General features: G+C 41.4%; 9 protein-coding genes and 1 long non-coding RNA gene across 15 annotated transcripts in view; 4 read left to right on the forward strand and 6 right to left on the reverse strand.

Moving 5' to 3' along the window:
* The first annotated feature begins 22,595 nt into the window (after positions 1 to 22,595).
* ELOVL6 (ELOVL fatty acid elongase 6) lies at positions 22,596 to 87,026 on the forward strand. Of its 3 annotated transcripts, XM_015861984.2 has the most exons (5): positions 22,740 to 22,854; positions 39,743 to 39,879; positions 64,428 to 64,559; positions 81,557 to 81,708; positions 84,469 to 87,026. In XM_015861984.2, the coding sequence occupies exons 3-5, from the start codon at positions 64,489 to 64,491 to the stop codon at positions 84,891 to 84,893; spliced, it is 648 nt and encodes a 215-aa protein (XP_015717470.1). In that variant the 5' UTR covers positions 22,740 to 22,854; positions 39,743 to 39,879; positions 64,428 to 64,488; the 3' UTR covers positions 84,894 to 87,026. The 3 variants fall into 3 exon arrangements, with proteins under 3 accessions (XP_015717467.1, XP_015717470.1, XP_015717468.1); XM_015861981.2 differs by lacking the exon at positions 39,743 to 39,879 and having other exon boundaries at positions 22,596 to 22,854; XM_015861982.2 differs by lacking the exons at positions 22,740 to 22,854; positions 39,743 to 39,879 and adding an exon at positions 61,059 to 61,105.
* Positions 87,027 to 114,592: 27,566 nt separating this feature from the next.
* On the reverse strand, positions 114,593 to 165,985 carry EGF (epidermal growth factor). Of its 2 annotated transcripts, XM_015861994.2 has the most exons (25): positions 165,337 to 165,985; positions 157,691 to 157,822; positions 155,094 to 155,293; positions 153,954 to 154,135; positions 150,991 to 151,221; positions 149,809 to 150,011; positions 146,462 to 146,587; positions 145,399 to 145,521; positions 143,399 to 143,521; positions 142,105 to 142,230; positions 141,463 to 141,599; positions 140,144 to 140,292; positions 137,898 to 138,002; positions 136,080 to 136,303; positions 133,171 to 133,338; positions 132,316 to 132,465; positions 131,416 to 131,559; positions 130,978 to 131,094; positions 130,092 to 130,217; positions 128,457 to 128,576; positions 126,505 to 126,655; positions 124,885 to 125,043; positions 121,900 to 122,002; positions 118,527 to 118,629; positions 114,593 to 117,068 (listed from the first exon to the last, which is right to left on the reverse strand). In XM_015861994.2, exons 1-25 carry the CDS (start codon positions 165,461 to 165,463, stop codon positions 116,866 to 116,868), a joined length of 3,732 nt encoding a protein of 1,243 aa, XP_015717480.1. In that variant the 5' UTR covers positions 165,464 to 165,985; the 3' UTR covers positions 114,593 to 116,865. The 2 variants fall into 2 exon arrangements, with proteins under 2 accessions (XP_015717480.1, XP_015717481.1); XM_015861995.2 differs by lacking the exon at positions 132,316 to 132,465.
* A 14,231-nt stretch (positions 165,986 to 180,216) lies between these two features.
* On the reverse strand, positions 180,217 to 191,753 carry LRIT3 (leucine rich repeat, Ig-like and transmembrane domains 3). The gene is made up of 4 exons (XM_015861952.2): positions 191,643 to 191,753; positions 189,956 to 190,434; positions 182,139 to 182,444; positions 180,217 to 181,472 (listed from the first exon to the last, which is right to left on the reverse strand). Exons 1-4 carry the CDS (start codon positions 191,726 to 191,728, stop codon positions 180,367 to 180,369), a joined length of 1,977 nt encoding a protein of 658 aa, XP_015717438.1. The 5' UTR covers positions 191,729 to 191,753; the 3' UTR covers positions 180,217 to 180,366.
* A 1,631-nt stretch (positions 191,754 to 193,384) lies between these two features.
* RRH (retinal pigment epithelium-derived rhodopsin homolog) lies at positions 193,385 to 205,886 on the reverse strand. Its single transcript, XM_015861950.2, has 7 exons — positions 204,148 to 205,886; positions 199,752 to 199,942; positions 198,000 to 198,099; positions 197,151 to 197,304; positions 196,648 to 196,816; positions 194,538 to 194,716; positions 193,385 to 193,644 (listed from the first exon to the last, which is right to left on the reverse strand). The coding sequence occupies exons 1-7, from the start codon at positions 204,251 to 204,253 to the stop codon at positions 193,539 to 193,541; spliced, it is 1,005 nt and encodes a 334-aa protein (XP_015717436.1). The 5' UTR covers positions 204,254 to 205,886; the 3' UTR covers positions 193,385 to 193,538.
* A 2,325-nt stretch (positions 205,887 to 208,211) lies between these two features.
* GAR1 (GAR1 ribonucleoprotein) lies at positions 208,212 to 213,226 on the reverse strand. Of its 2 annotated transcripts, none has more exons than XM_015861978.2 (7): positions 213,110 to 213,226; positions 211,794 to 212,008; positions 211,559 to 211,713; positions 210,683 to 210,742; positions 210,155 to 210,287; positions 209,258 to 209,377; positions 208,212 to 208,893 (listed from the first exon to the last, which is right to left on the reverse strand). In XM_015861978.2, exons 2-7 carry the CDS (start codon positions 211,993 to 211,995, stop codon positions 208,880 to 208,882), a joined length of 684 nt encoding a protein of 227 aa, XP_015717464.1. In that variant the 5' UTR covers positions 211,996 to 212,008; positions 213,110 to 213,226; the 3' UTR covers positions 208,212 to 208,879. The 2 variants fall into 2 exon arrangements, with proteins under 2 accessions (XP_015717464.1, XP_015717465.1); XM_015861979.2 differs by lacking the exon at positions 213,110 to 213,226 and adding an exon at positions 212,873 to 213,073.
* Positions 213,227 to 213,516: 290 nt separating this feature from the next.
* On the forward strand, positions 213,517 to 226,610 carry CFI (complement factor I). Its single transcript, XM_015861977.2, has 12 exons — positions 213,517 to 213,652; positions 215,591 to 215,930; positions 216,301 to 216,442; positions 217,673 to 217,839; positions 218,528 to 218,638; positions 219,331 to 219,447; positions 220,729 to 220,767; positions 221,249 to 221,352; positions 221,971 to 222,086; positions 222,727 to 223,001; positions 224,245 to 224,346; positions 226,161 to 226,610. The coding sequence occupies exons 1-12, from the start codon at positions 213,593 to 213,595 to the stop codon at positions 226,376 to 226,378; spliced, it is 1,791 nt and encodes a 596-aa protein (XP_015717463.1). The 5' UTR covers positions 213,517 to 213,592; the 3' UTR covers positions 226,379 to 226,610.
* On the reverse strand, positions 213,704 to 227,826 carry LOC116653332. 2 transcript variants are annotated; one of them, XR_004306922.1, is made up of 4 exons: positions 227,660 to 227,826; positions 227,368 to 227,570; positions 223,818 to 223,935; positions 213,704 to 215,371 (listed from the first exon to the last, which is right to left on the reverse strand). It is a non-coding gene; the product is annotated as an uncharacterized LOC116653332 (long non-coding RNA). The 2 variants fall into 2 exon arrangements; XR_004306921.1 differs by lacking the exon at positions 227,368 to 227,570 and having other exon boundaries at positions 213,707 to 215,371.
* A 33-nt stretch (positions 227,827 to 227,859) lies between these two features.
* PLA2G12A (phospholipase A2 group XIIA) lies at positions 227,860 to 234,251 on the forward strand. Its single transcript, XM_015861980.2, has 4 exons — positions 227,860 to 228,113; positions 228,663 to 228,739; positions 229,683 to 229,848; positions 231,622 to 234,251. The coding sequence occupies exons 1-4, from the start codon at positions 227,888 to 227,890 to the stop codon at positions 231,738 to 231,740; spliced, it is 588 nt and encodes a 195-aa protein (XP_015717466.1). The 5' UTR covers positions 227,860 to 227,887; the 3' UTR covers positions 231,741 to 234,251.
* A 1,807-nt stretch (positions 234,252 to 236,058) lies between these two features.
* CASP6 (caspase 6) lies at positions 236,059 to 243,457 on the forward strand. Its single transcript, XM_015861985.2, has 8 exons — positions 236,059 to 236,184; positions 237,203 to 237,244; positions 237,808 to 237,850; positions 239,680 to 239,826; positions 240,272 to 240,348; positions 240,784 to 240,959; positions 241,894 to 242,050; positions 242,669 to 243,457. The coding sequence occupies exons 1-8, from the start codon at positions 236,154 to 236,156 to the stop codon at positions 242,905 to 242,907; spliced, it is 912 nt and encodes a 303-aa protein (XP_015717471.1). The 5' UTR covers positions 236,059 to 236,153; the 3' UTR covers positions 242,908 to 243,457.
* A 1,117-nt stretch (positions 243,458 to 244,574) lies between these two features.
* Positions 244,575 to 279,230, reverse strand: part of MCUB (mitochondrial calcium uniporter dominant negative subunit beta) — a 37,392-nt gene continuing 2,736 nt past the window's right edge. Inside the window, exons 3-10 of the mRNA XM_032444434.1 lie at positions 273,741 to 274,048; positions 253,204 to 253,279; positions 252,441 to 252,611; positions 248,192 to 248,296; positions 247,801 to 247,961; positions 246,745 to 246,948; positions 245,704 to 245,820; positions 244,575 to 244,779 (exon numbers count right to left, since the gene is read on the reverse strand). Coding sequence (XP_032300325.1) covers positions 244,702 to 244,779; positions 245,704 to 245,820; positions 246,745 to 246,948; positions 247,801 to 247,961; positions 248,192 to 248,296; positions 252,441 to 252,611; positions 253,204 to 253,279; positions 273,741 to 274,048 — 1,220 coding nt within the window. The 3' untranslated portion in view covers positions 244,575 to 244,701. The remainder of the gene's footprint in view (positions 244,780 to 245,703; positions 245,821 to 246,744; positions 246,949 to 247,800; positions 247,962 to 248,191; positions 248,297 to 252,440; positions 252,612 to 253,203; positions 253,280 to 273,740; positions 274,049 to 279,230) is intronic.

A 279,230-nucleotide genomic window follows, 5' to 3' on the forward strand; every position in this document is an offset into this window, starting at 1 on the left:
GAAATGCCTCTCTGCAATTAGCAGCAATTTTGAGTGCCAGCCATCATTTATTTGGGAGCACCCAGGTATGACCAGCACTAGTGCTCTTGGACTCAGCTACAAGCACTATCCTGAAAGAGCAGCTAATTCGTTTCTGGACAGAGTTCTGATTTTGTTAAAATCAGCTGTGGGCTTTGAGTGTGAAAAACTCATTTTCAAGCTGGAGCAGCATATCAATCCTGTGATATTCATTTGGTGTTCTTTCCTAAATGTGGGAGTGGGGGTGGGCCAGTAATAGCAAGATGCAGCTTTCTGTTGAAGAAGGTGCTGTTAATAGAAAAGTTCTGGGCATACAAATTTCTAAATAGTTAATGATGTGCCCTTGTACAATTGTGTCTCAACAGCAGGTGAAAAGAGTCCTTAGTAGATACTGAGTATTATTCTCACTGTGCCTAAACAGCTCCAGAGACAAATTCAGCTTGGAGGTTTATACAAGCTTCTGTCCTGGCCACATTGCTCTCTACTGCCCACTCAGACAGAAAGAGGATGGGCCACTGTCAGCATTATGCTGCGTGACTGGCACCATTTTTCTCATACAGCCACAGCCAAGGAAAAATTATTACTTGTCTGAAAACTGTAATTCAGGGGTCTGTATCCTCTTGGGCTGTTTAAGCTTCTTGCTGAAAGTAGTCTGTACAGACATAGGAATGTATGACTGACTGGTGATACCAAGATTTCAGAGATAAACACCATGCAAGCAGATGGTAGCTGCTTTCAGTTGCCATTAACCAGGAAATGAAGAGACCAGCTGGAGTCTTACTAGCACTCAAAAAGCAAAAGCAGTCACTCACTGACATTTCTGTGAGCCACCCTGTTACCAGCAAAAGGAGTTGTAATGTCTGTTTTGTGTGCAGGCTTCCAGCAAGGTGCAACAGCCCATCCTGAAGAATGGGAAAGGTCTTATCAGAAAGAACAGTAAACTGCCATGCAGTTGTATGAGAAAGAGCAGTCTTTCAGGAATTAATTCTTAGCTAGGCATCCCACTTACAGCTGCAAATAAGTTCTATACTGAAATACTCACTTGTCCAAAAGTAGCCAGTATGTTCCAATCCATATTCTCCTAGTGTAGTGTCTCTTTTTTCCAGACTGGAAGTTGCAGCCTAATATCATAGAATCACAGAATCACAAAGTTGGAAGGGACCTACAAGATCATCTAGTCCAACCATCCTCCCATTACCATAACTACAGCAAACCACTAAACCATATCTCGTAGCTCCTCATCCAGATGCCTCTTGAACACTGCCAGGGATGATGACTCCACCACCTCCCTGGGCAGCCATTCCAGTGCCTGACCACTCCCTGAGAAAAAAAGTTCCTTCTTATGTTTAATCTAAACCTCTTCTGGTGCAACTTGCAGCCATTTCCTCGAGTCCTGTTTGTTGCCTGGGAGAAGAGGCCAAGCCCCTCCTCATCACAGCCTCCCTTCAGGAAGTTGTAGAGTGCAATGAGGTCTCCTCTGAGCCTCCTCTTCTCCAGGCTAAACAATCCCAGATCCCTGAGCCACTCCTCATGAGGCTTGTGCTCCAAACCCCTCACCAGTTTCATTACCCTTCTCTGGATGCATTCCAGGACCTCAACGTCTTGTATTGAGGAGCCCAAAACTGAATACAATACTTGAGATGTGGCCTCACCAGAGCAGAGTACAGGGGGATGATCACCCGTCTGCACCTGCTGGCCAATATCTGCATAAGTTACTCAGGAGGGGAATACCCTTGTCATGAATCAGATAGGTCAGTGCTGTCTGCAGATTGTTATGCTGCATGTAAATGGCTATTTGCAATAGGAAGAAAAAAATTGCATGAAAACTAGAATTGTTTGGAAGCCAAACAAATGGGATATTTCAACTTTTATTTATTTATTTATTTTAAGAGATTTCCTCTTTTAATTTGGAAATCTCCCTCTCTTCACCAAGCACCAAGTAGGCCATGGCCAGTCTAGGAGCAGATCTTGTCACTTCCTTTTTTGCTCACAGCCCTGCTTGTAGTGACTGCAGGTGTCATTTCGGCCCCCTCTGATGTACAGATCAAGAAAGCAATGAAACAGATCATTCTGGCAAATGGCCAGCAGAGGTTCCCTTGTACACATACAGGGGCACAGCACAGATGCTACCAGTTTGTAAACAGTGCCAGTGTCCACCCAAGTGCTGCATGAAGTTCTGCTGTTGCTGTTAGAGCTGTGCCCTTCCAGACTGCCTCCCTAGTGTGTGCTCATTGCCCCCCACACAGCCAGTGCACAGCTGACCACTGGGTGGCCCTCACAGGAGCAAGGAGATAAGGTCAAAAGTTTTCTGTCCAATTTGTAGGTAAGCACTGCTTCCAGACCTGCATAATCAGATTCTCTGTGCACCAGCTGACTTCCTAAGGCATAATGTAATTGATGAGTAGAAAATTGCTTACATGATTATCCTCAAAGCACTACAAAGGTAAGCAGCCATTCTCAGTGTCCCTGCTGTACAGAGGCAGAATAGACACAAATTGTTACCCACAGGGGTTCTGCATTCCCTCCTAGTAGGCAGCAGTGTAACCAGCCAGCTCAGGTGGTCTTAGTGACAGAGCAGAGCACTTACCCACAGCATGCAGTAAAGCAGGCAGCAGAAGCTGAATGAGTCAGAGAGCAGAGACTTCAAGCCAAGATTCATGCTGCTGCAGCAGCACGACTGCCTCAACAGGAGCTCACCTAGACAATTTCTAGCTGAGCGATGCCTGCACTGTTCTGTTGTTGCCTCCCAAATGGTAGAAGCTGAAATAAAATTCAGCTCACCTACATCATTCAGGCTGCCCAGGGAGGTTGTGGATGCCCCGTCCTTGGAGGTGTTCAAGGCCAGGTTGAACGGGGCCCTGGGCAACCTGATCTTGTAAATCTGGAAGTTTGGTGGCCCTGCTAGACAGGGGGGTTGGAACTTCATGATCCTTGAGGTCCCTTCCAACCCAGGTAATTCTGTGATTCTATGATCATTCCCCAATCACTTTGGGGAAGAGTTTCAGCTTCCCAGCTACAGACATAGGTTAAAGCATCAGACTTTATGCTGCTGAACATTGGCATTTGCCTGCAAGCAGGAAGCTACAAGTCAGACTCTCCCAAGGCAATTGTAGGTGCTGACCTCATTGAATATGTCCCCCAAAGAATGTGGGGACAAAGGGCTATGTGTGAGCAACTGATGGTTTCCTGCAGAACCTGGAAGAGGGTAGGAAATCTGAGCATCTCACACCCTGGGTACCACCATCACAGCAAAGAAAAGGCTTGTTTGTGGTGTACCTTCACAGGAGGTTTTATACAATGTTCTTTGCTGCACAGGTTGAGAATTCAAATCCAGATCATGACTATTACATGAATAAAAGCAGGGCTTCTCAACAAAAGTTTTGGCAAAGACTGAAGTCAGGAGTCAAGTCTGCTTTATTCTGGGCCATCTCTGAACATTGCCTTGTGAAGTGCAGTCAGGTTTTGGGGGAATAATGACATTCCTTATTCAGATATATGGCCAGGGAGGAAATATCACCTTTGGTTTCTGATCTATCCACACTTTTCCCTTATTTCTCCCCCCTCTCTGAGTCAAATTTCAACTGGTAAATAAAGGGCAGTGAACCAGGGTGAAACCCCAGAGGAACTGCTGTGCAGAGCACGCCTCAGGAACTGGTGTAGAAGGAAGAATGGAGGAGTCTGTGCAGCTCATGTTCTTGCAGGCACACAGAAGCTCGTTCTTGGTTACAGTGGCTGCAGTTGCTCCTGCTAACAAGTCTCAGCTGCCACTGCCTGGTTTTACAGTTGACAAAGGCTACTTGTGCACTGTTTAATGGCTTCAATATAACAAGTTGGAGCAATTGTTTCCTCATCTTTAGTGTGCTGTCTATTTTGTGAAAACAAACCCTTGTGAATCTCCATTGTGTAAAACTGTTTTAAAACAAATCTATTTTAATTACGTGAACATTTTCTTCCTTTAGTGTGTTTTTACTTCCCTTTTTTTTTTCTCTTTTTTTTTTTCTCCTCCTTTTACATGCTACAGACCTCTCTTTCTATCCATCTTCATGGGAACATGGGAAAAAAAAAGCACTATTTACTGCTCTGTGATTATGGCCCTATAAATAAGTGTATCTTGAGAATTATCAGATCTAAATAGGATTAGCATGATCTTTCTACTTAGTGGATTATTTTTATATATTTTGTGTATAATTTATTCTCACTCACATCTATAGGGCAAATCAGCTCTTCTCAGCTTTTTCTCTGCTTCCCCTGCCTGCTGAATGTCCTCTTGACACAGAAGCTTCAGATAAAACCACAGACCAGGTTGAATGTGAAATGGGATCTGTACAGTGAGCAAAACTGCTGGATAAGTTGCTCTGAGGAGGTTAGTACCAGTAAGTACTACAGGTGGTATAGGGGTAGCACTACTGCTGGAGGCAGAACAATCTTGAGGGCACCTCCTCGAAGTGTACAGCATCACAGGCACTTCCATTAGAGCACCACTGTGTCCCCAGACATCCTAGAGATGTTTTAGAGAAAAGCTTTGTTAAAGATTTCTGTTAAAGTGAGAGAAATAAACTGTTTGGCTCTCTCAAGACCCAGGAGTTTTAAATGAGCTGGCTGGGGAGCTTGGTATTTCAGAGATGGATTTTAAATAACTCTTTAGACAAAGGGGAATCTCTGGAGCTGTGCCAGTACTTACAAACAGAAGATGGCATGCCCCAGATGCTTTCAAGTGCTATTTCTCATTCTGACATTAATTCTGGGTAAAACATTTTAAATGGGATATAATAAAACAAGTGGAGGGGGGAATTAATGGGTTTATAATTATTACTTATTACTATTTATTAAACAGTTTCAGTGGGTGCTTTCACATTTGTAATAGATTGCTAGATACTGTATCTTCTTGGATAGCACTGATAATAAGTTATACTTAGACATCTGGTATGGATTTCACTACATTTTACACAGTATTATAAATAATGAGAATGCTATAAAATAACATAGTTTCTGTTAAAAGTGAGATAGCTGGCAGCTCTTTAATTGTGGCCATGAACAGGGTAACTGTGAGCAAGGACCTGTGTCCCTGGAGTGGCCAGTGGTGACTGCTTCTTAGCCATGTACACAGATGCTAACCATCAGCAGCCCAGAAATACTGTAGTGATAACAGTTATACTGACAGTAATATTGGACTTAAAGCCCACAGTATGGTGTGGTTTTCTGGATAAAATAGGATTAAGTTAAACAGCATAGATCTTAAGTTGAAGTTTATTACACTGATATATATTCTGTGTACAGTTTAGAAAAACAAAAACAACAACAAAAGATGAGGGAAGAAATCTTCCTGCTTCCCAGGAAGCAGCATCTCTGTAATGGATTGGAAGCAGTGCTGAGTTCTCCTGGTCAGGCAGTCCATAGTGCAGCCCTTGGACATAATGCAGCTCAGCCAGCAGAGGTGTGGGGATGTTATTCTTTTGTCTGCCACTGGAGACAGAGTTCATGGGAAACTGTGTCCAGTTCTCCCATCCATAATTCAAGAAGGGCAATGGCAATCTGGAACAGGTTCAGAGAGAAGTTATGAGGAAAAACCAGGAAGCTGGAAAATATCCATTATGGGCAAAAAATCTAGGATGCAGGAGCAACATCTGCTTTATCAACTGGAAGAGGGTAAGTTACTTGCAGTTTACAAGAGCCTACTATGCTTTGGTGATGGTTCTCTACAGTCTTGAAGTCAGAAAAAATGAGACTAGAAATTAGACGTTGAATTTAACAGTGAGGCCAGGCTCTCATTAAAGTTTGTGGTATAACAAATAATAAAATGAAGATTTTTAGTTTTTATTTTGTTTCTCTTTTAGCTGCACTTGAATGAGAGCTATTATGGGAGAGTGCTGCTCAAGACCTGCTGACCTTTGTGGAAACTGCTGATGGTATCCCAAACAATATGTGAGGTAAAGCTGCATGATCATTTGTACACAGATAAAGATGGGCATGGGGTCAGAGTCTTACTTAAATCAATTATTTACATTGCTTTGAATGTTGAGAAGATCGTCCTACGCTTCTCACATGTGTGTAGAAAATAATCACCTTTCCAGCACGCTGTTTTGAAAGATAAGAGAATGTTCCACTGTCTGAGAATAAAATGAAGAAGGAAGAGGGGAGGGTTGGTGAGGCAGGCAGGATGGGTAGGACTTGGAGCATCTAAAGCAGCAGCGAGGCTGAATAACTTCCTGCTATCCAGATTGTTCTGAGAGTGAGGTTTTTCAAAGTATGTGAGAAAGAAATTAATCCTATAGGAAAACAGTTGAGGAAGGGATTTGTGTTGAGCTTGTTTTAATGCAGGTGCCCTTGCTAATGAGAGAACAAGGGAAACTGCAGATGATATGAATGTGTAAGTAACTGCCCTGGAGGAAATAGAAGAGAGAATAAGTCCATAGAGGGTAAAACATGGGCGTAGAATAACAGCGTGAGATTCACATTGAAAATATGTGAATTACATCCTTGAGACAGAGGGATAGATGGAAATAATCTGAAGGAAAGGAGAATCATATGGAGCACCTAGGCTGAAAGATAAATGTGCAAAGATGGGAGCACAGAGCAAGTGAAGTGAGCCTGCAGTGTGATACAGTGGAGTTACAGCTGGTGCTAGATCTGGATTTCAGATGTAGAAACATAAACAGAGAGACCAGGCTCTGCTGCTTAGAATGCATCCTGACTGAAATGGGCCTCAGCAGCACCCAGATGTAGGTGAAAGTATATTCAGATTCGAATTTAACTGGGGTATTCTGATCCCTGGCTTTGTCCAAACTCCTCTTTGAGCTTATTGTATGAAAACTGATGAGGATTTGACTGAGGTACATTGATGGAAGTTCTGGGCTGGAACTGGGTGAAAACATTCCCTAAAGTGATCTGGAAATCTGAGTGTTGTTTGGCTGCCAGCCAGGGGATTCCCTTAGAAAACTTCAGACAACATTTGCACCAGCCTTGATAAAAGCACTGTTAAACTATGCAACAAAAGAAAACCTTCCAGGTGCAGGGAGATGGGTTAGATGGCCTACTAGGTCTTTTCTGTCTTTAACTTGTGATGACTTTATGGAAGCACTTTGTCAGCCCCTCACTAAGCACTGTGTACTTAGCTCTGATCAGTCCTGTCAGACTGCAGTTTGGGAAGTTAGATTTAGCTATAAATTCCTGTCTGAGTCTCTGAAATCTAAAAATAGACTAGTTGAGAAGCTATGGTCTGAGTTATGGATTGAATGTGTCACTGCAGGAACCAAGGACAAAAAGTGTGACATTAAAACTGATGTGAAAGAAGAATTTGCTGCTTGACTATTGCTCTGCTCACAGAGTACATTTTTCAAGCACAGAGATCTGTCAACACATTAGCTAATTAATCTTCACAGAACATCAGTAGATCATTCCTTACACCTCCATTTTTTGGACAAAAGCAGAAAATGTAGTGAATCTTCCCAGCTTACCTCTGAGATTAGAAATATGAGTATCTTTCCTGTTGCCCCATACTGACATCTCCAGTCCATACTGCCACCTAATGCCTGCCCAATATATGTCAGGAAATGCAGCAGGTGTTTTTTTCTTTGAGAAAGAAACTAAGTAGATATTTTCAATCTATTCACAATGTGTAGTAGTTTAAAAATATTATATGGTGTATAGAAAAGAATGGAAGAAAAAATAAAAGAAGGAAAAACAAGGAAACAGGTGATACAAGGCTGAAGGTACTTGCATGGGAGGCATTTCTTCCATTGAGTTTATGGGAGGCTGAGGACAGCTTCCCAATGCTAACTTGGGGCAGATGTGGCCCCAGCAGCACAGGACACAGCCCTGGCTCTTCCTTACCTGTTAGAACATTGCTGATGTATCACTTGGTACACACTTAGTGTGGCCAACTGTGATTTACAAGGGTTTCCTCACTACTTGAGGCTGCACGACTGATGTTTCCCACCACAGTCAAGGTGAACACTGGTGCATGGCCTCCTTCCTGCCAGAGGGGACCTAGACCAGCCTGTGAATCTCTGGTCTTCCCTGAGGCTTCGGGAGCCCAGGCACCCCAAGCCATCATTTGTGATTACAACTGCTGCTTTGCCCAGCATGCTGACGAGGCCACATACTTGTCATGGGTCTGCAACACCAAAATGCTGCTCCCTCCATCACAGTAACTTCTATCACATCATCAATCACCATTTCATCAGTTTTCAAATCTGCCACAAACAGTTATGATTTCTGTTATTTACAGATTCATCTTTAGCACAGGAAAACTCATAGCTGCTCAGCCTGGGTATTGCTTCTAGGTTGCATGCTGCTGCTGAAGCAGACAGATACATCCATACTGGTGTCAGTCCAGTAGCAGAGAGCTGACACAGCCATCTGGTCATCTGCAAGTTGCAAGTGTCTTTGAGTTAAAAAGCTGTGGCATACTTGTACAGAATTACTATTACAGCTCACTAGCATTGCATATCTTCTCTCCAGGCTAGTGAAGGAAATGTGCTTGAAACTACGGGATGCAATTAGCATTTGCCCAGAGGCAGTAAAAAGCAATCATACCTCTTTTTTTTCCCCCTCCAATTCTGTAGCAGCGAGAGTATTCCATTAACAGTAATATTTGCATGTTCTTGCTACTCACTGAGCTATTTTCCTGTAACTGTTAGATTTTATTAGTATTAGGTTAATAAATCTTTGTAGTTTATTGCCCAGGGAGTGCCAGCAGCTTTGCCATTGAAAGAAAATAACAAGGGAAAATAAATGATTTGTCACCATTGTTATGGAGGTGAAATTCTGTTTTCCTGTGATTGATTAACCTTTAATGGTGGGAAAATCAGTTCAATACAAGAACTGCACTTTGATATGCAATGTGCTACAGTAGGAGTCTGCTGACAAGCTGGGGAGCCTTTCATGCTGAAAGCCAAGCTTTTACCATTGAAGAATATTTCTGATTGCCTTTCTGGTTACCACTAGTAAAACCTTATTGATGTAATTAGAGATTTATCCAAAACTATAAATATATGTAGATAAATGCAATGGAGATTTCACAGTTTGTTTTTGCCCTAACTCCCAAGGAAAACTAAAGCATTCTGAGTGCTTTCTGTCAGTGCAGAAAACATCCTTACCTTTGACTAACATAGGCTGTGTAGCAAGCTCTGCCATAACCTTCAGCCCTGGAAAACCCAAAACTTCTGCCTGCCAGGGATCTGCTGGCCAGGCAGACTACTTTCCTTGACACCTTTTCCCCAGAGAAGAGAGCTGCCAAGCAACTGGAAGTGGGACAGGTAGGAAACCTGCCTGAGAGCTCTCACTTCCTTCTTTCTAAATTTCACTGGCAGAGATGCACATTTGCAGAGCGTTTCAGGTTCAGTTAATTCAGAACTGTGTAGTGGGGAAAAAAAAAGTTTTCCCTGTTCTTTCCTCCCCACGTTGGCTCTAATCTTATCAGAAAACAGCCACATTTACTGATTATGAACTTTCATTAGAAAATGTCAAAGAAAAATTTATAGCCTAATTTTTTAAAGGTAATAACTGCAAACTTTCCCACTGGGATGCTCTTACCCCAAGAAATTAGGTTATTTTCCTGTTTCAGTATCTTTTGAAATAGGCCAAATTCAGTTCTGGAGGAGGGAACTGTATTTATTGCATGAGAACTCAGGTTTGTGGGAGGTTGGGTTGTTTTTTCCAGGGCAGTCTTGTTTTATTCTTCTTAGTATTACGATTATCTCCTAACTTTGGATGGCAGTCCCACTATGGCTTGTTATAGAAAAATGCCTCAGTCCCAACCTCAAAAGAAGAAGAAAAAAGTTCAGCTCCCAAAGCAAAGGGCAGAGGAAGGGAATGGAGGTTATTGTTGAGGATAATGCATAAAGCAAGGTCACTGATAGAGCCAGGAGCCATATCTAGATTGCCTGCATCCCATGTTGGGCTGTCCCCAGGCTTTGTTGGAAAGGCGTCATGGTGGAGGCAGTCAATACAGTACGGTGCTGGGGAAGAGTGGTTTTAAATCTTTTTATTTGAGCTTACACTCACTCAAAAAATGCAAATGAATACAAATGCTGCTGTCCTCTCCTTACCAGTTCTCTCCAAGTTTGCCCCCTCTATCACCTGAGTTTAAAAAGCAGATGTTTCCTAGTGGTATCCACCCACGATTCAGAGAGCCTCTCATACTGTGATGTTGTGCTGCTGTTCTGCAGCTGCTTTCCAAGCGTGCTCCCAATGAGCCAATTAAAGCAGACAAGATACTAAAAGGAAAAAAACAAATAGTCTTTGACTGCCACTTCATTAAGGAATCCAAGCGCCTGTCTCCTGTCAGAACCACTGGAAGGCTTTTGTAAATGCGTAAGTGCATAAATTATGTCTGCGTGATTGCAGCTACCTGTGCTCCTGGAGCAACACAGAGTGTCATGACAGCTTGCTCTGTACGTGTAATAATTAAAGATGTAAGTGACGGCTGTGCAAAATTCAATGATGCTGAAACAAAAGCACGGGCTTCTTACGAACTTAACAGTGCTGTTGTCCTCTGTGCTTTCTTGGCTAACATCCTCCTTTGCCAATTATTTCCATTCAGTTGTTTACTGCTACACCCCAAACAGACTGAATTCAGGAAGAAACGAAGTCCTGTCTCCACCTAGGAGCACAGGCCCAGTTTCTTGCTTGCACAGTCAGGTCGATGTAGGAGGCACTAAAATGCTGAGACTTGACTATACTAAAAAATACAAATGCCCCCCTCAGAAGAATGCCCTGTACCTTTGAGGCAGCTTAGATCACCTGTTATGCATCAGTTACATTTAATATGATGTTATGTATCAGTTACAGTTAATATGATGTTACGTATCAGTTACAGTTAATATGATGGTTACATACTGGGTTTTAACATTTTACTTCAAGTTACATTGATACTGTATTTGTACAATAGGTTACTTTGTGTTATAATCAGAAAGATTAGTGTGGTGGAAGGGTAACATAGGAATGTAACAGCAAAGGGACCAGCGTAGAGAGGATGATATTTCACTGGAAAAGTAAAAGTACTCAGCAGCCTTCAAAGATGTAGGCTCACAGAAAGGGCTCCATAAGGGAGAGATTTCCAACCAGGAATCCTTCCCCACTGGCAGTCAGCTCCTAAATGAGGTCTAAGAGAGGTGCAGCCAGGCTCCACCTGTTCCAGTCACACAGAGGAACTGTCTTCCCCTGTGCTCCCAGGGCTGACCAGGTCCTTTCCGCACGAGACTATGATACTATGATATGATACTATGATATGATCAGTCAGTGATTCAGGCCATGACTCAACAGTTACCATATACTTTGGTTTCTTTGGTTTGTTGCTGTTGCTAAAAACAGTATGTAATAATGTGATTACATACATAATAATAGCAAAATTGGTGTGAGAACCTTCCACTCTGCACCAAGCAGAAGGTGGGGCAGGAGGTATTTTGTATTATAATTCCCATTAAAGCTGATCATTGTTACTGTTTTGTGCTCAGGAGGAGGCTAGAAAAAATATGCATGTATGATAAAATAAACTGATATCAAATGGTTGACCTTCCTTTAGTGATGTTGCAGCTGTTACCTAGGAATGCCAAGAAAATAGATACAGAAATGGATTGGACAATTTCCCAGGATGTCCTAATGAAATTATAAACAAAATGGTCATTACAGAGACACGTGGACTGTCCCTTGCAAAGCCACTCACTATAATCAGTGCAGAGTACTTAGGGATGACATAGGACAGTGACCAGTTCCCACTAAGGGAATACTGACCAATTCTAACAGTGTCCATCTGAGAAGGAAATGGAGGATATGTTTGCTTACTTTGGCGTGTAATGGAATTTAGGTACCCATTAAAGTAATTCCTCGCTAGGCTCCTACATTCAATGGAGAGCAACACTGTTTTACCTGTAGGCCTGGCACCTCCAGCAGCAAAACCCTGCTGGCTGAAATCCAGGCTGCTGTTCTGCAGGCAGAGCCGAGGAAGTTGTCTGTGTGAGATCACTGCATTACTCAGCTTGTCAGGGAAGAGGCCAAGATGATTGTTGATGTGCTCCAGTGCACCCCTCACAAATTACAGCTGTACCTGCACATGGGTATAATTAGGTGTGTACAGAGGAGCTGAAATGTTTCGGCATTGTCTCTGCCAGTACTTATTCCCAGCACATTGACATGGAGAGAATGAATAAAAGGGCTCGTTTTCATAAGAGGAAGCAGGTAAGCCAGGAAGGCAGCCTACAGAAAAAGCAGTGCTTCCCATTGTACTGGCAGTGCAGGTTAAAGTATGAAATTGTTGGTGGGGACAACAGATGTGCATAAATGCTGGGAAAGGCAGAGAGCAGTGCTGGCAGCAGCACGGGAAGCCCAGGGCAGGCAGCATGATATCCAGCCTCATAACTGGGGTCAGCGGGACTCATGTGGCTTGAATTTTTTTAGACAGGATGCTCTACTACATTTAGCTTCATTTACTAACAAAAATTTCACCCAGACCTGCCTAATTAGGATCACCTGGTAGCAGAATCATTGGAATACTCTATGTAAGGGGAAACAGTGTGCTTAGACCCTATGAAGCACGGATTGACCTTGAAGTGTCTTCTACAGTTAAGGTATGTATTCCACTTTGATTTGTGAAGTACCTGAATAAATGAGTTATCAACCAACAGATGACGGCTTCAATTCCCTAACATGTGACTGAGGTCACCATTTGTCAGCCAGGCTCTGGAAATGTAGAGAATGAAGTAACAGATGCTTGAGCAGGGTGATGATTACAATGGCCAGCAGGAGGACAGAGGCTAAAGATATGCTAGGAAATTCAGAAACCTACATTTCCGTCATCATAATGTACTTTGGCTCGCTCTTGCCTGCAGCTTGAGCTACTGCACAGCACTTTGTAAAGAGGGTTTGTCCTGCTGGAAAAATGAATGGTGACCTTCCAGGCTGAAATTGCAGGTAAATGCTTTTTGAAACTCAGTAGAAAAGCTGTCCTTAATTTAGCTGCCAAAAATGAAAGGCACATCTATGGGAAATCATGATATGTATTTATACATAAATACAGCACTGAATTAATCTCTGATGCTCCTTCATCTTGGTGCTACAAATAGGACACAATATGCAAAATACTATTTAATTGCATGCTAGATTGTATTTAACAAATCACACAGGAGGTACATTATATTAAATGTTGTTTACTTTTAGAAAAGTGGATGGTGGACTAAGATGCTTGTTTGTTTACGTGAGTAGAAATGAATTGGGTTTCTTCCATCAACTATTTCTATACACAAAAACAGTGCTGACAAATCTAAATGAATGTAGTTGCTTGAATAGTGGATCATCACTCCGGACACCACTACACAAGAATGAGAACTGAAAGACAAAGTCAAGAGACTTCATCCTATATGCAGTCGGGTACAGTGTTTCACAGGAAATTTCCAAAGGTTCACCCAAGCAATACAAGTCAAAAGTGCAGCCTTACAGCCAGTTAAACAGCTTTGCCTGAAACTGAGAATGAAGAGGATTTGTTCCCAGTATCGTTGATCCCAAAATGTGAGTTAGGCCTTTGAAGCTAAATGTAGCCCATGTGAAAGCTGGGGTGTTGATGTCAGTGGAGTTACATCAAGGAGGCCAACGTGCTCACAACAATTTGTAGCGGAGAAATACAAAATGCCAGGCATAGCTGAAAGGTTCTGGGGCATGTGTGCTCAGATGTGTAGAAAGATCTGATTTCTTTCTGCTCTGTTTGGTATTAATGTGGTGTTTTATTTTTTTAATTTTTTTTATTTTTTTAAATGTTTTGGAGTAATAATTCATTGTGTATAGAGTGATTCTATTTGTTTTCCGCATTTACTAACTGTTCCAATTTTGAGGTTTGCTGATTTGAAGCAAGTGGGGAGGTGACAGGTGTCAGATCAACTAATCTGAATGGAATGGGAGTGAAATGAAACTGAAATGTCCAGAGAGAAAAAAAAAATTCCTGGAAATTGCTACTGTCTGAGGACAAGGGTACATATAAGGAAAATATATTTCTGTGTTTCCAATTTATCTGAGTGAATCTTAGAAATTATGACCTGCAGAAGGTCTGATAAGCTACAAATCTGTTTGCCTCGGCAGAATGGTAGAGATAGCACAGCCTTGTCTGTAGTAAGTCAGTCCGGAAGCTTTCACTTGTGCTAGCGTGCTAATAGTGCAACAAATACAGGAAGATGTTCCAGTATCAATCTGCAATTGGATCAAAATGTCCCTCCTCTCTGCGCATGGATTATATTAATTCTGAGTATGCATGGAACAGACTTTTTCCTAATGAGAAATATCCTCTTGAAAATCTTAAACTATTTTAAGGTAAATAGAAACTGTTCCCACTGTGCATGTTGCATGTTATGAGTGTCAATAATAGCAACACAGAATAAGCCAGTAACACATATTTTATCAGTAGTTTTGGTTCCTGGGAGGTCACTGCAGAACCCTCTAATGAAAACATGATTTGGCATGTTTGCAGTGGAGGGGAAGCTGGAGTCCAAACCTGTCTGCCGTGGGCAACCTGGCCTCACAAAGTACTTTTGTCTGCTCATGTCCTACTGCCTGTCTCTTTCCCAGCCCAGGCCAGGCTGAGCTGCCTTGGCAGGGCCAGACTCAGGTCAGGGAGCGGAGCTGTGTGACCAACTGGGACGTCAGTACAGCCCAACCTGTTGGTCCAGGAGCAGTTCTGGGCCTGGCTTACCCTGAAGCACCCACACGGCAGGTTCCAGCAGAGGGCACAGCCAGACAACACAATTGGGCTGCTCACAGCATGCAGCAAGCAGCAGGGTGCTGTGGGAGCAGGTGTCCTGAAGCTGAATCCTAGAACAATCCCCTCCCTGATGGCTGTGCAAGTCCTCCTACTTTCAAGGGAGGCACAGCATTTTGCGTGGTCCTTGCTCTTTATTTATAAACAATTTCCAATAATGCTGGGGCAGCCTGGTGACCAATCTGCCTCAACAATATATATATATATGTATTTTTGTAGGGCATCTTCCTTGGGGATCTCCCTTGGTACTTTTCATCCAGCAGGGCACATGGCCTGCTTGGACCCTTCTCCTCCATCCATCGGCTTGAAACTCCAAGTAGAGGAAGGGGATCCCTCTTTCTGAGCCAGCTGGTGCAGGGAAACTGATATACAGCCTTTGGGGAGGTACAAATCAGGAGACTGCTTAGGGTGCCATCCTTCCCGCAGTGCCTCCCAATGCGCACTTTAGCTCTGTGTTCTCCCCAGTCAGAGCTCTGCCTCTGTGGCATAATTAACAGCTATTTGAGTTGTCTCTGTATGTCTCAGTAGATCATAATGATAAGTGCAACACTGGCATTTTATAACATGGTAGTAATTGATACCTAGATACAGCATGTTGGAATCCAGATCGTTCTTAACTGATGACCAGAATCACAGAGAAGCATTTATGCTATTAACAGTATGAGTATGACACAATTTAATTTTGTGGACAACGTATGTCGCAGATAAGCAACATAATAATTATGCTTTGTATAGAACATGACACTTTCCTTTCAAGGCTTTCCGAACTTATGAAATTCAATGAGTTTAGTCTCACTGTGTCTGTCGCAATGGGAGAGCTGTTTGTTTTCAGAAACACTGAAGTGAAGAAGTGTTTCAGAAATTTTAGCATTAACTTACTTAGGATCAATGAAAGAAAATCTTCAGGTTCTCAGTATTGTGGTATAAGCGTAAACTGTGTTTGTATTTGCCTGAAGTCTGACTGAAGTCCAACAAATATTCTGTTGATTTCAGTAATTAATCATTTTACCTTTGGAACTAAGACCTTGAGCTTCTGGTGACAAAATTTGATTGTAAGAGCCAAGTGATAAAACAGTCATTCTTTTCTATAGGGTATTGTTTCAAACAAATGAGGTGCTCAGATAATAGATATATGAATTCACCATCCTTTCCTATGGGAGCTAGGGAAAAGCCCTGGGCAGAAATTGGAACACTTCCTTTGATCAGTGTCTGCCTTCTGCATATTCAAGTCATGATGATTATCAGGGTGATATACTGGTAATTATGATCACGCTGGAAAACTCTTCTGTCATCTTTGGATTGTCCTGGAAAGGGGTGAAGGAAATGGATGGGGAAATGAGTATAGGATTAAAGACAGTGGTATATTTCTGTAGGAAGGTAGTTCTTATCTCTGGAAAGATTTTTCCCAGTATCTGCACCTTTAAAAATGCTAAAAAAAAAAAAAAAACAACCAAAAAACAGTATTCGCAGACATTATCATCTTTTTTTTCTTTTCATATTCATTAATAATTAAACAGCTGTGTTCACATCTCACCTTATGCCCATGTGTCAACTCATTGCTCAAACTGCATTACCGAACTTTGAAAACCCTAATTTCTAAATCAGGATGACTTGAAGCTGGGGTCTGTCCCACATCTAGTTCAAGGCAGCCAAGCCAACTTTATAACTCCTTCTTTTGGCTAGATGAGCCCACAGCTAATCTGTGTTAGCATTCCACTCTTACCAGTGGGAAGTTGTTTCTGCTCTAAGTTTGCACTACAGCAACATCCTTGGTCAGCACCTGGCTGATGCTAATCACTCCACAAGCTATTTACTTGGGGTTTTTTTTGGTAGGTGACTTACCCCCTTTAATGGACTGAATCAGCTCACAAAGGGGTTAGGGCAGTGCCGGAGGTGGGGACCAACAGGAGAGCAGGCAGCGGAAACTCCCCTTCTGTAGCAACGGGGTTGGCTCAGCCCTTCCACTAAGGCAACCTTCCCCTGCCAGCATGGCAATCCATTGAAGCAGAGACCAGAATGACCTGTCATTTGGGAACGCTTCCCAAACAGCATTTATCCTCCACATGATCAGCAGCCTGCAGTGGAGTCATTTCTGTTGCCTCTTCAGTGGAATGAGAATAACTCTGGCACATGGGCATTGCTCATGTATTCACATGTATATGTCTGCTTCCAATGGTAAGTGTGCTAGGGCACCCAGCACATCCCTGGCACTGACAGATAGGACACAGGATAAGGGGAGCAGCTGCTGGAGGCAGCTCAGAAGGCACCATGAAACACTCACATCCTTGCAAATGCCTTGAACCCAAAGTGAATAATGTCAGAGTCAGCTCTGACACAACACAGCTCCATCTACACTGATAAAACTGCCTGGGAGATCAGGTAGTATGAGGCTACAGCAATGACAGTGCCTACACACAGACTTCTCTCTGATACAGTAACAACATACTAAATGTACAGCTGGGTACAAATGCTTCCTCTTGACCCTACTGACTTCCTACAAAACCCCTGGCAGTTGTATTGTCACCTTGTCATCCTCTTATTTCTTCATGTTTTCTTTCAATCTAATGCTAACCCAGCTTTTTATTTAAACACCAACAGGAAGGATTTCTGAGGCAAAAAAATACCTGCATAGTCCAGAAAATGTTAAAAAAATATATTCAAAAATCAAAGGCAGCCTTTTAAAAAGACTCTGCAACTACTTTTCTGTACAACCACTTCATTGCATGACTTTTCTTTCCTATACTAAAGAGCACATAACTCTAAATTGCAAAGTAAAGTTCTTCTATAGACTATTTTTGCACAGATTCCAGATGGCACAGAGCAAGTGACTTTGCTATGTAAAGCTAAAGATTTCAGAGGAGGTGACTATAAAGACATACTCAGCTTTTGTACCCCCTTCATCACTGACTGCAAGGGGAGAACATCCCAGCAATCACTCCCCATTTTTAGTTTTGAAGCTAGACATCTCTTCCTTTCTTCCTTTCTTTTTTTCCTACATCTCTGATATGGAATATAATCAATATTTATAAAGTTAAATAGGACATTCTTACATAGCAAAGCAAGGTGTTCATTTCCACCTTTTAAATCAGTGGGCCGCTGCGTGCCTGTATGCATACCTGTATGGTCTCGTTGGCACTATCAGAGAGATCATGCAGCATGACTGATGATTGAAACCTATCCTTTGTTATAATAGCCCCCGTGTGGGATTTGTGTAGCACATGTATACTTTATTTAATAACAGTGATAAGTAATAGTGATATTAATCATAATAGATAAATAGTAATTAACAGGAATGAATCCTGTTATTTCTTTCCTCCTGTGGGATTTCAAGTGATGGCTCTCATCTTCTAATGGGCAGTGAGTGGGCTGAGCTTGGCTTCCAAACGCTACTGTTGCTTCTGTTGCAAGCCCTGAAACACAGCTCATTCCTGCTGAGTTGAGCAGGACTTTCCAGGACCCTTGCAAGCTTGCCCCTCAAAAACCCATAGCAAACTGAAGATCTGTAGGTGCTGTAAGCTGTGAGGGCTGGGATGGATCCTGTGAGCAGTTTGGCAATACCACTGTTACGTATTAAGGTTTTAAGCAAGAGACAGTAGCAAACTCGTTTGTTCAGGAGAGATAGTGATATCAGTTCTACTGGCTCGGGAAGCAGATAAACCTGCACAGAGCAAAAGCAGGTGAAAAGCCTAAGCCTGCTTAATTACACTTTCCTAACCACTGCTGGCAGATAAGCTCTGTCCTAGAGGCTGAAACCAAGAAGACAAAAATACAACCACAAGATTCTCAGGATGCCCAGTATTTTCACATGCAGCCATTTCATCAAAGCAGCAGTCAGGCTTTTGCTCTCTTTTAAGGATCCTGAAATACACAGAAAAAGACTTTCAAGAAGCATGAAAAAGTATGGAGGGTTAAGGCTGAGGTAAACGTGTTCTTTACCATCTTATCTCTCCACATGCATCATCCAAAATACACACATACCCACCCACAAATGCACACCTGAAATAACATCACTGATCACTTGAAGCAGCAACTTCTGCTCCCATGATTCTTTCATACTGCACTATAAGAGGAAATATTTAGCACGTGGTTGCACAGACCCCATTATTTGAACCACACTTCCTGTTCTTAGCCCAATACGTTTACAAAGTAGCACATAGGAATGTCAAACAAATATATGTATTAACATCCAGCACCAAGTACCACAAAGCCTGTCTCATCTTCCAATTTCTGCCATAGGCCTGTGGTGTGATCTCAGTATGTAGTCGCTTGAGTGGCAAGTGTAGATATCCAGCTCTTGTGCCTGTATTTGAGCTTGCCCATATGAGACACTCTTCAAACTGCTTCTAGAGCATAGACAAATGGGAAATACAAATTTTTATATGTGAATGGCTATAATGTGGCAAGTTCTGCAGTTGGATTGCACTTTATACACAGGACTTTGTGTACTTCAAAACCACAAAAGATTTTCCACTTCTTGCCACAGAACCATGGCCACGAGCTTAAGCATGAATTGAGAAATGCTTCTGCTGCTTATGGCTGTGTAGAAGATACTGAGGGTAGAGAGTGAGGAATTGAACCACATGAAGGCAATGCTCTCATCACCCCACTTGTAAACACACCAAGCTGTTATCTAATCCATCTAAGCTATAGCTCCAGTGATGAGGAGGGGCAGGTTTCTGTCTGAGCTGCTCACAGGAGCTGTACTCATACACTACATTTCACTCCTGCCCATTGTCATTTCCCTTTCATCTGGCGTGAGCTGCACTAAGAATAATGCAAGTGATCTTAGAGATAGGTGGTTTCAGAGCACTCTGGTTTTTTTTAAGCATGTGATCAACTTGAAGTCTTTGGCTACTGTAGTGCAACGGAATAGGATTATGTTGAGACGTGGCTTATTTTACAGATCTGCAAGATGACACAGTAATTCAGCTTTAAATTCCTTTACAACATTTTAATTCTGCTTAGTGCTGACTAAAGATTTGTTATCAGCTGGCTTCCCCAGCTCAGCAATTTGTTAGTGGGATTTGCTCAGGCTGTGGCTGAACCCCAGAGCAGCACAGTGGCATTGACCGACCAGGCTGTGGGCCTTCACTGGTAGACAGGCTTGAACCGACAATAAATGGCCCTTGGCCACATTATTGTTTATTCCCTGGTACCTGATGAAAATGTTCTCTTTGGAAGGATGGGTCAGGAGCAGCTAGTAGGCCCAGAGATGCTTACCTACTACATTCTGCCATTTGAACCATTCAGGGATACCACACTGACTTGTTTCCAGATTATGGTGTATATAGGAAGCCTTTTTTCTTTTCTGGCTTCCATTATTTGTGTGATGTTTCACTTTCAAACTTGGAAAACTGTAGAGAGAAATTAAATCCTTTAATGCATCAATTGATACAGATGGAAAAAAAAGCTTTCAGCACACAGTCCTTCAAGTTTTTATTTGTTTTAGTAATTGATGCTATGTTTAAATCACGACATCATCTCTCATTGCCTCTTACCATACCTTATGTTGACTTGTCAGCAATATAGTGTCTCATTTCCCAGCAGCTGGCTGAGAGTTCAGTCAACATCCAGCTATACATTGGGATGCCAAACTATTCAAAATCACTCCTCTGCAGCAATGAAGCCTAATGGTTTTTGTAGTAATTAAACACTGTGACAAGGGAGGAAAAAGTATTTGCTTAGTAGCGGGAATGATGATGGTGAGGTGCTCAACCTGATAAGACAGTTCTTTGTAAACCCTGAATGAACCTGCTCACTTCATTCAACCAAAGGTTCTTGGGTAAAATGTAAATAGCATTGCTGTCTATCTGGTAATAAACACAGTGTTTAGCTGCTACACATTCTGTACAGCCTTAGAAGGCATCCTGAATAAGGGGAATAAACATTAATGCTTGAGAACTAGCCACTTACTGAATGAGACAAGGAGCCCATCAAAATAATATAAAGGTATGCGTGTGAATGCAGGCAGAAAGTTTTGCTAAGGTTGTGATCCCCATCTATTGGAGATGTAATTTTGCAACCTTATCATTCTCACCCCACCCCTCCTCATGAAAGGTTATTTACAACTCGCACTGCTTCCATGTAAGAATTAAACAAATTACTTTTTAAATGGTTATATAACCATTGCTTTCCCCTAAAAGAGGCTATGTATTTTTGTTTACTGCTCTCAAATGCAACTTATATAAGCACCTAGAAGCAAGGCTGTGGAGGTGTTATACGCTCTTCCAGTGTCCATGCGGGTTTTTCTAAGTGCTGCAAGTGGAGGTGTTACCATCCAGAAAGCCGTGTGGTGGGAGGAATACTCAGGTATATCAGTAATACTCATGGCTACGTGGGACCAGGACAGCAGAGGAAGGACTGGCTGCAAATTGTTTCACCTAAATATAGGCACAGTACTCTCAAAGCTTGGGTCCAGATTTACTCGTTCAAGAGTCATGCTCACAAAAGCAAGTTAATGTGCTTTAGTGTTTGTTGAATTGTGAATGGATTTCTCCACATCACTGTACTAAAGATACTATATGGATACATGAGTAGAGCCCACCCCTGGAGCAAGCTCAGGCTGCCACAAGGGCACTGCCAGGTGATGTTTCAGCTGGAGTAGCGTAGCTGGGACTAACCTACAGGAAACCAGGCTGGCACAGGAGCAGGTCATGAAGGCAGAGAACTGCTGCAGAGCAATATTGCTTCTAGAATGATGGCAGGGAGCCTTCCCATTGCTCAGACCCTGAGTAGCTTCAGGGGCAGTCACCTGGAGCAGGAAGGCGAGGGAAGTCCGCTGCGCATGAGCTCTGCGCTGCAGTCTGGTGGCTGCAGAAAGCAGTTCTGAAAAGCTCTGAGCTGCCCTTCTCTGTGTGGAAAGCAGGGAGAGGAGTGTTCCTAAGCTACTGCATTGTGTCTATGCAGACAGCAGGCTCTTCAAGGAAGGAGTGCTGGACCTGGATCTGCTGAGGGCCTCTGGTACAATGAGAGTAAACAATAATTGAGCACTGCCTTGCAATTTCAGTGTGAGCAGCTGAAACACATGATGCTGAAGAGCATGGTGGTCAAAATGCCGATGGGAATGCCAAACAGGTCAGCTGTTGGTATCCCACAGCCTGAGGGCTCCAAGTTGTGGCTTTATTTTTTCCTGCGCTTGGACAATGTTAAACACTTCCATGTCAAGGAGAACTGAAATCCACAAGAGCCAAGAGCACGCTGACCTGTGCTGGCTCTGCTTTGCTTATGGCTGGTATCCATGAAAGTGGGAACCCCGCTGCCTTCAGACCACAAAGCCAGCAGGGCTGTGCCCTGACTTCAGCCCGAACTGTTGGGAGAAGCATGGCCAGGGTGCTGGCCCTGCTGGAACCGGAGGAACTCAGCGGGTGACAACAGCACGGGGTGGATGAAATGAAGATACATCAATACACCCCAACAGGTTGATAGCCCTGTATTGGGTCTCCGCCCTACATGTGGGTGAGGGTCCACGCTCCAGCGGCCCCACGGGCGCACCGGACCCAAAGCGGGGCTGCCCTCCCGCAGTCCGGTGCTCGTGCAGCGGGCCGGGCCGGGTCGTGAGACACGGGGACCGCGCAGCTGCGGGGCCCGCAGCCTCAGCAGGTGCACGGTGAAAGGAGATGCAGAAAGGCTGGGGGGCCGTGAGGCGTTTTGGGGCGCACACAGCAGCCTAAGCCTCACCCCGCGCTTCTTTACCTGGGGGCCGCCAGCACGGCCAGGGGTTCCCCATTCCCCGGCTGGCCGGGGGGCTGCAGGGGGCGGGTGTCCCGGGCGGCGGCGGCGGCGGGCGGGCACTAAGACCGCACCGCCCCCGGGCGCTGCGCGGCGCGGCGGCTGCAGAAGAGGAGGAGACCGGCGGGCCCGGGAGGAGAGGCGAGGAGGGGAGCGGAGCTATGCTAAACCTGGGGTACCGCTGAGGCGGGGCGGCCAGGCCGGAGGCGGGAGCTCTCCGGCTCCTGAGGCGTCAGGCGGCATTTCGGCGCGGGGAGCGGCTCCGCAGCCACCGGGCCAATGAACATGTCCGTGTTGACTTTGCAGGAATACGAATTCGAGAAGCAGTTCAACGAGCATGAGGCCATCCAGTGGATGCAGGAGAACTGGTGAGTGCCGGCGCTCAGCCCGGCCGGCTGCGCGGCCCCGCGGCGCCGTGCGCGGGCGCAGAGCTCCGCCGCTACCTGCGCGGCCCCGCGCCCCGGCTCCCCATCAAACTTCATTTCCAGCCGCGCCGCTATCAACTTTGCGGGCTGCGCGGGGAGCTCCGGGGCCGGGGGCCGGGATCCCCCTCCCCGTCACGGCTGCTCGCCCACGCCGCCCTCCGCGTCCCGGTGCCGCGCAGCCCGCCTGGGCCTCACCGGGCGCGCCTCGCCCACGCCGCGCTGCCGCCCTCCGTCGCCCAGGGCCCAGGCTCGTCCTGCGCGGCCCCTCGGTACCCGGGGAGCTGCGGAGGGTCGGCGGGCAGCGCTGCCCCTGCAGGCGGGAAAGTGCCGGGTATCTGGTAGGGCTCGGACCTTGCGGCATCCTCCCGTGTCTCAACTGGGCTTCTCTTACGGGCAGGATAAGCAAAATGACCAGCTGGGGGTTGCGTATTCCAGTCGTCCTGCAGATGAGCTGTGTGGGTACCCTGTATCACTCGCTACTCGCGTGGGCACTCTGTATCATGGCTCATGTGGGTAACTTGTGTTGGTACCCCATGCTGCTTATCCCTCTGTAGGAATGTGAGCATATAGGTGCTCTTGGTCTGAGAGGGATGGATGCTTCCCATTTTGTTCACGTTCTGGAAGAAAACTGCTATCAGAATAGGACAGGCTGGTAAGAAGAGGTTGGAGGGGGTGATGTCTGAGGTGTGCATTAGCTGGATGAGCCACAGGAGATGCAGTTCCGATTAAAGAACGTGACTGGGAACCAGGACTCCTGCATCGTCCTCGTGGTTCTCTTCATTATGTGACCTTGAGACAATTACATAACCTCTCCTGGGCCTCAGTTTCCCCAGCCAGCAGAGACCCTGGGGTAATAATGTTGAATTACCCTCTTGGGGTGCTTTGGTATCTGAGATGCCATTTGCTGAGGGCCTGGGGAAAGTCGAGCACTGTGTAAATGCAATAGCAGTGTTACTGAAGTCTCCCTGGCTGTGTGCTTGCTGCAGTTAGCTGGCTGGGACTCATTAGCACGAGGCCCTGCTTCCCGGGCCCAACAGAGGAGGCCATTGACTCTGTGCTCTGCTGTGCAGCCTGCGAGATGGGACGCTCCATGTGCATGGAGTCTCAGTGTAGTTTTGTCCTCTATAAAAGAGCCGGTCCATTCATAATTTGGTTCTTATGGAAGTAAAGGAGAAGAGCAGTCTGTGGCCCAGGGACATTTCAGGGAACGAGATGGAGCTGTGCCTGCTGTGGTCTCTCTCCTAGCAAGCTTCTCTTGAAAATACTGGTGGAGCTTCTCCCAGTATTCAAGTTATCTTATGCATCTTTGTCTGATGGAAGTTTACTCACTTAATGAAACAGGTCCTTTTCCAGCATAAGACTAACGTGGAAGACTTGGCAGAAGACCAACAAATAAAACACAGCAGCTAAGGACTGTACAAGGTTTCCCCACTTCCCATCAGTTTACTCTGTATGTTTGTCTGTGCTGGTGCTGATGGCAGTGCTTGCCTTCCCGGCTTAGGCAGAACTTGGATGCACACATCATGTCTATGAGATGAAGTTATTAAGTAGGGATAAACACTGTTGTTTCCTCCTTAATGGGAGGATAAACTAAGGGGTCTGGCTTCCCAGAAGTCTGTGGCAAGAATTTATGCTATTACTAGTAATTATGTGTAGGTAAACAAGTCCCGGAGGTGTGGCATTTGTTACTTTACTTCCATCTCAGAAGTAGTTCTCAATGCCTTACAAGGCCAAAAAGTAATAAGTAAGATCTGTAGCGTGTAAGAGGCAAAGAAGTGACTCTAAGTGTTTCTTCTGGGTTTGGTGGAACATCGGTGGAGTCTGACTTGATTGCATATGAGGACAGACCAGATTTAGGCAACATATGAATCCCTTTACATACCCTCTGGTATCTGGGCTGTTTAAATGTTAACAAGCCTTTTTAATTATAACTTTTCCAGCCAAGCTGGAAAAGCTTGAACACAAAGTCCTGGGGTAGTGGCGTGCCCCTGGGTACCAGTGTGGTTGGTCTGTATGTACGATGGTGCAAGGGACAACATGGGTGCATCTCTTTCGCCAGGGCTGAGCCTCTTTTGCCTCCGTCCTCCCTCTCAAGCTGCTCCTCAGGGCAAAGGAATGTCACAGAGAACTTGGCACATCACCCATTGCAAATACCCATGCTTGCCTTCAGCATGCTGGGGTTGTTCTCCTCGCTCCCATGTCTGCCTCTGGAAGTGTTCCCTGCAAGGGTGATGTGGGTGGAGCCTTCCTGACAGCTGAGAGCTCTGACAGCAATGAGTAAGGGCCTCCTTACCTCATCCCAGGTCTTCCTCTTTCAGTTTATGGAGACCCTCATCCCACAGCGAGATGGACCATGGGCCTATGTTAGCTATGCTGTACAGAGAATGTTGTTGGGATGCAGAGGGAAAATGAATGGGACGTTCCCAGAACCTCCAAGCTCATGGACTTCATGCCTTCCTGATGTGCTCTCCTACTGCAGGGCAGCAGGGTGGGTGCAAGGCCACCAGTGTCAGGGGTAAAGAGCTGGTTCCTTACCCTACACCAGTAACAGCAGGTTTGGGACAGGCTGAAGAGCTGCTGGGTCCATTAGGTCCCATGGAGCAACTTGCACATGTGTTGTGGGAAGGCTGTTGTTTACCACCATCTGCCATCAGATAGCTGGATTTTCATGTAAGATGCAGTGCCCCACTGATCTTATCATGCCTGTGTTGTGGGAGTTATGATTTCAGCAAGATAAGAATTAAGCCAGGAGTTTGTTAAAAACAATTGCTTAAAACTAATTCTCAGGTCAAGCCGTCCAACCACCTCCTCCCAAATTTCCTTGAAAAGAGATTAAAGCAAATAATCTGCGGGGTATTATTTTTCATCAAGCTACTCTAGGAGGGTGGGTGCTGCTCTCGCCCTTCATTTCTTGGAACCAGTAAGTTGTGGATTTTGCAGTGGACTGTGGGCTCAGGTAGGCGTGCAGCAAAGGGACCAGCAGCGCTGCCATCCTGCCTGCAGGGCACTGCGGCGAAAGAAAGCGGCCGGAGCTGAAGTGGCAGAGATGGGTGGTGAGAGTGCTGGCAGCCGGGTGCCGCCGCGCCGCAGAGCGCCAGGTTGGGGCATCGGCACCGAGTGACAGTTGTTGCTGTTATAATTGTCTGGCCAATAATAATTATCTTCAGATGTCTGCTGACGAGGGGCTCGCCAATGGGGAGGCAGGAGGCCTGTGCTGACTGCGCTGAGATTATCTGCCTGGGGTGACGTCACGCGAGGGCTTGCCGAAAATCACAGAAACTTTTCCTGTGCTGCTCCGCCGTGGCAGCAGAGCCCTGGGATCCCATCCTGAGCCATTGGTGTGCCCTGGCAGCTCTGCACTGCAGAGTTCTGCTCCTCCCCGTCCCTTTCCATGTCTCTCCGTTTCCTTTAACCCTTGTCAGCCAGCAGCGAGCTCTCAGGTAGCAGCAGGAGGATGAACGCAGAGCTAGTTGCTCCCCGAGGATGCTGTGGGGGTGTGCTGTAGTAGGTGGCCATTTTTTGTTAATGAACCTGTAGGACAGAGTGAAGCCCTGTGGAACTCAGACATGACTGTGAAATTAACTCTGTGCGCCCTAGATTAGTATAAATGCTTTTGTATTCAAGAAGTTGATTTTAACCTTTTGATATAAATTCATTTGTGGCAGGGGACTGAGAGTGCCACTAATTCTGGGGCATTTATACCTCACTGTAATTTTCTTTCCGGTCCAAATTGAAAATAGGTGTTGAAAGGCAGAAGATGAGCCAATTTGAGTTTCGAGATGTGCTTCTCTTTTAATAATTCATGCAAACACTGTCGTTCTGGACAGGCTTGTTTCCTAAATGCAGAACAAACTTCTCTAATCCACTTAAGTACTCTTACCTCATGCAAAAATCAAGAATGAGAGGCTGTGCCTGTCACTCCAGGCATATGTGTATAGCAGCCTAAGATTGATGCAAACTACTTCTTTATTTCTTTCTAAAAACTGAGTGCTTGCAAAATGCCAGGGGAACGTGGAGAGGGATGCTGCAGTCACCCTGTCCTTCTGCTGAGTGCTATGGCAAGGACACAGAGTGCAGCACTGGAGCTGCTTTTCAGCATGGAGGCTGTTTTATTTGACCAAATTCAGAGAATGTAGGTTACCTTTATGTTTATTCTAGTGCCCAGAAAACCCTTCTGCTGTTCTCTGGTGCAAACTGGCCAGAAAGCTGAAACACTGAAGGAACAGAGTGATGTTGGTGCCACAGAATTTAGCAAATAGCAACTCCTTTGCATTTTCTCTGTCCTTTCCTGAGCAAAAGGCTGATGTACTGCAGCATCACAGAACTCTCTGCCTCTCTGAAAGTGTAAGGATAGAGCCAGTGGGGAGCAGCAGCACTTGTCATTTCAGAGTTCAGATGATCAGGTATTTTCTGTCTCTCTGTGTGCTTGAGGAAAACAACAGAACAGAAAAGATGGTGGCACAAAAATATCATCCTAAGGATAAATGCGTTGGTGACTTCTAGATTCAGCCTGCATCTGAAACAGTCACTGGCCTTTCCCTCACCCTATTCCTGGAGTTTGAGCACTTCTCTTGTGCAGCTTCATGAATTTTTAAGCCTCCGGGAGTGAAGACATCTCTTCTGCTTTGTATGTGAAACACTGTGTGCTCGTGGGACCAGCCACCTAGTAAGAAAGGCCAACATGAACTCATTTAGGAGACTGCCATTATTTTCAAATGCACATTTGAATACTGAGGACAGTTTGCACTTAGGAAGAGCTGTAGAATGCTCAATTACTTTGGAACTTTGAAGGAAACAGCTGACATCTTCAGCTGGTTCATGTCATGAGAGCAGAATGCAACTAGCGTGGTTAGGACTTTCGATCACTCCATTAATGTAACTGGCCTCCCAGACCATTGAAAATGCAGTCAGCCTTTGTGACCAGAGCATCTATTGCTCCCTAAGGAGTAAAGCCGAGTCCCATTAATGTTGGCCTCAGCAGAAAAAGGTCTGGCCAGTTATCGAACCCTCGAATTTTAGCTTTGTGTTTGGAACTGATGTCTTCTCCACAGCTGCCTGTAGTGGCACTGGGGAGAGAGGAATGTTTGTACTTATTTTTTCATATCATAGAATTACTCAGGTTGGAAAAGACCTCAAAGATCATCAAGTCCAACTGCAGCCTAACCATAGTGCCCTAACTCTTAGTAGCACCTTAGTACCTTAACTCTGGTACCATAGTACCTTAACTCTTTATGCAGTCTCTACCCCTTGCTCAAGAGCTTAGCCCAAGCCCTTCTCAGCTGACTTTCACGTGAGAACTCTTATTGATAAATGCAGAGATTAAAAGGGGTGATATCTTGTAAGGGACAGGGTGTAATGTTGCTGTTTTCCTAACAGCATTAGCACTGGACCGGTTCCCTGAGTGCCTTGGGAGTGCAGGTGATGGGGACAGGCACGATGGGTGAGCACAGAGACTCTGCTCTGCTTCAGAGTTTGTAGATATGGAGAAGAACGTAGAGCAGGGCTTTCCCTTTTTGCTTCAAGGGTAAACTTTGAGTGCTTATGGAGCTTTCTGTAGCTTGGAGAGTGATTTTGTAGTACAGGGTCCACTGGGAATGCATGAAGAAAGATGACAGAAAACGCTCTTTTGAAAGCTTAATCAAGAGAGTTGTTTTTTTTTTTACCTAATGGAAATGGTTGGAGGTTAAAATATTGTTTTTAAATGTAAGTTGGCATTGGCTGAAATGTAAAAGAAACTTTTTACTGACTCAGACTGTATTGACACAAGCTATTAGTACAACCATGTTACCTGTGTATTGCTATACAATGCTTTTTTATTGTAAACTGTTTTGTCAGCCCACTTGAATCCTTGAATCCCATCCTGGGCTGAGGCAAAAAAACTTTGCCTTTACTTAGTGCTGACAGAGTGCCTTGCAAAGTGATGCTCCATCCCTGAGTGAAGCCCCCAGCATTGCTGGAGTTCTGAGCCCTGCCATTCTTGCTGCCATATGTGTGTCACAGTGTACCATTCCCTGAGCTTTCTGTGCGATGCAAGTGCAGTACGGTGTGGTGCTCTGCAGGGACGCTCAGGTCAGTGGCATCCTGGCCAGCAGCGATGTGGGTAGCAACATGTCTGTGCTTGCACCTGGGCTAATTCAATGAAGAAGCTCTATCACTTCATTAAGATTGGAAAAGACCTTTAAAATCATCTAGTCTTACCCCAACCCACCCCTACCATGCCCACTAATCACATCCCTCAGTGCCTTATCTACATTTCTTGAATGCCTCCAGGTACGGATATTCCACCACCTCCCTGGGCAGCCTGTGACAGTGCCTGACCACTCTTTCTGAGATAAAAATTTCCTGAGCCTCCTCTGGTGGAACTTATTACTTCTCATCCTAAGGGGCAAAGCCAAAGTGGCAGTGTGTATTGCCTTCCCATCCAAAGCCGCAATTGCACATGATGGCAACTTTCCTTGTGCCCTTTGTACTGTGCTCCATTACAGATCTTCAGCTGCAAGCCTTATTGACTCTTGTGGGGGCAACAGTCTTACCTTTGATTGCCACGAGGCTTACTTGTGTTAATTATGGACTCAGGAGCAGGTGGAAATGCTCCAAAAGTAACATGACCTGATCTACCAGGGTACGTGGCCAGGATGTTGCAGATGAGACATACCATAAAGTGATGAAATGATGGGCAGATCTTGTATCTGCCAAGCGATCTTTGACCCTGTGTGGGGAGAGTGGCTATTTGGAGTGATGAAGGAGTTTTACCTTGTGCCAGAGATCCTGGGGCTTTGCAGAGGGCACACAGTAGTTTGTGCAATGTGCAGCATGCAGGGGAGTGATGATCAGTACATCCGTCCCTGAGCATGGGGGAATCTGGCTTCAAACTGAACATAGCCATAGCCCAGACCCACATAGCCCATAGTACAGACTTGCATCCATCATCCAGGAGTAGTATTTCAGAAGGTGCTCGAGTCCCATGGTTTCAATGAAAGTTGGGACCTGAAAATTGCTCCTTGTGTCTCAGTTTCTTAGCTGGGAAATATGAAGCAATTTCTTTCGGAGGTATCACTGTCTGTGTGCTTTAACCATGTCACAGAGGTTATTCTGAGATGGTAAGACCTGTGTGAGTAGTTGCGTTACAAGAATTCAGACAATGTATCTTTTATGCTAATACTATGCAACTTAACGTTTGTGTAGCACTGAAGAAAGCTTCATTCTTGGCAAGGATGTGGGGCAAAGTCTGTCTCCTTGACTGTGGTAGCTGAAGAATAAGAAGCTGCTCTGATACTGAAGAGAAGACAGTTCATTGTTGTTATCATGGGATTAAACTGCAGAAGTCTGGACCATTTGTAATTGCAAATTTATGGAAGGAATTGTCCTTCAAATAGTCTAATAAAGCTTCAGACATCTTCTGATGATAACTTCTAAGTAGAAATTTTAAAGCTTACTGGTAATTAGTTCCAGCATATGAAGCTTGGAAATTGAGTGAAAAATAAGTTGATCATCATCCACAATCATGAGCTTCTCAATTTGAATGCATTGATTCTGGCATCTGTTGAATTTATTTACCTCTGGACATGAAATTTATGGTCAGTCCAGAGTATTATTAAGGATGAATATCTACCCTGTGTCTTGAGCCATCAGTCATATAAACATACCTAGAAAGAGCAATCCCAGGGATTGCCAATTAACTTTTTAAGAGGAAGAAACAGTGGACCAAGTTCATCTCAATAAGAGCACCAACATGGTATTAGTGAGGAGTCTGATTCTCTGGCTAATAAAGTTGTTTGGTTTTCTTTTTACATTTAGAGCTATTAAGAGGTACTTAAAATGGTAGTAAATTCCCATAAGTATAAACAAAAGCAGGATGCTAAAGTTGCACTGTCCCATTCAGATAGTGGTTTTCTTGAGAGATCCTTACAAAATCTGGCTTTTGCTCTTATTTTAGCTTTAATAGGGAATTTTCCCAGTTCTCCTGTGCATCTGCTGAATGCAGGACTTCTGTAAACATTAATGGTAGTTTTGTGGTTTCAGATATACAACGTACCCAGTCAGCTGAAAGCCTTGAGTTTTCTTCCTTTCTTGCTCTCCCAGGAGAGGCTGCTTTTCCAACTCCTTTTTCATGTCTTTGCAGATCACAATTAAGGGAAGTGTTTGTTCATAACAAAGAACTTTTTGGACAGCTTAGGTTTAGATTCCTTGCTTGCTTGTTGTTTCTTCGTTATCCTTGCTTGGCAGCTGGTGATTTCATTGTGTTTCCTAGGTAGAAGCTGAAATCACAGAGTTGCATTAAGTGAACGCTGACTGGGTACACAACACTGATTTAGGACCCACGAAGAAGCAAGTTATTCAAGAGACAAAAGCGTTTTGAGATGGAGAATGTTTTCCTTATTTTGTGAAGGCAGTGCCCCGTTACATTTTTGCGTAAGACTGCTGTTGGCTGCTATCTGAAACAAGATACTGACTGACCTTGTTCAACTTTTCACCTCACTTACTCTCTTCTGTGTGCTAAAATACTGTTTTTTGATCTTGTGCCTGATAAAGAAAGTACTATTTTTGGTACCACTCACACCAGAATGGTCCGATAGTGACCTTCTGTTTTGCAATGGCTCTGTGTACACAGAGCACCGGGTTGCTTTTTTACATCATTATTTGTTGTTTCAGAACTGTAAATACTTTGGAGTTAAACCCGTTATTTTTAAATCTTATTTGCATTGGTGATTCATGCCAATCATACTGCCTTCATGCCACTGCGTTTCTGTGGGTCCGATACCACAAGAGATGCCTTGTTCAAGGCACTGCCCATGTATGTTCCCATCTAATGTAGTTGCAGGGTCCTTGATTTCTGGAATAGAGCAATAACAAAAGAAGGCTGCTGGTTTGTAGCTTTGCTCAGCCTGTGTCATATCTCATTATGAAAGGTGCCTCTCTTCTAAAAAGCGCATCGCAGCAACTAGCTGGGAAAATCCTGGATAAAATCTATAGTAAATTTTCTGTAGACTTCAATGTGAGAGAGAAAGTTTCTAAACTTGTATGTGATAGAGGAATGTAATGTAGCATCTGGTACGTAAAATGTTTGTGATGACACGCATAGTTTGAAATGGTCATTACTGTAAGTAATTGGAAAGGATTCAAGAAGAATATGAAGAGAAAGGAGATTGTGTCTACATGTAGGAAAAATGCATACCAGGCTGATAAAATGGGCAATCCAGGCAGAAATAGTAATTATAAGAGCTAATGCTGGTGTGCGAGCAGTGCTCTTCCCTCTGTTTTTTTCTAATAGTATGCTCTGATTAAAAAAGGAAAATTGACTAGAATGAGAAAACATCTATTGTATATCCACATTGGAGCTGGGAGCACAGGTTTCAACCTCAAGTTTTCCGAATTCTCCTCTTGCCATAGCAGTCACCATGACTTCAGCAGCTTTGACGTCATAAAGCATATTCCCTGGTGGGAGGCCGATGGCTCCAGCGTAGAGCTGAAAGGTATGTAAGATCCCAAGGGCGGCCCTTGGATCTCTGAAATTTTATGAGTAAGGTAAGCAGTTTTGAACTACATGGATTTAAATGGTGTATGTGATTGAGGGAGTCTCTTGACAGACAAGTATTTTGCTACGCTTTCCTTTTACAGATTTCTGTGGGCTTTTGACTTGAGAGGCCATCTCCTCTCAAGTTATAGTCCAAACTTATTGCTGGAGAAGAGTAGATCAAGTTTCGTTAAGCTAGGTCACATTGCATCTGCTTAAAAGGGACATGAATTGGGCTTCAGACATCTTTTAGTCAATTTTCCTTGCATGAATTTTCAAGAATGAGTTGTGGTGGAATTTCAAGAAGCTTATGTGCTGTTAAGGCACTTGTGTTTGTTGTATTACTGTGCAGAGGTACTATTTTCTGGTTTCCTTTTGCCCTTCACTAAGGTCTAGACAGAATATTTACAGTCATGTGCTAGGTGAGTTATATGCTTAATGACAGAAAGCTAGGTAACATCTCTAATGGTTGTAGGTATGCCTTATAAGTAGTGGTTCTGCACTGTTACTGGGATTGCTCTGAGAGCTACTCAAAGCTGCTGTGGCTGAAAACCTCACCAAGCTAGCTTGGCCACTTCACTGACTTTCACTGAAGGTCTCTTCTCAGCCCCAAAGTCCTGTATGACATTAAAAGAAAGTAAGATTTTGATTTCCAGCAATTTTGAAAGCCTCCCCCTGATGCATACAGTAGGCTGAAGCATATCAGGTGTAAGCTTTGTACCAACATGTGTTTTTCTTGGCCTTACCCCTTGAATGTTAGCCAGCTTGTGGGGCAGCGTGGCAGACTCCCTGTTGCTCCTTGTTCATGGGGGTGATGTCAAAGTGAGTTGGCCTGCCAGTGTTTGCTGGATCTGGAACCACAGCTGCAATCAGATGGCCAAGGCCACCTGACATGGCTTTGCCTGGGGCCATGACCTCCTGTGGAGACTCAGAAAAGCCTGATGAAAGGCAGTAAACTGACTGCTCTAGTTGCCTTTCCTGGAGGCTGTGTGACTTTCCCAAAGGACCACAGCGATCATCTAGTTTCAACTTCCCTGCCATGTGCAGGGTCACCAACCACTAGACCAGGCTGCCAGAGTCACATCCAGCCTGGCCTTGAATGCCTCCAGGGATGGGGCATACACAACCTCCTTGGGCAACCTGTTCCAGTGCGTCACCACCCTGTGTGAAAGAATTCCTCCTAATATCTAACCTAAACCTCTCCTGTCTCAATTTAAGATCATTCCCCCTTGTCCTATCATCATCTACCCTTGTAAACAGTTGTTCTCCCTTCTGTTTATACTCTCCCTTCAAGTACTGAAAGGCCACAGTGAGGTCTCCCTGGAGCCCTCTCTTCTCCAAGCTATACAATCCCAATTCCCTCAACCTTTCCTCATAGGAGAGGTAGGAGATAACATGTCCGTTGGTACTTAATGCCCATGGAAGCGCATGTGTGGCTTGTGGCTTGCACACTCTGAGCAGTCTTTTTCTGGCTGCCTGAGTGGGCATAAAAGCTGTAAGTTGTGAATGACTCCAATCTCTGGCTCTGCATAGGCCCACTCAAAATCCAAACCCTGTGTCTGATTGCATTGTCCAAAGGCTCCTTGTACTCTGGCAGCTCAGGGCCGTGCCCACTGCCCTCTGGTGCAGAACCTTCCCCTAACCCCACCTGCCCCTCTCCTGACACAGCTCTGTGCCATTCCCTTGGGTTCTGTCACTGTCTCTAGAGAGCAGAGCTCCCTGTGAGGAACTGTAGCTGCCATGAGGCTTCCCCTCAGCCTTCTCTGCTCTAGGCAGAGCAGACCCAGGGATGCCAGCTGCTCCTTGTATGTCTTGCCCTAAGAAGGGTAAGGCACTCTATTGAAGAACTATGGGCTTTCAAAGACCTTCACTCTGAAAACTGATTTTTGGGATTCATTCCAGTCTGTGGGATTATGTATGGTGGTGGTGACAGCTTTGGTCAGATGGTGATGTGAGTGCTGCTAAACTGAGCTCAGCTGCCATTCCTTGGGCTTCCTGTGGGACTGCCATGGAGAGGAAGGACAACACATGAGGAATGTACATATGTGGTAAATGAGGTTATGTAGTGGATCAAGGACCTGTTTCCCAGAGACGCTGGCTGGTGATGGCTTTTGTGTGCCATATCAGGTAACTGGCAGTAGGTTTGCTGGTGGCTTGAAACCCAGTGAGTTTCACAAGACTTCCCGGCCCTGTCTATTGCTGCTTCATCCTACTCATCACTTTCTGTAACCGCAGCCAGCAAGTGCGGTGCAGCCATGTGTGATTCCTTGGCCAAAGGCAGAAGGTCAGTGACTTGGTTTGCAGAGCTTATGGGAGGATGAGCCAGGACACAGGCTAATTTGTAAGCAGGTTCAGTGGAGCATTATCTGGCCTACAGTGCCAATAGGCTAATTCTGAGACCAGGGGGTCTTTTAGGTGACAAGTGACTAGATCTCTACCATCACCCTTGTGTCTCTAAATACGTTACAGATTTCTTTTTTCTACATAGGGGGAGAAATGGAAGAAATCTACAGGAAAACCTTACCCAGAGCTACATGAAAATGCATTGCCCTCCTCACAAATGGGGCCTTTTGTACAGGGATGGTGTGTCACTGGGTTGGTACTGCTTCCCATCTGACTTTGCCTGCAGTGCTTCCAGCAAGGCTGCCCACATCTGCTGACTCATGCTCGTGCTGCCTTTTTCCCTTGTGTTTCCTGTTGTGTTGATTTTTATCTGTGTTCTCAGGGCTGTGCCTTGGACGCTCTATGATCAGAGTGCATGTGTTTGCCTGTGACTGTGGTGGGAGATGTCTACATTTCAGGGCAAGTGTTAACATTACTCACGTACGAGTGAGCAACAGCAATCAAACAAAGGGGATGAAGGACCTCCATGGGAGAGACTGCTGTGTCTCTATCCCCTGCTGCAGTGCTGTCTCCATGTGAAAGCGCTTCCAAGCTGTGCAGTGCAGGAGCTGGCTGTGGACATGACATAGGAGTGTGGAGGAGCTTTAGGGCTGCTGGAGCCCTGCTGGTCTGCTTCTGCCATCTCTGTGTAATAGTAATAGTCTCGTGCAGGTTGGAAGGGACCTTAGAGATCATCGAGTTCAACCCCCAGGATTCGAGCCTCTGTGCTGCAGAGCGGCACTTCTACCACCTGCGCCACCGGGGCACACCGGTGTAGGGAATCAAAGACTGGCAGGATGCTCCCAGATAAGGTTGACTCAGCTCCTCTCCCTTGGTGATCTGATCCTTTTCGGCCCTACTTGTTTTCCGACTTTGATCTTCCACTCGGAGCTCCTGAGTGACTGGATCTCTTGCCACTTGAAAGGGTGACTGCTCTTGATGTACAATGCTTAGGTACGTCTGGAAGTACAGCTGCTTATCTGCCCAAATACCATCAGTACCAGTCTTAAGCAACACTCCCTAAAATCTTTGAAGATCCTGGTTGGTATGCAAAGACAATTGTTTTCACTTGACAGTCAAGGCTCCTGAATCATATCTGTGGGTATCCAGCTGATTGTGTCTGTCTTGTCTTCTCAATCTCTTCTAATCAAGTCACCACTCATTTTTCTTATCCACCTGTAGATTTTAGGGCCTGCTTGCCTAAGGCTGATTTGAAGCCTATCTTGAAGTTGCCCTCACAAAATGCTCTTTTCTCTTTTTTCTTTTGGTCAGATGGTGTACAGTGTTTTACCAGCAATCCTCATGCAAGGAATGACATTGCATGGTCAGTTACTGGGAAGCTAATTAGCAGATGGCTTCTTCCCTCGTGGATCAAAGAGCGTTACATATCCGTTCCCAGGAGCTTGTAGCACACAGGATAACCTGTAAATGAAGCACTGTAAATGAAGCACGCTTGTCCCATTTGCCTTTTCCTGCTTATCGGTTTGTGTCACAGCAGGAGTGGGCAGCCAGCATTCCCCAGCGTCACCGAGTGTAATTCAGCACTGAAGATGCCTTTGATGACCTCTACACACCAGTTCTTTCTTATTATGCTAACCTGTATTTATGGTACTGTTTATTGCAGGTGTGGGTTTTACAGGTTTAGTTACACTAGGGACGTCTGGCATTTGCAAACAGAAATTCAAGACTTGAAAGTCTTGGCATTTTTGATTTGGGATTTCTGCAAGTGCTGGAGGGCATAAAATGCACAGCTTCTCTGGTGTTTTCTTCTGTTAAATGTTTCTCCATAGCAGTAATGGCTGTGGGCTTCTCAAACTCAGCACTGAAAGCCCTCCAGGCATTTCAGTGACAATACTAAGAACCTGAGACTAACTTTGCTCGGTTATGGATTTACATTTTTGTCATTGATTCTGAATATGTGCCGTACCAAATATGTTTGCAAACAATACAAGGAGGGTGTATGTACTTTTTGCACTTCTACTGATTCTCAAAAGCAGTGCCTGGCACTGTGGACCCACTCAGTGAGGACTAAATGATGACCAGAGCACATCCTCCATTAAATTACTCCTTTTCTACTTCGGCTTCCTCTGTTTTTGTGTTGTGATTGCTGGCAAAGAAAATCTGCCATCTCCTATTTGTAAATGATAAATTTATATTTGTTTTGCCCAACCAAACAGAAACCAGCCCTCGAACAGACAGTAATGTGAGAGCTTTAGAAAAGATGCCTCATCTTTATCAGTCAGTAGTATTGCATACTATGAGTGGGCTTTGCCTTCAGCATGGTGCTGTATTCCCTTGCCCAAGTCAGGCCATCCAGATTTTCATTTAAGATGCAAGGAAGTGATTGGTACCTCCTGAAGGTGGTTGGGGCTGTGGGCAGAAACGGAGAAACATCCATATATTACTTCTCTCTTAGACCAGATTTTCCAGCTGCTTATTTTACAAGCATGTTGAGACATCTTAATGCAGTTAGTTGTTATTAAGGCTAACAAGTTAATTTTAATGACTTTAATAGACCTTTAGCGTTCATGTTTAATCCACTACTCTTTACTGGCCTGTGTGGTATGTTGATGCCTTTTAAAGCTTCAGACTTGGTAGCTCATTGAAGGAGTACTTGTTTTTCCCATATCCTTGGGTGAATTTCTTTCTGCCAACCAATGTAGACTTCAGCACTGTATTTGGTCTAAAACTTAAAACCACTTTCACAAGATAGACTGACACAGATGTAGAAGCATCAGCAGCTGACTTTGGAAAGAGTGCCTGCATCTGCCCAGCAGAGGTATAGAGAGAGGGGAACTCTGATTCAATCTGGACTGATTGAAATGAGGTATAAAACAGTGCGCTAGCCAAGGAGGTGTAAGAAGCTGTCCAATAGACCATACAGCCTTGTTCACCGACATGATACTCAGCTCTGATGTTTCCAGCCCACTTCAGGTTCCCAGGGAGAAACATCTTGCTGGTTACAGCACAAAAATAAGTATCAGCCACTGCTTCTGTTTCATTTGAACTTCTTTTGGCATAAGAGTGCTTCTCCAGCAATTCAATTGTGAGTTCCAGAGTTTCTGAACTATATTAAAATTTAATCTGCCCTCTAGTAGCTGACAGTTTCTATCCTGGTTTGCAGTGATTAAAAATGAATCTAGCTTGGATTTAGTGGTACTCCAGGCTACGGACATTTTGATCTTGTAAGTCAGGTTTTAAAGTAAATGCGCATTACATATACACCTGCTTTATTTAAAAAATAGAGTCAGCATATCAGCATTAAAGTTAAAATTATTCATGATTTCCTGGCTTCTTGAGAATTGCTGCTGTATCACTGTAGCTAAGCTATCAGAGAGCATCTTCCAGTTGACAGTTCATCTCTTACAAGGAGTACCTGTTATGATTGATATCAGAAACATGTACAAAAGGAGCTTTTATGTCTGCACCTGTGGTTGCTATGTTTCTGATATAGTGTTTGAGCTGGCAAACCCAGCCCTGCCACACTTGGCTGAGGCAGAGCTTCCCCTAATGCCGTAGGACAAGTTTTCTTCTATACCATGAGCCATATAATAGCATGCTAATTCTACAAAAGGGATTCGAATGCATATCTAGATTTGATTCTCTTATGGATGTAATCCTCCTATGATTTTTCTGTATATTTTGTCAGGCTTTTCTGTCTCTAGTTCCACATTAAATGCCTGCTAACCTTCCTTGCAGCAGCTTTTATTGTCTAATAACTAGAGGTAATGTGTACAAATCCTGGGATTTCTGTATTTAATAGATTTAGGAATAAATATTTTTCAGTCTTTGTTGAAATCTTTGCTTGAGTTCACAGAGGTGCTGCTGTATTGTAGTCATTTTGCAGTTACTTGCATCTGACAGATTTTCTCCATTGATGCTTCCCTGGACATGACAAATACTTTTGCACCAAGTGGAAGCGCCACTTGGGATACTTTCTGTCAGATCTGCGGAGTTTTCTTCTGCAGGTATTAACACCATTTTATTTCTCTGCTAGTTAAGAATATTCCAGTATGCCTCCAGATTCCTCCTGGTGGTTTATTAGTTCACGTTGGGCTACAGTATTTTCACTGCTTACATTCTGCAGCTAAGATGTGCATGATGAAACTCATCTGAACCTGAAGTATTTGATTCCCATTGTCACTGTTGCATCTCTGTGACATTCATTGCTTGCTCTTTGCCTTTTTCAGGTTTTGATTTGTTCAGCTTAAAAAGTCTTCTGATGCTTCATTTTTAAATAAAGCTGATAAATACTTCTGTAATGTGTCTGGTGCTTTGCGGAGAGAGGACTGATGAATCAGGGCCAGCTTCTGAGCCAGGTAGGTAGGAAGTGAAGCATGAAGTACAGACTTCCAGAAGCAAAAAGCACAAGACCATTTCAGCTTTTAATGTTATGTGAAATGTTCTCACCTTGTGGAAAATGCTCTCCAAAATCACAGTTGACTTTAGGCTATTCCGTATGTACGGTAGTGCTGTCTCTACTAAGAGCTAATCTCTGATGCAATTACTCTTCAGTTATGAAGTCATCATTTTACTTGAGACACTAAGGCTTTTTGTCTTTATTTAGTACTTCTCCTTTTTGCTCTCCATAGGTGCAACTATAATATCTGCCTTTACTGTACAAAGCATAGCATAGCAAATAAAGATGCAACAGTCTTTCTCAGTGCAAAGGTTTTCCTGTGGACAGAAGGTCCTTGAGAGCTTAGAAACTTCAGCACATGGCGTATGGAAATCTGAAAGTATTGCATGGGATTTTGCATGAGATCCAGGTGTAGAAGCAGACATAGCTATGGATTGAAATGGAAACCTCTTAGCAGGTGATAAAATCATACCTCCAAGTTTACACAAGCTATCCTTCAGCAATAACAAGTGATCAGGCACAGATTAGAGTGCCCAGTACAGAATTGCAATAACACTGTTCTTTGCTCTCAGTAGAATGGTGGACAACTCTTGCTGTGAATCATATGGGCACTGGTCATCCTTTCCCCTAGTCCTACACCTGCAGAACTGCAGAGGGATCAATGTGTACTTTGCAGCACTTCACTGCCTGCATGGGGAGAGAAAAAACACAGGTATGTGATGTATCTAGAGCAAGTTGCCTTTTTCATAAGAGACAAATTAGGAAGCTGTTTTATAAAAATGAATAGATCAGCTAGCTGTGTATGTTTTAGTTATTGCTAGAACTACTACATATTTGTTTATTAGAATTAGTTCAAGCCAATGTTGTTTAAGCAATATAAGTAGCAGGGAAATAAGTGGGGTGTCTGGAGGATGAGTCTGAGGAGGTGGTGGTGGGAGAACACCAACCCCTCTGGTCAGCATCTGAAAAGTTTGGAAAATGTGCTCTGTGGCAAGGGACTTGAGACTGCCATTTTCTGCAAGACCAGGAGGAATCTGCACTATTCTGGGTCATCTTTTTAGCCCTCTCTCCATAAGTCTTCTCAAGTGTAAATACTGCTAAACCTAAGTGTACTCAATGATGAGTAGTGAGGGAGATTGCATATTGGAACCTTTTCCTTTCAGCCAAGGACAAGGGGGAATTTGAAAGAGGGCACAGTGAACCTCTCTTTGCAAAATTTAATTAACCTTTGCAGAGCTTAGCTACTGTGGTGGTTACTGTGACTGGATCCCTTCAGTGCTGGGTTTTGTGTAAACAGGAAATAATTAGAGAAGAAACGTGTTGCTGTACTTCCATTGCATTTCCTGTGCAAACCTGTAGGCTGAGCCGTTTGGGGATTTTCCCCTTAATTGTACCCTTGGTTGTATGAGCAGTGTTGATCGACTTAACGTGATGCCCCCACGCACACCTGATTGGACCTGATTCAGGCAATGCACGTTCTGTAATGAAAGGTGTTTCAGCTCATTTTGCTATCTAAAAATACCAAGGGTGAATTCGTACCTACATTACGCAAGAACAGTTTCAGAAAGATTGCTCCTGTGGGATGCTATGGGCTTGGCTCTGTCCTCCTTACAGACATCCCTGGAGCAGGATCCACAGGGACTGTAGGTGTTGCATTAGTAACAGGGTAGCTCAAAACAGAAGAAAAGACCACCCGAGGCAGGCAAGTTTTTGAGATGTTAATAAGGGGCAGCAGAGTAAAACTAGGGAATCAAGACATCCATAAAGCCTTGAAAATTGAAGGAATTTGTGCATAATTAATAACAGTAACCAAAGCAGAGCAGCAGTCAAGCATCAGTCTCAACTTTCTTCAGGCAACTGCTGGGTATGCCCTTTCTATTTACTGGAAAGGAAAGGCAGGCTTAAGAACTGAGAAACAATTCTAGTGATGCCAATGGTAAATTTTGTTGCTAGTGAAGATCTCAGAATTGTATTGTGCTTTAATTTGGTCTCAGAGGTACATTAGATCTGAGGCATCTGAGAGGAGAATTTGTGACTGCATACGCACAAGCCAGAAAACTTCCAGAATTGCCCCAAAGGACTGGGAACTTCCCAGAAGTGTGTAGTGTTGATATAGAGCAAGATGCAGGCAGTGGTTCCCTAAGTCTCTTGGTATATCAGCTTCTAAAAGCGATGGGTTTTCATAATACTTCCTGGTTGAACGATCTGGATTATCCAGCATACACAGCTGTGATGTAGGGGTGGAGACATAAATGAATGACAATTAGTGCTTTCTCTGCTTAATGACTTCTGAATGACAACTTACATGGAGAAAGAAATAATACAGTAGGGGAATTGCTACCAGAATGCTCTGTAAGCCACTGAGAGGGAAGGGATGAAAAATATCGTATTATAACTTAACATCTATCTATCTATATATTTCTCCTTTTTCTTTGACTAGTGATGTATTCACTTACCTGCAGGATGGTTCTTGATATTATTGAGGTACATGCATGCCACAGAGGTGATAAAGGTCTTGACTATGTCCCATATAAGAAAAGGCTGAGTCTGTTCAGCCTGGGGAAAAGAAGACTGAGACTGATTAATGCTTATAAATATCTCAAGGGAGGTGGGAGGCAAATGGACGAGGCCAGTCTCTTCTTGGTGGTGTGTGGCAATGGGATGAGGAGTAGTGGCCTAAAATTTGAACACAGGAAGTTTTGTACTAATGTGCAGAAGAACTTCTTTACAATAAGGGTGACAGAGCTCTGGAAAAGGTTGCCCAAAGAGGTTGTGAAGTCTCCATCTAAGAAGATATTGAAGACCTGTCTGGATGTCTACTTGTGTGACCTATTATCGGGTACATACTTCAGCGGGGGGGTTGGGGTGGGGTTGGACTTGATCTCTGTGATTCTGTGAAGATTCAGTGATAGGGCTTAGACGTTCCTGTGTGAAATGCCCTTTTGCTCCTGCTCCATACGTTTTCATCAAAGAGGTTTTTATGAACATCCATTTGAAATATGAAATGAGATTTGTGATATATGCAGCTATAGAAAAGGGTGCCTTTCAAATCTGTGTGCTCACTGGGGAGCTCATCTTTTGTACACAGTTTCATTGGAGGGATGGTATTTAAGTGACAACCTAGAGTAATTACAGGAAAGCATGTAACTGCATTTATGGATGTTACTTTAGAAATTCAGTCTCTTATATATATTTGCCAAATAAATGTTACCATGCCAGAACTTGCACAATCAAGTGATGTATTCACTTGCACAATCAAGAGAAATTCAAGCGTGCAAGAGGAGGAAGGTAAAACTGCTTTTGTAATGATAAAGCCGAAGGCTTTTATTTCTGTGCAATTAAAATTTCACCTCAGAATTGCATAGTGAGTTGTTTGCACAGCATTTCCTTTGGTTTGTCTTGTCAGATATCTTATCCTCAGAAGGATACATGGAAGACGTGGGACATAAGTTCTGGGTTACAGGTTGCCTGAACCTTTGGTTTTCCTTCCACTGGGACCATAGTTAAGGCTTTTTGTTGTAGACATCAGAAGGTTTCCTCTTTTCTTTCCAATATTTCTTCCCAAGGGCTGAGGATGTCCACCAGACAAATATGTTGGGTAGTCGGCCGTTTTGTGATTTGTCTTGTGTCACTTAGCCTCTGAGCTCTTTGGTCTTTGTAGCCAAGAAGGAAGAAAGCCCAGCTTTTCTTCATATTTTTAATTAATAAGTGCCTGACAGAGAAAACAGGAAGGTTTAGCCTGCATTTGTGGTCCCTGTTTGTGCATAAAGGAGTGCATGGTGGTCCTGACTGTATTTATATTAAGGTGGTCAGAATATCACATGGTTTAGTAAACATGTGGAACAGCACACAGCAGTGGAAAACATTTTGGCACTTTGGAACGCTTTGCCCTTTTCAGGGCACCTTTTCATTGTGTCAGTTCCTGTCACAATCAGTTTCTGGATTTTTTAATTTTTATTTTTATTAATTTTTTTTGTGAAACTAGGTAAAAAATATCTATTAATTCCATGCACTGTTTTTCATGTGCTATCAGTGCTGATGGTGGCAGTCGGGGAGACAAGGCTCGTCAGCACATAAATAGCTTCTTGGAATGAACTGTGTCTCTTCCTTTGCTCTTAGTCACTGGTTCTTGAGATCAGCTCAAGTGTTTGCTTAATCTCTTACCTACATAGTTTTGTTACACACGGTGCATATAGCAATGCCCGCGGGTACCTTTGCCTTGCATTTCCCATTGGATCATTGTGCTCATTCACCTATACCTTTGCCTAAATGAATCAGCCAGGAGATGAAGATCCAAAAATGAGAAACTGAAAAATACCACAGGCATTGTGCTTGGGTTGTGGATAGCAAACTATTTTTTTTTCTTAAAGCTAAATGATAATATGTTTATAACGCTCTACAGAACTGCCACTGGGGTTTCACAAACCAAATGCTTAGCCAAAGTAGAACTAGAGCCTTGGAAATAAGAGCATTAAACCCTTGTGAAGTAAGTTTTATCAATATGCAATTTTCTGCCTGATAGATTGAGCTGAGTGTTGCCTAGCTATCGTTTTGTTTTTATTTATTTATTCTCCCAACAAAGCACTGGTCCAGAACGGGGATGGTAACGATTTAAAGGCATCTGCCATCACAGGAGCAGTGAGCTGAGTTTGAGAAAATTGTTTTTCTTTTCCAATTATACACCCTCTCCTCTCGGTACTTCCCAGTATCAGTACATACTCAGTGTGGAGGTGTAAAATCCTTGCCTCTTACATCTGTTAATAAAAAGCCAGTTATTGATTCTCCTGGAGCAGACCCAGAGAAGTTTATGGCAGGTCGGTGACTGGAGTCTGCCTTTCGTGTGCCAGCCATTGCCAGGGCCAGGCTGAGCTCAGGGCCAGCTCTCTGGGTTCTCTGAGCAGCAGCCAGTGACCTCCTGCTCTCTGCGGGGACACGGGGACTCAGTGGCAGATACATCCTGTAAAAGCACCAGCAGGCTGATCGGGGAGCGGTCAGACACTGCAGCCAAAGGGGATTTGAACACAGGGACTGCTCTTGATATAGCAAATCAGAGGCCAAGGGAAAAAAAATGACCTCGAAATGTTGGGAATTAAAAAACAAATAGAAACAAAACAAAAGAACAAACCCCTAACATGTAATAATATTAGCACAATACTGGTTTGCTGCTTAACGTGAAGTCAGTCACTTTCAACATGACAGCTTTATGGTAATCTAATCCACTGTTGTTTGATAAGTCTGATTTTGACTTTTTGAAAGCCTAGGATTTATTTTGTAATAAGAAAATCACCAAATCTCTGTTAATTGGTCAATTGTTTTGGAAGCAGGCTGTTTATTTTAGTTTATTGTAGGAGTGAAATGTGCAGTTAGGTCAGCAGAGTCTAGCTAAGCCTTGTAAAGCTGCTTATGTTGTATTAGAGAACCTGTAAAGTAATGGGAGGCTCATTATTTCTTCTTCAAAGTTATTTCAGGAACGTCAGTGTGAAGTGCAGAAGATCCCACTTTAGAAGAAGCCCAAATACTAAAAATAAAGAAACCTGCAAACAGAAACAAGATCTGTCAATAGGAAGATAGTGCAATAGCTTGTTGTTACAGGAAGATATGAATACAGAACAAAATGCCCCATTTCTAAAGAATCAAAGCGTAGTGTTCCAGCAGTGCTATTAAAAGAGCACTTTTTCCTCTCAACTGTCTGCATGAAGACAAGTAGAGTTTTGCTCCATTGAGGTAATCCTTCTGTCACCCTTGCCTGCTAATGTCAATATGCATGCAATCTGTTTGGATTAAGTATTAGAGTTGATAAACAAGCTGTGTGAATATGTTTGTGCTTAAAATGACAGCACTGGCTGGCAGTGTGGCTTCCTGGCTAAAAGTACCAGCCAGCTGATATGATACAGCACTTGGTGGCAGGGTAACATGTGAGAATGCAGCTGCTGTGGTCTGGTGAAAGCATTGGGCTGGTGCCAAGATACCCTCCAGTCAGTGGATCAGGAATATAACAGGGAAATCCACAGTTCTTTGTGTTGATGTGGGGTTTGGAGGATTCGTAATGAATGAATAAGTTGTTTCTTTGGGTCTTCTTTGAAAGACTCGTGCTCTGTTGGACTCATTTGTAGAAAAGCTGGGAATAGAAGAAAAAAACTGCTTATGACTGGAGAAGAAGTTGGAGTTAAGGCTGCAGGATGCAGTGTGAATGTCTGCCTTTGAAAGGAGTATGGAGTGAGACACTAACCCTACTGCTGTCTGAGGTTTTGAAGATGACTAGTGGTTATGATGCCTCCCCAGTGGGTTCCTACTAATAAACACCTTAGAAAAATCTGGTTTGCAAAAGGCACCTGGAAGCAGACTTGCTGCAGGGATGCTGGCATCTGAAAACTTCAGGCATGTACAGTCCCTGCCCCCTGTGAAATCTAAGACATTGCTCTCAGTAAATTCTTCTTGGACTTTGATATGTTGTATATTGCTAAGAAAAGCCTAATCACATACTTATACGTATGCGTATGTAAATATATGACGTCTGCCTGGTTAGTAGTTCTGTGACTGATTGTTGCCTTCCAAGAAAAGAATGACCTGCCTTAATATGAGGTGTACTGTTCCCAAAGGTGTTCAAGAAATGTGTAGGTGTGGGACTGAGGGACATGGTTTAGTGGGGAAATGTGGTGGTAGGTGGATGGTTGGACTGGATGATCTTGGAGGTCTTTTCCAACCTTGGTAATTCAATGATTCTATGACTTACAAAAAAAAAGATAACAAAAAAAACAAACTGAAACCTAAGTCTTGATCATTATGTTAAACATTTCTTGGAATAACAGCTTTCTACAACCATTTCATTGAAACTTGTGGGTGCAGTATCTGTTGGCCACTATTGGGCATCCAATAGTGGTTACCCATCCATATTGGGTAAACTTTTGGTTTTGTTCTCATAACAGTAAACAGTGTACCAGAAATAATGCTGTTTGCCCCTGAAACGTTTTGTCTGAACTAATGAGTGACTGGCTGATCTTTTGTGGGTTTTACTATTTATTTATTTTCCAGTTTTCTTTAGAAGCACGCTAGGAGGTAAAAGCCAACAATCTGCGGCTGTGAGTCAGAGAGGCTAATTGTGTCTTGCACAAAAAATTCACAAGCTTTTTCAGCTCAAATTATTTCTTTTCTGCTTTCATTGAATTCATTGGTGGTGAAAGGTTCAGGGTAAACAGTCCTAAGGACTGAATTTTTCTGACCACAGCTATATAAAAGTAGCATGCTACAGTGACCTTGCTCCATTTTGCTTTTCTGCTGAAAGCAAATTGTTAGGCTGTTCCTCGCTAAGAACAGGCTTAATGCAACCAACTCATTACATACAGATTATCAAGTAGTCTTCAGGTAGTAAATGACCTTTGGTCATGGTGGACATGGGCCAGATCTGAACTAACAAACTGTGAAGGTAAAAGGATCTGTATCCCATTACAAAACCATGATCCGGTCTTACTCATTAACATTTTAGTGGCAAAAGTTCAAATGAGTTATTTCATTAATAGTCATGAAACTAATTACACTGAAGTGCATCTGTCAGTAGTAAAGGCAACTGACTTCTGTGCTTCTGAATAAATTCAGTCTGCATTAGGAAATTTTATTCTGCCTGTAAATGAGAGAAATGCATTGCAAATCATGAAGAGGTATTAAAAGGGAGAACGCAGATGTGTCCTAAATGTGATATGCTTGATGCTGCAGTACCCTAATGCAATCAATTAATGAAATGAATAATTAGAAGTGTGTTTGAGTAGGGGAAGAAGGTCTTGGGTAATATTTTGTACCTTATTTCTTACCTCAGATGCTAAAAAGTCATCAAGATAAAAAAGGTTGTGGGGCAGGAGGGTTGTCACTGACCTAGATAAAATCAAACTCAACTCAGCATCAAGATTAATTCGGATATATAGAAATGAGACATGCGTATACTGAGGAGGTCTGAGCAGAGCCCAAAAGGTATTTATTCAAGTGATTTCTATGGGTTTTTGGCACCTGATTATGTCTGAGGATGTAGTTAGATTTCTTTGCTTACAGGAAGCTTATGATGGAGCAACTCAAGTTTCCCAAGCACTAATCCCACAGCCCAATGCTGCAATGACTCCAGTTTGCTGAGTGTGAGAATATGTCCCCCTCATCACTTCCATACCCAGTATAATGTATCAGTTTAGGACTGTTCCCAGTGTCACTCACCATCAGGACTACTGTTTGACTTTGCTGCAAGGTCTCCCTACTATCTATCCCATGTCTTCCTGAACCTGCATGCACTCTACTGATGCCACTGGAGGTATGTGCTTGGAGGTACCTGCTGCTTTTGAGAATGGAAAGCAATGCTGTCTGCATTGTGTGGTCAGTTTTGGACCAAGAAGTGTTCAGTGTGGCTGGTGAGATGGCCTGTCCCTCCATGTGTGCATGCCAGTCATTGGGGAAGCAGTTCCATGTGAGGCCCAGGAATAAGTGGTATCACTTTTAGCCTCCACTAGACAGTTCTTGAGGGTCTCTAAGCCATGTAGCTGTTGCTTGCAGTCACAGGCTGGATTTACTCCTTAAAAAAAAGATAATCTGAGTGTATCCTATGCAAAACTTTGCTTTATAGGCTAAGTCAGACACATTTGTCTGTTTCCTGAGATGAGCAGGTGAAAGATTAGGGAGAGAAGGGGATAGAAGCTGTAAGACATTTTCTGCTAATTCTTACCATTGGACAATGTTCACCCACAGAAGGGCCTCAAAAACAATGATGTGAATGTGGCCAGCTCTGCTTCTGCACCATGGTCTCCTCTTGCTAAAACTGCACCATCTTTCCTGCATTTCTGCAGACTGAAAGAAAGAACATTAATGAATGTGAGCAGTACCAAAGTTATGAGGGTATTTAAGGCAGATGAGCCAGTATATAAATTAATTATGGCATAAAGTTGATTGTGTTTATCAACTATTGGCTAGCAAAAGTACTCCATATAAATGTACGATATGTGGCATGTGAGTATATAGAAGATAAACTAGTTATGACTATAAATATGTCTGTATTTAAATGTCTTCTTGTGTTTTATAATGCTGTGGCATTTTGCTCAGGTATGGTTAGGGAAAAAACTAGATTGCCCCCTACTACTTTTGTGTTGTTAACAGGTTCTAGCAAACACATCTGTGTTACAGACATGTTGCAGGAGATAATGTCTCCAGAGTTTAAGACAAGACAGACATTGAAAATACTGTTTAGTATCTCTGCAATTAAACTGACATACCTACAGGGAAGTTGATGACATGGTAAATGTGTATGTAACGCACATGGTGTATCCAATAAGCTGTTGTTGGAAAGTAAGATGAAGCTCAGTCCCTCTTGCTCCTCATAAGTTCTTCTTCAGACATTCATCCTCTAGAGTGTGGATGTCCAACGTTTTGGCTTGCCTGGACTGCACTGAGTGAAGAGGGATAGTCTCGAGCCACATGTAAAATACAAGTCTGGTAAGCAGACATTATCAGATTTTTGAGTTGAGTGTCTGATTGCAACTCTGTACCTTCTGTTTGAAAACTGGTAGATCATGCATTTATGTCAACTGAAACTGAAGTCTCAACTGTGCAAAAAAACTCATTATTTTTTTTCAGCAATCTTGGAACGTTTTCTTAGATTCCTTCATCACAAAAAGCAACCGTGTGCTTTTTGCTGTTCAGAGCGCTGTGTTTAGCCAATGTGTCACAATGTATAAACTTATTTGCCGTCACTTGAGCCAGCACTGTGCTGTGTCCTCCTGGTGCCCTGATTTCAGCCCAGATAGGGTTAATAGCACACCAAGGTTTGATTGGTGCTGAGCAATGGGTTGCGAGCTTGGAGCCGGAACAGGCCACTTGGTGAGGCAGAGCTGCTGCCATGATGATGGGGCAGGGGCAGCTGCAGGACCAGGATGTGCTGGGCCATATGCCATCCATGGATTGGACATGCTGGCTTTAGAGTCTTGTTGCAAGGGAAACCTGTGCTAGTGTAGCTGTAACAAAGGAGTTGACCGATGCACACTCACAGCACCGGCAACCTGACATCAGTGCATAGTTTTGTGCTGTTGCCAGTGAAATGAACCGTAACAATTCTAGCTGTCGTGGGCAGGCAGAAAATGAATAGAAAAAGACATCATTTTTTTTTATTACTATTATTATTTTTGTTTTCCTTTGGTAGAGAGCACCTTGCTCTTGCTTCACTTGCAGTGTTTCTTAGCAGCCTTGGATCCTCTCAGCTCTCTTGAGCTATAGCAAGACCAGGGGTGCACCTGCATGTGGGCAGTGGGAGCTGCACAGCATGATTTCCAGAGGGGAGAAAGGCCGGGCTGCAGTGATAACTCCTTCTCCCTCCCTGCAAATGGCTGTCATAAGCTTCCATAGTTTGCAGAGGACTTAAGCTAACTCCTTTGGTTGACTAAACACTAATGTGGTCAGATGCATAGTTCCCCTCTTCAGATACTTTTGTTTAATTGGCCCTTGCAGAAAGGGGCCACGTGGGGTTTTTCGATGAGAGATAGCTTTTTCAAATGTTTCTTTTTCACTTAGTAAGCAGTATAAAACCAACACACCCACTCAGGGAGGGGCAGCCTTGCCAATCAGGTCAGCAGAGGTTGAACAGATCAGAATTATCCCAAGGAGCCTCAGGGAATGGAACAGACCCATTTTCCTGATGACTGCCTATGAAAGAGTCACACAGGAGAGATCACTGCATGTTTATCTGTCCCCTTAGAAAGGTTGTTTAAGGACAGGTATTGGGAGAGGGACTGGAGGGAATAAGAAGTAAAGTAAGATTGTTAAAACTATCAGGTTTGTCTGTCAGAGTTATGGTAGCAAATGGTAAAAACAACATTCACCAACTAACATGCAGCTTTCCCAGTGTACTCTGAATGGGAAGGAAATTTTCCGCTAATGCTCTGGAGCTGTGGACCAGACATCAGCATGTCTCTGGGAGTTGCTGAAGTCTCACCATGTGCTTTGGCTGTGTTTGGCCTCCTTGCTGTATTATTTCCCACTGGTCCAATGCAGATTAGAAGACAGATAATAAAGACAGTTTGTTATTTGATAGGCAGAAGAGCTGCTTTGCCCGCAGCATTTGAGTTTGGCTTGGAGTTGCTGAGCTGTATTTCTCAGCTGTGGAAATAGATGCTTATGCCCTAAGCAAGGGTTGTTCCCTGCTTCCCCACCCAATAAGATACAGCAGCCTATGCTACTTCTATTTCGTGTTGATATATTTATGACCAGGGAAAGAGAGCTGTGTGGAAAAGCATAGAGTGTATTTTACCTATGTGTGAATTTATGGCTGGAAGCTGACAATGGCTTGGCAGCCCGTTGGCTCCTCTTGCACAGGCTGAGCAATGCACATTTCCCTGCATCACCTCAGCTCTGACCTGAGCTGACCTGACCTGGAGTGACAGTGTTGCTGTTCATTCCACCTTTCTCCTCTTGGTGGCTGCTGTGGAAGGGGCCACGTGCCATCGGGGCAGCTCCAGGAGGTCCCTTGGTGGACAAGACCACCAAAAACTTGTCAGCCTCAGCTGGTGAGAACTTGGAGATGCCAGTGCTTTCCAGATAGGTGCCAGTATCTGTAATGCAGTAGCCAGGCTCCCTTTCTCATGCCTCTCCACGCACATGCTGTGGGCCAAACCTTGAACTCTTAACCCTGATCTTGCTCCATGACATTGCAAAACCAGGGCCTCTGAAGCACCAAGTGAACATGTCCCTGCTATTGTTACAAATGTCATATTTACTTGCAGTGGGCTAGCAAATACTTCATTGTTTCATTACCAGAAACACACTGTTGCCAGCCAAACCAGTGCAGTGATGCAGCAAAGCATTTCAGCAAAAGAAATGAATGATGAGGAATCCAAGCATGGGTGCAGCTCAGGCAGGTTTCTTCCCAGAGAGGTGTTACAACACTGTGCTCTGTGTTTTCATCCAAGTTTTCATCCAAAGTGGAGCCCTTTGAGCTGTGTGAGAGCAAAGCCATGTGGGACAGTGCAGGGAGGCTGCTCTCAGGCAAGCACCAGTGCTTTGGCCCCACAAAGGGATGTGAACCAACTAGGATGGGAGGCACAGTCGCTGTTAAAGAATATACTGCTTTTGTGAGTCAACCCCAGAGGAATGCAGTTTTAATTTTATCTGCAGTTTGCTGTGCTGCCAGCCTTTATCCATGCAGGCCCTTGTATCAGTGGTAGGCTCGCTACCTTGCTACACCAGTGGCAGTCACACCAGCCCCTTTCAGGGTCTGAGGCTGTTGTAGAGCTCTTGGGGCCCGACCTTGCTGTTCCAGGGCCCTGAGAGGCCATGAGGGTAGAGCCCCACCAGCAAGTGTGCAAAGGGACACAGTCACTGAGCCTGCTGGCAGCCCTTGAGTGTCCCTGTTCTCTTCCTGCCTGATAACTGCAGCCCTCCTTGGGATGTGGCTGGCAGGATGATAGATATCTGTACATCTCTGTTGCTATGTTGTGATAAGGCACATTAGTCTTGGCAGAATTTTGGTGTGTGCATCTGGCCCCATTGCTACCTACAGCTGCTAGACAGGGGGCTGCAGCAAGGAGGGCACTGGAGAGAGAGATCACCTCTGAGAGAGAGGGACAAGCATTGGGATGGGCTGCCCAGGGTAACAGTAGAATCTTCATCCATGGAGATATTTAAGGGTTATGTGGACTAAGGGAATGTGACTTAGTGGTGGGACTTTGTAGGTCAGGTTGGTAGTTGGACTTGGCGATACTGGAGGTCTTTTCCAGCTTAGATGATTCTGTGATTCCGTTATCTTAATCAACACATTCTAGCTCTGTGTCCTGCGGGGTTTGCTCAGCAGTGAAGGAACTGCTGGAAAGTGTAGGAGAAGCATTTGCAAAGTGAAGCTACAGGATTTGCATGCCCTGGGCCTGTGACAAGAGAGGTGAAACATTGCTGCAACCCCGTGTACCACGGAGTCTTTCATCTCCTGGTCAGTGCTCTTAGGCCACTTTCAGCACAGTCATCCTTTAGATACGTTTTGGTAGGCAGGCATGTCCAGATCCTGGCTTGGCATCATTCAGTAACGAACCTGAAAGGTCATGCAGCCTCTCAGCCGGCCCATAATCTTTCTCACAAGCCTGCCAGTCCCTATCTTTGATGCTGGCAAATGCTTCTGCATGTAGAAAGCAGAATCTTGTGGAACTTTGGATGTCATGATGGCTGGGAATTGTCCTCCAGCTTACATGCAATCCAGGCCAGTGTCTGCAGGTTTGCTCTCTGCCAGGAAACATGCATACACCTCCTCACCTTCCCCCTTGTGTGAGAGTAAGAGCAACCTGCCAAGCTGTTTGAACAGACACCTAGCAGAGAAGCGCTCTGAGAGCCTGTGTAAGGCATCGAGAGATCTTTTTATTTATTTATTTTTTATTTAAAGCATCTGTGGTTAGCACACGGTGAACATCAAGATAGTCTTTCAGAGCTTGTGAGCTGAGCCACCCGCTGTGTTTGTTGTGATAGCTTTGTCCCAGCCTGTGTGCTAGGGACTGTCTCACTGCTTTTTTTGGTAGTTTATCATTGAATATGAATACAAAAATCCTCAGTCTTTTAAAAACTTGCTTGTTCTCCCCCTCCCTCCCAAATTAACCAAGGATGAAAAGTAGCACAGTGCTTAAGCAGAGGCAGCAAGACTTTCTTCCCATCCCTAGAAATCAAAATGGCTTGCGTAAGGCAGCCATGGTATTATTTTTTTTAATGCAGGGAGGCATGTTTCCTTTTCATTTGTTAATTACAAAAGAAAATCAGTCAAGGAGAGCCTTGCTAAACAAGTCTGGCATTGAAGGAGAGAAAGAAAGAGAAGAAAAGGCCCTGCCTTTATTCTGTGGCTGGCTGACCTGACTCACAGCCACAGGCTGAATTTGATTTCCTTCAGATTTGTCTTTCCACATTTTTCCTTTCTTTTTTCTTTGTTTGTTTTGCTTTGTTTTGATTTTCATTTTGTTTTTTCCTCACTCCAGTCCTAGAAGCTTCAAAACAACAAAGCTCTGCCTTGTGCTCCCAGGCACACCATGGAGAAGACAGCTTAGAAACTAGGTGTCAGGCATTGACTTGTCGCAGGTAATGCTCATAAAGCAACTCGTGTCCCATTTCTGGCAAGTGGCTACATTGGTTTTCATTTCTCCTTTACCCCCACCCCTTCAGAGGCAAGTCTTTCCCTAGCCTATTTTTTGCCTTTGCCAGATATTTCTCTGGGAAGAAGCAGAGATTGTTTTCAAGAACAAAGAAGAAGTTGCAGGTTTGCTCTCATGTTGTGCCTGGAGAGAAACAATTTGATAAATTTTGCTGGAGAAAAACCATAATAGCCTCACTGGTCGATGGGCTCTGGTGCCTGTGTTCCCCTGGGCTGTCTCCACTGCAGCATTCTGGTCTCTTTGGATTTGAGGAGCTGGGGATATAGGGAGTTTCCCAGGAGAGTTCACAATATCCAGCATAGCAGGAGAAGTCATGCCAGCATCTCCTGGGCTATATTCTGCCGCCTTTCACTTATATTAGCTGCAGGATGATTGAGATTCCTACTGGGACATTTTCTTTTTGGCTACAGGATGTATACTACCTCTAAAATGATTTAAAATACCTCTGTACACCATGGTGGGTAAGAGAAGCTTGAGATCATTTCCTTCATTGCTCTGTTGGATGATTGCAGACACTAAATTCAGATAGGCCCATCATTGCTGGCTCTTTTTATTATTAATTACAGTAGAAATTCCTTGGTCCCCAGGAGCTCCCAAGCTCTCCCATTACCTCTTGTCACCTGCAGAGTTTAGAAGGGCTGACAGAACCAATTCATTTTCTCGAGACTGTTTAGAAATGTGTGAGCCGAACCCACAGTGTGATCTCCAAGTTTAGCCAAATCATTTGAATATAATTCTACTGAAAAACAAAACAACAAAAATAGAAGTTTACAGTCTCCCTTTGAGTGCAAACTTGTTAGTGCTTTTGGTTAAATCTCTATGATGTAAGACCAAATTCTTGCACGTTGACCTATTTGGTTCATGAAACCATTGTCTTTAATTAATATTTAACATTTAGCATGTTCCTGTAGTATTATTAACAGTGTTATTTGGTTATAATGGATACACTTGACACTGTTTAATGGGAGTGAGTGGGAAGAAGTGGGACTCATTCTTCCTGCCATCCAAGCAAAGGGAAGCTCTGACGAGATGCTCTGGGGTGTTGGGTGTATACTTGCACAGGCATTAAATGCAAATCAGAAGAAAGGAATATCTGCAGACTTAAGCAGTACAAGCCATTAGGGCTGTGACTGAAGTTGCGTTATGCCCATTGCCTGGCTGGTGGCCCTGTAACTCTCTTGTTTTATGTAGGGCAAAAGCTCCCGGGGTGGGGCAGGATGGGTGGAGTGCAGGTTGCAGCCTGGATCGAATACTCTTTAGAAATGTGGGTGAGAAGCTCAGCCATAGGAACATGGCCTTCATTGTCTTGGTCTTTTTATCTTCCATGCCTCCTACTATACACTCAATTGCATTGCTCAGACCCCTGAGTACACCAAGTCACTATCTGGAAAAGGCTTCTGGTGTCCATGTGTAGCTGCAGGACTATGGCAGCAGCCAATTACTTTTTGCTTTTGAACATGGAAGGGGTGAGATGTAGGGACACTTGTATGTTTGTAAGTGAAAGTAAGATGAAAAAACACTGAGATGGGGAGGGAAGAGAATCGCATGGATTCTTAAAGAAGGAGTAAATTCTTTCCCCTTGGTGTTTCAAACTTGAGACAGTAGTGAAAGCTTGGTCTGAAGAAGGTAGTTGTGAAACTCCCTGATCTGCATCTCTTAGTCTTAGTAAACAGAAAGGAGGCTAAAGCTGAGGGGAAAAAAAGAAAGGAAAGCAGTAAACGTTAGCAAACTGTGATTTGCTCTAGGGTATCAGGAAAGTGGAAAAACTTGTTGAATGCACATTGTTACACATTTTTCTCTGGATGCTTGTGTTAGCTCCACAGCAAACATGTAGTTGCGTTGATCATTACCAGCCTCAAAGAGATAGCATTTGCCTTTCCCAGGGAGAGAAACTTGTAAAAGCATGCTATTGTTAATGTGTGTGCAGAAACTGGAGCACCCGGTCGGTGCAAGCTGGAAGGCACTGGGATGGCACTGCTTTAGGAAAGGGAAGGTTGTTGCGTTGCCCCCCAGATCCTGCACACAGCTGCCAAGGGAGCATCAGAGCATCCCTGCATGCGGCGTTAATGAAAATGGGTTTGTGTATAATTACCACAGCTGCTCATAGCTTAACAGGAGCAGTGGGCAGGTGTAGGAGAGATGGGTTTACTGGTGTCTTGTAGAAGTCATCTGGAAGAAGGTGGTAAGGATGGGTGATGAGAATAAATGGGTACATTGCACCCTCTATGTGATATAAACATATATTGAGGAGTGTCCTGGCTCTTTACTAAACCAGACTTTTCTTTACCTCTGTATAAGCCCTAAGTTAGTAAGCCTGCCTTGGAGAGAAACCCAACAATTACAGAGGAAATTGGTGGTGGACAATTCAATTAGGACAAGTGATAGCAAAAAGAATATCTATGGAGATGTAAAACAGATTCTGGTTATGCGACCTCTGGGAAAAAAGCAACGGCTGGGTCACTTATTTATTTCTCTACTTTTATGGGAGACTGCTTTCTATTTTCAAACGTCTGAAGTGGTATCACTGACATGCCAGCAGGCTTTCTTGTTGGTTTACAGTAATTTGTTGCTTACACTCCTTAGTCACTGAGGTCATTAAATTCTGAAGGTGGTATTTGAATTGCTTAAAAGCATTTTTTATTTCCTTCCTTTGGAGCTGTGTGCCAGTCACTGCTCCCTCCTGGCCATGCTGGTTTTCCTTTGTATGGTGTCACGTGTGCAGCCACTTCCACCCTGGTCCAGATTCCTTTCCTCCTGGCACTTCCTATCTCCCTACAGGTCCTCTGCGACCATGATTTGGCAGAAACCAGGATCTGAACCTCTCCATGTGTACACAACAATTTAATGTTATGCTCACTAATCCTTTAGTAACCTGGACTCTTTGTACTGCCATGGAAAGTGAAATACTGCTAAGCAGTTTAGGATCCCATCTAATTAGGTGAGGCGGCAACTAAGGGCAGGGAACAGCCATGCTCTCATGATTGGAAGCAAAAAGAAAGACCCCAGCTTTTCAGCTGGGCCAAGCTAGTGTGTCCCATCACCTCTTATGGGAAATGTGGGTGCCTGCTTCAGGCACAAAGGTTTAGGCAGGGGGTGAAAAGCCCAAATGAGCTGTCATCAACTTATTGCTGACAGGATATAGATAAGCCACATTAATGCTGTGTACTTTGTACTGCCTTGTGCCACTCCTGCTGGTTTATGCCTATTGCTGCAGGCTGGTTCAGGACTGCAAACAGGATGTTTACCAAAAACGCCTAAAAAACAGCCCGGCTGTGGGAGTAATTGGGGAAGGGGTGCTGGGGATCACAGACGTTTACTATGTTCCTGCTCAGTCTTCATTTCCACTGCAGGCTTTAGGAGTGTCATCCAGCCTGTTACTGTCTGAGCTGGCTACTGAGAAGTGTGACCATAAAGAGAAAATTACTTCCACTGGTTTACCATTGGCAATATTTGTCAGGGTGCTGTACATTTTCTTCTCAAATATGTTTAGCTGGATTCAGGCTCTTCCTTTATCTTTGTAATGTTCTGTTTTAAAGGTACTGATTTCAGGTAGAACAGATCTGGATTTTAAGGTAAAGGCTATAGGTCGTGGCTAATGACAGGGGAATTTTAACAGATAGAAAGTACTCAGAAATGAATTAACGTGTTAGTCTGAGGATGGAAGCCTCTACTAGAAATAAAGGTGTAAAATTCTTACATATTTAGTGAAGTTTAGTTCCTGAAAATGTCACTTGTTAATTATTACTTAGCCAGCTAACGCATTCCCTGCTAGGGGACACGTTGGACAAGAGGCAGAGCATCATGTCATAAGGAGGCAGCAACATGGAAGCCTGACTTGTGGCAGCTCTGAGCTTCTTCCAGCTGCTGGAAAATGTTTTTCCAGCCTGCTACCCAGCTGGTAAAAGAGGGAGTGGCTGTTTGGAAGGGCTCTTTGTTTTAGAGATGCAATTGAAAAAATGCAAGATTGCACCATTTTTTTGTGGATTCTGTTGGTTTCCTTCAATTAAGGATTAGGTCCACATTCGCTGCAGCTTTTCCATTGGCTTCCTTCGTCACTTGATCGCACAACAGTAGACAAAGGTCAGATATCCTGAGATTATATTAGATACTTCAAGCAATCTTTGCCATCATGCATCAAAAGATACTGCAGGACCGGTCAGAGCTGGTAGTCGTTCTCCAGGTGGCCTGATTTTTCTTCACTGATGGATGATGGAACAGATTCCTTCATTTCCTTCTCGGCTCAAATATCTTTTTTTTTGAGCACTGTTTTCCCCCGCCTCCTCCACAGAGCAATGAGAATTTATAGGCTTTGAAAGCAAGTTGTTTTACTCTGCAGCTCTGCTACAGAGATGTCACTGGCACCAGTGTCCCCTTTTAATCAGACCTAAGCCACAAAATGGCATTGCTGGCTTGCTCAGGTCCATCTCTCTAGATGTCGGCCTTTAGATGAGGAGTGAGGTCATTCTAATCTGTTGTGCTTTTCAGGCATCCCATCAGTTTGGTTTCCTCGAGGATAATTTAATTGTTGCCAGCACTGAAAGAGTTACAAAGTGATCCTGTCCATAAGGTGGTCATCAAGCCTGACATATAAGGGCTTATTTGTACACGGCTCGTGGCTGCCCTGTTTCTAAGGTTACGCTCTGCTCCAGAGGAGAATCCTGTATGTCTCTTTTGGCTGGGAACCTGCTCAGAAAGATGAAATCGTGTTTTGTTTGTGTTTTGCAATCCAGTAGCAGTTGTGGCAACATCATTTAGGGGTAATACTGCAGAAGGCTGAAAGGGAGCAACATCGGCTGGAATGTCTTTTAGGACAGACTGAAAAACAGCATGCTACTTGCTTGCAATCACTGCATTTTTCCTGTTTTGGTTCGTTGTTTTCTTTTTAACTAGTGCTCTTTAAATTATTATTTTTATTCCTAATATTTTTGGAGATCCAACAGTCGCTATTTCCAAGGGTACTTACAAGCTGCATATCCAATACTAGAGATAGGTGACCTGCATAGGTGTACCTGCAGATGCAGGGATATACGTAATGTTAGCAAAGTCTGGCTGATTTGTTATTTCCAGTGTTGCATCATGTCCTGTCAAATAAATGAATATCTGTCCCCAAAGCACTGACTAAAGCCGCACTTGTCTATATAAATAACATTCAGAAATTGCTTTGAGGGGTCTTGCTGGATCTGTCGGTCTTACGTTGATGTAATACTTAAATATAAACTCATTAAATGTCGTAATCATTGATTGTTTTGATCAGATGAAGCAGATCAAAGGAGTGGTGCAATAGGAGATCTAGTTATTTTCAAGCTGTGTCTGTATAACACAACTCCTCTTGTATCATCATTAATCACTTACAGGTGACACCTCAGTACAAATAGAGCAGCTTTAAACAGGAGAGATGTAGGTCAGTAGTCCCCAAGTTCACTTGCTGTTGAGCTTGTTTACTAGCTCCAGGTTTTTACTGTAGAGGCCAGAGGTTTAAATTTGCATTGATGAAATTAAGAGTGAAAGTACTGTAGCTTTTCATCAGAGCTGCAATGTTCTGACCTACATTGGCTTCTCTGTTCTCTGCCATCTCTCCAGCAGCTGCCTAAGAGGCCTACCAAAGCCTGGAGGGCCCAGGGAGACACTACTTCCATCACCTCTTATAGCCATTATAATTCTTAGCATTAAGTACATACATATCAAAGGGATACCAATGAGTTTAGTCAAGGTTCCCATCGGAGAGGAAGTCTTTCTGACTACATCAGCAGCCATGAAGACTCTTAACAGGGCCAGGGATGGTCACTATTTTGCCAGTGCATTCCAATGAGTCAACCTGTAGTTCTGATGCTGTAAATCTTGGGCCATTGCAGTAGTTATTTACGATGAGCGTCAGCAATGAGCTCAGATTCTGGCCTGTCCCTAAGGAAGAATGAAGATGCTGGAGATGGGCACACAGGCTCTAGCAGAGGCTGAATGCTGTCAACAGCGATGCCAGCAGAATGTGAGGACATCCGGCCTGCCAGGCTGGGATTTCCATTGCTTTCCTAGGTAAAGACACCCAGAAGACTGCCACCACTGCAAGCACACAGTCACCTACAATCTGTGTTAGGAGGGTCTCTGTTCACAGCACAACTTATAAGGTGAGGAAACCTAGGACAGAGCCCAGGATAAAGCTGATTTGCCTTCAGAGATAATAAACTTTTGGCAGCTGGTTTCAGTACCCATACTTCTGGGGATTTTGTTTTCTGCAGTGCTTTCCACATGAGGAGTATTTTTTTTCTCATGATATTGCAGATATTTGGGATTGTAGCTTACATGTTTTAAGGGTTTATAGTTTGTATCATTAAGCTTATAAGATTATAAAGACCAAGGGCTTTCATATTCTTCACAGCTGAGTTTGACTCTTCCATCTAAAACATTTGTCCATGAATTTTAACTTCATTTTAGCACCTTTACACCTCTCTAACATTTCCCCTACAAAAGGAAAGCAAATTATAGGGTTTCCTATTGTTGTTTTCTTCCCTAGCTATATTCGCTTTAGTTTATGGCTAATGAGGAGGGTGTGGCCCCTCACTACCTGTCCTTACCTCCCCAGGGGCAATGCCCACACATGCTGGTGATGGGGAACAGGGGCTATCTGTAGGCAGGCACACAGCTGGATCACAGATGCATGTGATTTTATGGCAAGTCACACACACACACACACACAAACAAACAAAAAAAGTCAGTTCCCTTTAAACCAAGCTGCTTTTTCATGGATTTGAGCCCATGGATTGAGGGTGGTGTAGCTTCTGTATGTTGCTAATTCCATAAATATGATGAAATGCAGCTGTGGGGATAGTGAACCCTGCCTGGGACTTATTCTCTGACTCCTCTTCTCTTGCCACTGGTGGAAGGGTGCATGAGGAGATGCTCTGACTGCTGGCAAGGAGTGCACTCACATATCCAGCAGTGCCATTTACAAGGGAGCTGGAGGTCTGTGCATTCCTTGCGAGGCAAGTTTTGGAAATCAGAGAATTGTTCTGAGATGTATCCTTGCTTACACTCCAGTAGCCTGTGACGTCAAAGAGTGTCATTGGTGAGTCACCTACCCTCATGTCTGACTGCTGCTCTAAATATAAATGTCAAAAGATGGTTAGGCTGTAGGAGTAAATCGGTCTGCGTTGGCATGTACATTTCAGGCTAGTCTTTGTGTTCTGCATTTTGCTTTTTCTCCAGTGCTGGTGTGGTCAATGGGAAACAAAGGCAGTAGTGCCAGCTCAGACTTTTTCCATGCACACATCTGACACATTACATCTCTTTGTGCTGGCTCTGTCAGTACTGAATCTGAGAAGAGGGAGAAAAAGGGCTGCTTCGACAGCATTTCTGAAGTAGACACCCTGAGAAACTGTGAAGCATTTTCACAACGTTTTTTTGTATATACAGAATGTGTGATACTTAAACAAGCCTCCGAGAGAAAGTTCCTTTGCCAAGGCTGCTAGCCACTGCTAGTGGACCGTAGCCATGGAGATGCTGTATGATTTATGCTGCTGGAGTGGAAATGTTAAGCCACGGCCTGAAGCAGTGATTGAACACCTGGTGGGAAGGCAGGGCCAACTCAGGGGAGCTCAGGTGGTTGCAATGTACCTGTGTGACCAGAAGGGGTGGAGCCAGGATCGACTTTTTCCCAGGCCTCATTTAAGGGCTTGCTTCATTTGTGCTTGTCCATGTTTGCTGTGGCTAAAGACTTGCTATCCCCCTATTATCTCTGTATCTCTCAAGTTTGGAGTTTCAGTAACAAATACAAATGTTTTTCTTGTTGAAAGCTGTGAGAAGCAGGTAAGAAAAGTGTCGTGTATTTCATCTTACCAAGTTGTTTTGTTTTTTTTAAGTGAAATATGTATGTTTTGTAAGATAAACAAAATGTTGACGAATGCCACAAGAAAAACATCAGGACCCTGAAACTGCCTGTTTCCTTGCCTGAAGCACTTTGTTCTGGCAATAGGGATGTTATTTTTTGTTGCTGGGCTTTTTTTTGACTTGTGCTCCCTTTAACAGCTTCTGCAGAAGTGGTAATGAATTTAAGAATCAGCTCTGCATGAAGGAAGTAAATGCATCTTTATAATAAGTTTGTCTGAAAACCTATACGAGGCAAGGAGAAGCAGATAACCCTGCTTCACTTTATTGTGCCCCTGCTGAGTGCTGTTATGGGGCTAATCCTGTGTTACATTATAGGAAGTAGTTAAAAGATCAACAGAGGTTGTCCTTTGTGTGTTTCTGTAAGGATTTCCTTAACCATTAAAGAAAATCCTTTGGCAGTATTAGATTTTATATATCTATCTCAGTTCACTCATTATCATCAGAAATGGCTCAGGCTGCTATTTTCAGAATAAAAGAAAATGACAACAGTGCATCTGGGCTGCAAACACCTTGTCAGAGGCGTTGCCGCGTTTTGGGTAATCTCACTTCACATCATAGATGCCAGAATAGCTTGTGCTGCTGTATGTGAGACTCATCACGAGGCCCTGGGCTGTTATTTTGAATGCTATGTCATTTCTTCTCTTTTCAGTGTTTTATAAATCACTGATTTCTGCCTCTCTCTTCTTGGCTGTACTTTTTTCCTTCTCTTCTTTCCCATCTATGTTGCTCTAACAGGAGGCAAATCTAATGAAGGGTGCGAGCCTCTGGAAATCACATAATCAACTCTTCTATGAAAAACCAAATCTCTCTTTGATTTACACAATGTAGAGGGTCAGTCAAATAGTGTGGGCTGTGTTCCAGGTGAAAGTAGTAATGCCTTTTGCTGCTTTAGGATTTTTATGAGACAGTGACCAAAGCTCTTTGTGCAGCATTGGCAGCCTGAGTCTATTAGTATGTGTCTAGGTGAGGGATGTCACCTGCATTTTCAGCCTTTCCCTTTTCACAGAAACCTTCAGACCAAGCAGAGCATCTTACAGCTTCTCTAGAAAATTCCCTCCCTTCTGGGGGGACAAGCTGGCAACTTTCTACAGCAGGGTGTGGAGTTGTATTCAGCATGGATAGTACTTAGCCCCTGAAGTCTGAAAATGTAGGAAGGTGGGAGACAACTGCGAGAAACAGAAATGCCAGAAAAATGTGGAGGATTTAGCAGCCTTGTCTTTATGTCTACTGTGTTACCCTGAAGAACATTGTTGATGGCAAACACATGAACGCGCTAGCATTGAAGCGACTGGATGTGAGTCTGCCACAGACTTACTTGCAGGGGATTTTTTCTAAGCTTTGAGGTTGTTGTTCTGCTTAGTGTCTCTACATATAGCAGCAATGGAAAGTTGCAGTGCTGTAGAGTGACCCCAAAGCTCTGTCTTTAAAATCCTTGTTTGGTATGAACCTTTTTGGCTTAAAGTGTGTCAGATAAAAATGAGTGCTGTGAGAATGCTGTTGCTTTGTATCTCCAGTCCAGGAACCAGTCTGTAGGCATGAACCTCTTATGAATGTCTATCGCAAAATTATTGCAAGGGGACTGGGTAATACCAATCTAAAGCTGTTGAACAGATCAGTAAGAGTACATACTTCTGCAGTTTCTTTATATCTGTATCGCCTGGATTATCCAGTCCTTTATCCATTGTTGTGCTTCAAACTGTAGAAAATTCTAAGATCTTTGGCTGGCAAAAGTAGAAGTTAATAAAAGTCATCAGGAGTCATCAAAACTAAAAATAAAATGCATTCAAAGTCAGACTAATCCTCATTCAGTATTGTTCTTTCCTCTGTAGGAGATAGGTGTTGCCTTGTTCCTTATCTGAAACAGCTTCCAGCTGCTCTCAGCATCACATCATGCAAACAGTCACACCTCATGTCTAGCACTGCCAGCACAGAGCTGTGTGCAATGGGAATGCTGTTTGCCATTGCTGCAGACAATGCTGAACTCATTATGAAGCTGGTAAAAGTGACCTTAAATTTATCTGTTCTAATTAGTGTAATACGGCTGTTGACCTCATTCAGCTGATTGAACTCACAAGAAATAATGTCAGTAACAAGGACTAAAATGAAATATCACCTAGTGTGAATTATTATGGTGTATCTTGCTGAGGAAGAAAGGAGTCCAGTGCAGTTATGAAGACTACAGTGTTCCTCCTTCCCATGTCAGAAGGGACATGAGATCTTTTAGCTTGCTGTCACCTTTCCTGGGTTACTGATAAAATAGTTGGCTTTCAAGAAGGTGTGTCTTCCTTTCTGGGATTCAAAAAGAACCAACACCTCCTGGTGCAAAGCCATATTCCATTGATATTATTGTGTATAATTTTAGCTTTTGTAGAGAAAAATCTGCTCTTAAATATATCCACCCAGTCAGGCCACCATTAGAGCTGTACACTAATGGTATTTTACTCAGTGTAATGCAGTGATATGTAGGTAAAAATCCCAGACTGAGTCTATTTCTGACATCCAATGGTTGATTTGCAGTGAATTAGAGTACCGGAGTTCAAATGCTTGCTGATTATTGCTGAGCTGGGCTACTGTCAGGCATTTGTAAAAAATAAGGCTTGCAATTTTACCAGTATCATTGAAGTTCTCAAAAGAGCCCTGCATGACCTTTCAGCACATTCACTGGAGTTCCCACAGTGGCAATTATAAGCAGGGCATGACACAGCATCATTGCGGCTTAACAGGGCTATTGACCTCTTGCATCTGGCCCTGGTGGGAGATCCATAATGCCTGGAAATGTTCAAGATCTTTAAGTATCTCTTGGTAAGAAACAGTGGGAAACAAAATTGCCAGGTACCAGGAAGTAGATATGAAAATAACAAACAAGTCACAAAACCTCATGAAGCATTCACCTCATTGTACTTACAGAAGGTGGAGGACCATGTGAGAACTCTAGTGTCTATTCTGATCTTCGCAGAAGATGAGTCTTTGTAAATTGAGGAATATGAAGCACCAAATGTGGCTGTCCTTTGGGGGAGAATGACCTCGGGGTCAGTTTTGCTTGCAGTGATACCTGGACCTGTATGCTGACATGTAGATTCATACAGGAACAGAAATCTCCACTGGGCTGCAGGAATGTCTTCTGCAGAGTTTCCTTTCAAGGAAACACACAAGTACTTGGCAGTTATGTCCAGCTGTGACTCTGCTATCTATCTGATACTAATTTGGTTCTTGACAGGTGTTTTTTCTTTTTGTTTTGCAGGAAGAAATCTTTTCTATTTTCAGCACTGTACGCTGCCTTCATATTTGGTGGTCGGCACCTAATGAATAAACGAGCAAAATTTGAACTGAGGAAACCACTAGTGCTCTGGTCCCTGAGCCTTGCTGTATTCAGGTAGGCATTCCTTCTCATCAACTGCTTTTGACAGTAGTCTCTGAAAAGGGTTTTCATTTCATAAGATTTAACAGGATTTAACAGCAGTGGCAACAAGCTTGTCCAGGAGTGGCCTTTCTTTAGTGCTGCTACTCAAGGTTATGTCCTGATCCAGTCATCGCCATTGAAATGGTCCCCTTCGACTTGCCAGATTATGCAGCATTCAAAGAAGGGAGAAATCAGTAATACTCTTGGAGAGCAAAGGTGAAAAAGAAAGTGAGGACAAGAGAAAAAGCATGAATCATTGCAGTAAATTTACCATGCAAACTACAAATGGAAATAAACCAATTAAGACGCTAGTCTTGTTCTGATTTGCTAGTTGGTATTACATTTATGTGGGTGCATATACAGAATATTTAATTGAGGTTCTGACCTCTATTACAGTGAGATAAACCTGGCCCACTGTGACTGAGATCAGAATTTGGTTTCTGGTTATTCCATCAGAAGCAAAGAGCTTACAAATACAACAGATGGGTGGCTGCACAGCAAAAAGGCTCTGTTTTCGTAGTGGGCTGCTCTAGTTCTGTGTTGCTCCTGTATCACCGAGTATAGGGAAATCAGGCTCACATTCTTGATAGTTCACTCTACTGTACAGAAAACACTTAGAAACAGCTGTTAACACTGATACCTGTATCTTTTTCTAATATCAGAATAATAATTACTCATTTTGTTAGTTCACAAGCATAGAAAGCATGTCTGTGTACTGAGCAGCCGTGAACACTGAATTTTTTTTCACAGGATGGGAGTATTTTAGGCTGAGAGTTTCTAAAGAGTAAATCAAAGCAGAAATGAGGAAATCTGATTATTTGGCTTTCTTATGTTTATTTTCTTTCTTCTCAGAATTGTTTTCACACTGGCATTTCCTAAAACTCTGGCAAGGAAAAATAAGTTACATTTTTCACTTATCTCATTTTGCTCGAACATGCTACCTGTAGAACTTTAAACTATGTTTGCTTGATTTTAATCATTCAGAGATTCCTAAAATAACAAGATAAAAACTTTGAGCATTCTGGGATATCTTTGAAAGCAATTTCTAACACTGAAAATGTACTGTTTTTGTTTTATGGTGCTGTGCCTCTAGCTATGTGTGCAACATCATTTTGTTGTTGCTGTCCTGTACACAGTTGTCATCTCTTGCTAAAGTTCAGCAAGTGCTGAATTGCTTCTGAGGTGACGCGTCATTTGTGAATCAGTTTTTTAGCCAGCTGGATCCCTAAGTATATGTTCTGATTATACTTTGCTATTGAGCATAGCTAGTAGAAAGAAGCTGATGTATGCAGAGCGGTACGTGACCTGCAAGCAGGACACACAACTTCATAACTGTGCTTCAAAGGGGGTCACTAGCATGATTTCTAAAATCACATTGCTTTGAGATGGTTCTGAGGCTGACATGTGCAGTGTGGGGCTTGCAAGCAATTTCACTGATCAGTTACTTCTCAAAGACAAAGCAATATGGTAATCAACAAATAGCAGCAGTGTGCACTGTGGTGTGAAAGGGCTGTGTAGGTGGAACATTCAGATTTCAAAATCAACGTATTCATTACTTGATAGCTGGAGTTTCCTATCATAACCATATGAAATAGCTAACTCACAGCCTACAGTAGCTGCTGGAGAAGTCTGTGTGAAATCTAAAATGAGGCTTTCAACTTTGTGAAGCATCATGTTGCTGGAATGAACACTTCGGAGTCACTCCCAACTTTATTGACTCTGTTGCCAGCTACACTAGACATCAACTGCCATAAACTTTGCAAGGAACTTGAGTTTTACTTTCCAAGGGACTTTTTTTTCCTGGCTTTGTGCATGAGGAGGTGTTTCATTTGCACATACTTGGTCTGAAAGGTATTTCTGCTTCCTCTGAGGGTGAACTTGGATAGATTTAAATGCTGTTTTACTTGTAGACTTACTATAGATCCAGGAAAATACTCTTCAGTTTTAATAAGTCTTTCTCATTAGTTTTATGGGCTGTTGAAATGCGATGACTTTTATGATACCTTTTGGAAAAGCAGGGTAATGTACATCTGTTGTGAGCAGTTGTAGTGAGCAAAAAAAAGCCTGCCTAGAGAGCCTTCAGTATTGTCCTCAGCCTCAAGGTCAGAGCAAGGTTTTTTTCAGAGTCCTTGTTTATCTCTTTGCAGGCACTCCTACCGTTTTACTGACTTCAAATATCCTCAGAAATAGTAACACTTAGAGGCTGGAAAAATTGTTTTAAAAAGAAAAAAGAAAAGGAAATTGCTTGCCAGGCAATGACACGGCCCTCCTTCACAATGTATCCTGCACGCCTTGCTCTTGCCAAGATCATTTAAATGTGGTAGCAGCTACTGTAGGAAACTTGCCACGCTTATAAATAAACAAAACAACTACAACACCCTACTGAGCTTGCTGAGCATTCAGGGAGTTCGGTCAAGAGTGAGTTTTGTGTCAACACTGGCAGCCAGCAGGATCTGTGAGACAGAAAAGCAGCTTTATTTCCCTTTGGAAGCATCGACTAGTTTTGTACATTTTGTCTCTGGGATAAAGTTACTGCTTTTCTGTGAATACCTCTGTAAAGGCAGTGACGATAAATCTTGCTTTTCACTTTGAAACCACTGTGAAAACATGATCTTCTGAAGTCTTTTGCTGATAAATTAGTTTGGGATGTTTTTCTTGGGTTGTTTTCCTTTTTCCTGCTAGCAGATTTGTTGATCCATTTCAAGCACTGAAGATATTGTTGTGTGACATGACATGGTTTCAGTCCTTTTTTTTTTCCCTTCCATTTTATGCACTTCATTTGCAGCCAGTTGGTTGTGCACTGAGGTCTTGTGGGAGCAGCTCTGTGCTGCTGTTCCTTGTCAACAGGAGCCCACAGTTTGTTTTTCTGACTTGTAAGACCCCCCAAAAAACTGTTGCTGATCCACCTGCTTGTCCAAATGACTGTCTGCCATATATTTAAGAAGATTTCCAAGAGTGAAAAACCTGCAAAAGCACAAGTTTGAATTGCCAGTCCTGTGTTTGTGCTCCTTTGAACATGAAGTTAGGGTCATTCATTGAGACCAAAGTATTTTTTAGTTAGTGTATATCAAAAATGCTATGTTGGCATCCTAGAAATCAGCAAAGCTGAGACCAAGAGTCTCACAGGAGGACCCGTAGTCATTAATTCATGTTTCCATTACATCTCAGCTGGTTTTTTGTTGTTCCTTTTATGGGCCTAAGAGTCTGTGTGTGGGTAGTACTGCCATCAAGGAGCTCACACGGTGGTTTGATTACCCTGCCTTCACATTATACAGTGTTGTGGCACTGTTTTAAGTCACTCTCCATCTTTAAAGGGCTGCCAGCAGAAGAATCAGTGTCAGGATGCTAACTAATAATAGCAAAATGTTGTTTTCCCAAAGGAAAACAATCACATCAATAGAAGAGAGGAGGAACTTAATGCATCCATTGTGGTGCAGTTGTATGCAGGGAGGAAGAAAGAAGATAAATCTGTGGCTGATGCTATGAGAGGCATGATTTGCCTTCATGTGGCAAAACCACACATTCCTGAAATTGCTATCATCATCATCTGAGGTCATGCAGATGATGATACATCTCCTAATACAGCTTCAGCTGTACTTTCTAGCGGAGGCTGATGTCAGTATAGGGTATCCATTTGTCATTCTTCCTGGGAAACACTTTCTCTTGAGGTTGTTGAAATGGTGTGAATGGCCACTAGCTGCCTTCCACAAAACTTTAGAAATGAAATATTTTGTATTTGAAATACACAGCCAAAGTGTCTCACTGGAAGAAGGTTACTCACTTTTCTTTTATGAGACTGCTGTAATGGATTTATTTCCACAAGCACAGCAGCATTTTGTAGGAAGGTATGCACTTGTTCTGCAGATTGCTCCCAATGAGATAACCCAAAATAAATCATATCAGCAGCTCAGTTCTGAGATGAGCTGAACAGAAAGGACTGAACGTAACTTTAAAATCAGGATTCCAATTGCTTGGACTTGGGACTCTGAAGTACCTTCTAGTTATCATGACTATGTGTAGGACAGTTGATGAAAACTAACTGTAATTTCCATCCAGTCTCCAGTTCTGCCATTAACCACAGAGATTAAAACACTACTTTATTTTTCATATGTTGCTCAACAGCCCATTAAAATCTTAAAATACTCTGAAACTTTATATAGATTCTGAAAATGCATTCAAGGAGAACATAAATTAATGAAAAGAGCAGTATTTGCCAAACAGTATTAAAGTTAATAAGTAGCATTTAAAGGTGAACTAATTATCTTTTCTCATTTAAACTTGAAAGCAAGGGAATTATATTTGAGAAGCATTGATATTCTCAACATGAGATTGTTCAAAACCCAAATATCTACTTAATGATTTATTTCAATTGAGCCATGCTCATCTATATAAACTTAACTGATGTTCCCAATATCTGTTAAATAAGAAAGTCTTTTAGTTACAGTTTTGGGACCAAAGCTGAAAGCAGGGTGAAAAACAGGAGTTCAGGGTGGTTGGAAAGAAGACAATCCCTTGGATGGGACATAATAGTTGTAATCCCAAGAGGGAAATGCAAACAGTGCTACGCAGGGTGCATTTATAAATTGCAAAACAAATGCTATCTGGAATTAAAATAACAGTGTGGAGGTGGTAGAAATATATGGACTAGGAGCAATAAAGTCGTATCAGGAAGACATACCCAATATATATGTTATTTATTCTAAAAAAGAAGAGCATCTCATGACAAGTATCTTTATTCCTAGAACTGTATTTGATTCCACGTTAGATCTGGCTAATGCAGATGCAGATAGCATTGACTAAACAATTCCTGTTTTTTCTTCAGCATCACAGAATCACCAAGGTTTGAGAAAACCTCTAAGATCATCCCGTTCAACCATCCGCCTATTGCCAATATTTCCCACTAAACCATGTCCCTCAGTACAACATCTAAATGCTTCTTAAACACCTCCATTGGCAGCCACTAAATTTAGCACATAAGGGGGCTTCCTAACTTTAAAAAGTGGTGTGGTTTTTTTTTTCCCTATTTGTTAGTGACAGGAAAACCAAATGTAGAGTTAATGCAGTATGTTATTTGGAAACCACTTGTGGCACCCATTTGGCCCTGCTGTCCCCACTCAAGATTGGTGAGAGAGTTGACCCTATGTAACTCCAAATTACACCTTTCTCATGCAGTTGCTCTGCCCCAGCCCATGGGAGCTGATTTCTCTCAACACTGAGAGGTGAGCAGACTGAGCAGTGTATCAGGGGAGTAAAGAACTGAGCCTGTGTAAGCGGAACATGGGTGGTGAGCCACAGTGGAGCAAAGCCACCACCATGTAACAAGTGTAAAACATTCTTTCTAAGGTGTTCTCCTAGGCAGATGAACTTCCTCATGCCTGTGTCACTTCTCACCTTCCCAAGATTGCTGCTCTATCCCTGGCAGATTTGCTATTCACCAGCTGTAGGCAGCCCCCTGGGCTGAGCCACCTGTGGGAACACTAAGCTGAAAGGGGAGACTCTCAGTGACTCCTATAGTTGTCATTTAATTTATGGCTCTGAGCATCTCATTACAGCTGTATTATAACTTTTAGCTTCTTTAAGCCTTCTTTATTCAGTCAAATGCTAGTCTTTATCTGTAACTTAGATTTTACTTGAGTTGTTACTCGCCTGTTTTAGAGCTTTAGTGATTGCTGGTTCCATTGGATGGCTTGATTCTCTGCTAAATCTTTTACTATATTATATTTTGGCTTTATTTGTCCAGGATAATTTCAAACCCCTGAATACATACATTTCAATGCTATACATGGCAGTTACTTTGCCAACTTGATACATTTGATCCTGTAAGTATCTTTAAATTATCTTGCAGAAATAGATGTGTCGCTTTTTTTTGGATTATCATTTAAATCACTGGAATATTCTAACATTTTCTTGAGAGAACATTGGATGCTGAGAATAATTTCAGCGATGACACAGGAACAAGTGCAAATGCTCCTAGAGCATTCATTAAGGATCGCTTAAAAGGTACGCTATGCTTATGAATCCTCATGGGCTGCTTTAGAAATCCTTAGATGAATTCCTTAATTCTTAGGAGATTTTGCACCAAATAAGCAGAAAATTGATTATTATTGTTTTAGCACTTTAGACACAGTCTAAGCTTGCTGAAATAAATACCTAAGAACTAAGAAACAGTTCTCATCGGAAAACTGCCTCATTCTATTTACAGCCTTCTCAAGGTGCAACCAGAATCCATTTTTATTTAGTGATGGAAGAGTGAGTTATTAGTAGAGAAATGACAGCTTTTTCAAGAAATAGTGTTCCTGCAAGTCCAGTGTGCCAGGTGGTTGGGGACCACCTTCAGGTGACAGCACACTGAGGGGCAAAGAATAGATGATGGGTAATTACTATTGATTGGGTTGTAACTGAGTCTTTGGAAGTCAGATGAAATAGAGGGATGTGTGGGTAGAGCTGGAAAACTGTTTTTCCTTCTTTGCAAGAATGCAGTTAAATGTTTTTCAGCATCGTATGGTGTCTTTGTAAGCAAATTCTGCTGTTCTTTTATGTTTCTGTGTGATGACCAAGCACAACTGCTATAAAAACTACTCACAAGAATCTGATGCTGGCATCTGTTTTTTCTGTGGCTCTTTGTAAGCAGCGCAGGCTCCTCCACCAGCCCACAATGTGGGGCTGCATTATTTTTGACCTCTGCTCCTCAGGATTGCCTGAGTATAGCTAATCTCAGTTGTAAAGAAGGCAGGTGTGGGATCAAACTGCATTTCCTGGAGGGTGAATTCAGGTTTGGTTAGAAGGGAGCAGAAGACAGTAGCTGTTGCAGATTGATTTTTATCCACAGATAAATAAGCTTTTCCAAGTAGCAGTTGCAGCAATTGGTAGAGGTGTTGAGCTTGCTCTTTAGCAAGAGAGAATCAGATGGATTTTACTCTGCTGTGGTGTTAACATGATTAAAATTGCTCAATGACAGCATCCATTGATCTGGAGCCCTGCAGAGATGTCGCTGTTTGCAATGCCCAGTGAGGTCCCTGGATAGGAAAGGAAATAAGCTTGTTTTGTTGTTGTTGCTTTGTTTAGTTTTCCTCTGATATTGTCAATAAAAAGGACGAAGAAATGGTTTTAGGAACCAGGTGAATTGTGACTAGGAAATCATATGATGAAAGAAGGGCAGAAGGGAGTAGCCCCACATAGAAGTATTTATTGCAGAGGAGAGAAATAAATTGATGCAAGGAGCACAGTATCTGCTCTCTGTTGAAGCCACAGAGTGAGCTGTCACTTTAACATACCTCCAATTCATCCATTCCTTCCCAATAATTCATCACATGGGAAAGTCATTACCACCCAGGCATGAATGCATATGCTTATGGGTATATAAACCTGCACAAATGATATATTATTTCTTAGAGCCATGTAAAATATTTGCACAATTTTTAAATCACTCTGAGCTGGCCTGACTTCAGGTTTGGTCCCCACTGAAAACTCAAATGATTTGCATTGAAAAGCTTGCTGGAGAAACGTCTGGGTCAGGTACAGCAAACAGGTCTGAAATGCAAGGTTTATATGTTGGAGGGGTAGAAATGGAAGCAGAATTCTCTAAATTTTACTTTGGGGTTTTGATAGGACTGAGCCCAGACCTCAAAGTATGTGGGAACTTATGCAAAGAAAATTCTCTGGGCTAAACCAGGGATAAAAACTGCAAAGATCAGCAGAATTTTTGCTTGCACACATGGTACTCAGAGCTAGAGCACCCCATCATAATGCATGTTCAGTACTGCTGACAGCTAGGTTTTAGGGTGAGTATTGCACTGAGACAAGCATATGTTATTCCTTAACTCCTCCTTTTCTTTTCTTTTCTTTTTGAACAATGCTGTGGGTTTGATTCCACCCTGAATAGGATTCCATCACCTTCAAAGCAGGCAAGCCATGAACTCCATCTGTTCTGTTGCCTTGTCAGGGCATGGGAGAGGGGACAGGCTGAGCAGCAATGGAGCAGTAGGGCTTTAGAAGGAAGGTTTCTCTGCAGGGGGCTGCCCAGTTCTTTGTGTTCTTGCACCCTTGCAGAGCAGGTAACTATCTGTGTCCATGTGTTTTGGAGGCACCATAACATAGACAGTCTATCTCTAGTTAGCAGAAACACCTGTAAGAAAACAAATGTTTCCGAATGATGTGTCCCCCTCAGCTGCAGAAGTGAAATTACAATGTGGAACAAAAGCATCATTTCAAGCTTTCAGGGAGTTCAGGAAGCTAAAGACACTTATTACCCCAAATCATGCATGAAAATTGTGCTCTTAATTACAGTGGTTATAATTACAATGAAGACTATAGGTTCCTTATTGCCTTTCAGATGCATGAACTGAAGAAAATGAGTTCTGTGTTCTTTCTAAAGTATGAGATTAGTGTAAGTGCTCTCCAAAACTGGTTTCATAACCTTTGAAAATGTGCTTTCTAAAGGTGTTCAGATTTCATAGGCAAAAGGGACATCATGGAACCAGGTCGTTCTCTCCATACTTTTTTCTTGTTCCTGCCAATTGCAAGAGAATGATTAATGGTCCCAAATAATTTTAGCAACCAGCTAAACCTTGGAGAACACAGGTGCACCGTTTAGTGGGTTTTAAATTGTCTGTTGGAAACTGAGCACAAGGATTTCTAAACTCTTGCAAAAGGGCAAAGTATTGTAGCACAAACCTCCTTCTTGAATAGTACAGTTGTACACTAAACTTCAGTTTCTTCAGTGCAACAGAAACAGAGACTTTAAAATACTGATATAATCTTTTTACTGTGAGAGCTCAGGGTCCTGTTCTTGCCCATGCAGGTTGCTGCACCTGTGGCTTGGCTGGCTTGGTTATGTCTTCACTCTTCTTCTTCCTAGACTTGGATAGAAGCCTGTTGAAAATGAACTTCCAATGGAATCACTTGCTGTTGAATGGCATTAAATAGTCACATTTTCTGCCATTTTATCAAATGAGGTCATTAGCAAAGGAAATAGTGAGTTTTTAAGAACACTGACACAGAATTTTCCACCTCACTGTGGAACCACTGTGTTGTTTTTGTATCTGCACCTGTCACAAGGAGTTGGGTGTGGATTGGGATCCAATGCAGGAGGGTGGTTTTAAATGATGGGTTTTCATCTGGAGTTCACTGGTGCGAGTAAAGAGATCAGCAAGGAACATTCATACAAAGCATCCATGATAATCAGAACAGCAGCTAAAAATCTATGTGGAAAAAGAGTTCCAATATTTTCTCCTACCATGGAATGCTGGGATCTGGTGCTACACAAATCTGGAGGGCAAGACAAAGTGAAATAGAAGCAAGGGTTCTCTTAAAACTCATTATATAGGCTCTTATTTGTGGCATGTGTCCAGCTGTGACAGATCAAATCCATGCTTGTATTACCCTGACATGTCAAGGGAAAATAGGAGTGCAACAAAGTGTGGGGCAGGCGTGCATTGCTCTTATCTGGTCTTCTAGCTAAGTAAGTTTTCAGCTGTTTGTGTTTCTTGGATATCAGGGCTTTATGAACTTTCATTGTGTCTCTCTGCACATTACTCTGTATTTTATGTCTTGAGAGTATGCTGCCAACATATCAGAGGTGCCCACGATGAAAAGGTGATGTCAAGAAGCATATGTCTACAACTATTTAAAGATGCAGGTATGATTAAGACAGAGAATTTGTGACTTGGAAGTTTAGGGAGTAATATTAAAAAGTGAGGAACAAAAATTGTGGTAGGTCAGAAAATTCTTTATATGAGGGTCTTCTCTCTGAAAATGCCCCAAGCCAGAGCATTTAATTTGGATTCTTTAATACTGTTTTCACTGATAGAGTGAGGTCCTGCTTAAGTCAAACAGATCTCATGGACAAGACAGTGAGCCACATGCAATTCATGATGTTGCACAACATTGCTTGTCCTGGCTCAGGCACAGATTTTTTTTCACAGGACACTTAAATTTCAGTTTGCCCTACCTCCCAGTCTTTGAAATGGATCAATGCTTTGCCACTTTACAAGGCTGTCACAAGAGTAAATGCCATTAAGAACTGAAATATTCACAAATACAATGCTAAAAGCCTTGGTGATGCCAACACAAAGAGATGCCTGAAGGAAGTTAGGTCTAAACCTGAATGTAATCCAGCTGAAGAACAGCTTTGTCCTTGGCAGATCTTGATACATAGACATCTGAGCTAAAGCAATTGCTGGCGTGGATATTGCTGAGGCACTGATATCTGTGGGACAACCCAAGCTGGCAGTGGTAGATCACTTGGCTGTTGGAAAGCAGATAAGACCAAAATTTTGGTACAGCAACAAGGAAGGTCTGCTCTGTGGAAGGAGTGGAGATGTCCTTTTCATCACAAGCAGATTTGATAAGGGGATGGAGTTTTTCTGTGAGGTACTGAGGCCAGTTCTGGGAGGGAAAACAAGAAGGTGGTTTGTGTGTGCTTGCTGAGAACAGTCTCTGCAGGGCCAGGTCTCTCTCTTTCCGTATCTAACCCTGATGTTGCTCAAAAGCACCTCAGAAATGTTGAAAGATGGTGGAACAACAGCCTATTTATAATGGCAGAGAAGGTTAACATAAAAATAACAGTTGGGCTCAGTTTATCTGCCATAATTTGAACAAGTGTGTCTGTAGGATTTCAAAGTAACTCACTATTAAGTCTCCTCCTTTAAATGCTTGTAAAATGCTTCATAAATGTTACGTTTAGAGTCAAGAGTGGCCAAATATCTAGATAGTATTATTTTTTTCCAAAGTTTTTTATTATTTAGTGAATACAAATATCACCATATATCCTTCACTACCCAAGAGGCTGATACATCTAGTTGAAAAATGTAACCCTCAGTTCAACAAACTGAGCAAAATATTTTTAATCTCCAGCTGCAGACATATGAAATGGCTCTTCTAGTCAGTTACTAAAATATTAAATAAATTAGAAAAAAATTCATGTGTGCTGTCTTTGCACCACATTGACCATTTAGAATGCTGGATTCCAGATCCTTTTCTAGGCTGCTTTTCTGTGAGATTAGAGAACGTGTCCTATTGCACTGACTGGGCCACTTTAGATCCAGATAGAATCCATCAATTCCATGTAGGCCACTGAATGACAGCCAGTTATTTCCCATGTTTCATCTGTAGTTAATGATTGGTTTCTTAGTTTATGGTTGCTCACTCTGCTGCAAGGATACCGTGATTTTGCAATCACAGATAGATAAGCCTAAAGCAACCTTATAGTTTCTATGCCATATACATTCCTGCATTCATTAATTAAATTTAAGAGCAATTAGTCAGGAAATGTATTTCTTGCTCAGCCTATGCTTCCTTATGTCAGGAAGCTGGTATTTCACGAGGCACGTCTTGCTAGTCCCCTCCCTGCAGGGGAACAAATGTCATCTCTGCAGACTCTTGAAAGGTTATTGTTATGTCTTTAATTCTTCTCCAGCCTTGAAACTGTAGTGCATGTCTGCTCCAAAGGGTTTGGGAACAATAGGCTTCAAATGGGTGCCAGGCACCTATAAAAACCAGTAGGCTCAGCCCCAGCCATAATATTCTTTCCTCATTTTGCACCACCCAAGGAACTGCTTTAACCTGGACATTCCCTTTGATTTCAACTTGGTCATTACCCTCACTGCAACTGGATCTTGGTGGAACTGAAAGAAATGTGACTTCATATTTTAGTGTGGAGGATGAAGGTGGCCTGCCCTATCTCCTGTGGTAACTACTAAAATTTCCTATGACGGTCTTTTCCTTGCTAACACAAAAGCTTGTTGTCTCCTAGAACACTACTCCTGCAGGGCCTGAGGCCACCAGAGAGTGTAAACACAGACAGGACAAGGGGGAATGGCTTTAAACTAAAAGAAGGGAGATTTAGATTAGATGTTTGTTAGAAAGAAATTCTTTACTCAGAAGGAGGAGAGGACCTGGCCGTGCTGCCCAGAGAGGCTGGGGATGCCCCATCCCTGGAGGCATTCAAGGCCAGCTTGGTTGGGGCTCTGGGCAGTCTGACAGCATGGGAGAAACCAGCCTATGGCAGAGGGGGGGTCAGAACTGCGTTATCTGTAAGGTTCTTTCCAACTGAAGCTGTTCTATGATTCTGTGATTGATTTTAGGTTTGGAGGAGGCAAATAGCTCCATAAAATTACTCCTTTCCCATTGATCACCACCGCTACCGTAGCAATGCAGCAAGTACATTGTGTTTTGACTGCTTTGCCTGTCCACACTGGTCTTAGTTTACTGCTTTTTATTTCAGGAGTTTCTGAGTTTCTTGGCCATGTCAAATTCAGGGGTAGCTAAGTGGGGGGCTAAGAGCTTCTCTACTGGAGGTGGTTTCAGCTGCATTTCTGTTCAAGAAACTTAATCCAGGCAGTTACTTCTCATACAGGTGCTTTCTCAGTATGTTTTCCCAGTATCTGCTTATATTTTATGTGCTTCCAGGCTACCTTGTGCTGCCAGCCCAAGGGGTGTCTATGCACCCTGTGATCACCCCACACACAACGTACTCCACAGCCTCTTGCTCCCATATTAGAATGGCAGGTCTCAGGCAGTAGGGCACAGAAAGGCTGTTTGATTTTGTTAAGAGACCAAGCAAAAAGGAGAAAGGAAACTTGATCTGACAAGCAAAACACTTGCTGAATAGGCCTGAAAGCTGAATGCAGCCTGGTTTATCACAAAGGAGGTTTAGAAAGCTCCACATTCGTCGGTGGGGCTGACCTTTGAACATCTCTTTCTAACTCGGTGTCCTTCCTCTGTAAATATTTTGCATGCTAAAATGAAAAAAAGCTGCCTCCTTTGTTCTCACCGTTATGGTGTGACAAGGAAGGACTGCGAGGCCATGCGGGTGCCGGAGTTGGTGAGGAAAGCCTGCTCTCCTGGGCCCCGATTATCCTCAGTTTGGGTGCTCCAGGACCACACTTTGGGGGGCACTGCATTTGCAGAGATTCTGTGACTTGCTTCCTGGGCAGATCTGGGTTTTGTTTTCCCCCAGCCAGCCTATGGGGCTCTGGGTGCTAGACCAGCCATGTCCCCACAAAGTCCCTGTGGTAATTCTCTAGTACTGAGCAGCACAGCACAGTCTTGCTGTGCATGTGCTCCCTGTTGCTGCTCCTTGCTGGTGCCACATCTGCAGATTACAGTGCATGGGGGCATGCTTTAGAAAATAGAAGCGTTTCACTTCTGACACCTCTGGCTAATGTATTTTACACTCATTCTGGTCACTGTCTCTTCAGAGACCCAGCCGATAGGCACAGGGTGTTGGATCAGCTTGTTTGGTATTTTTTAGGGCACAAACCCAGAGTAAAGGATTTCCTCTCTGTGAATCTCACAGTGCTGCTGCATTGTGAGCTGAACTGTGTGCTGAAAAGTTGGGGTGTGGGCTTGTTTCTAGATAGGAAAATATTATCAGAATGAGTAATGTCTGAGTAGGACATTACAAAATGCAATAATGCCATTGTTGTGGGATAAATGTAAGCCTGGATTTCTTTAGCTTTTTCAATTTATTTTTTAAAGCAGAAGCCATGCTTCCTGCTCAGTCCTGCAGTATTGCTCCTGGGCTGGGATGTGGTCTGAGCAGTGCCAGTTGCAGGGAAGTAGCTGCAGCAGGAGGAGCTGGGCCTGCCACAGTGACAGCTGAGGCCACAGCTGCCTGCTGCCCTTTCTGACTTTTGGGAGCCATGCTTCTGACAGCAGGGTGGAGGAAACATGGAGCAGTGAGCAGCCTTTGGCCACTGATGCCTGTTTCTGTCTTCTGCCACATCAGGGAGCTCCTGGCCCTCAGTTTTCCTTCAAAAATGCTGCCCTGACCCATGCGTGTGATGGCTTTTAAGGCCTACGTTTGAAATTAAGTTTATGAGGGAAAAGTTTTAGATTTTATTTTACTCATGGATGTGTTTTGCTCATGTTATAGCCAGCAAAATATCAGCTGGGCATTTGTTAGCCTAGCAGAGCAGCCACTGCCTGCAGGGAGGAGAATGTAGGACATTTTGAGTCTGAATAGATGAGAAAGCTGCATTAGCTGGTGTAGTTTGTTTCTGATCAGTCTCTCTTGTTGCAAAAGGCTGTAATTGTACAATAATTCACTGCTACCTTATTTCTGAAATCCCTGCGGATGATTCGCGCTAGACAGACTGCTTTGGTAAGCAGTTCTCTTCAATACCTCACAAAAGCTACAGCACAGAGCAGGGCGAGGGCAAAATGAAACAGAAGTGATTTACTGAGCAAGCAGTCTTATCACTTTGCTGCACATCGTGTCTTTGCAAGATAGAAATGTGTTGGTTGATCTTACCTCACAGTGCAAACAAGATTAAGTGGAAGAAGCACAACAAGCTCTCTGGATCCAAGGCGTGTTTGCAGGCATCTGTCTCCAGTGGTCTGTGCTTGTTGGCAAGTGTTTTGGCACAAATAGCTACCTGTCCATGGCAAGTATTAGGATCAGCCAGATCAGTTACTTCCAGTTTCCCTCTTATTTATAAAGCCTTTCTTTGTGAATTATACTAAAATCTAGTTTGTTCTTCACTGATAATGATTTTAGGTCAGTCTGACACACCACACTAAGCTGTTGCCGCTTCTGGAGTCATGAACCTCTTTTTAGGGAAGCTGCCGTACCACGAAATTACTCCTGCTGCAATTAAGAATGAGTGTGTGCCCAAGTGTGCCTGCTCCAAGGAGAGCTCTGCGATTGTTGCTTAACAGGAAGACAGGAAGAGTCACATCCATGCAGGACAGCAAAGCGTGACTGTGCCGTCCTCACAAGGCAAATACTCTTCTGCTTTCTTATCAGTCCAGATGAAGTCAATGGGCATCCGTTCTGAGTCACCTGCAGTTAAATCAATATCTACCTCTTGCTTGAGTCAGTGCTCCTCTCATCTGAGTATGTGCTCGTGAGTTCTTGGCTTTAAAACTTCAGTAATATATGATATTTTAGAAGAGCAGTACAGTTTCTTTGCAAACAAAGGCTCATAGTTGCAGCTGTTTGATTTCCTAACTCTAGATTTTGTCCTTTTTTTTTTTTTTTTTTTTTTTTTCCATTTTAATGTCAGCTTTGAAGTCTTTGCTAATTAGAGAACTAGGTAAATGGCTGTGTATTGTTAGCTCTTCTTCTCCATCTTCCTCCACCTGGTTTTACCACCACCTGAAACGCAGGAGGCAAGCAGTAGCCTGCCCTGGCCAAGTTGAGGAGTTCAGTGCCTCAGGAAGTGATTTGATCATGTTGCTGTGAAGATCTCCTGTCTTCTTGAGAACAAGAAATGCAGCTCCTAGGAAAACAGAGTGAAACGTTGGAGAGAAGGCATGGAGCAAGTTGCGCCCAGTTTCACAACTCCTTCAGCAGGCTTGGGCACTCTCTGCCAGGTGGAAGGGACCGATGCCAGAAAGACGTGAGAAAAACGTGCACAGGCAGCACTTCTGGGAGGGAAAATCTCTCTGAGGAGGAACCACACTGCAGGCTGCAGAGACGCCTGGAGTGCTGCACTTTCCATTCATTGTGAAGGGATGGATGAGTCCAAAATCTGTATGTGAGGGACTACCACTGCTGTCCTGCCTAGTCGTGGGAATGTATGCAAAACTTTGGGTGGCTCTGTTGGGAAACCTAGGCTTACCTAAATACCTTCTGTAAACCTGTACCACAGCAGGATGGGTTTTTTGTTTGCGTGCAGAACAGGAGGACTTGTCTGGCAGTAGAAGCCATGAGCAAATACCACCATTCAAATAGCAGCTAATAATAGTAGCTTCTAAGGAGAACAGAGCAGTGTTGACCATTGTCTGAATTTTCTGACAGCACAGCCAAAACTCGTGCAGCAAAATGGAAAAGCGCAGGAGCATAACGTGCAGTGGGCAAGGGTGGGCAAAGGGCAGTATTGCTGCTAACAGCAGGCAAGTCGGACTGGTTACATAAATGCCGTAGATTTGGAAATCTGAGTACTTTATGCAAATAATTTAAAAATCAAGAGCTGTACAGGCTTACTTGAACCATCCAGTCTGACCAAGTAAGACAGGTAGAACAGGGCCACAGAGAAGCTAGAAGGGAGATAAGGTGTACCTGAGTAGAAGCACAGGGATGTGTGATATGAAGTAAGATGTACTCAACCCCAGAGGGATTTTGGCCTTTGCTCCAGTTTTCTGAAAGGTGCTTGTTTCACTCTATATTCATCATGGCTTTTGAAGGCCCACCAAGTGATGGTGTTAAACAATGAGCAAGTGTGTTCTTGCGAGGCAATTACTTCTGCCAAGTGCCTCACTGCTGAGACAGAATCTCTTTCCATCAGCTGGGTGTCTTCTGTTATCTGAACCTATCTCCTCTGTAATTGCACTAATTAGTATAATTTCAAAACTCATGATGTTTCTCATTTACAGAACACTGTTACCTTGCACCTCACTGGTGACATGAGGGTGAATCTATGCTGTTTACAACAGTTCAACCAGTCAGTTCTTCTGTTAGCAGTGACCTGTTAAGAGACGAAGTCAGCACGTGCACCAAACCACCAGCCCTGACCACAACATCCCGCTACAATCTGTGCACCCTGCCTGTTTTCTTCACTGCTCAGAACTCCTGTGGATGTAACACGTACAGGGAGAGACAAGAGAAAACCCAGGAAATCAGAAGAGGGAGTTGCTCCTGGTTGTATTGATGACAGCTCTGTATTAACTCGTGTCTTGTAATATTCTAGCCACCTGCCTCAAAACTCTGCATGTTGTTTTCAGTGGAATTAGGGGTCTCCAACAGTTCCAGAAAACAGAAGGCTCCTTCCTGTAGTAACGAAATAAAAACCATTGATGTTACCTTTCCAGACTTTCACCAGGGCATACTACTGCAGTCCACTTTGCAAATATGAGTTCAGAATACCTTCCTAGAAGCCAGAAGAATTACTTCAACTTTAAGGCTGTCTCAAGCTCATTTTTTTCAGCACATCTATGGCTTTTTTTTCTCATAATGAATTGAAGTGACCACATGTAGATGCCAAGTATCTACTCAACTTTCTTCATTTTCTCTTTTTGTTTTAAAGTATATTCGGTGCTGTTCGAACTGCTCCTTACATGCTGTACATTTTGATGACCAAAGGCCTGAAGCAGTCAGTGTGTGACCAGAGTTTTTACATTGGACCTGTCAGCAAATTCTGGGCATATGCATTTGTGCTAAGCAAAGCACCTGAACTAGGTGAGTACCCTGTCTCCCTTTTTCTTGCTATGCCTATTTGAGCAGACTGAAGAGAGCATTCTCTCTAAATGCCATCAAGTTCAGTGCTTTATCCTCTGCCTGTCAGTCTTTCTGAAAAACAGCTGGGCCTTTGTCATTGTTTCAAAACTTCATTTTGCAAGTAATTTGGCAGAGCGTAAAGCCCTTAGATTGGTTGCTCTAGTCATACAGGACAGTCTTACGTATGTATATACACCTCAGGCTGTCCAGACGGAGGTCTCCAAAGTGTGCCTCATTTAGACACATCTTCAAAGCTGAAATTGCAGCTCAGCTTTCTGAGCTTTCTCCTAGCCTTTGTCAGCACACCTACAATAACATTGGTTTCAGGTAACAGAACAGGTAGGTCCAAGTCCTCAACTAAGCTCCAGTGTATTTAAAGGACTGGAGTCTGCCACATCACCAACCTGTCCATTAATTCATGTAGCCTATCTGCCAGCTGTGGATTTTAGCTATCTAACAACAGCTGGACATCAGCCACAGATTCACACAGTTGTGATGCATTCTGTAAGTAAGTGGCAAAAGGTTTTCCTGTTCCTCTTTAGAGCTCCTGCTGTTACACATATTGTCTTCATCTGCAAGTGGCCACTACTCAAGGATATTTGGCATCCTGACACAGTAAGAGCTGTAGGTAGAATGACAACCAGGAAAAGCTAGTAAGAAATCTCTGTCAGGAAACATCAGTTAGAGTTGGAGTTCCAGAGATGGTTTTTTTTCAAGTCTGCAGCAGTTTGCCAGGAACACACTGCCATCCTTCTAATAGCCAAACTTGCCAGTCAGGGATGCTTCATGTGCTTTGCATTTTTGTGCTTGTTACCCCATGTCTTCCAGCAGTGGGAGATACAAGTCCACTATTGCTCTTAGCTGGGGTCTCGTGCTTTGTAAGTTCATGCAGTAGATCTGTAGGTCCAGGTTCAGCCCCGAGAGACCAGTATTACTTCATGATCACAATGCAGATGTTGAGAAAACATCACATCCTTTCTGCTCCCCGTGAAACTTTTGTGAGGACAAAGGGTGATTCCCCTGGTATTCCCGTCAGTGTTACTAGGCCTGGCCAATCACTTCTGAAGTAGTCAGTGGTTGCAGACAAATCTGAGCAGCATCATTGGCAGCCACCCACCCTGTGGATATTGGTGTGAGGCTGAGCTAGAGCCATTGTGTTGGCAAGAAGCTACTTCCATTCTGTAGCATTCATCCTTAAATATATGTGCAGGCATACAATTATGAACAGTAATGTGCTTCCTCCCTGAATGTTGAAAGCTATCTTTAGATAGAAGCCAGTTTCCCACAACATCCGTGGCTTTTTAAATCCCAAATCCAGTGTGATGCGGCTTTTTATAAACGGCTGTCACTCCAGTGATTTATTTGTAATGATACTTATGATATGCATGCCAAAGCCAACTTAACATCCCATCTGTGCGTGTTCTGATCCCACAGCTTATTAGTATAAGAGAGGATTGTTTTAATGGGAAGGAGACAGTGATTCAGCAGCCCTCCAGCTTTCCTTTTGGAGGATGCCTTTGCCAAACCTCAAAGGGATGCAGAATTCACTGTGTTCAGGTGTGCAGCAAAATAAGTCTACCTTTCAGCAGAGAATTTGATTCAGCAAATTACAGGATTGCAATTCATCAGCATAAACACTGGAAGGGACAGACACCAATTGTTTTGCTGTGTCAGAATCCTTTGGTTTCCTGCTGCTTAAATTACTGCAAAACCACTGAAATCTCATTTGGTTAAAATTGGAGGATATCAGCTTGAACTACGTATCAACAATAAATTGGTCATATGATTGCTTATTGAAATGCGAGTCAACATCTTGTAGCTAATGAGATAAACAGAAGTATTATGGCTTTTTGGAGACCTAGTGCAGATGGTGCAGTTTCAATTCCAGCCCTCACTGATACTCTTATTTGGATTTTCAGGGATATATATGTTGAAATAAGGGCCCTGATTCAAATCTCAAGGTACCTGTTTGGGAACACTGTCCATAACAATAGCACATAAGTAGCATACATATATATTCATTATATCTAATTATGTATAGGTAGATCTAATTGGGATGCTCAGAGCAATCACAAGAAGCAGAAGAAAGAAAAAGACAAGAACAAGGAATAAAACTTGAAATGTGCTTTTCTACATCAGTAACATGAACTTGCAGAGAGACTGTTCATTCCAACATAAACCAAGTTTCTTTCTAAAAGCATTTTTTTTTTTCTTTCTGGCAGTTACATACCTTCAGTAATGTAGTTTACATATGCAATAGCTTTTTGCATGATATTTAATTAGAGCCAGTTGCAGGTAGACATTCAAACCACAGTGCTGCTTCCTCTGTAGATTTTCTGTTCTCTGGTTTTCTCTTGTAGTTGCAGTGCATGATGAAGAGTCTGACAGTTGGAGGTGATGCATGTATATCCACCTGCCTCACTTGGGGCTTTCACACTTTATGTTCACAGCAAAGACCTATGGAGTTTTTGAACAGGGGCTGTCCAGTCAGCAAAAAGGGGATTCTTAGGTTTTCCGAAAAGCACCAAGATATCAGACCCAACCTGGTGCTCAGATCTGACAAGCTGTGAGTTCGGTTGCTGAGGTGCTCTTTCGTGCTCCAAAAGTGTATGCTCTAGCAAGAGCAATGGGAAGAGAGCATTACAGAATTCAGTAACTGTGTTTGATGTGTTTCTCATTTCCTCCCTTCTTTTTCTTTTCCGTTTTTTCTTTTTGTTGCAGGAGATACAATATTCATTATTCTTAGGAAACAGAAGCTCATCTTCTTACACTGGTACCATCACATTACTGTGTTACTTTATTCTTGGTATTCCTACAAGGACATGGTGGCTGGCGGTGGCTGGTTTATGACCATGAACTATGGAGTGCACGCTGTTATGTACTCTTACTATGCCTTGCGGGCTGCTGGCTTCAGAGTCTCACGCAAGTTTGCCATGTTCATCACCTTGTCCCAGATCACCCAGATGTTGGTCGGCTGTGTAATCAACTACCTGGTCTTCTCCTGGATGCAGCATGGCCAGTGCCATTCCCACGTGCAGAACATCATCTGGTCCTCTCTCATGTACCTCAGCTACTTTGTGCTCTTCTGCCATTTTTTCTTTGAGGCCTATATTGGCAAAACAACAAAAGCAAAGAAGGTTGACTAGTGGTGAGAATGAGACAGAAGCCATAGCTCAGGGTCATCAAGAAAAACAAATTCACAAGAAAAGAAAATGGCACAAGGAAACACATATATGTACGGTGCAGCTAAAACTTGGCAGCTTAGGGAAAGTTAGCTTGGTTTAACCCAGTAAGTTTATGATCCTATCATGGTGAGGACTCACTGAAATCTACTCTAACTCAAAGGACTGCTGACGAAAGACTCCTTCCTTCTTGTACCTGCCTGCTCCAGAAAAGAAATGAGATAAGTGAGAAGTGAAGAAAAGCAGAAAGGAAAAATATTGAGGGGAAAGAAAGTACATTAAATAAACTGTGTTTCCCTGGGATGGAAAAGAATTTTATTGTGGAAAAAAAAGTTTCTAAATTCTGATAGTTTTTCAGCATTTAACTTGAACAAAACATTTACATTAGTGGTAGGATTGTGAAATAAAAATCTTTTCTGTAACAGGTTTATACCTTTAGCCAAAAGGAAACCCAAGAGGATGTCACGTACACCTATGTGGAAAGCGGTTGAACTCCATTGTGGTCATGAATGGCAGCGAGAAGATATTGAGTGCTCTGCTCTGTCCCGTGCCAAGGGAGTAGAGCTGGGAGGCAGGCACCTCTCTGGGGTGCAGGAGGGAGTAGGACTTGTACAAGAGCCTAACATGAAAAGATGTGCTGTTGCAATACATATCTCAGCAAGTGCATTTTCCAAGTGCATTTTTCAGCTAAAGGCAAGGAGTTTCTGCAGCAGGATAAGACATAGAGGGTTAAATCAAGTGATATTTGCTAAATTACCAGGGGCTAATAGCAGATGAATGTTCAGGAAGGAGAGGGAGGCAACTCCTGAAACATGATTTTTAAGAATTATCCATCAATCTCAAATTAACCCACAGCAACACGGAATGGAATGAGGGGAAATGAGAAGCCACTCTAGCCAGCGAGCGACGCCTCTTCCCATTGATTCCCAAGCCGTGCGTCGGGTGGACCCGGGAGGCAAGGCAAGGGGAAGAAGCACGGGACCAGGCAACCCTGGGTGGCTCTGTGCCTCTGAACGCACCTGCCAGGCTGGGCAAAGATGTGCCAAGAGCCCTCCTCTGGTCACATGGAGATACTACTGCAAAACGTGCCCGGAATAAGATTTTCTTGGGATTGGTATAGGAAATTAGTCTGAGCGGAGCGATTTTGCTGCAACAGCTTAGCTCTAATGTCCAGAGAGAATTGTTCTTCATTAAACATGTATCTCTCTCTCTGCAGAGTCTGTACTGTAACATCAGACTGACCACTAACGAAGAAACTCTTCTTCTCCGCAGTCAGCTACAGAAATAAGGAGAAACATATTTCACTCTGAACCTTAGAGAGCTAGTTGATAACAGCCATATTCTCTCAAAGACGAATAGATTGCATTATCTGTGATATTCCAGTCCTTACAAAGCCAAATAAAATGTGTAAAAGTTCCTAGTATTTCAAAGACGCAAGTATGTAAACTTGATGTTAAATGTGTTAATGTAGTACTCTAAATTGTATCAGTTAGGTAGCTTAACTAAACAATTAGAAGAACTAGATCAACAAAATAGGGACTGCTGTTCTGCGTAGAATACACACACCTATAACTACACCCATATACACGTTCTGTGAATTGTCAGCAAGAAAAAAGCCCCGCGGCAGAGAATCACATTTCCTGGCTATTGCAAAAGATTGTCATTATCTTTCTTGTTTTAATTTGAGATTGTACAGTGCAAAGGGTTTGGTTTTGTTTTCTCAATTATGATTTTTAGCTTTAATTGTGCTGTCATTCATGAAACAGAGCTGCTTTAGTATCTTGTTAAGAGATGACAAGGGCTTTCGGTGTCTCATTATATACAAAAGAAAAACAAATAAAGTTACATTCCATGTTATGTGAATGGTCTTACAAATCAAAAAGCCTCTGTAGGCCAAAATCATAATTATAACAAGCAGAAAAGATGTTTACATTTGTGTTATTTAAGTTATTGATGTGCTGACGTTATTTTACGGTACACAACAAGCAGCAAAATGTGATAACCAGTAATGAAGCTACAATATTCATTAATAGGACTACTGTATACATTGAAACAATAGGCAAAACCAATTAAATGTGTAAATCATTTTGTTCTACAGCTTGGGAATAGATAACTGTAATGCTGAGTAAGCCTTTATCCTCATGCTTAATTTTGCCCTGGCTAAGAACCAGGTTATGAAGACCAAGTAACGGGGAAAACCCAAATTTCAAGTTACCTACCCCCTAAATGGGAAGTGTTGGTAGAAGCCCCATCGTGCCATGCAAGGAGCTGCATGCAACCCCTGATAGCTGGAGGATTGCAGGTAGAGGCTTAAAAGCCCAAGAAGTTTTACGAGTAGGAAGTGATGCCGCAGCTAGGTGAAGTCCCATGGCCCAAGTTTTACACAGACAGAAAACACAATGGGTTGCTAACAAGTGTGCAAACAACCCACTGTGTTTTATACACTGTGTTCTTTAATTGCATGAGGGGAAAAAAAAGAAGGAGGAAAAAAAAAGCATTCTGTGTATGCCAGATGGAAATGCTGGCAATGCCGACACTGAGTTGAGCAGAGCAGGCATTTTACCCCCATTCCCTGAAAGACCTCACAGGTGTTGTTGGCTCCCAGCTTGCCCACAGGTTAAACCTGGAGGTGTCCCCAGCCATCCCAAGGGCTAAGTCTTTCCTCTGCTGCCTCATTAGCAACTCCAGAGCAGGGGACTGGTCTACAGGCCTCATCCAGATGCAGTACAGGTGTGCCCTAGATGTGCAGGGAAACCAGTGGGGAAGGGGAGTCCAGTGGGAGGATAGGTTTGGCAGCGAGTATGTGTGTAAGGAAGGGACAGCAAGATCAAATATGTAAGGAACAAATGATACATCTGTCATCAGAAGTTGGAACTGGTATGTCACAGAGACATTTCTTCAGGTCATATGGCTGTAGGGCTTCTCCTCTGAGATTTTACACTGGAGGCAAGTGGGGCAACTAACATTAAAGAAGTTGAGGGTAAGTCCAAAGTCAACATATACTGGTTTTCATTTTTAGTTGTTTTGTTTCGTTCTTTTTTTTCCCCTCTAAAAAGTGCATACTTGATATTTAGACATCACTTTTAACCCATATACTTAAACAGTCATCCCTAAGTTAATGACACCTTTAATATCCCAGCCGTTTCAACCCAAACACAGCTAATTGGGTCCTACTTATTTCCCCTGGTTTAAGCCTTGGGGCCACACTTGCTCACTGTTCTGTCACTACCAGGACCCTTTTTGTCAGTAACTTTACTTAAAGCTGCAGTTCTGCCATATTCACACATACTCTGGGGGACTCCAGCTTGCATAGTGCACTAAACATTATGGGACTGTAACAGTGACCACAGTGGTGTCAGGGGATTCGCTGCTGAAGCCTGGCAAGTTACACTGATGATAAGGTCAGTCTGCCAGGGCTGAGGTCTGTACTTTGTGTCTGACACAATAAAAACAGTAGGGTTTGCAGGTTTACCTATAGGCAACTGTGAGCAGGATTTAGTAGGGAAACACTAAGAAGCTGAGTAATTCTAAAGTTCCTTCAAGCTGTGCCTGTGAGAAAGCAAGCCCTCAAGCTAACAAGCCTCCTGTAAGTCAGTCACAATTGATGTGCATCTCAGCTCACTGATAACACATAAGTGGCTGCTTCCCAAAGACATCTTTCACCACAATTTCAGAGGAAACTAATAAAAGCACTGTCTTACCTTAAGGGTTTAAGCATGCAAAGGGGATCACTCGAAGAGGTCCAGCTGAACAGTAGGGATAAATAAAGCTTGTTTTGTAGGGGAGCGCAAACTACAGGCGAGGTGGCAGTGGAGACCATTCGGTGCCTGGATTGGGAGGAAGCTTTGAGGACAGGGCTGAGCTACTTGCTGGACTGACTAGTGCCCAGTGGCCTGCTTGCCGTGAGGCTGGGCCAAGCCCAGGGTGGGCTGTGATGGAAGGGGGCTGCAGCCAAAGGCCTCCTGCAGTCTGCTGGTCTGTGCTTTAACAGCTGGCCAACTGCTGGGCCTGTCGTTTTTCTCTTCTAAAAAGAAAAATGCAGGAGAATGGATTAACTGAGAGCAATGACACCTAGGGGATCAATATCAGGTTTTCAGGTAACAGCCAGTGTAAGGCGCCAATTACCGTGGCCATGACACAGCAGCCTTTGTAAGCATGTGCCATAATTTCTCCAGTATTTGCATACTGTCTCTGTACTTCAGAACCAGAAACAGAGCTATTGATACACAAGTTATAAATGCAGAACCACCTTTAAGTAACAAAACTGGCTTTGGTTGAAGAAGAAAGCTCAGCAGAAAGCTCAGCAGAGTGCAGACTGTGCCATATAAGCTCAACACTTAGCAGAATACCTGCAGAAAATGAGATTGCTAGTCAGGTGTCCGAAGATGTCCACCAGCTTTGCTTCAGTCTATTGCAGTCTGGTTGGTTCAGAGAGTAGTGACACAATCCGCCCAGGTCCTGCCATTAGTCCTCAGTCCTGGTTCCCAGACCTGCTTCAATGAGCCTTCTTAAAGAGATGAAATACAGCTCAGCACTGTCAGTGTGTTTCTACTCTTTTATTTCAACACATTTTCATGGAATCCCACAGGATAGCAGGGGGTAGAAGGGATCTGTAGAGACTATTGAGTCCAACCCCCCTGATACAGTAGGTGAAATACAGCAGAAGATGGTTGCCCATCCCATTTATTTTATTAAAAACAAGCTAAAAATTAGTCCCTGATCCTGCTATTACAAATGCTCCATTGTGATCAGTGTACACGGCCATAGAACCCCTTTGCTTACAGGGCCAAGGGCAGGATCAGTGCCTTTTTACAGACTTATTTTCTAGTAGAGCAACAAGCACACACAGGGTAGAATTAATTTGATTTCTTCAACACAAATGAGGTGAGATCTGCACAAGAGCCCTACACTGAAGGGAGACCAGGGACCTCCCAGTGCATCATAAAGCTCAATAAAATGCTGCATGAAGTGGGGCTGGAGGGTATTTCCCAATGGATATGAAATGATACTCCCCTGAAACAATGACCTTCCTGAGAAGTCTCATGTCTGTCCGGCCCTGGACAGCTTCAGACAGGGCTGTCTGCTGGAAAAACACAGCTCTGATTGACTTATCTGCTTTCTCTAATGAGCCACTACATGCTTTGGGCTTTGAGGAGCCTTAAAGCTCGAGTTAGATTTCTATTCAGAAAAAAAGAAATAATAAAAAAGAAAAAAAAAAAAAAAACGAAAAAAAAAAAAACAATTGAAAATAATACATGTACAATAGCTACGAGAGAATAGTATGAGAAATGTCTTTATTTTACCATTTTCAAATGGCTATTTCACTACATAAAAGGAAGTTTTTATTTTATTTTATTTTTTTTGGTATATTGATATTCCAAATAAAATTTTAACTTTTGGTTCAAAATAAAAATGTGGCTCTGTGTTTTATTAACCTGTAGCGCCCAGTCAGGTCTCCTTAGTGCCATCAAGCCCAGCTGTTGAGAATGAACGACATTTCACTGGCCTTTAGGCTACAGCTCTGCCTTTTGCTTCCCAGCAAATCTCTGCTATGCTCCTATTTCTGTGTGCCACACAGAAGCACTATATGCATTTACTTTGTGTGTGCACACGTGCATCAGTATGACTTGAGTGCAGTGCAGTTGATGCTCGCATGTCCTCATTATTCACATTTGCCCTTTAGCGGTCCTGATCTCTGCAACTCTGGGGTGAAACAAAACCTGAACCCTCATGTGTCCCATTTATTCCCTGAGCATTGTGGTTTTGAAATGAGCTATAAACGGAAATAAATTATTCTGTATAAAAGCTTTACATGTCACAGGTAAAGGATTTTGGAGGGGAGATTCTTTTCCCTTCAGAATTTTACTAAAAGTACCAGGATTGGTGCTAGGACTGGTCAGGCCCATATTTGGGCTGGCTGGGGAGACACAGAGTGACATTTACAGCCCAATGGTGGCACAGAAACTGCCTTGGGCACTGAAACCCTTTTCCCCTTGCATTCATCAGGCAGACAGCAGAACCCAGCTAACAAGGGCTTTGCTGTTCACCTCTTTTAGCTTTCAACATGGCTTTATCTACATAAGATAAGCAGCACACATGTTGGCTGATGGAAATTCAGGGAATGTCTGCAAGATACCTGAGGCCTCAGCTTTTGAGGGGAGCACTGTTTAGTCAGGAACACTTGTGCAAGCAAGGCCACATTTAGGGAGATAAAAGCATTACAGGCCTGCTATCTCTTACAGAAATGAGCGTAACACCATGTCATTTCTGACTATAACCTGCAGCTGCTCCTGCCCACTGAGATTCAAGCTGAAAGGATGTAATATATCAAACCCCAGGTAAACATCCTCTCACATCTGGTAATTGGCACAATACAAGCACGGGACTGGGAACGTAGGCAAGAGTTGAAGAGGAGGAGATGTTCTGGTCTAGCACAGCATGGGTGTGAGGAATCCTCATCCTAATGGTCCCTGGTCCTGTGACTGCATCCCAGAGGGTGGCAGGGGATACCTAGGGGGGCCTGGAGATGGCTTTGGGAAAGGGGGCGACCACAAGGTACTATCTGAGGGATGCTCTTGATGGGATTTCTGTTCTTGGGCTCACCCCACACAGTTTATACCAGCAGTGCACTGAGGGTAGTACAGATAGTCAGACTGTTAACAGGGCTTGTTTAAAATGAAGGCAGCTGCCTTATCAGAAACATCTACTGAGTCTGGCTGACTGAGTGGTCAAAAGAAAACCGAACAACTATGAAGACACCATGAAGACACCAAGTTAAGTTCTTGCTTTCAACTAAGGGCCTTACAGCACTCCCACCATGACCTCCACTAAAGCAGCAAGCCTTGTCAGGGCACAACAGACCATGTGGGGAAGTAGAAAAATATGTGCAAGGTACACAGTTTTAAATATGACAGTACTGACAAAACAAACTTTAGGATATATGCTCCTATAGTAATATATGTCTCTCTATATGGAACCTCTGAGTTGATATGTTCTCTACATGATATTGGAATGATAAAATCACCAAAGTTGTAAAAGACCACTAAGATCATCTAGTCCAACCATCCACCTACCAGCAATATTGCCCACTAACCGTGTTCATAAGTACCACATCTCCACATTTCTTGAACACCTCCAGGGATGATGACTCCACCACCTCCTTGGGCAGCCTATGCCAATGCATCAACACCCTTTCAGAGAAGAAATTTATTCTAACATCTAACCTGAACCTCCCCTGGCTCAACCTAAAACCATTACCTCTCATCCAATCACTGTTACCTGTGAGAAGACCTTGGGCTTGTTTGAATTAAATGAGGCAAAACCTGTTCTTTCTAGCATAAGAAAAAGACTTAAAATGAGAAGTGGTTTGCCAGAGTCACTGCATAATACAGCAGATAGTTTTGGTAGGCTCTAAGGATTTGCACACAGAGGCTGGGAACACCTACCTTGCTCAGAGGGTGCAGGTCAGAGAGAAATCCCTTACAGACTGGTGCCAAGTCCTGACAGGGAAGAAGGCTCCCCTCCTTTCCATAGCACAGTAGGGCTAGGGACCCTGAGGGTCTTATTCTAGAAATAAAAAAATCAAATTGGTGAAAAAATTAAATGACTACAAATGCAAAAAGACAAAAATAAGAGTTGCTGGTAGCATAACACTGAAGATAAAAAACAGGTGATCTCTGTTACCCAGATAGCTTCTCCTAAGCCTGCCATTTTATAACTGTGGATACAGCAAATCTGACCAAAAGTCTCTATCACAACTTGGAGAAACAACACGCATTGCAGGACCTCATGAAAGCTTTGGCTTTTGGCAGGGTTCTGATCCAGGGAGGTACTTCTGGAATGTGGTAGCAAACTCCAAACCTCCCATTGCAATATCTCCTTGGCAAGGTAAATAGTGGAAATCTGAGGGGAAAGCTATGAGAAGTGTCTTAGTGCTGGTTTTTGGAGGTGGGAATGTTAGTTAGAGAGGCTTTCTGTCTTTTGGAGGAGAGAATTGCAATAATGGCAATTTAAAAGTGCAGACTATTGCTATAATCAAACTGTTCCTCAGCCCTACTGATAAGCTCAATGCCACAGGATGGCACTCTGCAATTTGAGGAGCTGTAGTATGGTTCTGAAGACCTTTCTTGGCAAATGTAATCAAGCCAGTAGTACAGGCATACTACCCTCAGTTCATACAGGCTGTTTATACTGTCAAGTAATGTATACCTCACAGTGATTATAACTCTGCAAAGAGAAGAATAATTAAAATAATGAGGTCAAGATGAACCATAAAACTTGAAGAAGTAGCATTCATTAGAGAGCAACTCATCTTTAAGCATCTTCCTTCCTCTGTTGCAGCTGGAGCCAAGCGTTGCTATAATTATCACCAACAAGGAGCATTTCAAAAGTCAATATTTAGAAAGACTCAAAAGAAAATACTTCGGGATTTTAGCTAAAGCTGATTTCTCCATTGGTCACACAAATGGTTAAGAAGGGAACAAATTTCTTCCATAAGAAAACAAAACAAAACAAAAAAACTATTTCACCAGCAGGACTTCTTAACACATCCTAAGCTTTAGAGTAACTACAGCATTGACACTTCTTAAACTTGTTTTTAAAGACTCAAGCTGAAAATCTCAATGTCATAATTAGAGGGCAGTACATAATTACAGGGTTTGCATGATCTCATCCTCTAAGCACGATTCCTCCCACAGCTCCTGCTGTTCACTGCCAGCTGTCCACACCTGTGCAGAGGTCACCCATTGAGGACCTGCTGCTGGGTGGTGACAGCTGGTGACGGTGCCACCAGTCTCTGCTCTGCAGCACAAAATGATCATGGATGCACGGTGCCCATGCGGCTCTCTGCCTCTCTTTGTTGCAGCTGGAGCAGCTTGCAGTGCAATTTAGAGCATGCTTCCACCATGCGGCATGGCACTCTGTGATCCACAGACAGCAAATGGCAAATAAGGGGTATGCATCCCAACACAAGTGTCACCATAAGAAAATGAAGGTCTCTGTGGCTTCTCTGGCTGCCTGCCCTGTTGCTTCCCCCAGCACTTTTCTGTTCTGATTTTGATTTTATTTTTTTTAATTCACTGATTTCTGTTGGATGGTTAAAATCATAATGTGAAAACACAGAGAGTTTGCAACAGAGCAAACCACTCAGCGGCCAGCTGGATCTGTTCTATGGTGTTGATGGCCATAGTTCAAACTCTTGCTGCCTCAGGCATATCGGGCATCTAAAAGGAAAGACTGTAGATACAGAAATGGCAAAGGAAGCCTCTTCTGCTCTCTCTCTTCAGCTGCTTGCAGAGAAGATCATTAGATCAATGAGTAACTCCTGTTTTACTGAGCCTGATATCAATCAAAGGCAGCAGCATTTCCCACACCTCTAGGAATGAGAATCACAGGTGGCATGCTGTGCTATTAGGATCCTTGGTGCCAAGAAATCAAGCTCCTGTGATGTTCCTACAAGTCTGTTGTCCCACCAGAAAAGCTGCCAAAATCAAATTTCCTTGCTTCACCTCCTAATGAAGCAGGAGACTTCTCAGCATTCTTTCCTTCTCTTTCTGCTTTTCCTCCTTTCTAAGAAGTCTGTGTCTTATGGCACAGCCTGTGGAGTTGGTAAGGCTGGGACAAGGGACTGCTGATAAATCATTTCTCCATCTTTAATGAAGTCATCAAAGAAATAATGAACATATACACTGAAAGAGAAGTGGAAGCTTGAAACAAGACAGTCTTCCTTGGGAATAGAAAACACTATTCTTCTTTCATATGATGCAGTTATTTATTTTCCTAGGATCTGACATAAAATAGACTGAGGCAAATCTGTCTCTGCTATTAGCTTGACAGCCACATGGAATTTCGGCAGAAAATACTTCAAAAAAGCTGTATAGTTCATTCAAATAGTAGTTTAAAATGACAGAGATATAAAATGAAGGAGGAAGACATCACTCAGTTACTGTGAAGTAACTTGTAAATAGAGGAAGATCAGAGAGCATCACTAGAATTAAAATCATTGCATTGACCACAATACCTGTGTATCAAGCACAACAAATTGGATGAGCTTTATTTCGTTGCACCCCAGAACCCTTTTAATAAACCAGCATTGCTTGTCCTTCTATTTTCAATCCAGAGAAGAAGAGTTAGGCCATAGTTCTACAGCAGGTATGCTTAGAAAGCATTTGTTTTACCCCAGCATTGCAGCAAGCCACAACACAGGCCAAGTTCTGTTGATTCACTGCACTTCACTTTTACACTTAGACTTCCAAACCACAAGAGCTGTTAACAGAAAGTCAAGGCAAAAATTGCTTCCATTCATCCAAGCAAGTAGGAACCATTCAGTGTGATAAAGGACAAACAAAAGTCAATGATCTGCTGCTGTTCCTATGTTAAAGACAGCAGTTCAGTCACTGCCTATTTATGTATCAGCTGAGACTGGAAGTTTTTTCCTAATCCTGTCTCCTAAGTAGGGGTTTAATTTAATTCATTACAAACACGTCTTACAGATAGGTGGAAATTTTGCAGAGGCACAGTTTTTTATACAAATATTTTACAGTGGCTTTCAGTCAGAATGCTTTAATGCCATGGGACATCTCATCCTCTGTTGCTGAGTCACCTCAAAACTTGATGAAATATCTCACACAGAGCTCCTCCTGAATCATGCCAACCACAGAGCAGCTCCACCTCTGGAGACAAATAGAAGACTAATTCTGTTTTGAATCACACACATGCCTGTAAGTGTGCAAGCTGCAGCATTATTTTTCACTCCATGGAATGCACGAAGCCTTTTTGGGGAGAAGAATTCTTTACTACCCACAGCCGCTTTCTCATCTGCTAAAACAAAATCATGTTTCTTGATCTTTATCATACTGAAAATAGGAAGCCTGAAAGACATCAGCAAGAAAGCTTTTTGTAAAACTGCCATTCCAAAGAAGGCCATTCAGAAAGATTTGTTCTGAAGCAGACAGCTGGTTTGACCTTCTCAGGCTCATCTGCTGTACTTCAAAGCATCCATGGAGGATTTATAGCACATGAGTAAGCAAATGGTAGTGGTAGGAGGAGAAGAGTGCTGCAGTGGACTGTATGGCTGCGGTGCGGCATTTCCATCACTGGAAGTACCAAAGGACATATCAGGAAGATACAGTATTATAGGAGAACATGGTATTGTTTTGAAGATAGTTGGCCTTTATCCCAGAGCTAAAAAAACGAGGTTATTGGATTGCTTCTCAGCCCTGTGCTCCTTCCTATGATTATTATTACAATCCTTAATGGGTTTTCTTAGCAGACTAGAGCCAGATAAAGCATTTTCTAAGAAATATAAAGTTCATGATTACCGAGCTGTATGCTTGGCAATAACAGTATGTTTCATTTGCTAAAAATGTCTGAGCAGGTTTTATTGCAGTGGATCAGATATGGCCTGGTAAGTATACTTAACTTGTGGAAAATGACTGAAAGAAGCCCTCAAGCAGCTACTTGCAGAACAGTTTTAAAAGCATAATCAGTCTATGTATGAAATTAATGAGAAGTTATGATAGAAAAGCAGTATATCTGAGGAGCAACTAATGTCTTTCCAAGAGTCACTTTGAGCCACTGATGGCAACAGAATTTCTTTGAAGTTTCAATAGCAAGTGTTACTGTATTCAGTCCTAAGTATAAATTTTTAGAGCCACAGAATCGTTAAGGTTGGAAAAGACTTCTCAGATCATCTAGTCCAACCATCCACCTACCATCAGAATTTCTCAGCTATGTCCCTTATTGTCACATCTCCACATTTCTGGAACACTTCTAGGACTGATGACCCCACCACTTCCCTGGGCAGCCTGTGCCACTGCCTGCCCGCTATTTCAGAGAAGTTCTTAATATCCAGCCTGAACTTCCCTTGGAACAACTTGAAGCCACTTGAATCTTAACTGAGCTGTCGTTTCTCATACTGTACCTAGGCTTGGATCATGCTGGGAATATCTGAAGATAGATATTTTTTGTTGTAACTCTGCATGCAACAGAACACCTCGGTTTTTAATGTACCTACCCATGGACTACAGCCCAGACTCAGTAGGGGGGAGCCTGCCCTTGGCTCTGCATGGAGGCTGCGTGAGCAGAGGGGCAGGCAGAACTGCTCTAGAGCTCAGGTTTTAGCATTTGCAAATCTGGCACATGTTCTGGGGACATAAAAGTGAAACCTGAGGGGACAACGTGCCTGCACAAGTGGGACCAGCTGCAAGGAGCAGGGTGTGAGCAGGCAAAGCACAGCTGTAAGCTGCTCTTCATCACTGCACAAATGAATCAGCTTGCGCAAATGACCAAATTCCATTTGAGAGCTTTAGTTCTCCATACATAGACAACTAACTCAGAGAATCAAACAAGGTATTTCAGAGTGATAACTGAAGCTTATTCTGTGTTACAGAGGGTCAGATCCAGGTGTCATGCAAATTCAATCCAAACACCTTTTGAGGCTTTAAATTATTACTTCCACCAAGACAGTGCCTTAATAGCACTTACAGAAACATCCTCATATTAGGAAAGTGGAGAGGCAAAGAGGGAAGGCTTTGTTTTCAGACATAACAACTCTGCATCAGTTGCCTCGAGAAACGCCAGATGCCTCCCTCATCATACACTGAATGCAAGGAACCCGTCACCGCGTTTACTTACCGAGTGCTTGAAGTGGATCCCGGGCAGACTCACTCCTTGACGTCGGGAGCCGCCGCTGTTCGCCTCCCTTGTGCCAAAGCCCCCTCTGCTGGTCGGCAGCGCGGCATCCATCCTCAGCCTCCGAGCGGCGAACGATCCTCCACCCGCTGCCTCAGCTGAGCCGAACCCGGCAGGGCTGCATCAAGAGACAGGTGAGCAGAAGGCCTTCCCTCGTGTTGTCAGAGCGCCTGATTTGTAAGCAAACCACCTGCTGCATTTTTGGTGTGTTTTGCTGTCAGGCGTTTAGCCGTGGTCCAAAAATACAAGGTCTCTTGTTTCAGCAGTAACCACATGGGTTATCTCCACCATGCTGTGTTTTTTACTGTACTTAAAGTGATGTTCTACACATGCATGTATGTGAGAGGCAGTAATGCAGCCATTTTCTAGAGTGCGTGTTCCACATGGGCAAGAACAGGTATTCCTTCCTGCTTTTCCATCGCAGAAGGCACCTCACCCTACCAGTCTGACCTCAGGATCCAGGTGGAAAACAAACAGGACAGGAGAACCTTCCTTAAACTGTGCTTTTAAAACTCACTAAGTTTGACAAAATCAATCTTCAGAGGCCTTGGTTAGCAATGTCATCTATCACACCCTTTTCTGTCTTCCTTCTTCACATCCTTGGAAATCAGAATGTAATGAAAAATCAGGCAGCAGAGGGCTTGCCTGAAGTTTCCACCACATCTCAGCTCCTTGACCTCCAAAGCATTTGCTCAAAACTACTGCCAGCTTTTTCCTTTTGTTTTCTCCTTCTTCCTATGCGCCCTGCAAATTCAGCTCTTTCACTCCCTCCCAGCAATTACTTGCTCAGATGGAGGCTGTGTCAAAGGGATCTTGTCCTGGGTCATTATCTCAATCCAGCCATTTGGAAATGGCTTTTCTTATTTTTCTGAGCTTTCTCCTACTTGAATTTTAAAACTTGCAGATACAGTTGTGTGTAATTTTTGGCCACTTTAGATTCAGTCTTTCATCCACAGCTGGAGCTGGAACAACAAACTTCAACCAGAGATGGATGCACCCGGTCTCTTTCATTTGCAGGACATTGGAGACCAATTGCAATTTCCTCAAAAGTATTTTTTGATTCCAGAAATAATTATTTTGTTCTCTAAATTGTAGTCGCAAACGCCATTCTACAAGCAGCTACAACAACTGTTTAATCTACCAATTGTTCTAATAAGTAGGTGTATAATTATCTATTGAGTAGGCTTGTAAACAAATACGTTGTTCCTAAACTGATTGTTGCCTGGCTGTGGCGGGTTGTGGTTGGGACCAGTTCCAGCCCCTGGCTGGGAGAGCAAAAATCATTGTGCATTGAATGTATGTCTCTGTTTCACTGAATACTTCTGCATCAGAGTCTGAATTTAATTCTTCTCAAATATTTGTCCCTATAAAGTTCCTTACCAGAGAACAGGCAAAATCAAACACAGAACTAGCTGCCAAAATTCATTCAACTGTTAATCCAGGGCATACACATTTTTACAATACCCGCTCTCATGTGCAAAGCTTTGTGCTCTCAGCCAGCAACAAAGCCTCTCATTGACAGTGCTAAGGTCAAAATCCATATGATTTGATAACAGCATCTTTACCAGCCTGCTTCAGAGACGATAGGAAGGCTTGTTAACAAGTTCATAAATCCAGGCAAAAAGATTAACCCAGCTGTCCAGTCATATGTTACTACTGAATATATATATTTTTAGAGCATGGCAAATGAACAGATCTGGGTTTGCTGTAACATGCTGATTGGAGCCACTGTTTCCCTGTATATTAGGGCATATATCATATCGTAGAAGCGTATAATGGCTTAGGTTGGAAGGGACCTCAAAAGATCAGTACCAGCCCCCTGCTGTGGGCTGGGTGCTCCCCACCAGGTCAGGCTGCCCAACCTGGCCTTGGACACCTCCAATAATGGGGCATCCATGACCTCTTTGGAAAGTCAGTGCCAGGACCTCACTGCTCTTGGAGTAGAAAATTTCCTCCTGACATCTAACCTAAATCTCCCTTCTTTTAGTTTAAAGTCATTCTCCCTTGTCATATCACTATCAGACCATGTAAAAAGTCAGTTCCAGGCACCTATTAGCATTATAATTCACTATATCTTTTGATGTATAGGCTCTGGCTGAACAGCTTCTGGACTTCTGGTTATACCTAATACAAGGCAAAACTAACACGTGATGAAAGCAGCTACCTGTGCTAGCACACTGCAGGACTTGCATTCACACTTTGCTGAGGCGATGCTCCCCCATGACATATGCTCATTGCTCTCCTACGCTTAAATACTACTTGCTTTTGAACTGAAGACTGAACAGCAGCTGATACATAACTGTCTGAAGTCTCACTTTTAAAGAGCTTAATCAGTAATTGGAAAGGAGATGTTAGAAGATTAATGTCCCAAACCAAACAATAGCACCCAATTCTCCTACAAATAAAATCCACCTAACATTCCTCCTACAGAGTTTTGAATCCAGTGACCTGGTTTCTCAACAAGATAAGCACAGTGAAATCTTTAGAGACATCGAATGCCCTGGCAAACTAAACAGTGTTAGACAGCTTTATCAGAGCTGTGGTTCTCTCCCAACTGCCCATGGGCACAGGATCCAGGCTGTGGCTCAGAGCCCTTAGCCACTGCTCAGGGCAGTGCGGCACGCAGCCCAGAGTTTTCTGCAGTTGCTTCTTGTGTTTTATGGACACTTCCAGTACCTTCTGACATTTCTTGACAAGGTTTTCAAAGACAAGTTTGTGTAGCTTGTGCCTAGTCCATTTTATATAATGTGCATTATTGGTTTTCACTTTACACAGCTGATTTTCTACCTGTCTATAAGGTTCTGAACATTATGTGGCAAATAGCTTTTGAATTTGTTGAATAAGAATCATCAGATCTTGCTGTAAGTACATTTCTGAACTGAGCCTCATAACAGTAACATATTTCTGAACTGAGCCTCCCAGATCCTCATTTATTTTTTTTCGAGTCACACATTATAGTATGGAAATCAAATCAGTTCTTTTTCTCTTCACCTTCATACCTGTCAACTTAAAACAATGGCTTTAATTTCTACTCCTCTTGTGTGCATTCGATGAAATTCCTTTGCAGTTGATAGTTCAGGGAATACAGCTACTACTGCAGATGATGAAGAACCTGTGCAGATCCTCACTTAGTCTTCACACCCTTCCAAGATCCAGTGGCACATGGGGAATTTTGCTCGAAAGCAACACCAAAAAATTTCCATTGGTACCTCCTGCCCTCTCTTCTCCCTCCACACTCCCCCCAAAAAAGGATAAATTCTGCACAAATTCCTAAGCATGTCAAGGCTGTTGCTATGAACTTTGTCAAAGATACATCAAATTGCCAAATTCTCCTAGCACTTTCCAAAATGTTTAATAAGAGCTTTGGGAGAAACACTGGTTTTAGGTTAGATTAATTAGTTCACAGTTCTTTGTTTAATGGCGCTGCCTGGCAGCAATACAGGCTGGGGTTTTTAACAGTGCTGTATTTTACAGCTTCACAGAAGTTCACACCCAGTTTTTGCAATGTGAATTCGTGCATTTCAATTTGCTAGATGTCAATAACAACAATATTTATCACTTGGGAAAAATGAAAGAGAGAAAACAGTCTGTAGCATAAAGTCAACAGGAAACTCACCTGGGAGGTCACCATCTGCTGCCTCCAAGCAATCTTGGAATGCAAGTCAAGTTGTACTCCACAAGCAAAAATTGGAGCGGAAATTCCATAAGCTTGCAAGTCCGTAAGCCTAACATCCATAAGTCTATGGGTCTCGATGAGTGGCTCTGAGCACCCAATGAAGCTGTAGGTGTCGCTGTTCATTGCAGGGAATTTGGATCAGATGACCTTTAAGGGTCCCTTTCAACTTAAATGATTCTATGATTGTAGGAATTCACCAGAGCCAGAACCTGGAAACAGCAGTGATTTGCAGATTTCTTCCCTTCTGTTGCCCCAGCTCTCTGAACTATCCTGCTAGATGAGAACTTGTGCCATTTCCTCGATAAACAGTCACTCCCTGGCCTTTATCCTGCCACATCTCCAACACTAGACACATCCTCCTGCCCCCTGAGATATGCCTCAAGAGGAAGATAAAGCAAAGTCAAAGGCTAGGAGATTGCACTCGGCTTCAGCAAGCTGCTACTGAATGGCTCCCTGATGATGTGCTTGTGTGGTGCCGTTCTGATGCTCCGTGTAGGTCCCTGGCTGAGGCTGCAACAGTTCCTCCCTCTTCTTTCCTCTTAGATCTCTGCTGCTCAGAAATCAAGGTGCAGGTACAGGTGTGTGCCCATCTCACTGGGAGATGGCAGCTGGCTTGGCCAAGGCAAGCAGGAGACCTGGGAACTGGGGTTCACTAAATCTGTGGAGGCTGAAACTCAACCAGAAACCACTGAGAACAATGAACATGAACTATGAAATCTACAGAAGCAAGGTATTTGAGCAGCAGTACAAGTATATGAGATGTACCCTGAAAGGAAGGACAAAGCCTTGTCCAAGCCCTCAGACCCAGCAAATAGTGTGGAATGGGGCTGTGATTCATGCAGAATTGCCCCCAGTCACTTATCCCATTATAGGTGACAAAGTCCCCAAGTGCCCAAAGAGCCCCTACAACTGCAAAATAATGCAGTGGACAAGTCCCTTATGGCCTCCAAGAAGTTTGAGACCACTGGATCAGCAGCAAAACAAGCTTCAGAATCAAGAGTTATGAGACCATGCATAGTCTCACCAAGGCTTTGCCACTCTCACGTCATAGATTCTTTTGAGTTGGAAGAGACCCTTTAAGGTCATCTTGTCCAAATCCCTTGGACTGAACAGGGATGCCTACAGCTCCATCAGCTCCCTTGCCCTGCTGGCCACACTTCTGTTGATGCAGCCCAGTACACTGTTGGCTTCCAGGGCCACAAGCACACATTGCTGGCTCATGGCCAGCTGCCATTCCTCAGTATCCCTGTGGCTTTTTTGACAGGGCTGTTCTCTTTAAAAACAAAGTTTCTTTTCCCTGTGCAAAATACGGTTATAAACAGGTTAAGCCAAACAAAGCTCAAGTGTCACCTCTTCTCCTCTGGGGCAAGGGGAAAGAGTGAGGCTTTCTCTCTTCTCTCTACAAACAGACATTTTTGGGAGGCTAAGTGGGTTAATGCAAGTGGCTTGACCACTGGGACTGCCCATATGGGAAAAGCAAAGCAAAAACTTTTAGCCTAAGCCTTGGAAAATGAGGTTTGTCCTGTCAGTGAAGACTTTGACTAATGTGCCTTATTATCTTTCCTCACACTCCATTTCGCTTCCAGCTGGGCCTCATTCTGAAGCATTACACAAACTCTCGATATACGTTGTAGATCTCTGGTTGACTCTCTGCATTGAATACTCCCACAGAGCTACAAATAAGTCTTTTTTAAAGATAGAAATTATTTAAATGACTGAAATGATAACCCATTAAGATCAAGAGCCCAGTTACCTCTGATTTTAATGGGATCAGGCCTTCATGATGTAATATATATTAATCCATGATATACTCCCATGTTTTAATGATGAAGATTAGCTAAAGTAGGAAAGACTTGTCTCAGATCTCTAAATATTCATTAAATATGAGCCCCTAGATCCATCTTTTATGGAGAATCAAATCACTGCTACATTGCACCTATATCTGCTTTAATCTTATGGGAGCTGGTGGTAGTGCAGAACTTAATTTACATTTCCTCACAGCAACTTTTTCTGAAGGTACAAATGCATAGGCTGACTGCCTAAAAAGCAAAAGTTAACTACAACATCTTTGTCTCTTCTCCTCACTCTGTCTTCTCAACCCACAGCCCTCCACTCAAGCCTGTAGCACCATTCAAGAAAATGCTGGTGGTGCATTTTCTTAGTTTATTAGTTAAATACTAAAATAAACCTTCCCAAGGTTGTGGTCCTCTACACTCATGTTTCATGAACCACTGGAGCAGGTGTGAGCAGGAAATAGCAGTCAACAGAATTTTTGACTTCAGCACAGCCCTGGGTGGTACCTTGCAGAGGGCAGGACTCTCTTCTGCCAGACAGGAGGTGAGCTGCTGGCTGAGGAAGATGTAGTTGCTAGCAGGTTTCCCATGTAACACGAGAAAGTGCCCTAAAGTGTCTTGCACCTAATGCTTTGATTTGGGAGTTTTCTTGCTCCTCATCATGAGTGGAGCTGTGTGCCCATCAGCCTGAGAGTCTGCTTACCACCAGACACTGGACAATTTGGAGGGAGTCGCTAATAATGGATTTTTATAGTTTGATTGTGGTTCTGCTCAACCAAAGCTTGACACTAGGCTTACCTACAAAACTGTGCAAGAGCTCTTAGTGCAAGCACATATGGAAGGTGACTTCTTACTGACATGTTTTCCCTACAGACCACCCTTTTTCAGTAGCCACAAAACCTCACAAAGACAGAAATTAGGGCCGCAGTCCATTCCAATGCCACAGATATCAGTCTGTCTGAGCCAACAAGGTGAACCCACTGACAGCAGGCCCAGACCAACACCAGGACACTCAGGCTGCCTTGCTCTGCACATCAGTGGTCTATAGGCTCATATAGGTGCCTAATCCCTGATTGTGCTTATGAGATCTTCATACTCATTATTCAGTGAAATATAAAATATTCCTATCTATTAAATCTTTACTATCTGCAATTATTCCCTTGGGCACAAAAGATAACGAGTCAGCAGGCACAGATTTAATTGTCAGTTTTTACTGTAAGATGATGATGTTTATTGATATCGCTATCAGACACTGAAATGAAGCAGATGTTAATCTGAGGTTAAGCTCCAAGAGGCGCCTAGCAGTCTGACCAAAGGGACTGATGCTCCTCAGATAATAAAAGAGGAGAGGCTCCCTCCCTCCCTCCTGAGGCCTGCACAGAGCTCACAGAGCTACTGATGCTTTTTGCGAACTCCTCCTCACACCATTTCCAACCCATTTGACAAGCAACACATCTGATAACGCAGAGCTGTCATTCAGTCTTAGTAGACTGTTTAACCTAACATCCTATTTTGCTTACACAGAGACTTAAGGGTTGGTTTCCTTTTACTTTTCCCCAGCACATCATAAGGGGCAATGCCAGAGAAGTTGAAAACACAAGTAAAGTAACAACACCGAGTTGCTCTGCTTTCACTGTTGTGAGTAGAAAGCCCATTACTGATACCTTTAACATCAACATCTGACTTAAATAAATCCACAGCAAGACAGAAGACAAAATTTTGCTCTCTAATTTGAATGACATAACACAAAGGGACCTGATCTTCAATGGAGAAGGAGAGGACAGTGAAATAACAGCAACTTTCTATGATCCTCAGTCTGCTGTCACCCTGTAATGTTGAGAACAATAAAAAATATATGGACAGCTGACACACACACACTCACATATTAATAGTGAAATATACAACAGGACTAATGAGCTGATGCAAATGATCATTTAGGTGGATAATTTTTGTAGCTATTTTTCCCCACAGAGGACATGTCTGTCAGCATCACTGGAGTGAAGAAAAAACCAGTATGCGACTTTCTAGCTAATCAATAGTGCTGCATCCTGCACCAATATCGAATATATGGAACCCACCTTAGCAGGGGAGTTGGACTCGGTAATCTCCAGAGGTCTCTTCCAGTTCCCAGTGCTCTGTCATTCGGTTATACTTTTCTTATTACCATGTGTGGAACAGCTAGGACATTTACAGCATTGTCCAACCTCAAAGAGCAGTTACACTTCATAGATGGGATCAGAAGAGAAAACTGCTGGACTACATTGCTGCAAGAAGTCATACCTTCTCTGTTACAGTGAATGTCAGAGTTTGATATCTCATGAGGATGCCCTCTTTGAGGTCCTGCTCTTACCTTTACCTGCAACCTTACAGCTGGCAACAAGACCCTTAACAAGCTGACATCAGTGTACACTTAAAATGACTTTAAAGTGTTACTATGTCCCACTTGGAGGAGAGATTCAATACCCGTTTGGAGGCTGACAGGGCTGTGGGGGGAGGGGTGCTATTTTTTTTTCCAATTAAAAAAAGAGAAAGAAAGACCAATCTTTGGAATTTCAATAGGCAAGAGCATATTATTTGTAAGGGAGCCACACTTAATCTCCATGCCTAACTTAAGGGAATTTGTGGTTTCATTTCAGGCCCTTTTGGACTGTTTATCATGTCAAAATTGCATATTTGCTATAATTTGTGTCTCTTCCAAGATTTACCGAAACAAAGGAAACATTTGAATGAGATTTGAGACAACTTCTTTCTCACCCGTCAGGAAGGTAATCCCCAACCTGCAGATAAATGTGGGCATGTGGTTTCCAGTATTCTCACTCCATATGTCTCCACAAACACCAAATAGATCTAATGCAAGAGAGCTTCCCCCCCAACTCCCTCCCCCCCCCCCCCCCCCCCCCCCCCCCCCCCCCCCCCCCCTCCCCCCCCACCCCGCTTTTTTTTCCCCCTGTAGATCAAAAGGTTACAGTGATGGACCTTGCCCAGGATGATCCAGACTTTCATCCATATAATGCCTTCATCTGCACTCCCTATGGAAATACGGATCTCCTGGCACAGAAATCAGGAGACAGGTTATAGGCAATATAATCTGCCCCAGCACCTTCCACCTCACGCATAACAGCTGTAAAGTGGAACAAAAGCATAATGCCTAATTTAGGAATTGAGCTTTACAAGCCAAAACTTGCAACATTCTGACCACCTTAACTCTGAAGTGAAGATGCTTCATAGTGGTGGTTTGTTCTGAGGCCAATCCCCAATGAAAAGCAGTGTTTGATGCTTTGAGCCAGCTCTCTCATTCCCATATTTTTGTACCTGTGAGACAGTTTTAAGTAGCTGAGACAAGAGATTGAGAGTTCAAATGCACTATCTTTATCTTTTTTTTCCCCCTTCAAAATAAGCAGCTGGGGAGAGGAGTGAGGGAGCCAAACCAGACCTGCTTTATTTGGAAGGCTGCAGCCTGTGGTCAGCCCTGTTATGAGGCACCTGAGAGTCCACACTAGTAAACACCGTAAGTATTAAATCTGCTGCCTACATGGCATCTACTTATAGGTGTGAAAGCACGCATGTGTTCATAGCAGCTTTGAGCATCAATGAAAGCAGATGGAGCAGCTCCTGCAATAGAGCAAAAGAAGAGATGAGTAGAAAAACACAAGTTTGCACTGTGCCTCCCTGCCAGCCACAAATAAAGGCAAGTTTCATTAGTGTGTACACATTCACATGAGGATGCGTTGTCACTGCTAAACAGGGAGAAAATACAAGGCATCTCTGACTTGTGGGCAACCTGAGCTTCTTGTTTGCTGTATGAGTCACTGGGCCTGGCACTGGCACTGGCTGGGCAGCTGAGCTGGACAAGATTTTCCTTGAAATCTCACTGACACACTGAGGCAACAACTAGCACGTAACATAGAAACACATATGTGACGCACCGTACCATTTCTTTTTGCCATAAATGGACAGAAACAATACATAATACACAGCCATTCATGCAGACAGCCTTTTGCAAAAATGTTTACATCTCTTTTTCTCTAAGAAATCAATCTGCAAAGACATCCCATATGTCTTTGACATATGAGACTGCATTTGGCCTGAAATATTGTCCTGAGAGACTGTGTTGCTCTCTTACATCTGACACATTTTTCTGGGGGCATCAGCATATGGATTTGCACCTCAGCTGTGTCAAGAACAGAGAATTGCTATTGTTTTAATATGTTAACACTGGGACATTTAAATATTGATACTGTCAGGTACTACTTTACAATTCCCATTAGATTGTGAAATAAAGTATTGCAATATTCACCCATGAAACTCCATGTTATAACAGTACCAAGCATCTGGTTTTGATCAGAAGTCAGGAAATTCACAGTTCAATCTGGAACTCCATCCTTTCCTAAACCCATATCACCCTTAAATTCTGCAACTCACACATGAGCAGACTCTGCTGCCTTTGTGAAGACAAAACATCACAGCCCTAAACTGAAAGCTGGGGACAATAGATGTACAGGTTTGGAGTAAGGAGATACACTGGGATCAATCCTACTTTCTGAGGCTTCCTGCTGGAGCAACTTGAACAGTGGTTATAAGGCTAAACAATGACACAAGTCATTGCTAATAGCCCACAGAATGGTGTCAGTGCTGTAAAGCACATTTGCTAGACAAGATCTTGACTTTAAAATCCAAGTTCAATCCGAAAATAAGTTTCAATTTTTTGGAGGTTCCATTTAAAATGAATTTACAGTTCCTTCCACTAACAGCACAATAGAGATTTTGTTGGTAGAATACAGTCAGGATTGCGCACCAAAATAATTTTCTAGTGTAAATCTGTTTAAAATTATTTTGTTCAAGAGTGAAGCAAAAATCCAGAGGGAGAAAGAAAATAAATGAACATAATTCATATAAAAGTGGTGTTTCAATTCCTGTTGAACAGACAGTTTTGAATGTCCCATTTGGTAATTTTCAGGAGACCCATTTTGATAGTAAATAAATGGATGTTCTTTGTGGGCATTTTGCGAGGGTTCTGCTGTAAACCTGACATTTGATCGTTCATTTCAACCTGTGTTTTGTTGTTTGATTTTTTGTTCTGCAACTCCTGCTGAGGCATGCCCTCAGATGGAAATTTTACTTAAAACAAACAAACAAACCACACAGAGTTTGAAAGTACAGGGAGACATTTTTGAAGAATCTATTAAAGAACAGAAACTATTAAAGACCAGAAACAACTCAGGAGTTCTGCAAAACGATGGGCTCCAGTGGCGTTCACCAGATAAAGGGAACCTTTAGAGTCTCCTTGCAGCTAAGATTCCGAACATTCCCATAACTTTCTGAAGCTTAGCCAAACTCCCTCATTCTGCAAGAAAAATATTCACAGAAAGTCTGTGGAGGCGCAGGAGGAACTGACAGCCTAATACCCTGCAGAACCTAACTGACACTGTGACTGGAAGCCTTATGTACATCTCCCAGCCTTCTCCATTTTTGCAGAGCAGATTTTTGTATGTCTAGCAAAAGACAGAGATGCTGCTGCAAACTTATGCTCACTTCTCTATCCAGCACCCACAACTGTATTTACCTTTTAAGGAAAAATGTGCTCAGAGTACCACTTTCATCTATCTTAACATCTGAAACGCTGAAGCAATTCAGTGCTGCAAGTGGTAAAAGTTTCATATTTCTGGGAATACCTAAAGATCCTGTTTGAGAAACTGCCAAGTGATATTGCTTCTCAGCCTCGGTGGTGAAAGCAAATGGCCTTCCTACACAGACCTGTGGTTCAGTGGTGCTATATGGTTACTCAGTAAGATGGTATATGGTAAGCAAGTACCATTCAGATAAGTAACCTATGGAAGAGTATCAATATTTGATCTACATAATCTATAAACTCAATGGCAGCAGTGGGCACATGTGTAAAGTACAATCCAGTGTGCATTTAAGCTGAAGTGGCTCAATCAGGGCCCTGCCCAGAGTTACTGGATTGGACCCACACATATGTAGTGAAGGACACGTTTATCCACAGGCTGGGGCAAGAGCGAGACTCTGTATATTTGAAGAGAACATAGTTCTCCAAACAGTGGATTACATTTTGTCTGTTTTTCTCTGATGTATCTATTGGCCATTGGTACAACATCATAATCTCTTCTGTTAAATCCTTAAATCAATTGCATGCAAATTTAGACAGAAACACACCAAAACACATGCATGAGAACAACATGGGATGGCAACAGAAGGGGTAGTTTCCCATATGGAAATGATAGAAACAGAAGTCTATAAAGAATTTGAGAGATAATTTACATTTGTGGTCAAGAAGTCTAGTTCTGATGAACCATTGCCTTCAGCCTAGTTCTTTTCCTCTTCTAGACCATTTGCATTATAAGTAAACTCCCTATTTCATTCCTGGTTTTATGATGAGGAGATTCATTCCTCATTCAAGATGCTTCTTATCCTTCTTGGAATATGTTTGGCTTTCTTTTTTCTTTTTGAAGAAACAGACTGTAGATGCTTGTTATCTGTGCATAGCATGCAGGATAAATGTGAATACTTAGTTGTGGACTAAATATGACCCTTTGATTTTGCAGATGGGAAGCAGAAGCATACTGCTAGGTTACAAAGCCATGTAAATATAAGGCTGAATAGAACAATGGATGGTGAAAGAAGTAGCAAAAAACAATCCAGAAGTAAGAAAAAGCATGTTAAACTGGAAAAAGGTGAAACATGAAATCTATCCCTTTTCTATAAACACATGTGGAAAGAATAACATCTTGCTTTTTATCCCCAGATTCTTTTCTTTTCTTTCTCCTATACATTCCAAGGGAAGATCTGCCAACTCATGGCTGTATCCATTTCTCTTCTGTTGTTTGCCAGTATTAGCGTGCTCTAGCACACATTCCTTCCTAAGACTTCAAAATGTGTCATTTGTTAGGTCTTAGTGTTTAAAAAACCCATCCACCCTTACCTCCTTTACTCATAGCAAGCTGGGTGGCATACAGCATAATGGCGTAACCCTCTCACATAGTACAGGTTTGCTTGAAACTTGAAACTGAAAAGACTATTAAACCACACTTCACACTGCATGCTTTGTGTTATTGTAGATCAGGAGATCTTACACTGATACATTTGAATGCTTCTAATGCTCCCTTCATCCTAAAATACACACCGAGGCGAACATACCTGAATTTTGCCTTGTTGAAGACTCCTGATGTAGAGCTTCAGTACTTCTGTTATGTAGAGCATTTCTAAAATCTTCGATACAGGTCTGCTTAGCATTACACGTATAAACAGAGGGTGAATTCACCTCTACACAAAAGGTTAGCAGTTTCACTGCATTAGGACTTGAATCGGAAATTATGGGGAACAGGCTCAAGACAAAGGGCTGTTTTTACCAAGAAAGATTAATTGCCATCAAAGTAGTGAGTGAGCCAAGGTGCACAACAATCACCCTTCACATATAATAAAGTGAGAGAGGGTTTAGAGTCAAAGCTAACTGTGCTCAAGCAACGTTCACTTGGACTAGGATCTAATCTATCTCAAGCAGCAAGAAATGCAATTCTCAGTCAGCTTGATTCCAAATCCACTGACTCAATGCTAGTTTTATTTGTAAAAATAGTTTTCTGGGAATCTATTCTAGAGATCATAAAACACAGTAAGAGCTAACAGAATATAAGTAAGCATTCTTATGTCTTTCCCTCCATCTCTCCTTCAGTCTCTTTTTTCTTCTTCAAGTGGAGGAGGATTGTGCAAAGACCCACTGAGAATTTTGCCTGATGCCACCCAACGAGAAGTGGAATGAGTAACTGAACAAAGCGTTCCTGGTTACTCACTGCCACTCTTTAACTTGGTGGCATCCACAGCCACAGAGCTCTGAGTTTGCATTTTATGGGAATGTTATGCGGGATGAAGAAGGGAGCCACTGGCTGGACAAAGTCTCTAGTTCTGGTTTATTATTACATTCAGCCACAAGGCAGATTGGAACCAGTTCCAACTGCCTGAAGCAGTTGATGCTGTTCAGTTCTGGGGTCACAGATCACTTGCTGTTATGAAAATGTGCTTTGATATACTTGCTTCCTTTGGTTGATAAACATTATTAAGTTTGACAAAGGAGAAAAGAACTGTTAGGATTAAAGCATAGAACAAGCAGTAAGGGCTGCTATTACATAAGTCCCCTGGAGTTGGTATTCAGCACATTTCTGGGTTTAGGCAAGTAAAACTCTCTTAGAGGTCAAAAATCACTGTATAGAGATTAAGGACACTGCCAAATCCAAAGAATGGACTATATTCTTCTATGGACTATAAGAACAGTATGTTTAGGCTCTCATTTAGCAGATTTTGCAGGGAAGACTGTCACTTAAAACTGACTGATGTTGACCATTGGAGAAATGAGGAAAGATACTGTAATCTTATGCAATCCCAGTTTTGGTCTGTTCCCTTGACCTGGATTAACCTTTTTCCTTTTATCTGTATTTTAATTCCAAACACCTCGCTCAATTGAATGCGACTGTTGCTATGTCTCTACTAAAACCTTTAATGAGCAACACTAAGGTCAGCGGAAATAAATCTGAGCTCCATTATTATTTCATACAAATACTGTAGGGATTCTTGAATCTCCCATAATTATTAGCGTTTTCAATCTCCAGTGAGATGTTCAGCATCTGCCTGTATTTAGTTTATTGATCTCTTTTTTAAATGCTTACATTTCAAGAGCCATTTAAAATACATGCTTCTGCTTAACTCTTATTATTTACAGCCACACAAAGTGCAAAGTCTGCATAGAAATGGGCCCAATATTCTCTTTATCAAAGAAGAAGCAAACACCAAAATGTTGGTCAAAATCTTAGTCTAAATAAAGCTAATCGAGGTGCACTGCAACAAGATTATGTGAGCTTACATTCTTTAGGCAGCATCCCTGATTACCACCTACAATCATCTACAGATGATCAGAAAAATAATAATTTATTAACAATTTCTTTCCTGGGTGATGAAAAATGTAAATTTGTATATAACACACATTCAAAAATTACTGTTGATAGACTGATGAAATATCAACTGTGCATTCTAACCCTTTATTACAGCACGCTCAAATATACTATTTTGTGTAATCAATATTAACAAAGATCGTGTCCATTAAAATGTGCAGTGCTCTCTAGGCTGAATGCAGCACATAAAACTTGCGGACTTCAATCAATAAAAAGCCTAGAGGTGCACAAAAATTACTGAGTCATGAAACTACAAAGTTATAAACCTGTGGGCTTTTTGTTCTTTGTTGTATTTTTGTTTTGTTTTGTTTTTTAATAAGTCTATTCTCTTGATGGGCACGAGTAGCTAATTCTTTTATAAATTATTAAATACTCATTTCATTGTTTGCATCATTTTGATACCTAGGGGACTTGTTAGTGTGCCAGGACTCCAACTGCTTTGATTCCAATAGCAGATCACATCAAAATGAGAAATTCTTTTGCATGGTGTCTTTGACTCCTTTATAGAACCATCCCAAACTGGCTTGAATAAAGGCCATGCAGGTAAGGTCAATATTGCTACCTGTACTGAAAAATGGCTGGTAGACAGAATGCCACAAGAGGAATGATTCAAACTAAGGGCCAGAATAGAGCAGACATGAACAAGACCTCCCTATGAAACAAAGCTTGTGAAGGACATAGTTCACGGTTGGATGTTTGGAGAGGTAACAGTGGTATGTGACAGATGGTGCAAACGAAAACAAGGATCTGGGAACTGGGTATTCACCTCAGAGACATAGTCCAACTTCTCACCTGGAAGAAAAGAGGATGCCAGCTTTCAGGGTCCTGATCTGCAGAGTGCAAAAGCTTTTCCTAGGCTTTGGTTTAGCTCCCGCTAAATGGAAGAATCTTAAGTATCTCTTCCAAGAATAGAGTAGGCAGAAGAGGACATATTGGTTGTAACATCGAAACTTGAAAAAGAAGCGGTAGTGGCCAGAGTTCCAATACAAAAAGGGTTTTGCATCTTTTAATATGACCATTGCATCAGTTGCATCAAAATTCATGATCCAAAGCTTTGAACTTACAGGATATTGAGGGCCCACTAATGCTGGCTAGGAGAGACTAGAGCTTTTTACTGGTCTGAATCTAGTCCATCCCAGTAAAGAGGAGTGCCTGAAAGTTAATCCTGTGATGAATGGTCTTCACAAAGTTGACTGTTCCTTGTCCACCTCAAAACTGGCATTAAGCAGTAGTATCAATAAAAGATCAGAAGAACATGAGCTAACTTAGGCTATCATCTTTGCAGATTGTGTTTTGGATGCATTCCTGGGGCTCTGAGGGAGGCTTCTAATGCCACTAACATCTTTCCTTTTCACAAGCAGAGAGATAAAGATAGCAAGTTATCAGGGTGTGAAGCAATAACACCAAGTGTGTCCTGAAGAGTAACTGAACAGTGTGAGCATCATCTTGAAATAACATGAGATAAAATTACTCCCTGTAAGACTAAACCACAATAAATATTAGCAAGGTAAATGCTTCTCTTAATCCTACCTTGAAGAGTTTTTACTTTTTCACAGATTTTTTTTTTTTTTCTGAAATATTTCCATTCTGTCATAGACTCTCAGATTGGAAAATAAATAAATAAATAAATAAATAATCACCCAAACAGATAAAAGTCTGCAAAATTGCAAGTGACTGAAAATGAGGACTTAAATAATGGACGTGTCATGGGTTCCCATGACTGGGAACCGTTGCATTGCCTATGTCTATTATGAATGAGCATGAAATATTCCTCATTCATTTATGATGAAAATCTGGCTACGGAGAATTGAAATGTCAAGCCCAATAAAATCAGGATTTACTAAACTAAACAAACTCATTTTCCACCCTGCTCTCCAGAACTGCCTAATAGTTTTCTCACTTTGAGCTTGTCAAGATTTTTCTCAGTGTTTTAAAATCCTTCTTTTGCAGCTTAATACAACACACATTAATTTCATTTCTAAAAGTCAGGGTATTCCAGTATGATTTGAGATTAATACTAAGTTAGCAACACACCCAGAATGTTTAATAATTTTAAAAGTATCTGAGGTAAGATATAAATAAATAAATCTGCAAAAAATATAATTATAATACTCCCATCATTCTACCATTTGACTTCAGCTGATTTGCATGCAAAGCGTGAGAATAAGATATATATAACATATTGGAGACAAGACTGAAAACATATTTTGAAATCATTAGTAATTTTTCTAGACAAAGAAGTAGCAACATTCATAAGAGAACCATTTAAATGGGCACAAAAACAAATATTTACCTTCTACTTGTTTATGAAAATTATGTAATTAAAATCACAAATGAAAACTTACCACAGTCTAGCTGGGATCTAATTGTGAGCTTCAGATGATAATCTTCATTTTTACAAATCCTCTAAGTGGCGAAAGAAAAGCTCATGATCCCTGCATGTACTATACTGGCAGAGTACACTGCAGTTGCATGAAACCAGCAGAGCTATCAACAAACACAACATGGTTTAAATTGTAAGTTTTGCTCACACTTCTTTCAAAACAAGAGAGTCACCAAACATCTTTATTATTCTTTTTATAAATCAACAGCTTTGTAAACATACAAATAATCCAAATATATTATATTTATGTTGAAACACCATCCCAAGGTTTTATCGTTAAGGATTATTTTGAGCTTTCTGATGAGTGTAGGAAACATTTAGAACTTGCAACACACTAAATACAAAAACATATCGTTTTGACTTTCCTATCTCATTCTCTACAAAATGCTATCAAATTTAAAATTAGATCCTTAGACTGAAGGAAAGCAAAGTAAACAAAACATGGAATAGAATAGGAAACAAATTTGTAAGGAGTCTGAAATATCTTTGTTTAGACAAGATTCAAAGTTACAAGTCTTTATTTCCTTTGATCAGGGAAACGTCCAACTAAATGTTGACTGTCATTCAACATAGCACTTGGATTTTAAGCACAGAAACATATTTCACCAGAGATAAACAAAGTGCAAGGATAAAAGTCATTTTACTGTGTAGACCTCATGAAAATAAACCACTTTGCCTTTATAGCTGGACTCTCTTCCCAACAACAAGAAGATTGCTAACAAATTGTGAAATACTGGAAAACCCAACCTAGATGCTTTCTACAATGTTAATAAAATTAAATTATACTTAAATTAAAATCCAGTCTATTGTATACTAATGGTTCAGTCAAGTGGTTCCCTTAACCTTAATACAATTTTGTAGGCCAACCCTCCTTAGCCACATTTTCCATTCTATCTCCATTAATACAAGATAATGTACCTTCACTGCTGCTAATCCCAAAATGCTTTGGAAAGATCTGTTTTACAAGTTTATATTTTGAATTCACTGACTCAGTAATTCAAAACTATCCACCAAAAAAATCACACGGGAAGGAAAAACCACTAAAGTGACAACTGTCTACAAAACAGAGCCCTACAATTTCTGTAGTTCAGACACCTTGGGCTCTATGTTCTTACTGTTAATGAGCATAATTCAGAAGTAAATTCACAAAGTTACTCAAGAGTGCAACGATTTTAGGCAAGAGATAAGAGCCTTTCAATACTCCTTTCCATCACTGATCTACAGAGTTGGTAACCAAATGACAACACCTTAGAGGAGGCGTTCAATATTTATAGCAGCAGATTTCAAACACAGAGGTCTGAAAGATCCCCTGTAATGAGAAAGTCACTAGTAACATAGCTAATTTCCAGTTATCTTCCCAAACATTCTGTAAAAAGCCTTAGGAATTCAAGATTAACATTGAAACTCATATGAGATGATAAACAACTAAGCTACAACTTTGTACATGACAGAGCATTAAAAGCAAGTTAGTTCTTGTTAGCAGATAACTGGAAGAGAGCTGTAGCTGTTAGAAAGTCATTTACAGGAAAAACAAGTGTTGTTTTCCAATCAGTCACATGGACTTTCTGAGGCAGCACAAATCACTTATGTGGATGTCAGTGCAAACTGAAGGGGCATTTTGAATGTTTCTCTCACTTCTCATATTCTTTCGGTGCAGAAACTGGCTGGACTTGTTTTCCAACATGAAGTCCTGTATAACAGTGCAGATTTTGCTGCCAACCACAGAAAAAATTAACAGATGAATCACTTACCCCTCAAATGTTTCATCTCGCTTTAAAGATGAGGCCATCACTAACACCATACACACACAAGCACTCCTCCATACCACCAAATCTGAGAAACACGGAACCACATTTGGTATCAGTTATTACAGCAACAACTCCAGTGAAGTCCCAGAGGTTACCCTGGTTAGAGTAGTTCTGGGGGGAAAGCTATAGTGTCCATGAACAAAATTTTAACAAAAAAGATTAATTTTATCTCATTTTCCTGCATCACCTTAAATCCCAGTTTCTCCACCACTGTCCTTGTGGCCCACTACATAGGCAATTCTCCGGACACTCTTGCACAAAGCTCCATTACAAAATATTCACCTCTAAGAAACCACCCACTAAGCTGTTTTCTCCCAGTGTCCTTTTAGCTGCCAATTTAATGAAATTTGCAGTGTTGACCCTAAAAGTGATACTTGTAGAGTATTCATTGCAAAGGTATTGCTCACTGTAATTCTTCCAAGTGGAGACAACAGGGAAGGACTGGTAACAACTTCTCTGTTCCATTTTTATTTGCACTGTTGTTGGTTGCTTGCTTGGTTGGTTTTCTAGTGCACAGAAAAAAAAAACAACACCAAAAATAAAACCAAAACCAATGAAGGCTGTTCCAGTGTTTCCTAAGTTCCCATTTTCCTGTAGTTCCTCTTTTTTCCACTCAACTCAGACTTCTTCTAGTCTGGCTGCATCAGCAGGCTGGCTGGGGCAGGCTGGCAGGGTTTGAGATGGGCTCTCCAGGCAGACTGGGAAAGACTCTTCTCTGCTACCGTGGGTCCAAGAAATTTTTCTGTGCTGGGAACATCTTCTGGGCAGCCTTGCTCTTTCTTCTCTACCACCAAAGACTCTGCCTCTTTGTCATATGTTGTAGGCTGTTCCACTGAACAAAATGGATATATATGTTACTGAAAGCCCTTTAGGACGCTTCACAACACCTAGTCTAAAAGACAACTAATGGTAACTCAGAGTAAATTTACAAAAAATTCAGAAAAACAACTGATACAAAAAAGAACAAAAAAGAGAAAAAGTCAGTAACTTGACTGAGATTTTAGTAAGTGATGTGTCCTAGACAAATATCATGTTTTTCAATTCTAACATGTAAGACCAGGAGAAGACATGCCTGTGACAGGAAGACCACCCCACTCCAAAGTCTAAAGGTCTTAGAATTATTCAGTGACATGGGGAAGAACTTTCTTTAATGTCTTTAAAAAAATGAATCAGATTATTTATCAGTCTCTGAAGTGGTTGAATCGCTTTTCTCAATATTCTCAGATACCTGTCATGTGAAATTTCTGTTCCAAAAGCTGCATCTGATGAAACTGTGAGTGAGAACAGAGTGTCCTAACGGGAAACATCAGGCTTCCTTCACTGGACAACATGGTTCTACACATGTTCACAATACTAGTCCAACCAAGAATATGTGAGGCATATTTTCTCCCGATTAATAAATTGACTTCCTATAATATATCTAAGGACAGGCTGCACAGTTATGAACATCTTACAAGATGCTTGCCCATTTCAGTATCTTCAGTATTTGTGTTTGCATGTTTCTAAAAGGCTGATGAAAGCCAGGTTGTCTGGTAACTTCTGTGGACAGGAAGTAAGTATGATAAATAAGACAAATACTTAAGGACATCCATCTTTCCCCATCAGTTTTCACCACATGAGGAATTAAGAGAACCAGTTGACTCTACAGTGCAGTTTTTTAAAACTCAGAGCAATCCAGTTGGTAACCTGTGGGCCAAGACAGACTGCTGTGTTTTCCTGTGCCACCTGCCACTTTTGCATCAGTGATGGGAGGAATATCTCCTTCATTCATCTCATCTCTTTTTAAGCACCAAGCATTCCTCGGGCACTCAAGCATCTTGTTTAATACAAAAGAGCAAAATTGCAGTTGCTGCTCCAGGACAAAAGGTTTCTATGGAGATCTGGACTCTTCACACACCGTCAGTTATCCTACTGAAATGAGCAAGGACTGTCAAAGCATATCTTTCCAAAGATATGCATTCCCCATCAATGTGATTTGGATAACTCATTGCTATGAAGCTAACCCGCGAAATTTTATGTAAATGCAAAAATATGATGTAATGACTATCATGAGAAGCATCTGGCTCCTTATGAGTCTAAAAAAACAGTTACAGTATAATTCCTGATGTATAATCTGCAAAGCAGAGGACCAAGTGATTTCACAACAATGCAAAACATCTTTTCTGCTTTGCACAGACAGCTCTGAGCAAAGCAGTGGTATCATATGATTTCGCTGTCTCCTTCACCAACCACTGCTCTCGCTGGTACAAAAGGTGAGGAGCGATGTAATAAAGAAGGAAATCCTACTCACCATATTGCGAAGGACAGGCAGGATGAGGGTCTGCTGTCTCACACTCAATTAGATCAACCGCTTTAGTCTCCAGAGAACTGCTACACTCCTTGACAACCACAAACTGCAAATACATACAACACGCACAAAAGATAGCCCAAATTAATATGAAATGAACCAGTTTTCTGAAACCCAAGAGGCAGACAAGAAAGGCCACACACTCCAACCACAGTAGGGGGAAAAAGGTCATCCTGGCTTCTGGGATGACCCTTCCCCTGCAGATAATTAAACATTGGAGTTGATGACAGCCCTGGTCTTTCTTTGGAAAGCGTAAGTCCCAATCTAGTAAAGAACTGCCCACTCTCTTGCTCTGCAAATCAGCCTTTCCAAATGCAAGAACAAAAGTACATGAAAACTGACTCTCTCCATAGTATTTAGGACCACATTTAAAGTATTAAGGTGGCCTGTAACCAGACAACAGGAAACCCTGTCAGACACAGGGAAGGAAGCAAGCCTCCCTTTCCCAGCTCTTAGCAGCACCTGGGGGTGCAATTCCATCATTCCAGTGACAGTGGAAGACAAGTGAGACTGTGCTGAAGTTTACCAAGGCTTCCATATTCCAGGTACAAAGCTATCTTGCCTTATGGATTTCTAGTACAAATGTGAAAAATAAATACCCTCACTCAAATGTAGCCTTATTTAGCAAAATAAACAGAGAAGTGAATGACCCCTGGGAGAATTGTATGCATAGTTTCAATATCATGATGTCTAGCATTTGGCAAGCGTGACAGGTTAAAAACTCATCCAATACTGTAACTTGTGTGAGCAACACCAGGAATGTCTTTGCACTCCATCCCTTCCCCAGAGTCACAAATTATCAGGAGCACTGCAGGCTACAAAAGGAGAAAACTTCATCAGTCCTTTATTAGAACTACTCTTTTTTGTTGTTGTTGTTTGAAACATAAATCTGCCCAACAAACCACTTGAAGTGAACAGCAGAAGTGGACAACTTCCTGCTGCTTTTTGGCAGCTCTTCCTTTTCTAACCTGTGTTTGTGCACACATGGAGCCCCAATGAACTTAACACTTATGGTTATATCACCACAGAGAAAATCACATGCATGAAACCACAGGAATCCATTACTGTGAAAATGCAATAATTACCAAGGGGTCAGTGATTTCCCCTTCCAGTCTCCAAGAAGCCATTTACAATGGATTACTTTATCATTAATGCATTTGTTGTCTCCCACAAGAATAATGTGTGGTGAAATTCAACACGAGTAGATGAATAGGTAGGATTTGTTTTTGTTGATTCACTTTATTGCTTAGCTGTCTAATTAGTCCATATCCAGCAAAAGTGTCACCAACCACTAGCATTAACTGCAAGAACAACAGCAGGCAGGGACAGAACTGATGCATCTCAGGCCTCCTAGAGCAGGGCTCCCAGGCAACAAGCTGTTCTCAGTCCCAGCAAATGTTTCTGATTTTTTCCAGCTCCAGATATTTTGCAAACCATGTTTTTTTGTCTCTGCTGTGAACAAACGATGGCATCACAAAGATTCAGCACATTTGTTGTCTGGTATCTGGATGAACAGAGTGCTGGCCAGGTCAGCAGCTAGAAACAAAAGGCCCATGAAACTCTCAGGCTGACCAGCTAAGGAGCTCTTTCTAGTCATAAGTAGGGGAGGTACTCTTTGGACATGCTCAACACTGTATTTCAGTGGTTACTCACAAATCCTGTCTGACTCTTAGAATAAACAATACGCAAGGCTTTCTTCATGTTGATTGAAAATGCTCAGCTGTGCAATACAGACAGCTTGAGATACTCAATCCTTCAAACACACCCTCAAGAAAAGCAAGCTCAACTCTTTCTGGACTGAAATATCAGGAGCAAAATCAAAACTTCAGGCTCAGGCAAATGAAATCTAGATTTAAAGCCAAAGTTTCCATTATTATTAAAGTAAACATATAAAGCCAAATTTACCTGTGATCTTGTTTACTCTGCATGTTTTTTGTACCTTCCAACTGTGGCTTGATGTGAAAGGCTTTCAATCCTTTCTGTAATATCTATACCAGAAAAAAAATGTGCGCAGTATCCCCATAAAAAGTAGGTGCATCGCTAGAATTTATCTCCAAGCCAGCCCAAGCAAACTCTTTCAGTAGTCTTATCCATTGGCACAATGCTGCCTAAAGGTGACTGCTACCTGCATTACAGCAGCTTATACAGTGTAGGACGATGGTTGTGAGCAGACAAGACCTCAGGGAAAGTCATGCTGTTCTGACAGAGGAGTTTCTGTCTGGGCGCAGAAGTAGCCACAGATGCCAGTTATGTACTTTTGCCCTACTCCAAGTTCCAACTGCCACATAATGTCACAGAATCACACACAGAATTACAGAATGACCTGAGCTGGAAGGGACCTCAAGTATCATGAAGCTCCAACCCCCCTGCCTGGCAGGGCCACCAAACATCCACATAATGTCCTTTTAACTCCAGTGAAAATCAGGTCCCTAGATCAGATCTCCTGGGTTCAGATTCACTTGTGCAACTTTAAAATTGACAACAGAATCGTAGAATTGCTCAGGCTGGAATAGACCTTCAAGATCATTGAGTCCAACCACAACCTAACCATACTACCCTAACTCTAACAACCCTCTGCTCAATCATGTCCCTGAGCACCACATCCAAACAGTTTTTAAACACATCAGGGGAAGGTGACTCAATCATAGACTCCCTAGAGACCTTATTCCAGTGCTTAACAACCCTTTCAGTAAAGAAATTTTTCCTGATAGCCAAACTAAACCTCCCCTGGCACAACTTGAGGCCATTTCCTATTGTCCTGTCACCAGTGAGAAGAGAAACAGGTCAGTGCAAGCATGGCACTTCTACATATGTCAGTGTTGAATTAGTATTTTATATTCCCTCCCAAACTGCAAATTAACAACCTGGGAGGTTCTCTTTACAAGGAAGCAGCTCCTAATACCACAACATTTAATTGCATCAGCCTCCAAAATAAAGTACACCATCTCAGGTAGCATACGCAACACTTGTCTTCCAAGAAGCCTTTTATATGGAGGGCATACTTTCCTGTGAAAATAACTCTGATATGCCATGTCATCACATTGCCATTTCCTTAATTTAGAACACAGTTCCCCAACTGTTGTGTTCAAAGCTAACAATAACACCCGCTAATGGTTGCAATACATCCAGGCAGCTGTGAACTTTGAGGGATAACAATGAGGTAAGATGAACTAGGGTTCACAGCAAAGCACTTGATGACTCTAGCGGTTATTTAATGTATTTAAGATGTGAATTATTTGATGGATAAGCTCAAGTGGATCCCTAACACTCTTTGATCCTTCCTACTTCCCTCTTCACTCCATATTAATATAGTTACCTGTGACTTGTTGCAAGTAGGTGTCACGTTCTCATTGTCAGTGCGGCTACTGGCATCTCTTATCCCTTCTGCAAAGCGGTTCTTCTTATAAAAATTTTGACGCCTGCAACAGAACAAAAGCTGAAACAAATTATTTCACTTTGGGAGGAACAGATGCTGCTTCCTTTCACACTTTACTCTGTAAGTATTTACAGAAGGGACATAAATTTTGTTCTCTTTCATTCCTCTGAAAAGGAGTATTAGTGTTAACTACAGCACGGAGGTTAAAACAAACAGCTTAACAGAAATAAAAGTAAGAAGCAAATGAATACTTATTCTAATGTGCCACCTGTGAAGGTTGCGAAAAAGTAGACCTTATAATTTTAAACACCCCATTTATTTTCTTATAATTTTCTATAAATAAAATCTCGAGTTGAGGAAAGGTTACAAATAGCTCCGAAGTGGCTAGCTCTATGCATTCAAAAACTGTGGTGTTGTTTATTGGTTTGGTTTTTTTTTGTTTTTTTTTTTTTTGCAATTCAACACTGATCACTTGTTAGGCAGGACTAAAAGCCAGTATAGATTCCAAAGCAGAAGACACAGTCAGAAGAAAAACAGCTCATTTACACTACTGAAGGTTCAAAATCAGCACATCCTTTTTGACTGAAGATATTCAATTTTTTTTCTCCTCAACATCAGATTAAAAGTCATGTTTCACTCTTTTGAATTCCAAAAGTCTCAAGGTATTTTACCTTCCTGGCACCACAGCAAGTTTGCTGTGTGTGTTTTAAACCTCACCTGCTGTGTGTGTTTTAAACCTCACCTGGACGTATCTACTCAGCACAGCACATTATCATGCTAACAGAAGTTGAGTCCATTGCTCTGTGGGCAAACCAGAGCTGAGCACACTGCATCAAGGGCACAGTTCTCAGGAGGATGCCCTGCTCAAGAGGATCACTCTAATGCTGCGGCTCACTTTGCAGTTCGCAGAATGACAGATGCCAGACAGACTCAGAAGGCACAGCAGTCTCTGTGACCACTAGTGGAAGCTGGAATCAAGTTGACTGAGCATAGGCAACAGGCCAAGGATTTCTCAATCCTAATCCCAGGCCTTCTGCCAATCTTTGAGTGACCTCAGCCAAGATGTGGGTGTTAAATTTGTGACTCTTGGTTGGAAGAGAACTCATTTCCCTGCTTCCCAAAGTAGACAAGAAACCTGGAATCCTATACTTCCAGACTACCTAAACCATAAGTGAAGAGCAACACTGTTACCTACAGCAGGCTACAGCCACTAAACAAACCAACACAGTACTTTGGAACACTCTGCCTCCAGTTAGTACAGTCATCAAATTGGAAAATGGAGATCTTTGTTTCCTCCAATTAGAAAGAGATGTCTGCATCATACTGCAGAAGGAATAGGACTGCTGTAGACTTAATCGGTACATTTCAAAATACTGTAGATTATAGGAAAAAGCAGTATAGTGATTTCAAGACAAATATTGGTTTCCAGACTCCAGTTAAACAGGGATTTCAGATCAGCAGTTTCATTTTGATCTAGTTAGGCTAGTAATAGCTGCAGTACAAATGCAGTCAAGCATGTAATTGAAAACTTGTTGTTGAGATAAATAGTTATATTGATCAAAAGCATTTGGCGAGAAAGAAAAGTAAATCAGGGAGAAATGACAAGAGAGAGAGAGGAAGAGAAGAGATATTCATTATCTTTATAACTTAAAACAGGCCATATTGTAGCTATTTTCCATGACAGTTTAAAAGATGTGTATGGGAAATACAGGAATCTAAAGATTTGTCTATTCTGCTTGCATCATTCCACTGATTAGCTTCTGAATCTCAGGTCATGAGAACAAATCAGCCTTCACTTAGCTTTAAATCTGGATCTCTATCATCAGCTACCATCACACAGAAATGTGACAGCTAAACTACTTTTATGGACTAAATATGCTGAGAACCGTTAAATAGGAGCAGAAAATATTAGCTTTCATAGCTAGCTTCTCTTGCAGCTTAACTTTTTATGCCCAGGAGGTTCTAATTTTAAAATTAGTCTAAACCACACACAAAAAAAAACCCAAGCAAACTCCAAAAAAAAAGCACCCAAACCAACTCTGCATAAGAAAGGCGGGTAGGCATGCAGTGGGGGACTGCTGATTTGGCTGCTGTCTGGCTTTTTATGTGTTTACTTTGTTACTTGTTAAATAAAAAAAAAAAGTACATTTAAACAAGAGCCCCTAAGAACTGTTCTCTGACAAGGTCATGACCAAAAGACTAACTTAGTTAATGCTGAATACTTTCCAGTCTAAGGGACACCAATGATGTTTATTTCACAACAGAGTAGGTTCTTAAATGGAGACTATAGGGATTCTTTTTGCCACAAGAAGAATCCCAAACCTGCCCAATTTATTACAGCGATGGAAAATGCCAGGGAGTACTTTACAACAGATGTGCCTTAGACCCACATCTACTACCAGGAAAACTGCTTTCACATTCAGTGCTGCAGGTATCACTGTAGAAATGGGCCACTGGAAGGGTAACACAGCACTTTTCTCACTGGCAAGGAAATATTAAGGTAGAGTCCTACCATGGAAAGGAAGTAAAACTGATACAGTTAGCAGAGAAGAACAAAGCCCTACCATGGCACCTGCAGACATCTACAGCTCTTAAGGGAAACTGAGGAAGAAGTAAATGAGGTGCTCTGAAACTCTCTCAATACAAATTATGGCTCTTCTTCAAACCTAAACAGGCTTACCCTTTCTCTCCCCAGGCACACATCACTCTTTAACATCAGTGTGAGTACTGCAGTGAAGGAGCATGCCAGAATTTTATGAATTATTCATAGAAACAATTACTGAAATATAAGAGCGGAGCAAGGACATTATGGGATTTCCAACAGCTGAGGAACAGCACAAATTCTTCTCCACAAGCCACCTGTGAAGGCCACAGGCACCTCAGCCCCTCTGCCATGTACTCACAACACAAGTTTGGAAGCAGTACCTGGAGCAGTAGGCAGCCAATGACCCCAGCAGCAGCAGCAGCACTGCTATACACACAGCAATGGTGATGTTCCGCACCTTCACCCGCTCGGCGTGCTGCTGCTCCCACCACTCCAGGTCACTGAATTGGCACCGCTCCCCAACGTAGCCTGTCACACAGCTGCCAAAAGGAAGCAAGAGCACTTTGTGAGTGACAGCAGAGGAAAACACCCAAATCATCATCTCAGTCACCTTGCATGTTGATTTATTATTGGCAACCCTTATGGAAATATCTTGTTGAATTCAGCAGGGTTTTCTATTTAACCCTTTTCAGAAGCAAGGTTCCCTTTTAATGAACTTGGCACCATAGAATCATAGAATTACCCAGGTTGGAAAAGACCTCAAAGATCATCAAGTCCAACCACAGCCTAACCATAGTACCCTAACTCTAACAACCCTCTGCTAAATCATATCTCTGAGCATAAAGTTGTTATCTCTCTGAGAGTCATTTTTTTGAGGAAATCAACTTTGAATAATTGCTAACAGAAACAAAGGTGTCTGAAAAAGACATGATGGTTAGAAATGTCTTCATAATTTGCTTTTATTTCAAGTTTCTTCTATAGGCTCTTTTTGTTTACTACTACAAGTATTTTTACCGTGGAAAAAGCTCAACTTTGAAATAGTTTATAGAGGTATGGAACGTATATATCAAAACAACTAAAAAGTGAAGAAACGCATCAGAAATATTAATATAATTAATTAATTAATACACTTAGTAATTTGAGAATATTTTGCTGGAGAACATTTTTCCATGACTTTCCTTCTGCTATTTGACAGCCTACATGAATGAATGCTGCCATCTAGTGCCCACCATGTAGAATCAGTTCAGTGCAACTCCACTCCCCTGCAGAACAGAGCTAAGCAGGGATAGTACACAATTTATTTAACGTCTTCCAATTCCAGTACTGAAGAATGTGGGTTCCTACACACTAACAGTTAAAATAATAATAATAATAATAATATAAGTTCCCATTTAAATGTTCTGCAGTTGGCGACTCTTTACCTTCAGTATGAGGAACTGAATGAGGAGAAAAAATAGAGCTTTGAATGAATCTGTGGTTTATTCTAAAAAAAATAATAATAAAATAAGATTGCAGCAAACACCAGAGATAAGACATAAGTCATACCAACTCCTATAACAGCTGTGATCACCTTAGCAGACCCACAGCACAAAGCATCTACTTCATTCCCATATATACACATAGGGAGATACGTTCCCCCAGTTATCCTGAGGGTACAGAGGTCAAGTGGCAGTGGTAAACGGACAGCAAGGTCAACAGGCAAGTGCAAGCCAACACCAGAGAGAAAGCAAGCACTGCCTTCACATAAGGCTGCGAGCACCAAGTAATTTAACAATTTACCTCACAGTTCAAGAACGAATTCAGGGAACAAACCCAATCCTACTATTAATTGTGACAGATATTAACAAAGTGAATATTTGCAGAAAAAACCAGAATCTAAAGATAATCACCATCATAGGCCATGAATGGATGATCTATGGGCAAGCACTTCATAATCTGCACTCAGCTGTGCCCCAAGGATACCATTAATCAACACAGACGATATACAGCTCTGTACTTACTTGCAGGCATAGTCTTGCAGGTCAGAAACATAATTGCACACTCCCCCATGGAGGCAGTATGAATCATAGGAAGGGGGGCATCCTACAGAGTCACCTGGCCCAGGGTGTGTAGAGTATTCATTGCTGACAACAGTAGGAGACAAAGTAGATTCTGAAAGGCAGGATTTCACAAAGACATATCAAGCTGTTGGCTATGCTGGCATGAAAAAGTTCCAGAACTTCAAGATAGGATAGTAGGTAAGAATCTCCCATTACAACCAAATACTTGTTTCTAATCTATTTGCTTATTTTGTGTATGAAATTTAGGCGCACAGAGGTGTTCTGTCAGTTTAGATGTGTGAATACAATTCTGGTAAAAATAAAACAACAAATCTTAGCTGCCTAATAATTTACAATTAAATGATTTCTTACCCAGCTTGAGGGTACAGACAATCTCCACTATGCAGAATCAAATATACAGGTGAAAGGCGACTGTACTTTGTGCATATGGAACTCAACCTGAAAAGTTTTCACAGGCAGATGTACATTCTTGCACAAACAATTTCTACTTTGCAGCTATCCATTTGATAGCATCTGTGCAAGCTATCTCAAGTCTAGCTAACAGTTTTACTGGAAGCACAAAACTCCTCTGACCCAATTCTTCAAATATTTCTGTAGCCTGCTCACAACTGCACAGACTGTCACCTCCATAAGTACCCCAACTAGGTAGCTTAGTAGGGAGCTCTGATTTCTCTGTATATGACCTATATTGCAGAGTTGCTTTTATAGAACAGGAGCGCATTTTTGCCTACTTCGGTGCTGCACTGAATCTGTAAGTCAGAACCGAACATCTACACAGCAGTGTGGCTTAGCAGCAATATACCTAATCCCACACATTTATGGGATCAATTTTATGATTCACACCAGTTTTATTGCAACATGACCTTTAATGGCATTTGTTTTCTTAAAATTTCATCTGCAGGAGAACCGTCAGGGCAAAGAGCCCAGACTGGAAAGGAATAAGTGATAGCAGTGAATCCCATGTGCTCTGCATTCTGCAAAGAAAATTCCTGCCTGCTAAAAGAGCTTACTAGGCAAAGACTTAAAACAGTGTGTTAACACACATGAAGACAGGAGATCATATTTACAGCTGAGGGACCTATAAGGCATAACTTCCAAGTCATATATCATTTAAAATCATCATTTCCTGAGCGACACTTGAAACTACTGAAAGCTTAAATGGCTGAAAAGCAGGTGAGGATCCAGATTGATGTTCTACTTTAAAAAGCTGTAACTTCCTTCTGTTTTTCTGCAGAAAAAAAAAAAAAATAAATCTATGACAACCTCTCAGTGCCCTTCTGTCACCAAACAGTCACTTGATCTGTGGCAAAATTCACCCTGATGAAGAAGGCTGACACAGAGGAAGGCAATGTATCGCTTTGCTCCACACTGTCAGAAAATGCAGCTGTCACACCGAGGAACTGAAATGAGCATCAGATACTATGAAATGCTCTTTTCATTAATCTGGTAACCAGATTTTCCAAAGAGTATCAGAGCTGCTTGAAAAATTAGGATCTGAAAAACTGAATTATTCTGAAAAATGAAATGGGACTTCAATTACAAGCTGTTCTTGTGCTGGAGTCCTGCAGAGGTAAACACACAGTTTGAAGAACAGCACAGCCCAAAATCAACTCCAAAGGCATAATCTCTGAGGAGCTTCTGCTCTTGATTTCAGAGGCCATTGGATAGGTGTGCCATTTCATTTAGGCAGTATAATTTAGCACCAAATATTAATGTAGATATTTCCAAACTAAACTCAGATCCATTCTCCTAAAGCAATACTGAATGGTTTCACAAGCTGCCCAGTACACCACTACATGGTCGTTCTTTAATTTCCCGGTATAATAATTTGTCTGAGGCCACAGATACTAGTTACGTGTCTCTTGATTTTAATTCTCACTCCAAATACTCACCGCAACCCATGGTGGTTCCAGAAGCATCATCAGGACAGGAGCAAGTGAAGTTTCCTTCTGTATTTGTGCAGGTTCTGTTCTCTCCACAGGTGTGGGTCCCCATCTTGCACTCATCAATATCTATCAGCCAAACAGTCTGCGGTTAGAAGAATGAAATGCCTCAGAGCATCAGTTAAAAGGGCAGCAGCAGCACTGCAATCTCCTGGCAGTAGGGAAAAATGCCAGGGGCCTTCCCTCCATGCATTTTCCTTGGTAGATATTGGGACAGAAGAGCAACCAGCTCTGTTGCAGGATATTCATATTCAAAGAAACATAATGAAGCACAAGGTGAGTTCACCTTGTACCTCTCTGAATGTATTTATAGGTTTCTAGACACTGTGCATACAGCTAGGCATCTAAAGCTGAAGTACAAAATTACTTAGACATCTGTTTCTGTTTTTTACAGTATAATTCAACTCATCAAATGTAAAAATTGTTTCAGTCTTATTCACATCAAGATGGAATCTCAACATTTATAAAATGGTATGGAAACGTATCTGCCAACATTGTGAAGATAACTTGAAGATAATGGACTATTTTTAATAACAGTGATATATACCACAGTGGTTCTAGATGAGCACCTACGTCACAGATAGTGAGTACCCACAGCTGCCTACAGACTGCCTGGTAGGTGGTGAGGGACAGCCAGAGGAGGTCATCACTTCTGTCTGCACTTCCAAACATTCCCAAAAACACATTTTTGACCTTTGGGACAGAAAGATTTATCCTGCCTCCTGCCTCTGACACTCTCTGCAGCCTTCTGATAATAATATCTTAATTTTCAGTAGCCCTTACCTGTGCTGGAGAACTAAAGTCCAGTAAAGACCATGAAAGATCTAGGTCAAAATTAATGGACTTTGAATTAGGCTATAAAGGAGAAAGGAACAGGAAAAGAACAAAAGAGAAACAACGATTCTTACAAAGCTCTGACCAAGTTGTACTATTCAAATACTGGAGAGGAAAAACAGTTTCCTGTTCCTTCATATTTGACGTAAAATGGATCTAAAAAATTAAGGAATGTAGGTAATGAACTGAAGATCTGGCATTAGAGCTGGATGGGAGAATCGGCAAGTCTTATTATTAACAAGACTCTAAGTGTATTCAGATTCTAGAGTCAACACCTTGAACCTCATGCCTATCAAGCCAACTTGTAATTATTTGATGAGTATTATGACACACTCAATACCTGATTCCGTTTGTATTCATGACAATGATTTCCAATAAAACTCTACTGACTCGCCTCCATTTCCCTCCTCCACTTCACTCATCCTTTCTCTCCTGCTGTAGCTACTAAAAAGAGTGCAAACAGAGAAGAACTCTGCACTGACAACTACAGGCCTTACATAATGATCAGCTGTTGAAGCTTCCACAATTCAGACAGGAAGGAAAGAATCAAAAAGCAAGAAATGATTAACATCAACTGTCTGGGGGAGCAACTGTTAGTATCCACACCCTGAATAGATTCTTCAACAAGAACCAGAACCAATCATTGTGGACATGAGACAGGTCCACAGCCCAAATTACTAGAAGTGTCTCTTGCTCGTTCCTTCTGCTCCAACCTACCAGAAGGAGCACAGTCCTCATGCACTCCCATACCTTCACAATGGTGCCCATCTCCTGTGTAGCCCTCCAGACATTTACAGACATAGCTCCCTTCAGTGTTGATACAGCCCGACAGGTTTCGATTACAGCGGTCCATATTTGCAGCACATTCATCAACATCTGTGAGATGAAACAGGGAGAAGAGACACGTGGGTCATGAAACCATCATCTCTCTCAGATGATGCTGTTTACTGTCCTTTGTATATATAAAGTAAAGAGAAGGAGAGGGACTTTGTGTTCTTTCTTTGGTATAAAATTTGACAAGGATGCTCTAAAGATCCTGAAAAAATCAAACAGCTGCTTTCAGCTGCAGACCCAGACATTCCACAGAAAAACATTTGCTTCAGAAAGAGTTCTATTTGGATGGAATTACCCCATTCAAAATTAGTCTTATATTCTTATCATCTTAACATATACTAAGACAAATTTCATGTTGAAGGAGAAACAGAGTGTAAAAAATAAGTACCATGGGTCATTGAAAATAGAATTTACACCCAAACCACCCAAACTTTTAAGAGATTTCTTAGCATGCACTTTTAAATTATACGTTTACTCTCATGTCTATGGACTGAGTTTTTATAATTGAAAAATTTTTACAAATAAATACTTCAGGCTTTTATTCCTATTATCTCTATTATTGCTTGTTAATATTAAAAGGATTAATGCTCATGTTCAGGGGAAAATAAGCTGTGCGATAATCAGCCATTTCATCTCACTTGCTCTCTGCTCATCAACCATTTCAAAACAAGTGATCTCATTGACCTCTCTGTGATGGTTCATGCAGCAGAGCTGCCAATGAGAAAAAAACAAAACCACAGGCTTTCTTCCTTTGCCCACATCTACTTTTTTTCTGAAGGTTGTGTTAAGTGTTTTCCATTACCATAGCATGATTTGCCCTTCCTGGTAAATCCTTTCAAACACTGGCATGCAGCACCATCTTCCAGCAAAACACACTGTGTGTTGGCACCACATTCTAGCGCAGCGCAGTCATCTTCATCTATAACACAAAATATATATGCGTTTGTATGGATCAAAGAAGGCATTGTACTAAAATAAAATCAGTTAGAAAAACAAAACATGGGGTCCTAGTTTGAAGCACAGTGATTGTCACTGAACTTTATTTAGGCCTGGATAATATCATCAAGTTCTGTTGACATAGCAAAGCATCACAAAGACAGATAAAAAAGCAGTTCTACGTGGCATAATTGCATAGACCAATCTTGTCATAAGAGTGTTAAGAACACCATCAGTCTTGGCTGAGTCTTTCTTCCTTTAGAACATGATTTCTTGTTGAAGGATGGTAATTTTCAGACTCTACCTGATATCATGATTTCAGCCATCAAAAAAACTTCAGTTTTCTTCTTTTCTCCATTTTCTGTATCCTTAAACATTGCATTACTCCGTGTGTTCTGGAGTGAGGTCTTTGGTGTTGGTATTGACCCTTTCTGCACAGAGAAAGTTTCTGAAAAGGGAAGGAAAAAGTGACACAGACTATTTATCAAATACAAAGAACAAGGAATGCAACTATGTCAGCACCACAGACATCTCTCTCACAGATAATATCTAGTGAAACTTGCAATGGTCAGACTACAGCTTACTGTCCTAAGACAACATCCCTGTGCTTCTCAGAAAAAACTTGTTCTGTTTGTTTTTTGCAAACAAACTAAAGCTTTCATGAAAAAATTATCTTAGATGCATTCCTCCCTCAGAAGGAGTTCAGATGGGAGACAACACAACCAGAGGGCTGGAAAGCAGAGTTCATTCTGGCAAGTCTCAAGATATCCAGTAAAGAAGTTTCCACCTGCATGTAAGCTTTGGTACTGTGTAAATGTTCTGATCTTCTTCCTGCAGTATCTATACCCAAGCTGTTCACCTGAGCCATATCATTTCAGTTAGCTGCCAGTTTTACTAGTGGACCTTGTGAAGTTCCTTGACAGTTCTAATCACAACACTCTAAACAAAGATACAGAAGTGCCATAAATCCATGCATGAAAAATTACATTACAAATCTTGAGTGATTTTGTTCCTCCTTGGAAAAAAAAGAAAAAGAGAGAAAAGGTGAGAAACAGTGTGAAACTGTATTATATACAGTGGAAAATGTGCATTATTTTCATTCTTCAGAGAAGCTGTCACTCATTATGTAACAAAAGGTGAAAGTTTTTCAATGTTATTTGGAAGATTCTTTAAGGGGGTCTCTTTCGGATTTAGAGGATTGTACCTGCTGTCACATTAGAAGCATTCAGAGGCTGACAGGTTTGTCCATCCCGGGTTTTCCCATATCCTGTATGGCATGTGCAACGGGCAACTCCAAAATTGTTTTCACAGATCTGATCACAGCCTCCATTCATATGAAGGCAAGGATTTGCCCCTAATGAAGAAAACCAGGTAACTTAACAAGCTGCTTTTTCAGTCCACATCTCCTCTTAGCCATGCAGAGTTAGAGCAGTAGGAAACACAGTAAGGACTGAAAAACTAGTAGGTTTCTAATTAGTGTTGTTTGGCTTTTAAATGTGTGATTTTTTAATTATTATTTCCTTATTATTATTTCCTTATTATATCTTCTTTAATTTTTAAGAGTTCTAACATCACCCAAAAGGACATTACAAGGGCATGAGGAACCTGTAATCATCTTCTCTCAGTCAGGGTCTACTGAATTACTTGATATTTTTTCTGCTTACAGGGAGATTGTTCCAAGCAGAAAACCAAATTATTTGATCAAAGACTCATATAAATTACAAAACCTTTCTCTGCGTTATTTTTCATTATTTGTTTGTGAGAGGGGTGCTAGTAAACTAAGATAAATAGGAATCACATGTCTGTGGTAGCTTTGTGGCAGTTGATGAGCATGTATTCTTGGGCATGATCATAAATATAAAAAATTAGTTAGAATTCCTGGACACACGCCCAGATGATGCTTTCAATGAATGCCAGTTGAACTGTGAGAGGCCTTTAAAGAACCTGTTCCTGAGAAGATAATTGTCTCCCCAAGGACATGAGAACATCTCTTATATTGACATCAGTGAACATCAAGAGGAGGCTGGAAGGGAATGACTGCTCAATTTTTGCAGTGTACCTGGTTTCGCCAAAGGATGAACTACAACCATTGATGAGGGTCTCAGCATGCTGCCTCGAAGACGTACCCTGTTTTGGCCGGTCTTCTTGTCCACCCTCATTAGTGATGGCCTAGACCAGTCAGAAAACCAAAGGTGATCCTCAAACACTGCTACAGCAAAGGGGTGGCCTACAAAGAAATAAGACTCCTCATTACCACATCTGTAGATTATACACAAGAAACCAAGTATACAAGATCAGTATCTGCATAGTAGTCTACTTCTACATAATGACTTCTCCACTTTGACAAGAAGCACTAAGTATCCATGAATGACAGAGCACAGGCACTTGTTACTCATATTCTCAGCAGAAAGGAGCATTCTTTCTATTCATTGAGAAATCTCCTGATTTCAGTATGGCCCAAGGACATATTTTTTGCAATGGAAAGTAAGAAAACATCTTGGTCTTCTATGGATGTCTAACTGATCTCAGAGGGACATTCTTCCTTTCTGAATCAGATTCATTTCCTCCTGGTTCTCACCCACATTCTGAATATATACCTCGCTTTGTATCACTGCTGTCTAAGCCTCTCTGAGAGGCATATATTTTAGACACAATATGTTATGGTATTTGTTTTTATTTTTGATGTAAGCCTCAACTGGAAGATGTTTAGCTTCAATAAATGCAGTTTAAGCAACTAGCACAAGATCTATCTATATGTTGTCTCCATTTAAACATTTATTCAAAATTTAAAGATATATAGTCTATACCATCAAAAGCAACACCCATTTTGGCCAGAATTTTTTTTTATTCTTTTCATTTGTAAGCATATTAAGAATTAAAAATAGAGATATAATATCATTAATGGAGATAGCAGGAAGAGGAAAGTTAATAGTTACACATAAGCCTTTCCAAAGCAGTTCAAGCTCAAAATATTGCATAAAGAATATAAATGGTCGTGATATTTACTGCCTTGGCCAAGTGCTAACAAGCTGTTTTACTTAAAGCTGAAAATGAAGCTAGGAGAAGAGCTGAACAAATCTTACCTATTTTCCGTGCAAATAGCCTAAATGAATTCTCAGTACAGGGGCACTAGGGGGAGCTGATGTAATAAAAATTCCTACTGCAGCACTACGGGTATCACAGAATCACAGGTTCATTTGTGTTGAAAGGGACCCTAAACGGCCACCTAGTCCAACTCCCCTGCAATGAACAGAGATACCTACAGCTCCATCAGATGCTCAGAGCCCCTCCAGCCTGACCGTGGATGTCACCATGGACGGGGCACCACCACCTCCCCTGGGCAACCTGTTCCAGTGCATTACCACCCTTATTATAAAATACTTCTTTCTGATATCCAGTGAAAATCTCTCTTTCCTGACTCCATTTCTACACTGACTAGCAGCATCCCTAGCCCCATCCCAGGTTACCAGTCTCTGCTTCCACTGTCTTTGCATATTATTCTTGCTCTCTAGTTTGATCAGCAGGTCCTGTTTCAGCCATACCAGTCTCTTGCCTTCCTTTCTCATTTTCCTGTTTATTTGCATTGGTAAGCAACAGGTTCAGTACTGTGTCACAGGTGCTGCCTTTCCTTCCTTCAGGGTAAAGCTGTCCAAGAACAAAAGCTGAATGCTGGTCTCAACTAGTCAACAAAACATCAAGACATCACCTCTCTGCCTCTTTAAATTCACACCCCTGCAGATTATTTCATCCCATATAGGCACTGATGTCATTTTCTCCCATCTCCAGTCATCCATATCATGGTACAAACTGAACTTTATTTATCAGACCCTGTGTTTCTACTGCGCTCTTAGCTCTCTTTCTCCCCAAAAGACACATTGCCCTGTTCCTTGTGGAAAAATAAAGTGAGACATTCAATAGAATTTAAGGCCCTTCTTCTCAAGTCAGCTGCAAGGACGAGTGTACAACAGAACATACAGCAGGGCAAGAGAGAAATGCTGGCAGGTCACTCTGCTCAGGGTTTCTAATATCCTATAGATTGCAGAATGATGCTTCCTCCTAGATCTCACCCTGCACACCTCCAAACAAGTGGGAGGGCAGTTGGGTTGGGAATTAACACAAGTCTTCACAGAGCAAAGCTCAGAACAGCAGTAGCTTAACATGCCAATCACGAGCCGAGAGTCCTCATTCTGCCCATGTATTGTATGTAAACCTACAAAAAAGATCTAGTCCACACAGAGCTGTCAAGCACAAAAGGGAATTGTCCTCTCCAGAAATTAATTTGCCATGTATGAGTTTTTCAAACATGTGGTTTACTTTAAATGTGATACAACATCAGTTCCTCGTTGCAAATACTTTTGTTTTCTTGCACCACAAAAATAAATAAATGAATGAATAAATAAATAAATAAATAAAAATCAATTACATGTCAAACAGTAGCAATCTCAGCAATAACAACTACCAGCATACAGCACAAATCAGTCTTCCATTCAGTGTCTATTGTGTGATTAGAATTTTTCCAGTGTTCACCACTGTGCAGATGCAGGTTCTTTGCGCATGGACTTTAATGACCAAGATTAATTGTATTCCAGTTTATGACAATATAACTCACTGGCATAATAAATACAGCAAGACTTGATTTAAACTAAGCAGCCATGTATGGAACAGGAAAAACACAGCTAAGTTTTTCCTTTTAATTTTTTGTGGGGAAGGCAGAAAAAGGCTCTATATAACGCAAAATGGCTGACCTGTAAAAGCAGAGATTGTCAGAAAGGTGTTATTTTCTTAAAATGGGTCAATAAATGTCATTTGGATGACAGATCATAGAATTAAGTAATGCCATTAACTTCAACAGAGTTGCAAGAGATACATAGCACAGCCAGTAACGAGCAGCTCCCATACATATTCACATATGCACACACACGCATGCTGACAAGAAGCAATAGATAATTATCAACCCCAAAGCCTCACCTACATCATTCTGTGCAAGAATTCGACGACCAGAACCATCCAGATTTGCACTCTCAATCACTGACTGCTTAGCATCACACCAGTACAACTTGTTGGTTAAGTAGTCAAGAGCTATTCCACTGGGATGCACTAGACCTACATTGGCTATAACCCGACGATTGATGCCTTCTAATGAAGAGCTGGCAATTTGGGGATGGATGCCCATTTCAGTCCAGAATAATCTCCTTTAGAAAACAAAACACAAACAGAAAGTCAGTAAGAAAATGATTGTTATTCACTCTGTGGAGCTCTTTCAAGAAGACAACATATATTTAGACAAATATATTGGGTGCTGATCTTTTATAGCTTGCCATAAGATTCCAGATTACACAGGGACGAATGCAGAATCCCTGCTACATTTGTCAGCTTCCAAAACAGCTCCTATTTATGCTGTCTGCTTAGTCTTCCTATCTGTTTTTTGCACTTTCCACAAGTGCTGATAGCGCCATAGCAAAGTCAGGCAATAGACATGACACACTGCCCAGTTGGTTGGCTGAACACTGGTTTAACAATGTACTCATAGGAAGTTGCCCACCACTCACTGAGAGCAAGCAAGAGTCCTCAAACTGTCTTTAAAAAACAAACCAGTGACAGATCCTGCCTCATCTTTTAATAACTTTATGACTGTCAGGGTCTCCTTCTGGAGTCCTGAGTGTTACATAGTGAATGCTGAGTGTTTTTCAAGGCAAGACAACTCAAAACACAGACAGCTAAAACCAGAAGCTTGGACTCAGCCCCGCAAGGCATTAGCTGCCTTTTTCAGGTTTACAGAGATACCTTTGGATTCACTTAGCTTTACCTACACAAATAGTTTTGCTGTAGCCAATGCAGGGATCAGTATTCTAGATAGTCTTTCTTCTATCTCTGATTCCTCTTCAACAATGGCTTTACAGTTACAGACACTGTCACTCCTCTCACCACTATCTCTCTAACAAAGCAGGGTTTAGTGATGTTTCCTTCTCCCTTTCCCCTGGTAGCTGTTGCTCCAAGCTGTGCAAACTTTATTCCTCTGCTCATACTGCAGAAAAGCAATCTCCCCGAACAGACCTGCCCTGTACAAAATGCCACTGTTATCCTTCCACCCTTTCTACAGAAAGATTTCCTCAGGTCTATGCCCACAGTAAAGCTAACAAAATACCCTCCCTGATTTGTTTTCATGCATCAGTACATAAAAACAGCAGGATATTAGCTCAGAGAAACTCAGGATTCTGAATCCCTATAAAACCACCTTACTACAGGTATATGGGCTCAAATTCATGAGACTTCACCACTGATTAAAATGGTCAGAATTTAATCAATAGTTCTGGAATTTCAGAGTTTCTGTGATCATCTCATACTAAGAAGACATAAGGTGTACTTAAATCAACAACCCTCCACAACAGTAGATTTCTGAGGAAACTGAAATATGGCCATAAAAAATCCTTTGTAAACAACATATGCTAAAAGTGTCTATACCTTCTTCACAGCAATACACAAAGAAAAACAAAGCAGTTATCAGTTTGGATTATTTTAGTAGCCTGTACTTTTCTGTTGTTTCAACCACATGCAGTACCTTTAATGGTTATAATTTCTTTAATCTAAATGAGAAATTAACACACTCCAACTAACAACAAAAACCCAGCAATAAATCACTGCAGCTCATATCACTCCGCTAAGCAATTACTGTCCTAATGTAAGGCTTAATGTAGTTTTCCTCTGCCAAAAGGGCAAGGCTAAGGTGCTTGCTTTTAAAAAGCCTCACCAACTGCTACACAGTTAACCACGTTTATCACTCCTTACCTCACAAATGGGTGAACAGCAATCCCTCGGGGCTGGGAGATATCCTCCCAGATGATCATTTTTCTTTGCATTCCATTCAAATTGCTCCTTTCAATGCATGCTTTCCTGCAACACATAAGACACCGTTAGGTCCTCCCTGCTATCTTTCTAATTGCTTTTCCAGGCAGAATGTACTAAGTTTTTTCATTAATTTAGCACAAACTGTAAGAAATCACTCTGCAAAGACATAAGTAATCCTGCTGCTATGGGGCGTCCAGTTCTTTTATCTATAAGTAATTCACATTACAACCCCATTATCTTGTCCAGTACATGATGAAAAAATAACTGCTGCTGTGTAGATGACTTGAAGCTCTCCTTTTTTGGGAAAATAATGAGTTAGAAGTATGATTGCTACCAGATTAATGTCAACTTTAAAAGGAGTCAGGAGAAAAAAAAGCTCCTAATTGAATGACATCATCAAATGTGCAAAGAATTTTTTTAAATAGCACATTTTGCAGTCTCTTCCATTCATAAACTGCAGGCAATTTACACGTTGTATCTATTTTATAGGGACAGAAGTAAAAGTCCTTCTGATCACTCCTCTGATCTAGGAACTGTAGAGGTTCATTGCTAGAAACTGCACCTTACTGAACAAACGTCAGCCACTACACGAAAGCAAGCCCATCACCTTCCATGCCTTCCTCAGTTCACAAAGAAATACCACACAAGGATGGAAGAAGAAATATATACATGAAGGCTGCTCTGAAAGTAATGCCTACTATTTGATCATGTTGGCCCATGATATAAGAAGCGGATGTTGGTGATACAGCAGTAAGGGGTTGAACCTTCCCACCAGTATCTCATTCCACGTTGTTGCCATGTGACAGGTGGCAGCAGAAGGACAGTCTGACAAAATGGTATCTAACATGGAAATGCGTACGAAGAAAAACCGTGTCACAGAAGAAGACAACCTTTCTCTTGCAAAATGATAATGCCAGGACTCATTCCAGTTTGAAGATCATTGAGCATATAGCCCATCTTGACTGAACTGCTCTGTTACACCCACTGGGCAGTCTAGCTTTGGCACCTTCTGACTTCCATCTGTGTGGACCAATGAAAGATTGACTGCAAAGGCAACATTTTCTCAACAACGTTGCAATCATTCTTGTAGCAGTTGTAAAACATCTGCTGGTGCAGATTTTTATGGTCTATACCATGCAGGCTCTTGTCCATTGTTGGCAAAAATGCATAGCTAATGGTGGTGACTATGCTGAAATATAGCCATCTGTAGCTGGGAATTTGCTCTATGAAGTAGCACTATTGTGCATTTTGTATCTGTTGTAGTTTCCATGGAAATAAATATGAACCATTACTTTCAGAGCAACCTATGTATCTGTATATGTGTAATAAAAACAGGTAAACGCAGTAAGTGCAAAGGAAGTAGCAAGTACAAATTCATGGCTATATCCTTGGATTTTGTCTTATGGAGCACCATAATTTTCCATTTCACAAGAAATTCTGGCATGTTTATATGGGAGTATGATTGAATTGACAAGTTTGTACCTAATATCAAGGAAGTGGACTAGCAGTATATCTAGCAGGGACAGTGACTTTGGTACTCTTAAAATCATCTTTTTTTATTAATAAAATATGGGTTATGCTGGAGCATCATGACTGCTCTTCAAGGAGTCATCATTACACATTCTGTTCTGACCCAAGGTGAATTCTTTCTCTGCATGTAAGTTTGGGTACTAGCTGAGACATGAAGTCATACTGATTGCCAGTGGTCAGTTCTTTTTAATAACAGAGAACTGACCAAAAAAATAATCTTAAAATAATTGCCCATTAGCTCTGAGGAGCATAAATTTAGCTGTCAGCAAGCCCATCCTGAGATGTACTCAGCGCAGTAATACTCCCATATATATTTATAAATATGCATTGTGAATGTATGACTATATATACATACATATATTCACATGTGTACACATATATACGTATATGTGGTACATGCTTTAGATTTTTTGAATCCAAAACCTTGCTCCTTTGACAGACAAAGATAAAAATACAATAGTAGACTGAATATTAACTTCCCGCATTACAGTTCTAAAGGTCCTTCTAATCATATATACCAAAGATTACAACTATCCAGTCAGAATGTGAAGCGTTACTGAATTTAGAGTGATATCTCAACTATTCCTGTATCACCAGTCATTTATTCCAAATATCTTATGGCATGCTTTGACATAAATGCACTGTGGAGCATGTACCCTCGGTCTGTCCAATACAATTTACGGTTAATCCAGTCCACAGCAAGGCCTTCGGGTATATCTATTGCTCCATGAATAACTTTTTCACAATTTGAGCCATCCAGATTAGCTCTTTCTATCCACTTCAAGGCGGTGTGGGCAAAGTAAATCTGTGAAGAAATAACACATGAGGTGTACTTAGTTCCCATTGCAACTTTCTGCTTTATTTCCCTTATCTCACAGTTCCTCTTTTGAATGAACTTTATCTTGTCAGAAGTTCCCTGAATGCTTACTCTCAGAAGTCTGTACAGGCCACCTGTGATTCCTGACCAAGTGAAAGGCACATGTCCTTCAACCAGGATGACTGCTGGAGGCTGCTTGTGCTTAGCAGTAAATCCTAATTACCCTACATACAGTCACCTCAATGCTCTATGGGTTGTTGCAGTAAGTAGCTGCATCACATGCAGCACAGCTGAGAAAGCAAAAGCGGGAACAAGCAAAAGGAAGCATGTTATCATGTCATCCCCTGCTCATTTGGAAAAGGGGCTGATGCCTCCAGAGCAGGTGATTTACACTGAGTACAATGCAGAACAACTGTGAGCTCCCCCATAGGGCCCTGTTTCAGGGCAGGAAGCCATGTTCCAGTGGCACCTGAAATGATCACCCTGTAATGCGTCTCTGGTAACATTCCCATTTGTTTAGTTCTGTCCATCTGGTCCCTGAAACGTTTCCAGCAACATAACTGAGCTCCTCACTGGCTTTCACTGTACCATCCAGTACCCTTTTGTGTCACTCTAACAGTGTAAATAAATCTCACCATCCAAAAATAAATAAATAAATAAATGACTATCTTCCATGGGAGATTCAGCAAAGTATAGCTGAACTTCTCTTCCAAACTCTGCAGGCAAAATGCAGGGCACTGGGATGTGGCCACACATACAAACTGCTCTCTATGAAGAGGATACTCTTTCCAACAGGAATATCTTGTAATGAGAAAATAAATCCAGCAAGCATTCAGCAGTTTTGTTCAGTAATTACCATCACTCCTAGGTTTAGAAGGGACTGTGGCATGTAGGTCTTCTAAAAAAAAAAAAAACACTAATCCAAATTCCCTGTGAATTGGCTGTGTCAACATACACATTAAGGCAGTAAGGAAAGGGTCACAGTCTTCAACTTGTGTGTGGCATCTTGTGCCAGTGGTGCTCCTGGGGCAGGCAACAGAGCATCACGCAGTGCAACGTGTAATCTGGATCACTGACAGCAGAAAGGTTAAGGCACATGAAAGCCCAATCCATTTGTCCTTGCAACACTTCAAAATCCTCTCATTTTTAATACCTTACCTTATTTTCCACTGGGTCAGAATCCAGCGCTAAGACTACTCCCATCTGCCCATCAAGTAAACTTGCATAATCTGTTCCATCAAAACTGATCCGGCGGATATCTTTGCTGTTTGCAAACAACAGAAATGGCCGAGGGCCTGTTGAAGAGGAATTGTACATATGTTAATTCTGACCAGCTTCAAAATCATCTCTAGACTACATCACTTCATTGGATGTTGTGGGTGGGAACAACAGCTCCTGCACGTTCTCTGTTTCTCTGTGTTTTTTTGGCACTTTAATAATATAATCACCAATACCTTAACTACTTAACTCTGGGCACTGCTTCTTTTGTTTGTTTCTTGTCATATTACATTAAACCTCACACACATCTGAGACAACTTCATGCATCTCTTAAGTTAATTTGGCAGTCTAAAACTATCTCCCGAGAGAACGTTATCACTACACTTATTACTGAGCTAAAAGCAAAGATAAGATTGTGTTAGAAACAGTACATTTCCAAAATAGATTATTTTTTCTAAGCGTCACACACAGTAATATAGAACTAGTGCAAAATCTTACTCCAGTTATGCTAATCACTTTAAAAGCCTCTGAAACATTTTTGCTCTCATTGGCAGAAATAAGCAGGCTTATCAAGATACTGACCTATAGCAGTGCAGTGCTTTCTGTCTCGTTGAAGCTTATATCCAGGAAAGCAAGCACACTCCCAGGAGAATGGGCTTAAGGAAGAACATATCTGGCTACAGCCACCATTATCTGGAGACGTGCAACCTTAAACAGAGCATTGGAAAATTTTAACTTTGCCATCCTAAGGAAAAAATACAACAAAATCGTAAGTATAAGTAAGCAAGCAATTCACTCTGGTTAGGATTTCTACAATATAAAGTCTCTCCATGATGGACAGAATTCTCAAAAGCCTCACATTGGAACAAGTCAAGTGAAATGAAATACAATTAAGTTCAGCTTCTCCTAGAACCTTTCCTGAAAATTCAGAACACAAGGTGGGAGTGCGTGGGATTGGGATTTATGACCTGGCTTGCATGCGTTGATTGGTTCTGACAACTTTTTCAACCATGGAAATCTCATCCAAAATAAAAAAGTAATGAATTCTATCAGAGATTGTGTCCCATGCAAAGCTGCAGCTAACTTGGAGAATAATGTTGATTAATTAATCTAGGATGGTGAACTGGTGAAATACAGTGACTTTCTAATAGAATAAGTCAAGATTTTAGGCAACATGAAAGGAAACCATTCATTCTTCTTGGGGCTGTACAATTCCAGCCTGAGCTTACTCAGTGGATCATCCCCAGCAAAACGGCAACACTGCTACATGAACATGGTACAGTGCAAAGTAAGTTGCAATTGTAAAAGGGGAATTTGTCAAGGCATGAGATTGGCATTAGAAGTGCTGTCTTGATCCCAAGGCTTACAAAAATACAGCTGAAAAGTACAGCCTCCTGAATTTGGAGAGCTGCTAGAATGTAGAATGACATGAGCAACTGGAGCTTCTCCAAATGCTCTAACTGCAAAAAAAGCCATTTGTGGCTAACTATATGAAATTGCTGCAAGTTAAAGTGACTCAGAACCTCAGTTGTGCAATGTTGATAAAGTCATCTTCAGATTTCACCCAAGCCCTGATTCTGTATTGTCTGTCCTATGATTCCTCTCAAACATAAACTGTAGATGTCACCTGCAACCAGCACCTGGGAGATGCCTTGTTCTGTGCTGACAGATGCTAGTAAGCATCTATTACAAATGAAGATGAATATTGCACATCTCAGCGCTCAAAGTGCCAGACTTTCCACTGCCTCCTACCTTGTACAATTATTTACAGCTGTGCAAAATGACTGTAAAGTGCCATCATTTATTTCTAGTTCTCTGTGCCAAGAACAAATAGAGTTTGGCAGGCATTTCCACTAGAAAACCATTAAACACTTACCCGTGCATTCTTTGCCATCCTCTTTGAGTACAGATCCTTCAGGACAAAAGCAAACAGGCCCTTTAGATGTCTGAAGACAACCATGGCTGCATTCAGTGTCGTTATTTAAACAGGAAATCAGCTCTACAGTAATTTAAAGAGGAAAAAAAAATAAAAATCATAAATGATGCAAGAAATTTTTACTAAATCTCCTTCAAAAGGCGTGCTAACATTTTCATAGTTGTCATTCAATTGTTTGAGCTTTTTCCACCTTCCAATTTTTTTTCACACTCTTTTAATTACATCAAAGGACAAACCCAAACTTATTGCTGAGTAATGAAGACTTTACCATCACCAGCCCAAAATTTACAAATTTTTATGAAGGAATGAGATTAAAATAGAATCAGATAAGAAAATGATCACTTCTACACTTTAGATAAAGTGGATCAAGTTTCCAACATATAAGGAAGTCAGACTTAATGTGAAGACGATAAAGAAAAACCAATGACTCCCTGTTTTATATAGTTCCATGGAATCCTCTCCTTCCACCTCTGCTCTGCAGCACTGCATCTCTTTATAGCCCCACTCCAGCACCACATAGCAGCACCCCCTGGAACTAACACAGGTTTCACACAGCTGCTTCTTTGAATCAGCTGTATATACCAGCTTAAATGAGATGTAGCTGTTGCAAATACTCCTCCCAGTCAGCTGTGCTCTGAGCTGGTTTGCTCTAACCCTTTAGGCAGAGTGAAGAGGATGAAGAAACCAAACTCATGTTTATTTTCTACAAGAGTATGTGGCTTTGGACAAACAGCTGCATACGGGACAATCTCAAGGTGCATAGATAGGGACATATCTGCCTTATGTTGTAGTAGTTATGAAGTCATGCTACCCATGCCATATCCTTAACCTATGTTCGAAAAACTGCATTTTCTATCTAATTTGAGGCACTCAAACTGTAGGCATAGAGTTTAAGTTAGTCATTTAGAGTAGAAATGTGTCATCTTGGACACACAGGTACATCACACCACCCAACTGCTGCTGGCTGCAGATCTTCAGTCACATCTGACTGCCTCATGCAGCCATCTCTCACAGCCCAGACACCCATGCTTAGATCCCTGAGTCCTGTACCTGGCTTTCATTTAACTGATGAAGAAGTGCCCCTTGGAGTTTTAAAAACCAATAGACTGTGCAGCTATATATAGACATTAGTATTGATATTTAATACACCTTTTGTCCTGCCACAATCCATGCTGAAATCACTGCTGTGCACTGGCACTTCTAAAGAGAGCATATAGCAATTCTTCTTTTCTGTGAAGAAAGACCTTTACATGTCTCTTCCGAAGTAGAAAAGTGATGGGAGATATCCCAAGACCTGAAAAATTTGCTAAATTTCACATTTCATGTTCTAGAAAAACTCAATCCATTTGTAGGCCGAGTATACACAATGCTTGATTGCAGAAGAAAAGATGTTGCCAGCTGGCAAGCAACTCAGCAAACACTGCAAAACTTAGGACCATAACTCAATATAAGTGCTGCATGCAGGCATCTAGATGCAGATACCTGATACATGAAACCTGAATCCTCTTTGCTCTCCAGGAGTCTAATACGTGATTACTCACGTGTGTCTTACTTCCTTAAAAATGTCATCTGCCTTTCGTTCACAGAGTTTAAGTTGGTCCTACTTGTATAGTAAAGGAAAGAAGTAAAGCAACAAGCAAAACTTTCAGAGGTTTCAGAGCTACACAAGGACTGTCTCCAATATTATAAAATCACAGGATAGTTTGAATTGGAAGGGACCCTTAAAGGCCATCTGGCCCAACTGCCCTGCAATGAAAAGAGACACCTACAGCTCCATCAGGTGCTCAGAGCCCCTGCAGCCTGATCTGGGGTGTCTCCAGGGATGGGGCATCCTCCACTTCTCTGGGCAACCTATGCCACTGCCTCACCACCCTCATCATAAAACATTTCTTCCTTATATCCAACCACACTGTAGACATCTTTAAATTAGTGCTACTTACCATGACATGTTTTCCTATCAGGCAGCAGAACAAAACCTCTTGGGCAAGTGCAATAATAGGAACCTGGGATGTTCACACAGCCCAGAGTACAACCATGATTCCAGAAGCCACATTCATTGATATCTGCCAAAAGAATATTCACTGTGTCAGAATATGGTCATCAGCCAATGTCATGGAATTGAGTTAACAAAGCCTAACAGACTTGAAAAAAATCAGTTTCCCATTCATTTTACAACATATGGTGGTCCTACTAAACAATCTTTTAAAAAGCAAGACTTCAGACCTAATTCAAATAAGCTTCAAAAACCTTGAAGCAACATATTCAGGCTGTATGTGCCCAGCATATGTGTCCAGAGGCAAGGTATGCCTTCCCATACAGATTCCAGTTCTAGAACCCTGCGTGCAACCTAAAAATTCTCATTAAATATTTCCTTCTAACAAAATAAAATTTAAAAAAAAAATAAAATCTTTTTTTCAAAGTAGCTCCAACATGACTTGAGAAAAATTCTCTAAATGGGGAAATGGTTTAGAAGTTTCATTTTGGAAAACAATTCTAGCTAATTTCCTGAGATCGGCTGCTGTAAATGTTTTAAGCTCATAATTTTGATGCCTTTATGTTTATCCAACTTTGGTCCTACAGTGAAAAAGACACTTCTAGAAGTCATATGTTAACAATAATTAATAATATTCGATTTTGATTAAAGCAATCCAGACTCAAACATTTATACCTGTTAGGAATTAATGCAGTTTTTAAATGTGAGGTTTAAAACAGCCATTGTGTTGCAATATTTTTCAATGTTTCACCTTCAGTGATACAATCTGTTCTAAGTTTTATCAGGATCCATAAGAATGACAACTTCTTAGGCTAAGACCAACATTTCTCACAAGGACAGCATTTGTGGCATTTTCATGTCTCCTTTTGGACTGTATTAGCACAGGGAAGGCCACTAAACTGACATGTCACCTTGAAGTGTTTCTTCATCCTCAAGATTGGATTAAAGCAAAAGAACAGAGGAATCTTTTTATCTCTTGAAATAAAGCTGAGAGTAGATCCATGTATTACCTTCACAAAACTGTTTATTTCGACTTAAAATAAAGCCAGTAGAACATTTACACCGATGAGTCCTTGAGTCAGGCCTGCAAATTCTTCTTCTGCACTTTTCTTTGTTCAAATCACAGATTCCTTTTTCTGGAAGAGTAAACAAAATGTAAATGTAACCTTCTGTCCAAGGAGGAACTGTTCTGAGCAAAGTTGCACAGTGACATACCTCTCCTTCTCAACAGTTACTTGGTCAACCTGAGTAACTTGTTTTATAATAACTTCTATAACTTTCTATTGGTAAAATTGAGCCAAAAATTCATTATCAAATTGAAGTGTTTGTAGGACAAAGAGTATATTTTTCAAAGACAAAGGGTAAGTTTCTTCAGAGCGAGAAGAAATGAGCCCTTAGCAGAACCCTTACTGCTAAACTCACTTCATAGAACAAGGCAAACAGATACTGAAGCACCTCATTCCACAGGAACGATTGGCAGAACCTCGTGTCAGCTCAGCTACCTTCCACATCTGGTGCTTCTGCAGATACACAGCACTCGTGCTCTTATTTCTGTCTCACAAACTATTATTTTTGTTTTAATCTTCCTAATCTTCTTCTAGGGTTGCTTGCCCCTTTTCCAAGCTAAGAATAGCTGAACTTCTGCCACTGGATATGGATATGTAGCCACCCACACACAACTCCGTGCTTACCCTCTGCTGTACATGTAATAAAGGAAATCATGGGCTCATACAGGCAGGGAAGACATTGTATGTGAAGGAATTGCTTATACCATCTCCAATTCAACACTTAAATTCTGAGATGGACACCAGCATAATATTAAATTTCAGCATTTAGTTTTCTGCTGGTCCCAGAGGAAGAAAAGCCGGCCATCAGTTGCAATGACAGATCACAAATATAAAAGAGTGAACTAATTTCCGAGACAGACATTTCATCTTGACTGAAATTAACTGCGAAGGGTATACTTGCATCAGACTGATTAATTTTTCTCTAACAAAAATCATATCACGGAATGAAACAGTAATGGATGATTAGATGGATATTACATGTGTTGATATGCATGTGAGCTTATCAGAAACTTTAATCTCATGTACTTTTAGCTGAGCCTATCTTTTTGTAGAACTAGATTTGAGTTTAGGAACTATACCTTAACTCTTTGTCCCTCCTGTGGCTGAATCAGGCACATATTATGGTGAGGTGTCTAACTTTCAAATACAGAACAAATCACAATGACAGCAATGCAAATATTTACAGTCTCAAAATGATACAAATGAGCAACTAGATGATACTCAAGGCTGCATCTCAAAACTGAAGGTGAATAGTCACTAAGTATGAATCACAACATTTTTAAGATAATCTTTTCTGTAGAATTAGTCACTATGAATCATATTTTTACACTGACCCCTACCCTATCACATTTTATTCTTGGATGATTACTTGCCATCAGTATCTCACATTTGAAAGAAACAGAAGGTAATTACTCCTATACATACATACATACATATACATATCCATATTCTGAGAGTTCTGAATAGTACTTCCTCTTGATTTATTAGCCTGTCAGAGAAGATTTTCTTAAAAAATTCCAAAGGGAGCCTTTGAGATTTTAAGATAATTAAAGCATTTTATGAGCCATTAATAAAAGTGGAAAGAACACTCCAGTAGGCATTTGCGAATGTACATCAGATCTAGGGTTCAGTTCTCACAGACACTTCAGTCTAACTAAAGGCTATCTTCCAGATACTACCATGCCAAAATTGTTGTGGGGGATTTTAGCAAACCCCACAGTTGAATTAATGCTCTTCTCCCTACTTATTGGCCCTGATCAGTTCAGGAAAGCCTTTTGAAAGAGAAGAAGAAAAGGAGACATGATAAATATAAGTAGTAAAATAAATAATCCAAATTCCTGTCAAAAATCTGATCATAACAGTTGAGCACTTCTTGTCAGATCCCTTTGAATCTGAACGACTCATTTGCTATCTGTTTTAAAGAAGGCCTGATAATTTACAGCTGATGCTACAGTGTAACATACACTTCGTTAGCTTGTACAGAGCATCCAATTAGTCTAGGTATGCTTTTATCTCCAGGTTTCTCTGTTGTAAGATCAGCTATAAATCTCATTTGTACTCCAGGCTCATTAGCCCTTCTTTCATCTCAGTTCTCACACTGGATAAGTGAAGCAACGTACATGCAAAGTCCAAAAGGTTCATCTGGATTCAGCCCATTAAGCTTCTTTCTACTCCATCAATTCCCAGACATTTTTGCAAGTTATTTAGAATCAAATAGAACTACTGCTGAAAACACTGTCATCATTTCATAAGACATGTTGGAAGCATGGGAGAAAATGATGCAAGGCATTTAATAGCACTAGTATGTATTTTATTACAGAGAGGTGAGTTTGGGAAAGAGATACAGCATGATACCACATAAAGCTTTTGGATGGCATGAAGAAAAACAAAGCCTATTATACAGTAGATATTTCAAAGACAAAAAGAGACAGACAGTTTCATTTTTGCTCATAAAAGCACACGCCATTTTTTCCTAATGTTTTTATACCACCTATACCTCTTGGGCACCCTTCACTTCCTACTGCCTCAGCAGGAATCATGAAGTAAGGCTATCCACAGTCAGCTTTCATCTTCTAATCCCACAGTGAAATGCAGTGGCATGGCTATTTCATAATGAAAGCTGCAACCAATTAAAGACACCTAGGGCTTTCATTTAATAGTTACTATGGCAGCTTCAGACCTGTCTTAAACAAGATGACTCTTAATCCAGTGAAGCGGAGACATCCACACTATCACTTGCAGGTCATACTATATTCTTCTTAAAATCCTTCAGTGTCATAGTAATCAGTCAGAGGTATTCAGACGTGCATTACATTAAAACTTACAGAAGAGAACTGGCATTTGATGAATATAATCAACACACACACACACATAAATAATATTAAAAAAAAAGCTGCATGTTCTTTACATTTAGAAGTAAAGTATAAAAAGATATTTCTTAAAAAAAAAAAAAAAGAAAAGGAAAGAAAAGGAAAGTGGAAGGGAAGAAAACTGGAAGGGTGGGGAAAAGAGATGACATGAAGAAAATCACATTTAGAATCATAGGGGCTAGAAAGAGACCTCTGAAGATGATCAGATTATCTTCATATATATTCAGATCAATGAAATGAGCAGTTAATACTGAGCAGCTTCCTGTCTGTTATTCTAGTAGACCTATGGGTTGCTTCAGTTGAAGAAAATTTGGTCATTGACTTTACTGGGGCCTGGAATTTTGCAGAAGAATATTATTACTTTGAAAGGTCAGTGCGTTCACCATTATTATTTTCACAAATACATTTCATTTTACTTACCAAACTCCTGGAGATCTGTTCTTGCACCAGGCTGTTTAAATGGATGCACTACTTTTATCTCCACAGGTGGAAAAATTGATGGTTTCAGACTAATAGTGACTACAACATTTCCAGTATACTTGTTGGCTGTCCATATTGTACCAGACTTCAACTCCGAATAGTACAGGTGGTCAGCAAAGAGAGACATACCAAGCAACTGATATCTGAAACAACAAGAAATTAGTATGAAATGGCACATCACCCAATTCCAGTATATACTAACTCATACATTTTCTCAGCATTGAGTTCAATTGAGTTCACTGTAAGTAGCCTTTATTTTCTTGTAGGGTATATGTAAGAGTCAGATGAATACGAGAGACACTCCTAGCACTCAGAATCCTTCAGATTATTTACAAGATACAGCTACAAAAATTGTGATAATTTCTCACAGAATACATGAGATGCTGTTTAAGACTGACTCGACTGACAGAGACTAATTCTATTGAACCCAGCAATTAAAATGGGCACTTGTTTTATCAAAGAATTTAGGCCAGAAAACTCCCCCTCATTTTTCAATAGGGCACTAAAAGTGCCTTCCCTGAATGTTTTGACTGTCCCAGGAAGTTAGAGTGGAGATAGAGGGACAGGAATAGTGTTTTCCTTAACTCTGTCTTGCTGCTGTGCTCAGCCAGGCACTGGGGAGATGAGGGTAACTGAAAATCTGCTGACTTTTTTGGAGAGCCTGAGCACAGGGCACCATCGATGCCTCCCTGAGCAGCAGCTGAGGAGGACAACAAGCTTAGAGGAGGACAGAGAAGCCTCGATAGAGCTCAGGCTCTTGAGCATAGCTCAGACACCTGAGCTAACCTACAGTGACCTTGGACAAATCATTTAAGCTCTCTGCTTTCGACTTCTCTATCTGCAGAAAAAGGCCACTAATAAACACTCCGAGAGGATTTCTGAGGATTAAGTGGTTATCATTTGCTAAAAGCTTAGAAGATGGAAAGTACTAAGCAGTGGTATTATCTGCAGTGAATTCAACAGTTAGTTTTTTCTGTTTTCACATTTGTAGAACTACAGTTACAACACATTTATACGCTTTATGGTGTTATGAATCAACAAAAATAAAAGACTCCTTACACTCTCTCCAACTGCATGCCCAGAAAAGGAAAGTTTTATATTTGACAGCCCAGAAAAACTCACCGACCAGAACTCTGGAGCAAATGAACAGCACTCCCTTCATAGTCACTTGATCCAATATGGGAAAGCTCTTTCCCATGGTCATGCTGGATCCAGTAGAGCCTTAAGTCAACAAAATCTAGTGAGATGGCCTTTATTTTTTCTGTGGTTCTTAAAATATTTTTCACATCACTTCCATTGAGGGACACGCGGTATATGCTGGAAACTGTACCATCTGATGACCAAAACAGTATCCTGCAGGAAAGAAGCATGTTTTGGAAAATAATAATAATAATAATAATAATAAAAAGTAATAAAGTATTTACATGCTTACAAGGTTACATCATTGGTATGTATTCCTTGCTCCTGTGTTCAAGCTTTTTTTCAATCTTACCAAAGTGCATCCAGAACCAAAATTAATAATAAACCAGGGGGATTCCTCAATACTCATTGACCTTTTCCACAAACAAACAAACAGACAACCTAAATATGCCCTTCAAAACATAGCTCTACTTAGAATTGAAATAATTTTTGCCAAAAGTGTGCTCTCCGTTTAATGGAATCAATATTACCACTAATTTTTTATTACAGTTGTTTTCCTGTTTTAATAAATATATTTCTATCAGCAACTTCATGACTGTTCAGGAAGCAATGAGATACTAGAAATTTATCTCATGTAGGTCAAGCAGGAATCAGCCCAGCTTAACAATGAGGCATAGTTGTCTCTCTCTCTGCTTTGTTCCACCATGCAGTCAGAGAGGGAAACAAGATCAACATCTGAGATCTAAAGGGGAATGCTGCAAACTAAGGAAAAGGCATTAGAGGCAGGTGTCTGGTCCTTTGCCTTTGGGGAGGAAGTCATCTCAAAAAATTCCAGACCAACACAACAGACAGTGGTACTTTACTTAAAAATACCAAATCACTTCCTTCTACTGCCTTCCTCCTGGTTAAAGCAGCTGGCCTATGACATCACTAAAACAAGGCCCATTCAAAATAGAGATCCAATACCCAAATCAGTTAGGTGCTGAATTTACTTACATCTCAGGTTATGCATGGATCAGAACACAGATTTAGTGGTATGACTAAGGTTAGCAAGAGTTCTTCTAATAGGGTGAGTCAAATCTCATTTGATTGTTTTTTTTCTCAAGGCTTGGGTTTAGATTCTTTGCTTTAGATTCTTACACTTAAGCACCAAAAAATTCCAAGACACTTTATAATTCTGCTTCATCTTCACAAAATTGCAAGATTTACAGTATGAAACAGCATAAAGCCAGCTTTACTGTGTTAATCTATTGTTTAAGACCCTGAAAAGGATTAGATCTCACTGGCAAGAGATTGTTCTAAATAAGCAGGAAGAATCAATCCTTGCCCCATGGCTTTTTCTCCCTGTTACATGGTCTCCAGTCATCATAGATTATTAAAATAGATGCAAAACCATGTTTCTGGAAGGACAGTCCCGTTTTCAACTGCCATTTTTGAACAGTTCATTAACACCTGCTTACATTTCTGTGCCACCTTTAGCTATTTCAGTGCTCTGGAAGTTTGAATAAATGCTAGCATTCACTTTTTATCAATTAGGAAACTAAGAAACAGCAGTAATTATAGTCTCTGTGCAGATATTTTGCAAATCAGTTTATGATCTGAACAGACAGGAAGAGTAAAGAACAAAGTTTACAAGCCAGCTTGAGTAATTACCAGCATTTACTTTATTTTCCATCTCCTCCTTTTATTTTTAAGCCTGATTTTTCAGTATTTCTAAATACATATTATTACAGGTTACATCACTAGCTGTAAAATAATCTTATCAGCACTAACATCTAGGCACATTCTTTGAGAAAAACTGTATTGCTAGGATTTCACATTGACTTCCATTACTTAAGAGTTGCATAGATTTTAGGAAAGACACTGTTAACATCAGACTTAGACAATGTTTATACCTGCATGCATAAACATATTGTTGTTTTTGTTGTTGTTTGTTTTTTGTTTTTTTAAAATTCACATTAAAAATAGGGCCTTAAGGATTTCCATACAAGCAAAACATACCAGAACAGAATTGTAACGTCAGACTTCTTAAAGTCGATTCTATTTTCTTTACAGTTTATTACAGGCTTACTGGTCTTTCTGTAAACACACATGTACAGTTCAGTGCATGGTGAATCACACCTAGGTGAATATACAAACTTAAGTCTCCACATACTTCTGACTGAGTTCAAGAATTACATTTCTATAATGTAATTTTGTAATATATCTGTCTAGGGCATTTGACCATGGATTTAAGGACTCTTGAATATTTCCAAAACAGGTAAGCACTATATTAAACTAAATCAGAAGAAAACATTTTAAATGAAAATACATTTATTTATAGTCTAAGTGTGCCAGGTTGGGAGTAAAAGGGACTCCCAGTGTTTGCAGGCATTGTAGCCTTTGCAGCTCCAGTTCTTCCTGCTGCCCTGAAATTATGCTTTCTTTGAGAAAGGACCAGCAGATCCTCAGATCTTTTCACTAATGAAATTTTATCTGATGACCAATAAGTATAGATTCTGCATTAGACTTCAGTAGACACTTCTCACATGCTTCTCTGGTTCTCTCTTACATGTTTATTAATCTTTTATACCATTACTCCCAGAGAAAGGAGATTTAGATTAGACGTTTGGCAAAAAAAGTTTCACTTTGAGGCACTGGTATCAGCTGCCCAGAAAAGGTGTGGATGCCCCATCCCTCCAGGTGGTCAGGACCAGGATGGATGGGGCCTTGAGCAGCCAGATCTGGTCAAGGACAATCAGCACACAGCAGGGTTAAGAACTAGATGAGCTTTAAGGTCCCTTCCAACTGAAGTAATTCTATGGTTCCATGATTCTATGATTTTGTCAACATTCAAGTAAGTATTGTACTAAAGACAAAACACCATGCCCACAGTATTTCCACAGTCACAGTACTTAGTATATTAGAGTTCATTTTAATGAAATTACTAACCTAGTTAAAATTACCTTTGCTCAGCATCAATGACAATCTTTGTGGGACGGCCAATATCTCTTAGAAGAACTCGGCGTTTCTTCCCATTCATGTCTGTTGCTTCTATGGTTGCTTTCTGTCTATTGGCCCAGAGAATGTCCTGATTTATCCAGTCAATAGCAAATCCTGAAATGCCTTTGTCTATATAACATAATCTCTGTAAACAACAGAAAATTGTAAACCAGAAGCATCGTCGCTGCCATAAGCTCGACATTCAGTACATTGACTACTGTGCTAGACTGAGATTTCCCATCTCATTCCACTGGCCTGGAATTTTCTCTCAGACCTGTATTGCTGCTCTTTCTTATTTTTTAATCATTTTCATTTTCCCTTTGCTCTTACATACACTCCTGAATGAGTGAGCCATTGAAAAGGAAAATATTCTTTGTAAGTGATACACTGGACTGATCTTCTAGCTACGGTTTCTACCTGCATTTCAAACATTATGAGGCACCCAGATGGAAGACAACCTAACACAATGTTGCTGGAGTTTGATGCTTAACAAACAGTTTAGAATATGTAAGCTAAGATTCCACATGGGTACAGCAAAACCAGCAGTCTCTCCAACAAAAGGTTCTCACAGCACTGAAGTACAGCCATACCAGTCTGTCTTCCCTTTAATGAGCCAGAGGCAATGAACTGCACAGTTTTTTCTGAACAAAGGATGCAGTTCTAAAGGAAGCATTTATGCAACCATAGAAACCAGATAAAAAGTTTGAGGGGAAAAAAAAAAAAAAAAAAAAAAAAGAGCAGGAATTCAAGCACATTCTTCTCATACCATTTGCTGTGGTTTGAGTTACAATAATCTGGAAGGCAAACTTTCATAATGCCAAGGATTAATTTAAAACTGATAGAGACATTATTGTCTTCAAAGGTTTGGCTTGTGTACATTTCCTCCCTTTTGGCTGGTCTGTAGAAAATACTACATGTACCGTGAATGTCAGTAAGACAGCCCAGACTTAGAACCAGAATCATTATGGCAGCAAAAACTGTTTAATAAGCCTGAAATATACATAAATAAACAGAAACTGCAGGATTGCACCTAACAGCAGGTGTTTTTGCATTGAGAATAATGCCCAATAAATCAAAGAATTTGAGAGAAATGATGACTTTACCTCTCTTTTTGTGCCATTCAGGTGAATTCTTTGCAGAAGTCGCTTTTCTGAGTCTACCCAGTACACTTTCTCTTCTGTATAATGAAAATCCATAAGTCCTGATGGACCGGCATCATCCACCAATCTTTCATGATTGGTCCCTTCAGTGTCAATTCTGTAGATGGCACTTCCATGGTGAAAAAGTAGGAATGGTGCAGGGTCTGGTGTGAGGAAAAAAAAAAAAAAGAGAGGGGGAGGGGAGGACATAAATTAATAGATAACCATTGAATTTTTACTGCATTACATTAAGTTTCTGGCTGGATATTAGGAAAAATTTAATCTCCAATAGAGTGGATGGGCACTGAAAAGGCTGCCTGGAGATGTGGTGGAGTCACCATCCCTGGAGGTTTTCAAGAACTGTATATATGTAGTACTGAGGGGCACGAGTTAGTGGGTTATATTCCTTGGCAGGTAGATGGTTAGACTAGATGACCTTAAACATCTTCTCCAGCTCTTCTGTATTATCCTAGACAAAGTAGGAGATTTAACCTTCTCATTGATATTTAATAGTAACTTGCTAGGTACAATACAGAGAATCAGTGATCAATGTGATATAATGGTCCATTCACATTCATTGTTAAAAATTAGCAATTAGCTAGGTCAAAAATCTGAGTAATTAGAATATTAGAATATTTGGAGACAGAGACCAATCTTTAGTGTAGCATTAAAGCACATTCAAAGGAGAAAGTCTCATGATGGTTGTTACCATGGGGATTTATATAATGGTTGCCTGAAACAAAAGATCACAACATACAAGAAATACTCTTGTCAAGTGACTTTGAAATACAAGCACTGATACAGATCCAACAGAATGGCAGCTTTAAAACCTATCTAATCACTTGCTGAATTGATGTATCCATGAATTCAGCCCTCTTCATTGCAGGGGAAAGAGCCCAAGTTCAATTTCTCCATTGCACCCATTTCTTAAGCCCCAAGGATGTAATTATCTGCTGCTCACAAAGAAAATGATCAGCACTCTGATTTCTAAACTATTACAGTGGTGCATATTTGGAGTTTTGAAGATATTACCTACTTATAAAAATTGCTTTTGGGATGTCAGTGTCTCCCTTTTTCTGCTGCTATTTGCACTGAGCAGGCCTATGTGAGAGCGTTTAAACTATGAAGAGTTGCTTTAAGTAAATGGTAAATGAACAGTGATGTGTAGCAAGGTTGATTTATCTCAGGAATGTGACAGCTGTACTGCCAGCATTTTTGCCAACTAGATGACCAATAAACATTTTTATACTTTGTTTTTTGTCCTTTCCACTCTCTGAATTTCCCTGCTGGAGCCTGTAAATGAGGGCTGTAAATGGAATTGGGACTGAACAAATCTGATTCTGATCACAGAGGAGCCAGTCAGATTTGGGATTAAATTTTATCACCTCTCAACTATCGTTACTACTACTATAAATATCAGTAATAACCTTTAAAGAAGTTGGAGACCTCCAACAACCTAATAAAGCAAGGCTGTTATTTGAGAGATACCTGAGCACAAATATCATTGCAAGTTAACAGGTTTGTTTTCAGGTCTCTTCAGCTCAAAGGTGAATGGCTTACAAAGCAGTCAAATAAAATGAAATAAAATCTACTTAAAGGTCTAGACATTCTTAAGTAGTACTTAAAGAAATCCAGCCTGGCTCCTTGTGTTGGTGACAATTTGGGAGCTGTATGGAATAATTTCGATTATTGCATTGAATTGATTATTGTGAAGACTAACAACATCCAGAGGGACTGAAGGACACCTCCAAAGCCTTCATTTGGAAATAAACTCTGCCACATCCCATCTCCACATTAGGGAGAGTCCCAGATGAATATTAGTCAGTGAAGGAAAACGTGAGCGCCTGCACCAGGAGGGAGTTGTAGCAAGTCCAAGACAGGAACCAAAGCCAGATGTTCAGGAAACCAACAGGGAGAGGTGAGAGGTGAAATTTAGAGCATTCCCACACCATATTCTAGATGCAAGTTTAAACAATTCGTAACATTCATTCAGCTTTTTCCCATTAATAGCACCAGTTGAGTACAAAATTAAGGTTATTTAGAAGGTGTAACAATGGATATTTTCCTCTCAGAAGGGTTAAACTCTCTTTAAATGTCAATACTTCTTACATGATCAAAAACAATTGAAACCCTTAAGAGAGCAGGAGAGAAAGACCTCACATTAGCACTCATGTTTATTATGAAAATGCCTATGGATCAAATAAAAAGTAAGTACTACATGAGTACCGTTTCACAGCTCTGCTTCTACCCTAAATAACACTGGGCAGACTGATCACAGAGGAAGAGTAGCGTTGCTAAATAGAAAATCGTGGTTTGTTTTCATTTGTTTTTGTGTGTTTTCATGTTTCCCACTACTGTATACTCCATTCTTCACACCACTTGACATTCGTTTTTCCCTCACCACACAGAAGAGGCAATTACCAAACCAGAGCTGCTATGCAGTATCTAAGTCAGCATCATGAGTAAGGTTCAGTGAGGTATGGTTCACTTCTAAATATAATGCTAATTGCTAACTGAACCCTATAGTACTTTTTTAGTTGTAAAAAAGAAAACAAACTTACCATTCACGTAGCAAGATCGTTTGTCTATATCCAAGGTGTAACCAGGCAAGCAGGAGCAGAAGTAGGACCCTGGCACATTTGTACAGGTTTGGCCACAGATTCCCAGACCACCTTCAAGGCATTCATCGATATCTGAAATGTGGTTTTGAACAGATCAGGGCAATTCAAGTTGAAACAGCAGTACAAGGCAAACAGAAAGAAAAAACCTTCACAGAGAAATCTAGGTACAAAATACCACATTAAGAGAAGAAAGGAGGGTGACTGTATTGCATTATGCATTGCTTTCAGGTATATTTCCTTTCCTTGTCATGACATGCACAGCAATTTTTATTTTCTTTCCAGAGAAATTACCACTCTACAGAGTGTCTGGGCACTCTACACAAATGGTCTCCAATTGTTCAAACAGAGGGAACAGACTTGTCTCACACTCCATTTCTGCATTTTACATAATCATCTGCTATGCAAATGCTGTCTGCAGCTGCTTCCCGCTATCATTATCCCTCCATCCACAATAACATTTCTGAAAATAAAACACCAAGTTTCACAAAACAGCAGAGCAGCAGTCTGCCATAGCAGTGAGCTCATTTTTGTTGAAACCATTTTTGTTTGAGTTTCAGAAATACACACAAAACACTGAAAAATTATATATATATATGTATGTGTGTGTGTATGCATTCTGAGATATATATATATATATATATATATATATGTATTCTGAGATCAGCAAGCCCAAACCAAGGCAACAAATTAGAAACCTCACTTTTAACTGGTAGGGTATAAATAGTAGTAAATATAGGAAATTAAGGACCTCATTTTTCAGAAAAGTACACCACTGAGAATCCCATTTGATAATAAGAGGGGAAGAAATGACCCTATTTGGCAGCACTCAGCACCATGGGTGATGGTCCCCAGAAGTTCAGAGAATCTTCAGTTCCTACTGATATTAAATGCAACTGTTAGCAACTTCTTGAAGTCACCAGCAACATACCCTTTTGTATTTCTTGAGTAAGCACAGTGAAGGGTGCTCTGAGGAGCAGCTTTTCCCCCAGCCAAGATTAAAATTTTAAGTGTACACAATCAAGATAAAAGCGTGATTTGAGTGTAAGAAAACTGCCTGTCAGTGAGACACTCGAGAGCTCTGTTTAACTTATCAGAAAGAAATTCTTTATCACAGAATATCTTCACAAACTACCAGCTTTTCTAAGGGATATTTTAACCTTTTACAGGAAATAATTTTAAAAGTTTGTGGCTGAGAACTGAAATGAGGGACACTCTATTCAGTTAACAGAAAAATGTGATTCAGTGAGGGAAATGGTAAGCTACCACAAAAAACTGTGACACCATGAAAAACACTAGTAGATGTCCTCAAGGCAAGACCAGAATGGGGAGACATGCTTTAACCAAGCACAGGATGCTGAGCAATATACCAAGGTAACTGGACAATGGCCTGAGATTTACAGGGTGGTCTCCTCCTTTATTAAGCAATATGAATCAGTGTATATTCATATTCATAGGAATATGAATACAGAACAGACTGTCCAAGAAAGATCACACTGAACATCTGGGCTAAAAGAATTTATGCTGCTTGTCTGGATAGCTGTATTGAGGATTTTAAGGTTAATCAGTGTGTCCAACTAACAAAGTCCACACAATAAAGAAATTTCACACATACTGAACAGTGAACAATAACTCCAGCTGAAGATTAATTGCCAATGAAAGCAGAGGGATGCAGAGACAAAACACACAGGCATTGAGGAGTGGAGAGTGGACCTTCCAGAGGCAGAGAGAAAGCAATGAGAAACACTGAGCTGTTATTAAACATATCGTTAACACTCAACTCTTATTCTGAAAACAATGGAAGAGGGTCCTGTTATTAACATACTCCTTTCTTTTTGCAAAGCCTTGGCGATAAGGTTTTGGGGGGGGGGGCGGGGGTGTGGAGGGAGCAGGAGACACACAAATAAATATTCTTAAATTTGAGCGAAATTTTGACCACAACAACAACCATAAGGTGAAACTTGCCATGCCTTCACCTGAGCTCCTTGTGCCAAAGCCATGATAACATCATGACAGGCATCCTTGCTATGTACCGCTTTTCAATCTTCCTGACAAACCACTTCCCCCAGTGGGAACTTTGTCCTGTGAAAGAAATCGGCTTAGGGAGCACAAAAGCTGTCTGCAGTGCCCTGACAGCCAGTTCTGAAAGGACGAATGAGGTTCTGCTCTGCTCTCAAAGGCTTCTTTATGCAGAAAATGCCTTGAGAAGCAACAAAAACGATGAATCATTTCATCACGACATTGGCAGTCCTCAATGACTCTGCATACAAATATGCCACTTTGTTGAGAGTCCTGAGAAATGCTCTAGTTGCAGAAGGTGAAGCATTAGTATGCCTGGCAGGGACAGAGAAACTACAGTGAGACAGAAGTCAGCTTTCATTATGGCCCCAAGCACACGGACTATAGATGTAAAATATACACATGCAGATGGGCTCACTCACTCAGAATTTGGTTAATGTGGACCTTGGGGATGAATTCAATTCACTTTATCTAGACACCAGCATAACCCTTTCAAAAAGGTTGAAATTTACACTTAAGAAAGCAACCCATCCTTTTAAACTATTTTGTTACAAACATGCAACTCAAAGAACAGAAGACAGCCAGAGAAGAGGCTTCATCTATCAGTGGGTCACAGTAAGATTGAAGTGGCGCACTCAGTATTCCTGCTCCCAAACTTTTAAATGAGATTTTAAGTATAACCCGAGCATTCACAGTTTTTGAGAGGGTAGAGGCTATGGAGTGGTCCTGTATTGTGGTAAGAAAGGGCTATAGATACATGAAAGACAGAGCAATAAAGTAGAATGCTAGTACCATAAAGTAGAATCAAATTCAAATTCAGAAACTATACTTAGAAATCTTGAAGAAAATTGGCAAAAGATCCCAAGGGACAATTATATCTTTAGTATTATACCTTACTGGACTCAGATCTCAAGAGGTAAGCCACAAAAATGGAAAAATAAATAAATGTCATGCATAAATTAGAAATTATAAAATCACATCCAAGGTACTTTTCTAGTTTCATCAGACCCCTGTTTCCGAGATCACAGAGTTCAATTTTCAACATAATGTTATTAGATTGCTTTTCATGATGGATAATGATAGGACAGAGGGGAATGGTTTTAAACTGAGACAGAAGAGGCTTGTGTTAGATATTAGGAGGTAGTTCTTCACACAGAGGGTGGTGATGGACTAGAACAGGTTGCCCAAGGAGGCTGTGGATGCCCCATCCTTGGAGGCATTTGAGGCCAGGCTGGATATGGCTCTGGGCAGCCTAATCTGGTGGTTGGCAACTGTGCACACAGCAGGGGGGTTGATGATCACTGTGGTCCTTTTCAACCCAGGCTATTCTATGATTCTACGATGTTCAGATGTCATGATTCCATTACCTATCCCTCCTTGAAACACATCAGCAAATACTGTCTTCCAGCTCCCTTTAAAAACAAATTTCAAGTGACATTCTAGAAAGTCATAATTTTTGTTTAAAACAGAATATCAGATCGACATCTGTTATTTTCCATGGAGAAAAATATTGATGAGTCTTGTAGTAACAGTCACTGGCCCTGGAATCTGCTCCTTAGAACTTTTCAGCATTAAACTTCATGTGTAGTATGATGTCAGTTCTGTCATCTCTTGTGACACATTTTCCTCCTTTCTGTTCTGATCCGAGATTTTGTAGGTAAGGACAGTATTTGCCCATATTCAGCTTTATCCAATTTTCAGGGAATTCAGAGGGAATCTTCTTATGAGCTGGCCCTTAGGTTCAAAGCCATGTCTCTTATTATTTGGTAATAGTATTTTCAATCAACTTTCCCATGGCAGTGTAATATGAAGTGAGATAGCTGGAAGATAGATGCTGAAAAGAGGCAAACAAACATACCTCTACTTCAGCTCCTGTGGAAAAATAGGGATACAGTGGGATCCCAACAGGATTACCCCTTACGCTGTCATGACAGGGGAAGACCACACTTCTACATTTCACTGGCCCTTACTATTCCTTATGCAATGCTTACAGAGTCTGCAAATTTGCCAGGTTCTGGCATTTCAAATGTCTCAGAAAGCAACATAAGAATTCTTATAAGGGTGCGAGACTGCATGGAGCAAATTAAAGCCAGTGTTTAGCTAGCTAAGATGGATTTAAATATATAATACAAAGGGAATACTTTAATATTCCATTTATCCAGCATTCTATGATGGGAGAAGGGTGAAAAAAGAAAGGAGGAAATTCTGAGACATAGAAAGAAGAATCTGACTGAAAATGTTGACCTAGATAGCTGCAGTTGTCACCTTCAGTTGCTGGCTTTAGCTCTGTAGGAATGTGCAGCATGCTGAAGAAGTGAAAGGAGCTGATCAGTTAACATCAGAAGAGACAGTAGAGTAAGGTTCTGTGGGTAGGTACAACTCTAATTACATGGGGTTATGTTTTCTATGTTTATCTATATTATCAATATTTTAAAATATATATATTTTAATAACTATATTTCTTATCCTTTAAAGTTGACAGAATGAGTTCTCAAAGTCAGGCCTGAAGCCAAGATACATGCCAAATCTTGCAGTATTCATAACATAATGCTTTTGGTAGCCCAAGACAAACAGGCACAAAAGTCCTTCTGAAAATTGGTAATGCAAGAGGCTGCTCTATGGGTGTCATAAAAAAAAAAAAACCAAAACATTTCCATATGAGACACTTTCTTGTTTTCAAGTGGGGAAAGTATCATAGATACTTTTCCAAGATCCCTTGGAACTATAAAAGCCAGGGCTGTTAAATCAATACTTCAGAACAGGATAATAATTTGATTTCAACAAGCATAAGACCAATCTCCTAGTGTATCATGAATGCTTAAATGGTTAACAACATGAGAAATCAAAGCTCTCCTTATATGATCACATTTTTACCTAGGAGGAAGAACCATTGTGTGACAAAGAATATTTCATTTTAGAGTAAGGTTTTGTTTTCACACGGGTCTAAGGAAGATAAGTTATTTAATGGTAACTGAGTCCCCACTCTTTACATCATCATAAATTAAGCCAAGATAACAATGTCAAGATAACAATTTCTTATAAATAGATATATTCTTGCAACAGGCCAGACTTATTTTGATCTTATGCTCTGTTCCTCCATACTTTGACTCTTACAAACTGTGCTGTTCCAAGATACATGCCCTCCCCAGCTTAAAGGCCTTTCCTTTCTTGGCATACCAAGTCAGGATTCAAATAATGTCTCTTAAAATAACTGTATAAAATTATGTGAAACATTTAGCATTAGATTTCACTATCCTTCAACAGGATGAGATGACTTTGATCTTTGAATATCCCTAGAAATAAAGGGAACTAATTAAGAAGTGAGTTATTTAACAACGCAAGAGCAAAGCCTAGGCCTTCATCAGTAGTAGCTGTATGGAAAACTACTCTGGAAAAGTTAGAAAACACTTTCCAGTGAGTACTGTTTGTAAGGGACAGCTTCTCAATTCACTGTAGTCCTTATAGCTGGCAAGATGCCACCACAGTCACAGATGATACAGAACATTTTACAATTGGTATATTTATTACTGCACACCAAGAATGGTTGCCAAGCCACAGTTCACAGCCTGCTGTCATTGTTCACAGCTCAGTGGCATGAGTCATGTCTCCCACTCACCACTTGCATCCCCACTATTACCTTCAAAGTCTGCCCCCAGCTTCCTACCACTCGCTGCCGCTGTACCCTCTATCTCACATAGTTAATGAACTAGAATATCACACATCCGCTCTTCTTGTCAGAGCAGAATTTGAGTATCCAGTTCACAGAAGAACACAGGAAATCCATTCCATCAAAGCATCCTTCAGTCTAATATTTCACGTCAAAATTTTATCTTCACTTAATCCCCTGTAAATCAGTGGTCTCTAATTAAAAAGATACCTTAGCATAGCTCTTTTTTGTTTGTTTCTTTGTTTGCTTATTATCTGTTACACAGAACTGCTCACAGTAATCAGCTCTCATGCAGAAGACTACTTTTGTCAGTTCTTCTTGCACTGCCTGCTGAACTAGAAGCCATCCTGTTTTGGTGTTTCACCCAGACTCTCCTCAAGGTCAATAGAGCAATTGGATATCTAATTTTCAAGAGAAAAGACACATTATTGTGTCTCCACTAATGAAAGAATTATGCGTATTAATGTGCAAAATAGGTCACCTGAAATACATATATATAAATATATCTTGTCACCTTTTGGATGTGAAGTACATTTTGACCCAAAGCAAAGTGCCATCAATTCACCTCAATTCAGAATTGCCCTGTTATACATGAAGTATTAATTGAGCATCCCTAAAAAGCAGAAGTCATAACTAATGCACATCCTAATTAGCTCATGGAAGCTAGGTTCAGATTAGTAAATAGTGTGGACCTATAGGTGAGGCTCTGTACGGTGCAACATTTGGTGGGGATCTGACATCCAGATTAAAAAAAGGTAGGGTTCACACACAATGTGAACACAAGCATAGTAAGAGAAAACAGTGTGTAGGTTAGTTTCAGAAATGTGTTCTTCCTTTGAATTCAAGAACCAATGTAGAGGTACCCCAGGTGTGTTTGGTGCTCTGGCAAGCCTTTGGTCAGGTCAGTTATACATAAGAAATGCCTAGCTCCTCTTCTCTCAGTACGAGGACATTTAGCATGTGTACTTCTATTTTCTGCTTCCAAGTTGGTATTTCTTGGCAGGATGTGCAGAGAAGGCACCTGTTATGAAGTCACTGGAATCATGTCAAGAACTGACTCAGAGGCTCTGAAGTCCAAGTAACTAAGGCAAAAGCATGAACTCCAAGTATTAGGTCTGGATGCAAGGCCTCCAGGGCATTTCCTTATCTCCTTATGAGAAAAAACATAGTCTTTCAAGGCAGCTGGGTGGGAAGAAGGTTTCTGTCATGATTTGTCCTACACTTGGTGAATAATAAGAACCTGTATTTTACATGTTCCAAATCACTGATGGTTATCATAATATAGATCATTAATATAATATATATGTCATATATCATTAATGTAATACATCTCCCTCAATCTTCATCAGTACAGTTCCAAATACATCTTTTTTCAAGTACGTATGACTCTTTCATTGTATATTTGCACACAGATCTGTAGATAATGGTACTATCATAGAAAGATAAGTTTTTAAAGTTATTCAGCCCATATCTAAGTATTTACTCATACTCATACACAATCATTAAATTTCTCTTTCTATATGTATATAGAAGTACAAAAATACATGTACAAATTTATATAGAGATAGAAGCAACAATCTGCACACGAGCATGTTGAAATAATGAGACACTACAGCTATCCAAAGGAATTCTTATGATTAGTGAATAGTTCTGATCTCTTACTGACCATGTAAACTTTCAACCTGCTTTGTGATAGCTGCACTGGCAGACAAGGGACCAGTTTCTGAATAAGAAACAAAACAAAATGTTCATTATGAAAAGGAAAATATACTGAGAAGCCTCTTTATCAATTGTGCTGCTACAAAACATAAGCAATCTGTATAGAAAACTCATGACAATTATAAAGCTCAGTTAAACGGATACAAATGCTTCTTTCTTATTTTGTGAATGGTCCACCACTTACCTACGCAGGCAGAGCTTTCACTCTTTAATCTGTATCCATTAGGACAGTTCCAGTGCTGCAGAGATGAAGGGCTGGCAAAGCCAACGGTAAAAAACACCGGCAAGAAAGCAACAGGGAAGAGAAACATAGTCCTGAGTTTTTTAAACTGTCACTCGAGAAGAGCTAGCTTGTCCTCAGTCATATCCAGGGTGTGATGAACATAGGTAATCCCAAAAGGTCTCTGTGATTTCCTGCTTTACCCTCAGACATCTTATCACAGCACGAAGCTTTATCTTTGCCTTGCTTTTCTTGTCACTCCAGCGTGTCTGACTACAACCTTGAAGAAATTCCTGGGAGATTTCTTCCCCACACACGTCGTGTTCTCTCTCTCTCTCTCTCTCTCTCTCTCTCGTTTCTTTCTTTTTTTCTTTTTTGGAAGCCAAGTATGAAATGCCTGACGCTCTCGCCACAAACTTAACACAGCTTAAAAGCAACGCTCACAAGGATCACTGCAAACTTCCTCGCAATGTGCAAAGCTGCCATTTGGGTCTTAAAAGCAAAGATTCCAGAAATCTTCACTGCTGCCCTCAGTGGAGTACAGGGAGTGGGATCTCCAGGTACTGTCCTGAGAAATGCAGTTGCTTTTCACACACAGACTTGGACGGTCTCCTCTTTCCTTTTTAAGGCTCCGCTTGCCCCACCTCTTCTCTTTTTAGTACCACTCGAGTGAACTCTGTGTTTGCAAATAGTAACGTGGTCAGTTCCTTAAACCAGGGAACAGAGCCAGAATGCAGATATACGGCTGCCCATAATGAGCAGCCTATTTAGAAAGGCAGCCCCTTGTGTCTGAGAAGTACCTATGGTGTGACTGTCACATTTTTCTCACAGACTGCAGCCTGATTTAAACCTTGTCTGTTCAATTGTGATTAGCTGCAGTCATTTTAATACCTTCTTGCATTTTACTGCCACAAACAAATCCTGTCACCAAAATGCTCTGCACTAACATTACTCCTTATTGGAAATGCAAACTGGCTTAAGGTCAGATTCAGATTTAGGGTACAAGTGTCATTCTGGCTTCAAAAATGTTCATGCCTCTCTCAAGCCAGAATGCTGCCCGTCCACCATCAGAGATGAACACATTTCTGAGCACACATCAGTGCTGTAAGGGGCTGCCATTGGGTGCAGTGCACTTTTACATGTGCTTGCCTGAAGTAGATGCACTAGAGAAATTCCAGGTGCAATCACACAGACCAGCAGAGCACTGAAGCACAAATGTGGATGAAGTGCCATTTTTCATGTGCCGACAGCTAAGCAGGTGTTTCAGTGGCTATCTGAGCCTTGCTGTGCTGTGCTAACTGCTCTGAGGCATTTTGGTTCCATTGCTTTTCTTTTTCTTTTTTATTCCATGTCCTCAGTATCGCACTGGAATAAATGCTAACACAGCAACAGCTGGGAACAGCAGTAGCAACAGACAGCAACCTGCAGATGTGTGAGCTCCTCCCTGGGAAATCCTCAGCCTCCTCCCCCCCTCCCATCCATACTGTTGTGAATCAGTAGGAGTCCTGACTTGCACTGACAGAAAATCAGAAGCATAAAACCTGAATATCAGCTGGGCTGCTGTCCACTATAAGCAACTGTTTCTTGATGTTTTGGGTCTGTAGCCACATTCAGCTTACTTGATCTTCGCTGCTACAGCTAATGCAACTAATTAAGTCTGGGCTGACAAATGGGAGCCAAGTTTTCACGTACTCTGCTCAGAACTGAGTCTCTATTCTGTGTGCTATAAAATCCAATAATAGTAATGCAAATTATGCAGGGGGAGACTCAAGCCAAACAGTATCTGCTTCTCCAAATAGTCCCCTGGAATACAAAAGGGCAACCAGCATGAAAGTGGAGCAATGCCATTCCATCGAGGATTACAGGATCTTGCCCAGGATCCGTGGTACACGCTACATGGGTCTATTCTACTAATTCTGCTACCACGGGTTCCTCCTCACATTATTTTCTTTGCTGTTCACACTGTGAACATACAACCAGAGCAGCTGGGAAGGAATGTGGCACTTCTTTGTGAGTTTGCTGGATCGCGACAGTGGCGGTCCTGGCACAACTCCGACCTCTTCCAGCAGAGACTCAGGCAAATCACTGGGAGACAAAAACCAATAAACTCTCCCTTTCATATTAAAACACAGAAGTAATTTTTGTGTTATTATCACATTATTTTAATCTCTCATTTACACTGTTGTCTTTATGGAACAGTTCCTTCATTCTTTCCCCTCTCTACCTCTGCCCATTTACTCTTTTTCCCTTTACTCAAAACACCAACAAAACCATGTCAAGACCTTCCTTTTTTTTTTTTTTTTCCCCCTAAATTAACAGTGAAAAAAGAACTGTCAAATATGTCAGTACCACAATAATGTTTCCTGGAAGAAGAGATCCATTCTCTGCACTAAGACAAAGAGTGGTTTATAGAGACATTCATAACACTATCCTAGAAATATGGGGATGGCTTAAAAACAGGATGAATAAACACTTGGAAGTAGAAATAGGTTTGCGGTTCTCACAGGCCAAAGGTACATCACTCCAAAAGTAAGCCCCAGCCTGACTATGTGAAATGATCAAGGCCTGAGGATGTATACAACTGAAAGTGGATAGAACTGACCACGTCCCCCTAGACCAGACCAAGAAATTCTCAACAAAGGATGAAATCCATCAATTTGTACCATACAGCTAAACTTCTCACACGTACCACTTTTTACTATGTAGTTTAGCGTGCCATTCACAGTGATCCCTTCCCACCTGAAATCATAGAATCATCATTCAGCATTTAAGTCATTTCAAATATGCTATCACAAATCAAATCATTGTTCCCATCAAGAAGTATCAAATGCAGCAATAAATTTCAGCCTGGTACTCACACAATAAATCAGATAAATTAATACAGTAGCCTCATTTGTGCAATCATTACACAGTCAGCCCAAGTGATCTCAAATTCATCCGTCCCTGTACACCAAATGAATAGAGTTGATTTAGTTAAATCTAATCTCCTGACTGAATGATTGATAAATTAATAACAAACAAATATTCATTTCTCCCTTTCTTTTGCACTTCCCACTATCTAATTGAGCTTTGGAGGCCTCGCTTTGCCAAAGCTGGTAAAGATCAGCTAGTCATACAACTGGAGAGCACCTAGTCCCTTGGCAAAGAGCTGCTGTTGTCTCATTCAAGGACAATATGTTCTGGCTCTTTCTGAGCTGTGAAGGAAGGAGAGCCCTCCCTCAATTTCCCAGGGTTTTCAGTATCAATATTGTATTAATTTGCATATTGTTCAAATAATATATTGGCTTTTATTCTTGCTTACTACACATTATGCTAGCTTGTCATCACTTCAAATTCTCTTCCTGTCAGTCTCTGGAAGTTTGATCCTGGCCTCAGCCTTATTCTGTTCTGGTTAAAATTATGTTTTATAGTCAGCATCATACTAATTACCAACAGTAAAGGTTAATGAATATATGCGAGAGTTCACTGATACAGCGTAAAAAATGTGTGGTAGCTATTTCTAGTAAGAAGAGCTCAGAGCAGCAAGGAGCACTCAGAACCCCACAAAACAACCCCTCAGATCCACCCTAATGGCCCCAGGGAACCTGCCAGCCCTGGGTCAGAGTGCCCATGGGGCAAAAGGTGTATTGGCAATGAGGCAGGAGCTGATGAGCACAAGTAATTTTAATGGCACTAGGGATTTCTGATAGCCTCCAGGAAATCAAAAAGGAAGTAAAAAACAATCAACAAGTGAGAGTAACATATTCAAGTGATCTCCAATGGCCAGGAATGTCTGAAGTCTTCTACCAGGGTATGATGGTCATTTTGTTTTTGTCCTCAGGCATACCACTCATTGTTCTACTCAACCTATTTGGAGATGATTCTTGACTGGCAGGATGTTTTAATTTAATTTACATGTAAAATTAATTGAAGAACAGGGCTTTAATCACAAAAGCATTATGGAAAACAAGGGCTGCTGTAGGTAATATCTTTCCAGTTTTCTCAGTTTCTTCTATGGTAGCTATTACAATAAATACCCACAGGATTTTTTTGGCTGTTTGTAGTTTTTCCTGCTTCAGTCTGATCTTAAGGAAAAGAAAAAGACAGGAAAAAAACCACCACCCACCCAATCGTCCTGAAACTTTACTCTTAACTATAACCAATACTGTATTTTTAAAGCCCATATATGATAAACAGATGCCGCCATTGTCATCCACAGAAGAATCCAGAAGGAAAGTTCAACATGCTCTCCCTTGCACCCGGACAGGCAGAACAGCAGCAAAACATTCTGGGGAAGCCACATAGCACATTGCTGACTTATGACATTTATCAACATTAGATGACTACATTATGTTAGCAGACATAAAGGAGTAGCTAAAATAGCATGTTGAAAGAGTCATTTGGCTCATTGTAGTGGAGATAAAATTGAAGATAAAGCAAGTCATTAGTTACCATGGATAAGGTCTATGCAGCTTGTTATGTGAGAACATTTGAGACATTCTTAGTAACAGGTATGTATGGCATTACTTCATTATCGGAGTCAAAAAATGTATCCTCCCCATGTTCTTTGCTCCACAGCTACTTTCGATCCAGAGATAGCACGCTCATAGCAAAATGATTTCTCATGTATGCCTTAGGCCTTCCAGCACATCTCTCCAAAGAAAGGCACTCACTGAAATCTGGCACTAATCTTCAGAGCTGCTGAGCACTCAAAGGTTTCCACATATACCAGTTAAAGAGCAGGATTTCACATAGGCTGTAGGTGCTTATCCTGAGGTCCATCTATCAGAAATATTGTTACTTTTACCTCTTTGTTTTATCCCAAGTTCCACGCTAGAAAGATAAATATTTGAAGTGATTGTTTCAGTAAACTTTGGTATTCCTATTACAGACCTTTTCAGCTGATCCATTCTTCTTGTACACTCTTCTGCATGAGGTTGTCTGTGTATCACTGATGTTCATGGTTGTTAGTGACACAGGACCCAACAAGGTGGTTAATAAACAGAAGGAACAGCCACTGCTACAGCCAGCTTTCCACAGCAAAGCACCTGAAATGAACTCAAGAGCAGAATTACCAGACAATCCCATGGATGGATTACAGGATGCTCTTCCTCCTGCATTGGAGCTAGGCTGAGCACACCCAAGCCTCATTCTCTTTGCAGAAATGCAACACTTTCCTGTGAATGGCCGCACAGCTCCTGCCATATGAGCCAGTCAATGAATGGGTGGGCAACCAAGAACAGGTGTAACCAAACATTGCTAGCTTCTGGGAATGTTCGGTGCCCTCCTGCTCATAGGACATTCTCAGAAGATCTCCAGAACCAAATGTGTCCTAATTAATAAATAGCTGAGCAGCAGAATCTTACAATGAATTTATCCAGAGCCTGGTGAAAGTTAGTTTGCACTGAAAGAGCAAGTTTGTGATATGATGGCATTTAGTGAATGAAATAATTTCAAAGGCACACTGCAGAACTAAGGAAAAAGAACATACATACCTCAGACGCTACCCACAGCAGCCATAAGAGCCCCACGTGTGGATTTCCTATCCCATATCAAGAAGAAGCTGTCAGAGAAAGTGGCAAGCGATCTGCACGGGGCTGCCTGCAAAGGAGGCAGCCTGACCTGACACCACCTCAGAGCGAGCCCCGCAGCTGCAGGGAGTGCAGTGCCAGAGCCTCTCAGTGACCCAAATGCCACCAAGAGAATGATACCCCAGAACTTGGCATCCAAATCCTGCAGCTACCAAACACGCCCTGCCTGGGGCCACAGCTGTCAATTCTCCACGTAGACAGAGACACGGAGAGAAGAGCAGTGTGGGAAAAAAAGGCAGGGGCACTCCACAAGCAATAGCCCATGTTATATTTAACATTCAGAGAGTACCCAAAAACTTCAGACAGATCCTGCACTGCCAGTGTGAGTGTGAACATGGAGATTCCAGATCATGTTTGACTAGCAATTTCATAGAAGCAGAGACAACTCTTAGCATCAGTTTCTTTGTTTCTGGTGTCTTGCAAAACACTACTGCTCTACAGATATCCACTGAGATTGTCTATAGGACTCGGAGGCAGTGTTCCTGTGTTCTTGAAGATAATCACACAACTGAGACCTCTGAGCACTAGGCTAAGCATTAAGAAGCAGGGAAAAACAGCATGCAGTGACTGCAGAACCAGCAAACCAGACTGTCACTAACAGTGACACATGTTCTTACAAAATGTCTAGTCAGCTGCATGGCAACCACCAGCGTCTGCCTAGATAGAGAGTGAGCAAGCAGACTCCTGAAAGATCTGGCCATCTCATTCATATCTGCCAGCTTTTATTGGTAAAGAGCTGGATACACAGAAGCACTCTGTGGTTTTACCAGAACTAGCACTTTGCTTTGGTAGGAGCATACCATTTTGCATAAAGTAATGTGTATATTTCTGAGATGCCCTGCCTTGCGTGCTACATGAAAAAATGTTTCACTCTCTCAAGTCATTTCACTAGTTAACAAACTAATACACAATTACAACGAACACAGTAATATAATGTCACAATTTATAACACCTACCCCACCTTCTTACAGCATCTGTATTAACAGTTGGAGTTCTTTAGGGCCACTCTGCCTAATAATAAAATTTTTCCATAGTTAAGGTCAATTTGGCATTAAGACAAAATCATAAAATGAAGTACCCTCCCAAATCATTCCCTGTAACACCAACAGGAGAGGGCTGGATGTATCCCCTGGGCAGTGCTTAGAAAATCAGCCATAGGTGCCCGGTTTCCCAAAATGAAACAAGACTCTGGTAAGGGGAGAGGAATTCTATTCTGAGCATGTGTATGCATTACGCAGTGCTAAAGAAACCTCTCCCTTTGCGCCTTTTCACTTGGCTGTTTTATTTAGAACTGGGCTGATTGGCAAGGCAGCATGCATCATCAGAAGGAATCTAAATACTTAAAACACCTGGGCCAACTAGTAAAACTGTAACATCATCTACATATGTCTAGGCAGACTTAGAGAAGGACCTACCCTACAGATGCTGGTATAGAGGTCAAAGACAGCAATTCCTGCATAAATTCTCAATGCTCCCTAGATGCTCGTCACTGCAAAACATGCAGGCCAAGGGCAGGGACTCTCCTCAAGTGTTCTTGACTCACAGGCTCATCTTCACATTCCAGGATTAAATACTCAGAGCAACAGCTCTTCGCATTCAGACACTAAAGAGAAGCTTATCCTGAGCTAACTGAAATCAATAGCAAATTTCCAATGACTGCAATCAAATCCCACTTGATTTGGCATATCTTGTGAAAGAGATAGATTCTTGCCCAGTCCCATATGGGGAAACAAGCATGTTTCCTTTTTCTCCCACAGAAACCAGAACAGATCAACATCTTGATAAGAGAATATCTTAATGGTATGATCTCCAAGGGCCACATATGTTTTTTTGTTTTTTTCTTAAAAACCTGTATAATGTACTTCAAATCCAGTAATCAGAAATAATAGAAATACTAATATTAATACATTAATATTTTTCTAAAGAGTGGTGAAAATAAAGATAAAACAAAAAGTGACATTTGAGTAAGGTTTCAAGATCTGTTTTTCAGACTGTAATTTTACACCTGTCCCAAACACGGTGTTTACTGCTCACTGCTACACAACAAAGCAATTACATCATCAGAAATGAGTTACTGAAAACCTTCCAAGTCATAGCACTATGTGGATCAAGTATTCCACTGTTATTAATGCTTTTGTAAGAAGGTGAAGAATAAACTAATAAGTGCAGAAAGATTCAAGAGAGAAAAGAATTACAAGCGCTTAAGCAGAAAGGTTTACCTGGAGTGCTGCATGGCTGCTGAGAACTCTTCCTACAGCTGCAGCCAAGAGGGATAAATGGTAACATCCGTATTTCATATCACACTAGTTCTCCCAAGGCCCACCAGATGAAACACTTGGTCAAATTCAGACAGCTGTACAAACAGGGAAAACCGTCATACCCCAACTTCATGTGTTAATGTAAGTCAATTTATGATGAAAACACTAAAGTTGTCATAATTTCTCCTAACAAGCTGGCCTTCGCCTGGAAGTAATGTGCTCACAATTTACTAGATTTTTTTATTTTTATTTTTTATTTTTTTTTGAAGCAGCAAATATCTTGGCAATCAGCACTCAGATAAAGCGCTTAGGGTTTGAAGAAATCTGAAGAAATACTCTTCAGATTTGACTGCTGAACCCAAACAAACTGCTTTTCTGTTGCTCCCTGAAAAGTTACTGCGGAGCAGAATTTCCACAAAATCAGAAAAGTCAGCCAATGCCAAAGAAGGAAATGGCAGGTAAGTGGCAGTCACTTTACCTTTCTGCAGCCCCGTTACTGAGGCAACAGGCACATTAAACTCTGTGAATGGTAACTTTATGGCAACCGGCACAGCTGTTTCTCACAAACTGCTGACCACTGAGGATGCTGGAACTGCAATGAAACTGCCAGACACAGCTCCCTGCTCTTGCACAAGTGCCGGGTACTGCACAGATTCCTGACAGATATCGTATGTAGATCAGCCCAAAAAATCATGAGTAATATTCATTAGTCTGTGATTAACAGTGATTACTTACATCAGCTTTGTACAGTGATGTAAAGAGAATGAGTAGTAGCATTTGCATAGGCTCCCTTATCACATGAAAGACCTTGATCACCTATGGTCTCCCTAATAGGCCGTCAGTTATCTTTGGAGACTTTCCTTGTATTATCATTTCTTGAGATAGTTTTGAAACTCAACAGTAAGGAGTGCTTTTTCTAACAGTTACTATCAGTGCAGCAAGAGGCTTGTTATCTGCTTGTCATAAGGCTGAAATTATCGAGATGTGGAAGCACCTTCTCAGTCTCTCCCTTAGCCCAGCCTCTCTGCAGACACTCTCCTTATTTGAACATACTTATTCTTGGTGTCTGAAAGTTGCTTGAAATAATGTGCAACAGGATTAATCTCACTGTAACTGGAGTACTGCTTCACATTCTCAAACTGCTAGCATCTGCTGAAACTGCTGTGGGATTAGAAAGACCATTGAGTGCCCATTCCCAGGATGTGGTCAGTAAGTTATTTAGAGTAGCTTTTCAGAACCCTTTCCTAATTTTTATCCTCAGTCCACACAAGTTTAGCATCACACTGTTGACGAAGAATATGGCCTCTTGCGAATTTACTCCAAATATTCATCAGAGGAAGAAACCTCATTTCAAATATATTCTAAGGTGGGATATTTGACTTCAGCTTCCTCCAGGCCTGTCCCCCCGCCCTTTTGATGAATCACAAGTTACCTGCACTGTAACAATTTAGCCAGTGCTCCATCACATTTGTCAATCCTGTGAGGCTCCTTTGACAGCAAAGATGTCAATCACACAGCTCCTCACCTACGTAGCTTCATGAAATTCAAGAAGCCAATTCTTTCTTGTTTCTTTCAGCTCAAATCCAGGGTTTCCCCGCCCACAAGCCTTGTTACAAAGTAGTTAACATTTGAATTAATACTAAATGAAATGCACAAATCACGTAAAAAGACACTGTCTTTTGCACCTAAGGTCAGATTTCCCTCTATCCCAATGAAGACTGGATCCTGGATCCTCTACTGGAAGGGACTCATTCTCACTATTCATCCTCCTTGCAGTTCTTACTGGTAATTATGTAAGCTCCAAAACCGGTGAATTAAGTATCTCCCACTTAGAGAACTGAGTGCTCTTCAATAAGTAGAAAATAAATGTGCTTTAATCTTACTCCTGTGTTTCCTGGAGGACTTTTTCCTTTGCCACTTGCACACCCTCATTCAGCACAGCTTGTTTGATTTTCAGAATCTATGTTTGATCAAGATGCCAACTTGTTGCTCTCTTCCAGGGCAGACTCAAACATGAGCAGCTATACTAAAAATGCTTGTTTCTCATACCAGTCTTTCATATATACATATGTGTATAGATTTATGTATATTAAAAAAATAAATAAATAAATGCAGTCATGCATTACTCTCAGAGGGGTTTTGTTTGGCATCACAGGGCTGATCAATCCTTGAAAGAGTTCTCATTTCTTTATAAAAGTCAATAAGCTTTGAGAATCACCTTTTCTTTTCTCAGATTATATGATCCATGCTTCATTCTACACAAATCTTCAGCAGTGAGACACTGAAAAGTTTAATCAACTTGTTACAAGCTGAACTTCTGCCTGAACGTGAAGTGTTTCAGACAATCTGTAGAGCTAAATCATCATCGAAAACTCAAGAAAATGTCTCTTTTCTTTAGCAATAAACAAGGAACTGCATTAATTCTCTCTCCGAACCTCTCCTCGTGAATTCTCATGTCACAAAGAAATACTCCATATATGAATACTGGACAACATCTATTCAATTGTGCCTGTCCAAAACAAAGAACGTTATTTGTCTGGCTTGTGAAAAACGTGGCTTACGTTGTTTCTGCTGCTGATTACCATATCCAAAGGGAATGTCTGCTCCTCTGTCAAAGAATAAAGCACGCTCAAGCAAAATAAGTAACAAAGAACATTTTTTGTCACAAAATGAGCCTGTATCCCTCTAGGAACATTCCTTCCTAATGTAGAGAAATAATTAGAGACAACCTACTAACATAAATCTTATTTCTTTTAGGCCGAAATCAGACTGATTGGAAGAGATCTTTAAGAACTGATTGCTTTGGATATATTGATGTAGTGCAGATGTGACAGCAAACATTGCAACTGCAAGGTGGAAATGATCCTTACCTGTGAGTTTGAGTTCTGTAACAGGCAGGAGTGTTACAATTTCTGATTTCACTCTCCTACTTCAGAAGGAAGGAAACCATACCACCATATCACATTTGCACTAAAGGACAAGAAGTATAAAAGTATTTTTTATTTTTAAACTAATCACTGAGAAACCAAACGAGGTTTCTCAAGATCGAAGAGTCTGCTCTATGAAAACACCCGTGGATAACATCATTCATGTGTAATCTGAAGCTCACAGTATGCTGCAGGATTAGTCTAACGTGGAAGAATGTTCCATCAAAAAAGCAGGATAAAATTTAAGTTCAACAAATTTAATGTATTTAATTTTCCATGCCCCATACCTGGCTATTTACCTGCTCTCTTTCTCCCTTTGTAATTTCTTAAACACAGGAGACTAGGCTATGAAGCAAAAAGAAATATATGGTCATAGTTATTTTTGGAGGTCCCGATGTTTGGCCAAATCTTAGCAGCATAACATTCAGGACACATGACTCAGAAGCCGATTTGATCAGCCCAAGGCTTTAGATTTCAGCGTCATTAATTAAATCAGGTTCTCACAGAAAAAAAAAAGATGTACTTATGAGTTTTGGACTTAATATCCCTTTTCTTCAACAAAAGTACAGTTGTTTTAGAGGCTGGAAAACTTTACAAAGCAGACTACTCACATTATTCTGTTCCTTTTTATCAAACAACATTAAACTGGATGAATAAATGCTAGAGAGTTAAGCAATAACATGATTTCGAGATCTGGTTTGGAATTCTATTCTTTGAAAGATTAGATGTAAAAAAACAGCTGTATGAGTCCTTTAGAGTGCTCAAACAACTGTATGAGTAGGTGAGCAGAAAGACTAAAAATACACCAACAAAGCACTTGTTTTATTTACTGAATAAGCGAGCCATTGAGTTTACATAATAGCTACACCAACTCTACCAGTAATTGTCCTTTTGGACGGTTCTTCTGCTTCTGATACACCCAAGTAGACTCTAATTACAGTTTTAAGCACATTTTTAAATCCCCCTCGTGCCCTTGTTCCATACTCCTATTTTATAGCTATCCCCAGTTTGTCAGAAGGATGTATACATAGGGCTCTACTTCTACTGTGCAGGCAGAATCTTCACCATCCTTTTATGTCCGCCTGTCTGCAGATGCCCAAGTATCCTTGCTGCGTGCATAAGAACTGCAAACAAATGACTTCACAGCACATAGTCCAGTCACTCTTGAGGGTATTATCCCTCCAAGCTCTCAGCTTTCTTTATGTATTTTCTCTCATTTCTTCTCAGATTTCCTCCTATTCTCACTCATCACATACAGTCAAGGCTACAATTGAAGGAATGGTCAGGCAAGTACATGGTCACATATGAAAACAGTGTTTTATTTTCATGTCAAAACGACTACTACTGTAATTACTTCTTTGAAAAGGTAATGAGTTTAAAACACCCTTTCCTGAGTCTATCAACTAAGCCCAAATATATATATGGTCTTGCTATTTATTACAGACGTTTTCACAGTACACATGAAAGTGTTCTCTTTTTTAATCCCCCACCTGGGACAAATACGATACTTATACAGTAGTACAAAGAGTATAAAATCTAGTGTGGGTAACAGCAAGGACTAAAATATGACTTTAAAATTTGGCTTAGTAAGTGCACATTGAAGATAAGATTGTGTTTACCTATAACAAGTGCTGAGAACGTTTTAATTTTCAAGTAAATTGGGATCTTCTTGGAATGCAGTTCAGTTATTTCATTGCAGGTAATGTATAAAAAGCTTTCTAACCTTTCTGGTGAAACATGGGATTTACTGAGCCAACAAAGTGCAAAAACATGAAAGGCCGCACATAAACTTTGGTCAAATCTTCTCCAGAGACTCCTCCTGGCCAACCATAGGTTGCAGTCATTCACTGTTCATTATGATGATTCACTCAGCATTGCATTTCGAAAGACACTAGACAAATAGATCATGGGTAACAAAAATCTATCTTAACAATTCTATTAGGAATCTTACAAATTTACAGTATAAAAACTTTCATCTTTCCAAGAAGTACTTTCCAAGAAGTACTTCTTCAGCTCCTCAATTACACCAATCCTGGGTGATGCAGTCTACACATCTTTACCGTGCACTCAATTCCTATCTAAATTCTTCATTGGAAGTTCTGACATGATATATATATATGACCTAACTCATTCCTTACTTTAAAGCACACTAATTCCTCAAGGTTAGTCAAACCAACAGGTTTCATGTTTGCAAATAAGCTCTCTCAAATAAGCTTTGCACTACCACAATCTGGTACATTGACACAGCATCTAAAAAATAAAATCACTCTGGAATTAGATTCGGGTTTCTCACAGATCATTGAAACCTAAAGTCAAATGTTCTCCAGGAATTAAAAACTAAAGGTTAAAATAATCACTCTTATTAACGAAAACCAGTGTTTTCCATTGTGAGAAACTTCAGTGATAGCTGCTGGCTCTACTATCTACGTGGAGAATAGAAGGCAAATAGTGTAACACTTCAAGTTAACACATCAGATCTCCTTTATCTCAAGTATCTTTTCAGACGAGCTATGTTTTTGACACAACAAACTACTTCCCTTAAAAAAATGCCAAATGAAAAACACACATCCAAAGTCAAAATATTCCACTCAGAAAACTAAAAATATTTTCATTGAAACCAAAAATGTCCCATGGAAGTAGACAGATCACTTTTTGACCACAGATACAAGTAACAGAAGGAACAACAAGGTCAATTATAAAAGCTCATGTGGGTAAAGTAACTTCACACTTTTGAACATCTCATTCGCTTCCTTAGCTTCCTTAGCATAGCTTCCTTAGTTTCAGACACAGATCCTGTTATCCCTTACTATGGAGCCCTGACACATAGACGGTATGGAAATTTGTGAGTGTGTTTATTTTCTGCCACAATCTTTCTTATGTTGCCTTTATGACAAACAGTTATCCTCATCAGCCTATGCTTTAAACAAGGCAAGCTCTCCAACACTCCAGTGGTTAAATTTAATGCTATACTAAAAGACACTAAAAAAATGCCACTTTTTTGAATTTAATTAACTAAACTTTGGTTTGTAGCTGCTAGGCAGTGTTTCTTGCTTTGGAAAGAGAAGATTGCCAGTTTCCAAGCAAAGCAAACAGTTCTTCCAGGTATAAAAAGGTCCAAGAAAACAATACACTTTCCAGTTTTAGGAAAAAATGTGATTCCTAATTCACACGTTATTCTAACCTTAATCTTAAACAATGCAGCTCTGTTATTTACTTCAGGTATTGAAAAAATAGCTTCAGATTAGAAAGTTCATTATTATTAGTAACAGGTAATTCTACATTCATTGTTATTACTTACACTGGATTTTCTAAAGATCGGGAAGCATTTTCATAATTAACTTTGATTATGCTCATTAAACTTCATTAGACATCCAACACAGCCTGAGGACAAGACTTTCTCCTACTGTATCTTAAAGTATACTATAGTACTCCAGTGTAGCATATAATACTACTATGCAATATACTGCTGTGTGACATTGTGTTTTGTATTACAAAACGCCATAAAATTCTCCCTACAGAGATTTCTGAAATATATTGTATATAGCCACGCAAATGCAAGTAAATCCTACGGCTGGGATTTTGTAACAATCTTTTGCTGTAAATTTACAGTATCAACATACAGTATCACTCCCAGAGTTACTCACAATAACATCCTACCCAAGTTTCAGAAAACTAAGGAAGCTCCTTCACCACAGCATCTTCAAAATGACAATATGATATATGTTGTAGCTCTCAGAAGTCCATAAATTGCAGCTACTTAGGATCACCTCCAGTTCTATATAGTTTACAAACAGAGCTGTATGACAAATTTTCAAAGCTTCAACTTCAATAAACATGGTTTAAGCTTTTTTTCCTATCATCTTTAAATACTTATTTTTTATGGATGTTGTAATAATGTTTGATTCACACAATGAGCATATCATACAGTTAAATGAGGGAAAACAATGATGTTTTAATTAAAGCAGAAATAGAAGACCTTTAAGCAAATAACCATTTCATGCTATATAAATCTCTCAAAGAATGCCATTTCTTCATATCCAAAGTCATAAATGTACAAAAAAAAAATATATAATCTTCAGATCCCTCTCCTATCCATCACTCCACCCATCTGGTTGGGTCCATGACATCAGATGATATATTCTGACCACCACCTGACACTAACCTGCTTCCCAGTGCGGTATCATCACTATGGATAATTTTACCCACTGTGTATTCCATCTCCTCCATCCACACCCATGTTCAACAGAGGTATTCAGACCTAGAGCCTTCACTTTTGAAGGTCATTTGAGAATCCATACTTGACCTAGAACAAAGGAGAAGTCTTTCTGACTCATCTGTATACCTTCTTGCCCAGAGTTCTCCTCCTGTGTTCACTGTTCGAGGCTTGAGAGAGAGTGTTTCAAATTTCACATAAGTCTCTTTTGCAAGGTCAGCTTCCTTAGGAGATTTGGGTTTCACATGAAGTTTTAAAACTTTATAGAGTAAGAAAATTATCAAAGGTAAAACAACTACGCATGCTGCACTGCTGCCCATTATCAGAATAGAAAACTGAGAGTTGCTTTCATCATTTAACATGTCAGTAGTGAAAATAACGCATTGCTCTTTTGTAGGTGGCACTCCTTTGGGTGATACACATGCCATGTACTGAGTACTAGGTTGCAAACCATCAATTGTGACTTTGTTTTTGCTAGAATCCGTGCTCAGAGGCAACATCTCTTCATCTCCGTACTTTGAATATAACACAGTCACTGCAGCACTGCTTGAGGCATTGATAGTTTTCCAAGTCAAGGTCACTCTTTCATCTGTTTCAGTGATCACCCTTAGGTCCATCACAGTAACATTTTGCTCAGCTGTAGCTGCTGCTGCCTTAAGTGAAGTCTCCTCACCTTTCTTGCTCATCTCCTCAGCCTCCTTTGCCTTGTCATCTTTCTTCCTTGCATCCTCAGTCTGCTTTTTGCTTCCATTCGTCACTGGCTTTGAATTTTTCTTTCCATCAGCCATGGACCTGGATTGCTTCTTGTCAGTAACCCTGGCATTTGTTGATCTTTCAGTGGTAACCTGTACTGTGGTGGTTGATGTGGTGAAAAGAGGTGTGGTTGTTCTCTGAGGTTCCCTCCTGGATTCCTCCAGTGTGGTATTCTGTCTCTCAGCCTCCTGCTTCCTTCCATACTTCTGTGGCAACACAGTTGTAGTAACAACACCAACCACTGTGACAGTAACAGCAGCTTCTGACATTCCTGCCAAATTCTTTGCTTTACATCTGTATTCACCTGCATCCTTGTACGAAATCCCTGTCAAGCTTAATATGGACCATCTGACACCTTCTCCAGGTGTTTCTTGAATTACTATGAGAAAACATAAAGAATAAAATATTATGAAAAGGAGTTAAAGAGAAAGTAATCATTAGATTACCTCTTTTCTTTTTTCCTCTGAAATTATTTCTATCAGAATGAAGCATATGTACCAAAAATATTTAAAAAAAAAAAACCACACATGCAAGCTAACTAATGGATCTTCCAGTAAAAGAAGTGCTCAGCTTGGGTCAAAATGGAATTTCAGGAGGAATTACAAGATAGTGGTTTTTTTTAGTTTTATTAAGTAAAATTAGAACAAGGGAAATAAAAATGCCTTAAAGCCAAACAACAAAGCATTCAAACAGCAAAGCTATCACAAAGGTTTCAGATTAAAAAGGAGTTTTCAGTATTGAATTCTCCTTTCTGCTTCTCAGCTTCTAAATTATTACCCAACTATTCTAACCTCTGTTTTTCATTCATTCTTCCCTCCATTCTTTTTCATACACACATGCACATTTCTTACTACAGACCAGAAACAGAATCAGAGACCCAGAGAAAGAATTTCCTAACAACTGATCCATGGATGCAACAACCAGTATGGTGCAATTCCTAGTCTACCATTACTAATAAGAACGATCTCAAAGCACAGAAAACCCAGTAATTTCAGGCTCTCTCATGTCCTATAAAAAGGTTATTTCTATAAAAGAGCTATTATACCTGTATAGTTCACTGGTATATTGTCTGACCTAGTCCAAGTAAGCTGTGGTGTTGGGTATCCAGTTGCATCACAGCGTAGTAGAACATTGCTTCCTAGCGGGGAAGTGATTTTGGTTGCTGATGTCATCACAGATGGCTTAAGACACTGTTCTAACTCCGCTTTCTGGAACAAGATCCCTGCCAAGCTCTCCGGTCCACTACATGTAACCAGTGGGTCAAGAAGTACAATCGAGTTGTCCACAATTTTGGAAAATTCAATTAACTTCGAAATGCGACAGTCACAAAACCATGGGTTGTCCTGCAAACCTGAAGAAAGAGTAGGAAAACAAACAAAAAAGCATTGTCAGGCAATATTCAAACACTGTGATTTCAGTAGGACATATGACTACCTTCAAGTACAATCAAGAAGAACCATGGGCCTATTCTGAGTTAATATTTTTCTACTGTTCTCTTTTGCTAGCTGACTGGGAGGGAATTTTCTTTGCAGAGGTGAAAAGACTAAAAATGCTTACTAAGTCTTTTCCTCACATTAATTTACAGGAGCACAGTAATAAATTACCTTTGCTTAACTTATCTATTTATCTAGGAAAGAACTTTGCAAAGATATCTTAAGATTGATGACACATTTTCACTTGTCTGTGGCTACTGGAGAGAGCTTCTCAGAGTTACTGCACCCTGTCACCCTCGTCTGTTTCTAGTACTTCTTTGGGCTCCTACAGCTTGATCTTCTCAGACCCTTGTCCTATGCTTGCAGAGATGGTGGGGGGTTAGAGCTTACATCAGCATTTCTGCCTACAGAAAAAAAAGGGATATAGGCTAAGGAGAAAAAGCTCTAGGCCAACAATATTCTTATCTGGCTGTGAACCTTACCAATACTCTTAGAAATCTGGCTTTAATTTATGACACTCTTGGAAACATTTTCAAATATAAAAGAATAGAGGAAAATGGGAAGGATCTTGGGAAAAGCTGACAGTTATAATGATTTTTATGATGGCATAGAAGTACACTGTCTCTTCTTTTGTTATAGGCTATAACATATGCTTCTTTGTTCTAAGGTCTTTGAATGGAAGTCTTCCCCACTTGGTGAGGTTATTAGGACAAAACAGAGTAGCCACTTCTGAGATGTGTGTCTACATCATCAGGTGGTATCAATTATTACATTGAGCTCAACACAGCATTTACCAAGTAAATGTTTACAGTTTACCAGGTAAAAAAACAACTGCACAGTGTATCACCCATAGGTTCAAGTATTTTCTCCCCTGATTCGTACTTTTGGGCATAACTTTCCCCTTTTCTTCTAGCTCTAGGAATAAGCAGAGCTCCCAGACTGAAATGAAGGATGGTGTGCAAGAGTTGCTCACTTCCAAATTTACTAATTAGCACAACAGACAAGTCACACCAACTAATTCACAATTAAAACACCTGCCAGCATTTCCCAGGGTTTCTTTTTAGGAATTATCACATAAGCAAATGGAGAAAAAAAAAATCTTCCTTCCATTTTGGAAGAAACCTTTTGATGAAAGAACATATGAATAATTAACTACAAGGTTCCTCTCATCACCAGACTGAGATTAGGTTATTTTAAGCACCACAGCAGTGATTGGCTAAAATAGTAATAAACCCTGATTAATCCCTGTTTTTAAAACAAGACTTGACCTGAAGAGATTCCCTGACTTTGACATCACAATCCAATTTCACCCCTTTCAGACACAAGAGATTTTGTATCTATTCACCACCTACTGCTCTCAGGAATGGAGAAATCAAGGAAACCTTATCAGCAACAGCTCTGCTTTAAGAAAAAAAGAATCTCCAAAATATAAAACTAATTTTCATTGAAACTCGAGTATGTATTTACAAGCAAAAGCAATATCATTGGATTGTTTGCCATATGTCTAAGCACATCAATTATTTCCTCATAAAAGCTTTACCCAATGTGCACCTACCTACTTGCACTTACCTTTTAATTTAGGCAACCTTAGTTTGTAACTAAGAATAATATTTCTGTATTTTTTTTATTCTCATTTGCTTGTAAGGGGTTAATAAGGGGTTAATATTCCCCACCCCCCCAAAACAAGCCCTCCACCAACATTCCCTCTGTACCAAATAATGCTGAAATGCATATAAACTCTCCAGGACAGTATACACATAAAATGATACAAAACACATACCTTATGCTACCTTCTGTTTCCTGCAAGCTTCACTACAGGAAAGGATGGATTTATTATTGTTTCTAATACTACTGCAAAAGGTCTTTCAAATATGTAAGTATGTGGCTTTCACATTCTCCCAGTGCTGAAGAGAAGAACTAAAGATATTACAACCTAAACAGGCTGAATGAAAAAGGCAAAATAGAAGTAATGGTGAAGCAAAGCCATTAGACAGGGTGGTCGTTCAGTCTAGTCCAGGACACACGTTTGATTGTCTCAGATTGTTCTGAAGGCCTGGTTTCAGTGGATAAAGAAAGCTGCAGTCCCAGAGAACTCTCTAGTTCTGTATTTCAGTACATCACCTTATCTCCCCTATCTGTCAGTGTCCAGAGGAACTGGCTGAAGAAGCAGGACATATGTACAGGTAATACCTACAGCTAGAGGAGTTACTCCCTTACTTCTGTGGCTCATCCCTTCTATTTATTTGCCTCCCGATGATACCTGGCAGCATTTATTTACAGTAAACTTGCGGAACCATTGTAAGTCATCAAGTCATATGAAACCCCAAAATAAAAAGATTAAGGCACTCAGACACATGGATAACACACTGAATTTGATTATACTTAAGTCAGCTACTGAACAGAAATGTGAGTGTAAACTTCTGAAGTTTAACAACTTGTGTTTACAAGGTGGAAGAAGTGAGAAACAACATACAAAAGAATACAAAGAAGACTCTTTTAAAGGTAAACACTGAAGAAACTAGAAGAAATGGGGAGCTTTAATAAAGGGTTGTGGTTTAATTCCCTCAGGAAAATAAATTCCTAAGGAGAAAATTAAAAATTAATAAGTCCCCAGTGGTGTGTGTATACATGTGTGTATCTCTCTCTCTCTCTCTCTAATGGAACACTAAATATTTATAAATCCAGGCCTCTTTTGAAGAAATATTAAGGCAGCTTATTGACTTGAAAAATACTGATCAAAGCAAAGCTAACATTGATAAATATTTTTGCGTTGCAATATACTAATGCATTTTATGTTAAAATTAAATAAGGATTGTAAAGTACTCAAAGAAAAACCACACAAAAAACAACTTTCTTCATTCAAAATTTAGCATTTTTGAAGTTTACTTTCACACACTTATACATGTTTGCTTGTATAGTGGCAAGTACATGCATGTGTGGATCTATGCATGCATATTTTTGCAGTCTTTCTCAGTAAACAGGATTTGCCCATATCATGTCAATATGGACTTTTAGCATTTCAAATAGCTATGAGTAAAATTCCCTCTATAAATTAGTAGCTGGTCTTAGACCATAAGTTCCAATTGCTACAAAACAACAGTACATGAAACATTCACATTTGGTGTTGATGGAAATATTCATCAAAACAACCAACCTATCCAAATACTCTCTTTTGACTGAAGCTACAGAACTTCAACCCATGGATCTAAACAGCGAATTCTGTTTCCCTCACTGTGTCCCAGTGCTTCCTATACACTAATAGCTAGTGTGAAGTTTCAGGAGGAGCATCATCTACCTCATAGCCCAGCAAAATCAGTGGGAATCCAATGGACCTGCTGCGTTTCAAATTTTTGGCACCTCTACAAGCAACAGAGGCAAGATTTCATTTTACTGCCACTCTGTCAAATCCTGGACTCCTCTGTTCCTCTCAGAGACTTGCTAGATGTAATTTTCCATATGGAAAATGCTGCTACCATCATTCATGCCAGAAATATCAATCTCTGTACAGCAGCCAATGCTGAAACTTAGCTGTGATTTGGATCAAAGTTTTAGGTTAAAGCTCCAGTGCTAACCAAGATAGGGCCAGCTGAACTCACACACACTGGTTGCTTTACTGTTTCCACTGTTTAATTGTCAGCTCATTCCACAGCTTTGATTTGAACTGTTCCAAAGTGTATACTCCAAGACAAAGCCAGGAGCTGTGCACCCTCCAGGGACCTCTTCCTGATGCAATCTCATCCAAGATCCCATCAAGGATGGTTCCCTCTTGTTCTGTTCGTTCTCCCAGCATATGTACAGCAGGTTATGCACCTTCAAAACCATCCTTCAGTACCTGCCAGCCCACCAGGCATAAAACATACATACTGTTTCACAGTATAAAAGCATGATGTTTGCATTCTTTGTTTAATTCAGACAGCTTGAGCTGAGAAAAAGTCACTCCCACCTACTCACGTTTTAGAGACACTGGAACATTCCATCAGAGCTACAGAAAACCAGTGGTCAAGTCTTGCAAAACACTGAACAGCCAACCAGGTTTAAAACAAGAGAGCTGGCTTTGCACTCTGAGGATGTGAGACACAGGGAGCCACTCATCCACAGAACCAGAAATCATCCCCTGATTCCCCTTCACATTACCTAGTGTACACACTGAGGAACATCATGCAGTGGGAAGCAATTAAACCACCCTGCAAGACAGAAATTATGAGTTGGCATAAAGAGATATACTAATCTGCCAGTCACTTTGGCTTCTCCAAGAGGCCTCAAAGCAAACATGGGAAACCTGAACTTTCTCTTGCATGCAACTCTCATGATGTTCAGTCAAGATATTCCAGATAAAATTTCCTCCTGATGTTAAAAAAAATAAATACATTTGCACAAATGAATTCAGGGCTTTCTGGTGTTGATGTTGTTAATTAAATACAAGTGACAATCTTGTTTTGCCAGAAGTAGAAGATGAACGAGTTTAAGCCATAAGTATTTGCACTAAGTAGAATCTGACTGCTATTTTCCTGACTAGACAAAAACAGCATTTATTTGCTTCAGTTTCCAGCTTCTAGTGGTGCTCTGGCTTCAGGACCCATTCCATGTAGGTACCTGGGCCAGAATGAATGCTCCTGCAGAGCACCACTCTTGAGTATCAACATGAGTACTGTGCACAAACACGGGCATCACATTTAAAGAGAAACTCTTTCCTCCACTACTTGCCTACTCACTTCCTCCCAGTCTCCCCCCCACACACCAATAAAAACAATATCCAAAGAGAACCAGTGAATATGGTAGGAAACGAAAAAACCCATAGTCTATAAGAAACAGCTGAAAGAAATAGTGCAACCAGCTAAGAATGCAAAAGGCCATCAGGGAAGGAAAAATGTATGAAGGGTTATTGTAAGAGATGGCAATTAGCTTTTCTGCATGTTCATCCCATGTAGGACAATACTTAATCAGTTTAATCAGCTTAGTTTGCAGTAAGGGAGATTGAGGTTAGGTATTAAGAGAAACTTTCTCACTGTTTTGAAAGACAAGCACTGGAAGTGGTTGCCAGGGAAGTCTGGAGTTGCCCAACTCATAGCCAAGGGGTAGGCAGGGTTCAGTTCACCTAGATCTGCATTCCAGCATGCTCGAGGTCTTTATGAAATCCTTCCTGGAAACTTACTACTGTGTTCCTTATTCTGCCTCAGAGGAGAGGAAGGGCATCAATGGGATATGATTCTCCTCCTCCTGACTCTAGCAAAAGAAGTATCAGAAAGGAAATAATGTCACAGAGCACCACTTATTCCCATTGTTCCGAGCCAGCATCTCCTATGACTGAAGTAATATAGGGGTAACTCAACTCCTAGAGCATCTTTTTTGTTCGTTTTAACCATTTATTCCTAAAAACTGACTGCTTCACAATGGTCCAACAGCAACCAAAGGATGAGCCTCTGGCAATGGGTATGGGTAGCCTAAACTGTGAGTTTCCTAGCTGCAGTAATACAGATTATAAAGCCAACAAGTGGAAACAAAGCTTGTTAAGATGACTGGTTACACAAAAAGCACTCCAATCTCTAATCACCAAAGAAAAAGAAAATTTTCTAATTCACTATAGAGTTTCTTATACATCAAGTATTGTTTGCCTGCAATGAAACAGTCATAAGAAGGTTATGCTGTCAAAAAATGAATATTCAGGACATTACCCACAGCTTATCTAAGGTAAATTTACTCAGCACAACACAGAAAGTACCGCCCACAGATCTCCATTCTTACATTGAAATCTACAGTGACTGCACAGGAGCCTTCCTCAGCATGCAGTGTTAAAAAAGGAGAAGCAATGCTCTGAATCCAGTGCATGCCCCTCTCTGCAAATCTGCACCCACTTGTAGTACATAAATGAAAATGATGCGAAGGTCACTTCCTACACTGCTAGAAAAGTCAGTGTTGGTCTCAGAGTTTACCAGGACTGAAAGGAGGCAGGCAAAGCGTGTGCACCAATGAACAGTGCAGATGGAGGGAAAGGGAGAAGGGGGAGGGGGAAATGGGAGGAGAGTGGGTAGCTCTGCTTTTTTTATTGCTATTTATTTGTCTATTAAGTGGTAGGGCTACGTAAGCAAAAGCAACTGAATAACCTCTGGGATTCCCACATGAGGACATCATCAGGAGGATTAGGCCTAGCCCAGTCAGCTCCCATGTTATCGCCTTCAGTATGGGGTACTAAGCTGACTTAATATTACAGGTTCCTTTGTGTTTTTGTTTTATCTTCTTTTAAAATCCAAAATTAACCAAGTTCCTTTTGATACTGCAAACTTACAGTTACCACGCGTGTAATCATTCATTCTACTTTCATCTATGAAGTTACTTACAGTCTCATCTGAATAAGAGCTTCAGACCAAACTTTCTGTTGTAAAAGAAAGCAGCTGAACAAATGAATGCTTAATAATGGCTTCAAATCAAGAAGGTGGAATTACTGGGCAGCACAGTGCATGGAGGGTCTTTACCAGTGGGTACCAAGCTCCTGCAGCTAGATTATGGGAAGCCGGCTATTCACCTGGTGCTGGTTTTCCTCCCTTCCACTACTGCACTGCATTACAAAAACACCAGAATACGCACTTATACAGCGTCAGACGAGAAAGCTGCCAATGAACCTGATCCAGCTGTATTCTGAAACCACAAATTGTAAATGGTTACCTGCAAGGCTACAAAGTGAACAAAAACCTGACAGAGCACAAGGTCACAAAACAAACAAACAAAAAACAAAAACCCCACAGAACACTGACATCAAGGCCCAAAATAAATTTGAGAGAGAGAATAGGTCTATGAACGAGAGCCCAGCCAAGCTATTTTTAAATGTTCACTTTAAATAACATGAAAAGCATTGTAACACTGTGTACATCAGGGATTCTTATTCTTCCTCTTGTATTCACAAAGTGAATTGGCAGAAATGTCAGCTTTAGAACAGTGCAGGGTCAACAGGAGTCACAGAGAGGCTACTGTATTTCAGAACAGGGTATCTATAAAGCATCTACTCTAGCTACTCATCTGGTTTTCAAGTCACTGCTAAAAACATCTGCAAGTGGACACACTTGTATTTGCAGCCACATTCAGCAATGAGGGAAACGTCTTCAGAAACACAATTTTTGGAAGTCCTGCATTTGTTTATCTGGATACTGAATATTTAATACGGAAACAGGAATCCAGTACATTTCACACGCTTTTATAACCCTGAGATAACAATATAGGTGAAAATCACTATCTTTCCTGTATATTTTTTTCTATCAACAGCAGAAAATAGATGGACAGTTAGATAACAGACAGACAGACAGTGTTGCAGAGCAAGCCAGAAGAACGACTTGTACTAGGAACCCTCCTAAACCGAAGGCCTGACTCACCCTGCTCTCCTTTCCAACTTGACATTAGGCACATTTTAATAAGGAATAAGAGAAGCTACTTAACGTACCCAAAATGACTCTCTGAGTTGCCAGAATGTCCGTGCTCTTGGGAGGGACAGCTTCTGAGAAGGGTGGCCAAATGTCCATCAGGTCTGAGGGCAAGGTGGTGAGCTTGTTGCTGGAGATGTCCAGGTAGGTGAGGTTCTTCAGGTACCTGCCAGCCTCAGCTGGAATGCTGGTCACCTTATTGTTATGTAAATCGAGAGTCCTCAAGTTGGGCATTTCTGCCAATGACTCCCAAGGGAAAGTTGAGATCAGATTACCATCCAGCCTGAGCTCGTGCAGTTGTTTCAGGTTGTAGAAGCTGCTGATATCAATGTTGGCTACACAGTTGTAAGTTACCCACAGATATTTGAGGTCTACTAGATAGTAAAAGGCTTCAGTGGGAATCCTTCGTATGACAGTTTTTTCTATACGAAGTTTTACAGTATCCACAGGAACATTCACAGGGATCTCAAACATGTCGGGGTCATTACAGAGCACAGACCTAGCAGCAGAAAGAAAGAGGGAGATCTGCATTTCTTTATCAGAAAGTTGCATTCCAGATTTAAACACTATTAACTTCAACAACATTAACATCAGAATAAAAAAATAAATAAATCAAAATTACAATTTAAAAAGACAAATGTGAGTTTCCTAAAGAGAAAAAGAAGATAAATAGCAATATTCCTGTATGAAATTTAGATTTTCTGTATTCCAAAGCATGCAAGCACCACCTTCTATCCAACGTCTTATTGTCAACTGAAAAAGAAAAGTCATTGTGTAGTGAATTACACATTTCTGTACCTGGAATGAGAGCTGCATGATGTATTTTCCTATAATGAAGAATTCTGGATACTAATTTCTGGGTTTTATTTTTTTGTTGTTGTTTTTGTTTTTTGTCACAATGAAGATTCAAAGCCTTTGTATATATTTCTTTACTTCTCAGAATAGACTGAAAATTGAAAATGCCAGCATATTTCTCAAAAGGAAAGACTGCCAGCCCTATTTCTGGTGTGTAAGCAGGAACAATCTGCTTTTTAGGGATTCTATAGAACTTCCCGTTCCTATTCATTTCAGTGAAATGAGATTCCTCTGCATTCCCAGGAATCAGGAAGCTTCCCTTTCCTTTGAATATACAATTTGCATGCATTAGTTTAAAAGAGTCCTCTCTTCTCTAGGAGCTCTTTAATTTACTCAAGTTTTTCCTTTACATTCTTCAGTTTTGCTTTCTCCTGATGTCATTTTATACTAAATATGCCTTGACAATAAGTAGCTGAAGCAGTATCTCCCAAAACTGACACAATAATCTCCGATTAACCTAATTTTTATTACAAAAAATTATCATTTCCTTGTGAATAAAGGAAAGGAGAAACTATATATTTAAACCAGAATCACTTTACAGTAGATACATAGTTTGAGGAAATTGAAAGATCATTACAGTAGTAGGAAGAACAAGGGTCAGAAATTACCTTCTACAGTGAAAATGAAGATTTAAAGTAGCAATTGCTACGCACAAAGCCATTAAAACAAAACATAATGGCCATCTGCCCTAATTCAGGAACACTGCTACCACATAATACTAACATAAATTACACCATTATTTCAAAGTAACCATTATAAACTAATTTGCAACAAATGTGAGAATGTCATTTCCAGTTTCTTCTATCCTTTTACCTATAAACCAACTAGTATAAGAGATAATGAAATGCATACCTGGTTCCAGTACCATCACTTCTGCCATGGTAAACACAAGTGCATTGTGAAGGACAAAAACCACACACTTCTTCAGAAATGCTCATTATGAAGTATAAGTAAAAAAGCAGAGACATGGCTTCCTCCCAGCACAAATGACACCAAAAAAACCAAAGAGTTTATTCATTCACACACATGTGCAACATGCTACGAATGTGAATGCAGACATCCATTTAGTAACAGCAGATTACATCAGATTAGCTGAGATCTTTAGTTGCTTAACCTTCAAATGTATCCTGGAAGGGATCTGTTAAACCAGCTTGTTCTTTCTCGTGTCACAACACCACACTGTGTCAAGTTCTACACAACATATGTTTCCAGGCTATTTTAATACGCACTTGTTGCATGGGTAATACATAGTAAAAACATGTATTTGCTCCTTCTGAGGGTCAGTGCATGAGTTACTGTCTGTGAAGTGTTCCAAGGTTCTGGGAAGAAAGAGTACAGAAGGAAGACATTGTGTGGCATTTACTTTATTACTGATAAGTACAAATTATTAGGAAGCCTAGACTCTAGGACTTCCAAAAAGCCCCATAAAGACAGGTTTTAACAATAACAACAGCTCCACACTGCAAAGCCACACTTCAGATGTCCGCATACACAGTAATATCAAAACAAAGTGGTAGTAATGAACCATCTGTTGGTGCAAATTGTACCCAAAATCCTGTTAAATTAAATCTCACACAGTCAGACCTAAAATGTACTTTCAAAAAAGTTTATTTCCCACTGTTTTTTGGGGGACCTCAAAAAATAAAAATAAAACAAATTAACACAAATTAATAAAATGAACATTTAGCTTTCCCAAATGACTGCATCGCTTATATCAGACCAACAATGGAGATCTTAGGAGAAAAAGGAACCCAAGCAACAGAGTGACTGTAGCTGCACAAAGCCACAGCGGCTGAGGCATGCCTTAAGGATCACCAGGATTTTGGATTGGCAATCAAAAAAAGATATTTATTATCGAAATCTGAGAATCATCAAGAATGCGTACTACCATCCATCTATAGCTCTATCCACAGCCACCACCTCCAACCCCAATAAATTCATTGCTGACATTGTCAAAGTTCTTTTTCAAAAATTACAGAACAGTTGTCCATGAGATTGACTTAGAAATAATGAGAGAACATCTTTACAGTTTTATGTGCCACCTGACTGTCAACCTTCAGAGAGCCTTCTGTCCCACAGTCAGGATTTGCTGTGCAGGGGCAAGCACTAGAAATGTACCATTACTAAAACAAAAGTCGTCCATCCATTTGATTCTGTGAGCCAAAACTTCAAAAGTACAGGAAATATAATTGAAGTCTTTAAAAATCCTAAAAGCTGATAGCAAGTTCTGTGGGGTTTGGCTAGATATTCTGATAACCTTACCATATTCACAGAAGCAAAACTGTGCAACAAGCATCAGTACAGACACATGATACAGAGATAAATACATACAGGGAGAATCCAGACCTGGAAACTTTCAAGTGAAGTTGGGAAAAAGTCGTTTGCAAGAGGAGTTAAATGTGCTCTGTTAATGAATCTAAGCACTTCCTACTTCAGACTCTCTCTGCCCTGATGTCGTCTTGTTCCATGTAACTCTCAGGGTTGGACACTTCAACGTCCTTTTTTGTTTGTGTCAGAAATATCAATCCAATGAGCCTCATTCTCACTAAAGTTGAAGAGTGTTTTGGGTTGTTTCTTTTTTTTCTTTTTTCTCCTTTTTAACCTAAAAGATACTGCAGTGATTGACAGAAAGCAGTTGACTGGAAGAGGCAGATTGTTATTCCAAAAAGTAAAGTGTAAGCCAGATTTAACTCCTTCCCACAAAAATCTATGAAGAAAAAAAAAAAATAAAAAAAAATCAAATGAGCTTTATGACGTCAGTGCACTCTGAGAAACACTCATGGGCAAAGCATTGCTTATAGTTATTTCTTGTCTTGTTTGACATCGCACCATTGCCAGGATTGCTCTCCGAAACCTGCAAAGAAAGCAAAAGCAGAAAGATCACTTACTGGAGGACCAAATATAAACACAGAGTATGCTCTTTTACATATTACAACTGCTTTCAACTTCATAATAATTGCTTACTAAAAAATTGCATATCTGGAATTCAAAAGGACCTGAATCCTTTACACTTCCATGTATAGGAAATAGCTCAATCAAGTATTTCTCCCTCAACAAGGGTATCAGCAGCTTTTGGTAACTGAAGACTGGGTGTAGAAAAGACAAAAGCAAAGTTTGGAGAATGGAGTGAGAAGGTGATGGACTTTCACAGACTCAATAGGATCAGACCAGACAAGCCAGAGAGAGATCGCAGCCTCTTTGTAGCTTGGTAGTAATGCAAGAAGTATTCCTGTTTGCAAAATCCAATTCCCATACAGAGGTGATAGCTTGGTTAGAGCATATTATATGCTTCCTCAATATAGAATAATAAGGCATAACTTACTTTAATCGAAAGTTTAAGTCCCTCCTAATCAATCACAATATGACACATCTCCAGCCAGGCAAGGAATTCTGAAGTTACACTTTACTAAGATGATGTGCAAGACATTTTGGCCACAGTCATTAAAATAACTAGTCTGCTGCTGCTGAAGTCAGAACCCACAATAAGTCCCTTGAGAAACCACAAATGGATTCTCAAAACAAATTTACACAGTCTTCCTAACGTGCTTTCAGAATTCTTTACCAGTTTAATATATTCTGATGTTGATCAAAGCAATTTATTTTAGATTTTGCTGTCCAAAACATTATCTTTGGTAAACCCAGAGCAGTTTACTTTGTTGACTGAGATTGTTGATCTCTTCAACAATCAATTTATCCTACGCTACAGATGATCTTTACGTAGACCAGTACCAAATAAAGAACCCTTACTTTTTGTTTGCAATGACGTAAATGCAGGGGTTATAGAACGTGGAGGATTTTGCAAATAAAGGAGCTATGATGGCCATCGCAGGAGAAATTTTCTTCGGGTCTCCAAAGGAAGACCATAAACACACAATGGAATAGGGAGACCATGCCACCAGGAACACTACAATCATCACAACAGACATCTGTAAAACAAGGGGAACACACACAACCTGAAGATTAAGACCTCACAACCTAACTCCAATAGCACATACATCTGTGTGATAATAAGAGTCATCCAGAACTAGATAATGACACGTAAATGAAAACTCTAACCCTACTAGAGAAAATATGACAAACTGGGCAAAATGCTCTGTCAGAATGGCAAGCTTCTTTCCAAAAGAGGCTTGAGATACACATAAGAAAAAGAGCTCAGAATGCAATTTCTTTTTCTATTCCAAAGTGGGAGGAAGGAATCCAGTGAAAACAGGTCACCTTGCAATGCTATCATAAACAATAAAACAGAAAGAACAAGGAAACTTAATATCTTGCAGATTAATTTTTTTCTAGAAATTGATGTTTCTCATTCTCACCCAGGAAGAAAACATTTTGCATAATAAAAAATAGATAAAATATCTAAGGCAAACAACAACCCAATAAACATACTTCATAAGGCTTAACTAAGGTCTGGTTAAATAAAGTTAACGTTCCACAGGCTCTGTCCTTATACTTAAGAAACCTAGAAGCATTGTCTTCATTCAATGAAGCATGATGGCCACATTCAAGTATCATATAGGTGACAGTTAACTGCTCAGATTTTCTTCCCTGCCTGCCTCTCACAGATAGCATTCAGGGACACTGGGGCTCAGACACCAGGACACATTAAGCCACCAGCAGGCCAGAACAGCAACAACCTGAGAGTAATGGGAGGGCAGAAGTGGAATCAGGTAGGACTGACTTTTCTGGCTTTTGTCAGGGATGTGAATCCATAATGGAAATCAGAATGGAAGCTTCAAATTCATCAGGAAGGCAAAACAAATCACCCCAAAACTAAATGAAACCACAGGGTTTTCTAGCATAAGGTTCCCTAGCGTTGTTCACCCGTGCCCATATTCTGAGAACCAAAATGAGAAACAGAAGGACACTGGAAATAATCAACAAAAGTGTGTAAGCTGTTTCAGAGCACAACCAACAAGCTGTATCCTGTCCGCAGAAGGTTTCTATTTCAATAGTAACACAATATCTATAAGACACAATAACTTCAGAACACCAATTCTTACATAAAAGAACAGTTCTATTTAGAAGCTGTCAGCGCATGGAAAGCTTAAGAGATGCCAGATTGTGGAAGAAAAAAATAAAATAAATAAACAAATCAATTTTTAGAGAAGGATGATGCTTAACCACAAGGCTTCATCTTTATTTATTTAATACAACTTATAGTCAACCATGAAACACAAAAAAGACATCCTAACAAATTGGAGTCTAAATCTGTAACTGAATCCTCAGTTTCAAGCATTCTGAGTTATTCTGAAAGGTAAAACATTCATAATTAAGGGTTGGGTTGTTTTTTCATAATTTAGCAACGAGAACTTTTTCCAAGGAATGTTAAGTTTGCATTGATAACTAATTCAAATATGCATTTCTGTACATTTTCTTCTGGTGCCCAACCATAAACCATATCTTCACCTAAAAATCAAACGAGCCAGTGCACTTAAAGCTGTCTCAAGGACTCTCGTATGTTAAAAGAATGTTACCTTTTCAAGCAGGATGTATCATTCTATGCCATAATTCACATTTGCTATTGTTTACCTAAGAAAAAGATAAGCTCAATACACTGACCTCCCCAACCCCCAAAAATGACAGATTGCAGAGACAAGGAAAATTCATGTGATTCCCAGACTTCAAAACAGCTGTTAATCTGGAAAGAATAAAGAATCTAGTGATGTTAGTCAAGCCCAGAGAGTTCACTTAAGCTAAATTTCAGTTAATATTTAGTTTAAAAAAAAAAAAAAAAAAAGGAAAAGGAAAAAAGGGAATTCAGGAAATAGAAATACTGAAAAGGCTGCATCGTTCCTCCATTCCCAACACTAACACAAAAGAACATGTTTAAAATGAAACATACCCTCATTTACCATACCTTTGTTACATCTACTTGGTCAGACCAATCCATGTTGATGCTCTCTAAGCAGTTACTGCTGGTGTATTGTTTCATTGTCCGGGAAACATTGTAATAACAGTAAAACATGACTGTTAAGGGTACAACAAAATTAACAGCAATTACACTCATTGTGTAGGAAACAAAGGACCTGATAAGACAGAAAAACAAAACACAGTAACTTACAAATATCCATCCATGAGAACTTACTGAAGAATCTGATATTGTGATTTGGCTATGAAATTTGAAATAAGATTTTAGAGAATTAGAAAAAATTCTTTAGTCTTCAGTTTTTATTAACAGTGGCAGATTCTTTTAAGAACACCCTTCAAGGATTGCTCTCTATATATGTTTTTAAATAAATTATTTTTATAAATTAGGTTTCATACTTCACCAAGAATCTGTTGTCAGACAGTGGTAAATTAAGTAGTCTAAACCTTCAGTGAGAGAACAAATTTAAAAGAAAAAGCGAGGTGAAATCTTACACATCATTTTTCCTCCAATTGACTGTGCAAGTTGCTCCAGTTGGATCTGGAGCATAGCTAGCCCAGCCTACAGTAGGCATGGATGCCCAAAAGACTGCGTTGATCCATGCAGCCAGGATTAGAGCAGCATAGTTACGTGTAGTCATTCTTCTTCCTGTGACAAAACACATATATTCACAAATTGTTATCATCTTCTTCTTCCTCCCAGTGTTGAATTTGAACCACAAGTAGGTGAGAGCAAACCTGCACGGTGCTAATGATCCTCTCAGAGAACTACACTCCCAAATGCTGCTTCCTATCACTGAAATACATCTAAGCTTTCCAGACTGTAAATCCATTTAATTCCATGATCCACTCAAACTCACAGCGTACAGGCAATAACTGGCTCTAACATCATGGTAAAAGGCCTACTATGCAACACAGAAAAAAATGAAGAGGAACTGACTACTCCAAAACAGCTGTAATAAAGAAGAGTGAAAAATATTCAATACAGTGCTGACTCAATGCTAAAATGAAATGGAGACTTGATAGAGGTCAAAACCTCTCACAGCTGAGGCTTCTTGTGTGCTTCTGAATACGGATGCAGCCCTCTAATGACTGGAAACTGCCAGGAAAATACAACTTATAAAGCAAGTAACAGCCTACCTCTGAAATTCTCATGTTAACAAGCAGTACCATCCATTCAAACTGTATTGCTCATCACGTACTGCAGTATCACACTCTATGTTTTAACTACACACGGCTCTTTAATTATGGAGTCATTCACATAGAAAAAGCAAAAACAATACAATTGGACACTTAGTTCATAGAAGCCTAACAGCAGAGGATGTTTGACTAAACAGACTGTACCTATGTCAGGCCTGCAGATTGTCAGGTAACGGTCAACTGCAACAACAGTGAGCAAACCAATACTCGCCATCCCAAAAAATATATTTAAGGCAGCATAGATCTGAAATTATAAAAAAACAGAGAATGTGGCCTTTCTGAAAAGTCATTCACATGCACAAGGAAAAATTTGCATGATTAATCTGAGGCACTATTGATACCTTATAATCAGTGTTTTCTTCTGTAAGGAAGGCGCTACATGAACTAATTCAGTGTGGGTAATTTGCTGGTGGTTCATTTGAAATGAACAATTCAAAAACAGTCTGCCTATTTGCACACCAGAATTCCTAAGGATGACAGTCTAACACAATTCATGTCAACAGGTAAATGTGAGATTCAGAGGCAAAGACTGGGAGGCGTCTTTCATTTCATATTTTCAGTATACATTAAAGAGTCCCAAAGAACATCTGATCCATCATTAAAAGGTTAGAATCACATAAGGCTTCAGCAAATCTGATGTTCTGAATCATCACTCTTCCTTCTGCTATGTATTTTTCACTGATATGGTACACCGACTTTCCCCATTGGTCCCCGTTTTTACTTGGTATTGGGTCTGGCAATGCATAGTGATCGCACTCATACACATACTGCAGGGCCAGCACACTTCAGAAGCACCTGCACTGTCGTCCCATGGGAAGGATGACTGGGAAGGGTTGTGCTATCATTGGCACCCCCAAAACTCAGTGCCCCATGCCAGGCCACATGCCACCCACAGCTACCACAGAGGCACATGACACTCAGCTGTGTCTCAGTTGACAGGATTTATTTGGTTTGAGTCGACATGAGTTGTATTTGAAATGATCTCAGGAACTCCCAAACCACTGGTAGTAAGATTACACATCAAATTCAATCTACAATAAGTCATTCTAGATCCAAAGTTACATATGATAAAAAGAAGCACCCTATCAAAGAATGACAAGACCTCTGACTTTGAAATAACTGTGCACTCAGGCAAGTGATGTCATATTACAAATACGCATGATATGCAGGCCTAAAGTATATAGTGTTCCTAACATTTTTCTTAAGTCACGTTTCTTGCAGACACTCACATTACTGTTCATTTTCCTGAGCACTAAGCCTAACCATCTGTTTATAAGTAGACTTAAAATCATAGAACACAATGAGTAAAGGGCACCTTGTCTGTGCTACAGAAGTGTAATCTGTCAGGCTCTCTTAAATTTAAAAAAATAGGCAGTTATTAAAACTAAGCCAAAATTTTTTGATAGTGTCCTTGAATAGGCTCACAGACCTTCCCTTTGGATAGTCAGTGTTCCATTCCAAGGAAGATGTATTTGTTAGGCAAAACTCATTAAGGTTTGTCAAGTTTATCATCAAAACAGCAGTCATATCCAAAGTCTGTTTACCACCAAATGAGTCATCAAAAAAGCATGTGCTACTGCTATAACTTTCTTCATTTGGAAGACTTCCTTTCTTAAGGCTTACATTCTTCTTAAAGCTAATATAAGACTCCTGGCTAGTAAATGTAAGGTCACATTTCAGTGAATTCTAACTTATGATTTAAAGATTGGAAAGGGATTCAAAACAGAATCTACATGCAGAAACCGGGGCCTTTACAGAACATCAGCTACAAGTCTGTGGTCAAATCTTGCATTTCCATCTTTTCCCTTAGGAGAACCAATATCAATTAGAGCTACCACTTATTACTTATCTTGCATTTAGGTGCTCAGAACATTATCCCTGCCTAAATTACAATACCTGACATCCTGTGTATCCAAACTTCCAGCTTCCATGCAAGTCTGAAGCAGCAGACATAGGGTAGCCAATGCCACTAACACCAATGTCAGTGAAAGCCAGGTTGATAATAATTGCATTGGTTGCAGTCCGAAGCTCTTTGTACTTCACGAAGATGCCTAACACAACAATGTTACTGAAAATGCTTATCACTCCTGTGAAAACAGAAAAGAAAAACTTGACAGAAAGTTATAGATGAGATAGTAACACACATGCAAAGGAAAACACAGTCTGTTGTAGTATTTAAATCCTAAACAAGAATTATTTTCAGTTGAGCATGATTTTGCAAACAGTAAACACCTGAAAAAAGATTGTGATTAGATTCATCTTACTTGGAGTCAGTAAGGATCAAAAGTGGGGTTTTCTGTCAAACCTGGGATTTCCTGTACAATGACAATAGGTAGAACTGACATCCAAAAGCACAGAGGATTGCAATTTAGACACTTCAGCCACAAAGTACAGCACTGTCTTCCACAGCCAAAAAGAATGCAGGCTGATGACTGGCAAAAAAAGCAGGGCTTTTACGATGATTCACTTGATGTAGCAGAAAGTCTCTATCACCACCTGAGTTCTTCATTTCTTCAAAGGAAGCCTCCACCATATATTGAAGTAAAAAAAAAAAAAAAAATATTCCCAGGAAAAAGAGTATAGAAAATGAATCACTCGGCTTTGTCTTTGTTACCTCTGCATCAGCCAGATGCAAATCTCTTCTCTATTCACAAGGCCTGAATTCTTCAGAAGCATTGTTGTTGGCTCGTACTGTTGCAAACCATTTATTTTTTTAAGCCTTGAGAAGTAGCAGCCTGGATGATCCTTACAGCTCGCCATGGTGGTATGCCAGGCCAGCACCAAAGCTGTTTTCCTCATCTGACAAGTTCCACTCAGTACCATAATCAAGGAAGAAGTCCAGCTGTGTACTGATTTTGCTCCTACCTCACAAATTTGAGTAATTGTGGACCCAGGGCATGTCTTCTACCCTGTTTCTTTCCTTCTGGCACAGGAATTTTGTCTGCTTTCTTTGCAGAAATAGGAATCCAGAGCCCAACCTCCCTGTGCCCCAGAAACTTAAACACAGGCATCCCCAAATCCCCAATGTGACAAGTGCTTTTACATTTAAATCCTTCAGAAATATACAACAGAGGTGGTACCAAAGATTTTCATAGTCTGCCTGAAGACTATGAGGCAACATAAGAAATGGCAAGTAGACACAGTTGTAATAGAGAAAAAAAGTAGACTTAATACTAAAGCCAGCATGCACTGTCTCCTGTCTTCATGTCCAATGACTCTAGAATTTTCTTGAGGCCTTATAATGCTCTCCAAGGTGTGCAGGACACAGCTCCTTAAGACCCCCTGCATCAGCAAGCTTTGTCCAACCCTGGTACCTATATTAAAACCTTTACATCCTTCATTTCTCTTGCTCTTCCTCCCTCTGAACCAAACCCTACTGCATGGCTCTAAGAATGAATTTACATAGCAAGCCCAGAAAATAGGATTTTCTTCTGATTTTATTCTCTTCAGACTCAGAAATACTCAGAGCAAACTACCATCATCTAGATTTCTACTACCCCACTATTAATTACAGTTGCAAGAGCTAATAAATTTTAAAATACCAGTTTGAACCTCACCTGAGAAAGGCTCACAGCCCTTTATCAGTAACATGGACAATTGCAACATGTTCAGGAAAACACAGACATTAAAAACAAGCGTAACAATAATAATAATAATAAAAAGCATAAACCAACCCTGTAAGTAGTAACAGGAATTTGCAAGCTGCTCATGATTTCCCTTGTCTCAGACAGCTGTTACAGTACCACTGAACCAAATGCTTAACTTACAGACATTAGTATAATTTTGGCACCTCAGATTACAAGCACATCGCGGAATGTTACATTGGTAAAAGTCAAACATTACCATATCCATGGAAATGCATTTCCCTTTGGAAATCTTCAGTTTTTTTTCTGCTAAAACACTTCACCTATGAACCAGAACACTGTACTTTGCATCATTACAGTCTTGTAGGGATAATTATATAAGGAGCTTTAGTGAATAGGTGTTGTGCTGAAAACAGGGCACATCTGAAATAATAGCATCTGGCTCTAAAAGGATATAAACTTCACATCCTTATTATCACGGCCACAGAGCCCAGCAGACACAAACAAGTACAGACAATTAGGCTCAATGGCAACTGAGCAGCAAGCAGTCCAGCATAGTGAAATCCAACTTTTGCCATCAGGAGTGAAATTTTCTGCAGGTCTGTAGAAAAGACCTCATTAATTCTCAGCTATTTCTCTTTGATATTCACTTTTTTGAAGACCAAGCGTGTCTTTTCTCAGGTAGGGAATGGTACATAAGAATAAAATTAAATGTGATGTTAGAAGTGTACAGCCACTCATCTATGATATTTCACACAATTTAGGAACAACACTGTGATATCATGAGCCCCTAAAATAAATAAAAGCAGGAGGCTGGGGATCAGACATGAAGAGAGCAACAATAAGCATACTCTATGCCAGCCTACTCAGGTTTTATGTTGGACTTAAGGAAAAAATTTATCCTCTGAGACAGTGGTCAGGTGCTGGAACATGCTGCCCAGGGAGGTGATGGAGTCACAGTCCCTGAAGGTGTTCAAGCAAATCAGGACACACAAGTAGTAGCATCAAAAATAGTGAAGGTTAGGTCCACATATTACATGGAATTTACTTTTCCAGTCAGCAAAATTATCCCAGAACATCTCACCATTACAAGGTGAAGGATAATCATAAGGCTTCTTCCTGCGGTCTGAGTGTGCCCATTGTCATCACCGAAATCAATATGTTGAACTGCTGTAGACTGCAATAGTTAACAGTGCCTTCCTTCCTCAGAAAACAAAGCAATTACTTGTGAAAGAAGAAAGCGTTCAATCCTTCTAAAAAGGAACAGAATGTTGAACACTATATCTCACTTCCGTTTCATTTCCTAGATACCTGTTTATTAACATAAATTTTCTATATGTGAGGTTTGCTGCAGAAAACAACCATAGTTTGAACCATGCTATAGATCTCACTGTCAAAAACTTTACTAATGAAGAAAGCAGAGTTCAACATACAGCTGACAGATTTACTAGATTCACCCATTCAGGGAAGAAGCTGAGTTGATTGTGGATGACACACGATAGCTTTGATCCTTAACATCAGGTGCTCAAAGTATCTGAAGATACCAACCAGCTACATACAGTATAAACCATCAATTAAAATATGCTAAAGCACTGTACACATCTTCAGCATCTAATAGAGGCAGTTACCTGCAATATGGTGGTACTGCAGAGTTTATCTGGTCTACCAGTACTTCATCATCATCCAGCCCTACAGCTGCCCAACAGGCCCACATATGTGTGGCTATTCTAATGATTTCTGTAAAAATCTGAAATTAACTATTGCCTTTGCATTCACACTGATGCAAAATATCCTCTATAACAGTGATTTGATATTTCCCACTTCAAACATACATGCTAAATAAAACGACTATTTTGTATGTCTAAGTAAACATCTTAAAGTATTTGAAAAGCTAATTATAACATAGAAAGTGTATGGCATAGTCTAGGAATAACGTATTTATAAATTGATCTTATTTTCCATACCAAAAATACAGAAGGCATGTTTCTAAACACAGTATTTGCCCAAGATGTTATTTCATTGCTACAGCAGTAAATGCTTCAGAAAAACACTTCCGCAAGGCTTGCAGTTAGTTATAATAATGAGAAATAAAATAAAAAACAGCAAAACCCGTAATCATTCAAGTTAAGCAGAAGGCCATGGCAGTCACAGAAAACACGTGATGTCAAGCCTTGCAGAAGGCTTTTTCTAACGTGTGTCACCAGTGAAAAATACATCTGCAAGTGGAGTCTGCTCTTCTCTGATAAATGACCAGCTCCCTCCCCCTCGATCACATTCCAACCCTTCCCCTTACATCCCCCTATCAGGCACCGGCTCACATGCTCAGACTACACATATATTACTATGAACATGTGGCCCAAGAGAAATCTCAAGATAGCTTCAAGCACATCACAGAAAAATGCAAGATGTGACAGCTATGCCCTATTTTTATCTCTTTTGCAAGCTGGCGGAAATTAATTCTTACTCTCTTCTATAATTACATATCAACAAAAGGTATTTTTTTTAAACACATAACGCTGCCTTCAAATATAGAGCAGAGAACGTGTAGATTTCTGCACACTTCAGTCTGACTTGTCGGTAAGCTACAGAGAAAAGCCATTGGTCACTTGTAAGTCAGAATGAAACACATTGCTCTTACTATACAAAATAAGCATTCAAACCTACAAGTCGTTCTAAAAAGTTATGCAACTATTGGTCAATGCCCATACCTGCTGTTATTAAGTAAGCTGCGACTATGTTGTGCTCAGTCTGTGTAAAGGCAGAATGAGCTTCAGCATCACTTTCTGATGAGTTGGTTGAATCATTCCAATGCATTTTGGACGCACAAGACTGTCGTCTATACCTTGCAGTAATTCATCTAGAGGACAAAACGCTACCAAACCCCGTCAGGCAAATTCTTTCATTATCCAACAGACTGAACAACAGGAAAAAAAGGCAGGGGAGGGCTGCCTCACCATCAGCGCTGACAGCTTCCAAGCATGATCTAATTGGACAGAGCACAAAGAAGTTTATGCCCCCAATCTATGCAGGAGAAAAGCTTGTTAATTGAAACAAAGAGCAACACAGAACAGAGTACATTTCCAACAGGATGCTTAGACTTTACTCTTACTGCTAAAGAGATTAACGGTCACATGCCTCCAAATTTTTTTACTTCAAATCTCTTGTGCAACGTTGAGAAACCTCAGGAGAAAGTTGACTCTGGTTAGTTGGCCTTCAGCCTGGTCTGGAATTACTCCCAGCCATCGCAGAGAACACAACCACAGCATGAACACAAACGTCAATCCAAAGGTGACACAGATTTTGTGTCTTCAATTATGAGGTAGCAGCACATTAGAGGGAGATTACAAAATCTTCTGTAGATATGAGCTGGGCAAGGGGTTATTGCAAAGAGTTTACATGCAGCATCAATCCAAACAATTAAAGGCCTTTACCATTGGTTCCCCTTCAAATAATTTTATCCTTACTATGAATTAAAGTGATACAAAAACTTTTCAGTTGTATGCAGTTTACAGGCAGCTCAGTCCACGTGTGTGAGCAGCAGGAAGGATATGCTACCCCAGGCAGCACTGAGGAACAAAGCCGTCCATATGAAGATCATATACCTGAAGAGCTACTCTCTTCTCCAACCCATGAAACACAGAGCTTTCCCCATCCAACCTCAGCTTTTTAAAACAGACATCCTCTACTTTTCATCCATTTCAACTTATATGTGAGCAAAATTTGGTATGAAGCTTACACAATCATGACAATTAGTCATCACTGATGATTAGATCATGTGCCACAATACTACCAGCAAACATTTTCATGGCATAGAACTACACTCACTCTCAACTCACAGGGCACTTATATTAATGAGGCATTTTCCCTGTCAGAAGAGGATTAAGCAGGAATAGGGTGGAAGGCATTTGAAAGGGAAAACGATCTGTTCAGCAATGAATCTACTTCTCTAGTATTTAATCGTTCCATTTTGAAAGATAAAAGCATAATGATAATTTGGTATCTTAACTTCCCTCCCCTGAGACCTTGGCAATATTTTCAAAAGCATCCCCAGTCAGGCAGCTTCCACAAAAGTCAGAGCTTGCAATACTTACTGCCTTGGTTAAGGTTGCCCCCCACTGGCTCAGGCTGCCCAGGGCCCAACCCAATCCGGTCCTGAATACTTCCAGGGATAGGGTGCCCACAGCTTCTCTGGGCAGCAGCACCAGCACCACATTGCCCTCTGAGTAAAGGATTTCTTCTTAACATCTAACCTAAATCTCCCCTCTTTTAGTTTAAAGTCATTCCCCCTTGTCCTGTCACCAGCAGACCATGAAAAATTGCTCTCCCTCCTGCTTTTAAGCTCTTTTCAAGTTCAGGAAGGACACAATGAGGCGGCCCCAGAGCCCTTTCTCCTGCAAGCTTAACACCCCCAGCTCCTACAACCAAGGTAATCTAGTCACATCTCCAAAAGAAGTACCTCCCCCTCACCCACCCCAGAACACCACAGTTTACAAAACAAAGCCCAAATATGAAGCAATTAATTCACTACTAAGATATAACAAATGACCTTGAATTATGGAGCTTTTCCTTTCGACTTGGCTCCAATCAGTACAAAAATAGCATAGTTTATATTTGTGTCAATTCTTCACTTTGTAGGTATCTATACAGATATGGGGCAATGCAAGATTGTAAACATCACATTTGTATGTAAAATATTCAAAGAAATATTTCAATCCACACAAGGCAGAAGTAGAACTGCATTTAAAAACATAAGCAAATCCTCCCACATTCATTAAAGTGCATCAACACCAGAGGGCTGCATAAGGCAGCACTTCCCTTTAGTCTTAACTCCACAAATATTTAAATGGTTCAAAACAAAGGCAGTCAAATTAATGAGTTATTAATTACTCACACACACACAGTCTCTAGATTTAAACTGTTATTTAAAAAAGCTTGATTCTGTAAAGAGTCTTTCAGGTGACCAACAAGATGCCCTGATATGAGGCCTCCACATCATTACTTGCCCTGTTTTACATATTAACCTTGATTTTCTCAAAACACCATTTACTGCTAAGATATGGCTTTGCCAAACTGAAAGTAACTGCACCAATATAAAAGTGCAAGACTTTTGCCCTACAGTGGCTTCAGACTTAAGTATGACTCACGACTCCACCTGCTGTAAGATTCAAATTATTCCAGGCTGCAAGATGATACTTTGTCAACTGCACCATCTGTGCAATTGAAAGGTGATGTCAACACGGCCTTTTGATACTCTAGGAGAAAGCACATCTCTAAAGCATGCAGCAAGAACAGCAACACAGAGCATAGATTTGGGTGTAAGAGTGAGGACTGCATTATCCCAGTCTTCCAAAGCCAGAAGAATAAGGGAAGATTTAAGTCAGCTATTCACAACTAGGCACAGAAGCATTGCTGAAGAATACAATGTATTAACATTTAGAATGTATTTACAAACATGACAGTTCCAGCTCTGAAGCACTGGTATTGTACAATTGCAGTGTGGTATGACAGAGATGGCTTACCGTACCTATAACCCTACAGTACCTCAAGTCAGAGCCCAGGCTCCATAAACCCAGTAACTCACAGTTAAATGCTTTTAAAGGTCTGCATGTAACTGACCTAATTTAAGTTAAGTGGGTAGTAACACCAACAAAATAATCGCTATTCCATATTTCCTGGTGGTGTTGTGGTCAAATAGACCCGCTTTCTTCTCGTAAAAGCAGATCAAATAGAAAACTGAATGTTTCTTCTAAACGTTTCTGCTATCTTACACAGAACAGGTCTTCAGACCATGCAACTGAATTCTTGAAGCTTTCTTGCTAGCTTGTTTCAAGCTTTGTTTGTTTCAGAATAATTCAGAACCAAGAGTTGTGTTTGTTAGTGACCAGCAACTGACCAGTTCTAGCCCTGACAAATAACCCCCTTCGGTAAGCACAAGGCTAATGGATCCAGTAAATTATGCTCATTAATTAGAAAGTACAACAGCTTGATCAGTTCTGAAATGTACTTCTACCCACATCAAACATGTTTAGAATGTTTTCATGTCAATTAATCTACAGATCTCTTTTCAGAAATGCTTGGTATGAGATCTGACAATAGACTCCTTGTTCCTGACAAAATCCAAAGAGCCAAATTCTTTCCTATTCTTACGCAATTTCTGAAGTCAAACGTAGATTACAAGGTGCTTCTCTATGCTCTAAGGGACACATACTAACTTTTCAACACTCCTCATAACAAATCTGATTTAAGAGACTGGGAATGTATTCACACAGAATTAAAACAACACTAAACTGAGAACTCCACATGCAAGGAAGCCTTATGATGGGCATAGTGCTATAATGTGATGGAAAGTACAGCAATAATAGCAGGGTGGAAAAGTTGTTAGCTACAGAAAATGAGAACAAGTCCAAATGCAGCAGCTGTGGACAAAGAAACTAAGGAAGAAAGCTACTTACCTTTGGAAGGCCTCAGGCAGGCATTCATCTCCAGCAAGATACCCACACCTCCCCTGCCAACCCTTAAATGAGGTCTGGGAAGGGGAGTATCCTGGCTCCATTCCTTCTGGTCACTCAGACACACTGCATGCACCTGAGCTCCACCGGGTTGGCCCTACCTTCCCACCAGGTGCTCAATCACTGGTTCAAGCTGTGACTTAGCATTTCTACTACAACGGGCTATTTCATTTTAGCCCTCCACAAGCTCAGAGCACATCAGAGGTGATGTGCCAGGACATCAAAACCTCAAGAGAAACTGGATAAGAGGAAAAGGAGAGCAGTTAAAAATTCTTAGCAATTTTATTATCAGTGAAATTAGATACAGTGAGGTGACCTAACAACAGAATTTACACTGTATTCCTTATCAGATAATATCTTCTAAGAATGTGTCTTAATGCCTTTGGCTTTCATTAAGATTCAGAGAGAAGAATCTACAAAATAATCTTTGCTATCTTCCTTCCCTCATATTTATTATTATGCATTAAGAAAAGTTCTAATGACAAAAAAAAATCTGAAGTTTAGTTTGTAAAAAATGGTCTGTAAAGGTTATTTAAACAGCATGTCCTTTTTAGGGTGACCCAAAAGATTCCATATAAAACAATGAGAACAAGGGATCTTACCCAAGTCACACATGGGTAGCAAGTTCATACCGACAAATGTGCATGCAGTGAACCCAGACTCCAACATGAAGTCAAGCACTGGCTAAGAAACAATTTATGAACAACACTGAACCTTGTCTTAGTTAAAAAAACTTCAAGCATGTCCTGAGCAGACTTCCATTCTTTGCCAAGAACTCTGTTCACGTGTTGACAAGCAGCCATTAGCTGTCATTTCGTAGCTTCCAGTTCTTTACAGACAACTTTTTCATGGTCTTTTATATCTTTTTCCTTGCTCTTCACTTCTGCAGATAATGTGGTAAGTCAGCAGGAAGATTCTCACTGATCCATTTTTAATGTCCCCTCCCTGTTTTAAGGGGGAAAAAAGACAATTCATTATCATAGATACTTAATTCAGATGATTTTACACGCTGTTAAAGTAAATAAATTAAACATATAAGACTGCATGAATTGATAAAATAATTTATCATTGTTATCTGTTCTTGTAGCCCCTTTTCACGTAGAAACTAGCACCACCTTTACAAAGCATAAAAAAACAGAGAGTAACTGACCTTTGGTTAAAACAAGTTACTGGGAAGCATGTCAGGTTTTACATAAAACTATGAACAGCCATACAAGAGGAAAAGAATATACAGCATTCTGTTTAATACTTAGAAGTTTAGAAACTGAGAGCCATTCTTATTATGGAAATATAACAACTGCACACTCACCTCTAAAACCTCCTCCACCGCCTCTTCCTCCTCTGAATCCTCCTCCTCCCCCACCTCTTCCTCCGCCTCCTCTAAATCCTCCTCCTCCTCTTCCACCACCTCTTCCTCCTCCGAATCCTCCTGAATGTAAGAAAGAAGTTACACTTTCTGGAGCATGTAAATTTTGTTATATATAACAACAACTTTCACTCACAGTTTCCAAAAGAAAAACCAAAGTAAATCAGAAATGGCCAACTGCTTCATCCTAGTATCTTCTCTCTTCTGGGGACCATCTGCAGCATTTTAGGTGTTGCTGAATATATACAGTATCCAATGTCTAAGACACTAATGCATTAATAAAGCTCCAAGATAATTTTTAGCTGTCATGAAAAAAGTTAACTACAATTATTATATATGAAATCTTCAAAATGTTAAAGCAAAAAACCTTGAAATACTTGTGCTTCCTTGCACACAAGGTGGCAGAGTGGAGAGAACTTGACTTTAACTGGGTACATCATAGACTGTGCTTAAAAAGTAAAGGATGAGATCTACCAGATCATTTACTTCTTCTCTCAAACATTGCATTTCAAGTATTTTGTGCAACCTACATTTTAGAACATAGCAAAAATACAGCTTTTGTTGTTTTGAATGGGTATTATCCATTACCTTTTACCACAAGTTGGTTAACAGTTATGCTTTCTGTCTTGGTTATAAATCAGTGTACTCCCTTTTCTGCCTTACAGAAACTAGTTCTTGGCTTGGAAAGAGGTCACTGTCTCTTCTACTGAGTTATCAAACTGTGAAGTGCCTGTCATTTTTCTTTGTAATAGAAGAGTTTATTCAAGTACATAACGGTAAGTTCACCAAACACACACAAATAAAATAACCTTTCTGCAGCTTTCATTCTTGGGATCTTACCTCTACCACCACCTCTTCCTCCACGTCCTCCACCACGTCCTCCTCTACCACCTCCTCGAGGGGCACCTTTTTCTCCAGGAGGCCTTGGCAAAAATCTCTGAAGGGGTAGCAGCTTTGCTGGATCAATGTAAAACTGCAGGAAGAGAGTTCCATTAGGCTTTGAGAAAACACAGGTTAAATCCTTCACAAAGAGTCACTATTTGGTCTTAACTCATTATGTCAAACTGCCTTTACAGAAAAAACAGGTAAACAAATAATATGCAAAACAAATCAGTGTTATAAAGTTATTAAATTACAGATGATATGCGGATTTATTAAGTTTTATTCATTACACCCGACTTCCTTTTTTTGTTCTTTAGGGGAGGGAAGAGCATGGCAGATGTAAAAGCAAAAAGGATGAGTAAGCAAACACATTTTCAAAGGACAGCTACCTTTTAAAGTCAATAAAATCTCTTACTAAAGCTTTTAGCTATTTGATGACGTATCTACCTGACATACAGCAGAATTCTGTTACTGAGATCAGTTTACCTTTTGCATTTTTTTGAATGAAGAGGCTCTCATGTTCTCAGACAGCTTCACTGAAAAATACTGTTGGCTTCTTTAAGGAACGCACCACGAATAAAAGGTTAGAAGTAGCACTTTTGATTATTGCATAGCAGAACTTAGATGCTTCAGACATTTTCTAAATTCAGGTTATTAATGAAGCTAAACATCATCGCTTCAACAAAATTACAACTTAATGATCAGGAATAACTGTTTCTAATCTTCCTCACAGTTACAAAGACAGCCTTTTGTAGAAGCATTACTTTCTCCTTCCCATGGATTAAGGCATGAGGAACATACCAGCAGAAAATACATAAAATATAAACATAAAGAAACAAACTTGTTTGACAAGTGACCGTCTCTCAGATTTATCCAGAACAATACGGATGCTGCAGTGACTTTGCTATGACTGTCCTGGCTTGTACAGCTGCCTGGATGAAGAAAGAGATGAGCCAGCAAGGGCTGCTCAGCCCAACCACATCATTTGTTTCATCCTACAGTGATATGGTGGATGTTCTCTGTAACTCCAAAGACAAACTACTATGGATCCCGTGGTTCTCAAGTGTGCAAGAATGGTTGTTTGTGAGCTGCTGGCTGACTTTTCAATAGCACTCAAGATTAAACGGGGAGCTAAGGAACAGCAAAGTACAGCTGAGCTCCCTTTACATTTCTTGGTATGTTATTATAAGAAAAAAAGTTTCTGAACTTCAAGTAATTCTGGTACAAAAAGTAAATCTACAAATTAATACATTCAGAGCAGAAGGATGTTCTGAACCTGTCCTAAGCAAATAAAGTAGGACAAAGAAATTGTTTTCTAATTTTGGAGCAAACCGACTAAAGAAACCAATTTGTGAAGGATACAAAGTCTCGTAGCTGCCCAAAAATTTCATCCACTTTGCCGATCTGTTCTTTATTATCCAAGTACACCGGTGCATTGAAATAAGGCACTTTGTTTTCTTCTGTTTTACATTTACAAACAAGATCATCTTCACAGGGATGCATGAACTCTCCCAGTACTGAAATAAAGAACAAACAAGCTGAAGATCTTCAACACTCACTGCAAGTTAAATAAAAGCAGCCTCCACATGTAACTTACAAACTACCCTCTCCGGAGGGCCCTGGTCATATCCGCCTCTGTTGAAGCCTCCCCGTCCACCTCCCCGTCCAAAGCCACCTCGTCCACCACGATTAAAGCCGCCTCTGTCACCGCCGCTTCCTCCACGATTAAAGCCGCCTCCACCTCTTCCGCCACCTCCTCGTCCTCCACCACCTCCTCCTCCTCTTCCACGGAAGGACATTCTCTACTGCCTCCTACAGCATAGACAAAAATAGGTTGTTTAATAAGTACATATTTGTTGTCTACCACGCTGTCCGAATCAACGTCTCCTGATGGTCCTGTTTAATCACAGAATCACAGAATTGTAAGGGTTGGAAGGGACCTCTAGAGATCATCGAGTCCAACCCCCCTGCCAAAGCAGGCTCCCTACACCACATCACACAGGTAGGCGTCCAGGCGGGTCTTGAATGTCTCCAGAGAAGGAGACTCCACCACCTCCCTGGGCAGCCTGTTCCAGTGCTCCGTCACCCTCACTGTAAAGAAGTTCTTCCATACATTCATGTGGAACTTCCTATGCTGTACTTTCATCCCATTACCCCTAGTCCTGTCCCCACACACTACTGAAAAGAGACGAGACTCACCACTATGGCCCCCACACCTCAGGTATTTATAAACCTGGATCAAGTCCTCTCTCAGCCTTCTTTTCTCAAGGGTCAACAGACCCAGTTCCCTAAGTCTCTCCTCATGGGGGAGATGCTCCAGGCCCTTCACCATCTTTGTGGCCCTCTGCTGGACTCTTTCCAAGAGATCCCTGTCTTTTTTGTACTGGGGAGCCCAGAACTGGACACAATATTCTAGATGAGGCCTCACCAGGGAAAGTAGAGGGAGAGGATCACCTCCTTCGACCTGCTGGACACGCTCTTTTTAACACACCCCAGTATGCCATTGGCTTTTTTGGCTACAAGGGCACACTGCTGGCTCATGGCCAACCTGTCGTCCACCAGGACGCCCAGGTCCCGGGTTAGTGGTTACGCACCTCGGCTGGGACCGAAAATGTGCAGGCGAGCCAGAATCAAGTTTCCCCATTAAACTAAATGACCTCAAAACGCTTTTCCAACCTTAGCGATTCTGCGGTAATGCCCATCCATCAAGAGGGACCGGCCATATCGGGGTTGAGCATCACGCTGCACAGTCCCAGCCCCACGGAGTGGCTCCGGGCGGCCAGCTTCCCACGGGGCGGCCTCCCTGGACGCGGCACCGAGCCCTGAAGGAGACCACCAGCTCTAATGGCCCTAACGACAGCTCACACACACCCCAACCCGCACCACGAGCCCCAACCCCTCACACGTGCATACCCAGCTTCCATGCGAGTGCTGTCGCCGCCTGATTATGTCATCATTACACGCCGGAAAGACGCCGGCATGCCGTAAAGGAGAAACGGGCTCGGCGGCACTGTCGCACCCTTAAGTCTGCCTGCCTGCACGGACACATATCGCACCTAAGAAAGCACCTCCCCTGACAGCACCCTGACAGCAGAGCTGGTTAATGGCTCCGCCACTCGGTCGGTCTGCTTTGGCAGCGGGCGGGGAGCGAGAGACCCCGCCGAGCACTCCCTTGTAATCGCTGACTTCAATGGCTTTCCTTTGGTTCTCTGTTTACAGTCAAACAGCTGAAATGGGGTGGGATCCGACTCATCCCTTAACATCTAAGGCTCCCGTAGTGGTTTCTGAGGCCAAACTGTTTTACCAATGGTTAAAAATTAAACACAAACCTAACAACTGGAGATTGGGACAAATCCCGGCCAGGGGGATTTCTCTACAAAGAGATAAAACTTCATCATGAGGGTGGTTGCGGTTTTCTTGGTTTCCTTCTCTCTCTTTTCTTTCTGTCGAGCACAGGTAAGAACTTCTTTTATTGTGGAACCCCCCTATTTTAAAAATAAACCAACAGAAAAACAGCAAACAGTTGATTATTATAAAAAGATATATCTATATTTCTATACATATATATCTATAATTTCCTGTTGTAGTATTTGCATTTCATCCATTTGTTTTAGTCCAGTTTGAAAATGTGAATCTCTTCCGTGTATTGGTTCTGTATGAGGTTTACATGAACAGGCTTCTGGAAGATCTTTTAATCAGGATCCTATGCTAAACCTGACTTGCAAGTGTGGCTCAGCTCAGAAAGCTTCTGTTGTGAACTCTCTTCTGGCAAAAGCCTCTCAGGATATCCTGATGGGCTCCATGTTCAGCATACCCTGAACCTTCCAGAAAAGCCCATAGACAAAGATCAGCACCTTCTGTTGCTATTCAGGCAGAACTAAGGAGAAGCATCTAGTGCTATACGGGAGTTATGCCAAGCCGGGCCTGGCTCAGAGTTTGGTATGTAAATTTAAAGATAATGCATAGGATTCTAGTGACCTGAGAAGAACAGGAAGAATTTATTAAGATTATACAGCCCTTAAAAGGGTGGGAGGGGCTCGGATTAAATTCTGCCTCGGCAACATTCCCACTGCCTTTACTTAGGCCAGGATTTCTTCATGAGAACTTTAAACTTTGGCTCTGTTGATTCAGTGGATGCACTCAAAGCCAATAAATCCCATCTGACAACTGACATTTCTTATTCATCTCTATGCAAAGTCTAGTTACATATTTTTCACATTTCAACATTCCCCCTACCCAGAGCTCTTAGTAAGCAAAAGGACTCGGCCAGTAGTGGCATAACCAGTGAGCTGCAGGGATAGTTGTTATTACTCATCTAGAGACAGATGCTCAGATGGAGAGATCAGGAACACTCCTTGCAGCCCATAACAACCAGAAACCACACTGCAAACCCACTGCCATTCAAGATATGAGAACAAAATGGACTGGGAGGGGCATTTAGTTTTCACATTTGTTGAAGATACTTGTTACTTGCAATTAAACAAATCGTTAATTTTAGATTTGTTCCTATGTAGTTACTGGCTATAGTTAACTAAGTTACAGTTATTAGCTAAGTCAACGGGGACAATAAAAAGGTCTTGAAAAAAATCAAGTTGCTACTCTTTTTTATTTTATTTTATTTTATTTTATTTTATTTTATTTTATTTTATTTTATTTTATTTTATTTTATTTTATTTTATTTTATTTTATTTTTCTGATGTTTAAGCCAACGTAGGGAAGTCAATTATTTGAAAGGGTAGATAATAGGACAAGGGGAAATGGTTTTAAGTTGAAGGATGGAAGATTTAGGTTGGATGTCAGGGCCAAGTTCTTTATTATGAGTGGTGAGGTGCTGGAACAGGCTGCCCAGAGAGGCTGTGGATGCCCCATCCCTGGAGGTGTTCAAGGCCAGGTTGGATGGGGCTCTGGTCTAGTATTAAATGTGGAGGTTGGTGGCCCTGCCAGTGGGAGGGGAAGGTGGTTGGAGATGCATGAGGTTCCTTCCAACCCAGGCCATTCTATATGATTCTATGAAGTCCCCTTATATTTAATTTGCTTACGGTTCCATTGTTGTGGTGTGCTCTAAACCACAAGCTTGAAATGGTTATCATCTTCTGTTGCACACTTCAGCTGATTTTTTTAAGAGTATAGTTTGTGGGTGATCAGTGACAGTGAAAATCAAACCAGGAGAATGATCTGAAAAAGAACAAAAATCCAGGAGAACAGAAAGGTGAGTATCTCAAAGACAAAGGGATATACATTATAGATGATATTTAGCACTTCCATTCTTACAAGATAGAAAAAGGCTCATAGTCACTTTGCTGAGGTATGCAAGGGATCTGCAGATCTGCTGGTGCAACCTCTAGTCCTGTTTGCTATTTGGTTTTGGTATATTTTTTAACTTGTGCCTTACAGAATGCAGCATCTAACAGTACAGAAGAAGCGTTTTCATACATTGAGCCTGCTCAGCCAGTTGAGCAGGACGGTCAGCCAGCTGAGCAAGACACTTACCTCATAGAAGAATGTTTAAGCAACAAATACACACACAAGTCCTGTAAGAAAGTTTTTTGTCACCCATGGGAACGATGCGTGGAGGGAAAATGCCACTGTAAGCTTCCCTACCAGTGTCCAAAGAACGGCACTTCAGTTTGTTCTACCACTGGAAAGCACTTCCATACTTACTGCCACCTGAAGAGCTATGAGTGTCAACGTCCTGAAACAAAGTTTCTGAACAAGGGGAAATGCGCGTCCACAGGTATTCATATCTCTTCTTTTTCTTTCAAAATGTATCAGTCATTTGTTTGATTACTGAAAGTCCTCTAACAGAAGTAGTACACTAAAACACATCCTTTCCTCAAAAGACCTCCAAGTATGCTTCCAGAGCAGGAACTGTTATCTTCATTTGTTCTGAAGCTGGTATATTTTGAAAAAGCAACAGGCTCAAAGCCATAACATCAGAAAAATCTGCAGTAATAACCTCAGGCTTCTGATTCCCAACCTACTGTTCATTCCATATAAGCTCTGGATACCAACAACATACTTTAGGGCTGGTTTCTTCCTGCGCTGTCTTTCCACTTGATACATCCATAGAATACAATTTTATAGTTGATTCTTTTTTATTTTAGAAAAATTTAAAATCTCCTTGGTCTACAAGGATTCACATTTGCTTCAAGTAAAACCTGTGAACAACGAGGACCTTTTTGTATGTGACAGCATGTGGACTATGAATGAAGCAAACGTGGCCTGCAGACACCTTGGCTTCGAATTGTAAGTTTGGGGAATTTCTCTCTCTGTGATTGCAATGGATGTGAATGAATAGTGATGCTTATATAAGGCTCAGTCAGCCAGTCAACTATTAAGGGAAAATTTTCACGAACTATATATCGGCTGCAATAAAGCTTCTTGAAAGCAAATGCCAAAACAGATTTCTTCATTTTCTTACAAATAACAACTGTTCAAAGGATTAGTATTTTACTTTTAAAATAAAGTTTAAGTCTGATAGATGAGTTTTCTCTCAGGTCTGTGTAGGGGAAAGTGCATAGATGGACGATCCCCAGATGGCTCTGATCAATGAACAAAGCATGTACAAAGCATGTAGAGAAAAGTTTCTTAAACTAGCTGGCCAAATGGTACAGCTGTGTTTTGCTACTTGCAGCAGCCAGATTAACAAGAACCAGAACACAAGGTTTTTTCTTCATCCTTTAACCAGCCACCATTGCTTGCTTTGCCCACCAGAAATGGCTGAGGCCACAGTCTGTTCTTCCTGAGACCACACCAATGATCTGAGTTACATGCTAAGGTCATCATAAAGAATCAATATATCCTGTACATAATCTTTTAAAACAATAGCATAACTGGGCCACATAGGACTGCCTCTCCAACCCTAGAGACAACGAATGCTATCACGGTGCCTGAATTTGTCCCCTGTAGATAAGAATTAAATATTTCCCAGTCCTGATTCATACCTCTTCAGATAGCATAGAGAGAGGTTCTGAACAGAGCATTCAGCCCTTGACTCCCACGGCAAGTCACTCCAGTTATTTGTTTACTCATTCCTTATTTTCTTAAGAGAAAAAGAGATACACTCTTAGAGGATCACATTCAGGTGATTAATGAATGCCAATCTTGCAATGCCCTGAGCTTTCTCAATATGCATTGGTTTTGATGACACCCCTGGTACTCAGCCTCATGCAAGATGATTTATATCTATCACCATACACAATAACTGAGATAAATGTGTCACAGATTCAGTGCCAGTTCTATGATGCAATTGGCAAAAACTGGCACTTTGTTTTATGTTTTCTTCCAAAGTAAATATCTCCTACTTTCCTCCTTACCTTTATACCACTCCATGGGAAATCTGTTTTTGTTTATTTCCTTAGCCATGACCAAAGTTCTTTAACACTGGGGAAAATCATAGAAATTCTAAACAATAAAAGCAGAGGACAATCTGTTTTGAAAAAACTGAATTTGTTATTATCACTTTTATCTTTACAGAGGTGCTGAATATTACCACACCGACTACAGCATCACAGAACCATCACACTGCTTCCAAATAACTTGCAGAGGCCTAGAGACAAGTCTTGCTGAATGTTACATAGAGAAGAAATTAAGAGCTAGTAATGAGGGATTTGTTGGCCTCCAGTGCCAGAAAGCTCTCCGAGGTTAGCAAGGTTTTATTTTGCTTTAAATCTACTTAAAGCTTTTCACGTTAAGTTCATCTGAAATATATGTATTGAGGATCTATTCTGCTGATATCTCAGCCATCACAAAGCTGTAATAAAATCTTTTATTTTTTATCTTTTTTTAAGAATCCTTTTGCAAACATTCAAGACAACTGAAGCAATCTTAATTTTATGACTTTGGAAAATAATGCACTGTTGCTCCTAGAAGATCCTGACAGATACTACCCAAAAGTGGACAAATTTCACCTGTGATTCTGGCTGTTCCCCCATCCCTTCCAAGGCATATTATATCCCACAACTCTTGTCTCTCCTAGGTTAGCTGATGAGGAGACAGGTGACAACCTCATCCTTCTTCCTTTGTTCTTGCTTTGCAAGATCAACTGAAGCTAATGCTTCTGCTTTATTCCATGTCTGGAAGAAACAAAGTTCCCTTTTGCCAGGCTACTGAAAGTTGGAGGAAGAAAATACATATTCACATTGAAAGTTTGAAGAGGAGGCAATAAAATCAATTAAAAAAAAAATCCTATTTACTTAACTAGGTCTTTGAGACACCTACTTTTGACAGGCCAAACTGTTGAATGAATAAAACATGTATGCTGAGTATTACCTCGGGCAGTTGTGAACCAATAGTCATTTCTATACTAACTTCATTTTCATCTCTGCACAGAATGCTCAGCTGGTGAGTTCCAATGTGCAAATGACAAGTGCATTTCTGTGACTAAAACCTGTGACGGTATAAATGACTGTGGAGACTTAAGTGATGAACTGTGCTGTAAAGGTAATTTACTTTCTTAGCTGTTTAACAAACATTTCAGCAAAAAAAAAAAACAACATCCCCAAAGAATTAATTCTTACAGCGATGTAACAACAAAGTCTCTATTGCAAAATCACTATGTCAAGGTAAGCAAACCATAGTTTCTGTATGGGAAAGTACAAGAAAGTTCAATGACTCTATAGTTAGAGAATTATAATAACATAAATAATACAATTTTCCAAAGCAAGCAACTGATCTCTGAGGATCTGGATTCTTTCTGATAATAATAATAAAAAAATAATAATGAGATTTAGGAGGCTGTTGATACAAACAAAAACAAAGAAACAAAACCCAACTGTATGAGACAGAATTAAATACATTTTCAATAGGGCAAAACTGACAGTAATCAAACAAAACTATGTTGTTGGTTGTGCTTGGTTTTTTTTTTCCCCCAATGAACTATCTTAAACTAAAATAAGATCTTTCTTAAACTCACACATTTCAGAACATCAAGGCAGTAGAATGAGCAGAGTCAAGTATTCACTTCATTTTACACTTACAGACCCTACTTTCAGGATCTATTTATAAATAGCAAAGTCCCCCATAACATGGATATTTGATTGGGTTTGTATTTTAAGAAGCCCTCTAAGTATGTGACGTCACTGAATCACTGAATCAGTCCTGTGCTTTACCATTTTACTTCTTTTATTTTACAGAATGCAGAAACAACAGTTTCCACTGTCGATCAAATATCTGTATTCCAAATAAGAATGTGTGTAACAAAGAAGTTGACTGCCTAACAGGAGAGGATGAAGCTCAAGCTCTCTGTTCAGGTTTCCTTTTAAGATGTGTTTTTCTTTCTTTTCCTTTTGTTATGCTGATTTAAACCTACATACTACAGAATGTGTGTTATAAAGTCATTTATCAGATTAGCAAAACCAAAATGCACACAAGTATTAGTCTTTCTGATGTTATGTTACACATACTAGGAAACTAAGAAAAGGTTACATACTTTTCCTTCCCCTCCTACTAGAAATAAATGGCAAGAAAACTAAGGGACAGAAGAAACAGATTATGTTTTAGGAGGCTGAAAACAGATTATGACTTTTGCATACATGGACATCTATCAAACTGGTATCCTGTTTTTGGGAAGAAAATGTAGATGGAGCAAGCAAGAATATCTCCTTTGTGTATAAGGAATTAATTTAACTAGTTTGTTAATATAATAGTTCATCTGTACTGTTCTCCTTACCATTGATAATACCTTGTTTTGTTTTGAACTTAGAATATTTTAGATAAGAGACAAAGTCTAAAGCCAAAAAGTAAACATTTTCGGTACATGGTAATTGGTAAAAGTAAACTGAACCCTAAAAGTAAACATTACTGTCAGTAATATGAGAACAGAGCCAATCCCCAGCCTCCATTTAGGAAGTGAATTCAATGGGTATTTTGTTTGAATAAAAGCTGACAAACCAGATTCAGGAGGAATTTAGTTTACCTCTTGTGTTGAATACCATCCCTTACTCTGATAAAGGAGGCACAGAGTACAGAGCAGCAGCATCTAAATTGGAAATTTAAAAATATATATCCTTTTACCTTTTTACCTAATGCTCCTCTGGGCTTTAGAAAGCTCCAAAAGACTGATGGAGCAGGAAGAGAAATTTCTGGTGTTTCCCAGTAGAGGAGAGCAATCTATTGCTTTAGAAATTAAAATAAAACAAAACAAAACAAAACAAAATAAAATAAAATAATAAAATAAAATAAAATAAAATAAAATAAAATAAAATAAAATAAAATAAAATAAAATAAGGCCATTTCACAGGGTTTCTTTGCAGAATGGTCCTCTGGACAAGAAAATAAGATTAGATATCATGTAGTGATAAATGAGTGTCTGCTGGATGCAGGTCATTTGTAAGATGTGGCAGCTGAGTAGAAAAGTAGAGAAGAAAAGAAACAGCAGGCACCGTGCTTACAGAGTATTTCTGTCCATGTGAAATGCTATGTATCTATCCAGCTAAAAACTTACCATGATTCTGGTACACAACCAAACATTCAAGTTACAGAACAATATAAATATTAGTAACTGTTCTTAGTATTCTATTATTTCTCTACAGGCAAAGTGAAACATGATGAGAATCACAGTATGGATGCAGGTAAGTAACCTCCCCACAAACCACTGCATACCCTCTTTTTAGTGGCTTCTAGCTACCAGCCAGTTGGACAGACATGCAACACTCAGATACATGGACTTTGTGGCTTAGTAGTACACAGCCTGGGGCTTAACTATTTAACTAGCTTTCCACTAATCTCAACCACAACAATAATAATTCATCCTGCCTCAGGATCCGCATCTGTACGTATCAGCAATGGATAAACTCTAAGCAAGTCTATGGCAACTGCTTTGAGATTTACCTGAATGCTGTCAGCAATGGAAAATAAAGAAAAATAACGTGATACTAAGGCAGAAGTAACTGTCAAAGCAAAAACAGATGTAACATTCTGGGTCTTCTGCCTTCCTGCAACTTCAGCTACTTGCATACTCACAGCACTCATGATTTCAAGGTAAAGATAAGACTGTCTCCAAATAGAGTGAATGAATGCTTGAATTCTGAGACACCTTCTTTTTTGTTAAAGAAAGAAAACTGGCAAAGACGTTCCTTCCCCAAATAAACTGCGGAGTTGTAAATCACACATTAACCCGACGGAAAAGAATCATAGGTGGACAAACTGCAAGAAAGGTAAAAAATAACAACAGCCTTCCCTCCCCCCCCCCCACCTCCCCACACAACCAAACCTTACAAATATAGGCTCATGTGTTCATTCAATAACAATTTAAATGGTCGTTATTGTCCTTCTGTTAAAATGTACAGAAATAACAAAATCTGTTGCATCATAAATTTCATGTTTTACATTAGTAGCAGCAACACACTGGAAGAATATAAATAGAAGCACAGTTCATAAGATAAAACACCAAGCTACAAAATACAGCATTACCGTGCAAGTACGCATTGAAAATGATTCAGCAAAATACTTAATACTACAGCTACATATGATAATTATAATAATAAATGTAATGCTTGATCATACCAGGTCAGATCCTCCTTCTGTGTTTTTTTTCAGGAGCTTCTTGACAGAAAGTTGGGGGGGGGAGAGGAGACACTGCATAATGTCATAATGTCAGGAGACAACAAAGTTACTGTAGTTTAGAATACAGAGGCTTTATATGAGAGCCCAAATTACAGACAATTTCTTAATAGCAGATTTAGTCAAGAAGATGAAGTGATATGGTGTTTCCCTTTATGCACGAAAAATAGCACAATGATTTCATATTATTTGGGTTTCTGTCATTTTAATAGGGTGAATTCCCTTGGCAAGTGGCAATTAAAGACAGTGGCAATGAAGGTACAACAGTGTACTGTGGAGGGGTTTATATTGGTGGCTGCTGGGTTCTGACTGCTGCACACTGTGTCAGGTAAAAGCAACAACCCGAGAGAAATTATTTCTTTGCAAAGCAGAAAAGATGAATCTGTGTATTATTGCTCTTCACAGCTACTTGATTGCTAATTCTTACTTGCCCATTCAATAAAACAACTAAAATTGCTGATTTGCTCACATTAACAATGGGAGGGATTCAAAGACAAAGTATTTTGTCAGTGAGCAAAAGAGTAATTCTGAGTTACCTCCTCTCAGCACTGGGGAGGCCCAGCACCTGCCCCCCAAGAATATCCCTCGTGCCACTTATTCCCCAGAGTCAGCAGGAGTGGGCAGGAAAGACCTGCTGAGCCCGGCGTTCCATGTGTATTTGTTCACTCTTCTTTCACCTCCTATCAGAGGCATAAGCCTTGCTTTCTCTTTGTGAGGGCACTAAACACACTGGTCTTTGCTACTGTCTTTCTCTATTAACTTCAGGACTCAGCACTAAGTGTCACCAGCCTTCTACTTGCTTCAGAACAACCTGGACATACAAGTCCAGGAAGAAACTATATGTATGTAATATGAATTTTTATTCTACAAAAACTTTGATAAAAGGAAAAAATAATATGACTAATTGAAACACACAGCGCTTGCGTGAGGTACCAAAACATATTTTATTCCATTGGTTTTTTTTCCAGTGCAACTCGAGTTCATCTATACCGTGTCTGGATTGGGCTGTTGGATACAATACGGTATGACACAGAGACAGACACTTACAGACTAAAGCAACTGATAATCCACGAGAAATACAATGCTGCAACGTATGAAAATGACATCGCTCTGCTGGAGCTGAAAGGTCATGGAAAAGGAGAGTGCTCCCTGAAATACAGCATACCTGCCTGCATCCCCTGGTCAGAGCATATGTTCAAGGCTGGAGATAAATGCAAGGTTTCTGGATGGGGACTAGAGAAAGGTATTTGATTCAGTGCTTACTACCAGAATGTATAACTTTTTATCTGTGTGTTTCAAACAGTGATCAGCTCTCATACTGAAAATGCTGAAGAGTGGTGCACGCAAAGCACTTGCAAGAGGCTGAGCACAGCAAACACAGGCTGTTGGCATTTGGCTGTCAGTTCTCTTTTTTGTACTGCTTCCTCTCTTGTTCCAGTGAGTTGGTTTGGAGGACACCTCTGTTTTGAGAACTAACCTGATAAAAGGCAATGCTGGTTTGCAGCTTTATCTGCAGCCTGACTCCACTGCAGCACACTTGTGTCAGCACAGTGCAGCAAGGGAGCAGGAAGGAGATGACAAGAGTAAGACAGCAGCATTCAAACAACACATGCATAAGCAAGAACATTATTTGTTGTGCTGCTCCTGTACACGCTTCTCAAAGGAGACCAGAGCCGTTTAATACCTCTGAGACATCCAGAAGAAGTGGCTGTAATTACCAGTCTCATATTTATCTTAGCTGTGCAAACCTGGTACCAGTATTTAACACATGGCTCATGGTCACAGCCAGACATCTGTGCTCTGCCCAAATGGATCTGAGTTGCAACCAGAAGTTACAAAGCTCAGCACATCTCATCTCAGCCACGTATGGGTTCAACCTAGAGAAGGACAGGCCCAATGCAGTCACGCTTTCAGAGCCTTGGGAAGCACTTGTTTTGTATTACAAAATGACTGCAGCCTGGCATAAAAGCCAGTCCATAAACCAAATACAAAGTTAAGAATTACCAGCAAACAGAGAACAAAACAGGGCCTCTCCTTAACCCTGTACTACATAGCTCACCTGTATCCGCAAGTCCCAGTCCTCACATCTTTCTGAGAAAGAGAGGTAGCAGTGATGATCAAAGGCATTTCTCCATTTCACAGAAAACAATAGACTGATCTCCCAGCGTTTGGAAACCCTGGTATGGAAAACATGGGGAAAAAATTAGAAAATAACAAAGGGAAGGAGTAAAAATCACCAAAAAAAAAGAAGCTACTGCATTTAATACTGCAATTTAACCATTTTGCTTTTATTTTGAAATATATGGGCAATAGGTGGCAATGGATGTAGGGTGAATGTTAGCAGCAGTTGAAGGAACCTGGTTTATAATATTTAAGATTACATTCAATAGATAAGCAAATCTCTAACTTTCAATTTATGATATTAAAAGTGTTTCATACACATTTATCAGCTTTATAAATTTAAAGCGTATTATTTTCTTTTCCAGGTTATACCAAACAATATGTGCTCAAATGGGGAAATGTCAATTTATTTCAGAATTGTTCTGAAATGTATCCAGGACGATTTTTACCAAAAATGGCGTGTGCAGGCAAGTATGAATTTTCTTACTATAATTTCTTTACCATCGTGCACACAGCTTTTAAGGTCTGACATATTGGCCGAGAATCTTTTAGACTTGGAAAATGCAATAAACCAAATGCAAGGACACCGTCATTAGCAAAGCATTAGCCACTGGAGCCTACAGTAACCTGTTGTTATCTATCTAATTATAAACAGTTATGGTGATAGTCAGCCAAGTTTCAGCGATTATGGGCAAATTTCAGCACACAGTTGGAGTCATGTTTTCTAAACACACAAGCACTTTACAGCCCACTGAACTTCCTCCCACCTCTATTTTATTCTGGTTCAGGAACATATTAAAGCAAATGCCTTTTTTGGAGCACATTCACAGTGCTATTGACTAGCGTGTGACTATTCATCTGCTGAGATATTCTCTACCACTAAACCACACCCCAGGAAAAATACTATAAACTTTTCAAACAAAGATTAGTCTGGCCAGGAAACTGGTTGTCATTCCTAATGCTAAAATAAGCATTTTGAGTACACATTTTTGCTTTTCAAGTAACAAAAGGCATTGCCAAACACACGTCTTAAAGAGCAATGAGTTTTCAACTTACAGGACAGATCGTTTCAACCATTCTTTAACTCTGAAGGCAGTATTTAAACAAACTACATAAATAACAAAGCAAATCAAAACTGGATATAAAAGCTTAACCATTTGTGAATAAATTCAGTACAATGAGAATGCAGACACAAATTTTGGAATTAAGGACTGGTATCTGCTGGAGTTGCTGATACAAGGTAACAAGGCAACTAAGTCTACCTATATGGGATTAGTCTTTCCAATCCTGAAACATTCACAAAACTCTTTCTCAGTGATGTAGAGACTCAAAAACGAGGTTACATGTTTAAAAACACAGGGAGTCTTGCTTAGTATGGGTTCCTTCATACTAGGTCAATCAACCAAGTAGAAATAAAGGAGTTAAAGACGTCTTTACACACTTCTACTGAATCTACGGGACAAAGCATAAATTGTATTCCAACTCTCTAGCAAGTTTGGGCCAATATCATATTCTTTCCTCTTTATTTATTTTTAATTATTTATTTTTACAACCACTACATTTGCTAAATTGGAAACAAGTAGCTTCAAAACCCCAGGAACTTGTAGAGAGCACCATGGTCTGTATGTTGTGTCTCAGAGCTGTCACCTGGTACTCCAGAGGGTCCACACTTCAAGTGCTGTATCTGCAAGGGCTCAGTTAAAGACAATTGCACTCTCTTGTATCCCATCATTCACATACTATCCTTGCACCTGCCCACCTTTTGCCATAGAGCTTGTAGAGCAATTAATTTTGAGGTTTCAGCTTCTGCATAGCTCAGATGAAATTGGCCAATGTATTACTGGGTAGAGAGGACATCAATAGCAGACGTAGAGGAACGTGCATATTATGATAGCTTAATTTCCAGAGGGATCAGTCTAATAATCTTCTTACCCTTTTCTTCTACCTTCTGTCCTCTATTTATAACCTACTTTTGATAGTTTAATATACAATACGTCTGAATTCTTCTCTGCTAAACAGGGTACAAGAAGCACATTCCTCACATGAAAGATTTGGGGCCAGCCAAAATTATAAAGAGGGGGTCCACACTTCAAAATAATTAAAAAGTAGCAGACCAAAGAGGTTTGGAACTTCCAGTAGTAGTGACTGTTAGGCATATGTGTCAGGAAGTGACATGGATCTAAAAAGCCTCCTGAGCTCTACTTTGTGTGCTAGTTAGCACATAAACTTACTTTTGTGTTGCTGATGTTTCCCCCTTCCTCCCCCTCCCCTTTTGCTGCAGGTACTTATGATGGCTCCATTGACAGCTGCAAAGGTGATTCAGGAGGTCCCTTGGTCTGTTTTGATGCAGAAAACGTGGCGTATGTCTGGGGTGTTGTGAGTTGGGGTGAAAACTGTGGGGAGGCCGGTCACCCTGGTGTCTACACACAAGTTGCCAGCTATTACGACTGGATTAGCCACCATGTGACGAGGAGTCTCATTTCACGGTATAATATCTGAAGCTCAGGCAACTAAAAACTTGTTATTATCCACGCAGAAATGAACACTAGTCCATTTTAACAATAGCAGCCATGTACCTAAGCAACTATTTGTATGAATCTTGAAATAACAGAGCTTGAAAACGTTCAGCTCTCTACAAATACAGTTTTACAGAAGTCTGTACAAAAGACTTTTACATTCATATAAGTAAAAAATTATCTAATAAAAACACGTTTACTGCAGGGAAATTCAAGTATCTGTCTTTTTGTTGTTATTTCTTTCTCTCTCCCCACATTTCACAACACATTTCAGTAGTAATTTATTTTAAATGGACAACAATACTGAAAGCAGTGGTCAGAAAACAACCGCACTGGCAATACGTGAATGTGACAGAAAGGACAGCAACCACAGAATGTAAAAGCAATTCCATCATATCAGGGTATGGGTCATTAGAAACTCTCAGGATGCTGCTTTGCTGGGCAGTTGATTCTTTAGGCCTACTAAGGAATTTAACTTCAGACCATCTGTTGACTGATGGATTGAACATGACTGTGAGATGTGTTATAAGTTACTCAAGCAGAAGCTTCCTGCACCAACAGACACAAGCACAAAACAGTAACACAGAAAAACCACATCCTTACAGGGGCCTGATCCTGCACTATGCAGACATGGGAAGTTTGGCCGTGCAGCTATTCAAAACGTTACCCACGAACAGAATGATGTGGAAGGTCCGCTAGGCCCTGAGTTCATGTGGAAAGTTCTGACTCTTTTAAAAGCCTTGTCGTTGGCCTTTTGATCGGTACAAATGACATCGGGACCATTTCAGTGCTGTCCAACTGTGCAAAAGGGACGGGCACTTTCCAGGATAGGTGCGGCAAGAGCTCCCTCTTCTGTCTGTCTGACAACATCTGCTAACAGCTTTTCCTATTTCTCCAGTTAACAATAACGAACGGAAAAGACTGAAGAGGAAAAACAAACAAACAGAAGCCCAGACACGCAGCAGCATTTACCAGCTACTTTTGCTCCCGCCTGTAGATCCAGAAGCCTTTCGGTGCTCTTTTGTATTTCCCGTCTTCTGCAGTTACCTGTGCCCTAAAGTCCCACCATGGCTAGATTTTGAGCATTTCCACACCAAACCATGACAGCACGTCACAAAACAAGGCGTTCGTAACAGAAATCGAAACGATTCCCGTGTGGTTCCACCCCGCCTCACCTAAGAAGCGCAGAACGCGGTGTTAGAGCAAAGGGCTCACGGGGTGCCACTCTCAGCACCCCCCAACGTTGGGCTTTCGGTGCCGTTACCTGAAAGCGAATCGCTCCGCTCCCAGCACCTCACACAGCAACTCGGGGCCACTATCAGACGCCAGCTGAGCTCCCCGGTAGGCCGCGCCCTGCCCGCAGTCCCGCCCAGCCGTGGGGGCGGTGTCGGCGGGGCCGATGGCGGCGGGCCGGGCGGTGCGTGCGGAGCGCTGCGGCCGCACGGCGGGGGCTTAGCGAGCGGCTGGCGGGGCGGGGCGCGGCTCGGCGGGCATGGCCCGCGCCCTGCTGCTGCTGCTGCTGCCCCTGCTGATGGCGGGTACCTGGGTGGGACCGCGGCCGCCGGCGGCCCGGAGCCAGGAGGCGCCACAGACCCCAGATTGGAGGATGACGCTGAAAACCATCCGGAACGGCGTGCACAAGATCGACGTGTACCTCAACGCGGCGCTCGACCTCCTGGGCGGCGAGGACGGCCTCTGCCAGTACAAATGCAGCGACGGTGAGTGAGGCGGGCGGGTGGGCGTGCGGGACCCTTCCAATAGCTGTCTGTAGCTCCAGGAGCGGGCTTCAATGTGCCGTCCTGCCCCGCGGCCTTACTGGCCTCCACCCGGCAGGCTGAGCCCGGGCAGCGCTGTTCTTCCTGCCGGAGGGTTGCAAAGTTTAAGCTGAAAACATCAGAGTAGCGTTCTTGATTGCATATAAAGCACCTCAGAGTAAGATCGTTCATTCTTCAAAGAACCTCTGGGTTTTATTAATGTAACCCTCTATGGGATGTATCAGTTTTAGTCACACGAGGCTTTTTTTGTTTTCTTTTTTAAGCTTGAGATCTGAAGTGAATATTTGCTCAGGTGCCTTCTTTTATTACTTTGTTATTATTTATTTGGTGCTGAGTTCTCTTAGTTTGGTAGGAATTGTTCACATTCAGGTGCTCACATCAGACATGCAGCTGGTGCTGTCTGAGGCCCAGCAGAACACCTGGGTTGTGTTTTGACAGTGTGAAAAATCTGGAAAAAAATCTCTTTAAAACACTAGAAATGATCTTTTTCAGGATCCAAGCCCTTCCCTCGCTATGGATATAAGCCTTCACCACCAAGTGGTTGTGGATCACCTCTATTTGGAGTTCATGTAAGTCCATTCGGGGGTTTCTGTGGGTGTGTGCTTTTTAATACGCTGACATTCCTTGAGGTGGGTGATGTTTCTCCTCCCGCCTTCTAAGGATGAGACAGCACCTGTGTTCTATGTCCCTGCTTTTATTAGCTCCAGCACATGCTTTGGCAACAACACATGGAAAATGTTAGTGTTAGAGGTAAACACGGCATAAACATTTTCACTGTCAACATTTATAGCAACTAACTGCTCTACTGGGTCTGATATTGATGGAGTTAACTGTCTTCCTAACAGCCTATGCCATGTTTGTGATTTGGGGCTAAACCAGCATTGATAACACATCGCCAATGTCTGCTGTTGAGCAGTGCTTGTTTAGCACAGCACTAAGAATTGCTCTTGTTTTGTCATTGTGCCCAGTGAGTAGGCTGAGTCTGGGCAAGGAGCTGGGAGGGGACACAGCTGGGACAGCTGACTCAGAGAAGCCAAAGGGATGTTCCCTACCTGTGTAACATCACACTTGGCAGTACAACTGAACTGGATAGAGAAGGGGCAGAGAGAAAGGGGCTGGTTTCTGAGGGACAGGCTGGGCACGAGGCTGCTCCGGGGGGTTCCTGAGTGACTACTTTTGTGTGGCTTATTTTGAGTGTTTTTTCCCTTTTCTGCTCACTTATTAAACTTCTGTCTAGAACTACGCATTTTCTTGTTTCTGACCTTCCTGTATTTTCCCCTGACCTGTGAGGGGGCAGGGGTTAAGCAGGCAACTATGCGGGTATTTGGCTGCTAGCTGGGGTCAAACCAGCACAGCTTACTGGAGGTGAACAGCAAACTACAGTGATAAATGAATGACAGCTGCTGACTGCATTAGTTTAGTTTTCTAACTTTTATACTCTTCTCATGTTCATAGACTCTTTCATTTCTGTCTCATACATTACTAATGGTGCACGTGGGGTTCTCCCTACAGTTTGACATCGGTATCCCTCTGATGACAAAGTGCTGCAATCACCACGATAGATGTTATGACACTTGTGGCAATAAAAAAAATGACTGTGATGAGCAATTTCAGACCTGCCTCTCCAAAATCTGCAGAGATGTGCAGAAAACACTTGGAATATCAGAGAACGTACAGGGTAAGTGTGATAAATGCCTATTTTTATTTTGCCTCCCCAGTTTTACTGAGCTTGTCTGGCAAATAATTAAAGACATAGAGATTTTAGAAAGGGTCATCCAGAGGAGGGCCATGAAGATGATCAGGGGGCTGGAGCACCTCCCCTATGAGGACAGGCTGAGGGAGTTGGGCTTGTTCAGCCTGGAGAAGAGAAGGTTGCGGGGTGACCTCATTGCAGCCTTTCAATACCTGAAGGGAACTTACACCCGGGAGGGGAGTAAACTCTTCCAAAGGGCTGACAATAGCAGGACACAGTGAAATGGTTTTAAGTTAAAAGAGGGAAGACTTAGGTTGGATGTTAGGGGGAAGTTCTTCACTAGGAGAGTGGTTAGGCCCTGGAACAGGCTGCCCAGGGAGGTTGTGGATGCCCCGTCCTTGGAGGTGTTCAAGACCAGGTTGGACGGGGCCCTGGGCAACCTGATCTAGTAAAGGTGTATGTTTGGTGGCCCTGCCAGGCAGGGGGGTTGGAACTACATGATCCTTGAGGTCTCTTCCAACCCGGGTCATTCTGTGAAATAATCTTTTGCAGCACGGTAATGCTACATTCCCATAAACTGATGCTGTTGCTGCAAGATGCCTTGTTCTGTCCTTCTGTATGCATCCAAGACTCTCATGCAGCTGAGCAATTACACAGCATAGGAAAACGTTCAGAGTTGAAACTAACCTTGAGCTCAAAACATAAGGCTTCCCTTCTAGCATTATCAAAACACACTGTAATTGTCACATTTGCTGAATATTCACTGTTTTGCTGACTGATTTCTACATTTAAACAGTAGGAAAATACTGAATTGTTTCCTTTTGGGAAATAAGGTAGTAGAATAATACATTATTATAGTAGAAGTTAATACTATCCCTTAGTGCATACATTTTAGGTTTTTCCCAAATAGCTTATAATCCTGTGATTGGATTCCTTCTGATTGTTGGCCCACATCTGATCGGAACATGATATAACCACACTTAATTTAGACAATGGTTCTTTTTCAGAACCCACTGCAAACAATCAGTTTTTAGAACAAGCCTGTGTTTGAACTTCTCAAATTCCTGTAACCGCAAAGAGGTCATCATGTTCCTGCTTTGTCAGAGCTGGCGATTGTTTACTCATTTCTGATGAGCTGCTATTAAAGGTAGCAACCTTTGCATAAATACAGCTGTTTACAAGGGTGGATAGTGATAGGACAAGAGGGAATGGTCTTAAACTGAGACACAGGAGGTTTAGATTAGATATCAGGATATTAGATATCAGCTTTTCACACAGAGGGTGGTGGCACACTGGAACAGGTTGCCCAAGGAGGTTGTAGACGCCCCATCCCTGGAGGCATTCAAGGCCAGGCTGCATGTGGCTCTGGGCAACCTGCTCTAGTGGTTGGCAACCCTGCACGTAGCAGGGGGGTTGAAACTAGGTGACCATTGTGGTCCTTTTCAACACAGGCCATTCTGTGATTCTGTGATAAATTGGGAAAGCAAAAGGTGGAACAGTTCTTTCGTCTTTGCAAGACTGATGTTTTTAACACTGATAACATTCCATAGCCAGTGAATCACCTTGTGTGTTTTGGTTGGTATGTGAAAAATCTTTAATCACAATTTAGCTGATTCTGTATCAGTCTTTCTGACAATCTGTTTGCTATGCACAGAGAAGATTGCTTTTTAAAATCCTTCTCAGTTTGCCCCAGTCATGCCTATTAGTTTTGTATTCTATCTAAAGAGTACTTCTAACTCAATGCTTCTTTGCTTGCAGCTTGTGAATCAATTGTTCAGCTCTTGTTTGATGCAGTTATACACTTAGGATGTAAGCCGTACCTTGACAGCCAGAGAGCTTCATGTATGTGTCGCTATGAGGAGAAGACAGATCTCTGAAAGGCATGGATGTCCTGCAGTTTGCAATGAAGTAAAACAACTGGAATGAAGCAAATATTTACATTTCTCATGCTTGACACAGATGGTTGTTGTTTTTTTTACAAAAAGAGACTATCACGAAGTCATCTATAAAGGAGAAGGACCAATGCATGAAGGGTATGCACGTGAAGACCACATTCAGCCCCATCACCCAGGAGATCTCGATTAAGGGGTAGGCTGGCTTACCAAAGACCAGATCAGAGTCAAGCCATCAGCCAGATGGAAGTTGCCACTGTATTCCAGGCCCACCTTGAAGCTCATCTCTTTGGGACAGCTGTCCTCGTTGCAGACTACTGGCCAGATGAGTCTGATGGCTTTGAAGATGGGCAGGATATTGCTCAGATGTCCCTGAAGCTGAGCTACTCTAGCACCTTTCCTGTCAACTTGGTCTGGAGCAGCTTCTCAGACTCTGCCCTAATCTTATTCATCACCAAGTTCCTGACTAGGGCCATGTCCCTAAGCTCTGTGAAGAGAAAGAGGAAAGTGGCATTGAGGAGGTGGCACATCTTATTGCTGGAGGTGGGATCCAGATGGGGTTCTGGCTGCTGTGGTAGCATAGTGCTGGGCTCCAGGTGGGAGCTGAGGCAGCTAGCACTGATGCCAGATCTGGCTCTGGGGCTGTCTAGCTGCCTGGGGTATACGAGGCCACCTTCAGCTTTGGCCACTCTGAGAGGCTCCAGCATCTTCCTGTAGAGGAAGCAGGAGCGTGAAGAAGCAGTTGGCCAGTACCAAGAACAAGACGTCATACACCAGCAGCATCATTGCCTCAAGTGCACCAACCTTCACAGCATAACCTTGAGAGGTGCCCCTGCTTGAGGGGAGGTCCCATCCCTGCATCCCAGTGCCATGTAGGAGAGCTTGAGAAGCTGTTTGTGCTGCTCTCCAGTTATGGGGTAAGATGAATGACTCATACTTTGTTTTTAGGCGCATGCTCAGTTGGCACTCAGCTGTTGAACCTGATGTTGTATTAAACCAGGTGTCTTCGATACATTCTTTCAGCCTCCACGCTTGAGACAAATTTGTGATTGTTAAGCTGCCTTAGAGAGTGTTACCAGTACTGTTCCTCACTGTCTTCCTATGCAAGGCCTTATGTGCAAGGCTAGGCTGAAGGAGGAAGCTGAGAGAAAGAAAGAAGGGGTGGAAGGAGCACGCCATCACATGAGTACCATCCCTGCAGTGGCAGTAGGGGGTCTGGAGGTTTTCAGGTTATGTGTAAATGCGACACTTAGGGATATGGTTTTGTGGGCAAGGTGGTGATGGTTGGACCAGACGATCTTGGATGTCTTTTCCAACCTTAATGACTTAGATTAAACACTAAGATGAATGTGTTGGTTAGAAAGTCACTACGCTATTCTGCCTCGTGTTTAAAAAATAAAGTGTTAAGTCTTCCTTATCTTCTTTATACTACAAGCTTGGAAACTGATTCTAGACTCCTTTGGTGTATGTACATTTGGGGTATGCTGTTGTAAAATACAAATGCTATTTTCAATTAAAATAAAGGAAACAGCATAGTGGGGAAGTCAGAGGTGCAGAAGAGAGTTGAATCTCAGTTTATTTTTAATATAGGCCAAGTGTTAGGTTTGCAAGCAGCTGATGTATCTGATAGGTAAGAATAGGAAGAAGAGTTCTATGGAGTTAAAATGGCACCTTGAATGGCCTTTCACTTTGAATTAGGTACCTTTAGATCTCTCTGATGTACTTCGTCCTGTGGGTTTGTTTTAAAACAAAGAAAACCGCCCTAAGCAAGGCGTATATCTGTGCTACATAGTTCTACCTGACCCAACCTTACTTCCTTGGCTCTCTTCAGATCAGTATGTCAATCCTTTTAAGGACTGACTCCTAAAGAGAACAGTTGGTGACCTGAGAATATAGTTTTGATCTGACAAAATGCTGGAACGTGGTTGTAATGTTACAGAAGTTCAGAAAGGATTCAAGTGTTTATTTTTCAGATAAAACATTGTGTTGTGTATTATATGTGTAGAAAAAGAATATATTGTTCACAGAGGTTGATTTATATTTGTCTCATGGCACCACTTAGTTACTGTATTCATCACTACTTTCATTTAGTCTGTTCTGACTGAAAACTGGAAGATTCCACCAGTTGGTTCTGAGTGCCCAAAAACCTTATTTAAAATGCCCACTGTGATGCTGACAGAAATTTGAGCCTTTATTTCTGTCACCTTTTCCCATGACCTCTGTGAGGCTGACAGATATCTGAGCCTTTATTTCTGTCATCTCTTCCATGACCTCTCTAGCTGAAATCATCATCATGTCTGAATTATTTGGGGTTTGCCCTCTGTACTCATCTTCTGTTGCTCACCTCCAGTTGTCAGACCTCAGTTAACTTTTACGTTTAGTCCCATCCTGCTGTCCTCATTTGCCTTAGAAATCCACAGAATGTGACTGAAAATCAAAATACTACATCCATGAACAGGGAGAATAAACTATGCAGAAAGCCTAAAGTTCACTTAACACACGGATTGTGATGTGATTTCTCTTGTGGAAGTATTTTTTATATGTTTTTGCTTTATTACTTTTTTTTGGGGGGGGGGAGGGGGTATTTTTGTTTTGTTTTTCACTGAAGTGACACAATAGAAGTGTCTCATAAAATAAAACTGCCTTAGCCACACTTCCTGGTTTTATTTTCCTGTTTGTGGGTGTGAAATAACACGGCAAGAGCCGCTGCTGCCAAGTTTTACAAAGCATTATAGTGCCCTGCAAATTATACCAAATGCATCTTACAATGCTAAATCCTCAGCTATGATCCTAAAATGAATCATGGATATTGCACTCTGGATTAGCAGTGTCACTTAACACAATGGCACCAGCTTAGGGCTACAGAACAGATTGCTGTTACAGAGCCCCAGGCTGGGCTCTGCAGTTGCTCCTTCATACAGAATTACTGCAGTAAGGGGCAGCTCAGGTAGGAGCTGAAAGAACTGGGATTTGCAGTTTGGGGGGGAAATATATATATATATATATATATATATATATATGTGTGTGTGTGTGTGTGTATGTATATATATATATATGTATGTGTATATATATATGTATATATATCTGTGCATTAAGAATCTGTTTTACAGCATAAGAAAGGAGTAGAAGTCTGGTAATAGTATCCTGTTTTGACTGAATAAACAAAAAGAATTTAAACAATTTCATCTTGATCTCACTGGCTGCTAGTGCGTTGAAGATAGCAAGTCCAAACATGGGAAAAACAAGTGAAGGCAGAGAGAAATATCAATTGCTCCCTCAACCGCAAGGAAGCCACCTTGTCTAAAGTTCCTTATTTGTACAACAAACATGTAAAACAAGTCAGGCTGGATCAAACACCTAAAATCCCTATCCAGAGCCTTCTCCTCTTGTGCACGTAGCAGTGCTGCTCGCTGAGAGCTGCCAGATACGCAATTCAGACCTGTCCTCATTACAAACCTACAGAGCCCAGGTACAGAAGGAAGGGTTTGGGCACTAGCTTCAGTTTTTACATAATTATAGAACCACAGAATCCCAAAGGCTGGAAAAGATCTCCGAGGTCATCCAGTCCAACCATCTACCTACCACCAATACTTCCCTTCTGAACCATGTCCCTCAGTACCACATCTACACTGATCAGCACCCCCAGGTGCATTTCTTGCACAGCTTTCCAGCCACTCTGCCCCAAGCCTGTAGCATTGCCTGGAGCTGCTGCAACCAAAGTACAGGACCTGACACTTGGTCTTGTTAAACTTCATCCCACTGGCATCAGCCCAGCTATCCAGACTCTGTAGAGCCTTCTTACCCCCAGGCAGATTGACACTTTCTCCCAGCTTCGTGTCATCTGCAAACATACTGTGGGAGCACTCAATTCCCTTGTTCAGGTCATTATGCCAGCATTCAAATCCGTCAGGGCTTCATACACGTGAATGTGGCTATCACAGAATGACCCGGGTTGGAAGGGACCTCAAGGATCATGTAGTTCCAACCCCCCTGCCTGGCAGGGCCACCAAACACACACCTTTACTAGATCAGGTTGCCCAGGGCCCCGTCCAACCTGGTCTTGAATACCTCCAAGGACGGGGCATCCACAACCTCCCTGGGCAGCCTGTTCCAGGGCCTAACCACTCTCCTAGTGAAGAAGTATCAGAAGCCTTACAGCAGACCGTGCATGCCTGTGCCTTCTGGCAGAGCCCTGAGGAGCCTCGGCTCGGCAGCACCACAGCGCCTAACGAGGCGCTGCCATTCCGAGACGGCCAAACGAAAGCGATTCTCCGACTGCCCCCGGGGCGCTGAGGGACGGTTCTCGGCCTGCGCTGCTCCCGCCCCGTTTCCTCCGGAGGCAGCGCGGAGGAGGCGGGCCGGGCCGGCACACGGCGGGCGCCGAGTCGGGCTCTCAGCATGTCGGGCTCGGAGCAGCGGCGGGCGGCAGGTAGGTGGGAGGACGATAGAGGCAGGCACGCTCTCTGCTCTGCAGGGCCCTCCGGGATGAGGGAGGCGGAGAGACGGAGCCCCGGGCCGGAGCTGCGGGGCTGCTGCTTTGCTCTGACTGGGGGGAGCTCGGCCTTTTCTGTCTGTGAAACAAAGGGGGGAGGGAGGAGGACGAGGCGGAAACACCGATTTGCATGGGGACCCGGAACGAAAGTACTGGAAGTCAGGAGTCAGTGCTGGAGATAAGTGCGGTATCAGTGTGGGGGTGGGAGGGAGAACAGGAGACGTGGCTATTAGGGCTGTAACGCTGCCGGTGAGAGGCGCTTGCGGCGCTGTGTTCGATGTTCTTGTAAAGCTGATAGGCATTCCATAGTCTTTGTATCTAAGTGACAGCGTGTTCTATCCTAAAGTTTGACTTTAACTTTTTAAAAGTCTGTTGAGGGTTTTCGAAGTGTTTCTCCTTCCTCCCCCTCTCCTTTAAGTTGAGGCAGAAGTGGCAGATCTCAGGTGCGCAATCAAAGATACAGATTTCTGGCTCATATTATAAACAAAATCACAGGCACAAGCGATGCTGCTACATTCTGTCTGCACTCATTTTCAACACTTCTGTCATTAGCCTGACCTGCATGTTGCTTCGAGCAAACTTGAAACAGCTTTTTATCCATCAGGTCACAAGTGACGTTTGCAGGACCCAACACTTGAAAGTACGATCAGTATTGACAGATGGGAAGTTTATTTGTAAATAACAGCACTTAAAAGGATATGACTTCCTTTTGAGCTGTCTCTCAGTCTCCTTTGCTATGATGTTCAATGTAAGGGCTTGTAAAGTCATTTCTAGAGCTCCAAGCCTACTGTAATGTTTTTATGAACATCTCAGTCAATACATATGTATGTCAGTTCTTTTTGCCGAAGGCTTCAGTCAGATGTGAAAAACAGGGACCGAAACGAGGAAAATCGTGTGTACAAAATAATTTTTACAATATAGGTATATGTGACCATGTCTTCTGCTTTGATTGCAGGCCATGTGCAGTTGGACAGCAAACCTACACCAACCACCACAGGTACAATACAGCATACCGTTTTCATAATGTGGTTGTTAGGCTCTAGTGGTAGTAGTAGAAGTATTGCGTTCAGTTTTGGGCTCCTCCCTACAAGAAAAACACTGAGGCCATGGAGCGTGTCCAGAGAAGGGCAGTGAAGCTGTGAGAGCACAAGTCTTTTGGGGAGCAGCTGAGAGAACTGGGATTGCTCAGTCTGGAGAAGAGGAAGCTCAGGGGAGACCACATCACATCTAAAACTGAAAAGATGTTGTGGTGAGGCAGGGGTCAGCTGCTTCTCCTGCATAACTAGTGATGGGACGAGAGGGAATGGCCTCAAGTTGCACCAGGGGAGGTTCAGGTTGGGTATTAGGAAAACTTTCTCCTCCAAAAGAGCGTTCAGATGCTGGCACAGGCATTTGGGTTACAAATGCTAATGAAGCTGTTAAAGTGCCTACTTAGCTGATATGTGAGTGAGCTTTTGGTTCATCTTTCACACTAATAGCTAAACTTTACGGTTGGATGCACAAGTTCAAACCTTTTCCTTTAAAGATTTGGTGGCTAAGTCACTTTTCTCTCTCTAACAGATGGAAATCAGAACATTACAGAAGTGGATGCATTTGATATAAGGTACAGTTCTGATGGCAGTGATGCACAGATGGCCTACTGAGGTCAGTTGAAGTTTTCCTGGCTTTCATTAGGAATGCAGCTGGATTACTCACACAACCTCACCCATTTACACAACATGTTTTGAGTTTTAGCAGCATCAGGTGTAGATCTACCCTTCTTATGATGAAGGCATGCAGAAGGGATTCTTAGGAGTGGATTCTTATGTTAAGCAATGTGCAGAGACAGTGGCCATCACAGTGTATGGACAGCTGGGCGAAGCAATAGTGTGTAACACAAGAATATAGTCCTTTATAGAGAGGGTATAGAAACAGTGAGGTTGTGGTTCCATGATTTTTTCCTGCTCCATCATGCAGCACTGTCTAGCTCTGGAAAAGGTAAACTACCCGTCTGGTAGCTTCCTTTGCCTTACTCACTCAATGAATACAGCTGAGCAGAGGAAGAGTTACACAGGGAACTATTTTGTAATGGTTCTTTGATGGATCCAAGGATATAACAGTCCATAAGCCACATATCTTACTAAGGAACAAAAATTGCCTGAATCTGAACAAGCTCTGGCACTGGCACAAGTACAATATCATAATTACAGAGCTAAAGTTGAACGTTTTATCACGTTAAGTACTCCAATTGGGGAAAGCGTGATAAAGCATCCCACTTACTTTTCTGACCAGTTTTCCAACTAACACTTTAGAAATCCCCAGCTGGGGAGCAGTTATCCAGAATTCCTGCTCCTTGTTTGAATTTTTCTGCAGGCGTTATGAACAGATGTTTTAAGGAGCTGCTCATAGTAAAGTGGAGAAGCAGAAATACTTAATGAAACATTTTGGTTGCTTCGTAGTGAAATGAAGGCATTTTGGAGTAAAGTAATCTTTAAGTAACTAATACTTAAAGTAATCTTTAAGTAACTAATCCAGGTGAATATCCAGAACTTTTTCTAGGAATTGCACCAAGACTGACCATTCTGCAGTAAGGAAAAAAAAGAACAAAAACAGTTACATGCCAAATACAACAGCTCTGCCTACTGACAGTTCTAGGGCAGCATGACCTGGACTGTCATTCTGTACACCTACAGCACAGGCCTATTCTATTGTGAGAAACTATCATCAGAAGTATTTTACCCTCTCTTGCCTGTACTGATGCCTTTATCAACAGAAGCAGCACAATTTGTTGCTCTAAAAACAGCCATGCCAAAGCCTTGAGCTGACCCTTTGGGTTTAAGTGTACAGATGATAGCATGTTAATGCAGACCTCTGTGTTGTGCTTGCTCTTAACACAATAAAAGAAGCAGAATGCTACTCCAAACATGCAAGTGCTCTACACATTTGTTGCCTTGATATTTAAAATTTCTCTACTTATAAGCTGGGTTGGTCATTTGTGCCCTTGTCCCTCAGTTGTAGGGCTCTGTTGGTTGGTTGCTAAACACCAGTCAACAGTTGTACCATCACAGCTTTCATTTTGATCCGTAAATTATACAAACTTGTTCACTTCTCACAAACAGTATATATGCTACCTCATCAACCAGAATATAGTATATAGGCTGCTGTTTAGGATGTAACACTTGGCTCAGTTCAACACTACCCGACCGATCCTTGTCCCCAGCCTAATCATGTTTTTACTGAACTGTTTAACATGCCCAAGCTTTTCAACAACACTTAAAATGATTTAGGTTCTTTCTGAAATATCACACATTTTAAAGTCTTGTCTTCTGAAATTGGATTCTCAGAGTCTGTAGTTAGTTTAACTGTAGACAGTCCCAGCTAGCAGGAATACAGGAAAGGAATTAACTTAGCAGCTAACTAACTCATCAAGAAGTTTTCTATCTCTGCCAACAGACAAACATATGACCCTGCAGAGCAATACAAAATGAACCATCAGAGAAGAGGAGTTGCGTTAATCTTCAATCATGAGCACTTTTTTTGGCATTTAAGGCTGCCAGACAGACGTGGGACTTTGGCAGACAGAAACAATCTGAAACGCAGGTAAGAAACTTGGATTTCTCCCCCAAAGCTTTAAAAAAACCTGAACTTCAGAACTTGAGATGAAATAAGCAGCTCCCCAGATCTTACATTTAAGTGAAGAAGAAAATATTTTGCAAACATGAGCCTCTGTGCAATCTTGACAAAGAAAGACATAATTAATACAACTTCAAGGGACATTCCTGTACGTCACAGAAACTGCTGGCACAAGTCACACGACTGCAGTGAGTCCAGACCTCTTGTAGGCCGAAGTCTTCAGAGTAACTTGAAGTAGATACTACATATGCACTGGACACCAGTTTGAGTCCAAAAACATTTTCAGTTGTTTTCACAATTAATGCATAAACATGAATATTCACTATCTTATAGAGAAAGCAATTGAGTTGGTAGGAATCAATCTATAATATGAGAAAATGTTTTTACTAACATGTATGTGCTTTAACAATAGTTTGACAGACCTTGGATTTGAAGTCAGAATTTTTGACGATCTGAAAGCAGAAGATGTGCTGCAAAAAGTGTATGAAGGTAGGAGACCGTATATTAGTTTTGTCTAACTATTGATAGCAGAATTTCTAGACATGCATTTTCTGCTCTCTGTGCTCATTTGACTTAAAATCTTTCATTTTCATGCACTGTGTTTAACATTAAAAGGGTTTAAGGGTTAAACTTCAGGGTATTTTTGTTGCAGTGTAAGCAAATCTGTGCTGAGAGCTAATGGAGCTGCTGAAAGAAGTTAGCTTTCAGCTGGGAGAAGTTAGCAACATTCTTTTGTACTTTCAGGGGCCTTATCTTGAGCCATGCTTCATCACTGTACCTTCAGATCTCCGCAGTCTTATGCTATCTGAAAATACGGTTCACTTGAGAAATGACTGATTTGAGATGAAATATAATACAAATGTGCCCTGTTTTTTGACAGTGAAAATGGCTGTTTAGTTAACTAAAGCACACTTGATATTTCAGCCTCTCGGGATGACTACAGCAACGCTGACTGCTTTGTTTGCGTGTTCTTGAGTCACGGTGAGAATGATCACGTCTACGCATATGATGCCCAAATCAAAATTGAGACAATCACAAACATGTTCAGAGGAGACAAGTGCCAGAGTCTGGTAGGAAAGCCGAAGATATTTATAATTCAGGTGAGATGCTGAATGGTTGTCACAAAAATCCTGCTGGTGCTAAGCAGTCAAACAAAACCCATACAATAACTTCCTATATTACTCTTTGGTTCAAAGGATAATGCAAGCTGGAAAGGATTCTGAAGGTCTGTGGTCCAGCTTCTTGTTCAAAGCAGTTGGATACGGGGTCAATCCAAATTTTTAATGTTAGAATTAGTAAACTCAGACAAGGACTTGACCTTTAGTAGACTGTGATTCTAGTAGTTATAGAGTAATTCTAAGAACTACCTTTTTTCCAGTGAAAGGTGACTTAGGCACAAGGCTGCTACAAACTTCAGCGTACTGTTAATTAGGGAGGTGATCCTTTCTCTTTCCCCAGCTGGTGAGACTGCATTCATAGCCTTGTGTCCAATTCTGAGCTCCCCAGTACACAAGATACAGACTTACTGGAATGCGTCTACTGCAGGGTTGTGAAAATGATTAAGGAACTGAAGCATCTTTCATATCAGGAGAAACTAGGATTGCTCAACCTAAAGAAGAGAAGGCTTAGGGGGAATCCTATCAACATATATGAATACCTGGTAGGAGGAGTGGGAATGAAGAGGAAGCCAGGATCTCTTCAGTCGTGCATGGTGGGCACAAACTAACACATAGAACATCTCAACACAAGAAAACATTTCTTACTGGGTAGGTGAGCAAACACTGAAAGATGTCATGTGACCTTGGAGACAGTCAGAAGCCAAGTGGACGTAGTCCTGAACAACCTGTTATAGCTGACCCTAAGTTTTTATTGGATTTCATTACCAATATTTTAATTGATAGAGATGTGTCTTTATGAATCTACACATATGGTTAATGTAAAACATAACAGGAGTCCTCTTTGTTTAAAAGCATTGTGGTAACACAGATTAGCTTCACAGAGGTGAAAGTATAACCATCCTTCTCTCCCCAACAGGCATGTCGAGGTGATAAACATGATGATCCAGTTCTTGTCCAGGATTCAGTAGACAGCAAAGATGAAACCACTGTTAACCAGACTGAAGTGGATGCAGCTGGCGTCTATACCCTGCCGGCTGGTGCGGACTTTATTATGTGCTATTCTGTGGCACAAGGTAGAGTTCTATTTTATGTCTGTCTGTCTGATATTTCATTAGAACAAGCTTGAACGCTTCCTCATTTTGCAGTCAAAATAATGAGTACAGTTCCATGTCATCTGTTTTGCTCCCTGTTAAGTGACATCTGGGAAGGAGCCCCATATGTTAGGGGAAAAAGTAAAAACAAACGTTCAAAATTGCAGTTAATTTGCCAGACAGAATCATTCTCTTCATAATCTTGTTGCTGAGCTGTCTGCTGACAGCAATCATTCCCCTTTTCTCCAAGACTGGTATTTGAGAGGTTTATCTGTTCCCCCATACTGTGTGGCTGTACTTTCCAGTCCGTCATCTGTCTTGTCCTCAGTCCCATCTGCTGCCATGCAAATTGCAGACAGTCCTGTGGACAATAAGCTACCAGTTCCTAAACTGTGTTCCTCTTGGCTAGACATGGTAAGTGACATGAAAACCATTTCCTTCTGCTGTTTCCAGTGAAACTGCATAACTTGACATGGTAAGATTTACATCCAGTAGTAACTCCATTAGGTGAAGGTAGCAAGGAGCAACCCTCGTGAATGTTTTTCAGTGGCAGTGGCTACTTACAACTAAATATAATCGTATTTTCCTGTTCTGCAATAGGTTACTTTTCTCACCGTGAAACCATAAACGGCTCCTGGTACATTCAAGATTTGTGTGAGGCCCTCAGGAAGCACGGCTCGTCCTTGGAGTTCACAGAACTTCTTACCGTCGTTAACAGGAAAGTTTCTCATCGCAGCGTGGATATGTGCAGAGATATAAATGCTATAGGGAAAAAACAGATTCCTTGTTTTGCTTCAATGCTGACAAAAAAACTGTATTTTCATCTAAAATCTAAGTAGGTTGCTACTTACATGACATTCTTTAATTCTCGCCGCAGAAGGGAGAAAACTACCATGTTAGATCAGGAGCTGGCAGAAACACTGGGATCAAACCATCCAGTGTGTATATGCAACAGGTTCAAAAAGGCAAATTTAAAGCTAATAGTGCAGCTCTGTTCATCTCAGGGAATCTGGACAAAGTTTACTGGTGCTGGATTAATAAGAGGTGCTCAGATTTTATTGAAATTAACTTTTAAGGACAGATTTTTGCTCAATATATCTGTTTAATTATGGCACATTTTTTACTATTTCCAAATCTTTTTAAGCACTGTCTTAGGTTAGCTTCTCTTGCTCCAAGAGTACTGCTTATAGGAAGTACAAAAAAATGTCTTACAAGTGTATCTATCTATGTACAGCAGGGTCCACCACCTTATTTTTATGCATTTATTAAGGTGGATTTTCTTTTTTCCTCTCAACGCTGAAAACATACTTCATTCCTTGAGTGCAATTGTAGTTCTAATGTGCATAAAAGGCTTCTTTTGCTGGCACATAAGTGTCATTGGTGGCGCAATTAAAGCTTGTTGGTGCTTTGCATCCTCGGGGGGAAAGAAAGCAGTAGTGAAATAAAGCAGCAGGTAGCTTGCTTTGGAATAGCATGATTTGGGGTACAAACACACTCCTTGACAAGGGTAATCTCATGTGGTACACTAAATCAAGTGATTTATATGGCTTAGGCTCACGTGCCACTCTTCTACATATCTTTAGGCAGCCTTGCAATATATAACGTAAGCAAACCTTAGTACTTCACATCTTGGTGTTGGACCAGACTGTGCCTCCTCTGGGCTCCAGGAGATGAGCTGTTCACTGTCATTTTTCATACAGAACTGACAGTACATATGTCATCGTGGACCAGAGGGAATGGTTTCAAGCTGCAGCAGGGGAGATTCAGGCTGGACATTAGGAAATATTACTTCTAAGAAAGGGTGGTCAGGCACTGGAATGGACTGCCCAGGGAGGTGGTGGAGTCACCGACCCTGGGGGTATTCTCAAGGAATGACTGGATGTTGTGTTGAGGGACATGGTTTAGTGGGAACAATTGTTAGTAAGTGAATGGTTGGACTGGATGATCTTTTAGGTCTTTTCCAACCTTGGTGATTCTGTGATCATAGGATGTTGCTACTAATGCAGCATTAGTAATTGCAATGCTTAATAGAAGCAACTGGGGAAAAAAAGAGTTTTTACATTATTGGTACATAATGCTTAACTCTAGTGAACAATGGAGAACTCATGCTAAGGAAAGTTAATTCACTTTTCTGGGTAAAAGAAATTGACTTAGTGGCTCTACTTTAGTTAAATCCTTTGATATACTGTGCTGTGAGTAACAGCTATTAAGCTTTAGTATGGCTACTTTGAAGCTTTGAGTAAATCATGTATATGTGAATGTTTTGGTAAGTTCTTTCAGTAAAATGCACCATTAAAACAAATAATTTTACAGTAAATCAGTTTGATGTGTTCTTTTTCCAGCAGCACTGACTAAATTACTTGCTAACTGTATGAAAACAACAGCCCTCACTTTAGAGAACATTCCCATCACTTGGCCTGGAAGCAGATTGCCTCCATTTTTACTAATGTGACTTGACAAATGCCTGAAGAACTTTGCTTTTATGAAGGCAAAAAACATCAAGTAATCAAAGTCATTTTTATAAATATTTATTGTAACTTTCGAAATCATAGTGGTCAAAAATATCCAGTTTCTGTAGAGTAAACGTTCCTATCAACTTGGAAAAGGCAATTCTAACATACACCAAAACAAAGTCAGTCCTTGTTAGTAATTTCCTGGATTGGAAGTTTGAGGTGCAGAGCCTGGCGCAAACGCTTCAGAGATTCTTCAGCCTGCAGTGGGAGAGAGAGAGTTCACCTTCTGCAGCCCTCCATTTCTCCCTCTTTCATACATACACTGTTCTTCCTTTCTCAGAAGACACTGGTCGTATTCAAGAAACCAGATTAACCATATGGAGGATGCTCAACTTTACAGGCCTACTCAGGCCATTCAGTTTCCAGAGAGCAGTGTGTGTGTTGTGTGCTACTACACCACCTTCCCACACCCTCCCCAACACACAATCCAAAGCATTACTTGAAATTATACTTAAAAAAATCATTCTCACAAGCTATTAAAAAAGCAACAAACTAGCCTGGGTATGTCCAGCCAGCAGCCTATAGGCCCAGCCCATCCTGCAGCTGCCCCCTCCCCACTGTGTTATTATGGTGGTGGCTCTGCCCAGCCCAGCCCCAGGGTTATGCACCCATCACTAAGCACCAACAATCTCAGTGTGTGCCATTGGCACTGCATGGGCTAAAACCAGGGCACGGGGAGGGTGCAGTGTAGTGCTGACTCAAAGGGATGGTGAATATGCTTACGCATTGTGATGCACTGGCTAAGTGCAGCTATTCTGTTAAAACAGCTGGAAATGTGATACATTTAATGATATATTTAAATATTGGGGGGGGGGGGGGGAAGAAAGCAGTGTAGGGCTCAAAACCTAATCTATGTGTTTGAAATTTAACTCACTCCTTTTGTGATGAACTACTGAAGTAGTCTACATGTCAAAGGCAAACACCGTATGGTTATTTGAGAAGCGCAAACTAGTTAATAAGCAATATTATTATTATTAATTATTATTATTATTATTAATAATATTATTATTATGCCATTCTGAATGTAAGTAACAAACCCTGAGGTCAGTTTTCCAATGGCTGAGAGTTTACTGAACAAGTCAACCCAGAGGAGACCACCTTATTTCAGGACTGTTTAAATACCTCTGCCAGTTCTTCTTTTAGCTTGTTATATTGTTCCACATTGAAATGCTGGGCTTTGGATTTCCGATAGAAGTAGTGGAGGACCTGCCTGTCTTTAGCAGCAGGGTAAATGTAGTCCTAGAGAAGAAAGAAAGGCACATATCTGAGGTTAGCAAGAAAAAGCAGTCCAGGTCAAAGCAAATCAGCCTGTTTCACAATTATTTACCTAGTCCCACAGGCACATACACACACAATCACAAACATATACACATGCTGTTAAGAGACTACACACACATGCATGCTCTTACTTGTCGAAAGGGCCCTTTTAGACACTATAAAAATGATTTCTAGCATGTGTCTAAAGTGATTTGCTATAATAATAAAGACACAGCTTGAACCTCATGACTGAAGCTACCTGAGTAAATGGACATGACTTCCCAAGGAGTCAGGGAAAGCTCAATTACTGTTTTTCAAAGACTTACTTGAAAGTCTCAAGCACTCATGCCAACACAGCTGTTCTAAAAAGACAAGCAGTAACCTGTATAAAGAGATTTACGTGTATCTGGATACATAAAGTACGAATACGTCTGCACTTCTTAAGAATCAGGGAGAAAGAATAAAATACACATTCAAAGCCAGTTGCTCATAAAAACAGAACTGTCTGCCCTCTTCACAAATGGAACCTGATATCTCATGAGGTCTATGGATCCACCAGTATTATGGAAGGGAGCAGTGGCCACTCTTCCACGTAACTGCTGATGACCTACAAAAATTTAAATACTATGACAGATTTCATTCATCACTTCTCATATCCTGGCTGATGGAGTTTTACAGGTAGCGGTTCTGCTTAGAAGCTGGTCTGTAATGCAGGTGTAACAGTACCTGGCCTGATAATGTAAGGCATTTTTATCCAATCCTATCAGAAATCATTCTCAACTCCCTCGATCTGATGGCAAGGATACTTAACAAATTACATTTTAATCAGAGTTCAAGCACTAGGATTTTCGGTTTCTGTACTCCTACTTTACAATACTCCAGACACTTAAAGGAGGGGGCAATCACCTGTTTAGTAAGAACAAAGTAGGCATAGAAAGCCATGGCACTCCCATAGGTGATGAAGTACGTGACCGGCTCCATGATGTCCCATGAATAGACCCACCATGTGAGCCATGCCAATGCTCCACCTTGTGTTGACATCAAAGCTAAACCAACCCATAGAAGCCTGGAGGTCTTTGCATCAGCACTGTCCATAATTCTGGCTTTCATCTAGGGTAAAGAAATAAACAGAGGAACTTGTTCAAACAAACATTAGCTGAGGAGCTCATCAGTTGCACTGTGTTTACTCCTGCTGGGCTGGATCCTTTCTCAACGCTCTCCTCTTACACACTTACCTGGTGAAGAAAGAAAAGAACAGAGATCCAAGGGCAACCAGACCTCCTGGCTACCGAGCACCAACAGATACCACTGTTAACTTTCCCATTTCACTGCTTGAGATTTACATCTGCTGGATTTCTATTAAACATTAATGGCAGGTGGTGTTAATACTGAGGCTGCTCCTCACACAGCAGATCTAAAACCAAGGAAAAGTTCACTCACCCCATCAAACTCTTGATTTCTTCCTTCAGGCTGAGTTACCTTAACCTGCCCCAGGTCAACATTTCTAACTTCCTCTCTTAGACTACTGCAACCATTAGTCCATACAATCTGCCTTGTTGACTTGGTGACACAGGAAACTGTAGCCTAAGCCACTGATGATTTTTAAGCACACAGTAGTTTTCTTTCTTTTATTTCTTTTCCCTGTAATAGGTATTCAGAACTCATACAGCAGCAGGTAATTAAGTGGGTGCTCAATCCCAAACCAGCCATGCTAAAGCTTGTTCCTGACAGCTTTCTGCAGATGTTGTGGCTTCTAACCAGGAAACGAGCACCGCAGGAGAGAAAAAGAACTGAACTGAAAGTTATTTGAACTGTATTTGCATTGACTTTCTTTGCATGACAAAGTAGATGCTGTATGCATCCACGATGATCTTTTTCTATCACAGGACTTAATCCTGATATGAGGAAATACTTTTGCACTGAAAGACAAAACAACAACAAAAAGCCTCCCTCCCTTCCAACCTGTTCAAGAGGCATCAGCTGTTCTTTCAGGTGGTCCAGTTTCTGTAGTAATTCTCTCTCTTTCTTGATCTGGTGATCTTCTAAATGCAGAGCCACAAACAGTCTGTGAACCAAGGATTTGATGTCTTCCATTTCAGTAGCACGCTCACTAGTCAGCCTATCTGAAGATAAAGTGTTTATCATTATAAAACATTTCAAGAATCTACCCTTCATCCTTTTCTCCCCTGATCTACAACCCCAGAAAGCAAGACCACCCAAAAGTACAAAACTAATGGAGAAATAGTTAATTAAATAACTTTTCTTCTTCAGAGAGGTTCCAATCGTCTGAGACTTCTCATGCCTTTCACTAGATTAAGCGAGACAGTCAGAGCTATTAAAGCACGGTTCTTACCTTTTACAGGAGTTGACACACTGTATGTTGTGTCGTTGATAACAAGTTTAAAGTCGTTCATCAGTAAGACCTCCATCAAGGTTGCATCAGAGACCTTGCTACCATCTGCAGAACAAGATTTAAGATCTAGACAGATCATTCTAATCATAAAGAATCTTAAATATTAGCTATCTTTATTAATGTTTAGAATAACACTTTGGAAATGTACTTTCAGTAAATCCTGTAACTAATGCTAAACATTAAAGAGGAACTCAGTGCAGAGAGTACACTTGAATGCTTTCTCTATCAGCATTATTTGGGTAATCCATTCAGTTTCATTAGGCTTTACTATTATTTTTACTACTATTTCACTATGCAGTCTCCAGTGCTTTTCTCCAGTGATTGGCTTAACTTGGAAATTGGCCTGATTTGGACAGACTTGCATTTTAAGGGAGAAATAGCATTAAAAGAGCTCAGTCTCATAGATCTGCCTCTATACAAGCTTAGCAGACTGACTGCCCCTCTGTGTTGCATACACTTCTCAAACTTAATTTCACCATGCTCTTCAGTATTAGCATCTCCATTTGCATTACTTGGATAAAGGACAATATGACTGAAAATCTTAACAATTCACACACACAATCACGACCTTGGAGCATGCACATGAATTTGAAAGTATTTTATTCCCCCAAGCATCTCTCACTCTGACAATAATTAAAGTTCATATAGTTGATCATAAAGAAAGAGACTGCAGGCATTTCTCAAAAGAGACTTCCTAAATCCCTGCTCATGAGAATGTTCCTATGAATCAAAAGGAATGTGTATCTAAGTAAGCCTTCAGAAAACCAGGCTTGGGGCTTATTTTTAAGAGTTTCAGTGGATATAAAATCAGGCCTGTGAATACAAAATTGGTTAGAAGTGTAATGATAGTGTCTCCACTACAAGCAGGCTTGTATTTTCTTATTATGATTATGACTGGAATTGACCAATTTGAAGTGGAGGGTAGAAGAAAAAAGTCCTGCATAAAAAAAGCCATAAATTGTGATGGAAAGACTTGAATTCTGGTTTCTCCATCTACACACCAGTTTGCATCTCCTCTTAAACCTACGATAAAGACTTTCTGGAAATTAAAACACCTTCAGAGACCTTACATTCAATTACAGATTTATGTATTTCCTTAAACAAGCTGTTATAATCAATAGGAACCGGTCTTGTCAGTAGCATTTTTCACATTTTTATTACAGTAAGTATGAACGGTACTTGCAATCACTCTGTCTCAATGCCAGTTCTGACTGAATTAAGATAGCTAGATAGACTGTCCAGTACGAGGCAGACCAGGAGCTACAGAGGCATTAGTCTAAAACACTCTAGAGAACCCTTTCCTACTCCTCCCCTATGAAAAAAACTTGCAGGAACATGACCCTACCAGTACCACAGAGAACAAGCCAACAACACCTATTCACAACGACTTAAAACCGCAGAAAAGGAAACAAGTGAAATTTGCTATCAGGAAAGCTGTTGTACAGTTTTCTTCTTGCTTTTATACTTCTTCCCTTCATTCCCTCTCTACCATTTTCTTTTGCAGAGGTCCCTTCCTGCCTGCTAAGAGGAAACATTGCTGGGACGTGAAGGTTCCAAGAGCCAGCAAGAAGCCACTCCACAGTAGCTGTTTGATCTGGGCTTTATTCCCTGCACATACAGAGGGTGTCTTTGCCTGCCTCTGCAAAGGGATGCGCAGTAGCAGGAAACAGAAGCTTTATTCTAGAGCAGAATTGATTGGACTACTCACCTCACGGAGATAGGCAAGTAAACCTGAAAGGATTTCAATTCAGAATTTGAAATGTTAAGGTGCCCATCCACCAGTTTCTTCCCTTTTCTCTTTGTATAAAGTAGTGTAATAGAACGTCAAACGTTATTTGCATGTAAACTGAGGTGACATTTATAAAATTACATTTAAGCAAAAAGTGTTTCAAAAAGAAGTGCCAGACAGGTTCTTTGTTCTGGATCTGATGCACTGCAGATTTATTGACCTGTTCAAACCTTTCATTAGCTGAAAAGTTGGAAAGTTTGGGAAGATGAGGTTGTTTTGTTTTAGAAAATTCCATGCAGGCTTTCAGAAAAGGTTTACTTTTCCTCCTATGCTTAAGCACAGATATTCAAAGGTGAACAAAGGACTGTTTTTTGTCTATAGGCATTTTGCAAGACTACATCTACTGAAAATTAAAGTGAGTCATCAAACAGAGCACTAACACTTTCAATTAAGGCTGTGTTTCACTTAATGGCTAAATGACACTGAAAAGTATCTGCATTAAATCATACCTTCATCATTTTTCATTAATAATACATGCTTAAATTCAACTCACAATACATGACCAAAAGTTTCTCTTTACAGTATCAGTTTCCTAATAAATTAATCATCTAAGCTGTTCTCTATCCTTACAATTGCCTGGCACTTGAGAATACAGAGTAGAGAACTGAGATGTTTTAAGCCAAACAGACAACATTTTTATTCCAAAGTTGGAGTTCTAAAGAGATGAGACTAGATGAAAAGAGCCCAGATTTCTTTACAGCTCGGAAACTGGTGTTCATCTACACTGAAAATGCTAGACCTTACAGGTTTCTCACAGTAATCATCTTGTGCTGCACAGAAGTCTACAAAAGTTTGCCCTGAAGCAGAATGAGTACACAGCTTACATGGAAGAATGAGGTTCAGCAGTCACTTCGCTCACAGATATTAATTCATGAGTTCTTTTGCAGAGATAGCAATACTGAGAAGGTTCTTGGTTAGCCTTATCAATCCCATGGAGGAACCATTTTTACTGTGAACTTCCATGTTAAGGGGAAGCTACTAGCATTGATCATTTGCCACAGTGCTATCTGAAAATATAGGAGAATCCTACAAAATTGTCTTTTCTAGAGATGCTTCTACTTTCGCTGTCCAGCAGACACAGTATTCAAAAAGAACAGCACAATACCAATCTCTCAGGAAAATCAACTCACACAATTTCTTGCATACAGGAAGCTCATGCATTGTGACCCACAAAGATCATGTCTTCATCACTCTAGAGAATATAAATACACTGCTTTACATGATAGTTCCCTGTTGTGCTACATGCATTCTCAAAGACAACCAAGGCAGCTTTGCCAGGAACTCTGGCTTCCTATCCTTCTAGAAGCATTAATCTGTTTCAAGGTCCTTTAGAAGTTCCTGCAGCTCCCCTTAATATCATCCTTGAAGAGAGGGAACATAACGAATGCATCTAGTTATGAACCGTTGGACCAACATTACCAGACTCCATATGTTCTTCTATGCTTTACTTGAACAAAAACAGATCTTTTTATAGGAATATATCTTCTATGTTTGGGTTTTTTGTTTGTTTGTTTTTTAAGGTGCATGTTGGGAGTGGGTGTGAGGAAACAGATGCTTTTTAGTTAAAGGATTGCACACCTACAACAAAACAACCATTTGCATTCACCAGAAATGACAGAAAGCCTCATTCAAGTATCTATTTTGTCGATTTCAGACAAGGGTGCTACAACCCAATTCTATGTTTGTGATCAAGTCCTTGTTGTAGCAGGGCAGGACTCACAAGACTGTTCAGAACTTTGTTTAAAAAGCCACAAAACTTTGCGAAACACAAACCAGCCTGTCTTAAAATCACCTGAATGATTAGGACAGTGGAATAACCAACACGCTACAAGAAAAAAGACCAAATCAATGCTAATACGTTTTCCTTTCAACCCAAAGCTGATTAATGAAACCTCTCCAGAATTTTAGAAAGCTGCCCTTTATCACTGCATGCTTTTTCTATTTGCTTAGCTCCCAATATGTTTTCCAGATGAATTCATATTTGCATTAAGGCAAGCATTCTTCCAGCTTCAGAGAACACAGAACAACTGGCAGACATCACATTCCAGAACCAGACTGGCTGCCTTTCAGAATGAACAGAGAGGACAAGGAAGGAAAGAGATGAAGAAAACCAGAAGAGAGACATTTATTCAAAAACAGCATTACAAAGAGAAGCTGTTTGAAAGAGATAACAGGGGAATCTACTGGAAAATTTACAACAGTATGTCCAAATCTGCACTTTACGTCAGCTCAAGAGGACACAGATACTGAACGTGAAACACCAATAAACGTCAGAAGCATTAATCTCAACAGTAACAAAGCAAAATCTGATGCAGGTTTTAAATCATGCTTCAGAGGGGAATTACAGATGGTTTGAACAGGAATTAATTCATTCTGAAGACAGACAGAAATGTAAGATACCTGTTGCAAAGACTTCTGCTCTCACAATTCCTTTATCTTCTCTCTGTACATCTTGCAGAAATGCTCCCACTGTGGCTACCACTGGTTTAACAGCAAACTGGCAGCGTTCTCTTCTTGTAGGCAATGTCAGAGTTATTATGGGGAGACCATGCTTGTAATTAATAGTTACTTCTGGAAAAAGAACAACAACAAAAAAATTGAGAGTCGAAAAGCCGTATTGTAAGTTGCAGCTTAAATTAAAGCTGTTTTTTAAAGCACAGGATAAATAAAGATCACCTCATGGTACATATCTTTAATGAACACAGTGCTATATCTTCTGGGACGTGCTGCCTAATGGCAGCCTAAAGCTCCTCACAGGTAGTGGATGGGCAGTGCTGAGCTCTGCTCTCTGGTGACAGTGACAGGGCCTGAGGGAACAGCATGGAGCTTTGTCAGGGGAAGGTTAAGGATGCCCAGGGCAGTGGTCATGGCACCAGGCTGCCAAGAGTTCAAGAAGCATCTGGACAGTGCTCCCAGGCACAGGGTTTGACTTTTGGGTGGTTATGTGTGGAGGCAGAACTGGACTCAACGATCACTGTGGGTCTCTTCCAACTCAGGGTATTTCATGCTTCTGTTTCTATGCATGTGACACACAAATGAACTTGGTCTCGCAGCAGAAGCTGCATCACCCAGCTGAGTTAGGTGCTGGCCAGCCTGCTCTCAGCTGACAGCAAGATGCCTCCTGCTCACAGAGAAGCTGGCTGACAACAGCAGGCAGCCTTACCGTCAGAGGGCACCAGCGTGCTGTAGGAGGCTCCTTCCCGGCGTGCCCAGGTCCCATTGTGCCTCCAGATTTTCACCTGCAGCACCAGCTATGGAGATCTATTTCTGTATCATATGACAGGCAAGAGGTGCTTCTGAAAAAGCCCCTTCCTTACCAACTCTTATCAAAAAGGAAGAACCATCTTTCTGGAAAGCATAAATGCTGTCAAAGGTATAAGGGACCTATAATTAAACTTTTTGTACAGCAAGTTTAAATAACTCAGAGAAAAAAGGGAAGGAAAGAAAGAGGAAAAAATAAAGCAGTGTTCCTGAAGTGCTTCATGCAACTCCCTCCACAATGTGGTGCCTGAAGGCACAGGAGCTCTGCAACACACGGCCTGTAACAAGCCCCAGAAGTAAATGCATTGCTTCACTGCAGTCTCACTGCTGAATCGCAAACAGAATGTACCCAGTTGTACCAAATAAAACAAGAGCCAGTGCAGCCTGATGGCACTATTTGCTTCATCACACGCTGCTAACCACAATTTAAGCACTGGCATTCAGGGCATTAAAAAACAACACTAACAAGGCAGCTTGGCAAAGCTTTCCAGACACAAAGCATCTCCTCTCCAACAGCTGCTGGCACACTGGGGAGAGGTGACCACGACTGGTTGTTTTCCAGAAAAAGTTTGGATATAACACAGCACAGCATCCTGAAGGCCTCATTTTGGAACCTGCAAGCCAAAGCCCTGTGAGAAAGCAGGGAAGGCAAGATGCAAAGGAAGGAGGCCTCCACCCTCACCTGCCTGTCATCCTCATGGGATTTATTATCCTGTAAAGAATCTCAGGCTCTACTATTTGAACAGAAACATCTCAGGATGAACATAGAATTTATCTATAAGAAATAAATCTATCATGTACTGTGTGATTCAAAGGCACCGACTCCACCCTGGGCTTCTGCCTGAAACAAGCAGTGCTCAAGATTTAAAGATAAAAATAAATCAGATTGGGAACGTCCAACACTGAGAAATTTGTACATTATAAACTTAAGGCACCAGAGGCTGTCAGAAACCTACACAAACAGCAAAACACCTAAACATGACAACATGATTAAATACACAAGTGGGAGCAGTCCCAGAAAGACAGAAAGCCGACAACACACACTGTGACTTGCTCATGCCTTCACCTGAGCAAAAGGCTTTCCCTGTAACAGAGCACATTTGTACACACCTACCAGACCCCACCTACAGGAGGTAATTACACACACACACACACACACTTATACTGCAAGAAACAACATTCAAAATGTGATGTTTTTCACAGAAGATCCTGAAACGCACAGAACTGCCCATGTGTGATCTTAACAGCCTCCCTTACAACTGTAAATATCTGTTTCTTGTTTGTTCTAATAGATAGTAAAAATAAAAACACAGTGCAATATAGTATAAGTGAGTTCCCAGTGACAAGCTCTTCCTATGCAAGAATAACTGGGAAGTGTGAGGGGCTGAGTGACCTTCTCTGCACACGTCCAGGTTTGAACCTCATGTTTCAGTGAAGCCATTAAGCCACGACTTTGTCCCCTAGAGCAAAACCATCCCTTCTCAAGCAGTCTGGCGCTGCTGCTGCCCTGCCACTGGCACAGAATTGAAGGCAGCTACCACCATACCTGAAAAGGAAGGCTTAAACAGGGCATGGAAAGACCAGAATAGCAATATCAGCATCATGTTTTAAAATAAATAAATAAACCCTAAGGAAAACAAAAACACAGCGCCTACCTACATAGGATTTTCTGGCAGCATCTGTTCTAGGTGTTGCCTGATTGCTGCTGCAAACTGAAGCTCAAATTTACGTGCAATCAGTTTGATACAAAAGCTGGCACCATCTTTTTGTTTTCCAGCAAAGATAGCATGTTTTCCAGCAAAGATAACGTGCTGCTCCCACAGCAGCCCACTCAGCTGCACTCCCTGGTGCAGGACTTGCTGTGCCCTTGTGGTCCCGGCAGCACCTCAACAAAGCTCATCTGTCCTTCTAGTGTCACACAACGTCAGTAAAGATAAACTCAGGAGCAGCCTTTACAAAAAAATATAATGCTGCAGTCTCCCATATCTTTACTTCCTCCCCTATAAGGTAACAGTAAGAAACTGAAATAGAAAAACACACTGTAATGCAATATGCCACTAAGCATCAGCTTTCTGCCCTTATTTTAAATACGCCACAGTAAGACACGGTAACTAAAAGGCATCTTGCAGCAAGCTTTCCAACAGGCACACTGCAGAAAACCATTGACATGTTCCATTTTTAAACTGGTATGATTTTTGGTTGGGTTTGCTTGGTTGTTTTTTTGTGTTGTTTTGCATTGTTTTTTGCCTTGAATCTGCAATAAACACAGCCAGTCCTCTGCATATGGATGACATCCACTTCAGTCTGATTCTCTAAGAGAAGCAAACTGAGCAATCAACTAATTACAGAATAATACGCTGCAGTGAGAGTCAGCTATCCCCAGACATTTCAGGAAGGCTGAAAACCAAGGGAAACAAAGAAACATCCAGTGTTTCCTCTTATTATTTTAGCAAACCTTCCTTTCCTTCCCTTTCTACCAAGGAAGGAGATCCAGAAGTCTTTTTGCATCCAAGGTATCAGAAATCTTCCATCTTCATCCAGGTTCAGTCATGTCTAACAGTTCAAAAGGCGTTGTCCTTCCCAATCTACCTCCTCTTCGGAATGAAGAAAGGATACAACACCTAGAACTGAGCTTGCAAACCCAAGAGAGCTAAGATTTGGAGAGATAGAGGGATTACAGCATGGAGAATGTGCTTGTGTTTTATCAAAAGCAAAAGCAAGCCTACCCTGAGAGCTGTGCCATCTGCTCTCTAACAACACGCAGTGAAAAGAACGGTCTGTCAGCACAGACGGGACTTTTCATTTCTCCAACTAAACACATCTTGTTCTCGTGCTGCATTTTCTTGATAGAAATCCCAGCCCAGGAAATGCTGCAGTATTTAACTTTAAGGATAACAAGAGAGATTTTGTTTTAAAAATATACACTTACAATATATCCCATTAGATAAGAAAATGGACTAGCTGAATCTTTTCCTACAAAGGTCCAAGAAAGTGCACATCTTAATGCGTACAGCTGCTTTCATATCTCTCAAAAACATGTTTCTATTCATCTCCAGGGGAAATAGTAATTCTTCAAATTGCCAGTCAGGAAAAATCTTGTTTATAGTGCACAGATAACGGAAGATAAATAACAGGGGATGCAAAGTCAGATTAATACACTTGCAGCTTTACCACAGTTTTAGCCAAGTTCTGTTTTATTCTTAAAGCACTTCTCATATTGAAAGCATTGGGCATGTTGCAGCATGTGGGAAAGAAAGGCATTATGCAGAAAACATAACTGCTCGTCAACACTCCTCTACTTAGAATATGACTAGCCATACCCATGCCCCAAACCATAAAAAGCAGGGGTATCTTAATAAACCTAAAAGAGGCACTTCACTACATGTACGAGTATTGTTTTCTGAGGCTTTTCTTTACTTTAATGATGCCTTAAGGCAGTTGAAGCTTGACTGAGCAAAAGTAAAGTGCTTGGGAAATCAGACTGACGCCAGGCTTAAAATTAGAACCTGGCAGAGGTAAGAAGGTCAGTGAGAACCACCAGCAGCAGAGGAGCTCCCAGGAACGGCTCACACCTGACTTTCATGAAGTTTGCTTGCAGGTAATGCACTGCCAATCAGCTCTGCCAAGCATGCCATGGGAGAGAAATAGCTGCTGAGCTCTCCAGCAAGTGTTCATCTCATCTCCACTGCAGACATGACCAGTTCCTGCCTACACAGTAGGTACTTAGCTTTATGTCCACATCTGCCTTGGCCCCAGCACAATTCAGCACAAATTCAGGGGCAAGTAGCTGAATGCTGCACTACTGAAAGTTTCTCCTTTTTACCTGCAGCAACATTTGTCCATATAATTACTGAAACACAACAGAATATAAAAAGATGTCTTTATTATAAAATCCATACCTCTGTTCCTTCATTTCTTGCTAAAGGTTTGATGTAGAATTTGCCCAAGCATTTCACAAACAGTGTTTTGCACGGGCAACTGCAAACATATACTTTTCCAAAGGGAGAACAGTTTTCTTTGGATTAGTTGATGAAAAATGGGTTGGAATGGACAGATAAGTTCAGTCTGATCTCAATATACTTTTTAACCAATGAAATCAATGGCGTAATAAGGCAAGTAAGCAGAAGACTAATTGCTTTCCTTCCAATTGGTTCTGATGGGCAACATGAAAAAGGCAGACACTGTTAAGAACATCCACAGCCAGAGAACTTAAAAACATTATTTTATAGAAACTGCAACAGGTTTCATCAAAACACCAGCTGCAGTATGTAGAGCTACCCAGCCCACCCACCTGTCTTCACTCTGTACCATAAGGCTGCTCGTCTATTTAACTTTTCTATTGAGCACGCAATGAGAATGTAAAAACTGAACACTTCCAGTAGAGCTTTTCAAAGGCTTTTTCTAAAGCTTGTTATCATAAATGAAGCAATTAAGCCCAGTGCAGGAAGATGAAAGCCCCCATGTGCCCTGAGCGGTCTGGCACCTGTGCTGAGATGTGCCCGCTAGGCCTCCCCCAGAGCAAACCTGCATGTGTGCTGATTGCTGCTCACCCAGCGCCTTTCAGCTCCATTTCCTCTTTCTCTATTAACTCCCTAGGACGTGTATTTGAGGGACTGATGTGACAGGCAGGGAAAAAGACTGCACTCTTAATGCAGAACTTACAAAGTACTTAGAGGAATCCCTTTCACCATTACTCTGAAGTAAAGGAGCACAAAGCCATGCAGAACAAGAAACCAATAGGCAGCTCTTCTCCTTGGGCACACGGAAGTACTGCTGCAGAACAGATACAGCTTTTCTGGCAGAAGATTATCCTCAAATGCTCTAACAGTGACTGGAACTACTGGAACTATGGAACTATTACTGAAAAGAATCCTAAGATAAGGGGGCAAGAAAGCAATGCCATGGAGCATGGCTTCTGCATTCGGCTCAGGTGAGGAGAAGGCTTCCTCCGGTAGGTTGAGTTTGTTTAGACTTTGGAGAGGTATGAGATAGGAGAAGAATAAAATAAGGAAGCTAATCTTTAGGAAAGTTATCAGTGCTGGGGCTGACACTCTTTGATATCTTCATCAGCGACACTGTCAGTGGGGTTGAGTGCACCCTCAACAAGTCTGGTGACAATACCAAGCTGTGGGGTGCAGTTAACACACAGAGGGATGGGATGCCATCCAGAGGGATCTAGAGAGGCTTAAGCAGTGGGTCCAGGTGAACTTCATAAGGTTCAACAAATCCAAATGCAAGATCTTGCTCTTGGGTCAAGGCAACCCTCGCTACCAATACAAGACGGGAAGAAAGGATTGGGCATCACCCTGCTGATAAAGACCTGGGAGTAATGGTAGACAGTGAGCTGGACATGAGCCAGCAATGTGCTCTCACAGCCCAGAAAACCAATCATATTCTGGGCTGCTTCAAAAGAAGCGTGGCCAGCAAGACGAGGGAGGTGATCAGATATGAATATTTTTTTTCATTCTCTCAAAAGTCCTTGTAGCTTCTTTAAATGGGATTTCGATGTGGCCACCACACATATCTAGGCTCCCTGTACCTCACAGGACATTTGCAACTTTTGCTCCCAGCTGGATCACCTTGTTTTTCTTGACCTATAATAACTACGATTTTTGAACATACTCAAGTGACACTACGATATTCCTGAGATGTAGAGATTACACCTCTACATTTTACCAGCAATTGTATTTCGCTCTACAGGCTTATGATGCTCAAACATCAGTGGGTAGGAGCATCTTACACAACCTCCTAAAATACGACATCACCGAATTCACATTAATTTTGTACCATCACTTCACTGACATCTTATTTATGAATAAGACAAGTATAATTTAGTAAGTATTACTAACCATTATATCGGTAGCTCCATTAGGCCCTAACTGACTCCTCTCCTGGGTTTGTTAATCAGTAAGATTTAAAATGGACTATGGTGTCTTTTGCACAGACTCCTTTTTAAAAAGAAGACAAATTTTCAAGTAAGTTTTACAAGAAGAATTTGCTCCAAGAAGATAAATCACAGATGAAATGCAGGAGAGACAACAGCAAAAGGTTTCATACAGCACAAGCATAATAAATGCTTAAGGATTCTTCGCAATCAGAAGAAACTGCCTATTTTCTTGTCCTCTTGGTCAAGCTAGCCTGTCATTTCCTACCTTCATTTTATCATGCATGATTACCTGCTTCCTCACAAAACTGCCTACCAGGCAGACTCAGCTTTTGTCAAATGGTGATGGCTGAATTTCTTTCCTTTCTGTTTTGCAATCCTAAGTTGTCAGCTGCAGGCAGATTCCAGGCAATCAGTAAATAGCATTTTAAAAACATTGCTTGATTTTTGTTTTGTAATTAGGGCATTCATACTCTTGTACAAGTAACACTCACATGTAGGCAAAGTGGAGTCAGAAGTTTCCAAGAAAACCATTTTGCTGCCTTTAAAGGACTCAGAGACTATTTCTTCCATGGAAAGAAAGGCAACATCAAATGCCTTCCCTTCCCTTGGCCTAAACTAGACAGCCCTGAAAGCTACATGGACTCTGCTCCTAGCTCTACCCAACTGTAGACTGTTCTCTTAACACCAACCAATTCCTAATTCACTGCAAAACTTTCTTCTGGTAAGGAACAGGAACATCATTTTGGGTTAATCTACTTCTGTTTTACTGACACTGTTCATTTGTCAGCCCCAGGACACGTTCCAGCAACCCACAGCCCACAGCAAGAAGAGGGCCTTGTGTGTTACCTCAGGTGCCAGGCTGAAGCTATGGGGCTGCCAGTCTGTGCCAGTCAAGTAGAGGCTGAATCCCAGTAGGAAGCCCCACTTCCTTGCTCCTTCCTGCTAGATTTCCAGTAGCTTCACACAGGAGTTTATTAGTTGAGAATCATAATAAGCACTATTAAGAGATTGCATGAGATATCCAAAGACAAAAATGTTCATTCATACCAGCCAAGGAGACATTCACACTGGGGGAGAGACCTGCCATGTATTCCAGTGCCCACCCAATCCCACCTGACCAGTGTGGTTAACCAGTAACAAACAAGCTGGCAAGTAGAAGAAAATGATCTCAGCCCAGAATCACAAAGATTTCTGCTTGCCATCTGTTCTGTTTCTCCAGCATGCTGCTCCAATGAGTAAAAAAGACAGTCCTTCTTGCTGCCTATGAGATTAAAAAACAGGAATAATGGCTAATAAGGCTTTCCTTATTTCATAAATTAAACAACAGAAGTTTGCCTCCCTGTAAACAGCCGCCAGAAGGAAGGCAGGAGCAGATGGATTTAAATGCTCAGCGCTGCCTGTGCACAGCCAGCAGGGAGCCAGTGAGATGCACATGCATATGCACATAGGAACACAGCTCTTCCTCCCTTTCCAGGCCACCAGCAACCAGTGTGAAGCCTCCTCAAATGGCCCAGAATCACATGCTTGGGCTCAAGACAGCTCCCTGGAGCAGCACCTTTCTGACAGAGGGTGCACAGTGTACATATCGCACTGCAAATCTCTCAGCTTTTGCAGTAAGTTGAAATACTGCCATACTTTATTGCACAGAAGCCAAATGACAGTTCTCCTCTGCTAGAAATAGCTCTTCATCATTCTTTGTATCTTTGAATACACACTACACCAGGACATTTAATGTGGGTTTTGCAAAGTCTGGCAGCTTGATGTCTTTGTCATGCAGTAGTTCTGTTTTGTCTCACAACTGCCACTGCAATAATCATATGTACCAAAGATACTCAGCAATTTAGCTTTCAGAGATCCACTTTCACAGCCTTCAGTTAATTTATAAAAGGCAGAAAAGAGCTGCAGCAAGAGGAAGTGACGAGCAGAGCACACAGGGTTAGCTCAGCACCCAGCTCCCCTCCCGTGGCTGCACAGACAAGGCCCATTCCTTTACCTGACACTGGGTTTTCCTTCCCAATGAGTTGATGAAGTGCAGCTAAAAGAGCAGGCTGTCCAGTAAACCTGAGATCCAAGCTGACTGTGACACTGCCATCGAGGTGAGCAGAGGGTGGGGATATTGCCAGGCTTGTAAATGCACATTTGCCTTCAGGCACCCAGAATAGCACAATTCACTTTCTGCGTGCTGCATGTCCTTCACAACAGATTCGAATAACGCTGACTGTGACTAATGTCACAAGATGAAGCCAGACTCAATACATTGATGTGGTCACCCTAAAAAGACTTCTCATTCTATATATTTATTGGATTGCTGTCTAGCGTAGCTCCGTGTACATCCAGTAATGAATTCCCACCCTCTCCTTGGGGTAAGTATTTAATAGCCAATGTGATAAAATGTTTGCTCATTAAGACCGGGATGTGGTAGCATTGTGGTGGAGTGCTTGTTCATTAGGACCGGGATGTGATGGTGGAATATGGAGGCCATAGGGGTTGCAGAGCACTCTAATTTTATGGGTAGATTGTGTACTCTGCATAGTTAAAAGTTTCTAATTGGAACATTATCGGCTCATTGCTTGTAAATTGATGACAGCCAAGATCATTTTACTATTGAGGAGTCACACATAGGATATCCAAAGTCTCCTTCTCACTTCACCCTTATCCCCAGCCACACACACAGTTTCTTTCTATGCTCTTACTTCTCATGTTTGTTGATTTATGAACCTCTGTAGTTACTGCCTAGGCCAATTATGTGTATTTAATCCTTACTTTTTTTCCCTAATAAATTAATCTCTACAGCTTTTAACCACTGATACTGCTTGTGAGTTCTCTTCAATGATCAGTACTTCAATTTGAAGTAATAGGAAGCCTGAAGACAAACACATCATTTCTCTCACTGTACTACACTAACACGGCAGCTCAAGAACCAGCAACCTGGTTTTCCAGTAGCTCTCACCAAATGTTCAAAGTGTTTTGTACCAGGAACTGGATCCTAACTGTCTCTGCTCAAGAAGCAGGTCCCTTTGCAGCCATATCCCAGAGAAACACAAGCTTATTACCTCAGGATACTGAGGGGTGAAGAAAAATGAGACCAGGAGCAGCCTGCTGTGGGTAAATAATTAACTATCAGAACAATGCCAACCTAATTCCCAGCTTGCTTCCCCTCTCCTATGCTTCAGCATGACACTTTGATGTCTGAATCTAGTAGCATGACATACTCACTAGTGCAGGCTGGAAGCAAACAGCTCCTACTAGCAGTCCACTTTCTTTAAAACTATTTGAAGAAGACAAGAGGGGTGACATTTCCCAGCTATGGATTAAGTGTTCTCTGGCTGGTTATAGATAAGCTGTTGGCCAAATTGGATCCCTGTGGCTATGGGCAAAGGTCAGCAGAAGGCAGCCCGGAATACTGGTACCTCCCAGCCCCGGTGCTGCTTGCTCCAGAGGGTGGTTTGCTAATGTGCAGTGAGACCTCGTAGTTACACTGTTTCTATCAGAATAATTGCTTTGGTTTTGTTTCTTAAATGAGAATTTCACAATCTGCTATTTCATCAGAGCAATGCCAGGATGGCCCCCCAGCAGACACCTCCAGGTTCACAGCAAGCTGCGGATCTCCTCACTGCAACAGCTGGTGAAGCACTGTATTCCTTGGATGGCATGGGATTCACTCTCCAGGCACCTTATTAGCATGAATAAATTTACTCCAGCACTGGTAGCAGAACAAGCCATCCCGCTGCATGTGGCAGCAGGTGAGAAAAAGTGATGCTCCATTTCTTTTTCCTTCAAAGCTCCAAAAGCAGTATGAATACCAGCTGCTTGGACTTCGCCAACTCTAGGGCTTTGACTGGAAAAGCCTTGACATGGGAAATGCAGGTCACCAGCAGCATGCCAACCTTCTTACAGGAACGGCACAACTGGGACCAACTCACACCACCTGCTGCCCTGCTGTGATGAAGGCCAGCACTAGAGGGGAACAACCTTCCTCACAAACACATAGCATGAGAGTTCTTGTAAATCTTTCTCATGTTATACCGTCTGCATGGTCTTGAGAGAAATAGCATGTTGGACAACCTGCAGTAGCTTGTAGTTAACACCTTTATAACTCAGGAGAGCTTTTCTGGAGTGCAAAAGATCATCTGACTTTTTCAAGGATGGCTTACCAAAAGTCTAGCAAACAAGCAAAATTGTTTCTCATTAGCAATAAAAGAGCCATGTTTGCAAAGAGTCATTATGGAAGAAAATACAGGGGAAAGTACATTCACAGACTCGGACACCAGCATATTTTGCTGCAATGTGCTTTTGCTGTCTGCACAAGGGAGGATCTGATAAGGATTAATGAACACACTGAAAATCTCTTTGCTTACTTGTTCTGTGGGCATGAAGGGCACAAAGAGACCCACCAGTCTCTGTGCTTGTTTTCCCCATGTCTGTATTCTCCATGAAATGAAAATAACACTATTTAAGTTCAGTTAAGAATCTGCCTTTTCCCACATCTACATGTTGCATCCGAAGTCTCTGAAGCAATCTGCCAAATGCTCATATTTAAGCGAAGGCATTAATTAACGCTACAAAACAATTATTTAATCTAAATGGGATATCCCGAACATCTCTGCATTTGTAAGGAGATAAAAAGGCCGCAGAGTACGTCACATTGAGCAAAGTGCACCGAGCCAGTAACAACACAATCTGCTCACTAAATATCGATAGTTTGTGATAAATACCAAAGTCCAGCAGCTCTGTTTCCAACATTTCCTTTGAATACGCACCTCTGTTCAACATTTCCCTTTCTCTGCACACGTGCTGCTGAGGCTCAACCATAGTTCCTAGAACTAACACATGAGATTTTCCTGCTGGCTTCCCCTGGAGCAGTGTGCTGCTCTGACAGCTGCCCCTGACCCTCTGAAGACTGGAAAAGGTGTTCTGTATTTTCCTTAAAGCTCAAGTCCTTGAATCAAGGGATGACACAAAGGTCTCCCTCACCACCACAGAGCTTCCTCCAAAACCCAAGAACTACTAGGAGAACCACAAAGGCCAACAGCAGTACCTAAGGGCTTGAATTTCAAATGCTGCACAGCATCCAAAATTATTAGCACATGAATGAGCAACATCAGTCTTTTTATTCAAGATTATTCATAACTTCTGATAGCATCTGTTTTGTTATGTTATTGCACGCAGCTACCTGCAGCATTACAGCTAGGAATATTTGTAACTTGCACAAAAGCTTTTCTAATACATAAAGAGAACTACTACCTACTGATCGCTAATGCCAAGGGAGACTGGTTGTTCTTTAATGGTTGATGGTGCAGTGCATACTTGTAAGATCGGCCCCCCAACAAGCCCAAAATGTATTTGTATTTGAAAGGCAGCAAAGCCACTTTTTTCATCAGCTGGTGCAGGGAGTCCCTGAAGACAGTTGCATCCCTGCTCACCAGAGGAGTGACAGCCATTGCAGAAGGCAAGGCAACCGCCACACAAGGAAGCTTTAAGAAGTGCTGAAGAATGGCACTACTGTAATGGCTTGCCCAGACTAAAGTCCTGTCAAGGTGTGGTCTATAACAGATTATTCTCACTTTATGCTTTCACTGTCATGAAGGGTAGCTTGGGGTCAGTACTCTCAAGAGCACACATGGCACAACAGCTGCAATTGACTTTCACAAGGCCCAGGCTCTTTTAACTGATCCAGGTCAGTCACCTTTCTAGGATGCTTACAGTCATGGGCACTGCAAGACTACGCCTGAAACTGAAGAGTTCTGGGCCACAGTGCTTCGAGCACACCCCGTTTTATTACACCAGAAAGACTAATTACAAATACTGAGCACGCACCCTTGGCTTCTGGCTAAAGATTGCAGGCCTAAATATGAACTACACTTTCATATCTTACAGCATGTCAGACTTTATGGCTTCAGATACAGAGTGCTCTTGTTTTAGATGATTACGATAAAGAATATCAGAGAATACTCTCACAACTAAGAGATTACAATGAGAAAAAAGTGATGGGAATCTCATTGCAAAAATCTTAAGTGTCTGCATATTAAAGCAAGGCTAGCTCCAGCTTTGGAGGAAAAGGAAGAAAAAGACAACACTTTTGCTTGAAGGCCATTGCAGCTAGCTAAGAAACTGTACCAGATGGATTGACTGCAAGAAAAAGATGATGCCATGGTACCAGTGCCTGGGAACACACTCTGGCAGGAATCCTCTGAGATTTTTATTAGACCTCTCTTGGTTTTGAGAAGCATAAGCAAAGCTGTGAAACATTCTGCAGCAGGTCATCTCCCAAATCAAAGCCCCCCAGAGTCCACCAATTCTGAACCTCTCCAGTTCCTTGTGCTGCACATTTAGTGAGGTTTATGCTTTGAGATACTGAAGTGAGAACACTACAGCTTCCAAAAGTTTTCCTAATCAACAAGAATTATGCTGCCAAAATGTATGCCACGAGCGTAAGCACCGTGACAGCTGAATAGTTTGCAAGTCATTTTGAAAGCAGCCTTTGAGAAAGCATGAAGAAGAATCCAGGATACAGCTGGCAGCATACACAGTTAAACAAGAATGTGTGAACCAAAACAAAACTATCTAGTACAGGTTCCATGTAGGATTTAACAGGGTTTGGTTACTGCACATGAATTTCCTCACGAAAGAGCTCAAATTCTTGACTGTTTTTCCTGTTTGAACACATAGTGAAGTGAAACCAGAGGCAGCCAGAAGAGAGGCACTTCACCCTCCCCCTCTGGTATCAGAAGAAAACAGATGGCTCAAGATCACAAGTCACTGTGCCTCAATCCCCTCCCAACTCAGACCCAGATGATTTCCTGCTTTTCATTACTAATATTAGCACAACGTTGCTCTAAGAACCCACTATTATTAACATTGCATTTTTTATGACAGGTGTGTTTCTTCCACCAGGCTTCTATTTTTCTAGTTGCTTTCATTTTACTGCCCACAAACTCCTCTTTCAACTTTTTTTGTTGTTCTCAAAGGCATGGCAGAGATAGGACCTGCAGAAAAGGAAAATGAGCTACCCCGTAGCTAAAATCATGTTTGCCATCTTCTCAAACATTTTTAGATACTCTAACACATCTTCCTATACTGTGATTAATTTAAAACTTGTCTGTTTGCTATTCACCTGCACAGTCCAGGCTAGCCCAAACCTCTGCCCTACTCCCAAACAATCACTTCAGCACACAGCCTCTGGCCCACCCACCTACTAACCCACCCTGCAACAAAAGAACACAACCAACTCCCCCTCTGCCCATAGCTGCAGCCCTCAGAGACACCCCCACTGCAAGGACAGGTTTATCCAGCTGTGGGAGAGGCAAGGTGTGGAGCATGGGGGCCACAGAGGGCCCTAGTAGGTGCTCAGGGGCTATTTAAACCTATTGGTAAAGGCAAGGAGAAGGTTTTACTAAATAAAGAAATAAACAGAAGTCTGGCTTTCCACAGATTGCAGATTGCTCTGCTAATGGGCTGGTCCAAAAAGCAAGTAAAGAATATCAAGAGATAGTTTGCAAGGGAAGTTAGGAGAATGAGACAGGCCTTAGGAAGAAATTAATATAGAAAACTTGAACAAAGCAACGTTGTCCTGTGAACACCACAGCATAAGGATGTCAGCCCAACAGGTGACTGCACCCTCCATGGAGAACATTTGTCTTTTGCAAAGCAGAGCACTGCCCAAACTGATTTCCTCATAATGTATTATATTTGATTTGCAAAGAAGAGCAATGTAATCTCTCCTCTGCTCAGGCAAATACATCAGACATTTAAAGACACTTTTGTGATCTCTAAATCAACCTCATGGTCTCTTTCTCTACAGTTAAGCAATAACAGAGAGAAAGCAGGAAGATGAAACTGTTACCTGCATTGCAGAGCAATGAAACATCTCATACAAGACATAATACCTCCTCTCCATCTGACTAGAACATGAAGGCTGAAGTAATTTTGATCTAAAACAACCAGAGTGCACGCGACAAGATAACTGCTTCAAAACTGCTTATCTGAAATTGAGGAAAAAAAAAAAGTTACAAACTTGTCTATGTATAATGTATTCGATTTTTCTGTCCTTTTGAAGATGCACCGTCTGCTCATTGTGATAAGTGCAGCTTCTAAAGTGCAAGTTTCCTGTTTTCGCAATGAACATTCCTTTTTTCATCTGAAGGAGCACTATACATTCCCTCCCCAGCAGCAGGAGGTTGTACACCACCACACCAGCACAAAGCTCACTGTTTACCCACATACTGCCTGCTGACACCTGACATGGCTGTGCATAGCATGAAATCACTCCCAGTCAGCCAGGCGTGGATGAAGAATTGGTTCACGGACCCAAAAGAAAAGATACAATATTTAGCAGGCAAGTGGTCAATCGATGTTCATTTTTTATTTCTATTCTCTTCTTCAGCTACTGTGTTATAGCAGATAAAGCCACTCTAATATGAGAGATGTACTTTACAAGTAATGAACTCGACCTTCAGAGTCTAAATCCATGCTTCCCCAACCCTTGAGGATCATGGACACCATGTCATGCATTCCCTGATAGATGAGCCATCTATCCTTACAGTGAGCAGACCACAGATTCCTCATCTACTCAATCAGCCACAAATGGCACATATTAGCACATTTAAAGAGCAAGTCAATTCTCCCAGGATGGCATGCAAGAATAACTGCACCTTCAGGTGCAGTGTCAAGGTGATCAAGGGCGCATGAGTCAGACAAGGATGGAAAAAGTCTTAACAAGTAACTGGCAGGCCTGGGAGCTGTCTTCTGCTCAGCCTCCCTGTTCCAGTTCAGAGAACAAATGGCTTAACTGTTTGCTGGGCTCATCGCTTTAGCTTAGGGCACTTAGCTTGGGAGAGAGTGTCTCTTCATTTCATCTTTCTGGAAAAGAAAAAGGAAACATCAGCCCAGAGCCAGAGCTGGTGTTAGATGCCTTTAACAGAAGCATCTCATAATCAACACTGAATTGCAGCAAGGCCCAGATGTGGCTGCAAAACACCTCCAGGCTCTGAAGAACTTACTGTCTTCTCACCTGGCTGCAGTAACTGCGCTTCCAACAGAATCACAGAATCACAGAATTACCCGGGTTGGAAGGGACCTCAAGGATCATGTAGTTCCAACCCCCCTGCCTAGCAGGGCCACCAAACATACACCTTTACTAGATCAGGTTGCCCAGGGCCCCGTCCAACCTGGCCTTGAACACCTCCAAGGACGGGGCATCCACAACCTCACTGGGCAGCCTGTTCCAGGACCTAACCACTCTTCTAGTAAAGAACTTTCCCCTAACATCCAACCTAAATCTTCCCTCCTTCAACTTAAAACCATTTCCCCTAGTCCTGCTATTATCAGCCCTTTCGAAGAGTTTACTCCCTTCCTGGGAGTAAGTTCCCTTCAGGTATTGAAAGGCTGCAATGAGGCCAACCAGCAACCTCAATGAGAAATTCATCTTTGCTGCCAACCTGCAAACGTGCTTCCAGGGTAGAAAAGATCCTGGAGAAATCAACTCCGACTCTTGCAATTCCATTAGTTTTCCTTTAGCTCATTGCCCTTCATAAGGTGGTGGTAAGAAAAAATAAAATTTTCATGTTTAATTAGATGATGAGAACAGGCATACTGCTTGCTTTCTCTCCAGTGCCAAAAGTCTTACAGAAATGACTTCAGCAGGTGAAATCTTTACCACAAAAACATAAACCAAAACAACCAAAAGAAACATCAACCCTTTTCATTCTTCTCCCACTTCTTCAGACGTAATTTATTACGAGTTTAAATGTTTTACCTTTAAGCTTCAAAACAAGATTATAACACATAAAAAGAACACCAAAAGAAGAAAAATAAGCATTGTTAGAAGAGACTGACACACACTATGTCTGTAAATAGTACTAAGTATTAGTGCTCAAGCAGTGATTTGTGCTAAGTCTTCAGAGTATCTGAGGCATTTGCAGAGCAATTTTCTCAGACATTCTCTAGAGGTTTAGTATTAATTGGTCTTTTTACAGGTACAGAAAAAAGCCTCGCTCAGAGCATTGGAAGGAACAGAGCCTGACTGGGATGTTCCCATAAAGCATAAGAATGTACTCACACTTACAGCACTGTTTGGATTATCTCAGCACCACTCAAAATGAAATTGCAGCATCATTTCCTGTTACCTCCTTTACAACAACAGCGGGCCTCATACAGGTACCACTTCACAGCACGACTCCTCCTATCCCCATTTTAAACTTAAAATAACAACCCACCCAAAACATAATAACAAACACTGTCAGAAGGGTTACTAAAAGGTAGGTACCTACATATGCACTTCCCTTTTCAGAAGCACAGCCTATTACTTTGCTATCACACAGGGACATGCTTCACACATATAGTAAAATACTGAATAGCTAGAACATGCATAGAAGTGCAAAGGATGATGAATTTCCATGATACAGACACCTATCTCCAGCACGTACCTCCTATATATTTATCTCCCACATTTCTCTCCAAAAATCACATTTATCAGAGCAAATGCAGCCATCTCCCAGCTGCTAGATGTGCAAAGAGTAAGAGCAGAAAGCATCCAGCAGCCATCCCCAGTACCATTCTGTTTTTCTGGCATAGATGCAGTATCCAAAGGCAATGAAATGAACTTGCTGAAATAAGCATATTTCTTGCAGTAGATGACAAGAGTGTTTTCAGTGACCTTCTGAAGACATTTATAAGTTAACATACGCAAGAGAGAACAGCACTTCCACAGACAGCTCAGGGGTATGCATGGTGTTGCTGACATCCTCCAGTAAAAACACATTCTGAATTAGAAAACAAGGTTTGGATCATTAAGCAAACTCCTGTTGTAAGAAACAGGAGAAGAGAGGGAAGCTCACCCAGTATTCACAAATTATTTCCAGCTCTCAACTTCAATTATACCTCAAAGGACCCATGTAGGCTGCAAATACAGAGCAGGGAGAAAGCACATTTAAGTGGAATACTCAGCAGCACAAGACACTCAGTGATAACCCTCTTCTGTAGCTGCTGTGATGTCCTGCAGTTGCTACTTCAGTAGAGTATCCTGGAAGGAGGCAAAAGTTAAAACATAACAGGGAAAAAACCAACATTTTAAATTATCCTGTGGCTATCCAGACACATCTAGATTGATAACAGTGTTCAAGAAGTGCCGGGATAGGGAGCTAGGAGATATGGTTTAGGGGTTTCCTGTAGGTATGGTAAAGGGAGGACGGTTGGACTAGATGATCTTGTAGGTCCTTTCCATCCTTGTGATTCTGTGATAATCCCTAGACTGTCTAAAACCAAAAGATAAACTGGAAAATAAGTAAAAAGCAGCACAGCAGCCTGGAACAAGAGTAACTAGACGTCATTAACAGGAAGGACAAAAAGTTAGGGGCAGCCTGAAGCAGGGTGTAGTCATCAGCTTGTCACTGAGAGCATTAAAAGAAACATTTCTGACAGATATGGATGACACTGGGAAGGACAAAACCAAAAATACTCAGTGCCCTGCTTTCTGCAGGTAACCAAACCCAGCGGTTTCCCAATCAGCTGCAATTTGCAACCAGGAAAAATCCTTTCCTCAGCAACAAGCATGCATCATTTCCTAAAACGGAAAGAAAACAAAAACACTCTGGCAGGCATGTTTGCAAACCCACCTTGCAGCTTACACACAACCTTTATTGTGCAGATATACAATTTAAGAGAATCCCACAAATAGAAGTGGGACACTGTCTGAATTAACAACGTTGAACAGAACTAATGCTTTGTAAAAAACAGTTTTCCCAATTCAGTTCCTTCCTTACTCTCTCAATACAAGCCAAGCCCCTTGCAGGAGACACTGTCATCACACCAACAACTCCACACAGCACACAAACAGTTCTGCTAAAGCGGACTGTGCAACTGCAAGGGAGCCTGGTTTTAAAGAGCTACAAGAAACAGCGTAACTCAGGCTTCGATTCCAACAGCAGCTGAAATCTCCAGTGCTGCAGGCAACCTCATACAGATCTCCGCTGCATAAACTAAACTGGGAATCTCATGTATATGAATGTCTGTAAAAAACAAATCCTCTTCAGTTTCTCCGCAGTGCCAAACCTGGTATCTAACTAGACTAAAATATATGTTAAAAAATAAATAAATCAACCCTGTGTTTTCTGACTCAGACGTCTCTGAACCGCCAAGGAAAAAAATGGCAGCTGTCAGCTTGATGTGCTAACACATCTGTTCTTCATCACGATACAGGAAGAGGAACTCTTCCTCACCAAGAGCAGTGAAAGCAGAGCATTTCTCTGAGCATGGAGTTAAGGCGTGCAAGCAAAGAGGAAGCAAAATAGCTGGCCGCCACGAGGTTTCAGCACACATCAAATAGTGGTGGCATTACAAACCTGGAACTCCAGCAAAGGGAACCATATCCTTCTGGGAATAAAATTCTGTGCAGCAATAATAAGGCCTGCCCAAAAAACACAACACGCTTCATTGCACTTGAAAAACTGTGTGTCTAAGCAAATGCTGAACACTTCTCAGAACAAAGAATTCACGTTATACCAATCAACTCCTCTAACTAAAAAGCCAACTTAATAAATGATTTCTATAAACATTACGCTGAAAGCACAGTGGCCTTAATCACAGCCATTCAAGATGGTGAGGATTTTGTCTAACAGCTGAGCTGAAAAGCTGACAGTTGAGGATCCTGCCATTCATTGCTGCAATCGCTGCTTTCACAGAAAAATTCCAACAAAAACTACACATTCCAAGGTGGCTGTTTTACTTCAGGGTTAGCTTATTTATTGCTAAAAAGCACAGCACACGAATAGATGCTGTGCTTACACGTCTCCTCACACACACAGTGCCCAGGCACCTCCATAGTATGTGACAACTCGACGTAGCAGCCAAAACATCGCCTCCAGCTTTGCCAATGGAGGCCCACAGTCAGTGCCACAGAAGGTGTGTGGGCATACTGATCTCTATCACAGCTTACAGCATGAAAGCAAGCTGGAGAATGTGGCACCAGAGCTTGTCAAGGGTGACTGTGAACCGTGTTGAGCTCTGCCCTAATGAATTGCCCATGAGCACTCCACCCTTCCTTTCCAGAGCTCCAGCAAAACTCCTCCCATGCCTGTGACCACAACAGAGTAGCCAGCAGCAAACACCAGCAAACAGAACTACCAAAAAACTTCAAATAAAGGGGGAAACACCAAAGAGCTGTGCCAGTATTTAACTGGTGAAATGAACATAATCTGATGCTTTGCTCAGCTCTGAAATCTAAAGAGCTGCAGTAATGTTTCACTACTTGAAATTACACCCACAGGCCATTAACTTAACTTTTACAATAACAAACATGTTCACTGCTTGAGCTGCTCTACAGAAGCACATTTACAAATCTAAAAGGTGTCCAAAGATGAACACAGGAAGAGGAAAATCAGAAAGCAAGCCTCATGTTGCCATGCTAATGGCTCTGTAGAAAAGTTAAAACTCTTTTTAACTGCACATATAAAAAGCTCTTCATGTTAACTTATTCCAAACACTTCCACTTCGTCTTCAAAAGAATCCCTCTTCTTAAACTAGAAAGTGTAAGAATTTCACTCCTGGAATTTGTCACCGTCATTTTCCTTCCCACTGGGTGACAGAGCAGATCGTTCTCCTGCTTATTTCTTCTCCTCCTCCTCCCATCCTTTTTGCAGCATCTTCCAGAACCTTCATCAGTTTTCAGTCTCATTTCAGAGCCCTAAAACAGCTCAAAGCTTGCCTGCAAAGCTGTACCCTGCAGAAGTCAGAGGTGATAAACTGAACAAGCAGCATCAGAGCGTGTTGAATGGCAGTGTAAATGCTCACTGCAAGAGGCAACGTATTCTTAGCACTCCACATTTAAACCTGAAGAGATGAAGGTGGCTAAGCCAATATTTATTTTAAATCCCTTCTTAAGTGTCCTCCTAACACAGCCGTGACAAAGCTGAGAAAGCTTCTCAGATTAACAGAGTAGGGCCAAATTAATACTAGCAGATTCTGCAGGTGGCTCTCTGAGCACACTGTGTGCAGCAATCCTTGTCAAGACACACACATGGAGGTGCTGGGTGTCTCTGAGTGGCCATGACACCCATGCAGGCCACACAGCCCTGCTCAGCGCTTCCTTCTGCCTGTCACCTCCCAGCTCGGGTATTCCTTCAAGCAGAGGACAGCACCGCGGTCTGCTTCATCACAGGAACACTACCAAGAGCACATGGCATTTCTGCTGTTAAAAAAGGCCATCAGGGATTACGGCTCGCCCTTTCCCGGTAGGCAGCCCCAGGGCCTGCTAGCTGCCCTGCCCGGCGACCTGGGAGCATCCCTCAAGCTGCAGCACGGGCCAAGCACGACGCAAGCCCCAAACGCTGCATGCAACAAAGTTCCGCAGCAATACTTGAGGAAAAGTTTTGATTGTTTTTCTTTTTGCTTCCACTTCTGTTTCCTATCAGAGTGCCGTAACTCCCCTACCACGCCCCGTGCCTGAAGAACCCGCTGCTGGGCCGGGAGCTCGCTCGGTCCTTCCCGGAGCTGCCGCCCCGCCCCACCGTCCTCCGCCGGCGGCTGAACTTCCCTGCGAGTCGCCCCGCCGCACTCACCTGAAGCTCCGAGAGGGGCGGCCGACCATCCCGCCTGCCCCGCGCCGCCCGGCCGCCCGCCAGCAGCCGGAGCCGCCCGTCGCCCGGCGATAGACTCCGCACCGCCCGCCCCAGTCCCGCCAGCATCGCCCCAGACCTCCTCCTCCTCCGGGCTCGGCTCGGGGCGGGCGAGCCCGAACGGAGGGCGTTTCCTCCGGCGGTGTGTGCTGGGCTGTTCCTTCCCGCCCGCCGTCCGCCTGCTGCTCGGCACTGAAAACGGATTTCAATAGCTGCCTTTATAAACGGGGTGAAGAAAAATCGTGGTTTTCCTCATACCTGAATGCCCGCTGCTTATACAGATGATAAATAATAACCCTTTGTCTCGCACTAGGTGATTTACAAGCCAAATTGCCCGGCGTGAGGGGACCTGATTATTATCAACCTGTGCTTCAGCAGAATAAACACCATGATAGCACAGAAACGGAACAGCTGAACACAAAACATCCCGAAGTTCAGTATTTTCAAGAGCGGTCAGTTCACAGCAGTAGAATAATTTGCAGAGCAAACCGCAATTGCCATCTACTGCACATGAGCTTATCCCACCAAACCTTCACGACCACAAACAGGTTTTGTGCTCAGTGCAGAGCAATGGAGCAAATGGGACCCATGGTGTTACAGCAAGGAAATAGAGAAGATTCATGGTTTTCCCTGCTGTTGGTAACATTAATCCATAGCCGTGCTGCATACTACAGAATAGCTGGACCCCGTGGTAATGGAAGGCGCTTCAAAACTGTAGGTCTGGAAGAGCATTGCTGTCATGGCTGAACACCACCATGCCTTGAACCTACATGGCTCCAGGGGACTGAGACCCCACACTCCCTCAGCTTCTAGCTGGGGAAGGGGGACACATGCATCCCTGTCTAAAAATTGGGAATCAAAGTGCTTCATTTCAGGCAAGTCTCATTACTCATCCCTAAGCCATTAATAAATAGCCAGAGCTTTCCAAACAGTTGCACAGATGAAACCCAGACTCCTACATTTCTACAAAGATGGTAGCAAATAAAATCCTTCAGATTCTTTCGGATGGGGTAATAATACCAAGGCTACTTGCACTAAAGACAGACCAACATTTTCCCACCAGAGAGAACTATGTTCCCTCCATGGGCAAAAAACAAAGATCTGTCTTCAAAATGCAGGAGTAATAAATATTAAATTTCCTAACCAGACTGCTAGAAGACACAGCACCACATGGGAAAAGACCCAGACTTCGATTATAGAAATAAATTCTGACTCAAGGAATGGGAAATGCATAGATTGGATGGAGGGAGGATCATAAATTGCACTCTTTACTACAGTTGCCAAGCTGCCTAGATTGCACTGGAGTATTTATTAAGTTAGCAGATACCTGAATTATGATTGTAAAGAAGTTTGTATCATCATAGTTCCAGGGCCGTTTGAGGCCCAGCTGCAGCAGGAACCAGCCATCAGTGCGACGATGGAAGAGTTCAGATGTGCCCTTGCAGCAGCACCTGCACCAAGAGCCTCAGCCAGACTCAAGCACTTCAGCTCCTTGACTGCACTATTAACACAAGCTTAGAAAAATCTTTATTAACATACAGTTTTCCTCACTTTGGCAGTAGTAATGACCTGCTCTAGTCCTCTGAATGCCTTATGGCTTAAAATGTGAGGCAAAGTACATGTATTGTCAGAGTGGGACTGAAATTGGCATTTGTTGGGACCATACCACAACACCATCCTTGTATGCAGGCAGCCTTGGCAAAAGCCCCATGCAATGCTCAAGGCTCTAAGTACATTCTGGCTTCTCCCAGAAGCAATGTAACAAAACTTAATTTTTATAACATACATTTAGTGATTTAGCGAAAGCACTACTAAAATTGACTGTAACAAGAAGTCAGGGTGAAAAAATAACAGGGAAAAGACTGGTGTAAGTCACTTCAACACAGGTTGAAATGCATTGCATAGTACCAGGCACCCTATTTCAACTACTGTCTTAGTACTGCAAGAAGACAGATGAACACCATCAAAAATTTAAGCGGAGAAAGTGAAAGCCAGAGAAAGCAAGATACCAGCACAGCAAGGACAGAGAGCTTCTGCTGCTCACCCCAGCTGACAACACATTCACAGAAGCTACAGAACACACACAAATTTTCAGAAATAAAAAAGTTTACTATACTTTGCTCACAAGTAATTAGGTTGCAAAACTGTTCATTACAAGAAATGATTAAATCTAAGGTCAACAACGCTGTTAAACTCATTAGCAAAAACGCTGACAGGGTGTTTCACTTGTCAAGGTTTAAGCTAATCTCTAAACATGCAAGATACAGAGGAAAGTCAGGTCAGGTTAACCTGCACGTTACAAGTTTCTCGCATTGCATGCCAGACCATTTGATACCTCTCAGACAGGACAGGATCCTGATGCAAACTGATCTCTACTGCCACTGAATGGTCGAGCTGCTGTTCAACACTTCAGTGGCTGATGGGCCCCTCTATCGCTGCTCTTCTCAACAGTCATTCTACTTAACAGAACCAGAACCAATCCATCCGTCCAGGCTGCTTGAGATGTCAGTCATGGTTGCAGAGCCATTTTCCACTCTTTTCTAGAGCTTTCAAAACACGTATTTTGGAGGCTGAAAAATTTAATGCTTACTTTCTAAGAATGAATTACACTGTTGCATTAAAAAAAAAGGCATACTTGGTAATTGGGAATGGCAGTTTGGACAACAGCAGCAGCCCATTCAGATGCAAATAAGTGCAAAGAAAAATGCTTTGCAGAAGATGATCAAAACACATTACGTCCTCCCCCCCCCCCCCCCCCCCCCCAATATTTTCTAATACAAAAATGCAAGCTTTTCTTTTAAAGATCTTTACAAATAATGATGATAAAGAGTAACACTTTCTATGGCTAGCAGATTTCTGAGATGGTAAATAACCACCAACTCTTGTGCTTGAGGATTTTTGTCAGTAAACCCTTCGTTCAGGAATCTTATGAAGTCTCAGCATCTCTCAAGGGGAGACTTTCTACTCACGCTGCAGAGATAAAACAAAGAACCTACTCCTTTCCAACAGGAAGAACTGTCAACTTTTCTTTTTCTTTTACATAATTGTCACTTTCTTTTAATGGTAACATGATTGAGGGTGGAATCTGAAAGCTGTATTTGCTGATGTCTCTGAGGTAGCGGTCTTTTAACATCTGAAAGATCAAATACTCAGTGCTACAAACCACATATGTCGCTTTAAGAAGATAAAGAACAAATTGTGAACATAAACTAGTGCAAGAAAAACAGTATTCATAACTTCTTTAACTTTTCCAAATGATTGTTTCAAGTTCTGAAATACTCCCAGTTGTTCTGCCATCTCCTCTTCTGTAGGAACACACAGCTCCTTGTGCATGATTGATATTTCTAATTAGACACCTGCAAAGAAAGGTATTTTACTAAAAACCTTCAAAAGGAAAATCAGGGAAAAAAAAAAAAAAAAAAAGGTATTTAATTTTCTAGTTATCAAAGTTGTAAAGGAAGGACAACAAGGACCCTGCAAGTGAGCATCAATAATCATCAAAAGTAGAGGACCAGAGCAAAAACTGAAGAGTCTTACAATAGGGTTATTTGTATTTTCACTGCCCTGTAATAATCTCTTGCATGCAGTACTAATCACGTAAGAATTCACTTGTTACTTGTTACACCCAACCTTTGGACTTTTGTGTAAACAAATCAACAGAAACTTGCAAGCAAACAGAAGATACTATTAAGAGACTTCTAATTCCTGTTACTTATAGTAGTCATAGTAACCTCCCAGACTCCTGCATTTCATTATAAACGTAACGTCAGTTTAACTAAAACTTCAATCTATTTAAAGGCTGCTGGTTTTTCTTCTAGGAAAAAGGCAGGTAAAGATGTATCAGTAAATCATTGTAGTCTCCTTCCCCTCATACATTTACAGTTCTCAATACAACTGTACCAAAACACATATGTTACAGTCTCAGAATTACATGGGTCCAGTAGTCTTTATATTACCTTCTTCTAGCTGGAAATTTACCTTGTGATTCTGCTGAAGTGATTACATATACAAACCAGAAGCAGACAGCATGGTGCATTTAAATTGAAATATGCTATTGTCATTTTTGCAATTACAATATTTTTGAGGTGCTCTGCATTTGTTACTGCAAAGTCATCTATAAACAAGCACATAAGCACAGAAATCCTGATTACTAAACAACATTCAGCATTGCCTCACACATTTATTACATGATAATTTACTAAATTGAATTGTTTTCTAAGGTAACCTTCAGGCAACTTAAACACATTTAGCCAAAGACAACACAAATTATATTTCCCCACTGACTTGGTGCTAACCTACAGAATAACACTTGAACAATTTAACTAGGGGAGCTTTTAGAGTATTTGCAAATCATTGTTTAAACACAATGGACGTGTAACAAAATGGCAGGGTACTGAGGTCTTAAGCAACAGAGAGGGAGGATCTGCTAAGATATAATAGCAGATCCTCCCAATCTCCAGGTCTGGTACTAGAGCAGGTTGCCCAGGGCCCCGCACAACCTGGACTTGAATACCTCCAGGGACAAGGCAACCACAACCTCATCACTCTCTCTGTCAAGAACTCCCCCAGCATCAAATCTAAACCTTCCATCCTTGAGCTTAAAACCATTCCCCCTTGTTCTATCACGGTTTACCCTAGTAAAAAGTTGATTCCTCTCCTTGTTTATAAACCCAATTTCAATACTGGAAGGCTGTAACGAGGTCTCCTCACAGTCTTCTCTTCTCCAAGCTGGACAAAGCCAGTTCACTCAATCGTTCTTGGCAGGATAGGTGCTCCAGCCCTCCTCTGGACCCCCTCCAACGGCTCTGCATCTTAACTACATTGGAGGCCCCAAACCTGGACACAGTACTCCAGATGGAGCCTCATGGGGGCAGAGTAGAGAAGGACAAAATCACTCCCATCCCTGCTGGCAACCCCCTCTTCTGGTGGAGATCAGGATACCATTGGCCTTAATGAGCTGCACAATGCTAGCTCACATTCAACTTTTCATCCACTGGGACCCGTAGGTTCTTCTCCACAGAGCTACTCTCAAAGAGTTCTTCTCACAGTCTGTATACATAACCTGAGTGCAAAACCCTCTGACTGACAGCAACAGGGCAGAAGGTCCATCACTTTTTGGGGGCTATCTCCTTTGCCCCTTTCTCTCTAGTATACCAGGGAGTTACTCCACCAGCCAGTCTCTTGCTTCCACTCCCTGACGGCCCTTAACATCTTCACCTTCTCTTTAAGCTCTGCCACCACAGAATCACAGAATGACCTGGGTTGGAAGGGACCTCAAGAATCATGTAGTTCCAACCCCCCTGCCTGGCAGGGCCACCAAACATACACCTTTACTAGATCAGGTTGCCCAGGGCCCTGTCCAACCTGGTCTTGAACACCTCCAAGGACGGGGCATCCACAACCTCTCTGGGCAGCCTGTTCCAGGTCCTAACC

Source organism: Coturnix japonica, chromosome 4, assembly GCF_001577835.2.
Source record: "Coturnix japonica isolate 7356 chromosome 4, Coturnix japonica 2.1, whole genome shotgun sequence".
Lineage (NCBI taxonomy): Eukaryota > Metazoa > Chordata > Aves > Galliformes > Phasianidae > Coturnix > Coturnix japonica.

Bases quoted from the DNA above. Each gene is read 5' to 3' on its own strand.
- ELOVL6 (XM_015861981.2), top strand. From the start codon at position 22,766: ATGAACATGTCCGTGTTGACTTTGCAGGAATACGAATTCGAGAAGCAG. The intron at 64,560-81,556 runs GTAGGCATTCCT...TTTGTTTTAAAG, and splicing joins CTGAGCCTTGCTGTATTCAG to TATATTCGGTGCTGTTCGAA. The intron at 81,709-84,468 runs GTGAGTACCCTG...TTTTTGTTGCAG, and splicing joins AAGCAAAGCACCTGAACTAG to GAGATACAATATTCATTATT.
- EGF (XM_015861994.2), bottom strand. From the start codon at position 165,463: ATGTTTCTCTTCCCTGTTGCTTTCTTGCCGGTGTTTTTTACCGTTGGC. The intron at 157,823-165,336 runs GTAAGTGGTGGA...ACCACATTTCAG, and splicing joins TGAAAGCTCTGCCTGCGTAG to ATATCGATGAATGCCTTGAA. The intron at 133,339-136,079 runs GTGAGGCTTTGG...ATTTCTTTGTAG, and splicing joins TCTTGCACAGAATGATGTAG to GCCACCCCTTTGCTGTAGCA.
- LRIT3 (XM_015861952.2), bottom strand. From the start codon at position 191,728: ATGAGCATTTCTGAAGAAGTGTGTGGTTTTTGTCCTTCACAATGCACT. The intron at 182,445-189,955 runs GTACGTTAAGTA...CTCTTTCTTCAG, and splicing joins AACTCAGAGAGTCATTTTGG to GTTTGCAGGACAACCCATGG. The intron at 181,473-182,138 runs GTATAATAGCTC...GTTTTCTCATAG, and splicing joins TATACCAGTGAACTATACAG to TAATTCAAGAAACACCTGGA.
- RRH (XM_015861950.2), bottom strand. From the start codon at position 204,253: ATGCATTGGAATGATTCAACCAACTCATCAGAAAGTGATGCTGAAGCT. The intron at 197,305-197,999 runs GTACAGTCTGTT...GTTTTGTCACAG, and splicing joins AATCTGCAGGCCTGACATAG to GAAGAAGAATGACTACACGT. The intron at 194,717-196,647 runs GTATGGTAAATG...CTTGTTTTACAG, and splicing joins ACCAAGTAGATGTAACAAAG to ATGTCTGTTGTGATGATTGT.
- GAR1 (XM_015861978.2), bottom strand. From the start codon at position 211,995: ATGTCCTTCCGTGGAAGAGGAGGAGGAGGTGGTGGAGGACGAGGAGGT. The intron at 211,714-211,793 runs GTAAGTTACATG...TCTTTATTTCAG, and splicing joins CCCTCCGGAGAGGGTAGTTT to TACTGGGAGAGTTCATGCAT. The intron at 210,743-211,558 runs GTATCCTTCACA...AGAAGCCAACAG, and splicing joins TTGGGCAGCTACGAGACTTT to TATTTTTCAGTGAAGCTGTC.
- CFI (XM_015861977.2), top strand. From the start codon at position 213,593: ATGAGGGTGGTTGCGGTTTTCTTGGTTTCCTTCTCTCTCTTTTCTTTC. The intron at 218,639-219,330 runs GTAATTTACTTT...TTTATTTTACAG, and splicing joins TGATGAACTGTGCTGTAAAG to AATGCAGAAACAACAGTTTC. The intron at 221,353-221,970 runs GTAAAAAATAAC...TCATTTTAATAG, and splicing joins GTGGACAAACTGCAAGAAAG to GGTGAATTCCCTTGGCAAGT.
- PLA2G12A (XM_015861980.2), top strand. From the start codon at position 227,888: ATGGCCCGCGCCCTGCTGCTGCTGCTGCTGCCCCTGCTGATGGCGGGT. The intron at 228,114-228,662 runs GTGAGTGAGGCG...GATCTTTTTCAG, and splicing joins CCAGTACAAATGCAGCGACG to GATCCAAGCCCTTCCCTCGC. The intron at 229,849-231,621 runs GTAAGTGTGATA...CTTTGCTTGCAG, and splicing joins AATATCAGAGAACGTACAGG to CTTGTGAATCAATTGTTCAG.
- CASP6 (XM_015861985.2), top strand. From the start codon at position 236,154: ATGTCGGGCTCGGAGCAGCGGCGGGCGGCAG. The intron at 239,827-240,271 runs GTAAGAAACTTG...CTTTAACAATAG, and splicing joins AGAAACAATCTGAAACGCAG to TTTGACAGACCTTGGATTTG. The intron at 240,960-241,893 runs GTGAGATGCTGA...TCTCCCCAACAG, and splicing joins CGAAGATATTTATAATTCAG to GCATGTCGAGGTGATAAACA.